This window comes from Lepidochelys olivacea (genome assembly GCF_965140295.1).
Source record: "Lepidochelys olivacea isolate rLepOli2 genome assembly, chromosome: 2".
Classification (NCBI taxonomy): domain Eukaryota; kingdom Metazoa; phylum Chordata; order Testudines; family Cheloniidae; genus Lepidochelys; species Lepidochelys olivacea.
In genome coordinates this window covers 114376774-114665131 of record NC_140412.1, presented here as the reverse complement: position 1 = coordinate 114665131, position 288358 = coordinate 114376774, and the positions used below count along the sequence as shown (strand labels likewise).

The following is a 288358-nucleotide window of genomic DNA, read 5'->3' as shown; positions in this document are numbered from 1 at the left end:
CTGAACTCTTAATTTCTGTCCCCATCCCAGAGCCCCCAGCCACAGCCCTCACCCCCTCGTGCACCCCAACCCCCTGAGCCAGTCCAGTGAAAGTGAGTGAGGGTGGGGACTGTGAGTGACATGAGGGATGAGTGAGCAGGGGCGGGGCCTTGGGGGAGGGGCAGGGCAAGGGTGTTCAGTTTTGTGTGGGTAGAAAGTTGGCAACCCCCAAGTTTCACCTCACTTAAAAACTACTTGCTTACAAAATCAGACATAAAAATACAAAAGTGTCACAGCACACTATTACTGAAATATTGCTTCCTTTATTATTTTTACCATATAATTATGAATCAATTTGAATATAAAATTGTACTTACATTTCAGTGTATAGCATATAGAGCGGTATAAACAAGTCATTGTCTGTATGAAATTTTAGTTCATACTGACTTCGCTAGTGCTCTTCATGTAGCCTATTGTAAAACAAGGGAACTATCTAGCTGAGTTGATGTACCCCCTGCAAGACTTCTGAGTACCCCCAGGGGTACACGTACTTCTGGTTGAGAACCTCTGAGTTAGGGAATTTCCAAGATGATAGCTACATCCCAAAACACAGTTCTGGAAAGTAATTTTTAAGGAGGTATATCCATTATCTCATTAATCCTCCAACCTATTTTTAGCCAAAAGAATTGTATCCTCCTTGGACAGTCCTAAAATGTGTGAGCCAGAGTGGCTCTGGGAGACTTGCATCTCCAGCAGCAGCGCTGTGACAAGGCCTATCTACTGTAGCTGCTGTGGGGATCAGTGTAAAAGAAATATATATTTCTGCCTTAATTGTAGATCAATGGTAGAGTTTTTAATGTTTTGCAAAACACTTTCCCACTCCCCTGTGCTTAGCATCAGCAAAGGGAATATGGTGACCAGACAGCAAGTGTGAAAAATCGGGACGGGGGTGGAGGGGTAATAGGAGCCTATATAAGAAAAAGACCCCAAAATTGGGACTGTACCTATAAAATCAGGACCTCTGGTCACCCTAAAAGGGAAGCTGTTTGTAACTTTCACCGTATATTAAGAATTCAGACTAGATGTGATCTCTGATCTAGCATTGCTTGAAGCTTCTGACATACCCTTTTTGTGGAAGACACAAGCTTGAAGTTGCTGAGGTAGTTGTCAATGGAGATCCTTTAAAAGTGGTGCTGTCTCCCCACTGTCTTTGGATTTTCTGCTTTTATTGGCTTCTCACCTGATTCTGCAATGGCCTTTTCAATGAAGAAAGCATAATGGGTAATATTAAAAATCTGTGAATTTCGTTGTTCCTATAGAGTGAAAGTTTAATGTAGCCAGATTACAAAATAAGAGGATTTTTAAAATTCATGGGCAATCTGATCTTGAGAGAAGAAGGCAAGAAAGTACTCAGGTATGTCTGCACTGCAAAAATAGGTGGGTGTTTTTTGTTTTTGTTTTAACTCAGAGTAGCTAACCCAGGTTAAAATAGCAGTGATGACATAGTAACTGTGCCTTTAAATTCAGATTGGCACCTTGAGTTCAACCCCAGGCTACCCTATAGGCTTTAGCTTGAGCTGCTAACCTGAGTTAAAAGTACAGTTGTCTTCACTGCTTAGCTAACCTGCTTTTAAATAACAGTGAGGACACAACTGTACTTTTAATTCAGGTTAGCCACTCAAATTAAAACCTATAGGGGTAGCCTGGGGTTCTACTCAAGGTGCCAACCTGAGTTAAAGGCAGAGTTATCATGTCATCACAGCTATTTTAACCTCAGTTAGCTTCTCTGAGTTAAAAAGCATACCTTTATGCAATATAGATATACCGTTGGACAAAGAAGGTGGAGGAAGCAAGAATCGGAAAAAATAAAATGAGTGAATTTATTAGCCCAAGACACTTTCCCCTCCCCCAATGTTTATTTATAGTTCCTTAAATACAGCACCAAATTAAATTGTTATAATAAGACTTAACTCTCAGAAATTAAATCAGATGATAAGCAGGCACATATTTCTATTGTCCTGAAATAGGCCCTTATTCAGCCAGTGCACTTAAACACATGCCTAATTTGGGCAAATGCATCATCCCAATGAAATCAGTGTGATTTACAAGCTGAAAGTTATGCATGTCCTTATATATCTTGCTGAACTGGGGCCCTTATCTCTCAGTGTGAGACATCATTTTCTTTCCTCATTTTTTTACAGCAAGAAATGCTTTTCATCTGAAGTATAAGAAAGGCAGTGTGATCCAATAGACAGGGCAATGGACTGGACCTCTGTTTTATTCCCAGCATTCATTCATGGTGAACTTGAGTAGATCACTTAACCCTAAATGTTCAAACCTAGGGGCCTAAAATTAGGCATTTATATTTGAGCACCTAAATAAGGTTATTTTTCAGAAGTGCTGAGTATCTGTGGCTCCCATGGGCTTCTTTTCTGTCACAACTGAAATCAATCTGAGAGTTGTTCAATGGGATTAAAGTGAAAGCTCCTTTTTTGTTTGGTTGGTTTTTACATTTCCTATAAGCAGTCTAATAGAATGTTTTAGGTCACTATCCCCTTGAAAACGGCAACTATGGTCAACTGGCTGCTTTCCAGAAGGGGACCCTATGATGTATATGTAAACTGTGGCATATTTTCTGGTGCAGGATTCCTTCAGTTTTCCCTCTGCTAACCCCAACTTATGGTCTGTTATCCATGGTTTATTGCTGGTACTATGTCTTTTCCCCTGGGCATTGCTGAACTTAAATTCTCTTCTTCATGTACCACTCTGGTGCCCTGCCAACAATTTTTTTTAAAAATGTTATTTCCTGGTTTCAGAAAAGGTTTTGATGAATTCAGCCTGCAGGGTTTGCTGGAGTTCCCGTGACAGCAACCCAGATAGCTATTTCCTGCCACACAGAGTCTATTTAAGCAAACTTGTGCTTAGTTTAGATTTTCCAGGCCAAATTCTTAGCTGATGGAAATTGTCGTAGCTTCATTGACGTTGCTCATGCCATAAACAGATAGTGCCCATCTAGGATGTACTTCTCAGGATGAATACGCAAAATCATTTATCCTGTATTTCAGTCCAGCAACATAAAGGATCCTCACTATTATCTTTACTTTTGTTTTCACCATCTCAGTGCTATTATTTCACAAAATTATCATATGAGTATTTCAGATGACTTTGAGTTTATGTGCACCTGACCCCATTATATTGTATAATTTATAGTTGATATGAAATGACAATTTCTAGCTATTGTCATCAACAGAACTTTATTGTAGATAATTACTCAACTGGAATCATTCTGAATGAATTAATCAGATTGAAAAGCCACTTTAATTTTTGTGGCACTCCAACCCTAAAAAATGTAACCATACACATTTTCTTCAGCAAATTGTAGCTATTCATTTTTTTTTAATTATTAAACTCTTTCAGGTAAATTTGGCCTCCCAGAACTCAAACCTGTAATGCCATACTCAGCTTGTGAGATTTAATTAATTCACAGCACAAAATGGAATTACTATAGGTATATTGCTCATTCGTAGATTTGCTGGGATGGCAGGTTTTCACTAATTTTCAGGGGTACAGGTAGGAGCATATATAGAAATTAGGTGCTTGAGAAACTTGGGAGCTTCCACATTCCGTACTATTATTGGAAAGAAGATTTGCTCTATGCTTCTGGGAAGAATAGAGGATATAGAGTATGTCCCTCACGAGACCTAATGTCATATGAAGGTGTAGTTTTCCTTATTGAGGCAATTGTCAATACTTAAAATCACTGGGTATGTCTACACTTACTGGGGATCAACGCTGCAGTGATCGATCCACCGGGGGTCGATTTTAACAGATCTAGTGAAGACCCACTAAATCAACTGCAGATCACTCTCCCATCGACTCCAATACTCCACCGGAATGAGATGCATAAGGTGAGTCAATGGGAGAGTTTCTCCCATCAACCCAGCACGGTGTAGAGACCACAATAAATCGACCTAAGCTATATCGACTCCAGCTACATTATTCACATAGCGGGAGTTGTGTAATTTAGGTCGACTTAATCCCATTGACTTCCATGGGGCTACTGACAAGTTTAAAATTAAGCAAATGTTTAAATGCTTTGCTGGATCAGGACCCTAGTGCTCAGTGCCCTGCAAATTCAAGCCCTACAGAGAAATCAACTATTACCAACTTCAATGGCTGTTTTTGTTTTATCTTTGTGTACTTTAGTCATTTATCATCCATATACTAACCCATCTCCCCTAAAAGAAATTCTTTGACGTGAAAGCCTAAAAGTATATCTTCCATTCTCTTAAATTACTATATATCATTTATAGTGTGAGATGGAAGCCAGTACCTACCGTATTGGTTTTCCTGTAAGTATCTATCTTTCTGCTGAAATTTTCCAGAAAAAGATAAGCAATATGAAGAAGACAAAGTACCACAATAAACTCTGAAAAAGAGGAAAAAAATAAGCAATACTTCTGAGATACAAATACATTGTTTCACACAGAGATGATATTCATTGGCTACAATAGCTTATGTATTCTTGATCTGATGAGTAGAATAATTACTACCCACACATATTGAAAGAATTTATTTCATGTCCTGCTCAAAAATGAGTTGAAGCAGAAAAGCAATAAAGTATACTAAAGATAGAAATGTAGACAGAAAAGAAAGCAGAAGGAAAAACTATGCTGAGAGACAATGTTGAGGGCAAGCATGCTGTAGGTAAATTAATTCTTTCGTAGGCTATTAATTATAGGTTTATTCACTCTTTGTTAAAGCCTTGTTGTCCTAATACATTTAGACATGGAGAAGTGGCGCAAGAAGTGGTGTCCATGCGGTTTACAAGTGGATGCAGAAAAGCCATTGCATGCAATTCAATTCCTCCTTTTACATGCTGTGGTTTAAAAATCGCTGCCACTCCCGATCTACAATTAAATATTTTAGCGTATCCTCAGTGTTAAAATAATTTATATTATTATGCTTAGACTGGCTTATTTGCATTAATTTTCCTTTAATCCATCTGGAGTTGTTCATTGACAAGTGTTGCAGCATATCATTGTGTAATTGTTGTTTTTGTTTGGCTGTGCTTGCTTCCTGTATATGTGCAATGTCAAAATAAAGGCAGATCTCAAATACTGCAGGCTGTATATATTAAGGGTCTGGCAAACCTGTCCCATGAGGCCACGAGTAGTTCAGTGCAAGATCGAGGCCGCTCTAAGTTGCGACAACTGGGGAACTAGCCCCAGGATGAGGCCAAGATTGAGTGAATTCCTAGCATGAGTTAATGCTCCCACTCCTAGAATTAGCTTACACTGGTTCCCCCCCCTACTATGCCATTGAAACTCCCAGAGCGAGATGAGGAGCTTAGGGTGAAACAGCAATTGGGAACAGCATGGAACCACAGATCCTGCTGGTGTTATACTGTCAGGCAGGTGAAAGGGTAGAACCAGGAGTCAGTGCAGAGACACAGGACATGTACTAATAGATCTGGGCAAGTTCCCTCACCACTGATGAAATCAGTTGAAAAATCCACAAATCCAGACTTGCAGAGCTCCTTTTCCCCTAAGCAGGATCTACCTGGATGGAGGGTGTGATGATCTGTACCTCAGGGGAAAACCCAGCACCTCCATGTTCATCCTTATAATATGATTGTGTTGTATCTAATGCAAAGTTTGTCATGTCCATTGTCTTTGGAAGGCTCGTGATGCCCTGAGCACTGTTATAGTAATGTTATAGGTTGTAATTTCATGTATATAGTTATGAGGCTGAGAATGTGTCCTCATGGCTTAAAACAAGCCCAGGCAAAAACTCTCCAAGAGCAGAGGGGCAGTTCACACCTCATCAGGGCATGTATGTGACAAGCCCAGCCCAGCCTCACAGGAACAAAGGACACTGGCCAGGCAACAACAAAGGATCTGTTGGACTCTTGAGTGAGTCACCCCCCCGCCCTTCCTTTGGTCAGTTTGGGACTGCGATGAGGTAATGCTCACCTGACTCTGAAGGGGCAGGGTCAAAGCCAAGAGGGAAGAAAACATGATAAAAGGGAGAGACGTTTGCCATGCTCTTCCTCTCTCTCCCACCTCCATCTACAAACATCACCACCAAATGACTGAAGCTCTGGTTGAAGGGCAGCCAGCCAGCCTGTGGTGAGAAGTATCTAAGTTTGTAAGGGGATTGAAAGTATTAAGATCCGCTTAGAATGCGTTTTGCTTTTATTTCATGTGACCAAATCCGACTTGTTATGCTTTGACTTATCACTTAAAACATATGTTTCATAATTAATAAATTTGTGTTTGTTCCACCTGAAGCAGTATGTTTGGTTTGAAGCGTGTCAGAGACTTCCCTTGGGATAACAAACCTGGTACATATCAATTTCTTTGTTAAATCGATGAACTCATATAAGCTTGCAGTATCCAGTGGGCATAACTGGACTCTGCAAGATGGAGGTTCCTAGGGTTGTCTGGGACCAGAGGTATTGGCTAGTGTCATTCACTTGCAACTAGCCGGGAGCAGCTTACATGCCAGAGACTGTGCGTGAACAGCCCAGGAGTGGGGACTCTCACAGCAGAGCATGGTAAGGCTGACTCCCAGAGTCAAGGATTGGAGTGACCTAGTAGATCACCAGTCCAGATAACACCAGGGGAATGTCACAGGGTAATTTGGTCCTAAGAATTTGCAGTGTACTATACACTAACTTTTATTCTTGCTATTAGCTACTAGTAATTGCTATCAGACCCTTCAGACTACTGAAAAATTCCATAATACCCCATTAATTTCTTCTAACATGAAGAAAAATTGTTACAGCAGTATCAAGAAAATGAATAGTATTAAGTGTTTTGGGGACAGGAGAGCATATGTGATTGGAAAGATGACATTTTAGTACTCCTATACAAATAGGAATAAAGTGAAGAAAATTTAGAGTTGTAGGGAGTATGATCATTGAAAAACACTTAGAAAATGCACAAGGACTCTAGCTTGAAAAACATGCTTACAAGAGATGGGGCATTTGAGCTACCTACTGAGTTTAATAGTCAATAGACAAACTTGCTATCTGTTAAAGCTTCCCAGAAAAATCTTATGAAGTATTTCCATGTACCTCAGTTACCATTATTTTGGCTTCCCAGAGCCCCTCATTGTGCTTAATTCTCTACTGCCTTGCAGCTTTTGTAACATCTTGCACTCACTTTGTTCAGGTGCAAATAATTACACAAGGATCGGGCGTGGCAGAATTTTATTTTGATGGATTATATTAGTTTATTTTTAAGCTTTTTTAAATTTTTATTGATTTTTACATTTTCACAGTTGCACAAGATGAGGGGCTCAACATCACATGTCAAAATATATGAAGTAAATATCTATATATCAAACTCTAATTAGTTCTCAAGCAGCATTTTTCTTTCTTTGCCTCCCTGTTAATTCTGATTATTATCAGTGGAAATATTGTTCGGTCAGTCTATGTCTGTGTGTCACAGAATGTTGTTCAGCGTCACCAGTGTGGTGCTTTGCTCTATCCAGTGTTGATAACTGTTGGCTGCATGTGTGTGTTCGCTCTGTGTGCTGTCCTGGCTCTGCAGATAGCTGGCACAGCAGACCCCGAGAGAAACCCCAAGGACTACAGACTCCAATAAAGTATGAAGGTACCCTGCCAGTTTATTGCCAAATGAAACAGTCTCTAGCTCCCCAGATCAGATGTCTACAGTTCTGCTAGTACATATGTACTTCCTGACAATGGACCGGCTCAGTTAGTGGCGGGAATTACCACTGCCCCCTAGGCCAGACAAATGCAACCCCTTGGGGTACATTCTTATACACAGGTACAAACAAGTTACACCTCACTCCTGACTTATTGCGGTACAACCCCTCTACATAGTAAGGGGTTGCCTATAGCCCTGTACATGTTGGTTCAATCAAAACAACCCCATCCATCATCTTACCTTTTTGTCCTGTCTTTAGGATGGGTCAGCATGTTCCTTGTTATCTGCGTGGAATGTGCTAGTAGCGGAGTGTTCTGGTACCATCCTGGCACATGTTTATATCTCTAGTGTCCAGTTCCTTGTAGATATGTGTGTTTTGCAACATCAGCCCTCTCCTTGCCAGACTCTGAGCAGGGCCTGCCTCTTGCTCACAGCTTAACTTTATGTTAACAAGGTCTTGACCATTGCTTTAGTTCAGGCCTTAGGCCTCATACTGGGCCTCTGATACAAGGGTTTATGTTTCAGGGCCTCATCTAACAACATATATGGTGAAATTGAAATTTACCAACATTTACTGATTAAAAATCTAATCCTTCAAAGACTACCCATAAATGTTGGGCTCAATTCTCCATTTATTTTGCATTCTGTTGATTTTAAATGGAGCTACTCCTGAGGTGCCTCAGTGTGACATAGGGTTGCCAACTTTGGTTGGATGAATGTCATGTGATGAAATCTCCAGGAAATTTTTAATTAAAGATTAATCTTTAATTCCTGGAGACTCCAGGACAATCCTGGAGGATTGGCAATCTAGTGTGACAGGCGAATCAGGCTTACATACAGCCTGGATCTGTTTCTTCTCTCACTAACACCAATTTTAGAGAAGTGTAATTCCACTGACTCCAGTTAACTAACTCTTGATTTACATTGTTGCAAGTGAGAGGAATCAGACCCAGGATGGCTAAAGTTGCTAATAGATTTTCCTACCCTGTATCTTTGCCAAATATGCATAGACTTTCCACGAAAAGAAAAAATCTGCGTGAGAATTTTCCAGAAGATGTGTTTCTTGGGTAGGATAAAGAAAAGAGTCGAAAATAGAGTGTCTAGTAGGAAGTTAGTCACAGAGATAACTATGGAGCTGCTACAGGACATAGAGAAAGGTTGTTAAAGAGAGAAAGTGGATGAGGTAATATCTTTTAACAGAAAAACTTCCATTTGTGAGAGCGAAACTAGCTTCTGAAGTTGCGTTGCTCAGCTTCATTGCCATACTTGGCCTTGTGGCTCGTCAGTGCCCTGGGGTGGCCACGTACTTTCTCGTTTAAGTTATTTAAACCCCTAACTTGGCACTAAAAAGAGAAGAAACTAATTGGGGGGGAAAAATAGAGTGGCTGTGTTGGAAACTACCCTCTATGGACAGACTGACTTTTTCAAACAGCAGGGTTACTTTCAACATACACTTATTTCCATTGCAAATACTAGATGGGAAGCTGCTTAACAGTCTCTATGTAGGTTTTGCAATAGAAGATAAAAGCTGATGGCCCACAGTTCAGTTGAATGCACCAGCCAGCTCTTTGGAAAATAGGAGGATCAGAGCTAAAATTCTCAAGTATCTTAACAAAAAAAAAAAAAGGGGGAGGGAGAAGGATTGGGGGTGAATTCTGTTCCCACTTACACTGATGCAGTTAGATTTCACCAGCATAACTGAGGGCAGTGTTTGGAACAACTTGGTCCACAATGTAATTAAGTTCAACATCCTTGGAGGCGGCAATTTACCAAATATTAGCCCAGTGATACTACCTTTTACAAAGGAAGATTTGTATTGAAAAATGAGGAACTTAATCAAAATGGTACTGAAGTCTAAAGTAAAGAAAAGAGAAATTCCTTAGACGTGACCTGGATGCTACTCAACGAAACAATGCAGAGCCTCAGAAGTCATGCATACCTCTGAATACAAAAGGAAGCGGGAAGGCAAGAAATAAACTAATATGACTATATGGCAAGGGTCAAGAGGTTATTCTAGCCAAAGAGAGATCCTGCAGAAACTGAAAATCTACTCTAGTAAAGCCTATAAAAAGAAGCATAAACTATACCTGGCAATATGTAATGAGGTTATTAGGAGGGCTGAAATAGAATTTGAAGGGCAAATGAGTAAAGATATTAAAAACACTAACAAGAAATTATTTCAGTATATCAGAAGCAAGAAGCCTGCAAAAGAATTGGTGAGTCTTCTGGTTAAAAAGAGCAGTTAATGAAAATAAGGACTTGACTTGACTCTTGTCTGAGGTGCCAAAAAAGAGGAACAAACTGATGACAAACTAAAAAGCACCAGGTCACCATGCCCAAGAGTTCTGAAGGAACTTAAGAATGAAGTAAGTGGCTGAGCTGCTTGCAAAAATATGGAGTCTTGCATTAAAATACCTGTTATACTAGAGGATAATAAATTCATAGATTCCAAGGCCAGAAGGGACCACTTTGATCATCTAGTCTGACCTGTATAACACAAGCTGTAGGACTTCCCTGAATTAATTCCTGTTTGAATTTGAGCATACCTTTTTAGAACAGCATTTAATCTTGACTTAAAAATTGCCAGTGATGAAGAATCCATCCCAACCCCTGGTAAGTTGTTCCCATGGTTAATTACCTCACTGTTTAAATGTTTGCACCTTATTTCCAGTCTGAATTTGTCTAGCTTCAATTTCTAGGTATTAGATCTTGTTATAAAATGTTGTATCTATATTATAAAAAGGTTGTATAGGTGAGCCAGGGAACTACAGCCCAGGAAGTCTTTCTTGTGTACCTGGTAAATTGGTTGAAATTATAGTTGACATAGAATTATAAAACCTAGAAGATAGTGATATGGTATGGCCTAATTGTCAGGGCTTCTGCAAAGGAAAATCATAACTCACTAATAACTTATAATGCTGTGAATATGTCAATAAAATGGTGGCTAAAGAAGAACCAACTATGTATTTTATTTAGACTTCCAAGAGGCCTTCGGTAAGATCTTCTCACAAGAGGTCAGCCTTCCAAACCTCCTTTCGCCATCCTTCTTGCACCTACCCCTTTCCCAACATAGACTTTTCCAAAACAACTACTATACCAAATATCCACAACTACTACTGCTGGGAACAAGAATTTGGTAAAGGAGTATATGCAGAAGGGCCAAAAGAACACAGAGATGAGGTTGTGATGCATGGTCTGTGGTGGATGGCAGCTATAATAATGGTCAGGTGTGTGCTTGTGAGTGGATAAGAGGGTATGGGCTGTTAGGTGGCTTAAATTTTCATTTCCCTGCTTTTGTAGGTTTATCATCAGCCACGTTACAGTAAGCCTAACTTGTTCAAAATGATGTTTTTGTATATTAATATAAATCACTATGTGCTCACCTAGAACACTGTTTTCAAAAGGATATAGCACAAATAGATGAGAATGCGTGAGAATGATTGGGGGCATAAAAAAGAGAGAGTGAGAGAGTCAAAAGATTGGTTTCAGAGTAGCAGCCGTGTTAGTCTGTATTCGCAAAAAGAAAAGGAGGACTTGTGGCACCTTAGAGACTAACCAATTTATCTGAGCATAAGCTTTCGTGAGCTACAGCTGATGAAGTGAGCTGTAGCTCACGAAAGCTTATGCTGAAATAAATTGGTTAGTCTCTAAGGTTCCACTAGTACTCCTTTTTCTTTTTGTGAATACAGACTAACACAGCTGCTACTCTGAAACCTGTCACTAGGAGTAGGTAATCCTATAACTGCCTACTGCAGAGTTTCCTGCATCTTCCTCTGAAGAATCTGGTTCTGTCTGTGCCAGGATACTGGCCAGGATAGACCACTGGTCTGATGTTCTATGGCAATTTCTATGGAAACTCTTACTCCATTTAAATATTATTTTACACTGCAATACAAGTCTTATGCAGTTTCATTGTGGATCAAAATTGTGCCCTGTACTATTGTTAAATCAGTGGTTCCCAACTTGTACTTTGTACTGGAGTTTTGCCTGAGTTAAGTTTGCAAGATAAGACTGCAAGATACACACAGCTGGTGACAGATATGCGGCTAGTATTCAGAGGCTCCCATTCCTTTGCTGAGCCAGCTAGAATACACTTCTCTCACAAGGTATGAGCTAAAATCTTGATGATGCTCCAGTGTCCCTTTCATTGCTGTATAATCTTGGGAGCAAATTCTGCCTCAGTTCAATGGGTGCAACCCCCATTGATTATGGGGTTGTGCGAACCCCACCTGTGTAACTGAGAGTGGAATTTGGCCTCTGGTTTTACTGGATGGAACAACAGAGTCTACTGATGTTCCCCCAAAATTTTCTTTTTTCCCTCTCAGCCATGTGGTTCAAACTGAAAGTCTGAGTGCTATGCATATTCTTATTTAGACTTCCATCTCAGAGATTCCAGACTCCTTGATCTAGCTTGCTATAACCACTGCTGTACTGAAGACACAAAATAACCAATGAGTGGCATCCAGAAGATTCATGATTTCTTTTTCTGAGGGTTGTCTCAGTGATTCAGAAATACAGAAGTTCTCCTTGAAAAAAGTGAACAGTCATTTATGTGATTAACTAGAGCTGGTTGGTTTAATACTAGAAATTAATAGTTGATAACTATATCACTGACATTTGCCAAATAATATATTCCATGTATAGTACTGAACCAGCTCTAGTGCTTTTCCATATCTTGACTTGCATGGAGGTATTAAAGAAATTGGACGTCAGGGACCACATACTTAGAGCAGACAATGGTATGGATGTGTAGCTACTATATGTTGCAGCTAATCACATCTGCTCACCACCACATAAAAAGTTAAGAAAATCTCTTTTGAATGAGTTCTGTAACCTTGCTTTAGAAGAAATTCTAACATGGTTACATCGTTAATTTTCCCCCCTAGCCATTCGTGCTGAAATATTTTGTACAGATTCATATTGTGTGTTAGAATCTTGGACTAAATATTTTCAATGCTAGAACATTTCTAAGCTAGGCCCAAAGAAAACAATCCAGGGACCTGATCCTGCACTCCTTTCTGAGGTAAATCTATTATTTGACTTTTAAATGGAGTTTCTTCTGAATACAAAGTACAGGACTGGTCCTCATATTTGTTACCAACATCCCCAGGAGTAGTCAAGTGACTCAACCCCCCCTTACTGTAGTGGAAATATATGAGTCAGTATTTTGCAATACTCAACCCTAACACCTGCAAACCAATCTCATTGAAATAATGATGGCCTTTTACAAGAGTGAAAGAATATAAAATATGCAGCCAGATCAAGAGATGTATCTGATTTTTTTTTTTTTTAAACTGAAATGAATGTGCCTTTGCATTTTTTCTCTTGATCGGGGAATGCATCTCTTCATCTTCCTATGGCAAATAATCCATGGAAAATTTGGTCACCCCTGTCAGATTAAACAGTCCACTTATCACATAAATTCTCAGTGAACTCTTGTTTTTTTCCACAAGTTAGAAAACGTTCAGTATTGCATAATAACTATAAGCATGAATATTTGATTACAAAAACTTCCATAATTGTAACAAATCTGATATACTGCTGGAATCCATTAGCTATTCTGTTTACTCCATGAATGTACATTTTAAAATATCTATTGAAAGCTAGTGACCCCAAAGATTTGAAGCTGGGTATTTATTATGGAGCTAGGTTTTGAATATAAATGATGTACTTACCTGGGAGTTTAGTCAACATTACATTCACAATGTGTATTTCTAGATTAAATTAATGTTTATGCAACAGCATCACTCTTGCTGCTTACTCTTATGTGATGAACTGCAGCTACTATTCTGCAAACACTCCACAGTACTGCGTTTGAAAGTTACATGAATATGCCTAGTCTGATACACAAATAAAGTAGATTACATAATTTAAAAAAAAAACCCGTACAATCTGGTAGTAAATACATGTTACTCTAACTCTGCTAAAACTTTCTGGTGTTTTGACTACTTGCAAGAAAATCTGAAATTATCCCTGGATTTGTAAACAGACTGTGTTACACATCACTAACTTTCTTTAATACAGTGAAGATCTGATTTATATGTGCCAAGATTATCCAAATGTATGGATATAATAACTTGTACTGTGCATACTATTGGTTTTTAATCTGAAATTTGGGGGCTCTTTCAGATGTAAATAAATTTGCTGTCTGATTTGGGTGAACCAGTCTAGCACTAATTTGGTAACGATAGCAGAAAAAAGGGCAGATCATCAAAAATGCTCCTCACCAGAGCAAAGAGCTCAGCTCTCCTTTGGACACTTAAATATAGTGACCAGATTTTGAAAAAATAGGTCAGCACCCTATAAGTCCCAGGGAGCGAAGCTGTTGCTGCCGAGCACTTTTGAAAGCCCAGCCACTTAGTTAGGTTCCTAAATGGGAGCTGTTGTATGTTGAGCTCTTTGGAAAATCTGGTCCTAAATGCAAAATACACCAGACCTACTGTGCAGTGAAAAACCAGGGATATGTATGCAGCCCAGCTGAAGATGGAACCTTAACTATTGAATGGATGCCGGCAGTTTCAAAAACACAGAACAGGGTGAGCGCTGATAGAGGTTGCAAAAACTATTTAAAGGGCTACCGCCCTATTTTTATATACTACATTTGCATTTCTGGACTTTTTGTGAGCTAAACAGTGCAGCTTACTTAATTTATGTGGGGGAGGAAGGCTGGGTTTTGTTTTTTAGAGCTTCTCTCTCCCCTTCCCCTCCCCCCCCTGCTTCTTTCCCCCAAGCTTAAAAGAAAATTAAAGAAAAATAAGGGTGCTAGCTGACTTGGAGAGTTTCACCAGAACAGATTATAAAGTTCTTCAGCCAGAGCTTCTGAATATGGTAGATCCAATAAACTCTGCCAACTTTGCCAGAAATGCTTGTGAGCCTCCTGAATCTACACATACTATTATAAATATTTCTATTGAAGTCAGTAGGACTATTTGTGATAGTTACATGTAGTACTGTTTGTGAGATTGAACCCTAAAGCAGATAGAAGAGCAACTGATGATGAAAAGAAACAAACAATTTTATATCTTTTTAATAAGGCCTAGATAATGGGACCAGTGCTGGACCTAATTTGCCATTGCCCTGCACCTTTGACTCCAGTACAAAGTGAGTATAAAAACCTACCATTCTGATATGGTGTTGCAAGGTGCAGGACAATGGTGAATCATGATCCTTCTTGCCAGATTTTCTCTCTCAGAAATACAAGCAGCTCATCATACCTCTTTCTTCCTGGCAGACAAAGTCAGTGAAATCCAGTAATGAATCTGACCGAGCTGATCATTTTAAATCTGCCAGTACAGTATGAAAATGTTCACACCACTAGGGTATAATTTTTTAAAAAAAATATTCAGAAGGTTAAAGTGATACTGTCAGCTGCATTTTTAAAATAATTTTTCTCCCCTTGCCAATGTTTATAATATTCTCCTTCTAGCTTGAAATTATATCATTTCCCAGGTGGTTTGCACTGGCCTTCTCCAATTGGAAAAAATCAGTTCTGCTTTCCTTTTTCCTTAGCATTACAAAAGCCCTTTGGGGCTCCCCTTTAAAGAAATCTGTGCAGTTATTTAACACAATATGCAACCTTATACTGTATAAAAATACTAGGAAATACACACCTGGAAGCTGTTTGAGAAGGAAAAGAGACAAAAACAAAAGCATCATCCAACACTTTTAAATGAAAGATATACTACTTTTTGTAATCCTCTTTAAAGTTTACACACCCAATCATGTTAATAATTTGTTCTTCACGTGTGTCTCAACCACAGCCGAGAGAGAATAGTGCACGGCAGTCAGCCTCCCCGTACTTCTAGTTGTGCAAAGGCTGTGCCCCCACACTGGTTACGCCCAATTATGAGGTGCAGTTTATTCAGCTGCCAGCTGAATATATATGTGGGTAAGGGGGGGGAGTCATGTCCCCAACATCTCAGTGCGCTCTGGGATTGCTGTGTACTCCCAGGAGTATAGGGAAGGAGCAGCACAAGGACTGCAGTTCTGCCTGGCCTTTATGATAGTGCACAGAGGGTGGGGGCACACAAGGAGCTTTCCCCTTTGTACAGGCCAGTCAGAATCTAATAAGGGTCCCAATCTACACAGCAACATGCAACCAGTCATAAAACCCATCCTCCAGACAGAGCACCACACAGACTGAATGATAGGACATGTTTTATGTGTCTTTCGTCTCACTATTGCCAATATGAAACAGCAGTAAAACTCATCCACTGTGACAAGGGCTGAGGAAAACAACACAGGAAGCTTCTATATTAGAAGAAGAAGCGGCTTTATTTGTGCTATGTTGCTCATCATGATAAATGCATCAAACAGGAACTAAGCAATGCCTCTTCACACCCCTGACTCCTTTAGCTGTCCTGGCAGAAGTCTGTAGTGTAGATCTGCCCTGAGCAATTTGAATAAAATTTAGAAGGAGTCCAGAGTGGTGCCCTACACTAAGTAGCAGTTTATTCCAGTCCCTCAATGTTTGTCAGTCAAGGTAAACTTCCTTAGACTCCCCGGTACCAGATTCTGATGTCATTTACACTGGTGTAAATCTGAAGCAACTCCACTGACTTCAATTTTATGCTTGTGCAGCTTTGGGTTCAGTATGTAAGGCAGTGCAAGTTAGACACTCAAGGCTCCATTGCCCTCCCTTAGATCCAGTCTACTGCTATTGAAGAAAGTTGGAGGAGATGTAATTCACCTGGCAAGAAGCCAACAGAAGGTGTAAAAGGATGCGAGTTAAAGTAGCCCAGACACAGAGGCTTCAGTGGAATTTAAGAGATCTGGATTTTATTCCCCTGATTTGCTTTGTGACCATGGGCAAATCACTTCACCGCTTTTCCCCCCGCCCTTCCATGTTTTTTTTCTGTCTTGTCTGTAAGCTTGTCAGGACAGAGAAAGTCTCTCTATGATGTGTGTGTGCATAACAGAGTTCCAGTTGGTTAGGGCCTCTTGACACCGCTACAGTACACGTGGTAATGATGAGGCGAAGACTCCTGGCATACATAACTTCTGCACTTGGCAATTGCCATTAAAGTACAGAGCACATAACGTCTCCAGGATCTTGGTAGCCACATGCACTATTGCATTACCATAGCATTAAGGGACTCCTACTGCAGCACAAGGAGATATGATTTAATCTAGTAAAATTCCTTAGGCTAATTTTACATGATTAAAAGACTGCTGTCTAATTCCAGGCAGTCGTTACCAGGAGAGTTAAGAACATCAGGCATGTTACTGGTCTGTGCTTGAGACAAATTAAGTATAAGGGAAACCAAGAATTCTCCCCAAACCCCACATAAAATATTTGAACCATGTAGGCATACACACTCCTAAAGGCATTGCTGAACTCTGCCTATGAGTAGTAATCTAATGACCTATTTTCCAGGACTGCAGTAGCTATAAACAGCCCCAGATGTGTAAAAAAAGTAACTAAGCTTTTTTTTTTTTTAATGGATTTTGTTTGTTTTTATTCCTATGCTCCCATGCAAGCGAGATAAATAGAGCATGCTTCTTACTCCTGCCTACAAATTTCTCTTCCTTGATCCTTCTAAATCCCCTGTTGGAATGGATTCTGTTCACACTTCCACTGGTATAATTCTGGAGTAACACCATTGACTTCACTGAGGTTACTCCAGAGCTAGACTTGCATAGCTGAGAAAAACTGGCTCTTTATTTGTTCAGGGTCTTGACTTCATATTCTTTCTCCCTTCTTGAATTCCAGCAGGAATTTCCAGTTTGCTGCCTCCTGTTTGCTGTTGCTGTTATAAAAATCTGTCCTGCCCTTTGGTTTGCACTCACTGAAAAATTTGAGCTGCTTTTCCAGTTCCCACGCAGAGCTCCTAAACTAAGCCTGTGAAGCAGCTCATCAACCAACTCTCTGGATAGATCACAGGCTATTGCTTCATGTTCAGCCACCCACCACTCCCCAAAGAAATGTCACCTTGCTGCTTCTCTGGTAAGCTACTATTCTCTTGGAAATTCCCATGCTCTCCCCCATCAGCTAAAGAGGAAAAGAACAAAAGGGTATCTGGTATGAAAGAACAAGTTACATCGAATTAAATTGAGCTCAGTATGTTAATTAATTTTAAATGAGCTCGGTATGTTAATTACTGCTTCTGTCTTTATGGATATTCTTGCCTTTAATCCAAAGGAGTGGTTGAATTCTACAGCTAGGGCTTCTAGTTTTCAACAACGTGCTCCAGACTGTACAATACAAAAATAAAAGGGAGACTCTTTCCTGAAGAGCTTACAGAGCTTACAAAGCATCTGTGAGCTAAATGTGATCAAGTAACTTGCTGGAAGTTAACTATTGCTCCAAAGATTACCTATTTTGAAAACAAATTACATGTGGAAAGATGATAACTGAGATGTAAACATATAGATATTGCCAGACTGTAGCTGGTAAGAGGAAAGCATCTGCATGTAACAAATGCAGGGGTTTAAGAAACATATTTATTGAGGATAAAGGAGAATTAACTGTTCCCACCATCTTTCTTTCTCCCAACACACCCACAGAATCACAAGTGGAAGTTTAGAATGTGGAAGCAAAATAGGTTTTTAAAAGTACAGATTTGAATTACACATGGTCAAATGCACATAGAATTTCTGTTTCTAATAAGGGAAAATAATTCTTGGTTACATTGTACAACATGGATTTTTCCTTTTATCTAATAGCTTCAGTCTTTATCCCAAAAAGTCTGATCGTGATAATATGTATTAGCATGTGCAATTCTAATTAAGTCAATGGGATGATTTACCATAGAAAGAACTATGCCTCAGTAAGTGGTAGGATTTAGGCCCCAGTTCTGCAACATTCTCCATGCAGGTAGACTTCTGTTCCCATGTACAGCCCTACTGACTTCAGTGAGGTCCTGCACAGGTGCTAGGATCTCCCCACATTGAGTAGCTTGCAGGGTTGGGACTTAAGTTTGTTTGCTAGGGAGCATGTAGAGAACTAGGTACTCCTTGTCACAGTTTAGGGCAACTGCACCCATGTTCCCCCCTCTGTGGTCCCTCAAGGGCACCCACTTAAATATTTCTGGCTCCCAGCCATCATCTCTCCTGAGCAGAGACCTATGTCTCACTCCCTTCTGATGGGGGATTTTAAGGCTGCACAGCTCCCTGATTTACACTGTGATATCCCCAGACTGCCTAAACAGACAGGAGTCTGAGCTTTGCTTTCTCTCCAAAGATTATGACCAGTGTATTGCCTGCGGTTACAAGTTACCACACAGTTTCTTCTAAGCAAGCACATTTATTCTTAAGGTAAAAGCATTGCAGAGAAAACATGAAAATAAAGAAGTGCCTCCATGCATGCTAAAAAGCTTAAAAGAGGTCACCCTGCCCCCCAATCCAACCTAGAGCTCTGATAGGTTTCAGTCTTTCAAAGCCCATATCTGGGTTTTCCCCATGGTTACAAGTTCATATACATTTTAGATCGAGAACCAGGACAAAGGCTGGGTAGGTCAGCTGTTTCTTAATACAAAGTGGGCCTTTGAGCTTGGCCTTCCATAACAGGTGATCAGCAGACAACAATAACCCTCTGCTCAGGGCATAGCTTCAAAAGGTTGGGTTTTTGCATAACTGGAGTTGGGGAATTTGCATTAGCCTCTCCCTAGTATTCCCCAAGAAATCCACTTACTGTTTATTGTCCATACTTGTCAGCCATATTTTCAGTATAGTCTTTGAACTCCTAGGCCTCACATCTATCACATCTCCCCCCTACAGATGTTACATACAATCCAGGCCCACAATAATACACGAACATAATACAATAAAGGATATTGTAATCCAAGGATATTACAGGAAATTGCCATATCTGTCACACTCCCATCTTTCCATGTTGGTCATATGTAGCTCTGTACACATTTGGGGGAATATTATATTAATGTATATCTATAAAATGACTGAGGTTAAAGTTATTATAGAGTCTAGAATATTGTGCTTGGCTGGATGACAGACCAGATCAGTTTTAAGGAATCTAGCGCACTGGTGGATCATTTAATTAAAACTACCAGACACGCAGCAGTTTTTGGAAATCTTCATATCCTGTGGATTACCAGCTACAATAAATGGATTCTGACTTAGATTCCTGAGAACTTCTTAGAACAAGAACCATGGCTGCTTTTCTCTTTGGAAAATGCCAAGCATGTTGTGGCTGCTACTGGAAGTAAATAAATTAACAATAATAAATAAGTGAAATGATTGATTTTATAATATCTAGCTATGGCTATCAGAATCCAGACTAGGGAAAAAAAAACATATAGATGTAATTAAGAATAGGATTTGGACTTTTATGAACACTGGAAGAAGACACATAAGTCTCCTCTTCAAAGTCTGTGCTGTTTCTGAAACATGTTGATTGTAGGTATATGGCTACTCATATCTAGATACCTTCCAATAAAATAAAGAGAGAAAAATTAATGAAAAAGCAAAACTATTTAAAATTGCCTAGTGCCTCCAACCTTCAGTACTTTATGGGACATAGTTTAAAATAATAATCTTTTATGACTAAAGTAAATTTGTAATGGCTCGCTTATGACTTACAGCTTTTCTGTTTCAGAAATATTACTCTGTTGCATTTTCATGTACCAGCAGATAGTACTAAAATTGACTTGTTCAGATCAGAGCATCAGATGGATTACCAAACTAACTGAAGAATAGAATTAATAGAACCATTCTTACTGTCAAGTATCTTATCATTCATACACAGTAGATAAGTGTGGCAACTGCTGTAGAAGCTGAAGCCATGTGCATGTGTTTAAAGGAGATAAAGATATGTAATTATTGTAAAAAGCCACTTTATGTAAAATTCCTTCATGTACAATATTCCCTCTGTCCTCAACTTGTACCTCTTTTTCTCCCTTCTAAAATGTGATACTTAAATGTTACTGCTGAAAATATGGTGGTCTAAACAAATCAGTCATCCTGGCCACTAATTTGCTAATTGGCTACTGGCACTTCCTGCAAGGAATATGCAAAGCAATAATATGTTCTGAAACTCAGTGTAAAACCACTTTATCTAAAATGATTTTATTACTATTCTTATTTATTTGTATTACAGTAGCACCGAGGGGCCTCAACTGAGATTGGAGCCTAGGGCCTGTACAAATGGACAGTAAGAGACATTCCTGCCCTGAAGAACTTACAGCATAATTAGATAAGGCAGACAAAGAGGATAGAAGGAGAAAAAGGCACAGACAGGTGAAGTGACTTGCCCTTGATGGTTAATGGCAGAATTTGGAATAGAATCCATGTTTTCTGAGTCCCAATGCAGTGTCTAATCCATGTTGCCTCTCAGATTTCCCTTCCATCTGAAAACATTAATTTTGCAGTTAGTTGTAGTTCTTGGAGTGATAGGTCAGCACAATCTAGCTGAAACAGCCTTTTAGGAGGTTCCCTCTGAAATACATGCAGTCCACAGATAAGCAGAGATATGCGGAGACAGGTAGCTCCATTTCATGGAGAATTTCAGAATTTTGAAATTTGGTTTTGTTCCAATTTGGAACAAACCCAAACATTTAGAAGTACTCTGCAAAAGGGAGAGCCCTGAAGTCCTCAACTCTGGGGCAGTCTGCCTGGCTAACTGGCACAGAGCCATGGACTCTGGAAGCACTGGGGTCCCCAAATCCAGGGTGGTCTGCATGGCTGGCTGCCTTGAAGCCATGGACCTTGGAAGTCCAAGCTATTGACAAGCCACAAGCTGGTGTTCCCAGTCTCCCTATCAACCCACCTGGTGGCTGTGAAGGAGCTGGGAGCCCTCCTCTACAGTAGCTTACCAGGCAAGCTGCAGAGGAGCTTGGGAGCAGGGTCTCTCAGGACTTCTGGGCTCTCAGCTTCCCCACTAGGCGAGCTGCTGAAGACCCAGTACCCTGGAAGCCTGTGAATTTCAGCAGCCCACCAGGTAGGCTGCTGAGAAGCTCAGCAGACAAGGTGGCAGGAAACCAGAAAGGTTGCCACTGGACCAGCATGAAAATTGAACCACCTCTGCAAAATATTTCGATGAATCAATGTTCTGTGATGGAAACATGTTCCATCGCATATACAGCTCTAGAAATAGTTATAGTGTCTGAATTTTAAGCTATAAAACTGTACTTTACCTCTGATTTAATAGAAGAGGATCAAGTACCCCCACCATGGACCTACTAAACCAAAGTGTTTGAATGCTGCAGGGGAGCAGTGTTCCCTCTAATTTTTCCTATCCATGTGGGGAATGAATTTTGTTATGTGCACCGTTATGGAGGTGATGTGTGACACATCACCTTCATATCAGTGCACATAACAAAATTCATGTGGTGGGGGTGGGGCCGAGGGGTTCAGAGTATGGGAGGAGGCTCTGGGCTGGGGCAGAGGGTTGGGGTGCAGGGGTGTGAGGCCTTTGGCTGGGGGTGTGGGATCTGGGGTGGGGTTGTGGATGAAGGGTTCAGGGCTGGGACAGAGGATTGGGGTGCAGGAAGTGAGGGCTCTGGAGTGAGGCCAGGGATGAGAGGTTTGGGGTACAGGAGGGAGCTCAGGGGTTACGGTGGAGAGAAAGGACTCCCCCCAGCTCTCTCTCCCAGCAACAGCACGTGGGCTGGGGGGGAAGGGTGCCTCTCCCCACTGCGGCTGCTCTGGGGTTGGGGCTGCAGGATAGGTGCCCCTCCCCCAGCCCAAGCACGTCCAGGTCGGGGGAGGGCCGCCCCGGCTGTGGCTGGAGCTGGGCCACTCTGGCCTCACCACCCTGCAGGTCTGGGCTCCCCGGTCACAGCTGGGGTCGGGCTGCTCCGGCCGTGCCTGGGGCCATGCTGCTCCACCCCAACCGTGGCTGGGCCTCATCCAGCCGCGCCGCCCCAGCAGGTCTGGGCGACACCGCTGGTTCTGGGCCGCGCTTGGGGACGGGGGAGGGTTGCCCCACGCTCTGGCAGGTTAGGGGCCATGCTAGGTGCGGGCTGGGGGAGGGGCGCCCCTCCCCCGGCCACAGTAGGTCCCCAGGCAGGTTCCTTAACTGCTTGCGCAGCGCTAAATAGGCTGCTGCACGGCCACGCAGCTTGCAGGGAACTTAGAGAAACTCATAATGTTGGCTGCATTCTCACTTGGAAATACATGTAAAGGTTTCAGACCCACAGTTAGGAAGTGTTTACTCTCACAACCAAATTGTGCCATTAAGGGCCCAGTTTTCAGAGGTTCTGAGGATCCACAATTCCAGCTGAAGTCAGCAGGAGCTGTAGGTGCTCAGCATTTCTGTAGATCAGGTCCTTGAAGCACAGGCTTGTGTTGGGGTGATGTGGAGCTGAGCCAGCTCATGAAAGCTCTGAGAAAGAGTGGGCCTCAGGAGGCACAAGTCTCTTCCTCCACTGCCCAGTGTGCAGAAGAGCGTGCAAACTTGTACCAGCTTTTTAGAACAATGCAGCCTTGTCCCCTGTCCACATCCAGCCAGTTCTTTGGGCCAGAGCAAAGGTGGAGGAGCAGAGCTATGACCCACCACCTCCCCGCCCCATTGAGACACTTTGTTTCATTGGGCATGCAGGGAGGAAGCACTGGGGAAAGCGGTACATTTTGAGAGTGGCACTTGGTGGCAGAGGAGGTACTGGATAGGAACTTGGGACATTTTGCAATGATATTTTTTCTTTGGGCTTCCGGGCTGACCACTCCTTCTTGCTTTTGTTGGGAATTTCCTTTAGTGTATCCCTTACTGGTAGGCATTTTGTGCTCTGTGGTGAATTACATTTCAAAAGGAGTCCTAGTTAATCCTTTCCCTCAGTCCTTAATCTCAGACTCTTTTGCAATATTTTTCAGCTTTGGAAGCAATCTTGATTGGAGGAGCCATGCCTCAGTGACTGTCAAGTCTGACCATCTCTCCTCTGAAGCCTAAGAGGAGGAAAGCCCATAGCTGGAAAGGTGAGCCTGGAAGCTGAAAGGAAAAAAACACCAATGTGTAACATAAATTTATCCTTCCTGCACATGTTCATGCTAATCAACCTTGGTGATAGAATGTTCCCAGAAAGGAAACACTAAATGGGCAGCCAAAGTGAATTCACTGGAAAATTAAAGCAAATGTTCAGGGTCATGTATTTGCCCAGCTCTAGTTATGATTGTGATCTCTTTTTGCCCAGTGTGGCCAGAGCCTAGTGAGAGCACTACCCAGGCCCAGCCGTGATAATTGACAAGTGTATGCAAACTCAGCCTATTGTTTCAAATATCACACATGCACTTAATTGCTTGTTTCAAATATGAAATGGATCAAAAATGAACAGACGAGTAAAGTGAAATACTCTGTAGAATTCATATCACTAGTCTGATTCTATAAATACTCTGGGGTACATTCTTCTCTCATTCAATGCTTGGGAGTCCCATTAGTGTTAATGGAAGCTACGTGAATGCACTGAGAGAAGAATATCCCCCTCTGAATTTGAAGAGGAACTTTCATACTGGGTCATACATGGATGAAAAAAAGAATATTTATATCACAAGCAATTTGCTTTGCCAGGGAATGGTTAGGAGGGCAGAGGGAATAACAAGCAGCGTAATGATGGGGTTATTAGCAGTGGGGGCTTAACAAGGGAGTTACCAAGATAGTGGATTTGGAAGAAGTAACGGGGGAAGAGGTATTTAATGGATGGAGGTTGTCACAGTTCATGGCAACTGCATCTGTATTCTCCCTGTGTGGTCCTTTGAGGGCACCTACTCTAGTCCCCCAGCTCCTCAGCCATCACCCTTCTTGGGCAGAGACCTGTGTCTCTCTCCCTCCTGACTGGGTTGCACAGTTCCCTGTCTACACTGTGATATCCCCAGCAAGCCAGGCTGCATCTGCACTTTGCTTCCCCCCCCCCCCCCGACGCTATAAACTGCATAATGACCAACAGTTATAAATAACCACACAGCCCTTCCTAAACAAGCCCATTCATTCTTAAGGTGGAAAGCATTACAGAGAAAATTTATTTAAAACAATAAAAGAACCTACACACATGCTAAAAAAAACCTTACCAGAGGTCACCCCAACTCCTGCCTTGGGCTCTAGAAGGTGTCCGTCCTCCCAATCCTTCCACAAGGATTGGAGCCCTGCTGGGACAGAAGATCCTTTCCATTTGCTGGATCAGAAAGAAGGCCCTGAGCCCATTTAAACTCAGGCTATTTATCCAAAAGCTTTTTCTTTGTCTGTTGGTCTCTGGAAAATCCTATTTGCACTAGTATATGTGAGTCTTTCCGGGAGATGGTACCACTCCGGAAGGGTTACAACCTGGCCGATTTGCCTTAATCACCATCCATTGCTTTTAGTTCCTGGAGGAGCTGTTGTAGCCTTCCCCCATGAAGCAGAATACATAAACCATTCATTTTAAACAATGGACCCCAAAGATACTTAAACTTAATTCAGTAAAAAGAAAAGGAGGACTTGTGGCACATTAGAGACTAACCAATTTATTTGAGCATGAGCTTTCGTGAGCTACAGCTCAAATAAATTGGTTAGTCTCTAAGGTGCCACAAGTCCTCCTTTTCTTTTTGCGAATACAGACTAACACGGCTGTTACTCTGAAACCTGTCTTAATTCAGTAAGTTTCCCCAAGGATATAAAGGAAACTGCCAGATCTGTCACAGAGTCAACTAAATAATAAATGGACAGGGGCTTTGTCCATCAGGAGAATCATTGCAAAACAGATTTTATGTGGAGGGGAAACACATTTTTAAATTTAAAAAACTGGGACATTATCTTTGGCCCAATGGATTTGAGGTAATTGGAAAGTGGCGTATAAGCAAATGACTCTGCACAAGATTTTATGTGAATGATGTTACCAATCTTCTATCAGCTCCTATTAATTCTACATCCAAAGTGTGCTCCCATGAGGACACTAAATAAGCTACTTGTTAAAAGCTGCTGATTTCCAACATATATTCTGTTCTGTTTTCCTGGGCCGATGGATCTGTTCCTGTAGCTCAGCTGTGGGGAGCCAGAGAGGAATGGGGAAAGAGATTTGTCACTAGGAACCTGGGCAGCATTTTCCATCTCAAATTTAAATTCTTTATATGTGTCCTTTGGCTCTTTAGAAGGTTTATTTTGGTGTCTACTAGATTCTGTTATTCATTTGTATACCAAGTTCATTTATGGAGCATTGCAAGTACAACTACTTCTACAGGAAAAGTAGGTCATGAACATTTTTCACAAGGGTAAATTATTAGTTTTCAGAGTAACCTGTGAGTGAAATTTCACAAAGCATTTTCTTGCATATACTAACTTATAAACTTGAGCACTTGCTCCAAGCTGAAGCAATAGTTCAAGCCAATAATTGTTTAAAGTCTAATTAAATTATAAATCCCTTAGGGCAGAAATCCGGTTTTCTTCTATAATGTATAGGACTGAGAATATTGTTGGTGCTTAACAAATACATAATAATATATTATTTATTACAGGTGACACCTAGAGTTAAGGTTGTCTGACATTTTCCATTAGAAGATCCTGTTTTCAGTCACTTATAACTTTGCCAAACTTCAACCATTTAGGATGAGTGTCTGTGCTAGGTGTCTGCCTCAGGCAGTTTTTCTGGTTTTTTGGTGTATTGGGGGGGCGGGGGGGCGGGGGGTTGTTGTTGGGGTTTTTTTGGGGGGGGGCACCATTTCCAAGATCAAGGATAGGGAAAATACATTATTTTGCTCATGTTAAAAAATTCTGGTGACCTTTTCTTTGAAAAGCTCAAGGGTCCCCAGGCTTAGGAGTAAGGAGTGTCCTTTTTGTCAGGGTTATGTCTTTCGCTATCCCCATGAAAATGTGCTCAAATTTGACCAAGTTGCAAGACTCTGAAACACTGCTGTTTGCACATGCTCAGTAGAGACTTCTTTGATTTTAGCAGCTAAAATCCCTGAAGATTCCATTCTCACTGAGCATGCTCAAGCCTCTCACAGTTCCTAGTGCTAATCAGACTCGGCATACACCCATCCCCACAAAGTGACTGATGTGCTTCATCCCCTCACAACTCCTATATGTGACTAGAATACACATGTTCCAGCCTAGGACTACAAGGGTGAAGCTAGTCTTTCCCTGTAATTGCTGCTTCCAGCTGCTCCAGGCTCGGACAGGGCCAGAGACCTGAACTGAGAGCAGGGAACCTTTCTCTCTGGTGCTCTCAATGACTCTCCTTCGCCTGCTCGCACCCAGGCAGCATGGAACACAAAGTCTGATTTGAATGCATCAGATCTGGAACTGGTGGGGAGAGAAGGCTGGACTGGGAGCTGGTGAAGGAAATTGTGGGTGGGACTGGGAGCTTGTTGGAATGTACATTGAGTTTGCTGGGAGGAGGGGAGGAGACTGGGACTAGGAACCAATGTGGGAGGAGTGGCGGTAGTGTAATGAATGAGGAAAGAAAGAGAAAGGGAGGGTCTCAGGGTTAAACTAATTAAATGCTGCCCTGGCAAATTAGTTTTGATTCTTGTCTCTGCCACAGAGCTCCTATGCAATGCTGGGAAAATCACTGAAACCAAACTTTTCATTGGTGGTCACTAATTCTGTGTACCTCATTTTCTGGGTGCCCAATCTGAGACCCTTCGATCTGATTTGCAGAAGTGCTGAGTACTCACAGTTACAATTTAAGTCCATGGGAGCTTTGTTTTGAACATATAAAATGCTATTTTAATGCTAAATACTCTGAAAAATGAGGTCCTAGGTGTCTCAACTTGGGCACCAAAATTAGTGGAAATTTATTACTTTAATCTCTCTGTGCCTCAGTTCCCCATCTGTAAAATGAGGATAATGTCCCCTCATCTCACAGGAGTGTTGTTCAGATAAATTCATTAATATTTTTGATATTATAGTTATGAGTGCCACAGAGAAGCCCTTTAGGAAATTAATATTCCTGTCTTCATACCAGGGTTTGAATAGCATACAGTAAATAAGGCCCAGGACCACACATTGAACAATAAGGAGAAAACAAAATTTTGAATAGCTGCTTATTCAGAGAGAACTATCCATCTTGTGCACTGAATGAGTTAGGAGAGCTTGTGAAAAAAATAGTATCGTGATAATATAATTAAATGACTGGATTTTGACACACAAGGGAGCCAAATTAAGTTACTCAGGCAACTTTAATTCTGGCATTTCCTAACTTTGAGTGCTTGGTTTCACAGCCTTAATAATCTTTTAACATAGGTAGAGGTGGTTTTTTTGTTTGGATTTGGTTTGGTTTTGTATCTTTTCATTATGTTTTCTTTATCGTACTCAGAAACTGCTCAAAGGCAAAAACCCCAATCCATATGAAGGCCAAACTCATGTTGAGTTTATCAAGCAGACCTCAGATTGAATATTTCCTTAGGCATATAAGAGACACTAAGAACCTTCTGGTTTGACAATTTAAATGTTAACAGCTGCTCTGGACTGTTGGCTGAATGACTGTTGGCCGAATGATATTGTGAAAAACTGTCTGTGCTGATCCATGTTTGCTGTCTCAAATTAAGTGGAATGCTCCTTTTAATCAAATCATTGTGTAACATGTTTTAGTTGTGATTAATTCACTGCTGCTTGACTCCTGTTTTACACCAGTGCAACACCATTGATTTCAATGTTTTGTTTTTATTTAACGCCTTATTTATCTCAACGTTAGTGTAAGTAGGAAGACACATACATATATCCATTGTGTATCACTTAGAGTGCATTCTGTGTTGCTTAGTGTCTCTTAAATACATAGGCCCAGATTCTCCGTTGTGCCCTCTATGAACTGAGCAGAAAAAAAGTACTCCCTGATCCTAGGGCCCAGATCTATACTGGCACTCTCCCTGGTGTAATTTAAAGCAGACTCTGGGCTGACTACACCAGCCTGGGACTGTTGGAGCAGAGTTATACTCCTCCCACATCCTCATGACAGGAGATTGCTCATCTGGCCAGTTTTAAACCAGAGCAGCTCAAAGCAGCCAGACCAGGGGTTAGGACCTGAGCCCTGTGGAAACATTAACCAAGTATCCTGCTTGCTAGCTGAAGATTGGAGATTTTTCTTCAAGACTGGATGTTTTTCAAAAAGATCTGCTCTAGGAATTATATTGGGGAAGGTCTATTGCCCGTGTTTTACAGAGGTCAGACTAGATTATCACAGCGGTCCCTTTAAGCCTTGGAATGTATGAATCTATCATTTTGATCAGGCTATAATTAGATTCTTGTGCCTTTGATCATTTCCTGATTCACATGAAGAAAATATAGCAAAAAGATCCAACCACTTGTAAGCAGTATCTAGTGCTCTCAGTGATCTTCCTGCTGGGAAGGAGCATAACATATAAAGTACTCTAATAGGTGCTGTCATAAATATAAAGGGAAGGGTAAACCCCTTTGAAATCCCTCCTGGCCAGGGGAAAGCTCCTCTCACCTGTAAAGGGTTAAGAAGCTAAAGGTAACCTCGCTGGCACCTGACCAAAATGACCAATGAGGAGACAAGATACTTTCAAAAGCTGGGAGGAGGGAGAGAAACAAAGGGTCTGTGTCTGTCTGTAGTCGTCTTGGCCGGGGACAGAACAGGAATGGAGTCTTAGAACTTTTAGTAAGTAATCTAGCTAGGTATGTGTTAGATTATGATTTCTTTAAATGGCTGAGAAAAGAATTGTGCTGAATAGAATAACTATTTCTGTCTGTGTATCTTTTTTGTAACTTAAGGTTTTGCCTAGAGGGGTTCTCTATGTTTTTGAATCTAATTACCCTGTAAGATATCTACCATCCTGATTTTACAGGGGGGATTTCTTTATTTCTATTTACTTCTATTTTTTATTAAAAGTCTTCTTGTAAAACACTGAATGCTTTTTCATTGTTCTCAGATCCAAGGGTTTGGGTTTGTGGTCACCTATGCAAATTGGTGAGGCTTTTTATCCAACATTTCCCAGGAAAGGGGGGGTGCAAGTGTTGGGAGGATTGTTCATTGTTCTTAAGATCCAAGGGTCTGGGTCTGTAGTCACCTAGGCAAATTGGTGAGGCTTTTTACCAAACCTTGTCCAGGAAGTGGGGTGCAAGGTTTTGGGAAGTATTTTGGGGGGAAGGACGCGTCCAAACAGCTCTTCCCCAGTAACCAGTATTAGTTTGGTGGTGGTAGCGGCCAGTCTAAGGATAACGGGGGTAATATTTTGTACCTTGGGGAAGTTTTGACCTAAGCTGGTAAAGATAAGCTTAGGAGGTTTTTCATGCAGGTCCCCACATCTGTACCCTAGAGTTCAGAGTGGGGGAGGAACCTTGACAGGTGCGCTTATCACTACTCGTGCCTACTTGCGGCATAATTATTCCATACTTCAAAATAATTTTTTTTAACAACTCTCCACCTCAACATACAGCTTTCAGACTGTTCAGCAATATCACAGACCTGTGTTAAGATGAATAAAATAAAGGTGCCAGTTTGCAATCTGACTGTACATTTATGAAGATCTACTATTAAAAATGAGAGGAACCAATGTTGGGTTAAAATGTGGATTCTGGATGCAATTTTTGTGTTTTCCAACCATGGAGTTGCTAAACACTGTGTCCCAGGTCCTTGGCTGCAACAAAGTAGTGCACAGAGCAATTCAGGGGTCTAAGGAGGGAGGCAAAAGTGGCTTTAAGACATCTTTATGCTTCGCCAATCCTAGGTGAGCTGTGTACCATGCCAGTGTCCTGACATAAACTGGAGCAGCCTGAAGGCTTGTGCTAGTTGCCTGTGGCCCCAAGGACTGTTCCAATGGTACCAACTGCAAACAGTCCCAATACAGCAAGCAGGTCAGCTACGTATGGTGATGTGCTGACCATTTCCCCGTAGGCCAGTCACAGGGATGGTGAAGGGAATACTACACTAACTCTATGATCTCCAAAAATCTCCTCTACCCTGAGGTAATCCTTCCATGGCCAACTCTTCTGTCTTAAGGGCTGTTCTGCACTGGCCATGCTATTCAACAAGGTTATAGACAGTGGAGAATCTAGCCTGTGGGCCTGATTCTCCACTGCCTTGCACCTTGTATAGCACTTTACAACTGCATAAAGGGAATGTAAAGTGGGTGTAAAATGCTTCTATTTTGATTTGGGAGGCTTTACCACTGTAAAGGGTAGATCATAACAGGGTTCAAAAAAAGAACTAGATAAATTCATGGAGGATAGGTCCATCAATGGCTATTAGCCAGGATGGGCAGGAATGGTGTCCCTAGCCTCTGTTTGCCAGAAGCTGGGAATGAGCGACAGGGGATGAATCACTTGATGATTACCTGTTCTGTTCATTCCCTCTGAGGTACCTGGCACTGGCCTCTTTTGGAAGACAGGATACTGGGCTAGATGGACCTTTGGTCTGACCCAGCACAGCCATTCTTATGTTCTTAACTGTAATTTACACTCACTTTAAGGCACTGTACACTGAAAGAATGATGCAAAGTGCCATTAATGTAAATGAGACTCAGACCCACTTTGTATAGGTTTAAAAGACAACCCAAGGGGCAACACAGCAGAGAATTGGGCCATGTAGAAAGCACTTCAAATTACTTAGGAGAACAACAGAAGCACAGATAAAGAGGACGTGGGTCACATCAAGAGCAACTAATCCTCCTCTTAAAAAAGAAAGTTTGTGGCGGGGGAGGAAATCCATAATTTTTTTAAAAAGAAAATTTTGTTTAAAGGGAAAGTGTTCACATGATAAACTGAGTATTCTAGAGTGAGAGAGAGCTTCCTGTGACAATTCAGCCCTGCTAATCTCTCATGGCATGTCTACACTACAGCAGCGACAGATGCATAATTACGGCCCTGCAGCTGTGCCGCTACAGTGTAGATGCTTCCAACATCAATGGAAGGGGTTTTAGGGTCAATGTAGGTAATCCACCTCTCTGAGAGGCGGTAGCTAGGTTGATGGAAGAATTCTTCAGTCATCCTAGTTGCATCTGCAGCAGGAATTAGGTCACAAACTTGAGCAATGTAACTAAGTCAACCTAAGTTTTAGGCCTCTGTAATGGGGATGAATCTCCGATAATATTAGAGGTTAGCAACATGGCAACCATCTCCTATACACAAGCTGTGCAATTGATTATGTAAGCCCTGACTAAAGTAAACTCTTGAAATCTGTCATTCTGTGAAAAACTTCCAAAGGCTAAAACTGTTGTTTAAACTCCAGTGATGGGGCCGATTTCCAGCTTGGCTGATCTATCTGTTATGTTCTGTCGACCTAAAATTGCCATGATAGTCTCAGTTGGAAAAGGCATTTCTTATTTCCTGCCCTCAACTGATGTGTAGTGTTACTGTGCACTGTTAGGCAGCGGCCATTTCTCACCTCCGAGATGGCTGTATTTCAGTGGGGAGTGCTGTATACAGGGCTAGACTGGGCCTAGCCTTGCATAGTTATTCAAGGGAGGAGGGTACATGGAACTGCCCACAAGCTCATAATTAACCAAGGCACAATTCCATGAGGCACCATAGCACCCTTTTTTGTTTGTGCTAACCACACAACCCTAGTCTATCAAAATTGAGGAAGGTAAAACCCCTCCCCACCAACCAACAAACCTGGCCCAGCTTGAAGAGAAGCATATACTTCATCCTTTCAAAGGGCGGCACAGCTCTGGTATGCAAGCCCCTACAGGAATTCTGGGTGAATCAGCCAGAATTCCTCCAAGAGCTCCTGCTGCAGTATGGTTGTCCAGCCTTCCCCCCTGCAGCGTGACCATGGGTTTAAGAGCTGCAATCTGACCACAGCACTTTGAGATCTTTCTGGTTGCATTGCACTATATAACTGTCAGTCACCATAATTAAATTCAGCACCTGAAAGCTGCTGACTGTGGCTAGAGTTCATCGGGTGTCCAGTGTGTTTGTCTTGGAAGTTTCAAAATCTGAGACTGCCCTGCTACTTTTGGTTGATAGTCTCCTTCTGGCAATGGACATACATCAGATGTCCATGACAACTGTATTTGATCTTTCACTGCCCTTTCAGAGGGATGAGCATGAGGTGCCATTGAATCATCTGTGGGACCTGGAAGGGATGGCTTTACAGTGGCTCCATTCATAGGAGGACCCAGAGGGAGCTGTGTCAGGCCATTGCTCATTCTGCCCCAGGACTCTCATGAGTCACATCCTGTGCAGTTCCATCTCATCACCGTCATCCCTGCTCACTGTGAATATGTAGCTACTCACGGGGATTGTGGGGTATTTTGGCATGCAATATCATTCCTTTTTCACATCGAACCCAGATTTTGCAGTATCCTTGCTATTCTGGTAGTTAAATGAGTTAGGTTCCTTGATGAAAACTAGCTGGCTTAACCTCAGTCTATTTAGTGGAGATGATGTTTGTGGGCAGGGGAATGGATAGGTTTATAAAGAACAAATAATTCTAGCCCAAACTGAATTAAAAAAAAATCTAATTACAAAATCAATGGATGAGGGCAATGAACTATAGGTAATATGAGGACCTTATTAAAGCATTTGATGCAAGGGGAGTATTCACAAATTAAATGTTTCAAAAATTCATTCAGCATGGTTCAGATATGAGTGCTTATGGATTGAAAACCAGTTCTTTGCTCTGCCTGCTGAGATCCACCAAACAGCTGTGGGGAGATGCGCAGCCAGCAGGGGGAGCCAGAGGGCAGGAGGCTTCCTTTTCCCCTCCCTCCTAGTATGCTGCCTCCCCAAAGCCTGCTGCATGACGGGGGGGGGGGGGGGAGCGTGAGAGAGAGAGAACAGTAGCTGTTTGGGAACGGTACTTGGGGTAGGGGGCGGGCGAGGAGAGATGCACAGAATCCCTGGGATCTGGTTGAACGGGGAATGGGGTTGAGTGGGGGCAAGAGGGAAAAATAGGGGGCACACAGAGCCCTGGGGCTGCGGGGAATGGGAGGTAGATAGAGCCCTTGTCATGAGGGAGGGGACAATGTGGGGGAGAAGTCCCTGCAACAGAGGGAAAATGGGAGGGTGGCACACAGGGAGCTTCTGTGTGGGAGGGGTGCTGGGGAAATGGAGGGATGCAAGGACCCTGCGGTCTTAGCTTGCAGAAACAATGCAGTGGGCAAAATTCTTAGTTTATTTCAATTTCTTAAACTCTTAACAATGCTGAAAAGTAATTCTGTATTTCCTGACTTGCGTGATTAAAATCTTATTTAATGTTAAATTAGCTTAATTTTTGCGTGTAACTAACTTTTGAAGAAAATAAAATGAAAAAAGTAGTTTTTCTTTACTGTTGTTGTTTTTAAACATACAAACAAATTTTAACCAAAGAAGGAACTATAGAGTGGCACAATATAACCCCACCTCACTCTCATAAATACTACTAAATGTGATTAAGAGTTGCAGAATCTTTTTGCCTGATTAACCAGTAGTTATCAGTAGTCCTGTTACACTTTATTACAAACTATTTGGTTAATTCTTTTTTGTACATTTCTTTTTCATTTTTGTTTTATTTTTCTCTGTTTATTTGTATTTAACAACTACGGCCACATGCTTGCAAACACTTGACCACATGAGTAGAAAGGTGGCAAGAAAGCTGGCTAGATCGTCAGGCTCAACAGGTAGTGATCAACAGCTCAATGTCTAGTTGGCAGCTGGTATCAAGCTGAGGGCCCCAGGGGTTGGTCCTGGGGCCGGTTTTGTTCAACATCTTCATTAATTATCTGGATGATGGGATGGATTGCAGCCTCAGCAAGTTCGCAAATGACACTAAGCTGGGGGTAGAAATAGATATGCTGGATGGCAGGGATAGGGTCCAGAGTGACCTACACAAATTGGGGGATTGGGCTAAAAGAAATCTGATGAGGGTCAACAAGGACAAGTGCAGAGTCCTGCACTTACGACAGAAGAATCCCATGCACTGCAACAGGCTGAGGACCGACTGGCTAAGCGGCAGTTCTGCAGAAAAGGACCTGGGGATTACAGTGGACAAGAAGCTAGATATGAATCGACAGTGTGCCCTTGTTGCCAAAAAGGCTAATGGCATATTGGGCTGCATTAGTAGGAGCATTGCCAGCAGATCGAGGGAAGTGATTATTCCCCCTCTATTCAGCACTGGTGAGGCCACATCTGGAGTATTGCATCCAGTGTTGGGCCCCTCACTACACAAAGGATGTGGACACACTGGAGAGAGTCAAGCAGAGGGCAATGAAAATGATTAGGGGCTGAGGCACACGACTTAGGAGGAGAGGCTGAGTGAAGTGGACTTATTTAGTCGGCAGAAGAGAAGAGTTGGGGGGGCAGGGGAATTTGATAGCAGCCTTCAATTACCTAAAGAGGGGTTCCAAAGAGGATGGAGCTCGGCTGTTCTCAGTGGTGGCAGATGATAGAACAAGGAGCAATGGTCTCAAGTTGCAGTGGGGGAGGTTTAGGTTGGATATGAGGAAAAACTTTTTCACTAGGAGGGTGGTGAAGCACTGGAATGGGTTACCTAGGGAAGTGGTGGAACCTCCATCCATAGAGGTATTTAAGGCCCGGCCTGACAAAGCCCTGACTGGGATGATTTAGTTGGGGTTGGTCCTGCTTTGAGCAGGGCGTTAGACTAGATAACCTCCTGAGGTCTCTTCCAACCCTAATCTTCTATGATTCTATGAGTAGCTTTACACAAGAAAGTACTTACTGACTTCAGTGGGAATTAAATACGTACTTAAGTTATTTCCTGAATTGGGATGCTTGCTTAAAATAGTGACTATAACTTAAGTCAGAACCAGACTTTGCCAAGGTGTGCTAACCTCTCTGAGGATTCTGTTCTGTTATTTATAGGTTCTTAGACTACCCTCACCAGTGTAATATCTGACGCACTCAATAAGGACTAACATCTCATAGTTAATTCTTTTTCTCCTCAAGTCAGGACTTCATCCCTAGCCATTTTTATCTGGGCATGCCTGGCCTCCACGCCTACCCTCCATTTGGATATCTTCTTGTGTAACATCTACCCTTGCGTTTCTACCTCTGTCATTTTTCTACTCCATTATTTTTAGGAGGTGGCTAGCTGGCCCCCTCATATTCTATAGCCTGGCCAGTCGCTCCTCCCACCTCAAATAAGATCCCAATAGTAATGATATTTCAGCCAGATTGCACATACAGTATTTTGGATCTCTGTTTAGATGGTTGGATTATATGCAATGTGGCCAAGTTAATGTTACTATTACAACCTTGGGTCAGAACCTCTGCTGCTATAAAGTAATGTAGTCCCACAGACTTCAATAGAATTATGCCAGTTTGCACCAGTTGAGGATCTGGCTCTGTAACTTCTGCATTTCCTTACATTGTAATGTTCGCATTTGTAAGCTTAATGTTGCATCAATATTGAATTTTTTTCTATTTTATATGTGAGAGCAGTTATGTCACAGTTATATCCAAGTGTAAAAATATACTGTATCTTTGACATAGAGGAACCTCAGCACTTGCAATAGAAAGGAGGCCTCAACATTTTCTGGCAGGTAACGTGATTTTAGTAAGACTTTTGACACAGTCCCACATGACAGTTGTTCCCTCTGTCCATTGAAGGTAGGACAAGAAGTAATCAGCTGAATCGGAAGCAAGGGAGATTTAAGAAATCAAGAAAAAACTTCTAACGCTAAAAATAGCAAGCAGTGGAGCAGGCTTCCAAGGGAGGTTGTGGGATCCTTATTGTTGGAGATTTTTAAGAATAGGTTACACAAATACCAGTTAGAGATGGTCTAGGTATATTTGGTTCTGCCTCAGCACAGGAGGCTGCATTAAATGACCTCTCGAGGTCCCTTCCAGCTAAACATTTCTATGATTCTGTGCCTCTCAAGGAAGTGAAGCATGTGTTTCAAGCACACACATTTTTCTGTTGTGACAAGTGGTGAGCCATCAATTTAGCAGTTTTAGTGGCATGTCAGTGCCATTTACTGTAATGTTTTGATGTTGCCTTTTAAGTTGTTGTTCTATTTAAACATAATCATATTTCCCTTTTCAGAGAAAAAGTGCCTAGCAATCAAATAGTTTACAGAAAAATAAACACCCTCCTTCTGAATGGAAACACAAGGTAACTGAAACTGAAGAAGCACTACCAGCATGCACTCTGGGTGGCCAGAGAGAAATGGACAGGTAAGGGATGCCAGCACTCACTCTAACTGCTTACCTAGGAATAGCTCAAAGGTCATGGCATGGAGATCCAAAATCCATGATATCCAAATTCAAATCTAGTTCCCCATGTAATTTACTGGATAGAGATGCTAACTTTGGGCCAGGTTCTAGTCTCATTTGCACCAGTGTGGCTTTACTTGCCTTTTACATCGTGTAGGCATTTATTTACACGTGTGTAAGATGCACCCACTCTGATTTGGTAGCATTTTATATCCACTTTGCACATGTGTAAATGACTGAGTAAGGTGCATGGCTGTAGAAAATCAGGTCCATAAATTTTTACTGTGGAGATCTTGCAAAATGGTAGGCATGCCATGACGACAATGCTGAATTGCAAGGTATGCCCTCAAGAGATGCATGTGTGTGATATGCCTTGTCCTTGCATTTGTTTGCTAAGATCTTTTTTGAAAAAACTTAACTCCTCAGCATTGGAGTCTTTGGCATGTTAGTAATTTAGAGTTAACAAAAGGTTTAATTTAATATATTTAAAGGTTTAGCAAAATCATTGGCTGCAGCTGTCAGGGGGATGTGTTAGAACAGTGGTTCTCAACCAGAGATACACGTACCCCTGGGGTTGCACAGAGAGCTTCCAGGGGGTACATCAACTCATCTAGATATTTACCTAGTTTTACAACAGGCTACGTAAAAAGCACTAGTGAAGTCAGTACAAACTGAAATTTCATATAGACAATGACTTGGTTTATATACTATATGCTGAAATGTAAGTACAATATTTATATTGATTTAATAATTATATGGTAAAAATGAGAAAGTAAGCAATTTTCAGTTATAGTGTGCTGTGACACTTTTTGTATTCTTATGTCTGATTTTGTAAGCAAGTAGTTTTTTAAGCAAGATGAAACTTGGGGGTATACAAGTCAAATCAGACTCCTGAAAGGGGTACCGTAGTCTGGAAAGATTGAGAGCCCACTATGAGAAAATAACAGTAGTATAGCAATCAAGCCTTTGGAAGAAGAGGCCCCAAGATAATTTTAAGCGGAAATATGAATTCAAGAGATCATTGCTATCCCCTTTTTCATTTAGTAGGGGACTAACCTGCAGACTAACATCAAAACAATGGCAAATGGTACAAACATGAGAGCTGAACACAACTAAATAGTTTAGTGCTGGCTTTTGACCCACCACAGCAAATACCCTGCATATGGCCTGCCTTTCACTTATGGAGAAAGAGTACAAACCATTTTGTTTTTAATGTTTAATTTTCAAAAGGTAAACTTGTATATTCCCTGTATGTTTGACATTTTGTAAGGTATGTTTATGCAAAACATTCTGTTTTCCAATAATTCTGGCTTAGTATGCCCTGATAATCAAAAGGTTACAAATCTGATAGCAATTTTTGTAACTAAGTTTCCCCTGCGCCCCTCTTGAATGTTTTGTTAAATGTGTACAGGAAAAAAATCCTCTCCTGAAAAAGCAAGTCTTGCCCCCACAACCTTTGAACTTTCAAGCAGATCCTTTGCTCAGTAGGCTATAATGGAATACTAGAAAATATACTTTTAAAATGTCAGACATGTTAGTACAATAGCACTGAACCACAGAAATGCTTCACAAAAAACCACCGAATGCCTTTCAATTAGGAAGGTGTGATAAGGTGGTTATTGAGGAATTTAAACAGAGAGCATGCCATGGAAATAGTATCATATGAGAAGCATCTTGTACGCTCACACGATTCAGTAGGCTTTTAAATGGATGAAATAAAAGAGAAAAGAGGTTTATTAAATACACATGTGAACTACATTATATTTATGCGGATTAGTATGGAATCCGTAGTTAAGAAAGATTTAAGAGTAGATTTAACCAGCAAGCATGAGATGAAGGACAACAGAGTAGAAAATAAGGGCAAGTTTGTGAAAAAGGCTAGTGATGACCTGTCTGTCTTGGTTGAAGTGGTACACATACAAAAAATGGCAAAAGTGCAGAGATGTTGAAGAGATAGTGTCACCACTATAGGGTGAACTGCGCCTTAGACTCCTGTTAGTTCCTCTCAAATGCACCCCTTACATGGTAAGCCTGGCTTCCGGCCCCTCACTCTGGGTGAAACCATGTGGCCCAACCACTCTTGGATTGCCTCTCCGGGCTGCAGCATTCTGGTTCCCAAGGTTTTAACAGCACAGGCCCAACTTGGTTTTGGCACCTATTATAGCCTGGGAACCTGTGACAGGATAAGTTTGCAGTGACAGAAACATCATCATCAAAACAAAGCATGATTTATTCATTCCTCTAAAGTGCAAAGCATATAGAGCAGAAGTTAAAACACAATAAATAAGAGGCCTATATGCATCCGTCTGTCTTACACCTTTGTAAGTTTCTCTCAGCCCAGCTAATACCATCTCTGGCAGGGAGAAACAGACTGCTCCTCCTACTGCAGTTTCTACCTCTCTCCCTTTGTGTGCGTGTTTGCCAGGCTGTCAGCTTTCTACTGACACACATTGGGCAACCTATCTGAGCCCACCCAACCGCTCTCCTTTTTCTAGGATCTTTGAGGTTTTTAGACTCCCTTCAATCCCAGGCTTTAGCTTTGGGGAGAGTAAAGCATTCTAGCCTGGATGGAGTCAGACAGGTAGTTTCTTCCCTATTGATGTGTCTAGCCATCGTTTCTTCAACGAGCCTTATCATTGTTTTGTTTTTTGTGGGTTTCAACCTTACCCACCTCCTTTAATTTAATTCCTGGCAGCCCGCCCAGTTAATATCAAACAAATAACTTGAGAGGCATATGATATTTCTAAAAAAATAACACACATGACTCCCTCGTTCTCCACAGATGGTGAGAGCCAATCCTTGATAAAAAGACAGACCACACTGCATTTTCAATAGAGAGATCAGGCATGGAACTCACTTCTCCTAGCTGAACACAGTCAGTTGGGCAGCCTTCTGGGTAAAAGGTAGCAATGTGAGGCACAATATAAGCAATAAGTAGGCTTTTTAAATTAAGTGTTTTCAGGGCAACATGGACAGTCCTGCGAGACAGGGAAGACAGTCATTGGGCTAAAATAGTCTTGGGTGTTGGTGTTTTAATCATAGATTAATGTTTTAAAATAAACTATGATAGCTGTTGTATATAAATCCTTCCCCAGGTGGATGTCTTTAACAATTTCTTGGGTTGCTCAGGACTGATTCATCTTGTTACCCACATCCCCCGTCTCCAGTGAAAGGAAGATTTCCTTGTGCTAAACTGAGTGTGAGTTCCTTGACACCACCACCCCTTACTTTGCCTTGCAGGTTAACAGTAAGTGCACCCCAAGTCCCCTTGAAGCTTTCCCCTGCAGTGTCCACCCCTTAACCACAGGATATTCAGAGAGATTACCAGGTAAACTGTCCCCGAAGGAACAGTGCACACACCAACTTGTCTGGTTCCACTGAGGATTGGTTCCAGAATAACATCACAGCACTGAGATACATTTGTAGTGAAAACAATCATAAGTTTATTAAAGGCTAAGATTTAAAAGAGAGGGAGTAAGGATAATGATGGAAACAGAAATAGTTATATATAAAACAAGAAGCATAACATGTTTCCTAGAGTCTAAACTTAATTGAAACAGGCTAAAATCCTCTAGTTTCTCACCGAAAGCAACCTCCCAGCATCTCCAACCAAAATGGCTGTTTCATGAATGTAAAAAGTGCTGTCCTTTGTTGCTTCCTCAGTGAAGGATGAAGGAGTGTCTCTTTGCCTTCCTCTTATATTCCCCTAAGCCATCAATTTGTCTCTAGAATCAAGAGGATCCCTGTGGTTCATTCCCTGGTGTACTGGCTCCATGTTAACATCAATATGAGGATATGATGGTGCATGCAAACCAGCTTCCATTATGCTGGCTTACAATGGTTATTTTACATGCAAACCAAGGCAGACCGGTGAAGATGCATCCTTTGGCTGGTCAAAAACTGCTCATCAACGCTGCTTTGATTCAGACTTTAAAACGTTTTCCAACATATACACACAACTCTTTACAAATAATCTGTATGTACATCTTGCAATGATCATGAGGATCAATCTGACATAAGTTTTTAATAAATACCTCACTTGTCCCTCTTGGCTTGAATACTGTGAAAGCAATGGGTTGGGTGTACTGAGTTTGTCAGGCCCGTTAAGAGTCTTTCCTTCACAAGAGTGAACCCTTTGCCAATTGGCTACACTAGAGAGTTTACAGCAGCGCAGCTGCATGACTGTAAGCTCTCCAATATAGCTGCTCTAAGCCAATGGGAGAGAGCTCTCCTTTCGGCTTAACTATTCCAGCCCCTATAAGAGCCAGTAGCTATGTTGGTGGGAAAGGCTGTCCCGCCGACATAGCGCTGTCCACACCAGCGCTTGTCAGTGTAACTTATGTTGCTCAGGGGGGTGATTTATTCACCGCCCTGAGCAGCATAAGTTATGCTGATATGGGCTGTAGTGTAGACATAGCCATAGGGTCACAATGTCACCTGGACTTATTTCCCAAGGTTTTGCATGCTTGTTAGAGGGAGAGTTTTATGGTTGGAGGACAGCAGGGCTGAGTTAAGACCTTAAGGTGGTGAATCCATTTCTGATTATCCCCTCAGGCTGGTAACCAGGAGCGGGAAGAAGGTCATATCAGGAAATCATGCTGGTGGGGATAGTAATTTGTGTGTAATCCTCAATATGTGTTCTCGGTGAGATGGAGCAGAGGCAGGAGAAAAAAGCAGGTGGAAGGGGAGGTGCCAATTTTGAACTGTGCTTCTCAGGAGAAACTGCTTAGCAGGCTTGTCCAGGCTGCTGGGAGTAGGGGAAATAAATAGTGGGCTTGCATACTTTAAGGCGTTTATGCCTTCTTTATGCTTTCAGGATTCTGGGCCCTGCTGGGGATTTGCTTGGTCCTGGGTGTAACTTTGAGGAACCACAAGGGCTGCAGTGAGTTGTTATAGCTTCCAGTGGGCTGTTCTCTCGCAGAAACTGGGAGCATTACAACCCCCTTCATGTTCTGCCTAGCTCCTGTGCCAGGAGCTGCAAGGGGGGATGGCATAGGACTGCTCTGCCAGTGCTATATCACCAGAAAAGCCCTTTTGCACAGCTCTGTTATCTTTTCTTTACACTCCTGAAGCAGCATAAATGGGCTGCAGTGGCAGACTGAATTGGGGCCAGAGTATGAAGTGCTCGGACTCTCTGTGGGGTTGTTGCCAGATGAGTGCTCATAGAATCACAGGGTTAGAAGGGACTATAAAGGTCATCTAGTCTAACCCCATGCCAAGATGCAGGATTTGTTGTGTCTAAACCATCTAAGATTGATGGCTATTCAGCCTCCTTTTGAAAACCTCCAGTGAAGAAGTTTCCACAACCTCCCTAGGCAGTCTATTCCGTTGTCCTACTGTTCCTACATTTAGGAAATTTTTCCTGAGATTTAATCCAAATCTGCTATGCTGTAGCTTGAACCCTTTTGTTGCCCACCAAATCCAGGAAAAGTCTCAGGAGCAAAATCAGGACCTGTAAATGGCCTTCATTGATTTGACAAAGGCCTTTGACTTTTTGCTGCCCTCCAAAATTTATTACAGTCCTAAGGCTTCTTCATGGTCAGATGACTGCCACCATTCTCTGTAATGGCCTGGAGACAGATCCTTTCAACCTCAAAACTGGGGTTAAGCAAGGATGCGTTATTGCCCCAACTCCGTTCTCCATCTATTCAGCAGTCATTTTGGTCCTCATTAAAGACTGCCTCCCCACTGGAGTTGACATTCAATACAAAATGGGTTGGAGGCTTTTTAATGTTCAGCGTCTCCGCTGTTAGGGCTTCAGTATGCTGATGACTGTGCCATCTTCTTGCACACTAAGAACGACCTTCAGTCCACACTGGAGTTTTTTGCACAAGCTTATCAAAGCCTAGGACTCTTATTTAATATTGAGAAGACTAAAGTGCTCCATCAATGTGCTTCAGGCCTTGCACATGACCCACCACAAATCACCGTCGAGGGCCAGACTTTGGAGACAGTTGAGCACTTCTGCTAGCTCAGTAGCCAACTCTCTCAAAATGCAAAAATCGACAGTGAGATCAGCCCAGGATCCAGTGCACATGTGCTTCCTTGGGCAATTACTCTGATGCACTTTCATGGATCATGACCTACAGAAGGACACCAAAATTCAGGTCTACAAGACAATTGTTATTCTTACACTTCTTTATAGCAGTGAGACCTGGGTGACCTATTGATAGTATCTCAAGTCTGGAGAGGTACCTCCAGACTCCAGTGATGTCTCTGGAAGATCCTTCACATCAAGTGGGAAGATTGTGGCACTAACACCAGCATCCTTACTAAAGCCAATGTCACCAGCATTGAAGCAATTGTCCTATGCACCAACTCCTCTGGGCTGGACATGGTGTTCAGATGCCAGACTCTCGCCTCCCAAAACAAGCCCTCTACTCTCAGCTAAGATCCCATGGTGGTCAGAGGAAACGCTACAAAGACACACTGACAGCATATCTCAAGAAAACTGATGTGGACATCACAAGCTGGGAGGAGCAAGCCACCAACTGACCTCAATAGTGCCACATCCTCCATCAGCCTTGCCCTTGAAGCTGAAGAGTGAAAAGGAAGGAAAAAGAAAGAACTTGCTTCCAGCAGGCAGCTGACCCACCAGAAAATGCCTGTACCTAGTGTGGGTACATCTGTGGTTCCAGGATCGGACTCCTGAGTCATCTTGAGACCCATATGTAAACCTTTGGTAGAGATCATCCTAAAATTGAGGGATTGCTGATGAGTTTGAACCCATTGCTGCTTGTCCTGCAGAGAACAACTTTTCTCCATCTTTTTTTATGGAAGCCTTTCAATTATTTGAAGACCGCTATCATATTTCCCCCCCGCCCTTTGATCTCCTCTTTTCCAAATTAAATATACCCAGTTCCTTCAGCCTTTGCTCGTATGGCTGCTTTCCATCCCTTTTGATAATTTCTGTCACTTGCCTCTACATCCTTTCTGTACATTTGGTGACCAAAATTGGACACAGTAATCCAGCAGAGGCCTAACCAGCGCCAAGTAGAGCGGTACTATCATCTCCCATGACTTGAATGCTATGCCTCTGTTAATGCAACCTAAAATTGCATTTGCTTTTTTTGTACAGCTCCGATATCTTTTTGTGCTGCTGCCAAAGCAGTTTTCTCCCATTCTGTATTTATGTATTGTTTTTCCTTCTCTAAGTATAGCACCTTACTTTTGTCTTTGTTGAATTTCATTTTGTTGTCTATAGCCCAGTTCTACAATTTATCAAGATCCCTATGAATTTTAGTTCTATCCTCCAAAGTGTTTGCAGCATTCCCTAGCTCTGTGTCATCTGCAGATTTGATCAGTATGCTCTCTATTTCTACATCCAGATTATTAGTAAAGATGTTAAACAACACAAGACCTAGAACAGATTCCTGTGGAACCCTACTTGAGACCTCCCTCCACTCGGACTTCATTCCATTAATAGTTACTCTTTGTTTGTGGCTGTTTAAGGAATAATGTATGTACTTAATGGTAGTTCTGTTGAGATGGCAATTCTCCAGCTTACTTATCATACTGACCTGTGGGTCTGTGTCAAAAGCCTTGCTGAAGTCAAGGTGTCTTATGTCCACCACATTCCCCCTATCCTCCACATCAGTTACCCTGTCAAAGAAGGAAATCAAGCTGGGTTGGCATGCTTTCTTCTTGGCAAATCCATGCTGGCTGTTAGTAATTCACCCCTTCATCCTCCAGGTATTCGCAAATTGAATGGTTTATTCATTGCTCTAATAGCTTCCCATGTATCAAAATTTCCCACTCCTCCTTTCCCCCCTTTTTAAAAATGGGTTATCCCTTCTCCAGTCTTCTGGGACCTCTCCTGTCATCCTTGAGTTTGTAAATATTATTGCCAGTGGCTTTCATTCGGTTAGGAATGAGAGAATATAGAAGTAGATAGTGGGACTCTTGTAGGGATGGGGCAGAGATACTGAAAACAATACACTCACCGTAATAGTCGTTCAGTACAAAACACGAAGAACAAGTGTACTCATCTTAGATACTCGGATAGTATATGGTGATTAGTGTGGTATCAATGACTTAACAAATCTTCAGTGTTTGAAGGGTTACTTGATTCTCTGGGGTAGTGTCGGTTAATAGTCAGCTACTGATTTAAGGTATAATGACATATCAGTAAATTATATTCTGGTTTATTCCACATCTGCCTAGTGTATGTCTACACTACAGACTTAAATCTACCTATGGTAGGTTAATTTACAGCCAACACAGTAATTACTGCAGTGGCTGATGTCCACACTACCCTTCTTCTATTGGTGTGTGTGTGTGTCCTCACCAGGAGTGCTTCCACTAACTGAAGAGGGGCAGTGTGGGGGGCTGAGAGCCAGAGCTCTCAGCTCCATGCAGCTCCCCACAAGGAGCCCAGCTGTCCCACTGGGCTTCTCACCTCCCTGTTTCCCACTGGGAGCAGGGGGCAGCCACCTGGGCTTCTCACCTCCCTGAACGGGGAGCTAGATAGGGGCAGCTGGCAGGGAGCCGGGGGTTGCCAGGCTCTAGCTGCCCAGCTTTCTTGTCAATTTCACTGGTCCAGCATGAAGCCCTGAAATTGAGAAGTCGTCCAACAGCTGATGTAAGTAGCAGTGTCTGCAGAGACGCTGCCCTGCCCTAACTGCACTGACATAACTCCACCTCCACGAGAGGCATAGCGCTTATGTCGGTGTGGTAGGGCACTTACAGCGGCGGCTAAGGCTGACATAATTAGATCAACGTAAGCTGCCTTATGTCGACCTACCTGTATAGTATAGGCCAGGCCGAAGACCCCATTCCCCCCATAAGACTCTGTTCTATTCAAGGGTTCGGCACTAGTATATCTCCTTGAGTGACTAAAGTCTGTGAGAAATATAAATCTAAGCTTGCCTATTATAATAGGTCATTGTGCAGTGGACAATATAAACAATATCAATATTTGCTGCCCAGAGTAGTTAAATTTGCCACAGTTTCCATAATTAGTAAAAACTGTGGTAAAGTCAAATACCATGGTGTGGTAAATGCTGAATTATTTAAAGCTACTTGCTGTATCCTGGCTTTTCCTACTTCTAAACTTTCTATGTACCTGTATGGTAGACTCAGGAGTAGTACAAAGAGCTCCTGTTGCAGGACTAGGACTTGTAGGTGCTATGGTAGTATAAATAATAACTAGTAATTATATGGAAGCACCTTTATACAATATCATCTGTTGCCAAGTATGGATGCTTTATGCATGCCCTCTAGAGGGAAGATATTGAAATTTTAAAAATTAGTCCCTTTTTGAAAGTACAATAGAGTCAAAAGTAAAATATGCTTTAATAGCCCTTCCTTCCATTCACTCATTTGATGGGTGACTCTCATGTACATGGGATTAATTTTAGATGCAGTTGTGACAGGCTGAGTCACAGAAACCCCCTTGGGACTGCTGCCTGTTGTGCTGGGACTACCTCTGAGCCCGTTTTCCCTGACAGCTTAGGACTTCAGTATCTTGCCTTGTTGAGCCAGACACACTAACCTGCTACAAACACAGGCCCAGGTCCGAACCACGTCCCCCAAAAGCTGCAGGCTTAACTGAAAACAGCTTAAGAAGTGCTTCTGTCTCCAACACCCAGATACCCAGTTCCTAATGGGATCCAAACCCCAAATAAATCCATTTTACTCTATATAAAGCTCATTACAGGGTAAACTCATAAATTGTTTGCCCTTTAGAACACTGATAAAGAGATATGCACAGCTGTTTGCTCCCCCAGGAATTAATTACTTGCTTTGGGTTAATTAATAAGTAAAAAGTGATTTGTATTAAATATAAAAAGTAGGATTTAAGTGGTTCCAAGTAATAACAGACAGAATGAAGTAAGTTACCAAGCAAAATAAAATAAAACATGCAAGTCTAAGCCTAATATAGTAGGAAACTAAATGCAGGTAAATTTCACCCTCAGAGATGTTCCAATAAGCTTCTTTTACAGACTAGACTTCCTCCTAGTCTGGTTCCAGCAATCACTCACACCCCCATAGTTACTGTCCTTTGTTCCAGTTTCTTTCAGGCATCTCTTTGGGGTGGAGAGGTTATCTTTTGAGCCAGCTGAATACCAAATAGAGGGGTTTCCAGGGGTTTTTATAGTCTTTATTTTGTGGGTGGAAACTCCTCTTCTCCTCTGTAAAATCCCCTCCACAAGACGGAGTTTGCAGGCACCTGGGCAAGTCACATGTCTGAATGATTCAGCTTTTTGCAAGCTGACACCATTGTTTACATATTAGTTTGAACGTTCCCAGGAAAGCTTAGATGTGGATTGGCATCTCCCAAGGTCCATTGTTAGCTAAGTACTCCCAATTACTCAAATAGATTCATAGATTCATAGATATTTAGGCCAGAAGGGACCATTATGATCATCTAGTCTGACCTCCTGCACAATGCAGGCCACAGAATTTCACCCACCACTCCTAAAAAAGACCTCACACCTATATCTATGCTATTGAATTCCTCAAATTGTAGTTTGAAGACCTCAAGGAGCAGAGAATCCTCCAGCAAGTGACCCATGCCCCATGCTACAGAGGAAGGCGAAAAACCTCCAGGGCCTTCCAATCTGCCCTGGAGGAAAATTCCTTCCCAACCCCAAATATGGCGATCAGCTAAACCCTGAGCATATGGGCAAGATTCATCAGCCAGATACTACAGAAAATTCTTTCCCGGGTAACTTGGATCTTACCCCATCTAAAAACCCATCACAGGCCATTGGGCCTATTTACCATGAATATTTAATAACCAAAACCATGTTATCCCATCATACCATCTCCTCCATAAACAAATAACTCCTTCCCACTATGTTGACCAAGTCTGCCTTATGTGCTTCCTACAGCAAACACTTTAAATACAAGTATAAAGTTAATGCTCATAACTTCAGATATAAAAATGATACATGCATACAAATAGGATGATATATTCAGTAGATCATAATGTTTGCAAAGGTATGTTATGTGGCATATCTAGCATAAACATATTCCAGTTATGTCATATTTACACTCATAAGCATATTTCTATAAAGCATTATGGGGTGCAACATCACAGCAGGTTTTAAAGTATCTTACTTTTAGTGTGAGAAGGATTTTGCAGCGTGTTTCAATGAGACATTTAAAATCTCACTGATTGATTTATTTTTTTGAAATCTCCCTCACGCACAGGGCATGAAAAGATTACCAGGCACCTGCTACTAATAATACTCCATAGCACTTTTCATCCAGACATCTCTAAGTGCTCTACATAGGTGGATATGCATATTATTTCCATTTTACTGATGGAAAAATCAGGGCAGAAAGAGATGAAATGACTTGCCCAAGGTCACACAGCATATCAATAACAGAACAAGGAATAGAATCTAGATTTCCTGATCCGCCCCCAGGCCTGTGCCCTATCCAGTGAATGATGCTACCTCCTATTATCTAGAGGACTAAATTTAGTAGCCAGAGACAGATGGGAAAGGACCTCACTAGCAAAATCTAGAGGCAAATCCCTGCTAAGGAACTTGCTTCACCCCTTTCTGCTGGAAACGTACGTGGATTCCTGTTGTGGTGCTGCCCCAGGACACTGCTTGAAGGCCCCATTTTTAAATCCGCATCTAATTGTAGGTATCTGATAACTTTTGAGTCTCACCCCAGCATCCAAGTTGCAGAAGGGCTGGTAGGTTGGAAGGTGGGATGTCTGCTACTTTAGTCTTCTCCTGCCTTGTGAATAGTTCTATTGCTTCTGCCGCTACTGATTCAACAAGCAACAATGTGAAAATGGCACTATTCTTGTAATCCTTATGTCTATTCCCTGGGTGTATTCCCAGTTGTCAATTTCATTCTGCTGCTTGGGAAATCTATGAGCAGGGCAGAGACAATAGAGCTGTCTGCAGACTCTGGAATATAGCACTTAATTGGTTCACATCTGAAAAATTATACTTGCACTCTAAGGGTTTGTCAAGGTTCCTTCCCCACTATGAACTCTAGGGTACAGATTTGGGGACCTGCATGAAAGACCCCCTAAGCTTATTCTTACCAGCTTAGGTTAAAAACTTCCCCAAGGTACAAACTTTGCCTTGTCCTTGAACCCTATGCTGCCACCACCAAGCGTGTTAAACAAAGAAGAGGAAAAGAGCCCACTTGGAGATGTCTTTCCCCCAAGCCCTACACCCCCTTTCCTGGGGAAGGCTTGATAAAAATCCTCAACAATTTGTACAGGTGAACACAGACCCAAACCCTTGGATCTTAAGATCCATGAAAAATCAATCCAGTTCTTAAAAGAAGAATTTTAATTAAAGAAAAGGTAAGAGAATCACCTCTGTAAAATCACGATGGTAAATACTTTACAGGGTAATCAGATTCAAAACATAGAGAATCCCTCTAGGCAAAACCTTAAGTTACAAACAGACACAAAAACAGAAATATACATTCCATCCAGCACAGTGTATTCTACCAACTATTAAACAAAAGGAAATCAAACTCATTTCTAGCTCGATTACTTACTAACTTTACAGAAGTTCTGAGTCTGCATTCCTGATCTGTTCCTAGCAAAAGCATCACACAGACAGACAGACAGACAGACCCTTTGTCCCCCGCCCCCCCCAGCTTTGAAAGTATCTTGTCTCCTCATTGGTCATTTTGGTCAGGTGCCAGCAAGGTTATCCTAGCTTCTTAACCCTTTACAGGTGAAAGGGTTCTGCCTCTGGCCAGGAGGGATTTTATAGCACTGTATTCAGAAAGGTGATTACCCTTCCCTTTATATTTATGACAGGATTAGAAACACTTTTTTCATAAAAGCTTAAATTCTTCAGATACTGATGAATTAATGCCTGCTGTCACCAGGAAAGTTTTATATTCACCATGGGGAGCTGGGCTTTTCAAGACCTCCTTTTTCAAACTAATGTAGGTTGACAACACTGCTTCACCTATAGACCCGGGGCTGGTGTACTCTGGGAACTTACATTGGCATAGCTACATCTCTCAGGAGTGTGAAAAATCCATAACCTTGGGAAATGTAGCTATACCAACCTAACTCCCAGTGCAGACAGCGCTAGGTTGACAGAAGAATTCTCTCAGGGAGGTGAATTTTTTACACCCCTGAGAGATGCAGAAGGGGTTTTCCTGTCAGTGCAGGTAGTGTCTGCTGTAGTGGTTTAAGTGTAAGCATACCTCTGGATGATCTTGCAAATATACTATAACTCCAAAACATTCTCATCTTTTCCCCAGTGGTATTGAATTAGTTAAGTAAGTGTGCATTGTACGTCACACATTGCTGTCAGGGATGTGATATTATTTGTATTCAAGTAGCACCCCAGAGTCCTAGAGAGGAAGACTGGCCCAGTGGTTAGGGTGCTAGCCTGAGACTCATGACACCTGGGTTTAACTCCCTGTGTGGTGTTGGACAAGTCACTCTGTATCACTCTGCTTCTGTTCTCCCGTTGTAAAATGAGGATAATAATATTTCCCAGCTTTGCAGGGATGTTGTGAGGATATATACCTTTAAAAAATTGTGAGGTGTTCAGATACTATGGTAATGGCAGCTATTTAAGTACCTGAGAGAGAGAGACCAAGAAACGGACTGGAATCCTGTGTTGATGACACTGTACAAATGTACAACAAAAAGGCAGTTCCTGCCCCAGAGAGTCTAAGTGTAAGACAAGCTAGCTGAGGAAGCACAAGTAAACAATGAGACAATATAAGATAGACTTAATGGGAGGTCAGTTAATTAGGTTTGTTCTGTTAAAAAAAATGTGCTGGATCCAAGTGCAATATAAAGGAGAATCTCGTCTAAAACTCCAGTGGTAATAGAAACTTCAAATATCCGGTTGTTAGGATAATGTATTTTAAATAATAATTAAAAAGCTGTCTGCTTTTTAACAAAAGACAAGGGTTTTTTGTTTGTTTGTTTTTTAACCAGCGATCCACCCCCTTTACTTCCCTGCAACAAGAGGAGGAGGAATCCCTCACCACAAATCTTCCCCATTCAAGATGACACACGCAAAATCTATATAAACAGCTGATGTAGTAAACCAATCAGCGCAGTACGACGAGAACAGCAAAACCCTAGGCAAGGGCCAAAAAAGGGGAGCAGCAGCAGAGAGCATTAGGCGCCTCCTCCTCGTATTTCCTCTCACGCCCACTTCCAGCAGAGGAGGTTTTTTGCGTTCAGCTTTTGTCGCTTTATTTTAAAAGTTAACTGCGAAAGAAAGTGCAAAGACTTTGAGCATTTGGTGAGCTTCTTCTTTTAATCTCGTTGGGGAAAATTGTACGGGGAGGGTTGGATGGCCGGCTGTCCTCAGCAGGGGGAGGTTTTATTGGTATGTTGCAATGGGAAGGAGGAGGGGATTAAGCGTAGCTGCTAGCGAACGGGAAAACCCAGAGAGCAGAGGAAGGAGGACACAGCGTGTGTGACCTGCCAGTGGCAGCAAGGAGGAACCTCCGGGATCTCCGCGTCAGCAGCAGCCCCAGTTATGCGCATACATGGGAGTGTGTGTGTGTTTGTGTGTCTTCTCTGTCTGTGCTGGAGGGATGGGCCGCTGTAGGGGGGAGTGCGACACACACCTGCGTGCCCACTGCAATGCATTGTGACAGCGGCCCCTCATGGTGGGGTGTGAGAATGCAAATAGCTTTGTAATAAGTTTTCTTTAGGTTCTTAATCAAGTCCTGACTTTTTGGTCATGTCTCCTAGGAAAAACAGAATTCTCTTTAATAAGACTTTAACAGCTGCTTGCTGCTGCTGTTTGGGATTAACTGCTTCATGGTTGAAAATGTCTCCAGTAATACCAGTTGACCAAATAAGATGTCATGATACAACTTAACATGGTGCTGCACCATCTGACACGTTCTAACATGTTGTTGCATGGGCTGGCACGGTGCTACATCATCTAACGCTGTCCCGAAAGTCTGACACACTTTTGTGAAGTCTGGCGCAGTGACGCTGTGTTTGGCACAATGCTGCATGGCTCCACTGTCGTGCGGGGCAGCCTGTTTATTATGTTAACACGACTTTATCTGACAGGGCACTGCCAAGCCCAGTGTGGCCCTGGGCACTCTGGCACGATGTCACTTTTGCAGGGTAGGGATGGTGGGGGCAGTGTGGCTGGGCTGGGGGAGAGGGAATCCTTGCTGGCTGGGTGTTTTTTTTTTTTTAAATCTTAGCCTGGGTGCGTGTCTAGTTTCACTTCTGTCCCTTCCCACCAGCCTGCGAGGAAACCCCCTCAGTGACCCCTCCCCCTCCCATGCAGACAGGGAAGAGGGCGGGACCGGGAGACCCGATGACGTCACTGGACCGGGCCGCTTCCTGCAATAGAAAGTGAGAGAAGGTAACCCCCCCCCCCATTCCCTTCCCTCCCCCCCGGACTCGGAGCCGCCGCCGCCGCCGCGCGCCTCCCCTCGCGCTGCCCAGCTGCTGCCCCCAGCCAGCCCCGTGAGTGATCGGCCGGGGAGCCCCCAATGGCTGCGCCGCCAGCGGCCCGCCCGGCCCCGCTGGCCTGAGCTTCCCGCTCCCCAGGGGGACCCGCCTACCCGCTGCCCCCTTCGCACAGCCCGGCCCCAGGGACGCCTCCCCCTGCAGCCCGGCCCGCTGGCCCCTGCCCGGGACATGAGCGGCTCTGCCCAGCCCGCCCCGTGCAGGGAGCATCCCCCGCTGCTGCCTGCGCGCCGGGGCGGGACTAGTGTCAGACAGACATCGCCCAGCGGGGGCTCCCTGCTGGGGCCTGGGTGGGTGGCTGGGTGCGGGCGGCGTCAGCGCTGCTGGGGCGGTGGGTGTTTGGGCGGGCCGGCCGGGGCTGTTTCGGGGCGGCACGGTGGAGGCGGGGGCCGGGGCTGTTTCGGGGGGCCCGGGGCGGCACGGATACTGGAGCGGTGGGTGTTTGGGCGGGGGTCTCGGGGAGGGTGTTGGGGGCTGTGCGGATGCTGGAGCGGTGGGGGCTTGGCGGGGCTGAGGGGGGGTCTGGGGCGGTACAGATGCTGGAGCGGTGGGGGCTGGGGGGGCGGCACAGATGGGCGGGCGGGGGGCGTTTTGCACGGCTGCTCAGGCAGGGGAGGGAGCCAGCCCCGGGTTATGTTTGTCCGAGGTTGTCAAGTGAAGGAGGCTCCCAGGCGCCGTGTTTCCTAGCGGCTGCCTCCGCCGCTGGTGCCCCCTTACACCGGAGCCGCCGCCATCAGCCGCGGCAGCCAGCAGGGCCGGCTCCAGCCGCCCCCCGGAGCAGGCCGGCAGGGGGGGGCACAGTCCGGCGCTGCTGTGAAGCGCCAGAGCGGGTCCCATGCGCCCGGCGCGGCCCGGGGAGCCGCCCCCTCAGCCCGTCCGAGCCCCGTGCGAGCCGCGGCGGCGCCCAGACACGCCACGGTAGGGCGATCGGGGCGGGCGGGAGGCAGGGACCAGCAGGCCCGGCTCCAGCTGCCGTCTTCCCCCACCCCCATCTCCCTGCCGGGGGGCTGCGGTTTGTGCGAAACCCGCCTTTACTCCTCTTCCAGCCGCGTGTGTTTGTTTCCCAGCCGGGCTCTGTGAGTGTGTGTGTGTGTGAGAGAGAGGGAGAGGAGCCCGCAGGCAGGCTTTGCTGGGTTGTAGCAGGGGGTAGGCAGGCATCCCGGTGTTTCCCCCCCTCCCAGGCCTTCCCAGCTATTCCCCACCCCCAAAGCCTCTTCCCCGGGTCGGTCCCGGTTTGCGGTGGCTCTCCCCCTTCCTGGCATGTGGATGGATGTGTGCAGCGCTTTGTTCGGTGCAGCGTTGCAGAGGGGTTTTCCCAGGCTCCTCCCTCTTTATTCATTCATGTTTTTCCCCTTTGCAACTTGTGTTTGCACTTCTCATCATTTCGTGCTTCTCTCGCTCTCTGCATTTTTTAATCTTTATTATTATTATTTATTTAAATCCTTGCCTCTAACGTACTTTGCTGGTGATTATGATATGGCCAAGTTTTTAGGGCAGATAACTGAGGAGGAAAAAGATTTCAGATTTCTTTAGTTTTTAAAAGATTTCTACCTGTACCTTTGCTACTGCCTGATTTTCCCCTCTCTTCTTCCCCCCCCCCCCAGCCAAAAAATCTTATTATTTTATTGCTGGTGGAAAACTAACCTATGGAGTTTTAAATATTATGTAACATGTCACTTGTGTTGCAACTAAACACTAGGAAATGTTCTAAGAAGCCCTGTTCAAATATATGTCAACATTTTGAAACTTACTTGGATGCTTAACTTTAAGCACTTAAGTGGTATACCTTTTCCAAAGGTGCCAGGTGATTACCCATAGCTCTCACTGGAGTTTATTATTATCATCAGGATTCAGAGATGCTCAGCACCTTTTAAAATTTGGCTACTGATGTAGGTGCCTAACTTCAGTCAACAAAGCTTGAACATTTTGATGATAAATGCTAAATTTCATTTATGATGTATTCATAATTATACCAAACATATTTTAAAGGATGACCAACTTAAACATCACACTACTGCATGGGATTTTATTTACATAATAATTTATTATTACAACTAAAAGAAATTTGTGAAAAAAAACCTATTTTCCAGTTTTCATTTGTGTAGTCAGTTCTCTTTTTTGTTTGAGTCTTTCACACAACAACAGATAAGAGAAAAACATTTAAAATTAATAGCAATGTGTCATTGTAAATACAAAACAACCTGTAAGCTTCAGGAGTAGGTGTAGTAACCGAAACATATACACTTTATTATTGACTTAAATTATTTCAGGTTTATGATGTCCTTTTATAAACAAAGAATTGGAAACAAAATACTATATCTTTGTTGCACCTTGAAGATAAGGTGTGTGAGGATGGTCTTTATCTCCCTTTTCCCTGTCAAGCAGTTTCACTTGCTACCTAGTCCAATTAAAGGCTCAATGTCAAGTAATTAAAAAATCCTTACCTGTGTTGTTAGTACTGTAGACTTTACATTTTAAAATTAACTCTATATTTATATGGATTACTTTTTCATTCTGTTTAGCTTGGATAGTGGAAATGTACAGGTCAATTTCAATAAGCAGTTCTCATACATGAGCAGGATCCTGCAGTTTTAGGGTTGTAAACACTGCAGAGAGATTTAAATCCAAGCAAAATACTGTTTAAATAGAAATAAAAAAATCATGAGAACATTTCTGTGTATTAAGCTTTGAGGAACTGGGGGGTTCTAGCTCTTGTGATTAAAATACTTATTTGCGTCCCTTCAAATATATGGAAAACCGAGTTGTGGAATATTAGAAGAGTGTCACTTCACCTTGGTCTATTTCAGATATTGGCCTTACACTTAGACCCTGATGTTGCAGTTTCTTTGGTGTGGGTGGACAGCTACCCCCATCTAGAGCTCTATTGATTGGCTTCAGGGTGGTTCAGGAGTCTATCCGCATGCAAGATTGGGGCCTGATTTTGTTTTCAATGTTATAAAGAAATGTTGCAATGAAATCACCAGCAAAATTTCTCCTGACTTTGTCACAACTGCAGAGTCCTACAGATACCTAGTGTCATGGAGGGGAAGGAGTGGGAAGTATATATGAGAGGATCTCTAGTACAACATATTTCTGTTCACTTCCTTTCATCATGGGTCAAGATCTCAAAGCCTGAGGCTGAGTATTTTTGTGGGGAAAAGTGCATGTTTTTGGAAGTTAGAGAAGAAACTGGTAAATGGTATGAGCAGTGTTTTATTTCTTAGTCTGTCAGTGACATCCTTTGTAACCCTGGAAGTCTGTTTGTGCTAACAATAGCGATAAAAGACAGTTTGAGTTTCTTGGAATGAAAGATGCTATACAGGTACAAAGGATTATTATCTATGCTTTATTAATTTGTGTAGCAGCTTTAGGGTAAAAAGGGTAGAGAAGATATGTTTTCATATTAATATTATATGTCTCTCTTAAAAAAACAAACACCTTTTTTCTCCCTCTCTTTTTAGCACATGGATTAATTGACCCCTTTGGCAGATTTATGGAGCTGCCTTTCCTCTGCTTGCTCTACTTGCTATACTGGGGAGGAGAAAGTGGCCTCTGATTAAAGCAAAATGCCTCGGACAAAACAGATACATCCCAGAAATCTGAGAGGTAAGAAGCTCATACCTAAGAAAGCAAAATCTCCAGGAAACTTGGGAACAATTTAAAATGGAAAATTAAAGGAACACACAACTTGAAAACCAAAGTTTCTGTCTGAAAAATATTTTACACACTAGTGTTAGATGTAATGTCTAAGATTACTGTAATAGAGACAATTTTGAGAGAGGTTGGGGGGCACTTTTTCCATTCTTGTAGTTTGTTTATTTTGTGCATGGACAGCACGTGGCTGTTCTACAGATTGCAGAAGTGCCCAACATAGACTAGGAACTTTGCAAACACAGAGGAAGATGTGGTTTCTTGCTGCAGAGAGTGTACAGTCAAAGGCCATGTCTACACTTACAAGCTTATAGAGGCACAGCTGTACTGATACAGCTGTGCTCGTGTAGCTGTGTTATGCTGACTGACATAATAAAACTAGCGGTGCTAGTTATGTCAGTGGGAGGGTGTCTCCCTCTGATATAGTGCTGTGCATGCTAGCATTATCATCAGAGTTTCTAGTCTTCCTTACAGTTAAGTGAGTCTTTCATTAAAAAGCAAAGAACTCGTAGAAGGAAAATCTTGGTATAGAGTAAGCCCAAATTTTGTAAAATGATTTTTTACAAGCGTTCCTTAGCACGTATCGTTATAGTTAAAATTGCTTAGAGAGGCTATAAACTATATATATACACACACACACACATTTATTATCATCTTAGGTTATAGAAATGAAGGAATTTTAAAAATCAGTTTACTTTTCATTATTTATATTGTTTCCATCTCTCATCTTAAATAATGAAGCAAATTTAGTCAGTTTCACTTCTGTTTGGTCAGTTTCACTTTTCAGGTTTAGTGTTGCTTTATCACTGTTTGCAAGCACTGCAGGAAATCTCTGCTTAAAATAGTTGTTTTCACTGGAATTTTGTAAAGTAGAAATATTTACATATTTTAATTTTAGAGACTGTTTACAGTGTCTCTTTTAATGAATAGAACTTCTAAATGAATCAGACATATGTATGATGTAATAAGTTATAGCAGTTGGTTCAATTAATGATTAGATCTGCCAAAAGAGGAAATGTATGGATTCTAAGATGAAACTCAATGAATATTTTCAATTTCAATAAAAGCATAATTTATTAACAGTATAAGATTAGGAAATCTTTACTGTATTTTAGGGAGGGCATCATGTACTTTGTTTGGTAGGTAGATTGTCGGCATCTTAAAATCACTTGTAGCAATATCATCTTTATCATCTCTCCCCACTCCTAATGAATGGACTTTCCTGACTTCTCCCTTCCCTATTGCAAGTGTTATGTACTCAGCTTCTGAAGTTCAAGCAATCTGAATGCTTTTACTTCCTTCAGAGCTCCTTACAGGAGTCACTATTAAACATCCTGTAACACGATCTGTTTCCAAATGTGCTATGTCTGTTGCACTTACATCCCGGGCCACTCTGGAGAGTGAGCAACCATGACCAAGAATTTAACATTTCTATTGCCTCTTAGAGACTTGAAAATAATCTCCTTTTTGGTTAATACTATACTTTTCATAGCATGGGATAAAGTTTAAAATCGTTGTTTTAATATGTTCTTGTGTTTTAAAAGTTGTTTGATTATTGCATGGTTTGAGAGAATGAAATAGCATCTGTTGATATTAAATCCAGAGATAAGATATCCAGTGAAATATGGCTTTTTCTTCAGGTGAGGTGAATTTCATTTTCTCAGGGTTTTAAGTAAAGACATTTGACTATCACTTGCAGACTAGATGTGTCCCTAAAGCATTCTTTAATTTTATGGGCTTTGAGGTGGTTGGTTTTTTTGTTGCCTTTTCACTGTATTTATATAGTGCTGTACTAATCTGACTTTTACAGAGGGAAGAAAATTTAGCAAGAAGACAGGACGTTGGAAACATTATTTCACAAATAATTATGTGAGAATAAGATCATCTTGTCACTTGCTTTCATGATTATACAATACTGACATAGGGGTTTTTATGTCAAACGGGTAAATGAGCATTAAACTGGAACAGTCTCAGTGGAACACATTGCATGTACCTGCTTTGTATCATTTTGTTTCCCAGCATTAATCTTCTCATTTCTTTATGGCTGTGTTGAATATATCCTAATGTGATGAAAATTTTTTAGTGACATATTGAGTGTTTTGGCCAAAGGTCTCAAAGATATTTTCAAACCTAGGCTCTTGACTGTTTAACTTGAAGGTGTTAACTCCAGCATTGGCGATGATTGACAAAAGTCTGAGACAAGTTGTATGTTCTCAGGTCTCAGAGTAACAGGATAATTATACTACCAAAACTATTCAGTAGTTCCAAACATAAAGTCCAAAGGCATGCCCAGGTTAAAGCAATGACAGATTATGCTACCCATAGGTTAAACTAGAGTAACGTTTCATAAACAGAAGTTCTCTGCACTTTTCTAGTTAGTGCTTTTTTTTTTCAGGCATTTCTGTACTTTTCTAGCCTTATGAGTAATCTGATGGGATATCATGTCTCTAACTAAGAAACATCAGCACGTTTTAAAAAAACAAGAAGAAAACACATTGTTATCTCCAATAGCTAGGCACAAAGACTAAAATCATTAGGTGTTATAGTTCAGTTCCTAAACATCTTGGAGGTTACATTTTCTTACCTATTCCTTCCTTTTCATCTTTTGAATACTATTCATGTCTTATTTAATACAACAGAATTATAAAGGGGAGAATTGACCGGTGAAGGGAGCACTCTATGCAGCTACTCTGTCTATTTTCATGGGACAGGCCAGATTAGCCAGTTGTTCCACAAATATAACTAACATTTCTCACTAATCTATTCCCCGAAGTGTAATTACATTAGAGACTCACTTTTGGCAGGGTTGATTACATTTGGTATTTGTTGTCAAATGGCTGTGCGGATATAGAGCAAAACACTCACTCTCATGCTTTTGCTTTCTTGGATATTTATTGAAGGTCACAGTAGTGAGGTATTTGTAATTAAAGCTGGTTGTTTATTATTTGTATTCTGGTAGTGCCTAAGAGTGCCGTCACTGACTAGGGCCCCATTGCACTAGAAGCTGTATAAACACGGAACAAAAAGATGGTAGCGCACAATTTGGTTCCAAAAATATGGGCCAGCTTCTTTAAAATTATATTTTAAGAGTATGAATTTTAGTTATTGCTTGTATTTTCCCTTTACCATCAAATATTTTCTACTTGAAGCAGATGAGTGTTCTGTCTCTAAAGCTTAACAGCCCTGTTAGGCTTTTAACATTTTGTGTCTGCTAAAGAAATCTGAGCATAATGTCAAACTAAGTTATGTTCTACTGTAATCTAAACAGTGAACAGAAGTTGATTGGAAAGCTGGATATGTTATGGTTCTTCCACTGACTTCAATGGAGTTGAACAAGTGTTCTGTTAAGTAATGAAAGTAGAGGGTTCTTTCAGTATGGTTAAAATTAGAAACTATTTTTCAGTAATGAAAGGTGCCAGTGTAGATTGAAGATTAACAGGTTGATCTTTCTTACCAGTATTTTGGCACACATTTCGATATAGCTTGTAAATCAGCTGCTGTGCCAGGCTTACAAAGCATGACTAAGAGTAGGTTTGAATCAAGTGCCTAACACTTTAAAAAAAATAAAAAAATAAAAATCGGATTCTGTATTTTAGTTTTTCAGCTTAAAAAAACTAAGAATAATGTTGACATGCTTTTTACTTCTGTTACTACTGCACAAATAGTGCTTTGTTTACAGGCATTTCTGAGGTGTCATTACTGTGGTGCTGGTACGTCTCAAAAATTAATGATTTAAGCCTGTACAGTGTACCTGTGAATATCAGAGATAGGGGAACATTAACTTGTCTGTCAAGTCAAAGAAAACTGAGGCACGGAGAGGATAAATGACTTGTCCAAAGTCACATAGCATGTCTATGGCAAAGCCAGAAATAGAACTGTCAATTTCTGGACTTCAGGTTGTGCTTTGCCAGAAGATTTCACATTATTATAGAAGTGCCCATTGAGTTGAGGCTTCTGTATAGCACATACTTTGTTTTGTGTAGTTTTTTTGTACAAATTATTCCAAAAATCTTTACAGAACTAGGGAGGAAAAATGGTCTTGTGGTTAATGGTCTGGCCTGAGACTTAAAAAATCGGTGTTCAGTCTCATGGTCTATCGGAGACCTGGGAAAATTATTTAATCTCTCTAAGTCTTAATTTCTCATCTGTAACGTGACAGTAATGATACTTCATTTTCCCCCACACTTTTGTCTGTCTTGTCTATTTAGATTATACGATACTTGGGGGGGAAAGACTGTCTTGTACTATCTGTAAATACAGCACCTAACGGTGAGGCCAATCTTGAGCGAGTCCTTTAAGTGCTACTTCAACACGAACAATATGTTCTATGTAATTACATACAAAAACACTGTTAGTAGAACGTTACTGTTGTGAAATACTGAAAAGTTAAGAAATGCCAATTAATTCCCCTTGTGCACATGCATTATGATACAGTCTTTAAATATGTGATCACATAATTTTTTCCTCCGTGCACAGGATTGACTGTGCTTATGAAACGAACCAGAGTTGTGTAGTGAAAGAGACTGTGGTCTGTAGGACCCCTGCCTCATTTGTTGCAGAAGCTGGAAGTTGTGTATCATATGATGCAGAGGATTGCAGGAAGAGAGAGGATGCTCTCATGGTAAGGCAGTTGAATGCTGCCCTGGGGAATTGGATTCTATCACTGCTTCTGCCACATAATTTCTATGTGATGCTGGGCAAATCTCTTTAAAACAAACTTTTCACAATAGGCCACTAATTATGTGTTCCTCATTTATTAAAATAACTCAGCTGAGACACATGGGTCAAAGTGCTGAGCTCTCACAATTGCAGCTGTTCAATTAGACCTGTGATTTGAACATGATGTGGTAAAAATGGTCTGAAAAATCAGGTCCTAGATATCTCAAATTGTCAAAAGTGTCGTCTAGTTTTGGGTAGACAGTCTCTTAATCACTGTGCCTCAGTTCCCCATTTATAAAATGGAGATAACAATATCACTTCGCCTCACAGGGCTGTTGTGAGGATAAATTAATTCGTTTGTGAAGCACTCAGCTACTACAGGGAGAGCACTATGGAAAAGTTGATGAGGAAACGAATAATTTTGTGTTCTGTTCAGGATGTACTGTAAACCAGGCCTGGAGCCACATTTTGTATGATAAAGATTAAAAGAAATATTTAATAACTATCCAGTCCGTGAGTATTGTCCATCCTGTGCTCTGAATGAGGCAGGGATTCTGTGGATAAAATAGTATGTGATCATGTATTTAAAGAATGCATGTGCAACCTTAATTCTGACACTTTCTAACTTGTGAGTGCTAGACGATGCAACCTTAGCATTCTTTTAATGTAATTTTTATATAATTTCCTAGGTTTTTGAAAAAGCAAAATTGAACCACATTGACCCTCACATACATAAGTCATTAATAGGGTTGGGACCTCTAGAACTACAGCACAGAAGCTTCTATCACATGAATTAATTGAGTAACTGGTAGCGCTAGTAGGTTGCTATCCTCTGTGTGGACAAGCCACTAGAGGTGGATGAGTCACACTTTTGTCAGTGGACTCTGCAGCTCTTTGTTCTCAGCAGAGGAGTGTTGAAATGTGGGAATCCTAGTTCAATTCCAGGTTCTGGAGAGGAGTGTGCTCTATAATTTGTATTTCCATCCCCCTCACTGGGTTTCTGTCCCTGTTCCTCTTCCTCCATTCCTTCATATACACCCTGGCTTTGGGACCCTCCCACCTTGCAGGGTCCCAGAGCCTGGGCTCTAGCCCGAGCCCTAATGTCTACACTACACTTTTATAGCCCCACAGCCTGAGTTAGTGGACATAGGCTAGCCGCATGTATTTTATTGCATTGTAGATATACCCTGTGTTTGTTAAGCCTTTGAGCCCAAGAAAACTTTGGCTTGCATTTTGTGACAGTTCAGTAAGCTTTTATGTGAAAGTTTAAAGAAAAAAGTCTTTTTGCTGACTGAATAAAGATGCTTTTTTACACTCAGTGCTCAAAATAGCTTCTGTTTTTGCATCTAATCCATATATGAGATAATTGCTTTGGTATTCTGCAGAAAAAGTTATTTTGAAAAGTAGCCACTACTTATGTGTAGCCATCAGGATTTATAATGAACTATCCAGTAGGCTAAAATAGCTGTAGTGCAAATATCTAGTTGGAAACTTATTTAGAATTTTATGAGGGAGTGTGTAGTGAACATCCTTATGAACAGTAGTTAAGATTTTTGGTTTCAGCTCTTTCCTAGTGGATTTTTTCTTTAGAAAAACAAAAACGAATATGTAATTCTGAAAACAGTGACACGTGAAGGTGAGGAAATGTATAGACTCAGTATATGTTCAGGCCACTGTTATTACAGAGGGCTTCTGTCAGGGTTCCTCCCCCACTCTGAACTCTAGGGTACTGAAAAACCTCCTAAGCTTATCTTTACCAGCTTAGGTCAAAACTTCCCCAAGGTACAAAATATTACACCTTGGACTGGCCGCTACCACCACCAAACTAATACTGGTTACTGGGGAAGAGCTGTTTGGACGCGTCCTTCCCCCCAAAATACTTCCCAAAACCTTGCACCCCACTTCCTGGACAAGGTTTGGTAAAAAGCCTCACCAATTTGCCTAGGTGACTACAGACCCAGACCCTTGGATCTTAAGAACAATGAACAATCCTCCCAACACTTGCACCCCCCCTTTCCTGGGAAATGTTGGATAAAAAGCCTCACCAATTTGCATAGGTGACCACAAACCCAAACCCTTGGATCTGAGAACAATGAAAAAGCATTCAGTGTTTTACAAGAAGACTTTTAATAAAAATAGAAGTAAATAGAAATAAAGAAATCCCCCCTGTAAAATCAGGATGGTAGATATCTTACAGGGTAATTAGATTCAAAAACATAGAGAACCCCTCTAGGCAAAACCTTAAGTTACAAAAAAGATACACAGACAGAAGTAGTTATTCTATTCAGCACAATTCTTTTCTCAGCCATTTAAAGAAATCATAATCTAACACATACCTAGCTAGATTACTTACTAAAAGTTCTAAGACTCCATTCCTGGTCTATCCCCGGCCAAGACGACTACAGACAGACACAGACCCTTTGTTTCTCTCCCTCCTCCCAGCTTTTGAAAGTATCTTGTCTCCTCATTGGTCATTTTGGTCAGGTGCCAGCGAGGTTACCTTTAGCTTCTTAACCCTTTACAGGTGAGAGGAGCTTTCCCCTGGCCAGGAGGGATTTCAAAGGGGTTTACCCTTCCCTTTATATTTATGACAGCTTCTGTGGTATTTAAGCCCAGCAGATGTGTTAGGTATGTAGCTGCCTTTTTAAAACAAACTTGTGACTTGTCTACATCTAGCTCAGTCTTTGATAACATTCATTTTTTCTTAATGTGCACCTTGCTGAATGATGAGTACTTTACATGCATCATCTTTTAAAACATAATTTAAATAACACTTATGCTGAGAGCAGAATTGTTGGCTTTTTTCCAATAATGATAGGCAAAATACTGCTTTAGGTAATGGGAAGCAATAACATTTTACATGATGTATTGCCCTACTTAAACAGATGCAGACATGCAAATGCAGTCACCTGTCTGTTAGCGAGCAGTTGGTGGCTGACACCCAGCACACTGCACAGTAGCTGTGGGAAAATGAAAACCACTTTGGTCAAACTGTCATCCCTTTTTGAACGCTTCCCCATAGCCCACTCTTACCCGCACAATTGCATTTATTCAAGAGGCTGTGGAATTGAATCTTTTTTTTTTTTTTTAATCCCAGGTTTATTTTATGGGATAAAATTGAGAGTCCAGAGGAGAGCAACAAAAATGATAAAAAGTTTAGAAAACCTGACCTATGAGGAAATTTTTAAAAAATAAACTGGTCATGTTTAGTCTTCAGAAAAGAAGACTGAGTGGGGACCTGGTACAGTCTTCAAATACATTAAGGGCTGTTGTAAAGAGGACTGTGGTCAGTTGTTCATGTCCATTGAAAGTAGGACAAGAAGTAATGAGCTTAATCTGCAGTAAGGAAGACTTAGCTTAGATACTAGAAAAAACTTTCTAACTAGGGGGAAGGTAAGCTCTGTGGAAGCTTCCAGGGGAGATTGTAGAATCCCCATAACTAGAGATATTTAAGAACAGGTTAGACAAACTTCTGTCAGGGATGGTCTTGGTTTACTTGGTCCTGCGTCAGTGCAAGGGGCTGCATTTGCTGACTTCCTGATATCCCTTCCAGCCCTACATTTCTATGATTACTTCTTCAGTACAGTAATCTTCATTTGAGACTCTCTTGATGTTCAAATAACTCGATTTCCTATTGTGCAAAAATGTTGTATTTGTGCTTCTAAATGTTAAGGGGAATTTCCAGAGTTGTAAATTTTCCAAGAGCTTGTTTTTACTTGACTTACTGATGTAGAAATGGGGGTGAACTAGTTAGCAGGATTTCTGATTCAGTAGTGGCTCTGTGAGGTGGCTTTTTTTTTTTTTAAAATGAAGTCTCTGTACGGTAGTTGTAAATAGTGGAAATCAAGATTTAGTGCACTACAACAGACCTATAAACTACAGTCTAAAGCACTGAAGAAGATAAACAGGGCAGGGTGTAGTATTTTTCTCTCTTTTTCATTCCTTAAGTGCAGTAACATTCAGAGTGTTTACATTTCATAAAATAAATTGGTCAAATGTTTGGAATCTGCTGTGACGCATTTGTGGAGGAAGTGGGGAAACTCTTGTTTTGTAGAATCTGATGCATCTGAAGGAGTCGGTTGTTTTACCCACAAAATCTTATGCACAAATAAATCTGTACATTTGTTAGTCTTTAAGGTGCCACCGGACCCCTTGTTGTTTTTGTGGATACAGACTAACATGGTTACCCCTCCGATTCTTGTTTAGTAGGGCAGGAGACACAGTTTGTCTTATAAGTACATTTAAACATTATTCTTAAAATTTCTTTGAAGTAGTTCAGTGTATAAACTGACTGAGTCAGCACTTCTTGTGCAAGTCGGTAACAGACTAAAAGAAATGTTTTTATAATGATACACAGGGTCATGAAAACTACTTTTTTTAAATGTTAAACTCAAGAGTCCTGTTTACCTGAATATGACCAGCAAAACCAAATCCTTTGGAGTTTGAATTTCTAAGTAATGACTGGATTTGGTGACCCCTGGATTTAACAGGTTACCCTCACTTATTGTTTGTTACCATGAGAAGAGATGAATAGAAGTTTTACAGAAGTGATTTGTAGTTTAAACAGCTGCTGAATTTTAGTTTTTGTTAAATAAAGAGCCCTATATATTTAAAAGAATAGGACCGTATTATACTGTCCTCTCTTACATGGCCCAATGGAGAGATGACGGTCTGAAATTGTATGACAACAGATTTGGAGCAGCAGTGCTGTGGTATGATCTCATGACATCATGTTGCCTAGTTGTTGGTAACTACAACTGTGTGTGAGATGCATTCAGTTACCTATGAAATAGGTGGGTTAGGTCCTGCCAGGGAAGAAGTCATGGAATGTCCAGTCTGAACAGCATGTTCCCTTTGATTATTGGCATAACTTGAAGGTGTGGGAAGTAGCATAATAAATCTCAGCATTAGCTTGTCTTAACCAGTGAGCCTTGTCAACCCAGAGGGGAGGTCTTATGCTTGCCTTGAATTCTAGAGATGCCTTTGACAGGGGCAAAGTAGTGTGCAGAGCAAAGAAATATAAATATATATATATAAAACCAGAAATAGCATGGTACTTACAATGTCACTTTCTATGAATTTTTGGCTTGTATGTCGTTTTTAGGCTATACCCCTACCTATTCAACATCACTGGTGGCCCTGCTGAGTGTAAAGGAGTATATGTCTTAATAGCAAAATGCAGAGTTTAAAACTTTTATCCCTTCTGCAAGATTTTCGACAGAAGGAGAACTTCTGGCCCATGACTATCAAACACAATGATGTTTACACATTATAGTGTTTTTAAAAATCCTGAAGATTTTGTTTTGTTAATATAATGAAAATATTGCATTTTGTGATGTGCCAAAAATGTAATTCCTGAGACATCTTGTTAAGAAGCACAGTTAAATACATGTATTGTAACCAGGGTGGATAAAAGTCAATGATTTTTTTAAAAAGTCAAAAAAATCTGATTTTTTAAATTTAAATTGGATTTTTTTTGATAAAATACTTTTTGAGGGAAAAAACTATCTAAAGATAGTTTTAATTAAGATACATTATAGTTCAAAGATATTTCATCATGGAATAGGGATTATAAATTCTAATTCTATAGTATGAGACAATATATTCATGTGGCGTGGGCCAAGGGACGTACTGGCCACTGCTTCCCACAGCCCCCATTGGCTGGGCACAGCGAACCGAGGCCAGTGGGAGCTGCGATCGGCCAAACCTGCGGACGCGGCTAGCAAACAAGTTAGCTGGGCCCGCCAGGGGTTTTCCCCAAACAAGTGGCGTCCCAAGTTTGGGAAACACTGATGTAATGTTTAAGAAAAGTTTTGTAAATGAGTTCCAATAGTTCATGGATTAGGGACCCAATCTTATGGAGTTCCAGGGCCTTCTGTATAGTCTAGCAGATCCCATCAGAGATGCTTAGTTTTGCAATTTTCAAACTGTGAATTTGTGTCTCCAGAGATAACATGCTTGTTAACAGCAAAAATGTTTTAAATAAATAATATATAGAGGTGAGAAATAACAGACCTCAATCCTATTGTACCTCTGCAAATTTGTGTACATAGTCAGTCCCTTACCTCTCTCTAAAAGTGCGAAGTTTCAAAAAGTTCAATGAATAGAAGATTGTTGGGGAATAGATCTGCACAAGGAGAAAAAGTCTGGAGATAAATGTGAGAAGGGAGGGACAGGCAGTAGAAACAAAAGTGAAACTGTTTGAGCAGCATATTCCAGAAGTCTTGAAGTATTTCTGAGTGTAGCCTTCATGGATTTGAGATCTGCCATGCCATTCTCTCACTAGAAGGGAAAACCTATAATGGCAGCACACCGTAAAAAAGACCCAGTTTGGGTCTCATCTGTCTTTGAGTTGTGACGAATATGTATCAAGGTTGTAAGAACCAAAAAGAATGCACTTTTATGTAGAAATCCATGCTTAAATCTAGTCTTCCCGACTAGTGATTTAAATCGTGATTTAAATCAATTTGATCAAATCCACCCTGATTGGAACAGTACAGTTTTGTTTACTCTGAGAAAATATTCAGCCTCTTCAGTAAAAGACCACAAGAGGTAGAACAAGACCCAGGGATAGTTGATATCTCTAAAATACCTTACCAGAGTGTTTTTATAACTTTCTAATAAGATGTTGTCATTACTATATCATGGGCTGTCTGAGGTTTCCTTAAGTATTACATAGAATCATTACTTAGATGTTGCTTCTGGGAGAAATAATCTCTCTATGAATGGATATCTTTTTTTTTTTTCCCCCTCCCTATGATGCTCTTCTATTACCTAGTTTAACTAGAAATCATCTGAATTGCTTTTTCTTGTTTTTCCTTTCTTTGTAACCAGATATCATCTCTGGTGTAATGCCTTTGCTAATCAAATCTTAAATTGGTTTTAGAAAAGTATGCATATATTGTGCTTTTATTTAATTGTATCTAGTACCTGTCCAGCTACACATTTCAAATGCTATTGTCCATATATTCTTTCTTGCCTCCTTCCTGTAAGAAGATTAAGGTTAAGACATGACCTGAAGCCGTGATGTAACTTGGAGATATATAATAGGCTTTTTTTTTTTACCATTTTCTGAGTGCATCATAGATTTCATTTTCCTCAGACTTCTGAATTAAAATTTATTGCTCATTATGTGGGCACACAGATGTTCAGGTTCCTAAACTGATGTTTCAGATAAGCATCACAGTTGAATTTGAGCATGTTCATTATTAAGGTAACACAAATAATACAGTAACGCCTAAGAGCCCTAATATGATGCTGTCCATATACCATTATGCTAGGTGCTGTACAAACACAGAACAAAAAGAGAATGCCTGCCCACAAGAGATTGTTGTCTAAATGATTACCATTTTAACTGTTAAATCCAGATCTGCTTCCCTATTAAAAGTTGAATATTCTGTCTTTTGAGGGCTTGTAGTTGTTTGTAAGTACCTGAGTGTGCTCAGAAACTCCAAGATACGTTTGTCAACTTGTGCAATTTATTCTTTTTGTGTTGGGTCTGTGATTCTTTCAGTTGGCTAACTGAATTTTTTTCAGTTACACATTAATTAATTAAAGAGTTTCATAGTAATAAGGTGACTTTTCCGTAGCCATATTTGAAGTGTTTGCCGAAGGGTCTTGTATCCTCATAAATATGCACATTAGTACACAAATCGACCTGTGTACTCTGGTCCCAGAACTCCCACTGATGTCAATGGGAGGTTTGCACAGAGATCAAAGCCTTTTATCTAGTTAACTGTACGTGTAATTGTTTTTTCAGTATTCTTTCAGTATTACCGCTTTCTGTATCTGGTTTTGAGGAAAGCATATTCCCATTTAGGACCACTGCTATTTTTGCCTTTTGTTTCTTTTTCTTCCCTATCCTCCTCCTCTCTCTGTTTCTCTTCCCTATATGTCTCTTCCTTTTCCTTTCATTTTTCTGCACGAGCTCCCAGTTCCCTCTCTCCTATAGCCCTCACTCTTGCCCCTTTCCCATTCCGTCTCTTAAAATGCTCAACAATGATATTAGTGTCAACATTAGGCTTCAGAATTGATATTCAGTGGGATTAATATAGTGAGTAAGGTGGGGTTTTTTTTGCAGACTTAGGAAGAGAGCACTGTATCAATTTACAGTCTGTTCACATTTGGAAATTTTCCAATAAGAATGGCCATACTGGGTCAGACTGATGGTCCATCTAGCTCAGTTATCCTGTCTTCCAACAGTGGCCAATGCCAGTCGCGTCAGAAGGAATGAACAGAACAAGCAATCATCAAATGATCCATCCTCTGTCGTCCACTCCCAGCTTCTGGCAAACAGAGGCCACAAGGGGTAGATAACTTTTTTCTTTATGAAAGCTTAGATTGAACAGAATCTACATATATATATGAACACATCAGACTTGCAGGATGAGTGTTTGGCACTGCTGATCCAGTTGGTATTTAATGGAGGGCACTATGGATTTTCCAATTTAACTTGCTATAGTGCATAGAAAACTTAGTAGACTAAATCTCTGTGATGTATCCTCTTTATTTACATATTTTACATTTTTATTAGTTATATTTGTTTACTTTGCCACAGAAAGTAATACTTAACTTTCCCAGTAAATGTGTCTATTAAAAGAATTTTTTCAAAAAAAAGGAATAAGCCATGAATAATAATGCTTACAAAATATTTGGAGATCATAGGACAAATAACCAACCAGTCAATAACCACCACAGTGGCTAATGAATTGTTCAGGAAGTTTGGGGGTGGGGGAGTGAAATTTATAATACACTCAAAGTGGTAACAAGTAATTGATTATTATTTCCTGTCTCTACAAACTTGATGTACTCCGAGGAAGAAGAGTGAATGTATATATGGTAGCATTTAAAATGTCTGCACAGATACACAGAGGAATGTTCTTAATATTTGATTGGAAATGTAGGCTTAAAATGAGTTGAGTGTAGGAATAAAGCATTTTTTTTAAAGTTGTGCAAAAAGAGTGGTACTTTCCCCTTTTATTATAAAATATTTTAAATCTAATAGTTTTCAATTTGTATGTTTTGTGTCTGTGCTTCAATACTGACTAGCTTTTCCTGGCTCATTAGCAATAGCCTCCTATTGGAAGTCCTTTCTGGGACACTTACAGAAGTAGACCTCTTATAGGAGAGCTCGTGTCCATTAGTTTTGGGTGACCTGCATTTCTTAGAGCCTCCATGTTTGCCACATATTTATGAGTTAATGATTATGAATTTTAGGACCTGTTACAGAATGAAACCAGGCATATTCAATATTTGGTATTGTGCCCAGACATTAAAAAGCTTGTAAACTTGTAAAAGTTTTTTTTTTTTTTTTTTTAACCTCCTCCCACCCCCCAATGTGAACAGAGAATTAAACTTTGGGCAGCATGATTGATAATGAGTAATAATTTAGTAACGCTCTTGCCTTCTGCAGCCTTGTAATGTTTTAGTTTACAGATTTTAGTAACTATAAAATGATATTTAAAAATCCCTGGATACAGGGTGGATCCTGATAAGTTAATGTTTTATTGGCAGAATATAAGAAATCAAAAAGGAGATGTAGTGATAAATGTTCTCCAGAGCTGAGTTCTGGTTAACCACTTATATCTGCTGTACTGTTTTAAAAAAAAGGATGGAGGAAAAGGAAAGGGATGAAGAAGAAAAATTGTGCCTCTTTACTACCTGAGCTAAGAGAAGGGTTAAGCTAGATGCAGTCATGTACTTGTATCTGCGTGTTAGTAGGAGTCCTGTTTCTCACAAATGCTGATGTAAATGTCTCTTGAGCCAGTACTAGAACTAATCAGCTTTTTCTCCATTAGGCTTTAAAAACAGTTTTGGCAACAGTAACTAAGACAACATGTTTAAAGGAGAACCTCTATTAAATGGAAAGACGCCTGTAGGCATATTTGACTAGTTACATCTGTATTCTGTCTTTAAATGTTGATGCATTGAATAGCTGCTTATATAACGTTAAAAATACGAGGATGCCACAGAATTTGTTTTAAAGCTGGAGATAAATTTCCTTCAAGTACCAAAGGCAATAAATAGTGGAGGAAAATATATTGGGATTCTTCCTCCAAATCTTAAAAGAGAAAATTGTGCATTGGTATTTTCACTGCCACTTGCAGAGCTTCTGAATCCACTGTGTATGTGAAACTTCTTGAACATCATCTGTTTATGCGGGCTTGGCTACACTTACATTTTATAGTGCTCTAACTTGCTGGCTTAGGGGTGTGAACAATCACCCCCCTGAGTACAGCGAGTCAGAGCTCTTTAAAACTCTAAAAGCTTTAAAGCTTTAAAACAGGCTCCGAGTGCTGGGAGCTGCGCTTGGAGCTAATCTCCTCGTGGAGGTGGATTACCAGGAGCGCTGGGATAGCTCTCTCCCAGCGCTCGCGCACGACCACACTCGTACTTCAAAGCACTGCTGCGGGAACGCTCCTGCAACAGCACTTTGAAGTTTCCAGTGTAGCCATGCCCTGGGGTGGGTCAGTCACAATCTAGTTTAGATTCTGGTAATGTGCTGAATACACCCCAGGCCCTTTGTAGTTTCTTTAAGAGTCACTTCTGATTAGAATCCTCATCTGAAGCTGCCTTTTCCTTGTGCAGTATTCACTTCCACACCTACCAATGGATCTCTCAAATATTAGGGCTACCTTTTTTGATGTCACAGTAATGTGGATTTCTTCCTCACAGTTTTTTCAGATAAACAAAGATTCCATTAACATTAATTGAAAGTCCCAGAATATTTTGATTCACCCATTAGTTTATTTACACTGATCATTTAAGTCTTATGTGACCAAGAAAATAACTACATCCTTTTGGGTTGCAGCTCCTAGAAAAGCTGACGTTCTACAGAAATGTTGGCCTGCCACGTAGGCACATAATAAAAAGTGAAAATCTGACAGCTGTGTGGCTAAGAGTAGTGGAATTGACCCAAGCACATTGAAAATTCATGCAACAGGGACATTGTATCAAAACAAATTCAGGAGTGAGGCACAAGGAGTCCCATTTTCCCCATGCTTGTTTGTTTTTTTTAAATTGTTCTTTAATCTTCATTTCCGTGTTAGGGTATTACTCTTCTGAAGTGAACAAGTTATAGGAGTACGAAACAGTTCCCCAAAAGATTTTTGGGTAAAATGATGAACTTTTGAAGTAACTATTAAAGGGAGAAGGCAGCAGGAAGATGAACAGTTTGAGAAATAGCCATAACACCTCTTCTGTAAGCAACGTTAAATGTGGTACTGCAGAAGGAGAAAAAATGCTCACCTACAATACATTTGAGAGGGAGCCCAAGCATGGAAAAACTAATCTCTTACCTTCACCCAACCCTTCAATTTGCACAACATCTTCATTATCCTTCTTCAGTCTCCCCAAAACAGCTGTTATCCTTCCCTATCCTCCTTGATTCCAGAACCTATTTATTTTTCCAGTATCGTCAAACATATCTCTTTTTGTTGCATTGGGCTTTGAGTGATTCTTCCATTGTAATTTACAGAAGCAAGGTTTTCTGGGTACATTTAATGCTGTTTTGGTGGGTAGGGAGAGGATGGCTTATTTAAAGCACTAGGCCATGAAGGAGTGATGATGGTGACAAACTTTTTCAGTTTAATTCTCCATACTGGAAAAATCCCTTATGAGTGGAAGATGAACACATTGGTCCCTATCCTTAAATGTAAAGTAGATGTTCAAGAACATAGTAATTACTGACCATCAAGTTGATTAGCCTCATGATAATATGGCTGGAAAAATTTTCGAGAAAAGACTTTGGGAGGAGCTGAAGCCTCAACTAATATGAGTTTATGCCAAGAGGGTCAACATGAATGCAGGGTTTGGAGCCTGATTATTTGATGAGGAATATGGGGAGAAATATGAGGAATTGTGCTTAGTGTTTGTGAATTTAAAGAAGGCTTATGACAGAGTTCGTAGAGAATCCTTATGGTGGTGCCTGCAGTTGCACAGTCCGCCGAAGACACGTGTTCAGAGTATCATGGACACTTCTGAGAGTAGCATAACAGTAGTGAAAAGCGACTGTGGCTATAGTGAGTAATTCACTTTGAGGGTAACTGCATCAAGGATCAGCTTGGAGACCATTCGTATTTATGATTGTAATGGACGCCTTGATGCAAGAGATTAGGGGAGAGGCTCCATGGAAACATTCTTTTTGCCAATGGCATCATGTTGTGCCATGGAGATTAATACGAACTGGAAAGGGCCCTAGAACTGTTAATTAGTCTGTGCAATAATTTAAATATCTAAGCCATGATGGGAATGTGGATGCAGATGTTAGGAGCTGCATGAAGAATGCTTTGTGTAGATGGAGAAAGTTGACAGGAATTCTGTGCAATAAGAATGTGCCAAGTAAACTAAAGAATGAAGGGTATAAGATCATGACTAGGCTAGCCATAATGTATGGGTCAGAATGCTGGCCACTGAGGGAGAAAGAAGAACAACTACTTTATGCTTCTGAGATGAGCATGCTAAAGTTGACGCTGGGTAAAATGAGATGTACCTTTTCATTACTTAGTCTAAGCCAGGATGCAGGTAACCCCTATCACAGAAAAGCTGAGGGAGTATCGAGTCAGATGGCTGGGTCATGTGGTGTTGTGAGATATTGGAGGTGTTGGCCAGAGCGTACAAGAGCTAGTAGTGAAGGGACAACTACCACGAGGAAGACCTAGAAAAATATGGTTGGAGATGCTGAAGGAGGACGTGAAGCTTGGAAGACACATAAGACAAGAACACTTGGAGATGAACAGGACAATGCGAAGTCAAAGTCAGCAGAGGATGGATAATAAACTATTTCAAGAGCATTGAGGGTACTACAGGCAAGCATTAGAAAATACGCATAGTCAAGCAATAGAAAAAAGACTTAAAACTCCTGTGCGCTGCTGGGGCAAATCCAAATCAGATTCACAAATAAATTGTCTTGCCCTTCTTCTTTTTTTTCTTCTCTGCACCTTTTGAAACTATCATCAGCAGCTAGTTTGCAAATGCAAGTTTCCCACTTTAATGAGTAATTTCCAAAAATAATTGTTCAAGTCAGCATCTATTTTCAATAACAGTTTAATATTTGACATCTTACAATAGACTGTATAATAGATTTATAGGTTGTCAGAAACTAGGGTTGCCAGTTTGGTTGGACAGATTCCTGGAGGTTTCATCACATGACATAACCTTTAGTTAAAGATTAATAAGGCTAAGATTTAGGCACGACTGTTTTTTAGTAAAAGTCATGGACAGGTCTCAGGCAATAAACAAAAATTCACGTCCCATGACCTGTCTATGACTTTTACTATAAACACCCCTGAGTCAATCTTAGCTGCCCCAGCCCTGCTGGGATGGGGTGGGGATGACCCTTCCCCTTCCCCCCTGGGGGGGCGCCGCTGCTCTAGTGGGGTGGGGAGGGGCATGGCTGGCCCTGGGACTGCCTGAGCGGCTGGCTGAGGGGTGGCTCCAGCAGTGGCTGGCATGGCTGGCCCCGGGACTTCCACGACCTCTGTGACAAACTCGCAGCCTTAAAGATTAATCTTTAATTCCTGGAGACTCCAGGACAATCCTGAAGGGCTAGCAATCCTGTCAGAAATAGAAATCTCTTTATTCTAAGTATGTGTTATGTAGAGTAACAGCTAGTATAAAATGAGTGAAAAATGATTTGGCTTTAAATAGCATCCTGTAACATAATTGCTGTTATAGTTTCTGAAGAGAAGAAAGAAATGTGCCTTTTTTGGACTCCACCAAAAAAGTTTAGGATTTTTCCAGGAGATCTTTTTACTTAATCAGTGTTGGCAATACATTGTTTTTGCTTGTTTTGCACCCTTATAAAATATGCTATATAATATGTATGTTCTACAACATAATGTGTACATACGCACTCACTGGAATTTACGTAAGAGTAGCCATACTGGGTCAGACCAATGGTCCATCTTCTTGTCTTCTGACAGCGGCGAGTGCCAGATGCTTCAGATAAAAAGGAGAAACAAAATAGTTTCCTTACAGGTGTCTTTAGAATCATTAGTAAAATATGCCTTTTACACATGGACTTATGCACCACAAACTTCCTGTGTGCCCTTGAGCTGGTAATTTAGGCTTGGACTTTTAAAGGTATTGAGGCACTCAGCATTGCAATGCCTAACTGATTTAAGAGTCTAAATCATTTTCAGTGCCTCAGTACCTTTAAAAACCTTATCCCTAGTCTCCCTCTGCCCATTACCTCGTCTGTAGAGAGACGATAATAACATTACCCCATCTCATAAGGATGTTGTGAGGAGAAATGCATTAAAGGATGTGTGACAGTCAGATACTATAGCCTTGAAGGCCATATAAGTACTATAGATAGAATGATACTGTTTAAACCATTATTTCTCCGGAGACAAAGAGAGGGGTGCAATCTTAAGGTAAGGCTAGGAGAGTTAATTATGCATGTTGTTTGCCTCTGTTTTCTTCAATAGAGATAGAAAACAGCTGGCTGGCATGAATGGCTCTCCAATGCTGATACAATGATCAAACCTAGCAGTTCAGTAGTGTATGACAAAGAACCCCTTCCCTTCCAAAAAAAGCCCCCCAAAATGGGCCTGAACAATGGCCATGCTGAAGAATTGAATTTTTCTGTGTATGTGGATTGGATTTATGTTAAGGATTTATATAAAAGATTTGTATTAAATAGTTAGAAAATGTAAAAGAAGTAAATAGTAATGTCAATTCTTATGATTGGGGTAGGAGCAAGGCAGTACATCTGAGGTGCAGTGTATGATAGATTTAGTATACATTAATGTAAAGATGACTATTAATTTAAGTGTTAGTTTGTAATTTAAAATTTCCCTGTGAGGTATGTCTTTCTGTTTATGCAAATACCTAGCTCTGACTGATATAAGTGCTAGGTCATACACGTGGAAAGGAAGAGATGAGTAAACATGCTGGTTTGGTCAAATGTTGTGTTTTTCTTTGCTCTTGCTCGCTCGCTCTCTCTCTTTTTTTTTTTTTTTTAATTATTATCCCCTTTCAATTTACATAACATCCATGGAAATAATTGTGCATGCATTTTCTTAAGGCTAACATAAACATCTCCCTTCCTTTTTAACAAAAAATTCAAGCTGCGGAATATGTTGGCTACATGAAAACCCCTGTGAAATGAAAGTTATTTAGGTTGCAAAGTCAAACACTTGAAAGTTAGGAAATTCCAGATTTATGATTACCCATGCAAATTCTGTTCTGCTTCCATGTACATCTGTCTTGTGCTCTAAATGAGGCAAATGTTCTATGGAAAAAATTAGTATTGATCATGTAATTTAAAGACTGGATTATAATGAATACATACAAGAGGCGGAATTAAGGTTATATGGGCCAACTGTACATTTGACATTAACTTTAGAGTGCTTGACTTTGCAACCTAAATTATTGTTTGTTTTATATAGCTTTTTAATGTAATTTCATATGCTTTTTTAATATGAAAAAGATTTTAAAAAATTCACTATGTATAACTATTACAAGTTCCTTCTCAATCATATATCATCAGAAGGGTTTGAACCCCGAGCCTACAGTACTGAAGCACAAGTACTGTGATTTGACCTAGAGGATTTGCTACCTCCTCTGTCATTAAGAAAAGCATGTTATCCCAGCGGGGAAGATGGGTTTCTGTATCCGGGGGAGTGGTTGTGGGGAATTTGGCTTTGTTCTCTTCCCACACCAAGAGTTTGAGGAGCTTCTGCTCCATGTAGTGTCCCTGGAATGAGGGCACTACTCTGGAGTCATAGATAGAGTTGGAGGGGAAGGCTGGCCTAGCTTCCCACCCACTCCTGCTACTGTTCTGGCAGCTCCCATGCATTCCTAGTGCAGTGGTGCTGGTGCTACTTTGGTTGTGAGGTCAGTGTGACCCAATAGAATGTTCATGTTCAGTTATTGTTGGGCATGCTGCCAGTGGTGGTTTTTTTTTTTGAAGAACCCATGTGAGAGAATGGAAATAGCAGTTTTTAACCATTTATAACTCTGCCAGCCTGAATAGAATTTCATGGGACAAGCTTAAGAAACCTCTCCAGGTCGCTACTCAGTCTTAAAGTACATGATTTCTCTAATGCTACCATTGTTTGCAGCAAGTCCTTGGAAGTCAACATGGACAAAATAATGGCAGAATTAGAGCTTCTCATAAAATCATTGAAAAGTCTTTTATAATGGAAAGTGTTAAGCAACCTAAATACAGCGGTAGCTGTTAACTCCCTCTATTATGCCGCATGTCTGAAACAAATGTACTGTGGACATATATCAGCTTAGATGGAAATTAACTATTGTCTGTAGGTAATATCTGAAATGGAAAAACATGTCAAAGGAAAACATATCTATGACCAGTGCAAAAAAATTCTTAACCTATTTGTACTTTAAATTGCAGATATAATACTTCTATTTAAATTTTAAAAAGTGTGATCTGTATGTTGTAACACTCTCTTGACGTTTCTCACTTGCAGATAATTTACACATTGTTTATGCAATGTAAACATTTGTATTAGTTTGTGAAGATTGTTAAACTAACTGGTTCAGGTAAAATGACTCGAGTTTTTAAAATGATATGCTGATTTAATATTTATTGCATCAGTTGTAAATTTAAAATGAATTTTACAATGTTTCCCTTATCATGTTCAGTGATATTATTTAAAGGGTTGTTGTAATGAACAAAGTGATTGTTAGTATAACCAGTTATTTTTTTTTGGATAATGTCAAAAATAAAAATGAAACTGAGATTGAGTAGGAAAATATTCATAAAATGGTTGTTAAACTAGTGTTGAAGATAGAAGGTGGAGTGATTTGGTTGTTTGTTTTGATAAGACTTTAACTTATCTTTCATTTTATGGCAGAGATAATGCCCTTATCTGTTTTCATCTAATACTGATGAATACGTACAATTTATGAATGTAGTGGGGAAGAAGATATAAAATATAGCAATGTGAAAATATGCCTATTGAAAACATGGGTCCATAGTGTGTGTCTGTTTCTCTTCTCCATTATTTCTTGTTTTCTGTGAAGAACCGTTTTCCTTACTCACGAAGAATTGGATTTTTGAAAATGCCTTGGGAGTACAAGTCCTATTGATTGTCATTTGCACTTGTGCTCCAAAGATGCTTAGGCACTTCTGTAATTCCTACCCTGTAAATGAACCAGACTTAATGCTCTTTATCTCAACATTCATGTTTTGTTTTTGTTTGCTTTTTGTTTTTTAAAATGATGCGTGGTTTTTTTCAAACTATCAAAAATCCTCCGTGGTGAATTCCAAATGTGGGAGCCATGGGTTTAAAGCCTCAGATGTTTTTCATTCCCAGAAACAGTCCTCGTATACTCAGTGGTGGATTATGCAGCTATAATGAAGGGAGACCTTCTGTTGATGGTTACCAGAGTGAACCTGTACTAACTGAGCCAATTGTCTGACTTGTTATAGTTGTTTGTCTTTGGTCACATACCATCTCTGTTCATCTGGGTAGGCTACGGTGGTTTTAAAAAAAAAATCCAAATAACTGTGGAATATTCAGGAATCCTGCAAAGCCAATAAGGGAGGCAACCTCAGTGGGGCATAAGTTTCCTCCATGTACCAAATGCATTGTTTTAATTGGGGCCCCTAAAATCTTGCGCAGCAGGCAAATGGACATGTTTATGCTTGGAAGCAGAAATAATGGGATTTCTTCAAGTGACTATGTGGTGTAAGAGGCACTTTTCCTGTGAATTATTTCTGACTTGAACTAGAACAATAATTTAAATAATGACTTTTCTCAAAGTTTTTGGGGTCATGAGAAACAAAAAATCTTTTTAAAACATAGTCAGTAAAAGAAGGGGTCTAATTTAAAAGGAAAAAGGGCCAAGACTGATCATTCTAAAGATTATTCTGGGGGAGGATGAGGGAAGCTGAAATGTTTTAAGGCTTTTTCTTAAAGTGGGGAAAGAAAGGACAAAATAAAAATGGATTGCCGGGGGTGGGTTGGGGCGGGGCGGGGGAGTGGAAGGAGAACAGGTTTAACACAGCAGAAATATTGCTGCCTTAAAATTATAGTTACAATAGTGGAAACTCAAAGTGAGTTGGATGAGAGTCCAGATATTCATCAGTACACACCTCCAATAATAGAATTTGTATGTAGCCATGGCCAATACCAGTAAATTCTGAGAATCAGTATTGCTGAGAGAAAGACAGTCTACCACTTCATAGAACACGTCTACGCTGCAATTAAAAAACCCGTGGCTGGTCCACACCAGCTGACTTGGTCTTGAGCTAAGGGGCTTTTTAATTGGGGTGTAGATGTCCTGTAGGGCTGGAGCTCAGGCTCTAGGACCCTGTGCAATGGGAAGGTCCCACAGCTCGGACCTTAGCCTGAGCCAGAATGTCTACACTGCAGTTAAATAGCCCCTTAGCCTGTGCCCTGCGAGCCTGAGTCATCTGACACGGGCGTCTAATTGCTTGTTAGGATTGGTCATGGAGCAAATCATGGTATTCTTCCTGTCACTCACTGGCTGAACGAGTCCCATGTGATCAAGCAGGCCTGCTCAGCTCGGCTGGAATTGTTTTCACCTGGTCTCTCAGAGAGAAGGTCTGCATTTCAGTTAAATTGTCCTCCCTTACTGGGACGTATGGGAAGGGAAAAGTTTTTTCTTAGATCCTGTATCTGCCTGATTCTGGCAAGCATTGGCCTACTATATTTGTCATCTGCCGTAATTACTTTGAGAGCTGTTGTTTCTATATTTTATTTCTCCTGATGTCCGTATATCCCAGTTTTACAATGGGATTTTTGTTTCACTGAGTTCCCTTATGCTATCAGCCTGAGGACTCTGATTCACTATTCCTAGATATAGGTCTACATTCGTTAATTTCCATAATTAGGGGAAAGTTTCTGAACCTTTGCAGACTCCTTATTTAATAGTCTGCCTGAAATACCTACTTCCCATTTTTACAAGGGGTAACATGTTTTACCATTGATCTTGATCACACTAGGGAATTCTTGCAAAAAATTCCCACTGGGGCTACTATGGGGCCAGTTCTACTGGTGGTAGCAAAAGTGTGAGCCCTTCTGTAGATAGGGATATAGCAGCTTTTTTCCAGCCTTTTTATTACCATGTCAATTAAACCTACTGCTGCTTAATTAACCTGGTGGGAAAAATGGTGGAAGCTTCTGGAGCCTTGTCTGTACTAACACTCCCACCAGTGCAACTGCAACAGTAATAACGCCCGTGGGAATTGTTTGCCAAAATTCCCTAGGGTAGAACATAGCCGTTGCTAGCCGAATCTTCTCTTGTTGCATCAGAACTAAGCCTACTGTGTGTTGTTCCTCGATGGAGGCCTGTACTTCTAGGCTAGTAATAGCCTCTGGAATACCCACAGTTCTTTGAAAACTGCTTTACTATTTGATGTTAGCCTTCTCTCCTGGCATATTATGTTGGCGTCAGCATCAGTCATTCACCATATCATGAAATGGTTATTGCCAGTAGCAGTACCAGCTCCAGCCATAGATGAAAAAGAAGATACATCAAGTGGCCATAGCTGGATGGAGAGGGTCGGGATTGTGTAGCTTGTTTAGAAATGGTCACTTTACAGCTAGACATTTCCACCTGAAAACTTCTGAGAGCTGCTTCCCTGAAATTTACTTTTTATTTGTCAGATTTGACCAGGATGAAGCATTGATTAGGGAGAAATGTATAACTATCAGAGACTGTGGAGAAGGCTTAGCACCGGTATAGCAGCGGCTTCCAGTTCTGGAGAGAATTCTTTGCCAAATTTTTGAAATCACTAGGAAGCCAAAATTGTGGCTATGAGACTATGTAATGGGAAGGAGAAGAGCAAGAACAGCAGGTTTATATGCACACTGGTAAAAAGGGGAACAAAATGTTTTGGATCCAGGTGCAGGAGACAAACTCTTTGCTCTATGGTAGCTGTGAATGAGGATCCCCCACTTTAACATCCTGTTTCCCATTAATTACAGCATAACATGAAGTACTCTGTTCTGTATTCAGTGCTGGACTGAGGGCAGAAGCCTGGTCTACACTAGATCGGTCAACCCAGCTACATCACTCAGGGGTGGGAGAATTTGCATCCCTCAGAGATGTAGTTAAACTGACCTAAGTTCTGTTGCCCTGAGGGGATGGATTTACTACAGCGATGGAAAACCCCTTCCATTGCAGTAGCAAGTGTCTACAATACAGTTGGGTAGCTGCAGTGCTGCTCCTATACCACTGTAGCATTTGTTGGGTGGGCATACCCAGAGAGGTCAAAAGGAGTGGTAAGGAAAATGGTAGTGATTATGCTTATCTTGTGCTGTTCCCATCATCCAAGGAGAGGGAGACTGAGTACAGCCATATCCCCATTCAGCATCAGTAACACCAACTATGAGTGGTACAACTGGCAGAATTTTTTAAAAACAAATCTCCTTGTCATTGGGGCAGAGTGGTTTTAGTTTTGTAGATGGTGCCGTGTCACACCTGCAGTTTGTTGCAGGATCCAGGACATTGGGCAGCATGAGGTTGGGGATAGGTATCCATTCGTTATACGAGCTATAGCAGAGAGCTACCTCATCCAAGTCAACTGTTGGAACAAGTACTCAGTTGCTCAGAAGTAGGCAGAATTGAAGCAGCATGACCTATCCCTGCATTATGTGGGAAGGAGTGGCAGCGTTTATGAATGTACAAAGAAGTAAATGTTTCTTGTGCAAACGCACAATTTTACCTCTTACAGAGTTACATCTTCTGATTCACACGTCAACTGGTCTGATAATGTTTTCGAAATGCTGCATGAACTGGAAATATTTGCAGAACTCATAAAGAGTACCTCTTGTGTTGTCAGTACTGTGGGAACTGCAAAACAAACCAGTTTTGTCACCAAGTTTGCAAATGAATCACTGGCATTATACCTTGAGAACTTGGATGTCTTGTATTTACTTTGTATACATGCAGTTTCCCTCTTGCTGTTAGTATTCTGTGCTGTGGATATGGAATATTTATTTTTTTATTTATTTATTTATTTATTAAGCAGAATACTTATGATTAATATGGAAAGTTACGCCAGGAGGAAAACACAATGGAACAGTTGATAAACCAGTCAGTATTCTGAGAGGACTTCTGTTCATGGTACTGAGAACATTTCAGAGCTGTGAGAAGTTGTGAATGTTGATTGGAGACGAACTAATGATTTATAAAAATCAGGACTCTCCTCAGTCATAATATATGCGATTCCTGAATTTATTTGTTTGGAGATGCACAGTAGAAAACAATATGAGATAAGTTAAATAATTGTATTTACAAAAGTAGTTTTTATGAGTGTTTATGGGTGGGAAGTGCAGTCCATAAAGCTCAGTGACTTTTTTTTAATGTTTTTGTGTAGTTTGCTTCAATGAGGGCATCTTGGATTTTATAGCATTTTTTTAAAATTGAATCATTTATAGTAACATATGTTTCATTCAGTTATGTATAATTACTACTTTTCAAGTTTATTTGTTCAAAAGAGTACGTAAGTATTTGTCTAAACTTGGAAATTTAGTTTGGATTAAAGTAGAGTCCAAATTAAAAGTGCAGTAGCTATTCCTGAATAATTCCATGTGTCGCTACACTTACTCCAGAATAAGAATGTCCATACATGGAGTTATTCAGGAATAGCTGTTGAATAACTCCATGTGTAGACAAGCCTTGCATATCCATCTAATTTTTCTTCTTAAAGAACTTAAGAACGTCCATACTGGATCGGCCCGAAGGTCCATCTAGCTCAGTATCCTATCTTCCGACAACGGCCAATGCCAGGTGCTCCAGAGGGAATGAACAGGTAATCATCAAGTGATCCATTCCCTGTCGCCCAAACCAAGCTTCTGGCAAACAGAGACTAGGTACACCCCCCTGCTTGTTCTCGCTAATAGCCATTGATGGATCTATCCTCCATGAACTTATCTAATTCTTTTTTGAACCCTGTTATAGTCTTGACCTTCACAACATCCTCTGACAAAGAATTCCACATGTTGACTATGCGTTGTGTGAAAAAATACTTCCTTTTGTTTGTTTTAAACCTGCTGCCTATTAAATACATTTGGTGACGCCTAGCTCTTGTGTTAAGAGAAGAAGTAAATAACACTTCCTTATTTACTTTCTCCACCGCAGTCATGATTTTATAGACCTCTATCATATTACTCCCCTTAGTCATCTCTTTCCCAAGCTGAAAAGTCAGTCTTATTAATCTCTCTTCATATGACAGGTGTTTCATACCCTAGTCATTTTTGTTGCCCTTTTCTGAACCTTTTCCCGTTCCAATATATCTTTTTTGAGCTGGGGCCACCACATCTGCACATAGTATTCAAGATGTGGGTGTACCATGGATTTATATAAAGGCAATAAGTTATTTTCTGTCTTCTTCTCTGTCCCTTTCTTAATGATTGCCAACATTCTGTTTTCTTTTTTTGACTGCCGCTTCACACTGAGTGGATGTTTTGGAGTCATTGTGGACGGCTGCTACTCTGAAAGCTCTCTCAAGAGCTCTTTCTTGAGTGGTAACAACTAATTTAGACCCATCATTTTTTATGTGTACTTGGGATTATGTTTTCCAATGTGCATTACTTTGCATTTATCATAATTTGAATTTCATCTTCAAAGCCACACTTAAGACTGAATGCTTTTACCCTTTTTGTTGTTAGAAGTACATAAGATTACTGTAAGATCAAGCGGGTAAAGAAAAAACAAATTGTGTACTTTGTATGTAGTCGCTTCTGGGTAGTTGGTTGACTTGTTCAGAGTGGTTCTGTCACAGAGCATTAGGGGAAGGATTTTTTTAAAGAGGAAATGTGATAGTAAAACCACTGACACTGGCAAGAGAGTTAAGAGTAAGGGTCTTACCAAATTAAAGGGCAAAAATCTTCATTAAAGCAAATTTAAATTTCCTGATGATAGCTGGTGCCTTTCCAAAACATCGAGATCAGCAAAACTCAAACTTCAGGAAACCAGGAAATACAGAGTTGAGGTACATGCACACACAACCTTAACTCTGTCCCTCTGGAGCTTGCAGAAGCCACTGCAAACTATCTGAGTTCACTGCAGTCTTCTGTTGTGAGTTGTAGCTGTTTTTTGAATGGCTTGAGTTATGACAAGGCCAGGTTGGTAGATGCGTGTTTGTGAGATGAGGAGCATCACAGAGCTGTAATGATGAGATGAGGAGATCAGGGTTTGTGTGTACCCCACGTGTGTAAGGAAAGGAAAGGAGAACATGACTACCTTCAGGAGCTAGTCTGCATCATTTTATTTCAAAATGTTACAGGTTGTCTCAATAGCAAGACACTGGGGGGTGTTTCTTGCCATGGATATTGTCAGTAGTGAGTGCGGAGGTGAGAACGGTCTGTGAGTTTCACGATGGATAAGAGACCACATAGGTTTAGGTCGGGGCAGGCAAACTTTTTGGCCTGAGGAGGCCGCATCGGGTTTCCAAAATTGTATGGAGGGCTGGTTAGGGGAGGCTGTGCCTCCCCGAACAGTCAGACATGGCTCGGCCCCCCACCCCCCAGGACTTCTGCCCCATCCACCCAACCCCTTGCTCCTTGTCCCCTGACCGGCCCCCCCCTTCCTGACTGCCCCCTGGGACCTCTGCCCCCATTCAACCCCCCTGTTCCCTGCCCTCTGACCACCCCAACCCCTATCCGCAGCCCCTGGAGCCACGCCGCCCGCCTGCCACACCACTGTGCACCAGAGAGCACCAGGTCAGGCATCATGCAGATGCGCTGGCGGCAGGAGCTCGTAGCCCCGCCGCCCAGCGCATTGCACCAGCAGCGCAGTGATCTGAGGCTGCAGGGCAGGGGGAACAGCCGGGGAAGGACTGGGGGTGAGGCTCCTGGGCCAGAAGCTCAGCGGCTGGGCAGGAGGGTCCCGTGGGCCCGTCACCAGGAAGCCTCATCTGTGGTGTTAAAGCTTTTTGCCATTTAATCTCCTAGGGTGTTTTTGTTTATACATTAAAAAAAACAAAAAAACAAAAACAACCTTGTTGGCAGGAGTTAGGAGTCGTCATAGTAGTTATAGGTCAAATAGACTATCCATCCTGGCCCTACACCCTTCTGCTTCTTGTTGCTCAGTACCATCAACCAGCCTTTCCCTTCCAGTCTGGCCACCCTCTCAGCCAGCCCCCACCATGCTGTTTTATCCACACACACACAGGCAGGGGAGGCTTGTCCCTGGTGTATGTACGTGGCAGTGTACCCAGGTTTCTGACAGACTTAGCCTTGGAATCTGGCTTTCCCCTTATGGATAGGAGAGCATCAAAAAGCTCTTTTAAGAGTCATCTCCGTTTTCTGAAAAGGAACTGGATTCTGTGTGCTTCTTGGCCTTACTGGATTTCCGCTCAGATCACTCACTCCCCACTGTCCCCCTATTCCTTTGGTAGATGGCGCACCCAGCCCTGCATATCCATCTGCAGCATAGGAGGCTATGAGAGGTGTGAAATGGCCCATTCATCTCAATGAGGTGCTCTTAGCTGAAAGAGGATACCCAGGGGAGATTAATACAGCCTGAAAGAATAGCTGTGAGATGAGAGAACTGCTCTGTTCATGTCACTGGGTGTTCCCAGGCCCCCTCCCCACTACTAGAGAGTGTTAAGCATGCCCATTCTCGGCTCCTCACAACAGTGTTTTTGCTTCATACTTTGAGCATGCCTGTTCTTAGCCTGAGGACCCCTCTGGATGGAGCGCTTACTCAGATAGTGGCCTACATTGGGGTGGCTAGGGTGATGGGCTCAGAGCCCCTTAGAGGTATAAGGCACCTAAGAGCTTCAGCTCACATGGGTGTGGGGCTCAGACACCCCCACTATGGCAAGCCTCTCCCAGAACCTGGCTTACATAGTGGGGAGTGAAGGAGGGATTGACCCTCTCCACCCAGAGGGCAGGGACCCCTATATTCCAGCTCACACTGGTGGGGTACGCAGGGACACACACACACACACACTATGGTGCTGACAGGCACCCCAATTCTTTTCCAGTCCCTACCACTCACCCCCATGTCCCCTTCCCACCAGTGTCTTTTCCCCCTAAGCTGAGTCCCCCAGCCCCTCTCACCGCCTCTGCCACCCATCCACATTTATCTCCCTCACCTGATGCATTCTCACCCCTATTCCCTCAACTCCTCCACCTGCTAAAATGCCCCTTCCTGCCAGCAAGCATTCACATGTCTGATTTTTGTTTTGTTACGTTAGTGGGATTACTTTCCCTCAAAACCAACAGAGAGATTTTAGCGACGTGCCGTCCAACCTTTTCCAGATTTTCAGCCCACGGTGGGACTCAAAACTCTCACTGGCTGGATGGGCTAGGTTCAAAGGACTACTGTTTAGCCTATTGAGCTGGCCAACTGATCTAAAACTTTATAGATTAAAAATGCTGTTAACTCTCTGTCTCCATGCTCAGTGTAAGTCATTAGGTGTGTGAGCCTTAGGGCCCCTAAGTGCAGAAGCAACTCTTTTTTTTCTTTTTTTCTTTTTTTTCTTTTTCAAACTATATTTTAATTTGATATCCTCCAAAGGTCTGGTGCAGAGGCGATGCTTGGGGGGAGGAAGGGCGGTACTCAAGGTCATGTGCCCCCTAGATTTCTGCCAGGGTTTGTTGGCCCTGCTCGGTCACATTGTGCTGCCGGGGCCCTGCTTGGCAGCTAGGAGGGAGGAGCAACAGCTGGAAGCTGCAGGGAGGAGCTGCTGCTTTCCAAGAGGGGAGACTGAGAGTAAAGGGCGGGCCCTGCCTGGAAAGGACGTGGCTCATGCTGTTCCGGGGCTGGCCAAACCTTTACACCTGCAGCACTGTAAGTGTAGACAAGCCCTGTGTCAACTTTATGGCTATGTCTATACTGTGGACCTTACAGTGGCATAGACAAAGCCTAAGAAAAGCTATGTTTTTCAGCAAAAAGAAAAGGAGTACTTGTGGCACCTTAGAGACTCACCAATTTATTTGCGCATAAGCTTTTGTGAGCTACAGCTCAGATGAAGTGAGCTATAGCTCACGAAAGCTTATGCTCAAATAAATTGGTTAGTCTCTGAGGTGCCACAAGTACTCCTTTTCTTTTTGCGAATACAGACTAACACGGCTGTTACTCTGAAACCTATGTTTTTCAGGAGCTGTATCTCAGGAACCCGTTGTTCAAGCTGGATCACTGACTATATCTTGCACCCCCATGATGAGACATACCAAGTTTCAAGGCAATCCAATTAACCATATGGATTTTAAAGCACTTAGAATAGTCAAGGTTTAAACTGAAAGCTTGTCTGAAGCTTAACTTTAGCAGAGCTGCTGCTCTGCTGTACTACTACTTGTCTTTTAATTTACTTGATTTCATGTTGAATGTGTCCCTTTAAAATTTTGTCTTAGTTTGCAGAAGTTGAGATAAATGTGATTTTTTTTTTTTTGGTGTGTGTGTGCTTTTATTAATCCTCTGGATTACATGGAGGTAGCATAGTTTTAGCACCTTCAGGCTGTTTTCAGGGTTTTTTTTTTCGTTTTTTTGTAATGTTGCTTTACACTCTGTTTGTTTTTAGAAAGAGCAGAGGAAATAGTTTTTCTGTAGACGCATGCTGTGCTTTTCAGCATAGTGAGTTCTTTGAAACATAGGGCCCAATGTTGCAAGTATTCTGCATGCAGAAGCCCTACTGACTTCAAAGAGAGTTCAGTGCTTGGAGTGCTTCCAGGTTTCAGGTCTTTAGAGGTGTATCTAGGGGCGGCTCTACCAATTTTGCCGCCCCAAGCAGTTGCCACCAAATTGCCGCCGCTGCACACGGAAGAGCGGCGGAGCTGCTGCCGAATTGCCACCGTGGGACACGGACTTCCGCCCCATTCTGAATGCCGACCAAGCACCTGCTTGGAAAGCTGGTGCCTGGAGCTGGCCCTGAAGGTATGGACTTTGCCACAGAACCTACCCTTTCTCCCAAAATTGTGTTCCCAAATCTAAGCTTTCATTACAAATTGCTTCTTTATCATCCTGAAGGACACATTTAGAAGGTTAACAGCGTGTAATCTTAATGTAGTGTTGTCTGTCTGAGGCCTTGTCTACACTGCCACTTTACAGCTGCTGCCACTTTCTTGCTCGGGGTGTGAAGTCAATGAGAATCTTTCCGCTGACCTCCATGAACTTTGGATCAAGCCTAAGTGTGAAGAAAAGAAGTGATACGTGTCCTTCCCTGTGCCAGTAGCTTTAGTAGTCTCCTACATGCTCAAAACCCAAACCGCTTTTCCAGGAGCAAAATTATTCAACTATCTCCCATGCTGCTGCCTAAACTCCAGAGTTTGGGAGCTATGGGGAAGGGGCAGAGGATTAATATATGTATACACTTTAAGGCCAGAAAGCCCTGTTAGAAATTCTAGTCTGACCTCAAAGGAGCCTCAGATTTGGGGTGTTGGGAGAGTGACATTGGATGAAGAGCCCTCATGGGAGACTGGGACTGGCTGAGTAATGAGATTGGCAACCGGTGGGGGTTGGGGGGGAGGAAGACACATCTGACAAGGAACCAGGGTATGTGGGTGTGGGGCGGGGGGAGGGGCAGGGAGAACTGGGACTTTTTGGACAAAGAAACCGAGACAAAGCCACGCAAGGAGCCCATGGAGGAGACTGGGAATGGGAGTCAGTGAGACAGGGAATGTGGGGGGTGGGGTGAGAGAGACATTGGATGAGGAATCAGGAAGGGGTAGCTGAGATGGAATGAGCAAGGCAACTGGGGATAAGGAGCTGAGGTAGGGGCAGGGAACTTGGAATGTCTGGACAAGGAGACTGGGGATAAGGAGCAGAAGGTCTGGGGGAGGGGACTGGGAGCAGGGATGGGAGAAGTCTGGGAGTGGAAAAGTAGTGGGGCAGAGGGGATCAAGCCGGGGTGGAGGAAGCAGAAAGTCTATGCTTACTAAAAGCATGCTTCCCTCAGAGCCTGGAATGGAATCCATGGTTTCAGAGTCTTACCATTCACCTGTTGTAAGTAAATGTCTGTGAAACCCAATGACAAACTATCTCATTTCACACTAGTTCTGGTCTGTATATAGAATTTGTTAGTCTCTAAGGTGCCACAAGTACTCCTTTTCTTTTAGCCTACTACTACTATCAATTACTCTGTTAGTTCAAGTGGCAGAGGTCTGAGCAGTGGACTAAAGGTAGCAATTCTGCTGATGGCCCATGTGGATGTCGCTATGATCCCATGTGATGGAGTTTGTTTTATTTCGGTTTCAGGGGTTCCTGTGGAAAAAGTAGCAGTGAGCATGTAATTAAAACTATAGCATGGTGCATGTACACAGTGGGGTTGAATTAGGGTTCTAGAGGCAAACTTAAATCTGGCATTTCCTAACTTTTGAGTGCTTCACTTAGTAATCTTAATAATGTTCTTTTAACTTAATTTTGTGTGGGTGTCACTGTAGATTTATTTATTTAGTATGTCTTTTCAGTAGTTTGCCCTGTACGGCTAGTTGCTTAGAACTATACTAAGGAAATTTTGCATGCACGATTCTTCTATCTTCCAAACTAAAAATATTGCCTTTCAAAAGGTGTGAAGACAACACCAATAAGCAACTCAGCAAGCTTGAATTTTCTTTCGGTAGAGGAGGTTCATTATTAGCATGGTAGATTTGTAGTTTATAACTTGGCATATGTGAATCTGAAACAAAGATAGCTATCTAATTTTGTATGTGACCTGTATCACCATAATGTCTAAGTATCTACCAGCACTGCTGGATACCAGTTTTTCCTCTAGTTTGTTGAGACCATAATTTTAGCTTTATACTCACTTTCTGTCCCCAGCTCAATTTTGCTTTTGCACTTTTCTAAAGAGGTGAAATTATCATTGTCAGCTTTAAAGTTTTTGATGTATCAAAAGTTCAATAAAAGATAGTGTTTTGGAATCACATGAAAAGTAGTGAGCGGAGCATATTTTGCAAGCATCCATTTTGCATACAGAAATTAAATGTGTAGGGAGAGCCGCACACTTGCATATGTTGTTTGCATTTTTGGAGGGTTTTTTTTTTTTTTTTTTTAAGTTTTTAGCTATATATAACTGAAGATGGACACGGTCACCAACAAAAAGCAATAGTGCACACAAACTGCTTGATAATTCCAAACTGTTTTTCTGCTCCTTTCATGTCTGCAAACTGCTAAATGCTATCCTTCCTGGTAGCTAAGCAGCATTCTCTGGCGTGATTTTTAACTTCCTCTTATGCCTGTGTTACAGACTAAACAGATGCTTTTTTCTAGCTGAATATAGTGGTTAACAAGCTATAGATTACAACTCACAAAATGCCTAAAGTAGAACATTTATTGTATAAAAAAATATGGGAGCCACTGAACAAGGAGATGTGGGGAGTGTGTGTGTGTGTGTGTATGTGTGTGTACAGATTCATCCAGATATGAGAAGAGCTGGGGAAAGTTCAAGGGCCCAGTATGTTTTCCTTCTGATTTTTTTTTGAACCACACCCTTTATTTCTTTATTGATTTTCATTACTAGTGTTGTGGGTCAAAGGCCATCTCTTTTATGTGTTTGTGTACTGTGTAGCATAACGGTGTCCTGTTATACAACTAGAGCCACTGGGCACTTCCATTACACAAGTAATTAATGATAATTAATTCTCCCCCCCCCCTCGCCCCTTCCATGCTCAGAAGGTAAAGTTAGGTGATTGTCTCTTCCTAGAATGGCATTGTTGCTATTCAGAAGGAATAGTGGTTCCGTTGTACATAGTAGATGACAAGTTACCATATAGCATGGTATGGTTCCTATAATAAGAGACTGAGGGTAGAGCTCTCCAGTCTATTACTTTGCTCTGCAGGAGGAGCGCAAAGTAGCTTTAAAGTAGCTGGTGAATTCCCCACTCTGCAAGGAAACTCTGCTGCAGTACAGCTGGAGAAAACCCCTCCTACACCAGCGGCTGCCTCTCCCTCCCACGAGAAGGGGAAGGAAGCAGATGTAGTGGGGAAGGATGGGCAGGTGAGGTGGTGTGGTGAAACAGAGAAGAGTTAGGCCCAGTCTTCTACTGACATTAGGCTCCTCCCCCTTGCAGCCCTACATGCACCAAGTTTGGGTAGCTCTGACTCAGGGAACCACAAGTGACAGCTTGGACCTTGAGCGGATCACTGTGGACTACGTGGCTCTGGGAAGAAGGATAAAGGAGTTTGAGGCGCAAGTGGTATTTTCGTCCATCCTCCCCGTAGAAGGAAAAGGCCTGGGTAGAGACATGGGATGGTGTTCCAAGAAGGAGGAGTGCTAGGCAGAGACGGGCTCCACCTAACGAAGAGAGGGAAGAGCATCTTTTCGCAAGCAGGCTGGCTAACCTAGTGAGGAGGGCTTTAAACTAGGTTCACCAGGGGAAGGAGACCAAAGCCCTGAGGTAAGTGGGGATGTGGGATACTGGGAGGAAGCACGAGCAGGAGAATGCGAAAGGGGAGGGCTCCTGCCTCACACTAAGAAAGCAGGACAAACAGCAAGTTATCTCAAGTGACTATACACAAATGCAAGAAGCCTGGGAAACAAGCAGGGAGAACTGGAAGTCCTGGCACAGTCAAGGAATTATGATGGGATTGGAATAACAGAGACTTGGTGGGATAACTCACATGACTGGAGTACTGTCATGGATGGATATAAACTGTTCAGGAAGGACAGGCAGGGCAGGAAAGGTGGGGGAGTTGCATTGTATGTAAGAGAGCAGTATGACTACTCAGAGCTCCGGTATGAAACTGCAGAAAAACCTGCGTGTCTCTGGATTAAGTTTAGAAGCGTGAGCAACAAGGGTGATGTCGTGGTGGGAGTCTGCAATAGACCACCGGATCAGGGGGATGAGGTGGACGAGGCTTTCTTCCGGCAACTAACAGACGTTACTAGATCACAGGCCCTGGTTCTCATGGGAGACTTCAATCACCCTGATATCTGCTGGGAGAGCAATACAGCGGTGCACAGACAATCCAGGAAGTTTTTGGAAAGTGTAGGGGACAATTTCCTGATGCAAGTGCTGGAAGAACCAACTAGGGGCAGAGCTCTTCTTGACCTGCTGCTCACAAACCGGGAAGAATTAGTAGGGGAAGCTAAAGTGGATGGGAACCTGGGAGGCAGTGACCATGAGATGGTCGAGTTCAGGATCCTGACTCAGGGAAGAAAGGAGAGCAGCAGAATACGGACCCTGGACTTCAGAAAAGCAGACGTTGACTCCCTCAGGGAACTGATGGGAAGGATCCCCTGGGAGAATAACATGAGGGGGAAAGAAGTCCAGGAGAGCTGGCTGTATTTTAAAGAATCCTTATTGAGGTTACAGGGACAAACCATCCCGATGTGTAGAAAGAATAGTAAATATGGCAGGCGACCAGCTTGGCTTAACAGTGAAATCCTTGCTGATCTTAAACACAAAAAAGAAGCTTACAAGAAGTGGAAGACTGGACAAATGACCAGGGAAGAGTATAAAAATATTGCTTGGGCATGCAGGAGTGAAATCAGGAAGGCCAAATCACACCTGGAGTTGCAGCTAGCAAGAGATGTTAAGAGTAACAAGAAGGGTTTCTTCAGGTATGTTAGCAACAAGAAGAAAGTCAAGGAAAGTGTGGGCCCCTTACTGAATGAGGGAGGCAACCTAGTGACAGAGGATGTGGAAAAAGCTAATGTACTCAATGCTTTTTTTGCCTCTGTCTTCACGAAAAAGGTCAGCTCCCAGACTGCTGCACTGGGCAGCACAGCATGGGGAGGAGGAGACCAGCCCTCTGTGGAGAAAGAAGTGGTTCGGGACTATTTAGAAAAGCTGGATGAGCGCAAGTCCATGGGGCCGGATGCGTTGCATTAGAGAGTGCTAACGGAGTTGGTGGATGTGATTGCAGAGCCATTGGCCATTATCTTTGAAAACTCATGGTGATCGGGGGAGGTTCCGGAAGACTGGAAAAAAGCTAATGTAGTGCCCATCTTTAAAAAAGGAAAGGAGGAGGATCCTGGGAACTACAGGGCAGTCAGTCTCACCTCAGTCCCTGGAAAAATCATGGAGCAGGTCCTCAAGGAATCAATTCTGAAGCACTTAGAGGAGAGGAAAGTGATCAGGAACAGTCAGCATGGATTCACCAAGGGCAAGTCATGCCTGACTAATCTAATTGCCTTCTATGACGAGATAACTGGCTCTGTAGATGAGGGAAAAGCAGTGGACATGTTATTCCTTGACTTTAGCAAAGCTTTTGACACTGTCTCCCACAGTATTCTTGCCAGTAAGTTAAAGAAGTATGGGCTGGATGAATGGACGATAAAGTGGATAGAAAGCTGGCTAGATTGTTGGGCTCAACGGGTAGTGATCAATGGCTCCATGTCTAGTTGGCAGCCGGTATCAAGTGGAGTGCCCCAGGGGTTGTTCCTGGGGCTGGTTTTGTTCTATAACTTCATCAATGATCTGGAGGATGGTGTGGATTACACCCTCGGCAAGTTTGCAGATGACACTAAACTGGGAGGAGAGGTAGATAGGTTGGAGGGTAGGGATAGGATACAGAGGGACCTAGACAAATTAGAGGATTGGGCCAAAAGAAATCTGACGAGTTCAACAAGGAGAAGTGCAGAGTCCTGCACTTAGGACGGAAGAGTCCCATGCACTGCCACAGACTAGGGACCGAATGGCTAGGCAGCAGTTTTGCAGAAAGGGACCTAGGGGTTACAGTGAACGAGCAGCTGGATATGGGTCAACAGTGTGCCCTTGTTGCCAAGAAGGCCAATGGCATTTTGGGATGTATAAGTAGGGGCATTGCCAGCAGATTGAGGGACGTGATCATTCCCCTCTATTCGACATTGGTGAGGCATCATCTGGAGTGCTGTGTCCAGTTTTGGGCCCCACAGCACAAGAAGGATGTGGAAAAATTGGAAAATGTCCAGCGGAGGGCAACAAAAATGATTAGGGGACTGGAACACATGACTCATGAGGCAAGGCTGAGGGAACTGGAATTGTTTAGTCTGCGGAAGAGAAGAATGAGGGGGGATTTGATAGCTGCTTTCAACTACCTGAAAGGGGGTTCCAAAGAGGATGGATCTAGACTGTTCTCAGTGGTAGCAGATGACAGAACGAGGCCTAATGGTCTCAAGTTGCAGTGGGGAAGGTTTACGTTAGATATTAGGAAAAACTTTTTCACTAGGAAGATGGTGAAACACTGGAATGCGTCACCTGGGGACTCTTCTTCCTTCGAAGTTCTTAAGGTCAGGCTTGCCAAAGCCCTGGCTGGGATGATTTAGTTGGGAATTGGTCCTGCTTTGAGCAGGGGATTGGACTAGATGACCTCCTGAGGTCCCTTCCAACCCTGATAATCTATGATTCTGTGACATAGTGGAGAATCAGGGCCTTAATTTCGGAATACCAGTTTTGCCAATAACAAATGTTCAAAGATCTTGACTCGGTGCCCCCCCCCCAAAAGGCTTGAAATCAAAAGATTCTTCTTTGAGTAGTATCCTTATGGGTGCGCTCCACTGTAGGTGTGCTTGTGTCCCTGCGCTTCTTATCGGAGCACTTCAGTAGCAGTGTCCATTAGGCCTGCACACCCACTGTCTCTCCTCATGCCTCGCTACAAGCCTAGCCAACGTGCGCGAACTAGCCCCCCTCAGTTCCTTCTCAACTGCCCCTGGCTAGAGACAGAACTATTAGCAATCTGTTTCCAACCATTCCCTTCTTTTGCATTTCTATAGTTAGTTAGTCTTCCTGGTCTTAGTTGTTGTTTCTTCTTCTTCTTTTACTTTGTTCCGGAACAAAAAAGCAAACAAACAAGACTTTTATTCCCCCCACCCTCCTTTTCGTCAGGGACCCTTCCCTCAACAGGTATGCCTGGTTCACTGGGCATCAAGAAGTCCCTCTCCTGCAAAGAGGCCATCCCTGTAGCAGACAAACTCTCCCAGTGCATATCCTGCTTCAGGGAAGGCCACATTCCATAGAAGTGTGGTCTCTGCCAGCAGCTCAGATCCAGGTCTCGCAAGGATAGGGAGTTGAGACAGAAGATCATCTTCATGGGTCAAAAGGCCCTCCAACTCTCCCTGGACCTGCACTGAGAGTTACCTGGCAGACGTGAGTCTTTCCTACAACCCTCAAAATACTGCAGACCCTTCTTGCAAGTCATCAAAAAAGAGAGGGAAATCCCCAGAGTGAGCCCTGTGTCAGCTGTAAACTATTTCTGGCATGCTTGGTATCATCGGCATTGAGACAATCCTTGCCTGGTACCCATGGCTCATGAAGATCTGGAGTAGCAGGTGCTGTTGATGCACCTAAGGACCCAATGGGCACAGGCACTGAGTCCATGGCACTGAAGGACAAAGACAGGAGCCAGCACTCCACTAAGAAGATGCTGCTGAAATGTGCCATACCATCGTGGCACCATCATCAATGCCCCATCCAGCACCAGAGTGGTCGGTGTGGGCAAGATCTCTAACCCGCTCGGTATCAGCACTGGCACCGAGTCGGTCCGTACTGCTGGAATTCCGGCACTCGAGAGACCTCCACATATTCGACGTATTGGAGTCTCCTCTTCTCGGTACCAGGACCTCGGCTGGGAGTTTTCTCCGCTGCCCTGCCATGCACACCCGCTCTCTAATGCGGTCTCGAACGGCAAACCAGAGGAGGCAGTGTCTCATTACTTCTGTCATGCTTTCTATAGTGCCCACTACCAAGAGGGCCCCTCAGGATATCCTCAGATGGCCCACCACCACCACCACCTTGGTATGGCCAACCATGGGCACCACCACCCCAGTGGCCATACTGGGATCCTTGGGCTGCATATTGCCCCCATGCCTCTCGGGCTTTTGGCCTCACCCTTGACCATGGCATTCAGAGCCTTGGAACCGCCAGAAGAGATCGTAGAGGCGCAGGAGGGAAGCATTGAGGAAGAAGCGACTTTGAGGACCATATGTTCCATGAGGCTAGTCTCTTCCTCTGTCGCCTTCTTCAAGAATTTCCCTATCTCAGAAATCGGTAGAGCGGCGACATGGGCGTTCGTCCACACCTTCACAGAACATCATTCGATCACTGGGGACTCCGCCTCTGATCCCATGTATGGCTCCCTCACAATAGTGTCATCTGTTATTGACCCAACTCCGAAGCCCCAGACCTCTGGTAGGGGTACTACTAGGGAGTCACCTACAGTGGATCACCCAAAGGGATGTTACTGAAAGAAGTAGTTACTCACCTTGTGCAGTAATGATGGTTCTTCAAGATGGGTGACCCAAGGGTGCTCCACTGTAGTTGTGCTTGTGTCCCTGTGCTGCTGATTGGAGAACTTCAGTAGCCGTGTCCATAAGGCACTGTCTCACCTCATGCCCTGCCAGCGCATGCAGGGTAACCCCCCTCCTCCCCCCTCAGTTCTTTCTCTACCGCAGAGTCATAGACAAGAAGTCCAAAGTAGAGGGCGGAAGGGTGGGTTGTGGAGCACCCATGGGGGGGAGAGGGGGCAGAGAGGTACATCTCGAAGAACCATCATGACTGCACAAGGTGAATAACTTTTTTTTTTTTTTTTTTTAAATAATGAATTTGGAGTTAGTTATTTGCCTTCTGGTTTTTGAGCCTTTAGGGTTCGCTTACTTTGCATTTTTAAAGATTTCTCTGCAAATGTGAGGGCTAGAAACTCAAAAAAACCCCCACCAAAAAACAAACAAACAAAAAAACTCCCTAAAGATGAGATTTTCATTCAGCCTCTTGGTTCTAGCATCTGGGGCTTTAAGAAAAACTCCAAACATTGTGAGACTTGTGATGAAATCATGAGAGTTGGTAACAGTCTTCAACCTAAGTAGCTACGCTCTCATTTTAGTAGGAAAGAACTCATCTTCAAAAACATGTACAGCAGTTATTGGCCAAGGTTTTTAAAAACAGGAGCCCAAAGTGAAGTTTCTAAATTAATATTTAGGCACCTAAATAAATGGCCTGATATTAAAAAGTCCTAAGCACCACTAAGGTCAGTGGGAATTGTTGGGTTCTCAGAATTTCCCCAGATCCAAACTTTAGGTTCTACTTTTGAAAATGTGGGCCATTAGCTTTTTGCAAGTTAATGAACCCTGTACTTAGACAATGTAAGTGAGGTGGTTGTTCTGTGGCACAGGCTGCCACAGTCTGATGAAGCAACTACTGTCAAGCAGCTATCCTTGTGTCAAAATTTAGGTTAAGATTTCATACTGTGCACATTATGTAATATCCTTTTTGTGTGCACATGCATATAATTGTTTTTTTTCCTCTAAATATAGTTGTTAGTTACTGCTCTGGGAGATTTCTGAGAGTGCGTGGTTTTCTGATAAATAGTTTTTGTACAAACCAGGAGGAACTGGCCTCTCCTTTCAAAATGAGTTTAGATGTAGTGCTTAGGTACTTTCCAAATGAGTAAAGCATGACATCTTATGTGGTGAGCCAGTGCAAATCCTGTACCCTGTCAAGTGTGTCTGTTATACAAACAAGGGCTGTAAAATATAAGATTTGGGGTATTTTGAAAAATGAGGATTACTGTAACCGTATATAAATAATGGTATGACCACAGATCAAAGGTTCATTTATTTTTCCTCCTGCTCAGGATTATATGTTTGCAAAGACCAATGTTGTTACAGTGATATGGGCTGACTGAAACAGCGAAAGGATGTAAATTCAGTTAAGGCATACCTAGGCCCTGTCTATGCTACAAAAAAATTGTCATATGCAGTTTTGAAGATCAGTTTCAAAAACCATTGCAGGTAACATAACTACGCAGGTGGATATGGATAGGGCATGACCTTTTGAAAACACACTCAGGATCTGCAAATTTTTGTATTATAGTCAGAGCCTTAGGCAATAATAAGTAAGGCTATGATTTGGTCACAGCAGTCATGGACTCTGTGACTTTACTGGACTGCTGTGACTTGTTGCGCTGCGGGTGATGGAGCTGTGGCTGTGCCCCCCCACCATGGTGAGGGGCTCAGCCTGTCAGTTCTTCCCTCTCCCCCATGAGACTCCATTCCTCTCCCCTACTTAGCCCTGCCCTGGTTAATTTTAGTAAAGTCACAGATAGGTCATGGGCAATAAACAAAAATTCACACTCTGTGACTTTTACTAAAGATAACCGTGACAAAATCTTAGCATTAATAATTAATAGACCAATAATATGGTTACAGTGGTGTTCTGTTATGACTACATTCTGTTCCAAAAGAGCCTTAACTCTGAAGATGCTTGCATTTTCTAGACTGCTTATAAAAGCTGTGTATGTACTATGTATGTACCCAAGGTGTGTGTGTATACTGTGGATGAGATCTTTGCCCTCACTCCAGCCACTTTATGCTGGAGAACCCAGTTTTCTCCTCCCCTGCTAAAAGCATCTGAGACTTCCTCTCCCCGGTGTAGGGAAAGGACTGCTCTCGCTTTTCACTGGTTGGTGAAATGAGGGTTTGCCACACAGGGAAATCTGAAGTAGGATTAGCAAAATGAGCTGATGACTGTCTGAGGACTCCCAGCTGTCCTGCATGAAGGAGCATGGGTCACCTCAGTGCTAGTTTCTATTGCCCATTTCTCTGCTCCCCCAAGCACCTTCATACTTCTATCTTCCTTCCAGACCCTCATGCTTGGAACACAATCCTGATTTAGACGATGAAGCCATTACTCTGTCCTCCTTTGCATCTTTGTGCCAGACCCACTTTATTCATAATACCTTTGGGAAAGTGCCAACTGATAATGGCAAGATGGATTGGCCAGTGAGGACTTCTAATAGCGAAATAATTTATTGGACCCTGGTGGACGCATGTTCCTATTCCTGTTTCCATTGCCCTTCCTTCTGTGTACTACTTCAGTGTTACAATCACTTGTTGCATCTTGTCTTTATTAGATTGTGGGATCTCCAGGGGACTGTTTCTTAGTCTGTGTTCACTCGGGCTTTGATCCTGATTGGGACTTCTAGGTGTTACCATAATATAGGTAATTAACAGCAATAAAAGATCTGATCCCCCTCTGAGGGAAAGTGTGATTAAAAAAGCCTCTTCTTCCCCATCCTCAGCTTCTTTTCCCCATTAGGAGCAGTAGGAAAGAAGAGATGGCAATTTTTGCTTTCGCTTTCCTCTCCCCTACAGGATCCACACTGCCAGCTCTCCGTTCCTTCCATGGATATTGGGAGAAGAAAGGGAGTCTGCCCTGCCAGCAAAATCTCCTTTTTAATGGAGTTAAAAAGAGAAGTTTAGCCCCATCTGTGGAGGAAGAAAATAGCTCCGTTAGGTTCCTTTCCTCTCTGGCATTCAACTTAAAAGCCCAATTCTAACTCTGAAGCCCCTGCTGACTGACAGTGTCACAGCAGGTGTTACCATTTATGTGTATTATGGTAGCACTTAGAGATCAATTGAGAACAAGGTCTCATTGTTCTAGGCACTGTACAAACGAACAAAACAATGTCTGTCTCAAAGAGCTTACAATCCAAATAAACAAGACAGACTAAGGGGAAAGTGATGCAACATACATGCAGAGTAAAGATGCTCAGCGAACATCATGTGTAAGGATACAGTTTTGTCACGGAGGTCACGACTCTAACAGACCTCCATGACTTCCGACTCGAACTAGGGCAGTCCGCCCCCCACAGCAGTGGGGCTGGGGCTTCTGTGATTTATTGTTCATTGCCCATGTCCTGCCTGTGAATTTTAATAAAAATTTCGGTGTCAAAGTCTTAGTCATGTGTCATACATTGGTGAATCCATAGGAAAGTCCAAACTAAACAGGACACAGATGTACCAAATTTCTTCCCCCTGCTATGGGCAGACTCCTCCTCCCATCACCTTCCTGTTGATTCTTGTCTTACTCACATGCCTGAGCCCCCAAACTTCTTACCAAATCAAGCAACTTAGTCTGCCCTAACAGGTAGCCAGGTGACAACAATCAGCTATATGTTGCACTAACTCTGCCTTAGGCTCACGGCTCATGGCCAGATTGTAGCTGGTCCCAACTCCAGGGTCGCAAGGAGTAGGCGTGCTTAACGGATCTCTGTCCCTTACATCTCTAAACAGTGTGGCTGGGGAACATAAGCCCTACTCCTTTCTAGTGCCCCATTGGACTAGCTGCTAGAAAGCATAGGTGCCGACACTGTGGGTGTTAAAAAAATTAGTGGGTGCTTAGCACCCATTGGCACCCAGCTCCCCACCTTCCTCCGAATGCTTCCTGCATGCCACAGTCAGCTGTTCCATGGAGTGCAGGAGGTGCTGGGTGGGAGGGGAGGAGTGGGGATAGGGCATGCTCGGGGGAGGGGGTGGAACTGGGCGGGAAGAGGTGGAGTGCGGGTGGACCGGGGTGGGAATATGTGGGGTGGGGGCAGGGCATGGGGCGAGGGGGGTTGAGCAACCCCAGGGCTCAGAGGAAGCCTGTGCTTGAAAGGGTTTGGAAGAACAGGGTAACATCACATCATGGGAGACTGGAAAGGATGGCTCACGGAATATGGAAATTGGAGTGGCGTAAGAATGGGGAGATTGAGATGGAGGAATGGATGAAGAAAATTCATCATAGAGAGACTAAGAAACAAGGAAAATATTGCATTGAATTGAAAGAGCAGAAAACTTGAGGAAATTGGCAAATTAAAAAAAAAAAGTGTTTATGAAATCTGATGCCAGGACTTCAGCGAAACATACGTTGGTGTTTGATTTAGATGTTGGGGACATGACCTGGCTGTGGATATAAGATGGGTACAGAAAAACCAACATTCTTGCACATAAAGGGGGAGATAACTTGCTGGTTTATGTGGTTTTTTGGGGGGTTTTTTTACATGATCAATGCTGACATTTGGCACGTTCGCATATGTTTTAATGTTTGTGTCTGGGAAAAACACATTGTCAAGTTACTTTTAAATTCAAATTTTTGTGTGTGAATAAAATTTCTTTTGAAATGTCTTAATCTTCTAAACCGCAGGAAATCTCATTATTTAAAAAAATGTCTAGAGAAAAAGGTGACTAGATCCCCATTTTTATTTGTTTTTCCATCCAGTCTCTGTCTTGATCAAGTCTAAGTGATGATGCTTATAAGCTCCATAAACTGCACACTCTTGCTTACTTTTGTTTGAATGGCCATCGGCCTGCTTGGAGCCATAACCTTCTTTCAGATAAATTACATGTTATGTCTCCATTATCCACTTTGTGCTCTGTCCCATCAGCATATGAGGCCAAGATCTGTAATGATGGCCAATATTGGTGAACTTCTCTTCCTGTTTTGGTGTACTTAAGCCACTCCCTAAGGAAACCCATATTGTTCCCTGGAGAATGTGCAATCACTTGTACTAACATTTAGTCTTTCTACACTATGCTTCACCAAAGTTCTTTGAGTATGGAGACTGAATACTAAAGAACTCTTATGACATTTATGCTATTTAAAACTTGCCACACACGCACAGTAAATGTTTCCTTTAAAAGGGATGGAGAGGGGGCGGAAATCCCTACTCATTTAAAATAACTTATTTTCCAGATTGGACAAGAAAAAAAAAAAAACTGTTGGTCCTCACTGCTGGCTAAATGCCTGTAAAATTTCACCACTATAATTTTTTCCAGTAATTCCAAAGACTATTTGTTCAGCTGGTTTTATTCACAGTAACATTTATTAGGGCTCTTTTATAAAGCTAGGTGGCTAAAATATATGTTTTATAATGCTGGGGTGATGTTCAAACAACTTTTCTCATTCATGATGTGACTCTTTTTTTTGGGTGGGGGAATAAATTGTACTGTGGGTGAACATACCCTGGAGGTATATTATTAGCAACTTCGTACTGTTGAGTCTCAGTGCAGATTGCTGGAAAATGGATAGAAACAGAGTAATTAGAGAATGCAGCAGGAATTCACCTTCTATTATTTCAGACAGGTTATGGACATTGAGCCCTTTCTAACAGGCCTGATGCTGTTTATGAATGTTTTGTGCTATTTTCAGAGATACACAGAGCTATTCGTGTTAGAGATGACAAGAGGAAAGACTCCCTTTGGTTGGTCCCCTGCCAGAGTTGACAAGCTATTGTGCGAAAAGGTGTAGGTGACAACTTGCTTACTCCTCAGTTTACTGCTGCCATGGAGATGGGCAAAGTATATTTCCTGTAAGCCAGAGCATTAATCAAATACCTAGTTTATTAGTTTGCAGAGTTTGAATCAGCTTCTAGGTGATAGGCCAAAGACTATGGAGAAACAGATCAGACTCTTTGGGCTATTTTTCTCCTTTGGTGTTCTACTCTGAAAATCCTTGTCTCAAACTCAAAATAGAAATGTTTTTAAATTAACATTTTTTCCACTTACGTCATTTAGGATTTTTTTTTTTGTTAATTTTTCTAGAAATAGAGACAATTGCATTGACAGCATGGTTCCCAGCTCTTATGTGCTAGGAGGTGCTTATCATAAACACATGTACTGTTCTGAGCATCTGGGCAGATATTATCCTTCCCTGTGAAGGAAGGAGCAGTGTTAGAGTTTACTAGATGCTTTGTCTCCAAAGAGCTGCACAATGTTGAATGCATTATTTGCTGTTAATGTATTGTTTGAGTGTTAAAGTTAATAATGGCATTGTTTTCAGAAGTGCTGAGTACCTACAGTTTCTGTGTTTTATTTATTTCCGTTTAAATAATTTTAAAAAAATGCCTGTACAATAGTCTAGGTGCCCTAACACAAAATTAATACTACCTCAAAACCACAGCATTAAAATAATCATTCAAGAAGGAACTCTGCTAGTCTGCCACTTACAATAAAAGCACCTTTCCACCCTTTTGTCATCCTGGGAATCATATCCTCAGCCTTCTCCAAAAACCCTTTTGAACAGATTTTTTAAAATGTTTTTTTACACAGTAAGCCTGTTTGTAGGATCAGACTTTTAAAAGATGCTATTCTTTTTATACTGTTATGACTATTTTATATGTATTGTGTTAAAAACCAGGGGGGAAAATTGACTTTACTTGTTTATCAGATTGTACAGCTAACCTGAATTTGTCAGTATTACTTACATTATAAGGGAGCAACATTTTGATGCATTTTGGTTGAGTATCAGAAGGGTCTTTGTCCCTGGTTACTTAATTGTTCAAGTCAATAGTAAATTCTCAAGGCATAAATATTGGAGTTTGTTCTCCTGTACAGCAAAGTGAGGATCATTTGTACAGAAATGGATAAGTATGAAATTGTTTTTTCCATGTATATTTTAAGTTAAAACATTGACATAACTGTCAAGCTAATGCATCCATTACACTAATGTGACTTAATATCATTTTGTAAGGCATTTCTGTGACATGAGCATTTCTAAGACTTTTTATTGCATTTACCAAAACCAGTTTTTTTCATGAAGTAACCGTAAGTTGCATACCAAACACTTTCTTTCTTTGTCTTGTAGAACCTCTGCAGAATATATTGTAGGGTGGCCTAGACAGAGACAGGGTATCCACCTCAAGGATATCCTTGTTGAGTCATACAACTGATCATTCTTACCTTAATGTGTATAACATTTGAAGTATGTCATAGGGCAGTCCCACTTGGAGTGCCCACTTGCAGCAGGCCACAGCAGGACAACTGTGCCGCCTAATTTCCCCTCTCAGGTAACTCAATAACTCCATGCAAGGCTTATCTTCTAGTCCATCAACATGGTTTGTTACGAAAACATAGTTCAAAACAGTCCATAATAAAGGCCTCACAGATGTAGTCTGTTTCTCACCCTAGTGTAAGCAGTCATCAGTACTCAAGTTATCTCATCTCTTGATGCCCCATGTGTCACAAATTGTCACCGTAAACCATGCCTAGACTCTCTCAGTGCTCTCATGTGCTTATACCAGGACAGCCATCCCAGCCCTTCCAACTGGAGTGCAACCCCAGTCTTCCCAGCAGGAACCCCTAAAGCCTCTCGGCTGCGAAGCATCCTGCCAGGAGAGTATCCTTCACTCCCCCAGCCCTCTTAAGGATTCCTCTGGGTCTGGCTCTCTCACCCTGGAGATGTCAGCAGGTAAGACCCTCTGCTGCTCCCGTCTTCAGGCTTTTGGCTCTTGGATGTGGTTCTCTTGCTTAGAACCAGCAGGCAGCTCCCACTGCTGCTCCTCTTGCCCTCACTCTTCTCCATCCCTCTGGCCTTGGTTCTCTGGCTTGGGGACACCAACTAGCATTTCCCTCTTGTTGATCTTTTGCCCTCAGACTTCTCCCAAGAACCATTTTCTGCTTTCTTCTGGGACTCCTCCAATCCCCCTGGTCTCTGGCACCTCTCACCTGCCCTTCCTGATTGAACCAGTCTTCTCTGATTCACTGGGCCCTTGATAGCCACCTGTCTGCTGCCCTGCATTTTAATTGGCCAAACGGGAACACCTGTCCAGGCACCGGTGAGCTGGACCTACTTTGTTTACCATGGCCAGCCGCTGTGTGACAATGCGCTTTAAATGCTCTTTGGAATTTGATACTTTTTAGAAAATGTGAGATTTTTAACCTAAACTTGGCATTTTGTAAAACTGCTAATTTTTCTCTAAGATGCGTAATAGGTTTGAGGAAGAGATTACATTTTTTCCCAAGACAGAGCTAGCAGATGGTGATAAGCAAGCAGACGAGGTTCTGAAATAGTCACCACCTGGGAATTTTAGTCATCTTCATTCTGGAAGTTACAAGCCAGTGTAAGCCTCCTTCCTCTTAAAGATGTTCTACTTTTACTGATATTTTGCTTCAGTGGGTTGACTGCATCTCAAAAAAGAAAATAGTGTTTGCTGTTCCTGTTGCTATCTTCTCTATCTCTGCAACAGATGTTGAAAGCATGTTTCTTCTTCATTAGGTCTTTTAATAAAGCTATCTTGAATTTACATATGGTTTAAATTTGCTGGGGCACTCTGTTTAAATATAGGTTTCAGAGAAGCAGCCGTGTTAGTCTGTATTTGCAAAAAGAAAGGGAGTACTTGTTGCATCCGATGAAGTGAGCTGTAGCTCACGAAAGCTTATGCTCAAATAAATTGGTTAGTCTCTAAGGTGCCACAAGTCCTCCTGTTCTGTTTAAATATGATTCAAACATAGCTTTTGTTAAATCTGGTTACAGCATAGTTTAAAGGGACAAAACCATGTTAGGACTTTTTTTTTTTTTTCTCAACCATGTATTAAAAACAGTTGCAAAACTACTTCAATCCATCCACAATAGCTCTTTAAACTGTGTTAGAATCTGGTTTAGTGTGAACTCTATTTTAAACACAGGTATTTAAGCATAAATACTTAGAGGACCTTGATATAGTGCCTTTCATCTTAAGTATCTTAAATTGTATTTCATCTCCTCTGTTCCCCTCCCACAGTTGAACTGCATTTACCTCTGCGGTGGAGTAAGGCAGCTGGTAACTACCCAGAGCTACACTGTACAACAGCTTAGAGCAGAAAATGAAGTAAATCCTATCCAAATGAAGCTGCAAGAGGAGTTTGGAATTTAGCCAAGAAGCTGGAGTCAGCTGTCTTTGACATAGCTGGCCCTGAGTAGATCCTAGATGGGGTGGCTGGCGTGGTCCTGAAAAAAGGCATTATTGCTTCTGAAATCTCAGAGGATGTTCGGGGATAAACATCTTGTCTTCCCAAGAGAGTTCTGATATGTGGCTCTACTCCATTATTCCTACGGCTGTTTATGTATTGAAGGCCAATGGGAGCATTAGCGAGACTATTCAGGCTGAAGCATGATCAGCAGGTGGATGACAAGTATGTCTTGTTTTCTTCAGCTCTAAATGGCATGGTGTGTTAGCTTTCCTGGGATCTTGATGATCCTCTGAAAGTTTTATAGCTGATTCAGAACACAGCTACCTACCTGGAACACCAGTTCTCCGGAAACTTCATAGGCTTCCTGTCTGCTTACAAATGCAATTCAAAGTGTTGACTTTGTCCTGTGAAAACCTTTGGGTCCCGGTTGTCTGAGGGAGTCCTGGTCTTACTGTGTACCACCTCAGTAGTTGAGATTAAGAGAGGTGTTGAGTTAAATTGAATGATAAATACAAAACACATGAGGGCTAGAAGAAGCAGATAAAACATATCAACAAATGGGCAAGGGTGCTGATTTATTTGTATTTAGCCCTTCCTCATCCTTGTTGAAAAAAAACCTTTGCCTGTTCATTTGTTGTAACTTCGGAAATCCACACTTTGAGTGAAGAATAATAGCATCCTGTATCCCCTCTATATCCCCTAATGCCAGCCTCCTTCATGTTCTCCCCTCTCCTTTCTGCCCATTGTCTGGGCTTAGTGATGATGAACACAGTCCATTGCGAGGAAAAAAGTTCTGCTGACATCACCTCACATCTTGCCACAGAGTTCTCTGCTGGGGTGGTGTTAGCAGAGCACCCCAGAATACTGAGTCTTGAAGTTAATGTCCAGTAGAGATGAATGGGACATTTCATTCACCCCCTTCCCCCGCCCACCTTACACCCTGCCTTTAGAGCTGTTGTTTCTGGCTGTGTGCAGACTCAGGCAGACACCTCTCAATTGAAAGAAACTTATTTTTATTTTACATAAAAACTGAGGCGCTGATATCTCATGATTTGGGGCGGTCTGGAGCTGTTTCTTTCTGGTTCTCGGTGCAAGGATGATGCAGAGGGGCTGACGTGTCTGATCTGCCCCCTACTCTGCTTTATTGCTCCTGCTATTAGCTAGGGGCTTATTAGAATTCATCCCTGCAAGGAGGAAGTTCCTGGAGTACCTTCTCCCTGTGGTGGGTGGTGAAGGTACCTGCGACTGTTCCCTGGTTGTGGTTCCCCTAACTCTTTCCATGGAAAGAGGTCAGTTCCCCACCTCTTGGATTTTCTTTCCCATTTGGGGAACCAAACGTGCAAAGTCAGAGCTCTTATGACCAGTGCAACCGTTGTGTCCCTTGGGGCTGGTAGTCTGTCTCCACTTCCTCCCTCAGGAATCTTTCTGAGGGTAAGATCACTGAGCAACCACATTGTCCAGCACCAAAGCACCCTAAAGAAGTAACCGAGAGGCCACTATTTCCTGGAGGTTCCATTGTCCATTTAGAAGAGGATGTCTCTGAATCAGGGCAGAAGGAGGAGGAATAGATCACTAGATGACTTCTTGGTCAATTCTTTGTTTCTTCCTCTTTATAATTTCCATGAGATGATGATGCATTAAGTTCAGGTCTTGGTTGTGTGAGTTGCAGCAGGCCAGGAAAAGGCATCCAAACTCTTTGACATCTCGGGGGCAAAACATAAGAGTGTGTGTTTGTCTATTAATGAAAGGTTGACCAAGAAGAGCTTGGAGCACAACCAGGTTTTAGTGTCATCTTCTACCAGGATACTTAACTGTGTCAAGTCCTGCAGTAGGAGACTTGCTTTCCCCCCCATGCCTCCTATTCCAGGAACTTTGGTCTTAGCTGCCTCAGAACAACATAATAAAAGGAACAGAAAAATTAAATAAAAGCATCCCACTTCTAAAGCATCCATTGTAGTGTTCAACCAAAACTCTGATTGGCATACAAAAAAAGAGTTAATCTTGACAAAGGTGGTTTTCCTCGCTCTTTTTATTTGTAGGAAGAGAGAAGAAACATCTTAACATACTTTAACAGATTGCTGATTGGGAATAATATCCCTACATGATATCAAGGGAAAGGATATTTGGAACAGCCAAAATTGTGGGTGGCTTCTCTGTTTAAAAAAGCCTCTTTCTGAGGGTGGAAGATCCTTCTAATTTTAAGAACACAAACCACTGTGAGCTCCAAGGAACACCCATCCACTGTGGAAGAGAAACTGAAATACCAGACTGGTTATTTATATTGTGCCCATAATCATAATGTCATGGTGCTGAACTTTAAGGCCTAAATGCTACTGATCCGTAGTGGTCTTTAAAGTTCATAGCTTGTTATATCAGTGCTTGGTGTCATCTTTACCTATGTGTCAGAAAGTGGATGTGTGGTTGCTTTGTGTGTTTAGTTTTTGTTTTTGGGTAGTTGTCATTTATGCTATAAAGGGAGTCCTGTGACATTAGAGGTAATGGTGATCTTACTTCATCTGGCAAACACCTACAATCCATGTTAGCCGAAATATATTCATAGACTAGAATATTGTAGAGCTTTATGTCAAAAAGGAACTAGTGGATGTACCATATGACCTGCTATATGTAACCCTGTCTTGGCTCATGAACAAGATGTTGGGGGGAATTCCAGACATTTCTAGAGTGTTAGAGCTCTCCTATTTTCATGTGCTAACTTTTTTTCCCCGCATAAAAGAGGCTCTTTCATGGGGACACATTGCAGTCTATAGTCTGTTGGCCTAAAAATATAAAGGAAAATAAATGTTTTTTTTTAAGGAAAAAGCTTGTAAGTCTAAAATGACACTTCATTTTCTATAGTCTGTTTGGGTTCTGGTAGTTTAATTTGAAATAAGAATTATGTGATATGAAATAAAATAAAATGATATATTGTTTTGTTGCTTCATAGCACATATGGAAAAATCAGGCCAGTATATCTGTGCTATAAGGCTCTGATAAAGAAGAGCATACCTATTTAGAGCAGCACTTAGTACATATTTACATCCTTCAAGGGAATTTAAGAATAAGATTAAACTTAAGCACATGTTTAAGTGCTGCCCTGAATAGGGATGGATTTAAGCACATACTTCAGTACTTTCCTGAATGGGGGCTTAAGAAGTTTGACTGCTATTTATATATGTTTAATAGTCCTTTGTGATAACTTCTTATAAGTCTTTTTGTCTTGTTTTGTTGAAAGGTACCAGGTTTAAAGATTTTTTTTTTCCTACATATTTTTAGCTTGCTTTCTATGGACTTGATGCTGCAATCCAATCAGCACAGGCTGACCTTCAGTGGTTGTCCATATGGGCTCTGGGGTCCACCTTCTTGGGTCACATTTCAGTGCCAATGTCCATATCTTGTTTTCATCTTTAATATTTGCCTTTTGAGGGTCTAATTTATCATTTTATTAGGTTCAGAAAGTTAAAGTCAATTCAGATGCAGCAATGACTTACTGGGAAAAAAATGTAAATATCCTGGTAAATTGCTTTGGTATTAAAAACAAAGTTTTTCCACAGTTTAGATTATACATTTGTGGGTTAAATTTTAACATTCAGAAGGTGATTGGTGGCAGTATCCTAAAGTAATCAGTATCCACAATCCTAAAGTAGACATTGTAAAATTCTTTTGTCTACAAGAATATCTCTGTGCAAGGATAAAGAATATTCTGCTGAAGTACTTGTTACATGAAAATATAGGGGGGAAATCTGTCGTTGAAAACATTGGTGTATTATCCGTATGTACTTGGGTTGCAGCTCTATTTTCCAAGTCTGCTTTAAGCTGTTTCTCATCCAGCAAAAGGTGACTTGAGATATTTGAATTGTAAGGGAAAAGAAATATAGACTACTATTTCTTTAAGGCAGAAACTAAATGGGGAGGGGAGAGAGTGATGTTTTGTCTGCTGACATTTGTGGCCTTTTGGCCGTGTTTCATACTCTTTTTTTGCTTGCGTAAGAGGTAGACTGTCTTTACTGTAGCTACTGTTGCCATGGAGAGATAGCGGGGGAGGATTCCTAGGATCCCATAGCCTGTGAGAGATTGTTTTAGAATTGCACTCTGAATGTAATGTGATGTGGCAGGGTAATTCAGGTGTGCTGTGGCACAGATAAAGGGGGATGACCTGTCATCTGTCTGGTAATGTGACTATTAAAATACTTCTTATAGGCATAATATTAAAATAAAAATAAAGTGGTGCTTGTGAATTAGCTTTGAGAGTAAAGAGGATTATGTTTATTTGCATGTTGGCTGTGTTTTTAAGATGTGACAGCACCTTCTACAAGGTTGGTTTACACTATTTGGCAGGCTTTAATGAAAAGGGGATTTACACATATTTATACATGGTGATAACATCTGCTAAGGGTCTGGCTGTCATGTAGCAGAATTGTATTTGTTTTAACTTTAATCTGCAGATTTGATTGTTAATTTCCTTTATTTTCTTATTTAATCATACAGCAAAAGCTGTGTTATGGTGCTGACAAATATATATCCTAAAAATGTTATGCTGTTGGATAACATGTAACCGGCAATAAATTTGTAACTGACTGATGTTAGCAAACATTAGCTCAGTGCTACAGGCAAATTATCTAGCAGTCTAGGCGAAAAAACAAGTCATTGATGGATATTTTAACGTGAGTGGAAGGAATGACGGGAGGCAGGTATATATGTCTACTTAGGTAAGTTTTCTTTTAGTTATTTTTAATAATTGATGTTTTACCCCAATACTCACTGGGCATCAGAGTGAGAGAGACTGTTATTAATCTGGTCTTTTAAAGCTTTTGAGTATTTGTATTTCCCTGCTTTTAATTCCTAGAAACAGGTGATCATTTATTGATTACTGTCATTGTAGTCTCTTCCTTTGCTGCTGCCAGGAAAAATCATCACTGTGGGCAGAAACTTCATAGATAATGGGACTTGATTTTAACTTTGAAAAAGGTGATTTACTGTCTAGAAGTAGGTGGGAGAAATACTTCATTCTGAAAATATTTTCTTTGGGAATATACTTCAAAGAGAAAGAGAGGGCCCTAACCAGGTTACTAATATTTTGCAACTTATTTTTCTGGTAATATGATGTTCAGAGAAAAATCTAAGTAAATGTAACATACTTAAGTTGTTTTTGCAAAAGCTAGGTGAGAAATGGGTTAGAATGTAAGGGAGTATATTACTGGGAAATGAGCTTGCATTACACCCACAGAGCATTTACTGTACATTAGTTATAACCCTGTTGTTTTTGTTGTCTGAAGTTAATTGAGTAATTTCTTCCATGACAGAAACTGCAGGCTAAGCATATTTAGTTTGAGAGGCAGTCTCTTGAATCTAGGCAGCTTTTTCTCTTATAATAGCGAACTCTTATGAGTCACATTTTATACACCATGGGTATGAATTCTTGAAATATACCAGTGGGGGTTAATTCACTGTTATATAAACAGCCAATAACAGCATTTCATTATATTAGAATTGCTCTAAAATTGTTATTAGTTGCCAGGCTGTTGCTTGCAAAAAAAAAAAAAAAATTGTGGTACACACGAATAAAGGAATTCTGCCTTTGTAAAACTTGTAGAGTGAAGAAGAGAAAAGTAGACTAATGGAATGTCAAAATATATAAATGTCTTTTGTATAAATAGGGAAAGCCTGACTTTTTAAAAGTGACATGGGTTTTAACATTCTGTTTGAAGGTCAAGGTAAAATCTTTATTTCCAAGTTCCATTGAGACAACCTACCACAGCATTTTTTGTGCAAGCTGGATATTTATTATATGAAAACATCTGAAAAAGCATTTTTTGCTTTAATTATTATTTTCTCGTTTCTGCTTTTTGTGTGTGTCTATTTTCTAAAGATGTTAGAGGCTAGAGTATGCTGCATTTGAAAAATGGTGTAAAATAGCTTCACCAAAATATAAGTAAATGAGCAGCACAGTGGAACGTCAGATTTATTGCAGTAGTGTTATGCAATAGTTTATCTGGGGAGTGCGGTAAAGAGATGAGAAACCGTTTTTTGATAATGATTGAATGCCATGGTACAGTAATGGAGTTAATTTATAGACAACTATAATAGTAACTGAAAGTACGCTGAATTTTAATGGTTCTGTTTTAAAAGCTTGCTAGAGCGTCTGATTAGATTAGATAGGCTGTCGGAATGTTTGTTTGGTATGCCAGGCATGCGGGTTTTTAAAGATTATTTCTGAACTAGCATTTTCTTCGTATGATTTTATCTTATGTGAAGATAAGAGACCATGTTTATTGAAGGAATTTAATACCATTTAGACATTATGATGTTGCTTGCTCATGTTTCTTCTTGGTTGAATACAGATTAATTTACTGCTTGTGGTGCAGTGCCATACAAAACACCATAATGCTTTTTATTATTTTTTGTACGTGGGTTTTCCTATGTCTATGTGCGCGTGTGTGATTTTTTTGGTGAAAATAGGCAACTGCCTTTTAGTAGGTGGGAATATTTTACATGTTGATACTTTTTATATTCGTCTTGTTGACTGTGTTTTTAAGAGGCAGTGTTATTCAGCAACCGTAACATTTGTTTATTTAAAGACGTATCCATGCATACCAATAACCCCATTTTTTTTTAGTTGAAAGCCTTCTTTTTGTTAAATGTTTCAGCCTGAGACTTGATAAGTTAATGGCAGTTACCTTGGCGAAGTATAAAACAAATGAAGATGGATGATCCTTGACTTCAAAGTTATTTTTGGCTGGACTGGGCATATGCAGCTGAAAGTGGAGAATTAATTGCTGTTCTTTTGGCAGCAAGCATTGACTGTGTAGGATTTCAGTAAATACTTCCTCTGTAAAGGAAGTGACACATGACCCATCTTCTGATTTGATTCTGAAGTCTTTAGCTCATTGGATTTGCATGTTTCTGATCAATATAATGTGATGTGATTATGCAGCTGGTCAGATGAAGGAAATTAGGAGACTAAGGGACTTAGCCAGTTAGGTTTGCCAGTGGAGTAAGGCGGGAAGGTGGGGTTGTTTTTTGTTTTTGTTTTCCCCCTTGACTTGCAGATATAAAGAAGAACCTCGCAAGGGGCAGGGGCGGCAGGTTTGTATAATTTTTGGTGGTGCCCAGAACGGGTCCGGGTCCAAGTCCTGCCCTCTTCCCCCCCACCTGCCTTGTAAACTGATATATATATATTTTAAATAGTGTAAAAATGGACTGGAAACAGTAAGCGTTTAACAGTTTTCCTATACTGCACAATGTGGGGTTATGTGGGGGATGAGGGCTCTGGCTGTGGATGCGGGCTCTGGGGTGCGGCGAGGCAGGGATGAGGAGTTTGGGGTTCAGGCAGGCTGCCCCGGGGCTGGGGCCAGAGAGGAGGATTCCACAGTCCCCCCCCCAAGCCCTCTTTCTTTCCCTCCTTTCCCCACCGGGCAGCACACTCACCCGGCACCATCACTGCACGTGCTCCTCTGGGCTGGGCCCCTCTCAGGTCCAGGAAGCCCCCTCGCCTCCCCTGTGGTGAGTGGGTGCCATCACATGTGGCCTCCTCCCTTGCTGCAGCCTGCTGCCCCTCACTGTAGCCTCACGGGGGATGGGGCTGCCCTTTGCCCAGCATGGGGCAGGAGTGGTGGCTGCGGGGGGGAGGGGGAGATCACATGGTCGAATGCTAACCCAAGCCCCAGCAGCTGCTCAGGTGAGGTCCAGACTCCGTCTCCCAGAAGCCCCCTCGGCATCACCTCCAGGTGGGTGCCAGTGGAGGGGTGGGCTGCCGATCATGTATGCACTTCCTTCCTCTGCAGGTGCAGCAGCCGCCTCAGTCTGCCACCAGTGCTGATCTCGTGTTGTAGGCAGCAGTGGCCGCCAGCGGCCGTGAGGGAGCGCAGTGTGGAGTGGCAGGGCAGCTGCCTGCTTGAAGCAGGGATGCTCGGGCCTGGCGGTGGCTGGGGCACGCTCTGGGGGAGGCACGTGGGGGTGGCAGGCAGGGCTGGGAGAGAGACCTGGCTCCAAAAATTTGGTGGAGCCGGGCCCTTGGGCTCTTAATATTCCTGGAGCCCGGGCACCAGGGGGCATATAACTCGCCGCTCCTGGCAACAGGAAGAAAACGGCATGTCACCAACAGCACTGCTAGTTCTTCCACTGCCTACACATATGGAGGTGCTGGCCAGACAGGTATCCTGGCTCTGGAGACTTCTACTCAGATCCTGGTCTTGACTTGCTGGGGATGTGGCCTGCAGGTGCTTGCCAAAGAAAGCCAGGCAAGCAGAGCCACCCAGTGTGAGAGGAGTCTTGGTGAAGTCCCTCAAGAAGTAGGTGAAGGAGAGTGGCTTATCTGCATAGCATTCAGTAGCATGAGGACTTCATCAATAGGATGCACATAGACAGCTAGGATGGAGGATGCCAGCTGACTAGAAAATACTAACGCAGCACCAGGGGAGGAAGGAAAACCAGCTGTTCTACGGTGAGGAGACAGGCTGCTTGCCACCTCCTTTGATAGGGCACCATGTTTCATCCTCCACCCAGGATCCCCATCCATTACAGCCAAGAACTTATATGCTGTACAGCCTCCACGGCTGAGAGGCTCCCAGCCACCACCCCCACGAGGAGGAGACATAGCATAGTGGCGGTCGGGGACTTCCTTCTGAGTGGGATGGAGGCATGCATCTGCTGACCTGACCTAGTGTCCCAGGAGGTGTGCTGCCTGACTGGAGCCCACACCAAAGATATCACAGGTTTCCGAGGCTCATCCATCCGTCTGACCACTACCCATGCACATGGGTTCTAAGATATTGCCAGGTATGGCCCTGAGCAGAGCAGCAGTGATTACAGGACCTTGGCAGCGAGAGTGAGGGAGTTGGGGGCACGGGTTATATCCTCGTCCATCCTGCCCTTTGAGGGTAAAGGGCCAGGCAGGCGCTCACACATCCTGCAGATGAATGCTTGGCTACACAGATGGTGTTGACGGAAAGGCTTGGTTTCGGCTTCATTGACATGGGTTGCTGTTCTAGAAACGAGGACTGCTGGGAAGAGATGAGGTCTACCTGACCCAGAAGCGGAAAAGCATCTTTGTGCACTGACTCGCCAGCCTTGTGAGGAAGGCTTTAAACTAGGTTCAAAGGGGGCAGGTGACAAAAGCCCACAGGTAAACATAAACAACGATGACCTTAGCAGGGGGTTAGATGATGGGGAGGAAATGGAAAATTACAATAGAGTCATAGGATCAACAAGAGGGAAAATAGTGGAGGAATCTCTTCCACATCTTAGATGTCTATACATAACTGCAAGGAGTGTGGCAAATAAACAGGAAGAATTAGAAGTATTATTATATAAGCTAAATTATGGCTTAATTGGCATCTCTGTATAAATCTCATGACTGGAATATTGGTATGGAGGACAGGCAAGGGGGGAAAAGGGAGGATGTGTTGCATTATACATCAAGAATATATACACGTGTTCTGAGGCCTAGAATGAGGTGAGAGGCATACCAGAGACTTTCAACTGGGTAGAGATAAAAGAGGAGAAAAATAGAGGTGATGTCATCGTAAGGGTCTACTATAGATCAGGCTGAGGATGTGTATAAGGAATTTCTAGAACAAGTAACAGAGGTATCCAAAACACAAGATCTTGTAGTAATGGGAGCTTTTAACTATCCAGACATGTGTTGGAAAAGTAATATACTAAAAAACAGTATCCAACAATTTCTTGGAATGTATTGGGAACAACACATTTCAGAAAGTGGAGGAAGGTCTATGTGACTGGGGACTCCTTACTGAGAAGAATAAACAGGCCTATAACCAGAGCTGATCCAGAGAACAGAAGGGTGTGCTGTCTACCGGGTGCTAAGATACGGGATGTGGACCTGAGGTTGAAGAGGATCCTAAAGGGAACAGGAAAGAATCCACTGATCGTCCTTCATGTGGGAACAAATTATACCGATAGATTCTCGCTGGAACGTATGAAGGGAGACTGTGCCAGACTGGGGAAGACTCTTAAGGAAATGGAGGCTCAGGTGCTCTTCAGTGGGATTCTGCCTCTTCCTAGAGAAGAGTAACAAAGGTGTGACAAGATTATGATGCTCAATAGATGGCTCAGGCAGTGGTGCTATAAGGAGGGCTTTGGGATGTATGGCCACTGGGAGGCATTCATGGACAGAGGACTTGTCTTGGGATGGACTCCATCTGAGTAGGGAGGGAAATAGACTTCTAGGATGGAGGCTTGCACAACTGATTAAGAGAGCTTTAAACTAGGAATTTGGGGGAGATGGTTGGGAGATGTCCAGGTAATCTCCACGCCAGATTTTAACATTGAGAGGGAAGAAAATGAAGTAAGAAAGGATACAGCTGTGGGTAGGAGAATGGACATGAGGAGGAAGGGCAGTGTGGATACCAGTCTAATAGGTGATACTGGCGGTAGAATGTCTGTGCCTAATCGGGTGAAGAAGTGAGTGAGGCCAAACAGCAAAAAGTAAGATGTTTATACACTAATGCGAGGAGCCTAGGTAACAAAATGGAGGAACTAGAGCTACTGGTGCAAGAAGTGAAACCAGATATTATAGGGATAACAGAAACATGGTGGAATAGTAGTCACGACTGGAGTACAGGTATTGAAGGGTATGTGCTGTTTAGGAAAGACAGAAATAAAGGTAAAGGTGGTGGAGTAGGATTGTATATCGATGATGAGGTAGACTGTAAAGAAATAAGCGATGCAATGGATAAGACAGTCAGTCTGTCTGGGCAAAAATCACATTGGGGAGGAAAGCTACTAGAGCCTCCCCTGTGATAGTGCTTGGGGTGTGCTATAGGCCACTGGAATCCGATTTGGATATGGGTAGAGACCTCTTTAATATTTTTAATGAAGTAAATACTAATGGGAACTGCGTGATCATGGGAGACTTTAGCTTCCCAGATATAGACAGGAGGACAAGTGCTAGTAATAATAATAGGGCTCAGATTTTCTGAGATGTGAGAGCTGATGGGTTCCTTCATCAAATAGTTGCTGAACCAACAAGAGGGGATGCCATTTTAGATTTGGTTTTTGTGATTAAGATTAAATTACTATGAGGTGAGTGCATAATTGATTGAAAGACCATACTGAAAAAGTACTTATCAATGGCTCGATGTCAAACAGGGAGGATATGTTAGGTAGGGTTCTGCAGGGGTCAGGTCTGGGTCTGGTATAATTCAATATTTTCATTGATGACTTGGATAGTGGAGTGGAGAGTATACTTATGAAATTTGCAGATAGCACCAATCTGGAAGGGGTTGCAAGCACTGTGGAGGAAAGGATTAGAATTAAAAACTACCTTGATAAATTGGAGAATTGGTCTGAAATCAACCAGATGGAATTCAGTAAAGACAGTTGCAAAGGAACTGTGCTTAGGAAGAAGAAAATCAAATGCACAACTACAAAATGGGGAATAACTGCTAGAAGGTAGAGGGGTCTGGAGGGTATAGTGGCTCACAAATGAGCCAACCATGTGATACAGTTGAGAAAAAGGCTGATATAATTCTGGGGGTATTAAGAGGAATGACATATGTAAGACATGGGAGGAAATTGTTCTGTTTCACTCAGCACTGATGAGGCTTCAGCTGAAATATTGTGTCCAGTTCTGGGCCCCACACTTCAAGAAAGATATGGACAAACTGGAGAAAGTCTAGAGGAGAGCAACAACAATATAAGGATTAGAAAACTTGACCTATGAGGAAAGGTTTTTAAAAAAACAAAAACAAAACTGGGCATGTTTAGTCTCTTTTTTTTTCTTTTTTTTTAAGCCTGAGGTTAGACCTGATGTCAAGGTTCCTCCCCCACTCTGAACTCTAGGGTACAGATGTGGGGACCTGCATGAAAAACCTCCTAAGCTTATATTTACAAGCTTAGGTCAAAACTTCCCCAAGGTACAAAATATTCCACCCGTTGTCCTTGGATTGGCCGCTACCACCACCAAACTAATACTGGTTACTGGGGAAGAGCTGTTTGGATGCGTCGTTCCCCCCAAAATACTTCCCAAAACCTTGCACCCCACTTCCTGGACAAGGTTTGGTAAAAAGCCTCACCAATTTGCCTAGGTGACTACAGACCCAGAGCCTTGGATCTTAAGAACAATGAACAATCCTCCCAACACTTGCACCCCCCCTTTCCTGGGAAATGTTGGATAAAAAGCCTCACCAATTTGCAGAGGTGACCACAGACCCAAACCCTTGGATCTGAGAACAATGAAAAAGCATTCAGTTTCTTACAAGAAGACTTTTTTAATAAAAATAGAAGTAAATAGAAATAAAGAAATCCCCCCTGTAAAATCAGGATGGTAGATATCTTACAGGGTAATTAGATTCAAAAACATAGAGAACCCCTCTAGGCAAAACCTTAAGTTACAAAAAAGATACACAGACAGAAATAGTTATTCTATTCAGCACAATTCTTTTCTCAGCCATTTAAAGAAATCATAATCTAACACATACCTAGCTAGATTACTTACTAGAAGTTCTAAGACTCCATTCCTTGTCTATCCCCAGCAGAAACCAGCATATAGACAGACAGACCCTTTGTTTCTCTCCCTCCTCCCAGCTTTTGAAAGTATCTTGTCTCCTCCTTGGTCATTTTGGTCAGGTGCCAGCGAGGTTACCTTTAGCTTCTTAACCCTTTACAGGTGAGAGGAGCTTTCCCCTGGCCAGGAGGGATTTCAAAGGGGTTTACCCTTCCCTTTATATTTATGACACCTGATAAGTCATCAAATATATTACGGGTTGTTATAAGGAGGATCATGATAAATTGTTTTCCATGTCTGCTGAAGGTGAAACAAGAAGTAATCAGCTTCATCTGCAGCATGGAAGATGGGGGTAAAAGTTTCTAACTCAAGGCATGTTTCAGAGTAGCAGCCGTGTTAGTCTGTATTCGCAAAATGCTCAAATAAATTGGTTAGTCTCTAAGGTGCCACAAGTACTCCTTTTCTTTTAACACAAGGCATAGTTAGCACTGGAATAGGCTTCCAAGAGAGGTTGTGGAATCTCCAACATTGTTACAGGTTTGCCAAACCCCTGTCAGGGATAGTCTAGGTATACTTGGTCCTGCCTTAGCACATGGGGCTGGACTAGATGACTTCTTGAAGTCCCTTCCAGCCCTACATTTCTGTGTTTCTTTGTAGATGTGTTTTTTGAGATGTTTATATTTCTTTACATATAAACAGTATTTACTTATTTCTGTATCATGTTGGCATGTGTACTGAACACTTGTCATCATGAGAAGTGAATTAAATGTTTGTGAAACAGTTTAAAAATAGGAGACCTTTGCAACTGTCAATGTAATTATACCAGAATAAATGACAGCCTTAATCAAATGGGGATTGTTGGCTCCTTTGTACTTTGCATACTGTGATTTGAATATAAATCCCAATACTGCTCGAAGGCATTGGAGAAGCTGCATGACAGAACTTGGCATGACTAAACCTAGTATTCTTCTTTAGAACAATGGAAGAAATATCTGTGTTGGTTCATCCATTCCTAGCTTGTCTCCTAAGTAGTTGCTGAGGAGGATTATGAAAGGACAGCGACAATTTGTTTAGGAGGAAATTTTCCAAAGGCACAAAGGGCATTAGGTGCCTAATTATGCTGTTGAAAATCTCTCCCTTAATATAATATCATAATAGCATATATTCATATAGCAAGTTTGATCCAGAATGATCCGAAAGCTTTTTTATACTTTGTAAAATTTGCTTTAATTCCTACTTATGGAGAGCTTATAATGTCTGAGCAACAGGGGGAAGGAAGCTTGTGGCTGTTTGTGGGGTAGTCTGCTCTTCTAATGGACTGTTCTACTCGCCAAGAAAAAAATTGCAATAGCCAGGTGGGGGGTCATGCCAAATTAGGGAGGGTCTCCCAAATCAGACACTGTGGAGTGTTTCAGATCTAGAATGAGCGGATTGCGACACACTATCATGTAATAGAAAAATACAATAAATGCTAAATAATAATAATAATTTCTTTTAAAAAAAAACTTATCCCAGCATACTGTTCTGATCTTTTACAGTCTAAGGCAGTGGTGGGCAACTTGCGGCCCATCAGGGTAATCTGATTGTGGGCCGCAAGACATTTTCCTGACATTGACCATCTGCAGGCACGGCACGGTCCTCCTGCAGCTCCCAGTTCCTGCGATTTGCCGTTCCTGGCCAATGGGAGCTGTGGGAAGAGGTTGTCCACCACTGTTCTAAGGTCTTTGGGACAGGGACCACATCATCTTGTATGTCTGTATGGTTCCTAAAACAGTGAGGCTTAATCTTGATTGTACCTTCTGGGTGGTGGTGTAAAATAAACATTAAACAATAATAAATGTCCTCACATAGGGTATGCACAAGAACTTTGTATCAGATAATAAGCTTTCTTATCACAGAACCCTTTTTTAAAAGAAGGCTTTGGTAGAAAATTTACCCAGAATTAATGGGTGGGATTTTAAAAAGAATTTAGCATCGGCTTAATTCAGTGCCCATTGTAGTTAATGGGAGTTTTACCATTGGTTTCTTTGGGAGCAGAATTAGACAAAAGTTGAGTGCTCTTGAAAATTCTGGTCTATATTTTTAAGATATTTAATTTTGAAATAACATTCTACACAATTAGAAGAGGACTAATTTCCAAGTAGCATGATATAAATTGTGCTTACTAGAATAGTTTGTACATTCTTTCTAAAGAAAACAAAGATATATTCTGAGGTCAAGGTTTTCAATGCAGACCTCTGTGATTTTAGGTAACTCAACTTTAAAAGGCCCCAATTTTCATAAGATTCTGCGCAACCAGTCACTGAAAACCAGGCCCCTTTAATGTGTCTGAAGTTGGGCACCTCAAATCAGTAGTCAGCTTTGAAATTCTTGGGCTACATATGTACTTTAACATCTAAGAAATTTCTCTATGGGCTGGTTTACACTGAAAACTTACATCAGTATAGCTACATGTCTCAGGGGTGGGATTAACCACAGTGAGGGAGAACTATTGTAGCGAGTGTCTACACTGAAACACTACAGTGGCGCAGCTGCAGCTGTGCCGATTAGAGTTTAAGGTGCAGACATAGCCTCAGTGAGGAGCTAGTACGCCATAAGGGCTGCGTGATAGTAGCACATGATCAGATAGCAGAAATGTGAACAGCCTTCAACTTTGTGTGCACTGTAAAAATATTAAGAGTAATTAAGGAGTGAATTCAAAAGTTTCTTCCCTGTAGGCTGATGGCAGTAAATTGCTGATATGTGTGGATTTATATGGCTCCATCAGTATACCAAGTGAGCTCCTCAGAAACATTAATGACTTTATCCTTACAACAGCCCTGTGAGGTATGGAAATATTATCTCTGTTTTACAGTTTGGGAGCTCAGGCACAGAGAGATTGCCACTTGCCTTTGGTCACACTGGGAATCTGTGGCAGACATACGAACTAAAGTCTGATATCTTTGAGATCCAGTCTAGTGCCTGAGTCCTTCCCTCTTTCCCCCCCCTCCCCCCCCATGTGTGTGTTACTCCTTCCATTTCTTTCTTTGGACTGCTTAGTCAAGAGCAGTTATTTCCTCCCTCACCCTGCTCTCTGTGTGTAGAGAGCTTTGTGCTGCTGGTGTGCATCCTGCCACCTGCTTATATTGCTATACGGATGACTACTTCCCACTGCAGTCCATTCCTGCTTTTCTCTGCACTGTAGGATCCCAGAAGAAATCTGAAGTAACACCTTTGGGTGAAATTTGGCAGGTCTACAGAATCACTTGCCATTGGGGAGTAGAAGTAGCAACAAGAGTTTCCATAGATAGGTGGGCGTTGTAGTGCTGGAAGAGTTTATGGAATGCCAGGAGGTTTTGTCATGGCTCTATTAAGTCCACCGGCACGTTGCTATTGACTTCAGTGAGGTCAGGTTTTCAACTAGGGCACGCGTGGCTTTTCTGGGTTAACAGTTTCTGCTTTCCCCTGGTCATTATAATTCCCTATGTTCTGGAGATTTTTAAGTTCCCAGAGCATGGACTTTTCATCAGCTATCCTCTCCTTATAGTGATTTTATGCTGGAGTGGAGTGCTTGCAGTATGGGGCCAAAAAAGGCATTTCAGTTTGATCAAACTTTTTCCAGTCAATAGAAGGTAGTATGAAAGCGATTGTTTTTTCCTGAAAAATAGAAAACATACATATGCATATTGGATATGTAATTATATATAAATATGCATAGAATGAGTGTGTGTGTCTGTGTATATATGGCAGAGAGAGAGGGTGAATATTGTGGAAGCACCATTTGCAGATCTACACTTAAATTTGGGTTGAACTTTACATTTTAGTCATCTTCTTTGTTGTGTGAAAGATAAAACTTAGCCTTCCCAAAATTGTAAGACTTCGCGGACTAATTTTTCTGAAACCTTACAAGTAAATCTATGAATGTTTCAGTTGAGATTAATTTAAAAATGGGTCTTGTAAAAATTTAGCACTAGATGCCAAACATTTGTGTGTGTGCATGCCTTATTATCTTAGTAACAAGATAACATTGTCTTTAAGCTTCCCTTATTGCTAACTCATTGAAATGTCCTGCATGGGCTACATTTGAAGAACTTTTGTTTTTGTACTGTTTTGTGGGGTTTTTTGGCCATTTTTCTTCATAATAGAATGTTTCTTTTTCAGCAGTGCTGGCTAATTAGTTTTCAAAGAATTCTAAAAAGTATCACTGTCTTTCAAATTGCTGCCATTTCCCATTATTCACAGAGAAACTGAAGCCACAGGCTGTCCTTTGCAATAATGGTCTCTGCCTCTTTTCACCTGCTCCTCAGAGTGTTCCTCTCTCTGGAGCTTGCAGAAAGTGGTTTACCTGTCCCACAAAGGTTTTGACAAGTCAGATTTGTTTCCTTCAAGACAAAAAACAAAACAACAAGTTGAAATCAGAATTTTTAACTGACCATCCAAAACAAAAATTGGTTTGAGTTGGTCAAAATGTTTTGTTTAGGGAATTTTTGAAACATTTCATTTCAATTTCAACCTTTTTTAAAAAAGGTAACTTTTATTAGTATACAAAATAACTAAAATTTCAAAAAGAAAAGTAATTTCAAATAAAAAAATGAAGCTTCTTGTTTAGAAAATGTCATAACTGGACAGTTCAACATTTTTTGAACCTTTTTTTCAAAAATTCTGAACTGGGAGATTAATCAGAACCAATCCTTTCCTCTGAACAGTGTCAGTTTGGAGGAATCAACATTTTTCAAGAAAAAATGTTTATTCAGAAAATTCCCAACTAGCTGAACGCTCCTCCTCCTCACTGTGCAGGAGGCTACTCTCTTGCCTGAGTGCAGCTTGGCTTCAGTCTCAGATGGTATGAACATCTCCAGGTATAGAAATCTGGGATCACTGTGACATACCAGGGTACAATCCAGACCAGTGAGGGGCTGTGTCACCCCTGCCCTGCAACCTTAGGTGCCTTACAATGCCTTACTGGTAATAGCTTCCAGCTGGACCACCCCCAAACAGCCTTCCAGCATGCAGTTCACACCGTGAGTGTCCGTGTGTAACTGCAGCCTGCCAGCCACACTTGGGTTACATGCTAGCTCTTGCCAGTCTGTATAATACTGCAAGGTGATCCCAATGCATTACCAGTCCTGGACTGTCCCTGGAAGTGTATGTCTTGTATTGCCCAGCCTTCTCCTGGACAGTCCAAATATATTAAGTTCCTTATTCCTTTAAAGAAATAATATACATCCGTTTATCACCTTAAATGGAGTTACGCAGACACTTTAAGTTAAACGCACTGGATTAGATAAAACAATGAAACATTTATTAGCTAACTACAAAGATATTTTAAGTGAGTACAAGCAATGAGGCATAAAGGTCAGAATTCAAAGCAAAGTTTCTCACCACATGCTTCCAACAGCATTACTGAACAAACTTGCTGGTCAGGACTCCTCCCCCAGAGTCCAACAGCTGTTGTCTTTTTCTTCTCAGGTGGAGAGAATGAGATGGGCAGAGAGAAAGAGGAGTGCATTGGGATGTTTGCCCCTCCTTTTTATAGTTTCAGCCCCTCTTTGAAAAGCATTTCCGGGTGAGAACCAAGATACAGGGGGCTGGTGGACGAAGGAGACATCATGCTGTTTCTTTGCTAAGTTGCAGATCTTTATACCTGCCCTCCTTTCTTGCCAAAGAATGGCCACTTGATAAGTGATAGCTTTTTTGACAACTCGCTGGGGGCATCAGCTTGCCCTTTGTCTTTGAGAAACTGGTTTAGCCACTCCCTAGACTTATCTTGGAAACACACTTCAGTCATGATTTCAGCTTATGTTCATAACTTTACAAACATGTTGCTACATGCATTTTAGCATGATATTACTGATTAGCAAATTGATTTTTCAAATGATATCTCACAAGATAGGTCATGTACAAAGATTATTATAGTAGTGTGTAGGATGTGAATACAAGGGCACATTCCATCACAATCAAAAACACTAATATGCCTTAATCATACAATTATTTCATGGTGTCACTATAGAGCTGAGTTAAGGTTGTTGAGGTACTTCAACTGTGTATTTGCATACCTTGCTATGTTGAATTTATTTTAAATTTAACCTTACCTGAATTTCCTGGGTGCGTTTACTCTCAACCCTAACTCTATTTTATCCTAGTTTTTGTCTGTGAATTTTAAAGTGCACTACATCTTGTTACATCACATCCAATTTGTATCACCAAGGATTAACAGTATATTATTAACTGACAGAGAATGTGAAGATTCCTATCAGTCTTTACAGAATATTCCCAATATGCATTCAACAGTGAGATTTACTGTAGCTCTGTCTCTTTTCTGCTACATGAATTTATTAGAATCCTTGAGTTCAAGGTCAGAAGGGACCCCCAGATCATTTAGAATCATAGAATCATAGAATATCAGGGTTGGAAGGGACCCCAGAAGGTCATCTAGTCCAACCCCCTGCTCAAAGCAGGACCAATTCCCAGTTAAATCATCCCAGCCAGGGCTTTGTCAAGCCTGACCTTAAAAACCTCTAAGGAAGGAGATTCTACCACCTCCCTAGGTAACGCATTCCAGTGTTTCACCACCCTCTTAGTGAAAAAGTTTTTCCTAATATCCAATCTAAACCTCCCCCACTGCAACTTGAGACCATTACTTCTCGTTCTGTCATCTGCTACCATTGAGAACAGTCTAGAGCCATCCTCTTTGGAACCCCCTTTCAGGTAGTTGAAAGCAGCTATCAAATCCCCCCTCATTCTTCTCTTCTGCAGGCTAAACAATCCCAGCTCCCTCAGCCTCTCCTCATAACTCATGTGTTCTAGTCCCCTAATCATTTTTGTTGCCCTTCGCTGGACTCTCTCCAATTTATCCACATCCTTCTTGAAGTGTGGGGCCCAAAACTGGACACAGTACTCCAGATGAGGCCTCACCAATGTCGAATAGAGGGGGACGATCACGTCCCTCGATCTGCTCGCTATGCCCCTACTTATACATCCCAAAATGCCATTGGCCTTCTTGGCAACAAGGGCACACTGCTGACTCATATCCAGCTTCTCGTCCACTGTCACCCCTAGGTCCTTTTCTGCAGAACTGCTGCCTAGCCATTCGGTCCCTAGTCTGTAGCTGTGCATTGGGTTCTTCCGTCCTAAGTGCAGGACCCTGCACTTATCCTTATTGAACCTCATCAGATTCCTTTTGGCCCAATCTTCCAATTGGTCTAGGTCCTTCTGTAGCCTATCCCTCCCCTCCAGCGTATCTACTACTCCTCCCAGTTTAGTATCATCCGCAAATTTGCTGAGAGTGCAATCCACACCATCCTCCAGATCATTTATGAAGATATTGAATAAAACCGGCCCCAGGACCGACCCTTGGGGCACTCCACTTGATACCGGCTGCCAACTAGACATGGAGCCATTGATCACTACCCGTTGAGCCCGACAATTTAGCCAGCTTTCTACCCACCTTATAGTGCATTCATCCAGCCCATACTTCCTTAACTTGCTGACAAGAATACTATGGGAGACCGTGTCAAAAGCTTTGCTAAAGTCAAGAAACAATACATCCACTGCTTTCCCTTCATCCACAGAACCAGTAATCTCATCATAAAAGGCGATTAGATTAGTCAGGCATGACCTTCCCTTGGTGAATCCATGCTGGCTGTTCCTGATCACTTTCCTCTCATGCAAGTGCTTCAGGATTGATTCTTTGAGGACCTGCTCCATGATTTTTCCAGGGACTGAGGTGAGGCTGACTGGCCTGTAGTTCCCAGGATCCTCCTTCTTCCCTTTTTTAAAGATTGGCACTACATTAGCCTTTTTCCAGTCATCCGGGACTTCCCCGGTTCGCCATGAGTTTTCAAAGATAATGGCCAGTGGCTCTGCAATCACAGCCGCCAATTCCTTCAGCACTCTCGGATGCAACTCGTCCGGCCCCATGGACTTGTGCACGTCCAGCTTTTCTAAATAGTCCCTAACCGCCTCTATCTCCACAGAGGGCTGGCCATCTCTTCCGCATTTTGTGATGCCCAGCGCAGCAGTCTGGGAGCTGACCTTGTTAGTGAAAACAGAGGCAAAAAAAGCATTGAGTACATTAGCTTTTTCCACATCCTCTGTCACTAGGTTGCCTCCCTCATTCAGTAAGGGGCCCACACATTCCTTGGCTTTCTTCTTGTTGCCAACATACCTGAAGAAACCCTTCTTGTTACTCTTGACATCTCTGGCTAGCTGCAGCTCCAGGTGCGATTTGGCCCTCCTGATAACATTCCTACATGCCCGAGCAATATTTTTATACTCTTCCCTGGTCATATGTCCAACCTTCCACTTCTTGTAAGCTTCTTTTTTATGTTTAAGATCCGCTAGGATTTCACCATTAAGCCAAGCTGGTCGCCTGCCATATTTACTATTCTTTCGACTCATCGGGATGGTTTGTCCCTGTAACCTCAACAGGGATTCCTTGAAATACAGCCAGCTCTCCTGGACTCCTTTCCCCTTCAAGTTAGTCCCCCAGGGGATCCTGGCCATCCATTCCCTGAGGGAGTCGAAGTCTGCTTTCCTGAAGTCCAGGGTCCGTATCCTGCTGCTTACCTTTGTTCCCTGCGTCAGGATCCTGAACTCAACCAACTCATGGTCACTGCCTCCCAGATACCCATCCACTTTTGCTTCCCCCACTAATTCTACCCGGTTTGTGAGCAGCAGGTCAAGAAAAGCACCCCCCCTAGTTGGCTCCTCTAGCACTTGCGCCAGGAAATTGTCCCCTACGCTTTCCAAAAACTTCCTGGATTGCCTATGCACCGCTGTATTGCTCTCCCAGCAGATATCAGGAAAATTAAAGTCACCCATGAGAATCAGGGCATGCGATCTAGTAGCTTCCGTGAGCTGCCGGAAGAAAGCCTCATCCACCTCATCCCCCTGGTCCGGTGGTCTATAGCAGACTCCCACCACTACATCACTCTTGTTGCACACACTTCTAAACTTAATCCAGAGACACTCAGGTTTTTCTGCAGTTTCGTACCGGAGCTCTGAGCAGTCATACTGCTCCCTTACATACAGTGCTACTCCCCCACCTTTTCTGCCCTGCCTGTCCTTCCTGAACAGTTTATAACCATCCATGACAGTACTCCAGTCATATGAGTTATCCCACCAAGTCTCTGTTATTCCGATCACGTCATAGTTCCTTGACATCACCAGGACCTCCAGTTCTCCCTGCTTGTTTCCAAGGCTTTGTGCATTTGTATATAAGCACTTGAGATAACCTGTTGATCGCCCCTCATTGCCAGTATGAGGCAGGAGCCCTCCCCTCACAGACATTCCTGCCTGTGCTTCCTCCCGGTATCCCGCTTTCCCACTTACCTCAGGGTTTGGTCTCCTTCCCCCGGTGAACCTAGTTTAAAGCCCTCCTCACTAGGTTAGCCAGCCTGCTGGCAAAGATGCTCTTCCCTCTCTTCGTAAGATGGAGCCCGTCTCTGCCCAGCACTCCTCCTTCATGGAACACCATCCCATGGTCAAAGAAACCAAAGCCTTCTCTCCGACACCACCTGCGTAGCCATTCGTTAACTTCCACAATTCGACGCTCCCTACCTAGGCCTTTTCCTTCCACGGGGAGGATGGACGAGAACACCACTTGCGCCTCCAACTCCTTTATTCTTCTTCCTAGAGCCACATAGTCCGCAGTGATCCGCTCAAGGTCATTCTTGGCAGTATCATTGGTGCCCACGTGGAGAAGCAGGAAGGGGTAGCGATACGAGGGCTTGATGAGTCTCGGCAGTCTCTCCGTCACATCACGAATCTTAGCCCCTGGCAAGCAGCAGACTTCTCGGTTTTCCCGGTCAGGGCGGCAGATAGATGACTCAGTCCCCCGGAGGAGAGAGTCCCCGACCACCACCACCCGCCTTCTCCTCTTCGGGGTGGTGGTCGTGGAACCCCCAACCTCAGGACAGCGCATCTCATGCCTTCCAACCAGCGGAGTCTCCTTCTGCTTTCTCGCCCCAGACATATCATCTGGTCCACTCTCCGCAACGATACCTGTGGAGAGAACATGAAAGCGGTTAGTTACCTGTGTCTGTGTTACTGGAACCCGGACATTCCGCTTACCTCTTCTGGAGGTCACATGTTGCCAAGCTTCTTCACTGGCCTCTTGGCTCCTCTGTGCAACCTGCTCTATATCTGTAGAGCTTTGTGCCCCTAGAAGCCTATCCTGAGTTTCGTCCAGGAAATCCTCAGTTGCCCGTATGCAACGCAGGGTTGTTATCTGTTGCTCCAGACCTTCAATCTTCTCTTCCAATATGGAGACCAGCTTGCACTTTGTACAGACAAAGTCGCTTCTGTCCTGTGGAAGAAAGACAAACATGGCACATCCAGTGCAGGTCACAACAGCTGAACCCCCCCCTTCCATATCACCTTCCTACTACGAGCTTCCTCAGAGCAGTTTGCAAGACGTAAGCCTCACTGGCCTCACTCCAGGCGAACTCCCAGGCAAACTCCTGCTGTTCCCCGCTGCTCAGCTGGTTCTCCGCCGCTCAGCTGGTTCGCGAAGCTCTGGCTATTTTTAAACAGCCAGGCTTCCCTGTCGCAAACAAACAGACACCCTACTGCCCGCCCCCTGCAGGCTAGCAGCCAATCAGACACTCACTCAGGCTCTCACACTGCCCCCCCAGCAAACACACGCTCGGATACTTCCTCAGCAAGCAAACAAACACAGACTCGGATACTTACCAGTCCCAGGCAAACTCCTGCTGTGTGCTCCTCTGCTGTCCCCGCCGCTCAGCTGGTTCGCGAAGCTCTGGCTATTTTTAAACAGCCAGGCTTCCCTGGCTTAATTTAATCTGACCTCCTGTATATCAGAGCCACCAACCAGCACACTACACCCAACAACCAAGCTTTACTCTGGTATCACCAATGATTTTGCAAGATCCTCTTTTAAATTGTATTTTTAAAATAAATAAAACACTGACATATTATTAAAACAAAATCCTGTAAATGTTGTGTTGTACCCAAGACTTGACTTGATGAAACAAAAAAGAAATCTGCAAAGCAAGCCCAAATGTTATTTATAATATACTGTGTCAGTCAATTGTTTGATATGGCAACATTACTTCTGATACTCTGCTTACAGCAGCATTTTGACAGTTACTTGGTATACTATTATTTATTCTCTCTTCCACTTATCTTGTTCATGTTCACAAGTTGCTTAACAGAGGCTTAGAATGTTTTTTTAAATATATTTTTGGTTACACAGATTGAACAAGAGAAATGTAATGGAAATTGGACTTGCAAAGCATGACAACTCCAATTTTGTTCCAATTTACATTAAAATTCATTTTTATTTTCCCTTATGCGGGTTAGTATTATTTTTTCTCTTAAGTAGTAACAAAGAAAGTTGACTCAAGTCAACATCTGTTGTTAAGTTGAGACTTTCATTGCCTCTTCTATGTTACATAGATTTGAAAGAGCTGATGTCATGTTGTGCATCCGATGCGCAAACCATATATTGGAATGTGGGTGCCTATTTCCATACTGTGATGAGTACGTCCACAGACCCATAATTGATAAAATGTTACACTCGGTCCCAGGTATGGAGGTAGTTTGAAGTGCTTTCCTCAACTATCTGTGGTATATTCTATTTTTTGAAAACTCTGTTTTAACTAGGATTTTCCCTTTTTAAAATAAATAATCTTGGAGTTTGGGTGTGGGAGGGAGTGAGGAGCACAGGCTCTGGGAGGGAGCTTGAGTGCAGGCTCTGGGCTGGGGCAGTGCATTGGGGAGTGGGAGGGGATGAGGGGGGCGGCTCTTACCTTGAGTGACTCCCGAAAGCAACTGGCGTGGCTCCTAGGCAGGGGGAGGGGCAGGGGGTCTCCATGCACTGCCCCTGCCTGCAGACACCATCCCCACAGCTCCCATTGGCTGCAGTTCCCAGCCAATGGGAGCTGCAGAGTCGGCATTTGGGCTGGGGGCAGCGCGCGGAGGCCACCTTTTCCCCTCCCCCGGGCCGCATGGGTGTGCTGGCCGCTTTGGGGAGCGGTGCAGGGGAAGGGTCCCTGCTCTTTCCCCTCCCTTCCAGCTTCCCCAGCATGAAGAAGGTGCTGGGAGCGAGGGACGGAGAGGGGAGGAGTTGATCAATGGGGCTCGCGAACCCCCTGGAGTACCTTTGGGGACCCCGAGGGGTCTACAGACCCTAGTTTGAGAAACGCTGTGCTACACAGTTGTTCCATGTGTGCTCACTGCACTGTGATTTTGAAAATGAGGTTCAGTGTACCATACTGCTTCAATGACTGCTGCTTTTACACCTCTACACTTTTCCTCCCTTTTCTTCAGACTGCATTTTGAGAGTAGCTACCAAAGTGACAGCCAGTACTTTAATGTCTAGCTCTATCCAGCTTTGAATTGGAGCTTCCCTAGCCTCTTTTCTTTCCTCCAGCAAAGCAGCCATTTGGAAAGTATGGGAAATAAAGAACAGGGACTATCCTGGCCAGCTTACCCCTCTCTCTCCTTCAGCAACATGGGAAAGAAACCCTGAACTCCAAGGCTATTAAAGGAGAAAGAGGTTTCACACGGTAAAAATTAAGGAGTTCCAATGCGCAGGATTGGCTAGGACAGAGCCTCTCTCTCCTTTTGAATATGAGGGAGTACAAAAAATATAATATGACACCTCTTAGGTGTGGTGTCATTATCTTACTAGCATTCTTTTGAGGATGCAGTGAATTTTCTGTACTGTCTCCTCCTGATATTGCTGAACTCAACAGCATTCCTGAAGTGGCAAGCTGTGACTAGGAGAAATTTCTCCATTTTTGTAACTTTACTGACTAATACAGAGTACCCAGATGCCCAAGATAACCAGGGCCACTCACAGATTTCAAGGCCAGGAGGGGGGTGGCAGAAGCCTCTCTTGCAGGAAGGCTTTTGCTGGAAAGGAGGAAGAATGCTTTCAGTCTGGTATAGTGGAAACCCTGGAATCCCATTAAAAATGTAAGTTGGCTTCGTGGCCAGTGAATTTCCCTTTCTCTATATATACATGGGGAAGATTGTTCACTTGCAGGTCTATAGGCTGACTTAAGGGTGACCTTGGCCTTCATGAGAACCTCCTCCGTTTCCACCCTTGCCTCCAAAGAGAATCTCTCCATCCTATGGCAGGTCCTCAAGCTTCTGATGAAAAATGCAGCTATATATGCTAGCAAGCTTCAGTGCCGGAGACAACTGCCCTTGCTGCCATATCACTGATTAAAGATGACAGCACCTCTGAGACATGGTTGAGTCTACTCTCTCACAAGTCAGCTTCTTGGACTGTTTATATCTCCATTTGGAAAGAGAGAGAGAGTCAGTGAAGAAAAGAGCCTTTTGCTACAGCTCAAAATGGTATTTGGCCATGAAGAACAGATACGAATGTTATGATAAAGTCTGCATCAAAGGGTAATCCAGCATACTAAATCACAGTCTTTGAATTTTAGATCAGAGATTAAACTGAACTCTGTATTTAGAGCACCAGGGTGATATGTTCACCATGGTAGTGCTACTAAGTAAATGGAATGCTGTATTTTATACTAGTTAGTTTTTTTCAAGGTGTGTGGATTCATTCCTAGACATAGGGCATGATGCAAAGCCCATTTGAAAACACTGGGAATCTCTCTCTACTTACTTCAGTGGGCTTTGGATATAGATAGATCACGAGTTACTGTATATGCATCCGTGGAGGTCACAAGTATATGGGATTACCATAGACATATCTATGTCTGATAGAGCTGTGCCAAAGACTGTGCTCCATTCTAAGTGAGCCTTTTTCAGTGTATATTTGAGTATCCAAAAGCACTGGGGAGTCCAAAAGGAGCTAGAGACTTCAGACTGATGTTACAATCAGCAGGTCCGGTAGCTACATAGGCAGATTATTATTGTTTGTATTACAGTAACATCTAGAAGCCACTAACCAAGGATGACAGCCCTCTTATGATAGGTACCGCATATAACAAAAAGATGGTCCTTGACCCAACAAGATTACAAGTTAAGAATGCCAATAGAACTTCCAGTCCATCAGATGCCATTAACAGATTCTCACTTAGTGACTTGCACTAGAGGAAAGTTCACAGGAACTGTCTAAGCTCACAAGGGTCTGGGAGTTGCAACCAAAATGCACTACTAGCATTTACTACTACTTCTTTCATGTGGCTGGTGTAGAGCAGCAACTACAATTTCACCTGAAGTTGATCGGTGCCAAATGGCTACATCAGGAATAGCAGAATTTATTGTAGTAATGCCTCCTTCATATTTATAAATTGGGCAGTAGGTAGTGATATGTTCGATGGGAACTACACTTGCACACCGGGGAGTCCTTGATTTTCCATTTGTGCATTAGATATCTGCATCTACCATGGTTGGTTCAAATTCGGTTAAGAGTTGACCAAGATGACTGTGGAAGGTCAAACCCAGGAACCTTCTGCGTGGAATCCACCACAAGGTGCTTATTTTTTAAGTCTTGTTTAGCCCCATCTGCTTTCCAAGCCTCCTTCTGATCGTAGCTTGGTTGTATGAGGCTAAACTAATGTTCCCAGAAAGGCTTGCAGGACTTTAAGACGTTGCAGGAGGACATTGTCAAAGTCTTGGTGAATAGGAAAACATCTGTTTTCCTGGATTCACTGAGCTTTGTGGACTGTTGCAGCAGTTCGGTGTATCAGCAGGGGAGCGATTCTTAGAACAGGTGGCCAGGGTGTTGGAGATGACTTAAGAGTTCCTGTAATGCATTGCACCACTGTATTCAGCTGGGTATCCACAAGTCGCATGCAGCTGCATCTGCTCCATACCTGTGTGGAAGATGGCACGGGGCCCACTCTGTTAAGTGAGAGTTCATGACTAATGCCATCAACTCGGTGACCAAACATTGCTCAGCAATCTCCCGATCATCAGAGCAGCAACTCAACAAATCCTAGCACTTATTGAAAATGGAGGAGGAATACTGACTAGGAAGTTGCAAGACAGTGAAACTTGTTCAGTAATAAACTAATTTATACCATTTACTGCACCCCAACCCCTTAGGGGCCCCAGCCTGGTGAAAGTGAGTGAGGGTGGAGGCGAGCATGTGATGGGGGGGGGGTGGAGTGAGCGGGGGCATGGCCTTGGAGCAGGGGTTGGGGCAGTGGTGTGGCCTAGGGGAAGGGGGTGGGCCAAGGGCTGAGCGGCGGGGCTTGGAGGTCCCCAAAAATTTTTAAGTCAAAATGGGGGTTGTTGGGTTGCTAAAGTTTGAGAACCGCTGGTGTAATACTTAGACATTGGAAATGATGGTCATGTTTAACTTGTGCCTTCTCTGTATATATCCATAGGGCATTTAAAAATCGGTATTCTCATAAATGCAAATGTCTATTGACTCCATTTCGTACAGTGTCCTTGGTTATGAAATTTACAGAAAAGATGTAGACTAAGTCAGTTGTAACATTTTCAAATGTATGTTATGGTACAGTGCACACAACTAACAAATAGATGTCACTGTTTGCTTATACTATAGTTGTATATGTGAAGAATACCAATCACTTTTAGCTTTAATATAAATAAAGGAAACTTCAGTGAAATTTTATTTTAAGCATCACACCCAGTATAATTATATTTAAAAGTAAAATTTAATATTTTTCAGTATATCAAATTTGGAAGGTTTTGCAGAACAACAAAGAAGGTTAACACATTGCTTAATTTAGCAAAATGGCCTCCCAGAGAAAAATACTCAGCTTGTCAAAAACAAATGAATACATTGAGTTATGATTCCATTGTTTTGCTGAATTTCATATCTGCAGTTTTAGTTTTACATATTGTTTATCTCAAATGTTGTGCTTCTCTCTCTGACCAACGGATAGGGTGACCAGGTATCCGGTTTTTGACTGGAACATCCGGTCAAAAAGGGATCCTGGCAGCTATGGTGCTGACCGGACTGTTGAGTGTCTGGTTGGCGATGCTGCGCAGCAGGGCTGGCAGGCTCCCTGCTAGGCTCTGCGCAGCTCATGGGAAGCAGCTGGCATGTCCCTTCTCCGGCCCTTACGCATAGGGGCAGCCGGGGGCTCCTCACGCTGTCCCCAACCCAAGCACCTCCCCCACCGTGGTTCCTGGCCAATGGGAGCTGAGGGGGTGGTGCTTGCAGATGAGGCAGCGTGCAGAGCCTCCTGGCCGCACCTCCACATAGGAGCCAGAAGGGGACATGCCGTTGCTTCCGGGAGCTGCTTGAGGTAAGTGCTGCCTGGAGCCTGTACCCCAACCCCGATCCTCCTCCTGCCCTTCGAACCCCTCTGTTGCAGCCTGGAGCACCCTCCTACACCCCAAACCCCTCATCCCTGGCCCCACCCCAGAACGTACACCCCCAACCAGAGCCCTCATCCCCTCTTGCATCCCAACCCACTGCCTCATCCTGGAGCTCCCCCCTGCACTCTAAACTCCTAATTTCCGGCCACAGCCGGAGCCCTCACCCCCTCGTGCATGCCAGCCCCCTGAGCCTGTCCGGTGAAAATAGCGAGTGAGTGAGGGTGGTGAGAGTGAGCTGGGCAGGGGGGTGGAGTGAGTGGGGATGGTGCCTCAGAGAAAGGGTAGGGCCTGGGCAGAGTCTCAGGAGGGGCGGGATAGGGGACAGGGCAAGGGTGTTTGGTTTTGTGTGAGAAGAAAGTTGGCAACCCTACCAACGGAAGTTAGTAAGATATTACCTCACCCACTTTGTGTCTCTAACAATAGGAATTAATTTTACATATTTTTATATAACTGGTTTGAAAACATATATAATTAAAGGAAAACTATATTTAAAAAGTAAGCCAAAAATACATCCAGTATACTGACATGTACAGCAAAATCTTCCTCTAAATGACACATATATTAAATTTTAAATTTTAATGTGGTTTTAAGGTCAAAACAATCTTTTGATTAGTACCAATTTGAGAAGTCTTAAAATCCCAGTTAATTATATTTTTTTCTCATTTAAAACAATAGTAATAGAAACTAAGTATGTATTTAATTATAAGTAATAAAAATGCAAAACTTGTTCCCAAATCACTACAGTTAAAAACCTACAAGTGGATTGTAAAAGGTAATAAACTGCACTTGGGTTTAGCCTTACGCAGTAAGCATCATGAACTGCTGTAGTCTTATTATAGTGAGTGAGAGAGACACAACCCCCCCCCCCATATATATATAGAGTGATATGGAGCTAAGTAATGTTTTAGTGCCGGGTCAGAGTAAGACAAAACAGTAAAATCAAGAGCCTTTGGAGTTAAGTCACAGCGTTCTTGTTATAGTACTCTTTTGCCTAGGCATTTTAGTATATTGCTTTTTTATTTAATTTTAAAGATTGCTTGATGGTTAACCAGCCATCCCTGGATTTTGTTTATGTGCTCATGTCCTGTGAGCGGGCCATGTATTGAAATAGGAGACTTGTGCTCCCCTAAGCACTCCTTTTTTTTCTATATTTCAGTGATCTGCTACTCAGAACCAAGGAAACAATGGGTACAGTGCAAGGGATGGCACAGCATTAAGTGGCTGTTATCACATGAACAAGTGTAACCCAAAATAAATATTGTAAATCCCCTTTAGGTCTACCAGTCTGGACAGCAGTCCTTTCATTGTTTGCACTCATTAAGATATATTTTGGGTGGAACATAATAGCGGTCCATGTTTTACATATAACAAAACCCAGACAAATAGGCTAGCAGTTTTGAAATCTGTTTTTTTAAATGAAAACCTGGTTCACCATTGGTAGGATAAGTGCCCTCAATAACATAAATGGGAAACAAAGTAAGAAAGCTATAGGGTAGAATTTCTGAGTGAAGTATAAGCTAAACATTTTGGTATAACAAAAGGGAGCCCTTCCCCCATATAGTTTAATACTCTTGTATTTGGAAACATACTTCAAAAATGAATCCTTTGATTTGACAATACAATAGGTGGCTTCTACATTGCTTTTGATGATACAGAAAACATTTTTTTAATGTTGAATAAGTTTTTGGTTTGGTTTGGTTTTTTTAATGAAGCACTACTAGGCAGTTGGGTTATTGTAGTATCTTGTGGTCCCAATCTTGCCCCCAAACTAGACATAATTAAACAATTTCACTTGATATCTGTGGTGGCAATATTGTGAATTACTGCAGGGTCTGTGAAGAAAAAACATATAGTGAAAGTACAATTTCTGTACCTTCTCATAACCTTTTTGGTTATGCTTTCTCACAAAAGGGTTAAAGTGGTTCCTGAATCTGTGGTACAGGTGCACTGTAGTACTATGTATGTAATCTTTTTTCATGTGTGTCACAAGTTGATATCTAGATTGTTTAGCCATCTAACTGCTGCATCATCAAGGTAGCGAGGGGTTGCAGTCTTCTGACTGTGCACTTCTAGTTGTTTGATAGTCTGCAGTGCTGCTGCATAGTCATGCCATGAAAACTGGGCCAAGCATATCTGCATTGTGGCTGCCATTCTTGCTATTCCCAGCAGGAGCCTGTTAAGTCTGGTCCAGGATATGCGTTCCAGATTGCAAAAGGTGATGTGAGTTAGGGATTCTGAAATTCATCTGCATACCTGTCTCTCTGTCCCAGAGTTTCTGCCACTCTGTGAGGACATAGCTGTTGGCCCTGATGTTCTGTTGTTCATCCAAGGTTGGCACTAAGCCATTAGCACTGGACATGAATGTTTGTTACAAAAGGTTGTTTAGAATTCAGTCATGGCAAGTCAGCAGGAACTGCAAATGTAGGTGTTTTCTTCTGGAGGTGGGCAGATCTTATAGGAAGTGTGTATTGCTTATTTGCCCCCATTGGAACCATTGTTAGCCTTGCATGCAGCAGGCTGTTTTCATCTGTCATAGCCCTCTTGCAGTTTTAAGGGAAACAGCATCTCATCGAAGTTCTGCAGAAGATGAGTCAACACATATACATTTTACGTTAATGTGTGGCTAAGACAACCACTAATGGCATGGGTGGCTGTATTCAGTTCCAGATCGAGACACCTATGCCAACTTCTGTCCCAAACTGCTCCACAATATTCCATTGGAGCAAACACCAGTACTAGGATTGAGGTTTGTAAAACACTTGCCTGAGCTCCCCAGGATGTCCTGGCTAGCTTCTGGATCAAGGAAATGTGGGAGGTGATCTTTTTCTTCACTTATTCTAGATAGGACCAATATGTTAGAGTGCAGTCGAGTTTCACTCCTAAGTAAGTGTCAGCTGGCTGGAAAGGGAGTGAAATCCTTAACACGGCCTGTATGGGTTGGATGTCTGGGCAGTTCTTCAGATAGAAGGTTGTGGCCACCGTTTTAGACTCACATAATATAAGTCTCTGCTGACGAAGGCAAATGGCCAGAGCATTCATGTTCTGGATGAGCGGCTCTTCAGTATTGTGTATTTGTTTACCACATCAGCAAGTTATATGTTATCTACATATATGTACTTATTAGCCTTAGTTGTTGTTAGGTCATAAATGCATATGTCTAAAAGGAGAAGAGGTGGAACAGATCCTTGCATTATGGAGATGCCTAAGTTGGCTGACTGTCTCCAGTTTTCAAAAAGAGGCTTTGATTTGTTATCGTTTACCTAATGAACCGCACCAAGAAATAATCTGCAACAACTTGCTGGTCAACAGTATCATATGGATGTGACAGATCAACCAGAACGGCGCCAACTTTCTTGCCCTTCTCGAAGGCATCTTCGATGTCTTGTGTTAGGCAAATGACTTGATCTTGGTTATGCAGTCCTTGTCTGAAGCTAGACTGAATGAAGGGCAGTTGTGATTCAATAGTCTTATTGATATGCCTCAGAGTCAGTCTCTCCATAGCTTGTATGTGACACAAAAGAGATAGGTGGTTCCATAGCTCTTAAGATTTTCCAGTGGTTTTCCTGGTTTCAGAATGTCTACGAACTTTGCCCTGCACCAGATTTATGGGATGCAATTATCCTGGAGACACTGGTTGAGGAACCAAAGCAGCCAGCTTTTGGTCCTAGGTGAAGTAGAAACTCCATATTTATATAATCTTCACAGCTGAAAGACCTACCCAAGTTCTGTATGTGACCATTAGCCACTAGCTGGGTGTGATGATGATTGTGGTGACCTGGAAGCTCTCTTTTTGCTGAGGCTGGAATCTCCAGGAAGTCTTTTGATGATCTGCTACGTTTTTTGGCTAGAACGAGTAAAGTCTGTCTTTGTGACTTTCTCTCTCCATCAATCATGCCTGGTTTGTGCGAGTAATGGATTGAGTTCCTTGCTCTTAGTAACAGCAGATTTTAATTCCTGGTAGAGATTAATTGCCTCTGGCCACATAGGAACAGTGATAGCTTCTAGGGCAGAGGTCCCATAGTTTTTTTGTTTTGTTTTTGTTTGTTTGTTTTTTCTGCGCCCCTTTGAGAGATTTGAATCTCATGTGCACCCCCCTCTTTCTAAGAGACAATATGTCCATGGATGTGAGGGGTCCAGGACCCCATCCTGGCCAGGATGTCCTAGTGCCTTGCCTAGGACATTCTTCAGGTGGGTGGCCCAATCAGAATGCAGTCTGGCTGCACCCCCCCTTCTCATGCCCTGGGCCCTGGTGCGATCCCTGGCATGCACGCACAAGAGCCTGTGCAGGTAGGGAGGAACTAGCTCTCAAGGGAGAGCATGCCTCAAAGAGGCCAGTAAGCTGGAAAGCCCTCCTCCACACATACACTTCCTACGTAGGGAGAGGCTGTGTCCCTCACTCCTCGTCTCTCTTTTCTTCTTGTTCTTCTGGCTTCACAGCAGGAGCTGAAGCTGGAGACTCAACTAGTGAGAGGAATTCTTATTTTATCAACAATATTTTGAAGAAACAAGAAAAAATTCTTAACCAGTCAGGTCTTTGCACTCCCCTTTGCCCCCGATAACCTCTTAGGTTCCCCTTGCCCCACAGCTTGAAAACCAGTGCTCTAGGGATCAGGTTTTTAAGCAGCTGCTTGAACTAATTTGCAGAAGTTTGGTAGGAGTTGTTTAATATTGCCTGGACATGTGAAGTTCAGGGCCAGTTCACTGACTGACATCTCTAGTTCTGCTTGAAAGACCTCCCACTGAGCTTTCCGATAATTCCACTGGGCCTTCTGTAAGCTGTTTTGTTGTTGATATCCACAGGCCCGTGGTGATCAAAGAGAGCCCATGCTGAGACTTTGGGAAAGCTTCAAGCATCTTCCACTTTTGACCACTGGAACCAGTTGCCTGGAAGATGAAAAGACAATGTTGGATGAAGAGCCTGTTACCCATCTGCTACTGTGAAAGCTTGGCATTTGCTTTGGATCATAGAAGAGTTGTAGGTCAGCGGCTGAAGTCCGCTCCGTTAATCATTCTCTGTCTGCGCTGTTTTCAGGATATCACAGATGGACATTGTGGGAATTGATGTCACCACAGTAGATGGAAAATCCTAGAAGGGTGGGCAGAGCTGGGTTTGGCCAGTTAACTGATGAAGGGTTGTAGACATTAATCAGCATAGGTTTGTTTACCTTTTTTGCCTTCCATTCTATGAAGTCATTTGGACCACATGTTTAGAACTCTGCAGGAGATGCAAACCACTGTATGGAAGGGACTCCTGTTCGGGAGCGTGCAAGCCGCTTACGAACACTAGCACGACCAGCGAAAGCTGCTGGTGAGTCTAGTGCTGGCCCCAGTGGGCAGGGCTGGGGGTGGTACAGCCACACCGGAGGAGCTGCCTGGGCTGGGCGCTGGCTCCTGCGAGCGGTGGCCTGACATACTGCTGCTTTCGCTGCTGCGATTCCTGGTAGAGCCCTGCAGCTTCATAGATATCCACTTTATATCCATGGATATCCGCATCTGCGAATATAAAGTTGTATCCGCAGAGGGCTCTACAGATGTTGACATGGTGACAGCCCTTCTCTAAGATGGCATTCCAAACTGCTTGTGATGGTGATGACCCATGACGGTATAGCCTGCAACTGGAAGCTGCACATCTCCTGAAGCAAGATAATGTGTGTTTCAGTGTTTGTAACTAAGTGGAGAAAGAGAGCTCTTTTCACTGTCGATATTTCCTTGGTATTAAAATGCAACATCTTGAGGAACAGTCCCAGGTCTAGGGTTTCTGGTGCTGGCCCTAAAAGGGGCCCCATTAGAGGACAGCTCTTTCAGTCAGATTGCATTTAAAACATGAGCCTGTTCCACGTTTTTCTTTTCTTTTCTTTTTTTTTTTTGTCTGCTTTCATTTTGGTTGATGCTACTCATGGAGGGGATGCCATGAGATGGTAATAGACATTTGTCCACTGTGCATCTAATGATACCTCATATAAAGCAAAACCAAGGATGTCAGCTTCTGAAGCAACCAAAATTATTTTAAACTTTGCTTTTCTTTTCTTTAAAACAAAAATCTAGTGGTCCATCTAATGTGAAATCCTTTTTCCAACTTTAGCTAGTACCAAATGATTCAGAGGGATGCTGTAAGACATCCATAATGGACAATTATGTAATAACAGCCTATAGGCCAGAATATTTCTTCTTAACCCCAGGCATTCAGTAGTCTCTCCCCTGAACATTTTTAATCTAGCTAGGGTAACTATATATGCCGAGTTCCTTTTTGTACCCTGCTAAGTTCTCAGTCTCAATAATGTCAGGTGGTAGTGAATTCCACAAGCTGATTGACTATGTATTGTAAAAAAGGATTTATCTTTATTCCATTCTAAAGAAAACTGATAACTCAGTGTAAAAGCTAGGTCTAACAATTATATATTTTTAAAACAAGTTGGAAGAGAATTAAGATATACTTTTAAAATAAATGAAGCTTGAAAGATGCTCAACTACTAAGATGAACTTCATGATATTAAACATTTCGAGATCATATTTATTGGTCTTCAAATTTGTCTTTTTTTCCCCCAATGGTTTGTCTTTGCTCTTATAATATAAGAGAGGGTAAACAGGAGTGCTCCTGTTGACTGTCTATATGTCTCTTATTATTTTGTATACCTATATTATATCAACTCTTTTACATCTCTGTAAATTAAGATTAGAGAAATGTTTAGTCTCCCCACGTATTGAAGCCTTTCCGTACTTTTGACAATTTTTATTGCCCTTCTTTGGACCTTGTGTACTTTTGCTATATCTTGTTTGCTGTATCCTACACTGATCGTAGTACTAATGGCACTATAATATTTGTCATAGTATTGTCTGTCTTTTTCTTAATACTGCCTGACATCTTGTTTACATTTTTGACTGCTGTTGTGCATTAATAGTTCTTGACTGTGAGCTGTCTGCAGTGACATCTAGGTCTGTTCCTGAGTGGTTACAGTTAATCTACAATCCATCAACGTGTTTGAGTAGTTCAAATAAGCATTGTGATTTGCTTTCTGTTTAACTCTGTCTCAGTTTCATAATATTTTGATAAAGACTGCTCCCTTAGCAGATCAGGCAGTAACTTAACTATCGGAGAAGAAGCATTTTTCATGCAAACAATTTAGATACATAATGTACTAGGAAGATTGCATTACTCTGTCCTGCACACATGGAAAATAAGTGATTGTTAAAACTTCCTATAACATTAGGTTTTTTATACAGGTTTCAGAGTAGCAGCCGTGTTAGTCTGTATCTGCAAAAAGAAAAGGAGGACTTGTGGCACCTTAGAGACTAACAAATTTATTTGAGCATGAGCTTTCCTGAGCTACAGCTGAATGCATCCGATGAAGTGAGCTGTAGCTCATGAAAGCTTATGCTCAAATAAATTTGTTTGTCTCTAAGGTGCCACAAGTATTCGTTTTCTATACAGTATTCTATAAATATTGAATAAACTCAAGTACTTATAGTCCTGACCTGTACAGAGCTGACTCCTAGTGGTAACTCAGGGTGGTGTCTTTGTCTTTTTTTCCCTTTTTTGTCCAGGTTTGTTTTTGACAACTGTCACCAAGTCTGTCTTTGTGCTTATGCTAAATTTTGTATGGAACAATAGTAATTTCTGAATCCTTTGCTTACCATAACATATAAAGCAATTAAATTACAACTATCAAGCCTTTTAAAATGACCTACTAAAAGTGGGAGATTTCAATTTTTAATCACTGAAGTTTATGTAGTTTGTTGTTAGTAGAGCCAAATTAGGCTATCATTACTCATGCTGAGTAATATGTAACTCTGGGTTTAATGGGATTACTCATGGAGTATTAATTATGAATAAATATGGCAGTTACTCTTCAGAAGTTATTAAAATGGATATTTTAATTGACCTAGAAAAAGTGATCACTAAACAGAATAAAATAAATGGGAAATCTAATATTTAAACAGGGACACAAACCACACATTTGATATTATGTCTCTTTGAACAGACACTAAATCTATTAATGAGTGAAATACAGTAACTCCTCGCTTATTGTAGTTATGTTCCTGAAAAATGCAACTTTAAGTGAAACGATGTTAAGCAAATCCAATTTCCCCTTAAGAATTAATGTAAGGGGGGGGGGGGGTTAGGTTCCAGGGAGATTTTTTGAACCAGACAAAAGACTATATTATATATTTATATGTATACACAGTATGAGTTTTAACCAAACAACTTAATACTGTAACACAACAATGATGATTGTGAAGCTTGGTTGAGGTGATGGAGTCAGAGGGTGGAAGAGTATGGGATATTTCCCAGGGAATGCCTTATTGCTAAATGATGAACTAGCACTTGGCTGAGCCCTCAAGGGTTGACACATACTCATCTTCCATACTAATTTTGTTAATGTAGCCTCACACTCTACAAGGCAGCACAAATGGAGGGAGGGGAGACAGCATGGCAGACAGAGACACACCCTGTGTGTGTGTGTGTGAGAGAGAGAGAGATGCACACTGCCCCTTTAAGTACACTGACCCTTTTAGATCAGGAAGTTGAGACAGCAGCTGCTGCTTACAAGCTCCCTCCGTCTTGAGCCCTGTCGTCCACCTCCCTGCTCTATGGAGATAGGGTAAGCGGGTGGCAGGAGCAGGGGGGAGGGGGACACCCTGATATTAGCCCCCCGTACAGCAGGCAGGAGGCTCCCGGGAGCGGCTCCAAGGCAGAGGGCAGGAGCAGCACATGTCAGTGGGGGAAGGGACAACTGAAGTGCCAGCAATTGATAGCCTGCTGGGCAGCTGCCACAGGGAACTTAGGGGAGCAGGGAGCTGCCGGTCCACCCTGGTTCCAAGCCCCCACCAGCTAGTTCCAGCGGGCTGCTCTTTCTGCAAGCAGTGGACAAAGCAGGCGGCTGCCGAACAATGTTATAAGGGAGCATTGTGCAACTTTAAACAAGCATGTTCCTTAATTGTTCAGTAACATAACAACAAAACAATGTTAACCGGGACGACTTTAAGTGAGGACTTACTGTAATCTTAACAGTTGGACATAGGTGTCTTTGATTAATTGATGAAGCTAAATGCCAAATACTTCTGACCACCCAAGAAATGTGATAATCCTTTAAAACCATAATGTTGTATTTGAAATTTGGTTTGCCATTATGAAATACAATTACAGAAAAAGGAAAAATAGACAAAAAGATTGTCAGCAATTTGAACCCCCGGCTTGTTTACCAGGGCACTTGTATTTCTTGACATGGGTATATTGATGGCTACAACCATCGATAAAGTTTTGTCTAACATTCTAAAGCCACTTTATTTACATCTGGAAATACACAGGAAATTTGCATTTAGTATTTTCTTACTTCCTATGATTTTCTGAACGGTAATATTCTCAAACTATAACTGATCTGTTTGTATGTGTTTGTTTTTTTTTTTGTTTTTTTTTTTTAAAGTGAAGGTGAATTTCAGCCCATCACTGGTTGTTATATAGCGTGGTTCTACTCTGGGAACACCTGTTTTCATGACTTTCTCTACTCTTTCTCTAGTTCTGTGACACTTTTTTCGTTGCTTTTGCTCCTCTTTCCATATTTCAACACTGAGGAGAAAGTCCCTGTTTCTATCTGAGGAGCACGCAGAAAACAAATTCAAGATGGAAGCTTCTTACCCATCTGACCAGTCTAGGTCCCACCCCCTCCAAAGGCACAAATTGAGTTTTCTGAGAGAGTACTTTTTGAGTTGTAGGACACAAGATATAAGAGAGAGCAGGTACCTCCCTCCCCCACTACAATACACAGCCTAGCAGAAGCAGCATCTACAGGGATGATCAAAGCAGTTCCCCCTCTGTAGAGATTTTGTGCTCAGTTTTTCTTTTTTGTTTTGAAGAAGTTAGGATGAATCAGAGTTGTCCTTGGATCTCCGAGCTCTCAACTAGATACAGAAGAATCAGGATGAAAACTATTTTCCACGCTAGTGAGTGTCCAACCAAAGGTTTGGGCGAAAGTCAATGGACCTCCATGAAGCATACCTACATATTCCAAGTGCATGCAAATGTCCTGGAAGTTACTTTGACTGATATACATTTTATATTATATTAAAGAAGAAAAAACCATGGGAGTTCCACAAGGAAGTGACTGTTTTTCATTACCTATGATTCATCTAATGAGTTCAGTTAAGGGCACCCTAAAAGTAAGAGCAAAGTGTCCAAACAGAGAAAAGCTGCTGCACGCTCTCTTCCCATTGTAATGAATCACCATAGAGCTGGACCAGCCAGCAAATCACAATAAAATGATACCTTGCTCTTACTCACGGGATGAGAATATATTTTGTAAAGAAAATGGACCACTGGCTGATATCAATGGGCAATCTCTTCCAAGACTGGATGAGACACCTGCTATGTGACTTACCTTCATTCCATTGTTGGCTAAGGTGATACAGAAAACCAAGAGGGTCTCAGGCAAGAGTCATGCTGATAGGGCTTCCTGTTTAAGGATGGATCCGATTTTTTTGAGATCTCTTGCCTCACCATGTGTGAACTCCTTTGTATTCCACTTGAAAAAGATCTTTTAACCTTTTGCCCAGTGACACATGGATCTTGAAAAGCCTGAGTCTGTTAAGGTGGCTGCTGAACAAAACCAAATGAAGAAAAGCCTGTTAGGTCAGTGCTGTCATTAAGACCCTTTGAACTCTCAGAAATTACCTTTCTTCCAATCAGCCAACAATGTTGTGAATAAATTTGGGAAATGGTGCACAAAAAGATAGATCAAGCCTTGAAGATCAGAAGTTATATACTTCCTAATCCTCTAGGTCATCTTCCTGGAAGCTGTCACAACAACTTCTGTTTTCATACAATAACATATTTTTTAGGATATTCAAAATTTCATACCCAAGAGAATATTCATTTCAGTAGGTCCCAAAACATAGTTATGCTGCCTTTCTGCCCAAATCCCAAGACAAACTGGCACATGTTCAGTGTAAGAACGCTCAAGATTTACCTCAGCAAAACTGAGCAATGTAGAAAAAATCCACGGCTTTGCTTGTTCACTGGCCTGTGAAGTGCAGGGTCCAAAAGGATAGTCTGTGAATGCAGCTGCTATTGTAGCAGGGAGGTGTGCAACGTGAAAGACTTGTTCTGTCTGAAAGAACTTGAGATTTGTCCTCATGGTTGGCATGAAAAGCTAATAGGAGGGGACCTGGTCTGCTATTTGCCCCCTCCCCCCCCCCTTTTTTTTTTGTTAACAAATGCTATAAGACCAACCATCAGGTGTTTTCAGATGCACATGTTGGCAGAAGAGTCTTCATTTAGTTGGTATCTATCTAAAAAATATTCTATGTAATTTGTATATGTATCTCCTATCTTCCTTCCCTTCATTGCTCTTCACTTCTGGTTATTTACAAAAGCAGAGGATCAGCAGACCTGACCACTGAAAGGAAAATGTTGCTCTAGTCACATTTATCTTCTCCTCTTCTGTCACGGTTCCTCCCCCACTCTGAACTCTAGGGTACTGATGTGGGGACCTGCATGAAAACCTCTTAAGCTTACTTTTACCAGCTTAGGTTAAAACTTCCCCAAGGTACAAATTAATTTTACCCCTTGCCCTTGAAATTTCCACTGCCACCACCAAACTTTAACTGGGTTTACTGGGAAACGTAGTTTGGACACATCTTTCCCCCCAAAATCCTCCCCACCCTTGCACCCCACTTCCTGGGAAAGGTTTGGTAAAAATCCTCACCAATTGGCATAGGTGACCACAGACCCAAACCCTTGGATTTTAGAACAATGAAAAAACATTCAGTTTTCTTACAAGAAGACTTTTAATAGAAGTAAAGTCTGTAAAATCAGGATGGTAGATACCTTACAGGGTAATTAGATTCAAAACATAGAGAATCCCTCTAGGCAAAACCTTAAGTTACAAAAAAGACATACAGACAGGAATAGTCATTCTATTCAGCACAGTTCTTTTCTCAGCCATTTAAAGAAATCATAATCTAACACATACCTAGCTAGATTACTTACTAAAAATTCTAAGACTCCATTCCTGTTCTGTCCCCGGCAAAAGCAGCATACAGACAGACACAGACCCTTTGTTTCTCTCCCTCCTCCCAGCTTTTGAAAGTATCTTGTCTCCTCCTTGGTCATTTTGGTCAGGTGCCAGCGAGGTTACCTTTAGCTTCTTAACCCTTTACAGGTGAGAGGATTTTTCCTCTGGCCAGGAGGGATTTTAAAGGGGTTTACCCTTCCCTTTTATATTTATGACATTCTTCCAAAACAATTTTTGGGATGGGGATATGTAGTAATATTGCTGGGTATTTGCCTAAGAAACACAGATGCAGTGACACAATTTTTATTCAGTTTCCATGGGTTATAGCTCAGTTACATATGAGGCTTAGTTGAGATATTCTTGAAGTTTACTAATGCTGTCATAAGCTTCTGGAGGGAAGTAAGTGGATCGGTCATCTACTGGCTAGGTTCACTCCAATGCAAAGCTTTAGCTGCCTCAGTCAAGGAGACTCAACCCACAGGAAGATGGTTGGCAGATGTGCCCCTTCTGATAGAAGAGAAATTGACTAATAAGAGGTTGTTTATTGTTTTTCCCCTCTTCCGTTGTTTGTATTTTTGTAATCAACCATACAATTTCAGGTCCCATTTTTAACCTGGAAACTTTAAGCAAAACTATATATGTGAATAGACCCATTCTTTTATGATGAAGAGAAAATGCTTGTGTTGGTGGTCAGGAAAACCAAACTTATCATCCAAGCTAGTAAGCAGTAAGGTACAGTATGTTAAGAAAGAGAGACAATTTTAAATCTAAATATTTGTAGAGGTTCTAAGGGAATGTTTATTAAAACATGAAGCTTAGTAGTACCCTAGTAAAAACCAAAAAAGCATATTTTAAAATGATAGCCCCAGGACACTACACCATCTCTGTGTTTCCAGTTGTTTTAGTATAGTAGCTTATTATGATTTCCTCTCCCACTCACCATATTTTCTAGAAGTCTCTGTTCCAAAAATTAAGTATCTTACTGCAAATGAGTTTAATAAGTTGGATGCAAGTCTTTCTACTGTTCTGACCAAGAGTTGATTTGTGTAAATCTCTTTAAAGGACAGAAACCCTTTTGAAGACTTGGGCGTCCCTTGACACGCTCTTCGGCACATAACTGTTCAAGTGAGCTCCCTCCAGAGTTAATTGTTCATTTCCAAATGCAGTGTGGAATAGGGCGCTTGTTTTTGTGGCAACTTACTGTGGCTTTCTCCCATGCAGTCCTCACCAACCCCTCATCTTCAATCGGACTGAATGAAATTGAGCATGAATTTAAAAATAAAGGAAAAATAGGGTTTTGATGTGCAGGTTGCATAGCACCAGTATTTTATAGGTGTGTAAGATGATAGTTAATTCTCCTCCTAACTTGTAAGTTAATAAAGTAACTTTGTAATTAATGTTTTTCAGAAAGGAGGTGTTTTTTTTTTTAAGAAACAAAACGATACATGGTTCTCCCAAGAGATGTTTTACAAGGTTATATATAACGTGAAGTTAAAATTGGTAAAAAGTATGTGCATATATCTTTTCATGTGTCATGAAGCCATGTTTGATTAGATTAGGAGTCTACTAAATATTTGTTAGATTGTTTTCAAATAATCATTTCATATTTGCTTTTTGACTTAGGTCCAGATTCTTAAATGTATATAGGCATTGCAACATTTAACTGACTTAGGAGCCTCAGGGTATGTCTACAGTTAAAAAGCTATAGCTGGCCTGTGTCAGCTGACTCGGGCTCTCTAGACTCAGGCTAAAAGGCTGTTTAATTGCAGAGTACACCATGGTTCAACAGCTCCTTAGCCCAATACCTGTGAGCCAGAGTCAGCTGACACAGGCGAGCTGTGGGTTTTTAATTGCAGTGTTGACATATCCTAAGTCTCCTTTTCAAAAGTGAAATAGGCATGTGAGAGCCTAAATCTCACTGTAAATTAATGGGATTGAGTCTCCTGAGCCAGTTAGGTGTAGCAAAGCTGATCACAGCAATGCCCAAATATATTTTAAATCTGGGTCTTTGTCAATAAAATACATTTAGTCTCATATAAAGACTAGTTTTACGTGAGAAACACAAAAGTTACCATTTATAGACATTTCAGTTTTTCTCTTCTACCTTTCCAGAGTTTGTTTTACAAACTCGTGTTGTATTGCAGCTTACAGGTAATGGAAAAAGATTGCCAACAAAGGATCTAAGCTTTACCCCTTTTTATTGCTCTTCGTTACAAACCTCATAGTCTGAAGAGTATTCTGGATCTGCCCTTCCTGTGCACTTACAGCTGATTAAAATCCAGAATGTAGCAACAATTTTGCTGAAAATAATAATTAAGAAGTTGTCTGACTTGGAAATCAGGCTTTGTTCAAAATCTGTTCAGAGTGCATTGTAAATTTTCCTTCCTTTATTCCTTTATCTGTCTTCTCCATGAACTCCTGCTCCACATGCAGACCTGTCATTGCAACATGTATGTTTTGTTGACCGTGATTAAAAACATTACATACTGTGTGCTTTCCCTTATTCCCTGTTACCAAACTTCAAGGCTATACTATTTTTAATGGTCAAAGAGTTGAATTCTTTATCTCCTAGGCCTATAAGAATATGGAGTTGAAAATGTGTCGGTATTAGACATTATTTATCTACTTAGCTTGGAGGGTAACCAGTTACTCTCAGGGATTTTCTTTAGCATACTTTCTAAAATATGTATTAAACTTTTTTTTCTGTTTTGTGTAGCTGCTTTAAAATTACCTGTTTCGATCACAGCAAATTCATCAGTTTTCCGATCAGTAATGACTTTATTAAAGAGCACAAAGTTTATACCCTACAAAAACGAGGAGTCCAGTGGCACCTTAAAGACTAACCGATTTATTAACCCACGAAAGCTTATGCCCAAATAAATCGGTTAGTCTTTAAGGTGACACTGGACTCCTCATTGTTTTTGTGGATACAGACTAACATGGCTACTCCTCTGATACTTTATACCCTACAATTAATAGTTGGTCATTTGTGCTGCTTGTTTTATGCGTTTAGTCAATTTATGAATTGTACTTATTTTAATATATGTGATTGGTATTATCCACATTTAGTTACAAAGATTAAAATTTACTAGTATTTACTACATCTTAGGTCTGTTGTACAGGTGAATAGGGAGAGTGAAAGTGGAACCTGTGAATTTATTCATTATTATAAGTAGAGAAGTCACATACAGCAATTACTTATTAGCCAGGAATCTTTATCAAAACGTTACAAAGATCCAATTCATGAACAATTACACCATTGTGATTTCCCCCTGGGTGTGCACTATACCCTCTTTGGATGTGTGAGTTGACTCCATGCCGTTCACCCGAGCCTCTAACATGCAAGCCACTCCCAGACATACACCGGAGTGCTATGCCCAGCCATTCTTGAATTACACATAGGGCAACACATATCACTGGTCCCAGCGTTGCACCCCAGAAACGTACCCGTCTGGCACTGTTCAGTTACTTACTGAACGGTACAACCTCATAAGGTCCATCAATTGCAAAGAACTTGATTATGCATCACCGTTTGTTAACCTGAGTAGATTCCCCAAACACTTCAGCCAAAAATACGCTGGTTTAGATTAAACATAAAACAGATTTTAAGTGAATAAGTGGTACTGGCATAGAAGATCAGAATTAGCTACAAAAGAAAACAAAATATAAAATTGCAAGCTAATTCCTAAACTTTACCATGCTAATAATTCTAAAAGCAAAAGAATTTCTTTCATGCAGCACTTCAGCAGCAGTTCTTGCTAACTAGAATGCGTTCTAGTCAGGACCCAGCCCTTCCCATAGCCTCAAAGGAGTTTCTTTGTCTTCCTGATCTTTTTTCTTGCGTAAAGATGGGGGAGGAGAGGCAGGTGAAGTGATGATGTCATTGTCCTCTATTTATACTCTTCTTGCTTTCAGGCATAACTCTCCACCCACGTGGGGTGCCGTGAAGTATGTAGTGTGTCTCAGGTGAATTGTAAAACTGCTTGCTCACGCCTTTTTGTCTGTCTGAGGCTTGAGCCCTCTCTGGGGATGACATGCACGTCTTTTGTTTATAGGCCCTTCATTTTTTCTGAGAGATTAGTCTGTGGGCATCTCCCAGACTTACAACATGTTTCAGTAACAAGACATATAGCAAAATGTCATCACTTGCTATACATTGATGCACACATTTAAACAGGACAATGAGTTTCAGCCAATAATGATGTTTCAAATGATATCTCACAAGGCGTACTTTGTACAAAATATCATAACGATATACAAGTGGTGAATATGGGAGTACAGGGCAGTGTTCCCGCTGATTTTTTACATCCATGTGCGGAATGAATTTTGTTATGTGCACCAATATGGAGGTGATGTGTGACATATCACCTTCATATTGGTGCACATACACAACATTTATGTGGGAGGTGGGTGTGCTGAGGGATTCGCAGTGTGGGAGGGGGCTCAGGGCTGGGGCAGAGGGCTGGGGTGCTGGGGGGGGATGCGAGCTCTGTCTGGAGGTGCAGGCTCTGGGGTGGGGCTGGGGATGAGGGATTTGGGGTTCAGGAGGGGGCTCAGAGCTGGGGCAGAGGATTGGGTGCAGGGGGTGAGAGCTCTGGCTAAGGGTGAAGGCTCTGGGGTGGGGCCAGGAATGAGAGGATTGGTGTGCAGAAGGGGGCCAGAGATGAGGGGTGTGGGGTACAGACTGCCCCAGGGTTGTGGTGCGGAGAGAGGACCCCCTACAGCCCTCTCTCGCTGCAGCAGCTCGGGGCCGGGGGAGAGGCACCTCCCACTGGCCGTGGCAAGTCTGGGGCAGGTCTGTGCTGGGGCCGCCGTTGAGGGGCGCTCCCTGACGTGGAGGTCCGCGCTGTGGGAGAGGCATCTCTCCCCGCTGCAACCCTGAGCCCCTCTATGGGGCTTAATAGGCAGCTGTGCAGCCGTACAGCTTAGAGGGAATTTAGGTACAGGGTGTTATTTTGAGGTACAGTGTGTCACAACCATCACAGAGGATTTCACATTTGTAAATTGTCTTTTCTGCTGTTTCCATAGCGCCTACTGTAATGTTTGGCACAATACCAATAGTGAAATATGAATTATGTTGTGACACCCTACTCATTACCAAGGTATTAATGGGTCCTGTTTTTTCTAATCTTTTTTTTAAAAAATCAAAGTATAAAGCAAATACATAGACAAATTGTGATGCAGAATAAAAGTACGATTGACCATAAAATATCTCTAATGGGATAGGTCAAAAACTGTTTCTAAGGTTGAAAGTCCTTTAGGGGGGAGAGAGAGGTGTCTTCCTGTAGGTTTATCTCCAAATATTCCAGATTTGGGGTTCATTTATTATAAAACACTTAAGTTCTGGTTGACACGGTACACAGTTTATTCCATTAGTAGTGTATCTTACAGGGTTCATGCAGGATGGCCTAACCCATGCAAACGAAGAGAGTGCAGTTATATTCTCAAACCTGTCTGGTATATATGGGAACAATTTCAGGGAGAAAATAGTAATGTGAGAAATACTACTCATTGGCTTAAAATTAAGAATGTGCTTAAATGTTTGCAGGATCAGGGCATGAAAGTAATATATTTTTCACAGTTGATGTATGACTGCCTGGCCTCCTTTAATATGAAACTTTAAATCCTCTTTGTCAGAGGAAATCAGTATTTGTTTGAGACATGGTCCTGCTAGGTGCCAAGTATCCTGCAAGTTCAGCTTTCAATACCTACCTGAATCGGTGTTAACAGGTTAGTAGCTACTAGAGTTCAGTTTCTGGCATTTCTTTTAAAAAGATAAAATGACTTTATAGTTCTTTGCTCCTTGAAAGACTGCTGATGTGCTTTGAATATAGGAGTGAATTTTCTTAATACAATTTTATTTCTCTTTATCTTTGAGCGAGCAGCAGTACAGGACTTCTCCCTTATGCCTCTAATCTCATCTAAGCATGTATGCCAAAATGTTTCCCTTCCATTCCCAAGGCAGTAATTTGGGAAGCATCTGGCTAAGTCAGATGATTTAGGGTAATCAACGCACAACTTTCCTGCTGATTTCCATTTTCCCTGATTAATTCTCCTCCTCCCCCTATGAGCAGCATTTTCCATTTGGAGCTGGAATGCCACTGAAGCTATGTTGCCAAAGAATATTTGAGAATATTTAAGTCTGTACCATTGCACTTTCCATCCTCGGTAAACATCTGACAGAATTTCCTTATTAAGAGCTCCATATTGCCTAGAGATTGCCTGGGTTGCTACACGTCTCACACAGTATTCTTTTACTCAGCATTTAAGTTTTATCTTAAAAATTGACATCTGAAATCTAATTTCAGGTTTAATAGGCTCAGATCTGTCAAGTTTTATTCACTGTGACCCTGATCCTGTGAGCTGCTGAGCACTGTCTGAGATGGTGGTGATCACTACACACAGCTCCTTTGACTTGAACTGAACAGGCTGAGGGCACTCAACAGGTTGCAGGAAACTTTTACACCAAATTTCTGGTAGTTTTTAAAACTTAAAAAAAAAATTAAAATAAGTTGTAAAATCAACTTTGAGCCTAATTTGCCAGTTTTAGTTTAAACAAAACTCATTTGTTGCAGCTATAGGAATAGAGCAAAAAGTAGGTGTGGCTATTGGATAAATCTAGTTAGAAAGGCTAATCCCACATCTGGAATTTTAACAAAGCAGTAATGTATCCTTGTGGTTTTATTTCATTTTGTGCTCAGATAGTTTCCTAAATCTTTTTCTACTGGCCAACTCATATCACTTTCACCATTCACAAAAATGTGCACATTTTGTATTGAATACAATGCCGAATTTATTGACCATGGGAACAACTGAGAAATCTCCATGTTCATTTTTTATTCAGCTAGCCCTGGGTCTTAATAGGGTGGTGGTGGTTAGTTTTTCAAAGGCTTTTCAATTTTATCAATTCCACCTTTCTTGTAATTTACCTTTGTCACAAATGATATTTACATTTCATGGAATATGAAATGAATATGAGACAAAATAAAGAATTAATATGAAAAGATCAACTTGGAAAGGCAAAATTTTAATTAAATTAGGGCTGTCTATTAATTGCACTTAACTCATGCGATTAACTCAAAAAATTAATCGCGATTAAAAAAAGTAATTACAATTAATCACAGTTATAATTGCACTGTTAAATAATAGAATACCAATTGAAATTTATTAAATGTTTTGGATGTTTGTCTACATTTTCATACGTATTATATTCTGTGTAGTAACTGAAATCAAAGTGTATATTATTTTTGCTTACAAATATTTGCACTGTAAAAATGATAAAAAAGATAGTATTTTTCAGTTCACCTCATACAAGTACTGTAGTGCAGTCTCTTTATCGTGAAAGTGCAGCTTACAAATGTAGATTTTTTTTATTTGTTACATGACTGCACTCAAAAACAAAACAATGTAAAACTTCAGAGCCTACAAGTCTACTCAGTCCTACTTCTTGTTCAGCCAATCGCTAAGACAAATAAGTTTGTATACATTTAAGGGAGATAATGCTGCCCACTTCTTATTTACAGTGTCACCTGAAAGTGAGAAAAGGCATTTACATGGCACTTTTGTAGCCGGCATTGCAAATTACTTACATGCCAGATATGCTAAACATACGAATGCCCCTTCATGCTTCAACCACCATTCCAGAGGACATGCTTCCATGCTGATGACGCTCATTCAAAAAATAAGCGTTAATTCAATTTCTGACTGAACTTCTTTGGGGCAGAATTGTATGTCCCCTCCTCTGTTTTACCCACATTTTGCCATATATTTCGTGTTATAACAGTCTCGGATGATGACCCAGTACATTGCTCATTTTAAGAACACTTTCACTGCAGATTTGACAAAAGGCAAAGAAGGTATCAATGTGAGATTTCTAAAGATAGCTATGGCACTCGACCCAAGGTTTAAGAATCTGAAGTGCCTTCCAAAATCTGAGAGGGACGAGGTCTGGAGCTTTCTTTCAGAAGTCTTAAAAGAGCAACACTCCGATGCGGAAATTACAGAACCAGAACCACCAAAAAAGAAAATCAGCCTTCTGATGGTGGCATCTGACTCAGATAATGAAAATGAACATGCATGGGTCCACACTGCTTTGGATCGTTATCGAGCAGAACCCCCGTCATCAGCATGGACCCATGTCCCCTGGCATGGTGGTTGAAACATGAAAGGACATGTGAATCTTTAGCACATCTGGCACCTAAATATCTTGTGACAACGGTGCCAAGAGAATGCCTTTTCTCGCTTTCAGGTGACATTGTAAACAAGAAGCGGGCAGCATTATCTCCTGCAAATATAAACAAATTGGTTTGTCTGAGCAATTGGCTGAACAAGAAGTAGGACTCAGTGGACTTGCAGGCTCTAAAATTTTACATTGTTTTATTTTTGAATGCAGGGGGGTTTTTGTACATAATTTGACATTTGTAAGTTCAACTCTCATGATAAAGAGATTGCACTACGTACTTGTATGAGGTGAATTGAAAAATACTATTTCTTTTGTTTCTTACCATGCAAATACTTGTAATCAAAAATAAATATAAAGTGAGCACTGTACACTTTGTATTCTGTGTTGTAAATAAATTCAGTATATTTGAAAATGTAGAAAACATCCAAAATATTTAAATAGAATACCATTTATTGAAATATGTGTTATAGTTTAACAATGCAATTAATTGTGCAGTTAATTTTTTTAATCGCTTGACAGCCCTATTAATTATACAAAATAGCGCTGTTTTCCAGTATGAACTGTATCTCCATTAATGGGCTTTGCTGGCAAAACCTTTTCAGTGTAGGCTATCCCTCAGTGTCTCTCCTGCAGGGTCTCCCCCTCAGCAGTTGCTGATCACTCACATGTCCCCATCCTCCCGAGGCAGGTTTTTTTTTTTTTTTTTTTTTTTAACAGTTTAGTGTCCTTTGATCTTAGGCCCCAGCCTTGGAAAAATATAAACTTGTTAACCTATGTAGAGGCAGGCAGATAGGTGCATCCCAATCAAGAAGCCAACTGTTCTCTTAATGACCCTTGAAATATGTCCTCCCCCCATATTTTATCTTTAGTAATTGATTAGTTTCCTTCTTGTTCTTTCTAAAAGCCCCTTTTAAAATCAAATCCATGTAGTTAGAATAATATTAATCAAGTAAACTGAGGTACATATCATAAAAAAGAAAAATACTGATACCTCCACAACTTGCCTGCAGTATATCCCCTGCATAGACCAGTGCTAATGATACCTTGTCATTCCATGAATTGGCTAAGAAATCGACATCCTTTGCTTACTTCAACCATTCCCTGTCAGAATCTGGAATGGATACTTGTGTTTTTTCTCTGATTTCTTCAAATTTAACTTGAAAAACTTGCCCGTTATGGTTGCGTTTATTTTTTGTTTACCTTTTTCATACTGTTTCTATATTGTTCCTTTTTAAAAAATCCTATATTGAGTTATAGAGAGAGAGAGAGAGCATATAAAGCACAAATTAAATGTTGAATAGTGACTCCACCAGCAACTTACATAATTAAGAACATGTTAGCTATAATGATCATTCATTTCTATGTATATAGGTAACATTTGGCTTTCTGTGTAGAATATCAGCATAGCTGTGTAGTAATTATCTTAGTATTTTGTTGATTAGAAACTCTGCAAGTGCAGACACTATCGCTGTCTTTATTTGTAGTTGGTTATATAATTGAAATAGCTATAAATAAAAAATAGTCTTGTCACAGGTAATATCTGAGGTAAACAAAGTAATGCCTTGCTTTGTGGAGCTACTGGGATAGTTATTATCCTTCAGTGTAATGAAAACTAAAGATATTACATAATATACTTACTCATACAATGTAAAAAGATGCCTTCATCAGATGATTCAGCTGGTGATCATTCACCTTCTTTACTTCTGAGTGGTTTGCTTGATAATTACTGTGGGTTTTGGCTGTCCCCACAGATTAGAAGATACTTAATTCTCTGGGTTGGTTTGTTTGTTTGTTTTTCTAACCTAGGGATGCAAGTAGTCATCACCCAAGGATCTATCTATCTTTGTCAGCCTATTTTTGAGCAAGTTTAATAATCAATTCAAATAGTATCAATATAAGGTAACATTGTGGAGGTGATTACATTCATAGTGTGGAGGATTGACTTTGACCTGATTTTTCAAACACATATATAATTTATGTATAAGTCCCATTGAGCTATGTGTAGTTCAAAAGCTTGTCTCATTCACCAACACAAGTTGGGTCCAATAAAAGCACGTCCCTCACCTTGTGTCTTATGCTTAAAGTAACACACAGACGATCGTAAGATTGGAGCCTTTGTGTATTACGTTTAATATATACACAGTTATGGCACTGAATTTTTCACTAATGTGGTATGTATGTTCACTGCTTATGTACATTTAGTCTGAAAATTATAAAGCATGTTGTTTAACATAACCCTCTTTTTTAAAAAAAATTCAAAGCACTTCTTAGAATAAAAATGAATGAGAAGGTTATTTTATTTTCTACCTTTTGTGTTTTGTGTTGAATCTTTTTTAAAAATTATTATTTTAATTTTTAAATGACAAATAATAATTTAGGACATTGATATTGTTCAAAGTCAACAGTAAGAAAAAGGTTTATGAAAATTTCCCTGAAACAAAACTTTTTTGTCTGATAAGTCACTGATCAAATAGATAATGGCTGGTAGAATACTTTACACCTAAAGAAATAACTTAAACTCAAAAAATTAATACTTAAACATTTATAATAGGTAGTTCCAGCAATTAAACCTTCTCTGAATCTGCCTTCCACTTTTTAGGATCAAAACATATTGTCTCATTTGTAAGAACTTTTTTTTTCATTCCCTGTTGCTGCGTGAAAGATCCACATGGTGAGAGACAACTAACTGTACAGGGGAAACGGTGAAATTGACAATATACAAAAGTGATGTCCCATTCACAAACTGGAAAAATAGGGGCAATTTTTGTCCCATGTAGTCTTTTAATTACAATAATCATGGATGTTACTTGTAGCACTATTAGGTAAAGCACTTTCAGACAGAAGTTTGACTTTAAATTATTTAATACATGTTCTTATACTGTGCTCATCAATATAGTACGAGCACCTTTCAGTCATGCATTAAACTAACATCTGGCATGCATTAATTGTGATTTTATCTTCTCCCCAGGGGGAGAAGTATATGCTGTGAAGTGTCTTGTTTTGATAGGGCTTTGTTTGTTTGGGGGGTCTGTGTTATGGATCATATATTTTTCTTTTAATATGCATGTTGCTATGTTAGAGAAGACAAGGTTGAAGAAGTGTGTCTTGCACTTGGATGTGCTGAGGTTTGTGATGGAGCAAGTTCATGTAAGAACGAAAGATGTTTGATAACATCATTTTTGTGACTTTTTATTGCTAATTGTCTATTTCACAGGGTTGGATTCTGTGGCAGGAAGGTAGTGGTGGGAGGTTTGGACCAACAAAACAATCTTCAGTACAAGGGATTTATAGCTCTGCCAGGTGCTACACCTACTCGCTCATAGCTTAACTTGCTCCTTTACACGCCTCACCACGTCCAAGTGCAAGACACACTTCTTCAACCTTGCCTTCTCTAACATAGCAACATGCATATTATAAAAAATAACCCCCTCAAATCCCCTCCCCCAAAACAAACACACAATCCTATCAAAACAAGACACTTCACTTCTCCCCCTGGGGAGAGGATAAGAGTACAATTAACATATGCCAGATATTAGTTTAATAGATAATTGGAAGGTGCTTGTGCTATGTTGATGAGCATGGTATAAGAACATATACAGAATAGAATATAAGTGACTTCCAAGGAAAATACCGTATATATCTGAAGATGGCAGTTCTCTCTGTGATACGGTGTAAAGTTTTAGCTGTAGCTTGTGCTGCTCAAGAAAGAATCCGACATGGAACTATCCTTCTGATACTAGTCAAATAAAGATGGCTTTATTAGAAATCAGGTTATTTTTAGTAACCTAAATCTGAGATGTAAAATGGTATTTATTGCCTAGGTAGTGATGATTAATGAAAATGCTGCGTAATGAATACAACTGAAAGTTTCAGTTAACTCACCTGAATCTCTTTGCTGTACTAATGTGTGATTGACTTGATACTTCCAGTTGTAACATCTGGGTATATCTCACAGGTGCTCAAACACTACGTGATGAGGGAATATAAAAGCCTTGGTTGATGGGCAGATGGATGTTATCTTACAAAATTTAGGAGAGAATTCTGAGTATCAAGTAATCCATACTGTATGTAATCATTTTCTAAACTGTGTTTTACAAATGACAGCTGTGGAATTGAATAAAAATGCAGCAGAAATAGTAGTTCACTAGTGAAACACATTTTAAGAGGGTACTGTATCCAGTTCCCTAAAGCGAGAAGAAAATCAGATGTATTTGTTAGCAGGATTATTCTGGTCAAAGCAGTGATCGTGAAATGGTTTTTTGTTTTGTTTTTTGTTTACTAGGGTCAAGATAAGTAGGTCTAGAAGGAGCTAAATGTTTTCTCCTGGCAATGATATAAGAGCTGATGCTGCTATTGCCTGCACAGATTTAAATATAGTTTTTGTACCTTGATATTGGTGGTGTACTTTTACTACAATGTGATTAAAATAAGGAGAGGTACCAGTGAAGAGTAAAAATCTATAAGAGGCCAGTCCTGGGGTGTGTCTTCTCAAGGGGGACCAGTACCCAAGCAGTCACCTAAATCTGTGGGTGAGAGGGAAAAACAGCAGAGTTACCAGGACAAAGCCATTCCTTGGAAGTAGTAGAGAATTCCCTTGCTGGTGCCAGAACTGCATGGCAGCTTAGAGACTTAGGTGGAGTCTCCCTGCCCCCAATACCTTTAGAACACTTGTGTGCCAGTGGTGTTATCAGACTGCATTGGACTATTTGATTCTGGGTGTTCTTTTCTGTCTGCCCTTTTTTTTCTCCAGCTTACTCCTGCCTCTCTCCATTATTGCAAGCTGCAGGTCTTTTACTGCAGTATAGACTTACCCTCTGTTTTTTAATGTGGCTTGGCTAAATATAAATGTATATATCTAGGAACAAAGAATGTAGGCCGTCCTTAGAGGACGGAAGGCACTATCCTGGGAAGCTGAGATTCTGAAAAAGATTTAGGGGTAAGTTTGGATAATCAGCTGAACATGATCTCCCATTGTGACACTGTGGTCAAAAGGAGTAATGCAATCCTTGGATACCAAAACAAGGAAATCTCAAGTAGCAGTAAAGAGGTTATTTTACCTCTGTGTTTGACGCTGGTGGGACCGCTGCTGGAATACTGTGTACAGTTCTGGTGTCCACAATTCAAGAAGAATACTGATAAACCAGAGAGAGTTCAGAGAAGAGCGGTGAGAATGATTAAACGATTAGAAAACATGCCTCATAGCAATAGATTCAAGGAGCTCAATCTATTTAGCATAACAGAAAGAAGGTTAAGGTGTGACTTCATCACAGTTTATAAGTATCTAAATGGGGAACAAATATTTGATGATGAGCTATTCAGTCTAGTAGAGAAAGGTATAAGATGATGCAATGGCTGGAAGTTGAAAGTAGAAAAATTCAGACAAATTAAGGTGTACATTAAGAGTAATTAACCATTGGAACAACTTACTAAGTTCATGGTGGGTATAAATCAAGATTGGATGCTTTTTCTAGAAGATCTGCACTAGGAATTACTTTGGGAAAGTTCTGTGGACTGTTTCTTACAGCAGGTCAGACTAGAATCTATGAAAATGACATTAATAATTTAATGTTATTTAGTAAGTTATTTTTAGTACACCTGATGCTTTTCTAAAGAAAAATAGGGAAGAAGTATTTATAACTTTTGTGCAGAGCTTGGAAAATATATTATGTAATCTAATTTCGGAAACCTTCACAGTAAACCAATTATTCCTGTAATTGAAAAAGCAGAATATATTATTTTATCAGACAGATCCTGAGGCCATGTCTACAGATGGAAAATGTGTTAGCTAGCACATTTTAACTAATTTGATGCTAAATACAACTTAGTTTCTGGTGTTGACAGAAGCAGTACGTTACCTAGTAGTGGTTAGTGGTAGGAATCCCGCTTCGGGTAAAATCATATGTAACATCATGTTTCATTAAAATGTGTTAACTAATACATTTTTAAACACAATGCAGTTTCGCAGTGCAGACAAGAACTAATGGTTGTAAATGTGTAAAAGATACAGTGTGGTGTACAGTTTTGTCGTTAAGGGGGCGTAATTTCTCTCACACTTATCTGTCAGATCTGTTTTAGAATGAGTGCCAGGATTACAGCCGCTGCCGCAACACAGCTACAATGATGTAACTCTGCTGCTGTCGTACCATAGAGTAGACTCTTTTGACATTGATGGAAGAGGACTTTCCATCAGTGTAGGTAATCTGCTCCTCTGAGAAGCAATAGCTAGCTTGACAGAAGAATCCTTCAGTTGACCTACCTGCGTCTACCCTGGGGTTAGGTTGACCTAAGCATGGTGCTCAGGGCATGGAATTTTTTACAGCCCTGTGCGATGTAGCTAGGCTGACATACGTTTTAGGTGTAGACTAGGCCTTAGAGTGTAAAATCCTTGAGGTAGGGTACATATCTTGTTCAATTTTATAAAGAGCTATGAACATTTTGAAGTGTTCTGTACATGATTAGTAAAGGTATCTGTCTGATAAGGATTGCTGCAAACATGTAATAATGAAATTTTTAGTAAATTAGACCCATGCTAATCCATACACCTCAGGTACAAACAAATTTGGAAGCGTCTCATTCTCACTTCTCAGCAAAGATTTAGAAAGAGTGCTGTAGTAAAGTCTTATGAAGTATGAAAATTAAATCTTAAAAATAATTAAAATTGTAATTATGATTTAAAAATTAAACCGCACTTGTCAAATATGTGATGGAAGTAAATTTACTGATGCACTATTCTTGCTTGTTTGGCCACTCCGTTCACAATTTCAGAATCAGAGGGGTAGCCGTGTTAGTCTGTATCCACAAAAACAAGGAGTCCGGTGGCACCTTAAAGACTAACAGATTTATTTGGGCATAAGCTTTCATGGAGGTTCACTTCTGAAGTGGTTTTTTACCCACAAAAGCCAGTGCCCAGATAAATCTGTTAGTTTTTAAGGTGCCACTGGACTCCTCGTCGTATTTCAGAATGGCTCTGTTATTAGTACAATATTGAAGTTTTTCTAAGTTCAGAATGCTTGAAACTCATCTGTATTGATGCATATATTACAAAGAAATACTTGTATTCAATAAATTACTATAACTATTGCATAGCATGACTTGCAGGAAGTGAAAGAAATTTCGTAGCTGCATACAAAATGTATAGTTGCCTAGTTATTATTTCCATTATCAGCTTCTCATTACTTAGCATAACAGACTGTGCTAGAAGTGGTTAGAAATTTCTGTGGGCATTTGTTATAGTTTATTTGAAAAAAGGAAAACAGAATGCACTTGAGCTGAAAGTACTTTCTTAATAATCCTCCTGAAGGTCTAAGTAGAAGGCTTCCATAATATTTACATAATTGATTTTATTCTATATACTGTTATTAGACAGAAAATATCATATTGCCTCTGTGTAAATCCATGGTACGTCCACATCTTGAATCCTGAGTGCAGATGTGGTCACCCCATCTCAAAAAAGATATATTGGAATTGGAAAAAAGTTCAGAAAAGGGCAACAAAAATGATTAGCGGTATGGAACGGCTTCCGTATGAAACACTGGAATGCGTTACCTAGGGAGGTGATGGAATCTCCTTCCTTAGAAGTTTTTAAGGTCAGGCTTGACAAAGCCCTGGCTGGGATGATTTAGTTGGGGATTGGCCCTGCTTTGAGCAGGGGCTTGGACTAGATGACATCCTGAGGTCCCTTCCAACCCCGATATTCTATGATTCTATGATTATTAATCTAAATGTATGAATTTACTGTAACTAAGTGTAATATACTGAAGTTGTAAATTGTTTGAGATAAAATTGTAGCTCTTAGTATATTCAAAAATACATTTAGATGGCAAACCTGCTAAATTATCTGAAGAAAGGCAAACATTATGTCTTATGTGTATATGTCAAAATGTTTGGGAAAATGAGGTGGATATCCCACTTACAGTTTTGGTTTGCTAAATAGCATCTTAGGAATCTTAAAGATTATCTGGTTCACAAATACCAGTCAGGGCTGGAAGAATGTAGACAATGTTCATTCCCAGATTACCTGTGAATCCCAGTGATGTAATATACTTTAAAAGGTGTAGTATAGATGTTAATAAAATATCTTAGTGCTTCAACTGTTAAGTACATAAGAGCATAAGAGTGGCCATGCTGGGTCAGACCGCACGTCCATCTAGCCCAGTATCCTGTCTTCTGACAGTGGCCAGTACCAAGGGGCCCCAGAGGGAATGAACAGAACAGGTAATTATCAAGCAATCCATTCCCTGTTGCCTATTCCTCGCTTCTGGCAAACAGAGGCTAGGGACACCATCCCTGCCCATCCTGGCTAATAACCATTGATGGACCTATCCTCCATGAACTTATCTAGTTCTTTTTTGAACCCTGTTAATCTTGGCCTTCACAACATCCTCTGGCAAGGAGTTCCACAAGTTAACTATGCGTTGTGTGAAAAAATACTTCCTTTTGTTTGTTTTAAACATGCTGCCTATTAATTTCATTTGGTGATGCCTAGTTCTTGTGTTATGAGGAATAAATAACACTTCCTTATTTACTTTCTCCACACAAGTCATGATTTTATAGACCTCTATCATATCCCCACTTAGTCGTTGTCTTTTCCAAGCTAAAAAGTCCCAGTCTTATTAATCTTTCCGCATAAAGAAGCCGTTCCATACCCCTAATCATTTTTGTTGCCCTTTTCTGAACTTCTTTCCAATTCCAATATATCTTTTTTGAGATGGGGTGACCACATTTGCACTCAGGATTCAAGATGTGGACATACCATGGATTTACACAGAAGCAATATGATATTTTCTGTCTTATTATCTATCCCTGTCTTAATGATTCCCAACATTCTGTTTGCTTTTTTGACTGCCACTGCACATTAAGTGGACTTTTTCAGAGAACTATCCACAATGATTCCAATGACTCCAACTATCCACAATGACTTTCTTGAGTAGTAACAGCTAATTTAGACCCCATCATTTCATACGTATTGTTGGGATTATGTTTTCCAATGGGCATCCCTTTGCATTTATCAACATTGAATTTCCTTTCCCATTTTGTTGCCCAGTCACCCAGTTTTGAGAGATCCTTTTGTAGCTCTTCACAATCTGCCTGGGACTTAACTATCTTGAGTAGTTTTTAAGTAATTAAAGAAGACCAGTAAAATAAGATTGTCAGAGGGGTTGTATTTCTCTCTCCCATGAAAGCAGTCATGAAAGGGGTGTATAAAACTGCACATTTGATGCTTCATATTTTATATTTTTTTAGTAATTGTCTTTGACAGGCCTTTTCCCAGGGGATTTTTTTTTTAAAAAAAAAGAGTACATTTCAGTTATGTCCAGCTCTGAGAAGATACAAGTGTATAAAGTCTGCATTGTATAAAGTCAGTCAGCATGACTAGATATGTGAACAACTCCTTAATGCTGCCTCTTGCAATGGATTCATCATTGGGGGTCTGATGGTGCAAGCTGCAGACAAACCTTAACTCTCATTTGAAGGAGACACTCAGCACCTCACAGGATCAGGCCCGCTATACAAATTACTACATGTTGGTTTGGTTTTGAGACCATCTTTTATCTGTAATGTACTTAATTTTTGCATATCTACAAGCGTCTAATATGTACGATATATGCTTCCAAATTGCTGTTTTCTGGTTTGCTAATGTTAATGGTAAGCAACTAATCACAACTAAATAACAAATTTTAAATAAGACTTTCTGCTGCAGGCTGTAGGTCACATCCTGCTCCCACTGAAGTCAATGACAAAAACCCATTGACCTAAGGAGGAGTTCACCCACAGGACTACAGTTGTAGACTTTTTTGGCTGTTTAATTACATATAAATTCGGGGGGGGTCAGTCCTTTAAATATGCACGAGCTGTCCCATTGCATTGTCTGGGACTGTTTACAGGAGTGATGTTATCACAAGTGTAAATGTTTGAAAGATTGGGCCTCTGTGCGCGTAGTGAATATAAATCCTCACTCTTGTTAATTTTGAGACTTAAAAGTACAAGATAGAATAACTCGGACAGCACTTACTCTCCAAACCCATAAAAGAGTATTTATAGTTCTCTTCCTTGAATTTTTTTCAGATTTTTTTTTTTAAATATTGAAAAATAACTGCAGGCTGTTACGTCAGTTATTTACAAATAGTGCCAATGAGCCAAACCCTAACAAGTCTTTATGGTGTGTTATTGTTTTGTCTCTCAGATATTAGGAAAGACCGTAAGAAGGCAGAGTCTATCATGGGAAAAGTTCACTAGGGGATATATTATGGTGGACCCTTACATAGCCTCACACTGGGTAGTGGGAGGAGGTAAGGCCAGCCAGCTCCTGTTCTCCTGAGAGTACACTAGCTACCACCAAGATGCTCCCCACCAGGAACAGCTTACCTGAAAGAGCGTGGAGAGTATGCAGAGCTAAGGTTTCATTCCTCCAGTGTGCAAATTAGGAGATCTAAGTATACTACACCCTTTAAATGCACTTCACCAGTACAGCCAGAGAGCTTCAGAGATTCCCCTGCAGCAGTGCAGTTCTGCATTACCACCAACTCTGGGCTGTCCAATGGGACTTGGGCTCCTAAATCACTTAGGTGCTTTTGAAAAATTTGCTTTGTATCTAAATGCTATAACCTGAACTCAGGTCTTGGTAGGAAAGTAAAACCTGAACTGGTTCATATCTTCAGTCACTTTGTTTTTAAAAGTGTTTGCATAGGAATGTCAAAGTTTACCCGTGTGTATGTGTGTGCTGTTTCATATTTGGGGATATTAAATTTAAAAAACAAACTCACTCCCTAAGATGTTATATGCATCTTTAAGATTGACTTAGAATGCATGGAAAAGATACTACATCCCAGATGTAGAAAAACTGAGATTAACTTCCACAGTAGTATGTCTTATTTAAGATGAGACTGAGGTATAGTTATACCGAGAGCTGAAGTCTTTGAACTTGATTGGGTTCATGCGATCTTCCTTGGGAAGAGATCTGTGTGCAGATTCCCTGCTTCCTTGTGGAGTACAGGCTCAGCTACTTCTACAGCAGCATTCCCCACCACTACCTCTTTTCCCACAGAGCACGTGGAGGACTGTTTGGAGGACCATAGGTCTGTACGTGGGGAAGCTGGGCAGGGGAATTTGTGTCTTCCTCCACCTGCACATCCACCAGAGTTCAGTACAAAAAGAAATACATCTCAAGGTTGTATTCATTTCCCACTACTCCCCATCCCTGCTTGTGCGCACACATGGTGAGGTGTCATGGTACAGATGCCCACTGCAGAAGCCTTGCCACTGTGGCTCCATTGGATCCCTTGGTAGGGGTGGATTGCTGGGAGCACAGGTTCTCTGCACAGATGGACCTCTTGCTGGTCCGTGGGTTATGTAGGACAGTTCCATAGTTGGATAAACCATACACACTTGATGGAACAATTTCCATCCCTTTGCCTTGTCCTTGGGCTTTACCATGGGGAAGCGCAGTTGGGCCTTTTGATTCTACCCACATCAGTATTTATGGAAAAACAAATACTGTTTGTGATTTATATTACCATAATTCTTAATGCTGTAATAACATTGTAACGTTTTAACAGCACTTGATGTTTTCTAAGATGAGTTAAAAAATGTATATGTCAGTAATTCACATTAATACCTATTTTATGTAGTCCATTGGGCTACATGAGTTACTGCAGATAATGTGAACATGTTGTGATTTACTTATCAACTGCATATTCCATAACAATGCTTTTATTCCTTTACTACTTATTTTATGTATGCTAATCTGTCAGTAGCAATTTAGTAAATGTAGGTGCTAATACAACACAGTAAGATTTTACTTGCCAGTATTACTGTCATGTATTGTATGACTTACACAACATATTTATTTACATGTAAATCATATATTGCCCATAAATGTAAATGAGATTATCCAACAAAGTAGTTAACATATTAACACAAGCAGATATTTTCAAGAAATGACTTTTTTACAACTTTATTTTATATTTTAATATGATGTATTTTTTTCTTAAACAGACAAAATTGAAGAAGCACAAAAAGAACTTAATGAGACAGAAGACCAGCAGAAAGGTAAGAAAGCAAAAACAATGTATGGCAAAACTGATCAAAGCCTTTTGTAGTCTGTGGGAAGTCTCCCTTTGATTTTGCTGGGCTTAGGGATAAGCCAATAGAATGCATGACTGTAGAGCAAATGCTGTGCTAACAAACACAGTCTTGCTAACAAACACTTGCTTAAATTTAACCACTTGAGTCGTCCCACTGACTTTGGCTGCTGAGGTGAATAAAGTTAGGTCTGTACTGACATTTCAGCTCATACTAGAGGTTAATTGATTATTAATAACTATCTTCTGTCTTTGATGATCAACCTGTGATTGGGTTATATGGATTATGAGAGGACACTTATCAGTTATTTTAACATACAGATGACTTCTGACAGATGAAATCTGTGTAGCAGAGATGCGTGGTGACTAGTGGTAGTGGTCATATAAGGTTGGCTGACAGCAGTAGCGTAGGAGATTGGTGCTTTGTGGCAAATGTTAAAGTCATTCTTTTCCTCCTTGATAGTATGTTTGAAGTGTTATCTGACATGTTGCAGATGGTGGACAGTTTGGTGAATCTTTGATGTTGCCTGGAACAGAGTTGCTTATTTTTTTTATAAGAGTTTCATAATTTTTTACAGATCATAGTTTCAGACTTTACTGATAGCCCATCCTCAAAACAGAGATTACATTTGCCGACATCATAGAGGTGGTGTTGTATCCTAACTAAGTTTGCAAAGTACAGGGTCAATCAGTGGAAGAAATAAAAACTTTTAGTATGAAGAGAAGCAACCAAAGGGTCCTTTTAGGAAAAGTTGGATGCAAGCTTTTGTTGTTCTGCATCGTCAGGGCATTGACGTTTCACCTAATATTTGTAAAGGGTGAATAAAACAAAAATAAATGATTAAATGATAAAATCATCAGGCTTAAAGCTGCTGTGCTATATTTGAGTTTCCTTTGCAAATTTAGAGACTCTTCCATTTCCTCAAATCAGACTCGATACTAAACTTTAACCACTTCTGGCACATTCTTATTTAGTAGATCCTAGATCCCTGTGTATCTTCAGATCAGATTATAACTGCTTATTTAAGTGATAAAACCAGATATTTTTTTTTTTATTGTCAATCTTGCAGTCTAAAACCAGTATAGCTCTGGGAGAGTAGGCTAGGCATAATCAACCAAAATGTTAACTATGTTCAGGACCATGCATGCAGCTGGCATAGTTGAAATTATGCGCCTGGTTACATCTGTGCAGCCCCATTGAAGGCAATAGGGTTGCCAAGGTATAACAGAGAGTACAATTTGAAGATGATGTGGTTACAGAGGTTCAAGTGATGACAACATTTGGCCTTCAAAATCTACTATTGGTAATGACTTGACTTTCAGCTCTTAGGCCAAGTTTATGAGACTGGCAGTTACAGAATTTAATATGGAAATAATTGAGACAATAAGTGGAGTACCATCTGTTACCATTTTTAATGAAGTCTCTTTACAGAGTAGAAATGCACTTTTTCTCTTAGAAAAATTATTTATTTTATGTTTTGTTTGTATGTTGTACTTGGTGAACCAGTTGCTAGTATGAACTAGATTCTGATGGATATCATTTGAAGAAGCAATCAAATTCTTAAGGATATTGAAAGACTGAAAAGAATATTTGTATAAAATTGAAAAAGTAATTTAAAATACGGACACTTTAATATAATGTTGATGAAACAAAGTAAAATATACACAAATTCACCTAAAGTATATGTGTTTCTTTCCTTCTTTCAGTTCTTTTGTATCTAAATTACCAAATGGTCTTTTCAGTTTAGAGATTCTTTAGATAAGTGTCTTTCCTATTTAAAATAAATAGGGTAATAAATTCCACAAACTTACAAGCCAACTACTGTTTGGTAATATTGTAATTTACATACCCTGCTTGGAGAGGAAAATGTTTTCATGAGGTTATTGGACATACTGTTTTTTCAGCTGGCGGTAATTGGCCAGTGATCAGATTTATAAATGGTGTGTGTGTGTGTGTGTGTGTGTGTGTAAAAAGCCACAAAACGAGTTTGTGCTAAATACACCTTTTTTCACTCAGTAAAGTAGTGAAAATAAGAAGAAAATTGTAATAGATCTTTCTTTATCAAAAACAGGGAGGAAAAATAAAGAAGCAGAATAGCAATATTTATAGACATACTTCTCTACCTATGGACCCTTACATGTTCACAGCATGTCCCCACTCTTCCTATCATCTCTCATTACCTATAGAAAGGTCAGCCCCTGTCTCTGGTTGACCCATAATACCAGCCCCTATTGCCATCTTGTTAAATTTCAAACAAGAACATTTATGTTTCCTCCTATGTGGCCTTCCCCACTTGGAGGAGCTACCCATAACATCGGCAAAACTAACTCATTATCTTCCTTCAAATCACTTCTTAAAACCTTTCTTTGCCATGAGCTGTACGACAACGGTTAGGCTGCTGTTGTGCCGAGTCCACTGCCTGTCAAGCTGACCAATATTATCTCATTGTTTCCTTGTACTCTGCCATGGGTCTGTCTGTATCCACCTGTTACATCTTGTGCTACACTTAGATTGTAAGCTCTTGGGATCAGAGACCATATTTCTGTTCTGTTTGTACAGTGCTTAGTACAATGGGGTCCTAGTACATGACCGAGGCTCCTAGATATTAAGATAATAATTTTAATAATATTTAGAATAAAGCTACAACTGGAAAATCAAGACTTTTTAATTTACAAATATCTTGGACCTGATTACGTTTCATATACATGAGAGAAGAAACAGTTTGACCATTCTTAATTCAAATGAAAAAAAATATTAATTTATGCAATACATTGAACTCCAGTGTAACTTAGGAAAGGAAGGTTGCTGTCATAACTGAAGCACCGGACTTTGTCAGGTTCTGATAATATAGGTTCATCACAGTCATACTGTGTGTCCTGGGACAAGTCACTACTTCTCCATCTCCATCTGTAAAATGGAAATAATAGTAATAATATCTGCCTCATAGGATACTGTGAGCCTTAATTCGTTAATGTTTGGTAATGTAAGTGTTTTCAAATCCTTAGATTAAAAGAGCTAAAGTAGTAGTACAAAGTGTTGTTGCTAATCACTAGCAAGAAAGCACATAGTGAATACAGATACTGTCAGCATATCCAGACACCATTCCACCCTTACATACTAAGCTAACTCTACAGTGAGTGAATTTTGAACATTGAAAAGTAGACCCTGAAAAGTCAGTGCCTAAAATTCTTAGTATTCCGTTCTTCTTTCCCTTTCCTTGTGTTCATTAAGGTATGAATTGGCTCCAGCAGCAAAATTGTGAATTAAGGTGCATTAGAAAGGTCTGCTTTAGGAATATTTGCATAGAGTGTTCAGTCAGGTCTAACATAAGTTGTCGTGAACTCAAGTAGTTCATGTACAACATACTATAGAGTCTGCCTCATTCTGGCAAAGTACCATGTAAAATGCGTGTAGTTTGATTTTGCTTTCCCAAAATAAAACATTTTAAAAAGGAAAAGAAATCCTACCATAATGGGGAAGGAGGGAGAAGAACTGATCATATTTCAGTAACCAGTAATGTGTTCAGTAAGGGCTTTAATTTGTGATGTCCTGCAATCCTCAATCTTGTCACCTCTCTTGTTCAATTCATGTATAAAGTCACTGCGTGAAATCATGGAAAGATGCTCAGAGTGCCATTAATAGCAATATCTCCTCATCACTCATAAACTGTGCTATATGCCCACTATCCCAATGCCTGAGAAAAACAGGGACCTAGGATGACAGAGGGATGGCTCAAGATAAAATCTGGAAAGATGGAAGTGATGGTGATAGGCAAATGAAAGCATTTTGATGATCTACCATGATATGACCTCACCCTCCACAGAAGCTGTTTACCCTGAGGTTTTAGTACAGTCTCTTTGGACTCCTCACTACTTTTGGATACTCAGTAGTAGTAGCCAAAAGTGCCTTCTTTTTATCTTATACTTGCTGGAGACTATGCCCTTGCCTCTGGAAGAGGACCTACTCACTGTGATCCATGCTTTCATTACATTCATTTTGTATTTGTAGGTTAGCTTCACAACCATAAAGAATAGAAGCTTACTTATTTTAAATGAAAGCTTAAATTCTTCAAAAATTGAAGGTTTAATTCCCATCCCACATTCACCATGCAAAGCTCTCATTTGGCAGTGGGGGATTTTTTAAAGCCCGGAGTTAACCTATTTATTCTGTTTGCTTGCAACAGAGTTGCCTAGCTTTGAATTTCTAAATGCCTTTAAAGTGCAAACTAATAATCATTTGTGTAATTCTGTTGCATGTTTTCGTTGACTGGTTACATAAAGTCTTTGGTCCTGTACATAATTAAAACATATATAAGTGGATATTAAGTGATTCTGGGTACATTAGACTACAAGATTTTAAATCTATATGGGATATTTTTCTAAGATATAAAATATAGCACAAATAGGAGTTATGGGCTTGACACAGGAATTATCATGTTATGTAGGCTGTCAGACTAGATGATCATAACAGTCTCTTCTGGCATTATAATCTATGAATAGGTCTATCTTTACAGCAGCAGGTAGAGTACAGACACTGTATGCCCACCTAGCATGGGATAAATAGCAGCGTAGACAGTGCAGCAATGATTAGGGAATCAGAACCCTAGGGTATATACCCCATCAGACTCTGTGCATGCCCAAGCCACGCCTCCAATGTCTACAGTGCTGCTTTTAGCAGTGTGGTGTCCCACTGCTTGAACCTTTGCGCACTGCCTCTTCCCTGCCCAGCTGCGCACCATAGTGAGTGTGGACACCGCCTGCCTTTCACTGTGGCGTATAGCTGCACGTACCCTACATGTGGCCACAAGTGTAGACAAGGCCTATGGTTCTGAGTAACTCAAAATGGAGTGAGCAGACGTGTTAGACATCTGTTTGCTGCTGCTGAGAATAACTGTGACTTACTGGGGGGTAGATGGGGTCTTTTCATTTTTAAAGCTCTTTATAAACTTATTCATGCTCCCATTGAAATAAAGTAAAAAACTCCCATTGACTTCAGTGGGAGTAGGATTAGGCCTTACTCCTCACTCCCTGACTCCTCTGTTGGGTAGCTAAGTAAGTCTCAATATTCTCATTTTACGGATGGGAGGTGGTCAATTTCCCTAGGACAGAGTGGGAAGAGGTATTAGAGCTCGGTGTAACCAGGTATACAAACCCCACGCCAGGCAAGAATGGGTTAAATAGCATCTTTGGGTTCAAGAAGCCCCCTCCCCCCACCCTACGGTACCTGTGAGGCATGCCGCTGTGCCAAAAGGTGACCCTGCTGGAGGGCCAAGACACAAGACAACAGGGGACAAGAAGTGGACCTGGTCAGCAGGACTACAGGGGAAAAAAATATGCAACTTTGCTCCTAGCCACAACACGGTGTACCAGCTGGTGAATTTGTTTGCCATACTGGGCTTGAAACTCAGCCGTTCCTGGCTCCCAAGTCTGCTTGGACTGCAAGGCCATGTCTGTACCTGCTGTTTCTATTTTGGAGGGAAAGCTATTTTTGTTTTATTTATTTAGTAAATATATTGTGTAAACAAATTAATTGCTGGTGCTAGACGAAACAAGTTCTGGTATTGTTTTGACAGTTAGGGAGATAAACAGATTTACAATTTTAAAATTAAAATGTCATCCTCTGAAAGTGTTATGAGAACTTTATCATATTAATGTGATGTTAGAGTAATAGTATTTTGACTTTTTGACGAGTACAGCAAAGTTTTTGAATAACAGTTCGACAAAGAAAGATTCCAGGATGCATCTATTACATTTTTTTCAAAGGTTAGCATGCCCCAGATTACAGATTAGCATGCCCCAGATGTCCTGAATCAGACCCCACATTAAAAAAAAAAATCTTTCTGATAGTAAACAAGAAACATCCTCCAAAACTAAGGCTATGCTGCAGTTTTAAACCTGCAGCTGGGTGTTGTGCCCCACCAACACCACACTGAGGATATTTGGTTTGTTTTGATTGCAGATATGCTTGTGTACTTTGTGCTGTGTTCCTGTTTACAGTCCTTGTTTACAGTCAATGTTTCCAGTCCTTGTGAGCTGGTAAGGTAATGAAATTGAGAAGAATCCAGAGAGAACAGACTGCATGAGAGGCACTCATGTATCTGAGATCAGAACAAACTCATTCCTTTTAGATGGGTATATATCTAAGCAGGTGGGTTGCCTGTTGCATCACACTCGAACTGGTGTAAGCAAGCGCTTTCATTGCAGAATTTTGGACTCTGGGTTCCTGTTGGTTTCCTCAGTCTTGTGTGGACTCAGACATGATTACCAAGTCTTTCTAGAGGTTTCCCTAGATCAGGTTTTTGCTCATTTAGTTAGTCCTCCACCAAAGGATAAAGGGGTGTTTTAAAATGGTTGATACAACAGAGTACTCAGATGAAAATATAAGTAATTCTCCTTTTGTGGAAAGATATTGTGACCTGACCTGGCTGAAGATTTGTTATGAGAAACTTCTAAAAAGTTGTGCGTATGAAGTAGTATTAATAATCTGCAGCTAGTGAAGAGCCACTTCCAGCAAACCAAAGATCTCGGGACTGGGAACTTTGCAGTAATGCATAAAAGGGACATTCCCTCGTGGATATCATCCTTCCCACCTTTTAACCTTCCATATTTAACTTCCTTGCTGGTTAAGGCATCACTGGCTGCTAGAGCAGTGGCTCTCAAACTTTTTACTGGTGACCCCTTTCACATAGCAAGCCTCTGAGTGCGACCCCCACCCCTTATAAATTAAAAGCACTTTTAATATATTTAACACCATTATAAATGCTGGAGGCAAAGCGGGGTTTGGAGTGGAGGCTGACAGCTCGCGACCCCCCACGTGAGAACCCCTGTGGTAGAGTGTAGTTGAATTAACCTCTTCTGCTTCTGTTAAGACCAAAAAGGAAGAGTTAGCGTTTAAACTTCTAAAGTTCCATCTTTTAGGGCTAAAATTGTTCCCACCATCTTCCGTCTAATGTATCTTTAAACATTATTGCCATTAAATGAGTGCTCATGTTTCCCTAATTGCCTCAGGCAATGTGGATTTAATTGAGCCCATCTTTTCAAATGGAAATATGTATTAAAGAACTGAAGAGAAGGGAACAGGGACTATTTGTTCAGAAACTTGTTCTGGCTCAACATCATTATGTATAGAGGAAGCTTAGGTAGAGTGACCAGATGTCCTGATATTCAGGGCTTTTTCTTATGTAGGTTTTCTATTTTTCCCGTCCATACTCATGGTTGGGGAATTGTCTGTAGGCAGGATTTCATTAAATCAGGTAATGGTTTGTTAACGACCCTTACATTGGCCACTCTTTCTCCTTTTCTTACAAAAAAGCTTTTGAAATCTAGTGACCCATGCAATGAGATGTTATTCCTGCATGCAATACTAAGTAGGCACATTTAGCATAAAATGCCTCATTTCATGATTTCAATTCCAAATTTGGCACACTGGAGAGGAAAGAAAAAAAAACAGTCTGTAGGAAGAATCTTTCATTGGACTAAAGATTTTGGTGTCAAGATGTTGTTTTGGAGGTTATTTTGATATTTTGGCTAAACATATGTACTGAATTGGGATATACTATAGCATGCCTGTTTAACAGTGGAGGTTAGAATTGCTCCATTGAGGCTTTGGCATTACATAAAGTGGTCACATGTTTATTGATCTTTGGTCCTTAAACTTGATGGATTTTTTGCTTGCATTACAGTCGCACAGGCACAGTCAACTCATGGAAGTGTTGAATTTTGGGGCAGCGAATTTGGTAAGCTCAAGCCTCCTTTCAACATCCCAGTCCTGATCTGCCTCAGACTGTGGGCGGCAGAAATTCTGAACTCCCACCCAGCCTCCCAGGCTATTCCCCAGGTTGTTTCCTCTTTAGGTAGGAGGTAGGGGATTTTTTGGGGTGGGGGTGCGGGAGTTGTGTGTGTTTTGTTTCCTCTCTTCATGGTGGTATATACGAATGTATAAGTAATCGGATAGAACAGAGAGGAAGAATGTGTTCCTCTCCTAGCAAAGCAGCACCAACTGGTCATGTTGGGTTTCTGTTTTCTGTGTCAAGTTTCCAAAGCATCACCTGTGGTGGTCTCTGAGTAGTAAAATCACTCTCTGCAACTGTAAAATCACTCTGCTTCAGCAACTGAACAGCTGGTTTCTGTGGATTTGGGGTATTTGTACCAAGGAAGAGGAAATGCTGCTGCAAAGTTCTGGGGTGTGAGCCTTCCTGGCTCTGCCATTTCTGTCTCAATCTCTCCTTGTTAAGCAAGGCATTCTTCTGTGGCTGGAGCTCTGCCGGACATGACTTCCTTCAGCCAAACCTAGAAGCTAACTGTCGTAAATAGAAGTCTTTTGTTACAAGGATGACCTTTCTTGGGCCTACTAATTAAATTATGTCCCCACTCCCACCCTGAACTTCTTCTGATAATTTTTCTAGGTGGTATGAGTCATGACATTAACAGACTTAACTTCAGGACAGCATCATCTTCTCATCTATATCCAGTCATTTAAGGCAGTGGCTCTCAACCTCTCCAGACTACTGTACCCCTTTCAGGGGTTTGATTTGTCTTGCGTACGCCCAAATTTCATCTGACTTTAAAATTACTTGCTTACAAAATCAGACATAATAATACAAAAGGGTCACAGCACACTTGCGGAAAAATTGCTGACTTTCTAATTTTTACCATATAATTATAAAATAAATCAGTTGGAATATAAATATTGTACTTACATTTCAGCATGTAGTATATAGAGCAGTATAAACAAGTCATTGTCATTTTAGTTTGTACTGACTTTGCTAGTTCTTTTTATGTAGTCTGTTGTAAAACTAGGCAGTTATCTAGATGAGTTGATAATAGAGGGAGGGATAGCTCAGTGGTTTGAGCATTGGCCTGCTAAACCCAGGGTTGTGAGTTCAATCCTTGAGGGGGCCATTTAGGGATCTGGGGCAAAAGTTGGGGATTGGTACTTCTTTGAGCAGGGGGTTGGACTAGATGATCTCCTGATGTCCCTTCCAACCCTGATATTCTATGATACCCCCTGGAAGTCCTCTGCATACCCTCAAGTATATGCGTACCCCTGGTTGAGAACCACTGATTTAAGGCAAAATTCACTTTGTCTTAACCGACTTCTATTTCTGGGAAGAAATAGTATCACAGAGGAACTTTCTCATGAGTCCAGGCATTATGTCTTTGGGATCTTCCCTGCCTTATGCTGTGATATTACTGGATTGCTAAGGCTGATCCTATCTCCCCTTGCTGATGAAATATCTCAAATTCATATAAACTGTGAGGAGGAGAAGCCAAGTGGAACACCTTCCTCTTTGCCTGCACATTCTAAAGCTGTCAGACATCTCACTCTCCCTGCTTGTTCATCCAAGTTGTACACATTGTTGATTCCTAGATGAAACATTTTAACTTCCAGTTGTCTTGATTGAGCACTTTTTCTGGTCTAGCTTTGTTATTTCCAATAAATTACTTTTTCCTTCTGGCTTCAGTGTATGTTTAAGTGCTACAGCTATTGTGACTGGGCAGTGACAAGGAGGTTTCAGATCATCTATATTGCTGTCCCTTAAATTATTTTCTCTCTTGTGCCGGCTAAAATGTGAGGTAAAATCGTTCAAGTCATCAGTAAAAGATAAGAAATAACTATTCTTCCTTCCCCTTGCTCCCATTTTTCTTTTAATTATTAGAATTAAGTTCTTTAAAATGCTCGCTCGTCCTCTCTCTCTCTCTAAAAAATACAGGATCAAACAATGTTTGAGTCTTCTTAACTACTGGTTATTAAGGTGAAAATATATCAGTCTAACAAACCACAAGCATGGACATTTCTTGATTAAATGTAAAAACCTTACTCGTTCAGAAAATACGCTTTGCAAAAGACTGGACTTAGCTGTAAGGAGTTAAGATTATGATACTAGCAACATCACACTGCCTCTAAGATATCCTGTAGAACAGAGAGAAAATTGTCAGTATCACTTTGGACCACTGTTTATTTTTGTTTCTGTGTTGTCATGGCTAAGATGCAGTGGGCAGAGTGCATGCAATTGTAATTTGATTGGTGGTGGGAGTTGGGAAAAAGAACAAGGAATAAGAGGCAGCTGTGAAAATGAAGGAAAAGGGAGAATTCACAGGCAATGTCTTCCTCTGTGTAGCCACTTTCATGGTTAAGTGAGGATCTCGTGGGCATATATTGTGGTCAAGATTTTTGAACAAGATGGAGACCTCTGTTTGGATACTGCAGGTACCCCAAAACATTTTAAACTATTTAGAAGTTCTTCAACTCTATATGTATTGTCCTGGTATATTGGGATTTCCAACTTGGCAGCAGTAACTTTAAAATATAGAATGGCTGTAGTTTATTTCTAGACACCCTATATATAGATTCATAGAGTTTAAGGCCAGAAAGGACTATTAGATCATCTAGTCTGACCTCCTTTCATTGGCCATTAAATCTCACTCTGTTAACGAGTTGATCTTCTTAGTACAGTTTGCATTAGTATGTTTTACATACAGTAACTTCACAGCCGTACTTGATTCTTGTAAATCTGATCTTGTAAATACTTTAAATTGTGCGTAACTTTAGATAAATGAGTAGTCCCATTGAAGTCAATGGAACTACTCACACAAGTGAAGTTATGCACATGCCTAAATATTTTGAGGTTCAAAGACTAAAGGCTTGTACAACTTGTATGTGTGGACTGCTTTAACTGAACTATCACAGTTCTAGCAGTACAATACACACACCAACCATGAATGCACCTATACCTTATGGAGTTGCTTATGCCTGTACAACTTATTCCCATAACGGAAAAGGAATAAGCTCTTCCAGCATGGTACCTTCGTACCCACACTAAAAGTGGTACCTGCATAACTATTTTGATTTTAAAAAGAAATTCACACCCCTAACCAATAGTAATACTGGTACAAAAACTATGTAGAAGAAGCAAGCCTTAGAGAGCTGATCCAATGGTCACTGAGGTAAATAGAAAAATTCATAGGTTTTAGTGGGTTTCTAGTCAGTGTATTGGATCCTTTGAATGTTGAAATAACATTTTGTTTTATTGACTTATTTCCAATTGTGATTTATGTAAAAGCAGATTACGTGGCTTTTAAGGTTTCATTCACCTCATGAAGAAAAAATAATCTTAAAACTCCTGTTCAAAAAAGCAATTAAGCACATGCTTGGCTTTTTAAGCCCATTGGCCAAGATTTTCAAAAGCGACAACTGATTTTGGGTGCCTCCAGTTTTGAGTACCCAACTTAAAATGTCTAAAGGGGCCTGATTTTCAGAAAGTGCTGAGCACCCTCCCTCTGAAAAAAGTCAGGCCCTTTAAAGTATTTCAAGTTTGGCACCCAAAACCATTAGTTGCATTTTAAAATTTTGTCTGTTGACTTTAAGGGGACAGTACTGCGGTTCTCTTTTCAGTCAGCAGGCCTAGTGGTCACGGCTTGCTGCTCCAGTCCTTTTTTATTCAATGTGTCCGGAACCTTCTGAACGGGGTTCAGCTGGATCAGCCTACTTGTCAATAACCCCCTAGTCCTGCCCATCCCAGGGCTAGCTATAGGGGAATTTGGGGTGTGTACAGGGACATGGGTCCACCAGGTGCCTGCCCAGGGTCCTTGAAAGTGTGAGAGCATGGGATGGCCTACATTTGGCCCAACGCCTGCTCACCTTCCTCTGGGCCACTTCCTATCACACCAAATGGCTCAGTTTACGGCATGGCTGCTGTTCACTTGTAGTCCTTAGCTTCAAACCCCGGAGTCTCAGGACTAATGTAGGTGACCCTCTGATGCCCATCCACGCAGTTCTCACTGCCTCTTGGGCAATGTCTAAAGGGACAGGAGATAGACTCACAGCTGGACCGCTGTGGAAAGGGCTTGTTCTCCTACTGTAGTAGAGCAGTGCCCCTCTAGGAAATTGCTTCTCTCCTCCCTCCTGCCTGGGCTACTGGAGCTCTCTTTCTACTGCTCCTTTCCCCAGAAACATGCTCTGCAGTGCTTGAGAGGCAGAGCTTTCCTGGCCCAGTATTGCTCCAGACTTTCCCCTGTATCAATTTTAGTGTACAGGAACTACTTGTCCTTAAAATTAAGCATGTGCTTAAGTGTTTTGTTTAATTGGGGACTAAATTTGGGTAGAATATGATCTTGGCCTCATTAATTATTTTCATGTGTATGTATGTATGTATTGACACTTAAATTTTTTTTTCAACTTTGAAGGCAAAAAATATTTTAAAAACTTCTGTCATTATTTGAATGTCCAGTCTGCTGTATGAGGTTTAAAAAAGTTGGTCAGTTACAGAAACAAAAGGTTTTAGCAGTCTGCTGTTAATTTAAATGAAGATCCTTTGGCTTTCACCATTTAGACTTACTTTCTGTATCTAGCACTCAAGTTTTCTGTTGTTTATTCATGAAAACACACTCACAGGGATGATTCGTAACTGTTTTGCAATAGGCTCAGAGATCATTGCTGTAATTGAATAGACATCACATATAGGAATGTAGAAATATTTTAAATATTTTAAAATACCAAGTCCCGAGGGTTTCTAATTTTAGTTTGCAGAAGACCCTTAGCAATGGTCTGCCTCTCTTTTGACAGGCTTGCACATCTTTAACTGCATTCTTTTTCAGAAAATATGCATTTTAATAGTAAATGTTGACCCTAGTATATGGATTTATAATGTGTTTTAAAATACTTCTAAAGAATAAACTAAAAATACTAGAAACTGAATAATGTACTATCTGTTCAACTGTAAGCCAGAAAACTATGAATCCAAAAGGTAACTTTCACAGAGTAGTATTGGAACGGAAGTAGATACCTTACTTCTGCTCTCTGTTGCTCTTTCTTTTTTATTCAAGCCCACAGCTTTTTTTTGAGAGAGAGAGAGAGAAAGTGGATGTTTAATAACATGTGGGTTTGAGCAGACTTTCAGACAGGCAGCTCTAAGAATTACTGCCACAGAGCCATGGAGCACAAGCCAGTGTCAGGTTCCTGGGTGAATAAAAAGGAAGAAAAATTCAAGTAATTTATATTTTTCCTTTATTTGTCATGTTTATTGTATTACTGGGTTGTTGTTTGTATTCTACTGCTCTTCTTCATGTGCATGGAGCAAAGAGTAACTGACAAATTGCAGGTCTCTGAAGTGATGTGTAGAAATCTTGGCAGAGTCTCTTGCTCACACTTGAATGCAGAATGAAGCAGAGTAACCATAGGTGCTGGAACTATTTTTGTAGAGGGGGTGCTGAAAGCTTTTACCATATATTTGGTTGTTGTTACTACTTCAAGCCAGGGGATGTTGCCGCACCCCCAGCATCCCTAGTTCCAGCATCTCTGAGAGTAACCAGGGAGCAGGGAAGAAGAAAGGGGAAGTGAAAAGAAAGCAAAGCAAACCAAAAAACAAGGAAAAATGATAGTGGGAAAACATTAGAGATAAGCTGGTATGGGGTCTGATGGGAAAGAATGGAAGTACAAGTCAAAGAGAGCCAGTACAGGGCCCTGGGACTGCTTTCTGTATGCCCACCATCTAGATACATGTGGGTGACGGCTTGGGTGACCAGATGTCCCAGTTTTATAGGGACAGTTCTGATTTTTGGGTCATTTTCTTATATAGGCGCCTATTATCCCCCACCCCCGTCCCGATTTTTCACACTTGTTGTCTGGTCACCCTAGCAACGGCTGCCGTACTGCAAGATAGACTGAGAAAAAATGTTTTAAGAAATTTTATTCGAATTTGACCAAGAAGCATTTGACCGGCCAACGGAAGTATTAGCATTCACAGAAGCACAGTGATTTGGAAGGATGAGGCTTTTGTAATTTGATGAGGGAGTTTATCAGTCTGTGATTGATTGCTTCTGTCTTGCCCAAATGTAATTACTATTTAAAAGCAAATCAATCTCAAACATTGCATTACTTTGATAAAGATTTTTGTAAATTAACACAGTTGTATAATGAAGTTGTGACAGATATGACTATTTCATGCAATATCCATAAAAACCTTAATACAATAAGATGTGTATTATTGTGGGCCAGGATTATTTGTAACCTTTCTAGAGGGAAGGTGTAATGTCAGGCCTCGGAGTTCAAAGGGCTATATTGAAAATGTGCTGGACAAAAGTGGGCTTTTGGTTCAATAAGTGTGACTATCTCGGGGGAGGTTAATGTAAATTCCCCACCTCCATCTATGCAAAAACCCAGCCTTTTGAAATTAAGCCCTGGATGTGGTTCATTGTCTGTTCATGGAGATCAAAGTCCTGAGCTGAACTGCTCAGCCTGAGTTTTGGTTCTGAATTAAAAATGGGGAAAATCCAGTTGCGGGGTTTGAAAGACTACCCACATATCAGAGCCTGAGGATGGAGTTGGGGACGTCTTCTGATACATGTTTGTGCATGTGTGCAGATTGTTGTATTTTTTTAATACAATTTTTCTGTAATACTTTTATTACCTTTAGAATAAATGTGCTCAGAAAGTTTTGTGGGGGAATTTGTAACTGCTGGCAATTACACTGTTCATGGTCTTTGGAAAGAAAGCAAAGCACAGACCCTGGCCTGTTTAGGTAGTCTGACTTGTTGTGGATATCACAGTTTAGTCAGGGAACTGTACAGCCTGGAAAAACCCTGGTTAGGAAGGAGTGAGGCACAGGTGTCTGCCCAGAGATGTCGAGGAGCTGGAAACCAGTAAGTGGGTTACCTCAAGGGGCCTCCGGCAGAATACATGTGTGGATACCCTAAAACTGTGAGAGAAATATCCTCAAGAACATTTACCCAAAAAGGTAGAAAAAAGTAAAAATATAGGTGAAGATTGGCTGTAAGGGAGCAGTTCCTTTTAAAAATAAAAATACTGTAGCTTGTGCAATTAGCAAGCATAAGATGAATATTTTTCACTTTTCTATAGTGCCTATTTTCAGAGAATCTCAAAACTTTCTGAAAACAATTGAAGTTCAGAATACCATTGTTAAGTGCTTTATTTACAATATTTTATAGATAAGTAAACTGAGGTACATTTTAACACCTTCCCTGGTCAGGATCACAGAGGGAGTCAGTGACAGAGCCAAGAATAAAAACAAGCAGCATGACTCATAATTCCTGCTGATTCAAAGTTCTTTCAGTATGAAAATCCCACTTTCAGTGATTGCTGAAGAATGAAACAAATTATAAACCATTTCTACAAGTTGTTTGCCTTTTGTGAGAGCATTTCTACACAGTCTTCATTCCTCCCCCCCCCCAAAATATACAGTCACCATATATTAGTATGTCTTTACAAAATATGGCACTAGATAACCCTCCAAAACTCTTGAGATTATTTTCACAGTGAATTTGAGATTCCTAATTACTGAATTGATAGAAGCTAGGCACAGGTCAGATGTTGAAGCATTTGTACTTGTCTTAAAAGACCCTGTCCACTCTAACTTTTAACCAAGTTTGTTAGTAGTTTACTAACGTGGTTGGGTCTAAATATGATGTGTGTCCTCACACAACATGTTTCAAACCAGAGTAATTTAACACCATTTCTCCCCACCAGTGGCACATGGTTGCCTTCCTGATTTAATTCACGGTTTGTAGCAGTTTGGACAGGACATTTTACCCTTGTGCTACAACATGTTCGGCCGCTGGGGCATTCCTCTTCATGCTGCTTATTTCCACTCTGGGCTTGCCTACACGTGAAATGCTGCAGCTGTGCTACTATAATGCTTCAAGTGTACACAATACCTGCGTCAATGGATTCTCATATAGGCATCGGTAATCCATCTCCCCAAAGAAGCTGTATCTAGGTCAACAGAAGAATTCTTCTGTCAGCCTAGCACTGTCTACACCTGAGGTTAATTTGTCTTAATTACATAACTCAGGGAAGTAGATTTTTCACACCCTTGAGCAACAAAGCTAGGCCAGCCTAATGTTTTAGTTCAGACCAGGTCTATGTTCTTGTTCCATGGGCACGCTATCCGTTCTGCTACAGGTGAGCTGCCTAGATTTTCTCGTACAAATGCAGGCAGTACAGTAGGTGTGGAGGTATGGTTCTGATAGCAGAAAAGCTGCAATATGTGTATAAGTGGAGCTGTGTTCCTTGCACCCTGTTAACATGACCCAGCCTCTTTAGGTTACAAAATCACAGCTAAAATTTTAGTGCAGGCAGGGCCTTTTTTTTTTTTTTGTAATTACCTTAATATTTTCTCTGACTCATGTCAACTGTTTTTGTTTGTTTGACCCTGGCTTAAAAAAACTGGCAATAAATGCTGCATCTTTAAAAAAAAAAAAAAAAAAAAAAAAAAAAAGGCCATCATTAGTAATATTGATGGCAATTTATCGATGTAAGACTCAGTTAATTGCAATATTATTGAAACAATAAAACATCCTAATGAAGGCAGTTATATTTTGGATGTCACTTAGTTGTTTGTGATAAAGCATTAAATACACGGTTTATCCAAACATATGTATTACCGTGGGTTCCTATCTGAGTCCGTGTCTTGTGCACAAGAACAGCAGGAGCTCCTGTGGTTCTAGAGTTCAGAGGCACTAGGTTCTAGTGACGTCCCCCAGAGGCAGTGGATCCCTTACAAGAGTGTGGAACTTGATCTATCCATTGCCTACTCATTGTGGTTAAATTTCCTCTAGCAAATGGGAGAGAATAACCTTTTCTGCCGAATCCATGTTTTTGTTTCTATAGAAAAATGTATTTAACCCTGAAGGTTGAAAGAAAATCTTCTAAATGTGAACTGGCTGTAAACTAAAGCATTCTGTGCAGACATCAAGCCTGAAACAAGCCTGTGAACTGCCTAATACCCACATTCTGGCCCCACCACACAGTCCAAAAAGCCAGGCTATGTGCTGGGACATTTCTCTGAGATGAAGTGAGAGGGACTCTATTTCCTCGCCTTCTCTCCCAGCTGCTCTGGTCTGCTGTTATAGCTTCAGACTGAAGCTGCCTCTGCATCACTTATATCCCTGATACATGGAGCACAGGATGATTAGTGGATCTACACTGAATCTGCCAATCCCACCACTAATTCCCAACTGCACTGTGGCACATCACAGTCCCCTCCAGAGCTGCTGGTCTCCTTGTCATATAGGAAGCATATATGACGTGTGCTTTCCACCTTCTGCAGAATAGAAGCAGACTGATGCCTCTCAAGAGCCACTCTCAATGTACAGAGGAGGAGGCAGAATTCATCCATACTAGAAGTATGACTGCCACCATTCATCGCAATGGGATGTTAATTGTAAAAATTCTTCGCCTGTCTGTATATTCTGGAATAAGAGTACTTTGTTGGTGCTTAGCTAAAGAAAAAATATGGAGTGGACACTTAGTTCAGAAAAGTGTCCATACGTGTAGTTACTCAAGAATAGCTGTTCCTGAATAACTCCGTGTTTTTACAAGCCCATAGTACTACCCCTCAAACTACCATTCATTGGAATCTTTTGAGGGGCATCTGCCTCCCACTCTTCCCGTACCTTTCCTTCACTTTGAGCATCAGCAGTCCATTCAGAAATCTTCTGGCTAGTGACCTACTGGTTTATTTGTAAAGGTTTGCAAGGGTGAGAGAGCACCCATATACAATTATTAGCTTCCACTGTGATAACCATCAACAATGCTACTTGAGGTGGTGGTGTTGATTTTCTGGATACTTGTGCATTAGGAATAGAGAAATATTTAGTAGATTAGAATAGGATACAGAGATGAGGTAAACGAAGGTACATAACAGCAAGTTTCATATACACGTGTGTGTAGAGTAAATATTACTATTTTATTTTTATTTTATATGTGCTATGTTACGCTGTGCTTTGATGCATGCTCTGTACAGAATAATATATGCCTATGCTACAAAATTATACTTTTGCTTGATATTATAAATCATTTGCTATTCAGGAAAGCCCTGAAACTCCCAGTGTATGCCTATTTAAATAGAGCAACAAGTGTAGTTAAATATGGAAATAATTCAAATTTTGTTAGTTTTGTTTCATGAATACACAAATGGAAAATTTTAAACTTGACTGATTTCATTCATCTGTGGTAGTAGCTCATCTGAAAAGATATCGATAAATCCAGTCACAAAAATAACCATGAAGGAAGGTGTCTTCATTCCTCGCTGTTGCCAAATGTAGAGGCGGGGGGGACAGTCCTGACAGAAAAACAAATTTGTTGCTCAGTGCTTCATTTGTTCCACTATAATGATTTGTATTTTTAAACCAGCACAAAACGAAGGCTTAATTTTACCATGACTGGAAAGGAGTTGCTATAAATCCAAAAATATTATTTAAATAGCTCAGTTTCTTTATATTTTCTTTGCAGAATTTCATATACACCAGCATAGTGACTTTTGTAATATTTTACAGCATCAACAAGCAAGAATAGTTTTCAGGGAAAAAAACATCTCTCTCAATCTAATCTAATCAGAGAGTCTAGATATGGAAAATACCTATCCAGTCACCAGTCCATTTCCCTGGTAGTACAGGATTTACTGTAACTGACTAGTCTTATTTTCATGGTCTTAAACTGAAAGAGATGAAATCAGTAAATAGTATAAACAAGTGAATTACATTCTGGCAGTTTTAATATTCTAAAGTATCCTTTATAACATAAGGTAGGCTAAAAAATAATTGTTACCTGATGAAGCCTCTGTAATTCGAAAACTAAAAATTTAGAGCCTGCAGACACGCACAAGTCTCTGTACTTGTTTGCATAGAAAACCAATATAATAAAGTAAGTTTGAATAATGAAGTTTGTAGCTTAAGCCATTATTTTTAGGTTTAACTGGCCAAAAAAAATTTAAAGTGTTTCAAAAAATTAATATCTATGGTCCACCCCTCCAACCCAATCAGTTTGTCACAGTTTCAGGGCCACTGTACGGTATTTCCTCTCTGTGGTCCACCAAAGGCATCCAATTTAGGCTTCCCACTCCTACCAGTCACCTCTCTTGCGGAGACCCACATCTCATTCCCTACTGACTGGGGATTTTAAGGCTGAACAACTCCCTGCCTTACTTACTTACTTAGTGATATCCCCAGCAGCCAGACTACCTAAAAAGACCAGTGTCTAGGCTTTTTTTCCTCTCCAAGGGCTATACCCAGTGTATTGCCCACAGTTATAAGTTATCACACAGCTCCTTCTAAGCAAGCACATTTATTCTTTAGGTAAAAGCATTGCAGAGAAAACATATAACAATAAAAGTTGCTACACGCATGCTAAAAATCTTACCAGAGGTCACCTACATTCCCTGTAAGCTGCATGGCCACGCGGCAGGCTCTCAAGGGCTGCACAGGCAGGTGGAGAAAGGCACCCCCCCAGGCCTGCCAGAACTGCTGGGGAGAGGAGCCCCTCACTTGGCCTGACCCAGCCCAGCCCCACCAGAGTGGCCGGGGACAGGCGCCTCTCGCCCGGCCCCGAGTTGCTGCAGTGAGAGAGGGCTGGGGGGAGTCCTCTCTCCCCACCGCAGCCCCGGGGCAGCCTGCACCCAAAACCCCTCATCCCCAGCCCCACCCCAGAGCCCGCACCGCAACCCTCTGTCCCAGCCCTCAGCCCCCTCCCACACTCCAAACCCCTCAGCCACAGCCCCACCCCAAAGCCTCCAGCCCTGAGCCCCCTCCCGCACTCCGAACCCCTCGGCCCCACCCCCCACCACATGAATTTTGTTATGTGTACCAATATGAGGGTGATGTGTCACCCATCACCTCCATATTGGTGTACATAACAAAATTCTTTCCGCACATGGATGTAAAATATTAGAGCGAACACTGGAGGTCACCCCCAATACCAACATAGGGCTCTGGTAGGTTAAACCCACAACTGGATTTTCCCTCATGGTTACAAGTTATAGATTCATAGATACTAAGGTCAGAAGGGACCATTATGATCATCTAGTCCGACCTCCTGCATAACGCAGGCCACAGAATCTCACCCACCCACTCCTGCGAAAAACCTCTCACCTATGTCTGAGCTACTATGTCTGAGCTACTGAAGTCCTCAAATCATGGTTTAAAGTTCACAGTTGTCTTCACTCCAGAACCAGAACAAAGGCTGGGCAGATCAGTTGCTTCTTTATATAGCTCGGGCCTTTTACCTTGGCCTTCTGTAACAAGTAATCAACAGGGTATAACCATCTACTCAGGGTATAGCTTTAAAAGGCTGGGTTTTTGCATAACCAGAGTTGTGGACTTTACATTTGCCTCTCCCTAAAAATTCCCCCCAAAATCAACTGAACACTTGTCTCCAAAGTCCACGCTTTTCTGGCACATTTTCAGTATAGTCTTTAGAACTCCTAGTTCTTACATCTGTCACATTTTCCCTTATAGAGATTACATACAATCCTGGCCCACAATAAGACATAAACTTAATACAGTAGTACAGGATATTTCAGGAAATTGCCCTATCTGTCATAGTGTTTTCGCCATCTTGTCATATGGATGTACTCTGTGTGGCCCACATCACATACATTTAATTTATCTTTACAACACCCCAATGAAGCAGGAAAATATTAGGAAAATATCTGTTTTACAGACTGGGAACTGAGGCACAGATAGATTAGTGTGAAATCCGCACCCCATTTAACTCAACAAAAATTTTGCCATTGACTTAAATGGGGACAGAATTTCTTCTGAAGGGTATGTCTGCTCTGCATCTGGGAGCAAGCCTCTAAGCCCAGGTCCACAGACTTGTGCTAGCAGGACTTGCTCTAGCATGCTAAAAATAGCTCTGTAGAGCCCCCTCTTGCAGGCTCCAGCCTGAGCCACAACATCGATGTGGCTATTTAGCATGCTAGCGCAAGCCCTGTTATCACAAGTTTGTGGACCTGGGCTGGGAGGCTCAGTTCCTGATGAACGTTGAGTGACTTGCTCAAGGTCACATAGGAAGTCTAGCAGAACTGGAAACTGAACCTAGATTTTCTGAGTCCCAGTCCCAGTGCCTTAACCACACAATCATATTTTCTCAATGAGCAAAGTTGGGTGACATGGTGGTAAAAACAGCATTACCCAGTTAACATCTGTACTATTATTGTTGCTCATGCTAACAGAGCTAATTGATCGTAATGCAGCAGTGAGATGTTACTCAAAAGAAGCTTAGCAGTAGTAGCTGAGAGAGAGGTCTTGCAGCTAAGAAGATAAAATGTTAACAGTGGGAAACATGGGGCTGGTCTTAGGTGTGTTAGCAACACAAGTCACAGAATCAAAATTCAGCTCTTGCTTCCCAGGACAACAGGCGCAGGTTTCAGCATGTTCAGTCCATAGAAATGAGGAACACTCTGGAGGAACTGTCTCCACCCCTTCTCTGCTAGATAGTTTAATGCTCATGATAAGACAAGTGTTGTATGGGACTATCAAAGAGACTTGTTAATTCTGAATAATTTGTAGTGGAATGAAAACTATTTCCATTTTCATTTTAGAACATGTTGAAATGTTTTACTAGATTTGTTAAAATTGTAAGATGTCATTACATTGTTATGATGATATAATTTATTTGTATTGTAATAATAATTCATACAGTGATTATGTGAATTTACCATTTCTTTTTCTGTTTTGTTTTAACATATCTCAGAGGCTGGTATTAGAGGAACTTCAGATACAGTTAAAGGCGTGAAACGGAAAAAGATTGTAACTGAAAACCATCTGAAAAAGATACCAAAATCGCCTTTGAGAAACCCCCCTCAGGCCAAACATAAACAAAATGTAGAAGAATCTTCATCATCTAAAATTCTTCCTGATGCTTCGGAACACTTACAGGCAAAAAATCAGTTACCTGTACAAAATGGAAAACAATGTGTGAAACAAAATGGGGAAACACATAGTAACAAGGTAACTGATGAAACAGTCACATCTGAGACATCGATGCAGACAAATCTTTCATTGTTACGTAAGTCCTTGGATTTGAATAAATGGACAGCAGAAGACTGTGATACAAGCCAATTAAACTTGCCAGAGAAGAAGCCTCTCTCTAATTCCTTGTCAAGTAAATCAAAGACTGACAATAATGAATGTATTACTTTTGTTGATTGTAGTACTTCATCCTCAGGTACAAGTACTGCATTTGATGTCTTATTAAAAGCTATGGAGCCTGAACTGAACATCTTAGCACAAGAGTGTCCTCCTTGTGGGATGCAAATAGAAAAAGTGAGACCAAATAAAACTACAAGCGCCTCTTCAAGTCTCACATCCAATACAATGAGTGTCCAAAATCATTTTTCTTTGTCACAGCAAGAGTTTGTAGCTGGATCGCACTACTACCCTTCACATAATGCGCATGCAGTAACATCAGGGAAGAGTGAACAAGCACAGACCCAGTCAATTTCTCATTCACAAGAACAATTTATTGCTAAAACTGGACAGCAAAATCAACAGATTGTTGTGTGTCCAGGTTTCACTAGATCACTGGTACGTCAGCAGGGTCAAGAAAACCCCAAACTCCAACAGATATACAGTATAGCAGTAACCTCTTCTGTAGTACACCCCCCCTCTTCTACTGTTACTCAGGTTTTTCCTCAAAACCAGCTAGTAGCTAGTTCATCTTCATCTTTGTCAATTAATCCATCTCATTCAACACACTTACCTGTAGCTCCCCTGTATAATTCAGCCCAAATAGCATCAGTTGTCAACCATGGCGTAGAACAAATATGTAATCTTCTGAAAGACCAGAAGCCTAAAAAACTAGGAAAATATGTTTGCGAGTATTGTAATAGGGCTTGTGCCAAGCCTAGTGTTCTCCAAAAGCATATCAGATCCCATACAGGAGAGCGGCCGTATCCTTGTGTGACATGTGGATTTTCATTTAAAACCAAAAGTAATCTATACAAGCACAAAAAATCTCATGCACATGCAATCAAACTTGGACTTGTCCTACAACCGGACTCTGGTGGTTTATTCCTATCCCATGAATCAGATAAAGCACTTAGTATTCATTCAGATGTGGAAGAAAGTTGTGAAAGTGAAGATGAAGGCACTGCTGATGAAAGACAAGATGATCAAGGATCCTTAGAACTGGACCCTGCACAAATAATGAAAATCATTTCAAATTCTGAAACGTTGCGGAAAGGTAGCCCCATTCCACTAAGCAATCCAAACTATATAATAGGTGACTCTTCATTGCATGACACAGAACCACAAGTTAGGGCAGCTTTACCTAAAGTAGTAGTTCATCCTGTGAATGTTTCTCCTTTAAGGGCCGATAGTCCAGAAGTAACAGACTCCACGCCTGAGCTTGCTGCAGCACAGAGACAAGGAGATTTTAAAGTTACAAATATAAAATCAAATGTAACACACATGGTCTCTTTCAAGGAAACCGATGGTAAGCACCACCAGAAAATAGAAATGGGTTCATTAGAAGAACAGCTTGGGTCTGCTGTAGGAACAGTGCATGCACAGTTACAAAGACAACAGGCAACTGATTGTTCACAGGAACAAGGAAAATGTCTTTTGAGCCCTAGGAGTTTAGGTAGCACTGATTCTGGTTATTTTTCACGTTCTGAGAGTGCAGATCAAACAATGAGTTCACCAACTCCTTTTGTCAGGGGATTGCCTATCTCTGAAAAAGACCCAAATAAAAATCTGCCCTCTGTGCCACGAATAAGTGCCACAGTGGCATCTGTTGTACAAACAGTTTGTGCTGAAAAACATTTACTTCTCTCTGGTCAAATGCGACCACCAATGGCAACAAAAACACTTGAGGAACGCATCTCAAAGTTAATATCGGATAACGAAGCTGTAGTGGATGACAAACAGTTGGATAGTGTGAAACCAAGAAGAACATCTCTTTCAAGAAGAGGCAGTATAGACTCACCAAAATCATACATATTTAAAGACTCCTTCCAGTTTGATTTAAAACCGATGGGAAGAAGAACTAGTTCAAGCTCTGACATACCAAAGTCTCCTTTCACACCAACTGAGAAATCAAAGCAAGTTTTTCTTCTGTCTGTACCATCCCTTGACTGTTTACCTATAACCAGAAGTAATTCTATGCCTACTACCAGCTATTCAGCTGTACCTGCAAATTTAATACCACCTCCTCATCCAATTAGAGGAAGTCAATCGTTTGATGATAAAATTGGCTCTTCATATGATGATGTCTTTGTATCAGGACCTGTCACTCCACTGCACCAAGGGGGGCATACTCGCACTCTTGTTAGACAGACAGCAATAGAAGACTCCTCAACTAATGAAAGCCACTCTCTCGGCCCAGCACGATCTGTAGAAGAGAGTTATCATGGATGCAATTTGTCTAGTGAACTCTCATTACCAAGGAGCAAGTCACTTGCACAAGTATCAAATTTGGAAAAAGTAAAGAAGTCACATCCAGGGCGAGGGACAATGTTTGAGTGTGAAACTTGTAGAAACAGATATAGAAAACTGGAGAATTTTGAAAACCACAAAAAGTTTTATTGTTCAGAGTTGCATGGACCAAAAACCAAGGCAGCTATCCGAGAGCCTGAACATAAGATCGTCCCCAGCACTACACAACCTCAAATTCTGCACTATAGAGTTGCCAGTTCAACTGGTGTCTGGGAGCAGACACCGCAGATACGAAAAAGAAGGAAAATGAAAAGTGTTGGCGATGACGACGAGCCACAGCAAAATGATACTGGGATACCATCAAAGAGTACAGAGGGTCAAAGTAAGCCAGGAGACTTTCCCAGTATATCTAAACCTAATGCAACAATAGTAGGTTCACAACAGCATGGTAGCATTCTGCTTCAAAGGTCTCAAGTTCAGCTTGTGGCTCGAGGCACAGAACAAACCACTGAGCCAAAGATCTCTCCACTTATGAAAAAGCAGACAAGTTCAGTTGCACAAGAAAAGGTAGAGTTGAAAAGACAAGGAACTGGCATTTCAGTAATACAGCACACTAATTCATTGAGCAGACCCAGTTCATTTGAGAAATCAGAATCTTTTGAAAGAGTTTCACCAGTTTCTTTTCAAGAGGTTAATAAGGCTGAGAAGCACCATTCTTTGAACACAGTTGTAATTCAAGAGGAAAGGCATTCTCATCTGAATACTTCTCAGCATCATCAGTCAGTGTCAGCAGAAGCACCCAGAGTAGAACTTCAGGAAAGTCAAATAGTCTCTAATGAAAGAAATGCAGTAATGCATCCATTGAAACTAGTTCGCCAACATAACATCCAGGTTCCTGAAATACTGGTCACGGAAGAACCAGACAGGGACCAGGAAAACCAATTCAGTGATCAGGAAAAAACAGAGAAGTTTAACTGGCCTCAGCGTAGTGAAACTCTGTCAAAATTGCCAACAGAAAAACTGCCACCGAAGAAGAAAAGGATCCGGTTGGCTGAAATTGAGCATTCTTCAGCTGAATCAAGCTTTGACTCCACACTTTCTAGAAGTTTAAGTCAGGAGAGTAGTTTATCTCATGCCTCTAGTTTCTCAGCTTCATTTGATAAAGAAGACATTTCTAAAACTGAGAATGCTTCCAAAATAGATCTTAATAAAGCATCAGAATTCCTTACGATTCCAGCTGGCTCAAATACACTTGGTGTGCCTGGTCCTCCTTGCAGGGAAATGAGACGTGCTGCATCAGAACAAATTAACTGCACACAACCATCCATGGAGGTTGTAGATTACAGAAGTAAATCTTTTGATTGTGGAAATATGTCTTCATCAAAACCTACGCCACTTGTAGAGATATCCTCTCCAAAGTTGTCTTCTGGCTGTGGAGTTACTGGACATGTGCCTCTGTTAGAAAGGAGGAGGGGGCCACTTGTAAGACAAATATCTTTAAATATTGCTCCAGAAAACCATCTGCCTCAAGTTAAATCTTCATCTTCATTTCAAATAGCTCATGCAACGGACATGTCTACAGTACCATTTCACAGGCTGAAGACCTCTAGTAGAACTTCAGTGGAGTTTCCTTCAAGTTCTCAGCACTCACAGCCTTACTCTAAGCCATTACATGAGTCTCAATCAATAACGCAGAACTGTAACCCTCTTAGCCTCCCTTCTGTTCAGCAGCCTTTAGGTCCTGTTTTGCATAATCAGGGACAGCAGCCCTTAACACAGCATTCACAGACTTCTCTTAAAGTACTGGCCCCAGGAGAACAAGCAGACACAAACACCTTTTCTTGTCAGTCTGTTGAAAAGGAGTATTACTTTGCTCCCAAGTATCAGCTTCAAGTTAAAGCTTTGCATGTAAGTACGTCGTATTCTTCTAAACCAATAACAACTGCTTTCCCAATCCACACTCTTCCAAGTCAAATTAGTGTGGATCAGAGTGGGACTTCATTATCTGTACCTACTAAATTAGCTGACAGTATGTCTAATCTGTATTCAATGCCTCCCCAAAAACATATGATACCTGAAAACTCCAGTGGTAAAATATATCAAATCCCACCTTTTGTGGTGCCTGTTCGTGTTCATAGTAACGTTCCATCTTATGGATTTGCTACTGTTACACCTCTTCCCCAAATTTTAGTGACGCAGGATCAGGTAAATCAGTCTGTCTGTAAAACAAATGTTGTGACAGTGCCAATTCTTGAAGGGAAAACTCCGCTGCCAAAAGTACACAGAGATCATCAGAGGGTTTTGCCAAATCCACAGTCAGCATCTATATTTGATCATTCATTTTCTGAGACTGGAAGCAGAAATTCACCTTTGTCAAGTTCCTTGAATATTATTCAGAAATTGCCAGTTAGTGGACTCTTCCCCCAACAAGAAGCTACAGCATCAAGTAAACGCATGCTTTCACCAGCCAATAGTTTAGATATTGCCATGGAAAAACACCAAAAGCGTGTTAAAGATGAAAGTGGAGCAGCTTGCACAACAGATGCTAGATCAATGTATCCATTGAACATTCGAGCCAATGACCCTAATAGGCAAAAGAAACCAGTATTGGTGCGACAGATTTGCACCACAGAGCCTCTTGAAGGTCTCTTATTAGAGCCCGAAGTTATTCCACAATATGAAAAAAGCAGCAAAGATAGCCATTCACCAGATGTGCTGTTGGCTGACCAACATTCATCTGAAAGTGTTAAAACTGGAGTTTCTGAAACCATAAAGGAGTCACCAGAATTTGAAAATCTTACATCTTCTGCACCTCCAAGTTTTGAAGTTAAAAAGCCATCTGAACCTTCTGCAGTGAATAATCAGACTTCTCTTCTGAAGGCTTTAAGTAACAGTCAAGAAAGGTGGTCCCCACGGATTAATAATGAGGACACAAATTTTAATACCCAAGGCCAAGCAAACTCGGGAACTACTCTGTCTGTGGCAAATGCAGGGGATACACAACGGTTGTCATTTCCAAGCCTAAAGACCTCAACAAATTTTACATGGTGTTATCTGTTAAAAAGAAAGCCATTACATCTGCTACAAAATGACCAAAAAACTTCAGCATATTCTACTTGGACTATTAGTCTCAACAATCCCAATCCACTTGGTTTGTCAACAAAGGTTGCTCTTTCCCTCCTAAATTCAAAACAAAAAGCTGAAAAACCACTATACACTCAAGCAATAACAACTCATGCCAGATCCGACGTATTGGTTTACTCAAGCAAGTGGAGGAACAGCTTAACCAAGGTACTTAAAGTACGTTTTATGTATTTTAATTTTAAGGATCAAATTTGTGTATAGAGTACTTGCTTTAAAAAAGCATACTGCATTTACATTTTTCATAATGTATTGTGCCTTGATTTTTTTCTACCTTTAATTATATGCATAATGTGCTTATGTGTTACAGTTGTGCTGGGATGCACTACTATAAAGATATTATGTTTTTCAATTAAGAAACTTGTTCTTAGGGGTTTGTCGCTTTTCATAAAAAAAATCCTTCATGGATTAAAATTGGACAGGTCTTTGGACAGAAATCCATTTGGCTAGTTTTAAATTGCGACAAGAGTGTACCAAAAATAGCTTCCATTTATATAGTTTAACACTGTCTATTTAAAAGCAGTTTTGTTTGTAAATGAAGATTTTGCAGGTATTTGACCCTATAAAGTGAGTATTTTTGTCTGATGTAAAATAACAGCTCAATCTGAGAGCACTATCCATGGGTGTTCTACAAACACATTTGATATCATTGCTAGTTGAAACAAGGTGAGTGGGAGGCCAATGTTCCCTCTAATTTTTTATATCCATGTGCGGAATGAATTTATTATATGCATCAATATGGACGTGATGTGCGGCGGGGGTGGGGCCAAGGGGTTTGGAGCGGGAGAGGGGGCTCAGGGCTGGGGCAGAGGGTTCGTGTGTGGGGGAGGGCTCCGGGGTGGGGCCAGAGATGAGGAGTTTGGGGTGCAGGCTGCCCTGGGGCTGGGGCCAGAGGACTCCCCCCAGCCCTTGCCCCACCGGCAGCAGCAGCGAGCTCCGGGGCTGGAGGAAAGGCCCACGGCAGCCCTGCAAGCCCCAACTTGCTCCCCTCCCCAGTCCCCACCCACCTCCTACCTTTCTCCTCTCCAGGCCCCTGTGGTGCATGGCCCTTTATAGCCTACTGCGCAGCCGCACAGCTTAGAGGGAACTTAGTTGGGAGGGAGGGAGAGAGCATGTAGTATTCCCACCCCCAATCCCCCAGTTTGATAGTTTGGATGAAATAATTGCCAAGATAATGTCATTTAAAATGTGGTTACTGCTTTCTTAAGAATTTTCACTACCTGTTCCATATTATTGATCGATATTGTTCCAAAGAACCCATTAAATCTATGGAGGTAAGAACATGTTCAAAATAATATAGGTAATCCACATACATATGAATAACACCATTGACATGGAATCAGCGGTAAAAGAGCATCAGACTCCTTTAGTGGCTCATATGTTCTCAACAGAAAGCCCTATGCTATTCAGCGCATTTGACAGCCTCCAACTGAAGAGAGGCCTCTGACTGGAATAATAGATTAAGATTGAAAAGTCCAAATTGTTGAAGACTCTTGCACAATACCTACCTGAACAATACCTACTTATAGATAATGTTACAGCATTTCATTTGCGTGAGCACCGCAATAAGGTAAAAATGTTGAAGTCTGAGAATGATATATGACTATACAATATGGTGTCTTCAGCTAAAAAGTGTTGAATCCTTGCTTTGAAATATATGCATTTTGAATGCTGCCAGGTATTATGGGCCGTTACAGGATTTCTGTTTCAATCCAAAGTATACAGTACAAATTACTTAATTGGACTTCAATACACTTTTCAAATGATTGTCTTGTATGTGCTTGAATAGCTAGGCAAAATTCAGTGAGTTAGAGGCAGTATAACTGGCTACAATATAGATGTTTATAAAATATCGCTGCAGTGCATAGTGATATCTCATATCACATATTTTATATCTATAAAGTCTATTCTCAAATCCATTTGCGTGTCCTGAAAAATTTTTTTTTCCATGAGTGTTTCACTGCAGTTGGTGCTTCCCATACATGATCAGAATCTTTATCAGAGTATAATATGCTGTGCACATTTTGGGTGAATTTGAGTAACTTTTACTTCTGCACTAAAACGTTAACGGAAACTAGACAACTGGAAATGCATGATGGTCACCACATGCAATCCATTAATTACCCTGTTTTTGTTGTTAAAAACCCACACAACACACACAAGACTATGCAAGTTGGTTCGTATATTGGGCCCCTCCTATGCACTCCCTCTTGCCCAGGGGTGGCTCTGCAATGCCCTGCTAACAATTTCTCACTCAAAGGGCTTCTTAAACAAATGGCACCGGGGCTTTTCTTGTCCATTCACCACATTTTCTCGAGGGTCCAGGTTTATTCACATGCATAAAGTTTCCAAAATCAAGCTGAAAGTCCCAAAACACAGTCCATCAGGTTTACCCTCTTGTCGGGTTACGCCCAAGCTTTTCCTGCCCCTCATCCCAGGTCTGTCTTCTGGAGCTTGCTCACTCCCAGAAGTCTCCAGTTCACTCCCAGGGCTTCCTGCCTGGGGCTTTTCCTCCTTTGGCAGGCCATTCCCAGCCCTACTTCACTGGAGCCTCAAGTTTCTGGCTCTGGCTACTAGACCCCGTGGTATCAGGGTTTTTTCCCATAGAAACCTTTCTCACTTCCTGCAGTTTCCTAGGCTTCCCCCTTCACTAAAGCCACTTGCTGCCCTTTACAGGGAATTACCTGATCCAAGCCAGGTGTGCCTCTTTAGTAATAAGGGTTGACTAGCCCTAGGTCTTCCAGCCCTTAAGAGGCAAGCCACCCTGTTACAGTACTGTTCTAGAAGGCCTGTAACCAAATGCACATCTTGGCTGGCATAGTCTATCTTGTCCTTGACCAGTCAGGTAAGCCTCCAGAATGTCAGTGCCAAGGACACCAGCATTAGAAGCAGCAATGTAATTGCCTGCCTGCCTCAGAGAGATACAAGGACAGCGAGCTATTGATAAATGTTCATTATCAGAGTATAAAATTACTTTTTTTCAAACTAAACTAAAACAAATTAAAATTTATTTTTTCATTGTGTGGGGGGTAACAGTCACCCTTTTGTCTGACAAAAGGATTTCAGTTGGTTTTTGCTTTAAGAATATTTCCACTCCCTTCTTCCACCCCCCTGCTTCAAAAAGTTAACAGGTGTGATCATTAAAAATTAACTACTCTCTAAGCTGCAAGGTGATAACATTTTTAATGCCTTGGTGTACTATAAAGATGTGGAAGAAAGGAGACTTTTTTTGCAATGGCTATGTATTTCAGTGTTTTTAAAACTAACGAACAGAGCTGTATGCTAATTTGCACTGAATTTGATGTTCTTTAGTAACTGATGCACCTTTTTTCCGAATAGATTAAGAAGACTCTGTACCCTAAGAATGTTTCCCTATTGATGCTACACCAATAAGATATTATAAATTGGCAGCAAGGGTCCGTGTTTATCTAGTCTGCCTGAATTTGTTGTCCCAGACACTGAAAGGTTAATTACTAAGAAAATGTAGAAATGTGCACATTGAGCTGTATCATCATCTGATAAAGAAAACTGTGCACTGTACAGTACAGTTTGAGATTCCTCTTTATATTTTCCTAACCATTTTGCCTGATGCCAGTTCTGTGCAGGTTTTTTTTCTTTTTTGGGTACAGCTGTAAGGCTTCAACATTAGCCCCAGAGATCAGTTTGTCTAGAATCATGCAAAGAATGTCTAGAACATACAAAATTATTATTTGGGGGCTTAAAAATGATTATTTTGGGTTAGTCTTCAGTGTACTGGCAGCACAACATTCTTTGTGCTGCGGCTGTGTAAGGATTTGAATCTGGGTCAACAGGACCTGCATCTGCTGTGGAGGAAACACACCACCATCTGAGGGAAAGAAGTGTTGCTGTTCAGTGGCAAAGACTATAGTTGAGCAGCTCCAAAGGGATCTGTCAAGTACTTCTGTGCTGAAGAGAAGGTTAAGATGCAAAATATTCATCTTAACTGTGAGAGATAATAATTCATTATCTCTCACAGTTAATTCATCTTAGGAAAAAAAAAACTTCAGAATTGCAAAAGGAGCTGTAAGGATATTCTATTAAACCCCTATAGGCAGGAAAGTATTAGGGTGAAATCCTGGCCCTGGAAGTTTTACCATTAATTTCACTGGGGTGAAGACTTAACCCTTTGTGTTAACAAAAAATGTGCATTTCAATACTGCTGTTTCTGTATCCATATTGCCACTGAATTGTATTATGTATTGCAAATGTTTCAGAGTAGCAGCCGTGTTAGTCTGTATCCGCAAAAAGAAAAGGAGTACTTGTGGCGCCTTAGAGACTAACTAATTAATTAGCGCATAAGCTTTCGTGAGCTACAGCTCACTTCATCAGATGCATACAGTGGAAAATATAGTGGGGAGATTTTATATACACAGAGAACATGAAACAATGGGTATTACCATACACACTGTAACGAGAGTGATCAGGAAAGGTGAGTTATTACTAGCAGGAGAGTGGGTCAGTGTTTCTCTTTTTCTTGTTTGTACTCATCTATTTCAAGATGTCACCTTCATATAGTAGATGAGATGTATTTAAATGTTACTAAAATAAAACAAAAAAAAATTAAGGGATACTGTCAGGACAGGTAGGATTAAATTGGCCTTTTTTCCAGTTATGTGCATTTAGCCATTTTCTTTGGGAAAGCCAAGTTTTGCATGGGCTTTTCACAATACTTTAGTTTTTGGATTTTTTAAAAGAACAGTTTAACAGTTCTGAGCAGCCTCTGCAAAAAGGTACCCATGTGCATGATGATGAAGAAAAGAAAATTCTGTCGGAAAATAATTTCAGTTTAGAGTATAAATACTGAGTAACAAGATTCTGAAAAATATTTTGACAAGTGTCCTTTTAAACAGAGGCTGCTGTCATATGTGGCCATTACTTACATTTACACTTATTCTGCTGCCAAAGAAGCAAAGTTGCTAATTTTTCTTCAAGTTTATATGCTGATTTTTTTAAAAAGTATATTATTATGGTGAAGCTGGAGAGAAATTCATCTCCATTTCTCCAGCTTCTGACTGTCATCAAATTGAGTGACTAGCACTTGTACTTAAGAGTTATAAAAGAAGAAAGTGCTGAAAGAAATCATCACGTGAAGATTAATGTATACCTCAGATTGTGCGAAGGTTAGGATGAAAAATAGAAATTAAGGATAGAAAAGACCTAATGTGTCTAGCATATACCTTACTAATGCAGGATTTTTTCCTATAGTATATTCTCAGCTGTTTCCTCCAGTCCAGTTCAGGTTTAACTGACTCAAGCAGTAGGGTTTGAACTGTTTTTCTGGATGCTCAGAATGCTATTACGATATTATCACCTTTCCGAGCTAATCCCGATCCTTAAAAAGGTATTTCTATTGACATTAGATGTCAAAAGAAGAATGAAGATATGCTGAAGTAAATGCAGGCAGTAAGGAATCCAGGGCCCTTTTTTTTTCTTTACCATTAACTGGACCAGAGGAAATAGTGTGGGCATGGACCATTGATTAAAGTACACCCCAAAGATGTGTGTAATAGATGAGGGGCTATTGCTCCTAAAATAAATAAATACAGTATGTTCAAATAAATTAAAGGCCCAGTGAGCTAATGCAGCCTCTTGGACAGGAGAGGTAGCTACTTGGTCCAAACTCCATTTTCTTCCCTAGACATTACAAGCTCAATCACCTGATATTATTTGTGGTGTCTCAGTAGCTCCCTTAAGACTAGATATTACCTAATTTTGTGTACTATTCTTTTAAAATTTGATTCCCTCTCTGAGGTGATTCTTGGTACAGTTCACTGTGAGGATTTTTTGCCATCAGTAGGCTGAAGAATGGAAAATACCTACTAATCAGATCATTTCCTTTCTTGGATTATGTTTGACAACAATCCAACTCACCATTGGAAAGAAGTTAAATCGGAGCAGTCTTATATTAAACTAGCAAACGATCTCGAAATATTAAAAAACATTTTCCCTAAATGGCTCTGTGCCAACGGGGAAAAATGATTGAGTATTATAGAATGAAAGTTATAGCTCTTGAAGACTTTGGTTCTGGGTGTAGTTTTCCATGAGACAGTTGTACGTGCCAGCAGTAGCTGTTAAATCCTGGTCTCTGTGCTGCATTAATCACTGTCACTCCAGTTTTATACCACTAACTGAAGTTGGTGGATTTAGTGTGGCAGAAAACTGGAATAATGCAGAGGTGAATCAGGCCCTTTGCCTCCAGTCATAAGAACAGGGGAAAAGCCACTGAGAGGGTTGTCAGGCATTAGTAATTGAAGAAAGGAAACTTTCACTGTCCAGTATAATTTTTCTTATCAGTTGACCACAAGCTGGGGTCCTTTCGGTTAGGAGTGGGGCACATTAATGGATTGTATTGCCTGTCCCTGCACTGTACCTCTCAAACAGATAAAGAGAGGACCTGAGTCTTCATGAGGGTCAATTTGGTACTTTTCACAAACACGATTTACAAAAAATAAATAAAAATGCAGATTTTCCAGATTACTCAGTGATTCCTGCAATGCTCTCTGACAGAAATTCAAATAATATTTCTATTCGTGCATTTCTGTAATAGCAGAAGTTTTGCTACAGCTCACTGGGGTTACCTTGTATGTTATGAACACTAAAACCAGTGCTAAATTAGCATAAACCAGTTCATTAAAATATGTGACTGTGGGAAGTGGGATGGTAGTTTTGAACACATGGATTTGAATATCCTGTCTCATTGCCATTATGTATAGGTCATATATTTATAAAAGTTAGATTCACCTTGGTGCAGATGGCCCAAGAGCTTGTAAGCTACATAGACCAATTACCTCTGGATTCTCTTCCCCTTTTCCTTTTTATACCATTACAAATTAATTGTGCAAAAAAAAAAGTTAATTCATTAAGATTGAAAGATCAAGCACTTAAAGTCAGCAAATTCCAAGTGCTGGGAATGATCACACACTGCTGGCCACATTGCACATAAATTGCATTTTCTATTCCCCTTTCCCTTGTTAAACATAAATGTTAGTCTATTACTTTTTATAGTGTAAGCTATAATGTATGCCATGAAATATACAGGAAGTTCAGTATGGTTGAGTGAAGTTTGCACAGCCACTTGAACTTCTGGTATCTCCTGTCCAGAGTGTTAGATACCTTTATCCTTCATGTTGTATTAACAATATTTTTGCACGAGGGTGAAATTTATGTTCCATTGTATAAAGCCAAAATTATCAGGCTTGATGTGGAAGAAGTATTTAGAGTCTGGAGAAACGAAAGACCAGTACCAGTCAGGGCACAGAGATGTATCAACTTTACATGCTGGATTAGCAGCTGCAGCATCCTGCACTTGTGCAGACTGTTAGGGTCATTGGATATGTCAAATTATGAATATACTAGTTTCTCCTTTGACCCATCCCCAATGCTGCAGTTCTCTGCACCATACTTCTACATAAGCAAAAGCATGGCTCAAGTAGCACAGAGGAACTTGTACAATCCCTTCATACCAGGATGACTGTCACCCTTTAAGAAATGTAGTTTACAGTGTTTTAATACGCAATCAATGTAAATAAATCGCTGAGGTATTGCCTTTCCTGTGAATCCTAAAACCTCCAGCATTCACTTTTATATCCAGTAAAAAGCATTTAAAATAATGAGTCTAATATTTTTCTCCTACCATTTTATTGGCTTATTAGTATTAGAAAATGTGCTAGTTATGCCAGCTATGTGGGTAGAACAATTTATAAATATGGCTGTAATAACTGTCAGCTAATTAGATCATTGCCTCATTTTATAAATACCCTAGACTTGGAAGGATTAGATTTCAATTGGTAAATGTTGTAGAATTCAGCCTTCACAGAAAAAATGATAGAAAATAGTCTCCTTTAATAATCAAGGGAAAACTAAAAAATTATTTTGCTTTGTTAGATGACTGGTACACTCTCTTAATTTTCTCTGGCAATAAGAAACAAATATGGAATACTGTTATCAAGGGGTTTTGGAATCTCTGCTTTGAAAGTTACTAAATTGTGAATGGACCACTCTTACAGTGAAAATCTGAACATAAGAATGGCTATACTGTGTCAGACCAAAAGTCCATCCAGCCCAGTATCCTGTCTACCAACAGTGGCCAATGCCAGGTGCCCCAGAGGGAGTGAACTTAAAAGGTAATGACCTAGTGATCTCTCTCCTGCCATCCATCTCCACCCTCTGACAAACAGAGGCTAGGGACACCATTCCTTACCCGGCCTGGCTAATAACCATGGATGGACTTAACCTCCATGAATTTATCCAGTTCTCTTTTAAACCCTGTTATAGTCCTAGCCTTCATAACCTCCTCAGGCAAGGAGTTCCACAGGTTGACTGTGCGCTGAGTGAAGAAGAACTTCCTTTTATTTGTTTTAAACCTGCTACCCATTAATTTCATTTGGTGGCCCCTAGTTTTTATATTATGGGAACAAGTAAATAACTTTTCCTTATTCACTTTCTCCACACCACCCACGACTTTATATACCTCTATCATATCCCCCCTTAGTCTCCTCTTTTCCAAGCTGAAAAGTCCTAACCTCTTTAATCGTTCCTCATATGGGACCCGTTCCAAACCCCTAATCATTTTAGTTGCCCTTTTCTGAACCTTTTCTCATGCCAGTATATCTTTTTTGAGATGAGGGGACCACATCTGTATGCAGTATTCAAGATGTGGGCGTACCATGGATTTATATAAGGGCAATGAGATATTCTCCATCTTATTCTGTATCCCTTTTTTCATGATTCCTAATATCCCGTTTGCTTTTTTGACTGCTGCCGCACACTGCGTGGATGTCTTCAGAGAACTATGCACAATGACTCCAAGATCTTTCTCCTGATTAGTTGTAGCTAAATTAGCCCTCATCATATTGTATGTATAGTTGGGGTTATTTTTTCCAATGTGCATTACTTTACATTTATCCACATTAAATTTCATTTGCCATTTTGTTGCCCAATCACTTAGTTTTTTCAGATCTTTTTGAAGTTGTTCTTCACAGTCTGCTTTGGTCTTAACTATCTTGAGCAGTTTAGTATCATCTGCAAACTTTGCCTCCTCACTGTTTACCCCTTTCTCCAGATCATTTATGAATAAGTTGAATAGGATTGGTCCTAGGACTGACCCTTGGGGAACACCACTAGTTACCCCTCTCCATTCTGAAAATTTACCATTTATTCCTACCCTTTGTTCCCTGTCTTTTAACCAGTTCTCAGTCCATGAAAGGATCTTCCCTCTTATCCCATGACAACTTAATTTACATAAGAGCCTTTGGTGAGGGTCCTTGTCAAAGGCTTTCTGGAAATCTAAGTATACTATGTCCACTGGATTCCCCCTTGTCCACATGTTTGTTGACCCCCTCAAAGAACTCTAATAGATTAGTAAGACATGATCTCACCTTACAGAAACCATGTTGACTTCTGCGCAACAATTTATGTTCTTCTACTTGTCTGACAGTTTTATTCTTTACTATTGTTTCAACTAATTTGCCCGGTACTGACGTTAGACTTACCAGTCCGTAATTGCCAGGATCACCTCTAGAGCCCTTCTTAAATATTGGCGTTACATTAGCTATCTTCCAGTCACTAGATATAGAAGCTGATTTAAAGGACAGGTTACAAACCATAGTTAATAGTTCCACAATTTCACATTTGAGTTCTTTCAGAACTCTTGGGTGAATGCCATCTGGTTCCGGTGACTTGTTACTGTTAAGTTTCTCAATTAATTCCAAAACCTCCTCTAGTGATACTTAGTGAAACATATGTTTAAATTAATATAACCTATAAGTATCTCTCCCCTCTTCATCTCTGTTGCCAGTTGTCAGCCGCCGTTCGAGGCAGTGAGATACTAGTGGTTCATGTGCCCCGGTAGAATCTGAGCATTGCAGCTACAAGACACAAATTTTTGAGGGAGACATGTCCCCAGCAGTCCCTTGTGACTGCTCTAATGAGCAAGTGATTGGAATGTATGGTGCTCATGAAATGTAGTCCTGATACAATACTAGCAGTTCCAGAGGAGAAAGTGGAAATAACTGGTTTGTATGGCTAAAAGTTCTCACTTCTAGTCAAACTATGGAGGACAGCAGCATCCTGGTGCAGCTGAGGAACATCACCTAAGAGAGTCCTGAGGTTGCAGCTAGCATGACCGCCACTGACTTCATGGCTTCTGCCACAGACTTAACCTCCATGAATTTATCCAGTTCTCTTTTAAACCCTTTAAAAGGGGCCAAGAGACATGGAGAGGCATAGGAGGGCTTCTTCAGATTTCAGGGGACTAAGTAGGTTTGTGGCCCAAACTTCATGCTTGTTCCATAACCCCACCTAAGCCGAGCCCTTGACACAGAATGAGGAGGTCACTTTGAATGCAATCTCACAGCATTCCCATTTGCCATGAGAGAGTAATTTCCATAAGGGTCAATGGGTCCATAAACTCTCAAGGTGTAATAGGAAAAAGTAGGAAATAAGATCTGCAATCTGTGTTACAGGTATGGCTTCTAAAGCAATTTGTACATATAATTGGTTTTTTACTTTGTTTACTTTTAATTTACTGACTTGAATAACATAATGAAGGGTGCTAACAGCAACTGTATTCAGAAATTTATAAATTTCCTATTTTCTTTCAGCGGGCATTAAATAAAAAAAAAATGACTCCAAGTGAATTCAGCAATAAAGAAAACTCTGAAACGAGCACAGAGCACGATAAAGAAAATTCCTTTACCAAAACCGAACCAAGAAGAGTTAAAATATTTGATGGAGGGCAAGTATATATGTTTTTAACCAAAAACTGTTGGGGATAATTATTTCTTGGTTCTGGGCTTTGTTTGATAGTATGATGTTGTTTCCTCTTTCAATTTATTTCAATTAACAGTTCCTAAACTGTGGCATGTAGACCAGTGATGGTCTGTGGAATGTTTCCTGGTTTTCCCTAGAGAAACAGCAAATCATATGTTCCATGGTGGTGCACAGATAAAAGGAGAAAGATTAAATGAAGAAACAGTAAAGAGTGGGATTAATTTTTTCCAAAGAACACGACACTCATCACATTAAAAATGTCTGATGTTATAGCTAGAGGCATAGGTATTTTTCTAATGTTACCAGTCCATGTAAGTGATTTCTGTTGCTGCCACAATTATGTTCTGTGATTGTGGATGGGAGGGGAGCTGGTCTAAGTGATCAGGCCTGGGCAGGATGGTGGTCCTCAATACAATCTCTGTTTACATGCATTCTATGCTGTGAAAAAGTTGGAGAGCTCTAGCTTCCAAAGCATTCTGAAAATTTTACTGAAAATAATAAGTACTGTAACATTTTGCATCAGATATCAAATGGCTCATCAAAATAAGTCACTTGCATGTGGCACCCTCCATGTAACATATTTCAACAGTTCTTTGTAATAGTAAAGTAACACTGACATTTTTAAAGGTTTTGGGGGGGAACAAAGAGAAGAGAGACGACATGACATTGGTGATGATGAGATCCCAGGGCCATTCATTTCTAGGCTGATGAATCCAATCCAGGGCAATGGTGAGCATAAGTTTATTACCATCTGCCCAGGCAAAGTGATATTGCTTTTCTCTGCCCATTTCCTAATGGGTAGGATCCACTTCACAAAAAATCATCACCTCAAGTGGTATCCTGGATGATGTTCTCAGCAGAGAAGCCAAGTAATGAATGGCAGTAGACTCTGAAGTACACTTTCATCCAGAGGGGGCCCCACTAGGTTAAGAGTGAAGTACATTGGTAGGGATGTGTGAGGAATTTTTCACTGTCATAACCCAGACTATTCCTGTTACATAGACATCAGTCTCCAACATGTTCTTCTTTTAGCACCTTCCTCCTCCCCTCAAAAATTGACAGTTTTTAGAAGTGTGTGTATGTGTTAAACAGATTTAAGATTAAGTTTGGAATCTAGATGTTTGTTGTATGGGGGGAAGCCCATTCTTAGACATTAGGATTCCACCTAGTAAAATAACTGAAGACTAAAATGCCATGAGTTGATCAGAGACAGGCTTTGATTTGGACATCATTCATTCACATATTACATTATTTCTGGAATTCCGTTCATTCTACTGCAATTCTAATTTTCTGACTTTAGCTGACATAGGACTTTAGCTAGAAAATAACCCACTTCATAACAAACCTCCTCACTGTTACCATATTGTTGTTAGGTACAAATCAAATGAAGAATACGTGTATATTCGGGGAAGAGGAAGGGGAAAGTATATCTGTGAAGAATGTGGTATACGTTGTAAGAAACCAAGTATGTTGAAGAAGCATATTCGTACGCATACAGATGTCCGTCCTTACCACTGCAACTACTGCAACTTCTCCTTCAAAACTAAAGGTAGAGGCACTTGTCACAGCTAGTTATTTTTTCCTTTTCCTTTTTCTTTTCTTTTCTATTTACTTGAAACTGCCTTTAGATTTCTTTAAAAAAAAAAACAGCAAGACTGAATATAGAGTATGGAGGTAATAAAATGAATTGAACAAGTGGTGTTACAGTAACAACTATAAAATGTTGTGGTGGTCTTCAAGCAGTGTCCCTAAGCGTGCTCCATTTGTGCCTTTGATTTGGAGATTTATTGTGTAGATCCTTGTCAGGCCACACATGAGTCATACACATCCTCATGCTCCTTATCGAGGGCATGTAAGGCCATGCAGACTAACCACCAGACTAACAGACTTGGTCTGAGATGGAGTGCTAGTGTACCCACTTGTCTTCAGTCTCATTTTCTTTCTTTACCTTTCCTTAAATTTAACCTTTTCAATAGTTCATTTTGTAGAGAGGTTTGTTCTATAATCACCCCCTTCCCCCCATTTCTTTTTTCTTTTGAGATCCCCATCATCCCAGGGTATACCAGAGTCTCTGGGTTTTAAACAATGCCACAGTTGCTGGGAAGCTATTCTGATCAGTGATAGGCATTCCTGGCATATCTGTTGCTTGGAGAAACACATACACTTTTGAGGGATATCGTCTGCTCAGCTTTTGAAAGCAGAGCTAGGAAGAATCTGGAGACAAAGCTTAAATTCTTAACGATGGAGTGTTCTCTCCATCTGGCCTTGGATCCAGGTAAGAAGACCCCCATCTCCATCCCCACACAGCAGTCTCTGAATGAGCATAGTGTCCCGTCAATATCTACATACTTGTCCAGGTCTACTTGGGAAGGATCATCAGAGAACTCAGGAAAGACTCCCTGGGGGGAGGGATAGCTCAGTGGTTTGAGCATTGGCCTGCTAAACCCAGGGTTGTGAGTTCAATCCTTGAGGGGGCCATTTGGGATCTGGGGCAAAAATTGGGGATTGGTCCTGCTTTGAGCAGGGGGTTGGACTAGATGACCTCCTGAGGTCCCTTCCAACCCTGATATTCTGATTCTATGACTCCTAGAAAGAGGGCCAGTTCTTTGCTTTGAGAAAACCATCTCCTCAAAGTAAGATAACACTGAAGATCTCACATCCCAATATGGGTACTGCTGAGTCTCCATGTTCCATCAGTACCAGCCCTGTGCCTGGAGCTCCAAGCTCCTCTAAGACTAAAGGCACCAAACATGCCTCGGTACCAGGATCCTTCTCCATACCACAGCAGCAGGACACTGTAGTGAAGGAGTTTAAGCACTCTACTCCTAAAAGGACAACACCTACAATATACTCAGTACTCTCCATTCCTAGGCCAGGAAGATGATGTGCCAGGGAAGAGGCATACTACTTACACTGTTTCGGTTCCTCCCAAGCCATCTTCTTCATTACTGTCTACTTCCATCAGATGAGATTTACCAGAGCCGTCTATGCTGTTGGTTGACTCTGAAACTTGCCCCGTGCCAACCCACTCTGTACCACAGGAATTCAAAAACTCCAGTTATTTATTCGTTTCAGATGAGCTGAAGTCTCACCAATAATGGTTACCAAATGTCTGTTGGTAGCAAGAGTGACATGGTGACTGAGACTGGACCTTTCCCCAGTACCGTTCAGTCCTCCAGCACCTTCTAAAAGTGGCAGAGTACTTCCTTTAGATGAGGAGTTCTTTTCTGACTCCTAATCTCAGTGCAGGATTCCCCTACTCACCAAAGGAACTTCCCTCCTGTTATTTTTGGGGAGAGAAGGGAGTTACACCCAGGACAAATCCGTGCCCCACACTGACTCAAGCACCATCCCATTTCCTATGGACTCACCTCAGTGGCTAACCTGGGATCCTTGGCCTAAATATCAACAGCAATTCTCATGCGTCCCTAGTCTTTCTCTTGGAGACCATAGAAGGAGACTTTCTCCTACTTCATCTCTTTCTCCTCCTTTACCTCACATGCAGGAATCCTTTGAAGAGCAGGAGGCCAGAACAGATAAGGATGCTACTTTGCAAATTAATATCTCCTCCTCCTCTCCAGATGAGATGATTATGCTGCCTCCACCTTTGGCTGATGATTTCAAACAGTTCCAGGACTTAATGAAATGTACTGCACAATCTTTACAGATCCCCTTAGAGGAGGTCAGAGTCACAGCATAAGCTCCTGGATATTCTCCAGTGGACACCCTCTGCTCGAGTAGCCTTGCCAATTAATAAGCCCTGCTGAATCCTACCAAGACCATTTGAAAGACTCTAGTAACAATACCACCACCATGTAAGCATGCCGATTTAAAAAAAAAAAAAAAGTCCAGACAAGGACTCTGAATTTTTATTTTCCAATCTTGCACCTAACTCTCTGGTTGTGGAAGCAGTGAATGAATGCAAGATTCCCAAACAACTTGCTGAAGGCACAAACATTCAGGATGGTGACTCTTGCAGCTATAACTTCATCATTGGAACTGGGGGATTGATTTTCAGCCTTTGACCTTCAGGATGCATATGTTCATGTCACGATTTATCCAGCTCACAAGAGATTCCTTCAGTTTCTGATCAGTTGAGATCACTTCCAGTATCAGGTGCTTCCTTTCAGCCTGTCTTCTGCCCCAAGGTTATTCTTGAAAGTATTGGCAGTGGTCATTGCTTATCTTCATCTGGGGATAATTGTTTTTCTGTGCCTTGACAACTGGCTATTCAAGGGCCAGTCTTACAAGATTCTCTCCACCATAAAGACAGCAATGTCTCTGGTTCCACGGACTAGGTATTCATCTCAGCATCAGTAAATCTAAGACCTGTGCAAAGGATAGAATTCATAAGGGCATCCTTAGATGCACTATGAGCAAGAGCTTACCTGCCCATGGACAGTGTCATGTCCTTAACAAACCTCATCTCAAAAATTCAAATCAGTCCACAAACATCAACAAGAAATCACCTTCAACTACTCAGGCACGTGGCAGCTTGTACTTTTGTGACACAACACACTAGGTTATGCTTTTGATGTTTCTAGGGCTGGCTCAGGATGGTTTATGTCCCCGAACAAATGCAGCCTGCAGAAACTGGTGTCAGTCCCTCATCGAGTACAAGTACTCAATTGGTGGAAAGACCCAGACAATGTTTGTGTAGGTGTTCCATGCATCCAGCTCTCCCCAGCCATCACCATAATGAAGGCTGCAACTCTGGTGGGTTGGGGAGCACACTTAGGGATCCACACCATTCAGGGCAAATGAAGCATAGTTGCACAAGAAGCATAGTTGCACATCAACATCCTGGAGCCGAGGACAGTCAGAAATGCCTGTATCTACTTCCTGCCATTAAATCAGGAGCAGTTTCATAAAAATCATGATGGACAACGTAGTCTGCATGTTCTATATCAACTGGTGTGATGGACGGTGGGGTAGGCATGAGATCCCCTTTGTGTGAAACAGTGAGGCTATGGAACCACTGTATAACCAACCACATCCTAATTTTGGCAGCCTACCTCTCGGGTACAAAACACTGAGGCTGATAACTTCAGCAGGCACTTCTCAAGCAATTACAAATGAGAGATGGAGTCCTGGATTCTCAGTCACATTTTCCTGACTTGAGGAGTTGCACTTCCCCTCACACACTGGGGGAAGTGCTTTCCTCATTAGTAGATGAGGGGCCTTCTGTATGCATTTCCTCCAGTGCCCCTGATATTGAACATGATCAAGCAAGACAAAGCCAAGATCATATTAATAGTTCCAGTGTGGCCCAGATAGGCCTGGTACGCTTGCTGTTTGCCCAGTGATGAGTCTTCCATCCATCCTGGGACCCAGTGATGTGGGGGAAGCCCGGAACCCAGGCTCCAGCTCAAGCCTAAATGTCTACATCGCAATTTTACAAGTCTACTCCAGAGCCTGAGTCAAATGAAATGGGCCAGCTATGAGTATTTAATTGCAGTGTAGACGTACTCAAAGACTCATTACATCACATACCAAATTTTCTATATTAGGTGTGATCTGAATTTCATATCTATCAAGATATCTATCTTTTAGTTTTCTTCATGAATCCACATCGCACCAGGATGGATGTTGCCTTCTATACCCTAGACATCAGGAGAACACTGGCCTCTTATTTGGACCAAACCAGATCATTTGGAAAATCTCCAAGACTAGCAATTGCTGAATGTCCAAAGGATCCACAATCTCCAACCAGTGACTCTCCAGATGGATTTCTGGATGTATTATTCCTTGTTATGAATCTGCCAATTTACAAGTGTCTTCTAGGGTATTGACCATTCCATGAGGCCTTTCTCTACCTCTGTGACATTACTCAAAAACATTCCCCTTGTCCAGATCTTCAGAGCTGCAGCTTGGTCTGCAATACATATGTTTTCCAAGCACTACGTGTTGGTTCATTCTTCTAGATGAGACGCTGCCTTGGGAAATGTGGCCTTGTCTTTAGTATTGGACTCAATTCCAAAGCTGCTTCATGTTGAGGATACTGCTTGAAAGCCACCTGAAAAGGGGCACCCAAAGGGAGACTACTCCAAGGGAAAAAGAGACCTTCCTCTCCTTGTGCAGTAACTGGAGTTCTTTGAGATGTGTGTCCTCGCGAGTGCTCTGCCACGTGTCCTCTTTCCCCTGTTCCAGTGTTTCTTGTGTGGGGCTTTGTGGCGGAGAACGAACTGAGGGCAGTTTGCCAGCGCAGCCCCGTAGGCCCTTGGCGTGCAGCAAGGGCAGGTACTACCACCAAAAGTTTCCGACTGACGGCGCGCACAAGCGCCTCTGAAGTGCAGCACCCGCAGGGGGAGACGCGTCCTGAAGAACTCCAGTGACTGCACAAGGTGGGTAAGCGGATGATAAATCGTTACCTACTCACCTTGCGCTTAGTTCTCAGGATTCGCAGTGCTGCGAAGAACTCTTAATGGTCTGAGCGTGTAGTTCTGCACTGCTCTTAAAATATAAAAGTTAGAATTCTGACATGGTAGGTAACAGTTATGTTTCTAATTTAACTTAGTTTCCTTCTCTGAGTGGCCTCTGCACGCTGCTAAGAGTGGGAATGTGCAGAGGTTCTTTCAAAGAACTCTAGTAACAGGTGAGTAGCCTTCATTTTCAGATTTGCTTGCTCTAGGTTCGTATATATTGTACATGTGATTAGATTGGCAAAGGATTAAAGTAATTACCAATCCTAATAGTTCTCACCGAGTGATTCTTCAAGAATATGGATTTTCTATTTTACTTGTTTTGACACCAGCTCTGGGCTCTCAACACTCTGTGTCACATCCACTGACCTTCTAGCCAAGATGAAATTGCGTGGGTAGTATCTGAGCCTCCCTCAGGAGCGGCCAGAGAAATTGATAGGGAGGGACTCCTATTCCTCACCATTCTCTCCACCTACGATCTGGGAGTTCTGAATTGCAGAGGCACCATATATGGGTTTCTGAGTCTAGAGCAGGAGACTAAGCTAGCTTTAATTTGACCTTTTAAATGATCAGTCCTTTTCTAACACAATTATTTTCTTAACTATAGAATTCTGTCTCATGTTGCTGAACTGTTTTCTTCTTAATTGAATGAGTAACAGAGTGACAAACACTGTACTAATGACATGCTTATTATAGTGTTTTTAAATTATATTTAAAAAAAATTAAATCTGATCTTTGCTTAAAACTTTCATGCAACTATATCACTATGATCTCAGAGAAACTCTTGTGTTAAGTAGGGTCAGGCCTAGTCAGCACTGGAGTGGAAAACTTCCTACATTATCTTGTTTTGTTTTGAAAGTGATGCACGTAATTCAGCACGTGTGTCGGAACTTAGTACTCCATCACAGTGTAGGGAGTACACATGTTTGTGGTGCAGTCTTTTCGATGAAATGTCAAATGGAGGCTTTTATCACTTCTGATCATGAAAGGTCCAATGGGAGTTTTTGCAAGAGTGGGTGTGCTGGCCATATTCCAAACTCCTAATTAAATTCCGCCTACTTCAATTCCCCTGTCACTTTAGTTAGATACAATATTTTTATTCACTTCCTGTCCTGATTTTCATCAGCAGGGTCTATGCCTGCACCCCAAATACCCTCATGCCCCAATGCAATAGTATATAGGAAGGGGTGGACCTGCCGCAACTCCATTTCCTTCTCAGTTGCCTGCAGCTTGACATGATGCATTGCAATGTCCATTTTCTAGCCATGCTGCTTTGTATACTTCTCGCTTATTTTTTTCCTTATTTTTCTAGTGGTACTTTTTGTTTTATTATTTTTCCATTATTTAGCACAGTTGGAGTGGGGGTTCCCCTCATCCTCTCTTTTTGCCTGATATGGTCCTTTATCGCTTTTCTTGGTCCTCACTATATGATCTTGAGTATGGGTTATGCCCAACAGGCCAGGCTTCAAACCCTGCCAGACCTGCCATCGGTTTTTCCCCACAGTGACGAACATTCAGGCTGCCTTTGGGAGTCTCACATCCCCTCCAAATTAGAGAGACAAGGTGAGTGAGGCAATATCTTTTATTGGACCAGGTGTCGGTGAGAGAGACAACAGAAGACAGACGAGTCAAAGATATTATCTCACCCACCTTGTCTCTCTAATATTCTGGGACTGACACAGCTGTGACAACACTGAATATCTTCTCCAAATGTAAGCTCTGGTCAGGATTTAAGAGCAGATCTAAGAAGTTGAGAGAAGACAGGCTAAAACTCCTGCTAATTGAGTGCTCACTGTGACTCATGGGTCCATGTCACCCCAATGTTCCCGGGACCTGTCTGACTGCTTCTGCTCTAGTGGTAAGCAAAGACCCAGGGGGCTCTGCAGCAGACCTTCAAAGAAGAAAAGACTCCATTCTCTTAAACAGGATAAGAAATGGGGAAAGTCTCCCTTGGGTCTGGGTCTCAGGAGACTTTGCATCCTTCTACGGATTCCTCTGAGACTCTCATCCCCTCCAGTACCAATTCTGCAACAGTGGCAAAGAAGCCACTTACCTAGAAGCCTCCTTAAGTGGCATCAATGTTTGGACTGGACTCAGTGCCTTCAAAACAGGGATTGCAGAGTCTAGACAAAATCCTCATCACACACTTATCATTCTTTGGTACCATCTCCACCTGCCATACTGACTCCTGAGGATCCCCATCTAGAGTCCCCAATACCATCCAGATTCCTGTTAGACAAGGACTTCTGTTCCCTGGAAGAGCCTGAATTGCCACTGTTGAGACACTCTCCACCGTATCAACTCATTTTTCTGAACCTGTTTACTCTCCATCTATGCCTTCTTCGATGGTGTCTCATCCTCTGGTACCAACAAGGTCCCCATGGACACACTTTGAGGGTACTGAGAAAGATTTCCAGTTGGTACCAACACAACTTTCCCTGGTGCCACCTCATCAGCCAACCCACCTATCAAACCTCTTTACCAATAAAGGTGCATATACCATGCTAGAGTCTGGTATCAACTCGACCTCCAGTGCTGGCATCATCCACTCCCCCAGTGGATATGGGGAATGACACCTCATCTGACTCTGAAGTGTCTATACAAGGGTCCTCTGCCTTCCTGCCACCTTCTCTTAAGGTTCAACCTGAGGAGGAAACTCTTAGTGGGAAACACACCCATGGACCCTGGCAAGGACTACCGTGGGGCCCTTCCTTTTTTACTTTGTCCCAGTTCAGTGAGCCGTCTGGAACCCCTGAGACCCATATGGTGACCATTTCTACCAGGTCTCCTCTTGTAAGAGGGCATGTCAGGAGCAACAAACAGTGTTATTGAGCCTTGCTCTTACAATACTTCTCACTGAGGAGGAAGAAACACCTTCCCACAAGTGCTCCTCCTCATCAGATGAGGCTGTCATGTCTCCTCCACTATTTTACTGTGATAATATCAAGGCCTTTCAAGACCTGGTGAAACATATAGTGGACAGTTTACAGACTCACTGGAGGAGATACAGGAACCCCAACGTTCCATCAGATATCTTTCTTCCATCTCCCCAGGCCAAGATTGCCTTGCCCATCAATGATGTTTCATTAGCCCAAGTAATGCAAGGTGTGGCAAGCTCCATCTACTATTCCAGCTCCTGCAAATGGGCTGACAAGCAATATCATATTTCACCCAGAGGGTCAGTGTTTTTTTTTTACCTCCTACTTTACAACCAACTCTCTGGTTGTTGAGACCGCAAACAAGAGGAACAGATAACATCAGTTCCATTCAAAACCATCAGACAAAGAGCCGAAGCGACTGGATCTTCTGGGTCACAAGATACTCATTTGCTTCTTTGCAATTCAGAATAGCCAATTACCAAGCCCTATTACCAAGCCCTGATGGCGAAGTATGACTTCAAAAACTATTCTTTTTCTCAGGCTTTATTAAACACTTGCCTCAGGATCAGAGAGGACAATTTCAGGCCCTCATTACAGAAGGCCAGACAATTGCTAAGGCACCTCTACAGGCTGCGCTCAAGGCCACTGACACAGCTGCACTTTCCATGGCTACAGCAGTAGTCATGCACCAAGCTTCTTGGCAGCTGTCTTCCAGCCTCCTCTGGAAGGTAAAAAATACTGTTGAGGGCCTTCCTTTTGAGGGACGCAAGTTGGTTAGTGACACCACAGTCTGGTCTCTTCGCAGGTTGCAGACTGCTCAGTGATCTCGACTAGTCCACTACTAGCCCCTGAGACCAGCTGAATCCCCCCACCCCAGGAAGAAGCCCAGGTTCCCTAAGAAAGGGCCCTCCTCTTCAGTGAACTCCCAACCAGTGATGTCCTCAAAATACCAGTTTTGACCTATTGGTCAAGGGCCACGAACTACCATCTACTCTGGATCCTACACTGCACCTCCCCCTCTCCCACCCTTATGGGAATCATCTGTCCCATTTTCTACCTTTGTGGGAGTGCATCACGTCAGACAGATGGATCCTGGAGTTGATTTTCACAGGCCATTCCATCAAGTTCAGCTCCTTACCACCCCCTCACCCTTCTTCCCTATCCCTCTTCAGGGCCATTCTCACAAGAATATTTTGAGACAGAAGGTATAATCTCTCCTAACACTGGGATCGATTGAACTTATTCTACTGGATTTCCTCTAAAAAGGTTTAAATCTTGGTATTGCTTGGTCCTGAAGAGACTTGAAGGACAGAGATCGAGTCTGGACCTCAGGATTTTCAACACTTTCATCTGTGATCAGCATTTCAGAATGATAACCCAAGGAGCAATAATTCCCTCTCTGGATCCGGGAGATTGGTTAATTTCCCTTGACCTTCAGAATGCTTATTTCTATCTCACCTTTCTGCCAGCCCAAGGTCTTTACCACAGTCTTATTGGTTGCCACAGTCCATCTTGCTAGATGGAAATAATCATCTTCCCCTACCTGGACAATTGGCTCCTGAAAGGTTGCTCATTTCTAGAGGCTCAGGCAGTAACTGGCAAAGCTCTAGCTCTTCACAACTCACTAGTCGTCTGTCTCAATCTGAAAAAAATCTACCCTTATACCCAGATAACACAGACTTCATCAGGGCCACTGTGGACTTCTCCAGTGCCAATGAGTATTTGCCCAAGGACAGATTTACCTTGAAGTTCAAAGACACAGTAAATCACAGCATGGACTTGCTTACAACTTCTGGGCCGTATGGAAGCCTGTACATTTGTGGCACCCTTAGCAACAGTACACTCTTGGTGTCTTCAGGCCTGGCTGAGAACCATCTATATCCCCAACAAGCACAGTCTATTGGAACAGGTATCACTTCCTTGGAGAGTACTAAACACTCTAAGTTGGTGGAAAGATCCACAAAAAGAGTGTGTGGGAGTTCTGTTCCTGCAGCCTCCTCCTATAAGGACCATCATTCCAGGCATCTCGGTGATAAGCTGGGACGCACGCTCCCAGAACTTCATAGCGCAAGGAAGATGGACTCCTTGGGAGGCCATACTCCATATCAACATATTAGAGTTCAGAGTGGTTCATTACCCTTGCAAGCACTTCCTACCCAGCAACAGGCGCCACCCAATCAGGATCATGCTGGACGACAGAATAGCAATATATTATATCAGTCGTCAAGGAAGAGCAAGATCCCAGTCCTTATGCACCAAATCCATAAAACTTTGGAACTCTAGTGCAATATTACACCGTGGGCAAATCTCAGCAGTTTATCTTTCGGGACTACAGATCTCATTGGCAGATTCCCTCTGCAGACACAGACCACAATGGGAGCTGAATGACAAGGTATTCCCAGAGATATTTTACCTGGGGCCAGCTACTGACACATCCCTTCAAAACTCCATCCAGTGTGAAGTGCAGACAATTCTGCTATAGGGGATGGGACCTCCACAACTTGACAAGAAATACCTTAGACATTCCTTGGCCTCATGTATTGCTTTATGCTTATCCTCCAATTCTCTTACTGCTTAAGGTTCTTAGAAATTGAAAAAAGAAAAATTAGTAGCCATCCTCTTAGTACTATCTTATCCAAGAGAGGTGTGGTTCCCAGAGCTGACTCGCCTGTTTCTGTGATTGTCTCTCCTTATTCCCCTGACAGTGAACCTCCTCACCCAAGAGTTGGGATTGATCACTCATCTGAATCTTTCAGCTCTTCACCTGAAGCCTGGCTACTAGATGGTTCTCTGGTATAGGACAAGACTGCTCCCCAGAGGTACAAACTGTACTGCTTCATAGCAGAAAACCTCCAACAAGGAAAATGTACCTGCAGAAGTGAAAATGCTTCCAGTCTGGGTGCGGGCAGAGATATACAGCTTCTTTTGAGTATTGTCTGTCACACATTCTCAATTACCTGTTCAATTAAAAACCTCATATTTATCATTGAGCTCCGGCAAAGTTCACCTAGCTACTGTTGTAGCTTTTCACCTCTCAGTCAAAGGGTTTTCAGTTTTTACTCACCCAACCACAATGAGGTTTATCAAAGGCCTCTTCAACCTCTTCCCTCCTGTCAAGGAACCAACTCCACCAAGGGACCTCAACTTACTCCTTATTGCATGGAGGAAACCTCAATTTAAACCTATGGCGAACTGTTCCCTCCTTCATCTGTCCCTTTAAGATCTCATTTCTCATAGCCATCCACTCAGCCAGGAGGGTAATGAAGCTTGGAGTCTTGATCACTGACCTACGGTATATAGTGTTCTATCACAACACGATGACTCTACATCCGTACCCTCGCTTCCTTCCCAAGGTTTCCCATCAACCAGGAGATCCACCTCCTTGTGTTTTATAGTAAGACTCAGACTTAGAGAGAAGACTCAAGCTTTCCCACACTGGATGCAAGGAGAACTCTTGACTTGTACCTAGACAGAGGTAGACCCTTTAGGGCTTCACCCAGGCTTTTCATCTCAATTGCAGAATGCATGAAAGGACAAGCAGTGTCCACCCAAAGACTATCCAAATGGGTTGAAGGATGCATTTTACCCTGTTAGTAAGCCTCGGGGGTTCTCCTTCCTCCAAGACTTGAGCTCATTCCACCAGTGTTCAATCTACCTCAGTAGCTCTGCTGAAAAACATACCTTTTAGATATCTGCAGGACAGCAACCTGATCTTCGGTACAAATGTTTTCCCAGCATTACGCTCTTGTGACTGCACCCAGAGCTGATGCAGATTTTGGCAAGGCTGTTATATGAAAGTGCATCAAAGTTCATAAAATATCACAAAAATAAATGTTGATGGGAAAAGGTATAAAATGGAGACCGAAAGACTTAGTCTAACCAAAAAGACCTATTGACGTAACCATGGACTAGGACTATGTTAAGCTCATGCCTGGTAAACAAGAGAAGTGTGGGACTGGAAATTAGGTCTAATTGGTGGACAACATAATGAGGGGACGAGCTATTCCACCCATCACTCACTTTTGGAGCTCTTCAGAGAAAAGACTTTGGGGGTGAAAATTGAGTCTGACAATTGCTGACTGAAAAAAAGGGGAAGAAGTGAGCTTCACCATCATGGTTTCCACCCTCACCGTCTCCTGGGACCCAGGATCCACTGTGACACTGTTGGGCCTTCGTCAGCCTAATCCTAAGAGATGTCCTGACAAAGCGAGACCAGAGAGAAGGACCCAGATAACATAGCCAGGGGAGGTGGCAAAATCCCAACCGGTGGGGTGTGAGAATTTGTCAAACCCTTCACCCTCTTTCTCCTCTCTCCCTCCCCCTGCCGTATTTCCTTCCCTATCTTATTTCTTCTCTTTCCTGTCTCTCTCCTTTTGCTTTCTGTCCAGTGAGAGTCTGGCTTAGCCAGCCAAGACTGCATATTTTGCAACACTGCTGTAAGTTTGTGGCCCGAAAGGCAACTAAAAGCAATGCCCTAAACAGCACAACTCTGTTACAAGAGGTCAGCCAGATCTCAAAGTGGCTGAAAAGACCACGTGTTTCTCCAGCAAGGAGATTTCAGGTGAGAATCAACACCACAGATAGAAGCAGCATTTTTCTGTCGTTGCTGTTCTTTTCTTTCCCCATTTGTGTGCATGTGTCATTTTGCCTTCTAGGAAACTGTTTCGAACATCAACAACAGCTCCAGCCGATCTCTACTAACTTTTTCTCTTTTCCTTAATACTTCACATTTCAAGTGCTTTAATTGTTTTTCCTCCATTTCTGTAACTTTAATAAAAAATTAAAAACACCTTTTATGGCATGTTTGCCGTGTGACAAATTCAGTGAGTCTTGAATCTGAATTTGTCACATGGCACCAAGCAGGGTAAGTTATCTGTATACCAAACCCCCAATTTGGTTTAAAACTGTTTAATGGTGGACAGTGACAGGGTCATGTTAACTCCTTAACTCTTTTGAGTTATTTATTTCATCAAAATTAATATAACAGGCACTTCCACTGTGGTGGTGGCAAGTCCCTACCTCATTCTTGTAAGAAACACTTTAGCCATCTAAGCAAGTGACTCCAGGAGAGGGGTTCTTGGTTGTGATAGGCAAGCAGAGATAGGTGTCTCCCTGAGAGGAGTGCGGCTTAGGACACACCCCTCTCCTCTGCATTTTCGATTGGCTAGCTTAGGCGGTTCTCCATCTCACATGCTGTTTTTTTGTGGATCTCATTCTTAGATGCCTATCTGTCCCCATTCATTGTATAGTGAGCCTAGGCACCTAACTCAGGCTTTTTGATTGTAGTGTTTGTTCCGGTGATTTTTCTAGGTCCCTACAAGTTAAGTGTTGTGACACTTGGTTCAGGGTGTTAGATGTTTGATAACTGTGGACAGCTTATCCGGGTGTGGGGAAGAGTGAGCTGGTTATATATCATACACAAAATCAAAGTACACCTGTAACTGTATTTGTCTCAGTGTAGATCCATGTGCAGAATGTGACATGGATACAGAGATATGTATATTTAAAGAGTAAATCTTGGGTACATAGATATGTATATTTAAAGAGCAATTCATTTTTGTTTTTCTCTTAAGGAAACTTGACAAAACATATGAAGTCCAAGGCACACAGCAAGAAATGTATGGATTTAGGAGTTTCAGTAGGCTTAATAGATGACCAGGATGGAGAAGAATATGGTACGGATTTTAAATCTTCATTTTTTTACTCCACGTTTGTACTGATTTATTTTTCTGTCATCTCACGTATCTATCCTTTCTCACCCAAAGCCTTTGACTTCTGTTAGAAGGAAATGCCAGTGTGATAGACACCTTAGAAATATGACAGAGAGAGTAAAAGATACTAGAAAGACACATAAGCCAGAAAAAAAAAAAGATGGCATTTGCTAAAAGTCCATTGCTGGGAAATGTTCAAAAAAATGCTACGCAGTTTAATATCACCAATTTTACAAAACCTCAAAATATCTCAGAAACATAAATTTTCCTGCAGAACATGCAGTTCCATATCACAAAATTTCACATTTTTCACTGAAAATAATTTTGCTTGAAAACATCAAATTTTAATATAAGTCTCACAAAAATTGGACCAAATGTCAAATCTTCACTAAAATGCTCAAATTATGAACATATTGCTGTAAATATTTTGTGCAGCTCATCCCAGAAAGCAAAAAAGCAGTCATTGTGCTGCATGCAGAAGAAGACTGTGCTCTTGTAGCAGTGATTGAGTGTATATCACTAGGTGGGGTGATATGCAGTTAACAATTCTGCCGCTTTTCCACCTTCACCCTTTTTACTTTGTCATTAATAACATGAACATCAGTAAAAGGCATTTATAACAATTGATAAAATTTGAACCAAATCCTGTATTCCTAAAACACTCTCAAAGCTGCCGATGGAAGAGGGTAGGAGGTTGAAGCTGTTCCAGAAATGCAGAATTAGGGACATTGCAGATTTTGATTAATTGAATAAGATGGATCACTAGCAGTGGGCAACTCTGAGAGGTAAGACAGGACATTATTATAGGACTTAGTTTTGGCTCTAGAAATTCATCAGTGTAGTGATGGAATTCATCCGCCCACCCACCTGTACTGCAGTAGGATCAGACATAATTTTTACTTTGGAATATTTTTCTTCTTTACATTGAATAGTTTATTAGATTGTGGAAGAGGCTTTACAGAGAAAAGTAGTGAAGAGTTTATTGAAAGAAGAAGAAAGGGTAATAGATTAATGCACTTGCTCCCACTTGACAACTAATAGCAGACTAAGTGAATCAGTCTGAATTTAATTCTTAATAATGTTGAGAATGTGACTCAATGTTCTTCAGTTGGTATGACTCAGTAATGTTCTAAGTACAAAGGAAGCGGCATTTGCCCTTTCTGAGCACAAATTGATTTATTCCTTCTGAAGACCAGAAAAAAACAAAGGTAATCTTTCTTATTTGACAACAAAATTCATGAATTAGTCCTCTTTTTTTGATGTACAAAACAAGTACCACAGAAAATATGCAGCCATTACATAGTCACATTTATTTCTCACTTAGGAACAATTTTATTTCAAATGTTCAGTTTCCACACACAATAAAAAAAAAAAATGCTGAACTGTTGTTTTTTTTAAATACCATTCTGCAGGTATCATAATCTTATTTGACCTTTTGTAGTATAGGTGATCAGGGATGTTCTATTCACTAGAGTGAAAAAACGTAAGTGATTGATAGGTTTATGTTTGCATTGTTAAAGATGTCCCTTTATAGTAGGAGAGTTATGGTTTTGGATTTAAAATCCTCATTAGTACTCTGGACAATAGTTATTTTTAAATTATTATTTTAATTATAACTGTTAGACTACATAGTAGTTCACTAGCATATATTAGGGCACAACATTTTTGCAAGAAAATTACTAAAATGCTATAGCTAAATTTAGTGGGATTTTTAAAAAAAAAAAAAAAAGAAAATTGAAATTCATTGAGATTTAGACATTAATTCCATTAGGCTCTTCTGAAAATCCTAGCCTGATCTGAAGTGTCCACTTGCCAGAAACTGCTAAAATCATTAATAGGTGCCCAAATACCAAGAGAAAACAAAGCACGTAGATAGTGCATAATTCTCTTCAGGGAAGAAAATTTGATACCCAGTCTTTAACGAGACATAGCAAGGATCTGTCGTCGTGTTTCAGGTACATCTGTGTCCCAGACGTAAATTGACCTGAACGTTTTTCAGTAATCTCTGTAAAAGTTCTAATGTATATCAAAATTTAACCTAGTAGTAGTATGTACTATATATTGTAGAATGATGTATATTTTGCTCTGTTCTACAGAGAAATCAATGCAAGTTTTGGGGAACACTTAAAATGTTTCTCCTTAAAGAAACTGACTCCATGTATCTTTAGTTTTGGAGTTGTGTGCCAGTACATGCAAATGTAACCCACACACCTTCTGGGTGTAGTGTTCTGTCCCAGCTAGTGGCACTGACAGCACTTAGCAAGAGAGAAAATGAGTCTGTTCTACAGCCGTAGCTAACAGGCAGTTGGCTTTTAGCACGTGCGGTAGAGGCTCATGCACGAAGCTCCAGAGGTCCCAAGCTCAGTCCCCCCTGCCGACGACTGGGATCTGTCAGCGTTATACAAGCATAGGACCTTCTAAAAGCAGTGCTCTAGACAAGGTTGTGAATTTTGGGTATGCACTGTAAGGTGTTAAGATTGCATCAGCAAAGAAATGCATGTTGACTGTATGTATGCCAAGTTTTTTCTCTGCTTACAGTTTGTACATTTAAGTGCTGCTATTTCACATAGGTTTTTTTAAACCCTTTATTAGTTTTATGTTTTTACAGTTGTGTAAAGTTTTATTTCTCATCAATATTCTCTAGTCTTTGTTTGCCCAAACAAAAGAGAGAGAATTATTTTGATGTATGTAACCACGGCACCTGAATTCATGAAGGATGTACAGGAAGTCTCCCCTTGGGGCATGCAAAAGTTGTAAATGGTTGCTGTGCACCTCTCACCCCCTTTTGTTTCTTTTCCAAAGGCCACTTTCTTCAGCCTTTATTGTGCTCTTGTTGTTCCAGAGCAAAAACAGAAGCAAAACTACATATGAAACAAACATTTTTAAATTAATATGAGAATCTCCAGTAGAGGTGGGAAATTGGGAAATGTACTTGACATTTACCTTTGTTTACTAAAGGTAACATTTTAAAAAGTGCCTGAGTCACTTAGGAGCCTATGTCCTGTTGAAAATCCGTTTGCTCTGTTTTATTAAAGGTCTGTGGTGTTCTGTGGAAGAAATTACACATGTTCTTTAGAAGAACCACATTATTAAGCTTCATCTCCATTACAAATTAAGAGTCTTTAACCTCTGAGTTAACACGGTTCATTTACAGTAACTTACCGTGTAAAGTAAATGGAACTTGGACTCCAAAGTCACGTAGGCACTTTTGAAAATGTTACCCTAAATAATTTAGTATCATGTGCTTGATAAGGTAGAATTTACTAACTGTACCATTTTTAAATTGGGGGGAAAAAAGATTATTACCTCACCTTGCATGTACATTTACATGTGTATCATGCTGCAGCACTATTTAAAATTAATTATTTTTAATAGCACTTAATGCTTATGCTGCACAGTAAGATCTGATACTACAATACATCTAAACTGTGGCATTGTGTAAATCATTGTGTAAATCATCTGATTTCACCTAATAACATCAGTATTATTTGATCCTTTCACCTTCCACCACCTTGATTTTCAGTGGTGAATGTTTTATTTGTGTGAAATATGCTTTTTTTTTTTTTTTTACTGTAATAAATGACAGCTTTTGCATGCTTTTATTTTTTATTCAAAGAGCTGACTGATTGTTAGAAGTGGCACGTTTATATCATAGGAACCAATGGTCCAGCTGACCCAATATTCTTCCTCAGGCAGCAGCCAATACCAGCTGTTTTTTAGAGGAAGGTGCAAGAAATCCAGGAAGGGACAATTGGGAAATGACTTGGTCATAGCGGAAATTTCATCTTTCCCTTAAGGCAGTTAATTGTTCGCTTCTGTCCTGAAGCAGCAGGGTGTCTATAGGTCTTATGTTATAATTTGTTATCCTAGCATATGTAATAATGCATATTCTTACTGGCCATACACATGTCTAGACTTCTGTTGATACCTACTTAACTAAGCTGTTGTCTCCAGTAAAACTCAGTAGGTTTTTCTTCGGGTTAATCAGCTGAAATTAGTGTTTGGCATTTAAAGAAACTACTAGCTTTTTGTTTGAGTCTGACCGTTAAAATTTACCACTACTTATGTTATCCTACTAATACCAGTACTGATACCACTATGAGTAGCCAATATCAGAAAGAGGTTGACTCTCACCTGGAAGTACTACACAGTTTAATATCAGCGTATAGAAAAAGGGAATGGAAAGCTGTTGTAGATATTTCCCTATTGTGTGCATGTACTTAATGCTATCCATTTTTCAAACAACTTGAGACATTGCAGTCATTACACTTAAGAATTTACAGGACTACGGTGTTCTTTAAAAGAGAGCGAGAGTGAGATTCCCCCTTGCTGGGTAAGAATCTGTGGGATCAGAGCTTTTAACAGTGTTCTTTTGTTTGGATTTGTCATCATTTGGGTATTAGTAAATACTTTTTGGTTTCACCTTTTGTGTTCCAAACCATCCCCACATCCTTTTACCTTTCATCTTCTGATCCATGGAATGTTCTTGTCCCCAAGGGTTACAATGTAAGGAATGTTAATATCTGAATTCAGCTGTCAGCAGAAGTGAACCATTTTGTGTGACAAAATCCAACTGGGGATATCCTTTTTGACCATGTTTGTTTTTACTTTGCAGTCTTTTTAATAAAATGAATTTGTATCTCTTCTGAATTGTAAACGTTCTAGGCCTGATCCTGCCAAGTGCATATGAGTGAGGTTGCTTGCCTAAATAAAACTACTCACAAGTGTAAGAGTTTGCAGACTTAAGTAAATCGCCAGTTACGTTATAGAGGTTATTAACAATAAACTCCAGTGATGAGAAGAATTTGTGAGCAGTCTCTATGCAGAAAGTTTTCATCCTAAAAATATTTCTTGCTTTCCACACTGTAATTTAGATATTTTTATATGTAATATACACTGAATTGTAGTTTTCAAACAAAATTACATGAGCCTTTCTAAAGATCAGATTTTTCCAAGTTAATTAGCAGTGTGTCATTTATCACAGTAGTTCATAAACTGATTTTCAAGGCTCTGGATTAGTTCAATGCTGTTTCATTCTGCGTTCTTAGCATAGAAAAGGTTAAAATAAATGAAAACCTCAGTAAAAATCTACTTCTGATAATCTGGAAGAATCTAAAATTGACCTTTTTTTTCTTTTCCAAGGAAGATTTTTTTTAAAAATAATTAACATGATTATTTGCTCAGCTTAAATGTATGTAATATGCATTCTAACTCTACATCCTCTGACCTGGGAGTAGAATGTTTGTGGCTACTGGTAATTCATAATACGAGATATACACAAGGCAGGATTATGTGTGAATAACACTTCTTGTTTAAAGAAAAGAATGTGAGAAGCCATAAGCTCTTTTCTTTTTTTACATAGTTTCAGGTTCAAACATTTACAGCTGCTTATCTGAGGATCTTAAGGTTCTTCCAGCAGATGTCACTATGAGTCTGTTAGACAGTAATGAGCAGAGACTAATAGCTGAAGCAGTATTTACACTTAATCTGTGTGAGTTTACTTTAAAAAATAGTAATCCATCAAATTTAGAAAGAGGTGCTAATTTTGTTTCATAATTTTCTTGGTAACATTTACCTATAAGTCTGTGAAAGCTCTCTGCCAAGTAGTTTTAAATTGTCTCACTGGGGAATTGGAGATGTCCAATGCAAGACTGCAATACTCTTCTAATAATAACTAATAATAATCCTATGCTACTTCAAGTATGTACCTGCAGTACTATTAGAAAAACAGGTCGGATGGTGATGGTTTACAAAGGAGGCGCTGCTGTATATTATTGATAATACAGTGTAATATTTGAAAATATTTCCACCTTCGTTGCCATAGTATACTATATCTTTCTTAAACTTGGATAAAGACTATAACTTGATAATATGGAATAAATGCCTTAATTAGTTGTTAAGTTAAATGTTCCCATTTTCTGGACAAAATAAACTGCATTTATTGGAAATAGACTCAAGGCTGCAGGTAGCAGTGTTTATCAGCCCAGGATATTATTCAGTTAGTAAGAAGTACCTTCGGTCTCTCATAAGCAGAGCTGTTAGGGACACTTGTAGTTAAGATTGCCTAACATTTTCCATTATAATTCCCTGCTTTCAGTAGCTTATAAACTTTGCCAAACGTAGCCATGTAGGCTGAAATTTTCCATGCTTGCCCTCTGCCTCAAGCTGAACAATTTTGGAAAGTTGCAGTAAAAGCAGTTCCGCCCTTTTAAAAAACAAGGTTAAGGAAAAATCTTAGTTATGCGAATGTTAAATGTATTTTTTCCCCAACTGTTTCTTTGAAGAGTTCTTGTGCCTCCCTGCTTTGTAGCAGGAGCTTGGAATTTGGCAGGGGAATAGTCCTTGGGTCTTCTCCTTTTCCCATGAAAATTTACCCAGATATGGTCAAGTTATAAGCCCCTGAACTTTGCCATTTGAATTCAGTGGGAAGTTACTTACATGACTAAGTGGCTGTAGGATCAGGCCTTGAAAAGTCAAAAAATTCACCACGCTTATTTCTGACCATATCAGAATCAATATTGAAAAATTATAAACTTAGACTATGAAAACATTTGCTATGAGGCCGCGTGTAAATATTATTACTAAAATGAACAGCGGATTCAAGCAGGAAAATATTTTAAAATAAAGGGCTTACAAAAGTGTGTAAAGAAATGCTTAGTATTATCTACCTCAGTCCTATAGTTTGTAGCATCCTCATCTGGTAAGAGCAGGGCTGGAGTTAGTCAGCCCTAGGCTCTCTCAGTAATGGACATATTAAGATGCTAATAATTCCAACTAATGCTGCTGTGTGGAGGAACTTTAATCCTTTTCTTTCCCTCTTGGAGGTAAAATGCCATTATAGCAACTAACTAATCAACACCATTGTAAAAAATACTGATCTGAGTGGCAGGCCAAGGACATAAGGACAAAATTAATCAAGAGGGTTTACCCATGAATAAGTAGGATTAAAAACTCAGTTTTACTAGCTGAAGTGCTAGCAAATCTATAGTGAAAAGTTATGTCAGTGTTTCTATTAAATCGCTGTTTGCAGTTAACTTCCTGAAATTTTCATTTTTCTGGCTGGAAGGTTCAGGTCTCATTTGTGGCCTAAGGAGAACATTCTTTGGAAAAGTTTGAAGAAAAAATGGTGGTTCAGCCACTTTTTGAGGGAGAACAAAACACCCTCATTCCCCTTCTCCAAATGTGTTTGCCATTGATAAAATATTCTTGAGGTTGATTTTTTTTTAAACAGTTTTTGTGCTCAAATGGTGGGATTAGAACTTTGACTGGGAAATAACCTTTATAGAACAGAAGAGCTGTAAAAAATTAGACTGAAAACAAGTTTTGTATTTGCAAAGTTATAAGTGCTTGAAAATCCTAGAATAAGCATTTGCAGAAGTTGGGATACTAGATTTTAGGCACATTCACCAACGTTCTAAGCAAAGGAAACAAATCTGGGGAGGCTAACTCAGGTGCTCAGTGAACATACAGTATATGTCTGCTGAGGTACACACTGAAAAGAGCAGGGCTCCTTTGCCAGACTGAAGAATGTCTGAAGAATATTTACTTCAGTGGGTTTTGGGTCAGGCACCATATCAATAAAGAGCATCTGTTTTATTAATTGTGGACATTGAGCAGGATAGAGCCTTTTTCTTCTTTAAAATACATAAGATCTTCAATTGCATAAAACAAAAACAAAAAAAAACCTCTTAAAGACCATTAGATTTGCACAGTTAAGTCAGGAAATGCAATTAAGTTTGTGCTTTCTTAAGATCCCTTGCCTCATTCAGTACCTGTCTCCCACACATAAATGATGCATGGACTCATCCATACACAGTTGTACTATGTAGTGGAATGTTACCCAGGCATATCTAAGATGTTAGAGGAATGTATCCTTTTTTTCTTTGAGAGAGGATTAAATCACATAATTAGACAGGGTCAAACTGCATACATGTAAGAGGACAGAGTTAAGAAGGGTGCAGGAAACCTTAATTTTCACTTATCCTGAGTGCTTTACACAAACATCCTTCAAGTTCTCCAAGTAGATTTTCTTTTTTCCCCTTTCTTTCTTTTTGCTGTAGTAGACACTATTTTCACCAAGCTGGATTCTTGTATTGGTTATTTTGTGACCAAGACGAAATGTGCCAAAACTTTTAAAACAAATATTTAAACACAATCATTATAACAATGCTGCTAATGTTAACATGTCCTATATTGCTTTACAAACTTACACTGATATCCACAGCAAAATGCACACAGCTCTTGTGATGTATCAACTATGTAATAACAATATCATACAGAACTTAGGTCAGCAAGCAAATAATACATTTTTCCGACTAAATTTTTACAGGGAACTTAGGCAGGCAGAAAGCAATTACCAAGGTTGGAACTGGACCAAGGCATCTTGGTTAACAAGCCTCAGCTTGCAAAAAAAGGTGCCATAGGCTCTTTCAGTTACAGTAAGTGGTCACAGCCTCTGTTTGACAACTCTTCCAAAGACTGCACCTTATTATTAAAAACCTGTAACCTTCATGGTTCCTCCCCTCCCCTCCACGTAAGAAGGAAGCAGAAACCGTAGAGTTGAACATTATCACAAGTAACATCTCTAATATTAGATAATACTCTAAGCATTCATGAATTACAAAAGCTCAGGGACCTATCAGTGCAGTGATCACGCACACATGGATATAAAGCATAGTGTTCCTTTTTGCATTGCCAAAAGAACTTGAGTGATTTTTTTTTCATCTAATGTTTTGAAAGCAGTGTGGGAGTAATGGAACTACACTCATCCCTGTCAGGTTGCTTATAATGCAAGCTTCTGGCTCTAGGTCTACACTTTTAAGCAGAAGCTGGCAAACTCAAATGATGGAGGGAAGTAGAAAAACAGTGGGCGGGGGGAATGATAGCCCCATATTAAGCCCTGCATTTAAGGAATCAGTGTCCCCTACATGCTTTCCACTTTTTGATGATGGAAGATTGAGGCATATGCATAAGTTTACAAAATATTGGCATAGGTCCTATATTAAGAGTATTTCCCTGTGAGATCCATACTGTTTTTAAATGTGTGTTTAGAGAAGGTAATTTCTCACAATGAAGTAGGGAATTTTGGCCTAGTTACTTGGGGTCTCTTTTAGTCCTTATATAAAAATGTATTCTGTGCACATCAGTGTAGTCACCTCAAAGTGATGATACAAAGCTTCTGCAATATATAATGCAGCTGACAAAAATGTACTTAAAGTACAAAATATATATGTTAAATATCAAAATATATCCTTAAAGCTAAGTTGTAAGATGATCTAAAAAAATCTGTCTCTTAAAATATGTGCTTAATGCATCAAATAACCAAGCTTACCTGTGTGCTGGATACCGCTCAGCTAAATCTTACTCCTTTATCTTTATTGTGGGCCTGGACCTAAAAAAACCCAAACCAGATGAATGCTAATCTAATAATGCAGGTGTTCTCCATTTGGGAAACCCTGCCAATGTTTTGAATACCCCTCTTTGCTTTGTTACTTGTGCCATTGAACACGCTTTGTTTTAAAATATTCTTTTTATTGGAGATTTAATTATAGGAACAAAAGAAATGAGACTTAAACACTAGCACACAGCAGGCATACTAATGTAGAGAAAAGTAAAGAGTTAGTCGGAATCCAGATGTTTAAATAATGCTTAGGAGCTCAGTCAATCAAAATGCAAAGATGCTAGCATTGACTACAGTGAAAGCACTCAGTTATGTAAATCCCTGAATACTGATTGGCTGAAAATCTGAATGACAATGATTGATGTTACTATTCAATAACAACCGTGAAGTGTGTCAACCCCTGTGCAATGTTCAGATCACAACTATCAGTAACTACTCACAACACACTGTTTTGCATGACAGCTATGGTTATTTCTCACTGGCTACACAACACAGATCCCGCACACTTAATCTCTGCAGAATGTACGTCATATGTGCACAGAAACTCTGGCAACCTAAGCTTTTCACCTCTTCCCACTACCATTTTATGCCACCTGCCACTGTTCACGACCACTCACCATGCTCCTCCTTTTGCTAGTATTTGTTCCTATGGAAAAACTAAACCATTGTGACTCCACAAGAGGGAGTAATTCATAGAATCATAGAAATGGAGAGATGGAAGGGACCTCGAGAGATCATCAAGTTTAGCTCCCTGTGATCCACAGAGTTTATACTCATTCTCTCTGTTCCATTGTCCAAGTTATTAATGAAAATACTGAATAATATGAGACCCAGGACTGACCCTTCCTACAGGACCCCACTAGATATGTCTTCTCCGTGTGACAACAAACTGTTGATAACTACTTTTTGAGTACTGTCTTTCAACCAGGTGTGCACCCACTTCATAGTAATTTAATCTAGACCATATTGCCCTAGTTTGCATATGAGAATGTCATGTGGGACTGTGTCAAATCCTTACTAAAAATAAAGATACATCACATCTAGTGTTTTTCCTCCAATCCACTAGGCCAGTAACCCTGTCAAAGAAGGAAATTACAAGCTGGTTGCTTAATAGTTTGTCCCAGTATCTTTCCATGTATCAAAGTTAGGCTGACTGATCTGTAATTCCCAGGGTCGTCCTTGTTCCCTTTTTTAAAGATAGGTACTATGTTCGCCCTTCTCCAGTCCTCTGGGTTCTCAAAGATAATCGCTAATGGTTCTAAGATTGCTTCAACTAGTTCCTTAAGTACTCTAGGATGAAATTCATCAGGCCCTACTGACTTGAATACATCAAACTTATCTCTTTAACCTATTTTTTTTCACTATTTGCTTGCATTCCTCCCTCTTCCCCCCCCCCATTAATAATAATTGTGTTGAGCACCTGGTCACCACTGTCTACTGCCCGAGGTGGCCAACAAACAGTCTCCTTTCTCCTCTGGTGCTGCTGTAGTCATCCTTAGTTGGCTAGCATCCTCTGTCCCAGATGTTTCCACATATGTCCTGTCAATGAAGCCCTTGTGCTCCTGGTTGCTACGCAAACAAGCCACCTCCTTTTGCAGCTCTTATCTGCTTCCTGAGGGACTCCACTTGCAGATGCCTCTCACAAAGGTGGTTCCATCTGCCTGGTATTCATCTGTGTAGATGCGCAGTCTGCATTCCCAGCAAGTCCAGACCAGACCAGAGTGGAAACCTGCAGAAATTGCTTTCTTAGGTGCATGATATTGTTTAAAGATTCCCCTCCTCCCTGAAACACATGAGGGTGGATAGGTAACAGCATCCTAATCCATCCCTTCCCTAGCATAATCCATCTTTTAAAATTACTCAGAATGGTGAAAAACACACTTTTCAAAGAGAGATTGAAGTGTTCTCCAACTGGTTTTTGAATGTTATAATTCTTGACATCTGATTTGTGTCCATTTATTCTTTTACGTAGAGACTGTCCAGTTTGGCCAATGTCTCTCTCTGGTCACTCGATTACAGACCTAAAAGTAGCAATTCTTCAACAAAACAACTTCAAAAACAGACTCCAACGAGAGACTGCTGAATTGGAATTAATTTGCAAACGGGACACCATTAATTTAGGCTTGAATAAAGACTGGGAGCGGATGTGTCATTACACAAAGTAAAACTATTTCCCCATGTTTATTTCCCACCCCCCCTACTGTTTTTCACACGTTCTTGTCAACTGCTGGAAATGGCCCACCTTGATTATCACTACAAAAGGTTTTTTTCTCTCCTGCTGGTAATAGCTCACCTTACCTGATCACTCTTGTCACAGTGTGTATGGTAACACTCATTGTTTCATGTTCTCTGTGTATATAAAATTTCCCCACTGTATTTTCCACTGCGTGCATCCAATGAAGTGAGCTGCAGCTCAAGAAATCTTATGCTCAAATAAATTTGTTAGTCTCCAAGGTGCCATAAGTCCTCCTTTTCTTTTTGCAGATACAGACTAACACGGCTGCTACTCTGAACCTGTTATTAGATTATATTTCTGTTAACAGTTGCTATGAGCACAGAAAGAAAATATATAGTATCCCTTCTTGGTTAATGCACAGATTACTATCTAGGATGCAAGGTCTGAATCATTACGCAAAGAATTATTTAAAGACTCAGAGCTCTTCCATATCCTAATCCTACTACTAATTTAAAAGCATAAAGGCTTGAAATGTTGCAAGGTAGTTCTAATGATACAATTTTTTTAACCTAAAGCTCAGTGCGTATGTTTTTCTGTGTGATGCATGTTTTGATTGTGGTTTCACAGCTGAATAGAGTAATGGTAGTAGGTCTTAATTCTTATTAAGATCTGATTTTTTTTCGTAAGTCATTCATCTTGACAGTAAGTTGTCTGTGTAAATTCCCGTAAACAGAGGCTCTTTTTGAAATTTTAACACTAAAACCAGACATCCTTGAATATTAGGGTTTTTTTCTGAGCCAAATGCTGTTTTGTGCTGATATTTTCTTTGGAGAGCTCGGCAGACTGACATTTAATCCAATATAAAATAAAATATTAGTGCATCCAAGCAGTTCATCTTTTGTCAAATATGATCCAGCCAGTTTGGCTTGGAATCGGATACAACAGATGGGGTTTCTCTTTGCTGAAGAAAATTCTTCTCTCTTCCCAAGGTGTGGTACAAAAAAAGAAAAGAAAGAAAGAATATCTGTAGTTTAGCTTACCAACTAAAACTGATCAAGAGTTTGATTTCTGAATGATGGTCAAAGACAGTAGTGTCAGTTCAGCTTTTAGACTTAAAGTCAATGGGACTTCTCATGTGAATAGAGTTACCCGCCTGCTTAAGTGTTTGCAGAATCAGGGCTGTTTTGTGCACTAGTTGTCAGTTAACTCCTAGTACATTTGGTTGATATAAGTGAAGAATTCTGGTAAAATCTAATTTTAGTCTCTTCTGCCTCTTAACTCGACACATTTCTGACTAGCACTTTCCATTCTTTTTGTTTGTCTCTTTAAAAAGATTGTGTAGTAGTGATTCATACTAAATGCAAGGATGTCCACCTATGAGTCAGTAACAAACTTGGGAATATCCCACTGGTAAGCTTGGCAAACAAATCTGTCATCACTGGAAACTTAATGAACCAGGAAACCAATTCCCTCTACCCCCTGCAAAATAACTATTTATTAAAAGAAACACTTTATATAGAGAAGATTTAAGGGGGAAAATCACAGTCTGAAAGGCATGAGAACAATGCATAAGTAAAAGATACAGGATTGGCATAAGTGTGCCTAATGATACACTTTGGAAAATGGAAGCTTAGAGCCCTTGGTTGTTTGTGACTTAGTAGTGGAAAGTAGCTGATGCACTTGTGTTGTACTTTGAGTGTTGGGTGATAGACATTTGTGATTCTGTTTTGTATCAGCATTACAATTCAGATGATGTCAAGTTCTCTAGTCCTATTCCCCCATAGCTGATAACTCTGTTAGAAAAACTTTGCTAGGCCTTCAGTGGAATAACTATTTTTCTAATTTTTGTATTGGGTCTATTTTACAGGTGAGAAGCAAAGGTTTGGCTGTGATAGATCAGGATTTGATGTGGAGGATTCTGATGGCCCGGAGGATGATGATAATGACAATGAAGATGATGATGAAGACAGCCAAGCTGAATCAGTCTTATCTACAACCCCCTCAGTTACCGCCAGCCCTCAGCATCATCCATCTAGAAACATCCTACAGGAGACCACAAGTGCTGATGAAGACATCAGAATTACAGACTGCTTTGCTGGGGTCCACACAGACTCTATGGATGGTCTACCTAAAGCACTACTTACAAAGATGACTGTACTCAGTACAGTACAATCAGACTGCAGGAATTCCAGGTCACCAATAGCAATCACACATCAAGAAGCAAAAGAAGAGAAAATACAAGACAAGGAAACAAGTATAGAACCTACCATCTCCCCTGGCCCTTCTCCTAGATCTCCATGTCATCAGATGTCTGTAGATTATCCAGATACAGCAGAAGCTTTGGGAAGTTCTGCAACACCAACGACTGTTGTTTCAAAGGTTAGAGTATTCAATTTAGGGGGAGAAGGGAGACTTGTATTTTAAATCCTTCTCAAGAGCTGTGATTGGGAGCCAACCCTATTATCTATCCTTATTTTGGTGATTTTTCTAAAAGCCATCTAGTTTCCTTCCTTATATTCTTCATACAATTGTTGCAGACTGATACAGATTTAAAAAAAAAAAAAAAAGAATTCCAAGTTTAGGAGCATAGTAATAATATAGAAACACGGTTTTTACCTCCCCCCCCAAATAAAAAAAGTGTGTAGATTAGATTGTATCTCCAGGACTAAAAGGATTAGTTATAACATGGTTCTTTAGATTTTTGCAAAAGTTTTGAATTAATTGGCTGTACTGTTCAGACTAACTAGTGGTATATACCAAATAGACTTAGTGCTAGAATAGAATGGTATGTTCCGGGATCCAAAAAACCTGCACAGTAGTTGCCCTTGTTCAATACCAAGGGCTGGGAAGAGTACAGAATTACTAATCTCAAGCTATAAAAAAATTAAGACTTGTATTCAAAGTTTCCAGCCCAGTGCACCTTCACCTAGGCAAAAGGATTAGTTGTTGGGAACAGGACAGCATCAACAGGAGGCGGTTCCATTGTGTCTGTCTGGAGCTTCACCTGCATATGGCATACTGAGCAAGATGCTCGGGTGATGCATGCGCCATGCTGATGGAATCTTGAGGGATATGTTCCTTGGGGAATTCTGCACCAAAAACTAAAAGTTCTGTGCACAATTTTAAAATTCTGCATATTTTGTCAAAAGAACACAATGTAATCACACAAGTTTCAATTATTTTGGTAATTTATTTCAAAATACCTGTCAGCAAGTATGTCTGTAACAATACAGGAAAAAAAAGATTCAGGAAATGTTTTTTTGACAAATAGATTCCTTACTTGGCATGCTAATACCAAACTTTGAGTAATAATTCATTTAAACTATAAAACAAAAATTTATTTCCTGCACCCCCTCAGAACCAGGACAAAGGCTTGGAGAAGTGAGGGTAATGGAGGAGCTGAGGGAGAGGGAAGTAATTGCTGGGAAGGAGCCTGGGAGTGAATCTGGAGGGTTGTTGGGTGTGGGTGGGTGAAGTATGGAACGAGTTTTGTTTTGGTTTTTTTGGGGGTAGAGGGGTAAGGGAGGTGAGATTGTTTAGGGAGTTGGGAAGCTTCCCCAATGCAGACCTTGGCTGATCCCTAGCCTCTCCCATTCATTCAGACACCTCTGCCCCATCCTAATGTGTCACTGCATCACCACTCCCCCATATCCTCATGTGTCCCTGCACCTCTCTTCAGCCACCCCTCTTCCATTCCCCCCATGGGTCTCTGCACCTGAACTCCCATTCAGCCCCTGGTTCAATGCTGTCACACCATAGCCTCCTGTGCCCTGCCCCACTCTGTCCCTCCCACTAGCCCTTCTGAACCCCAGTCTGTGACCCCCACCACAGCAGCCCTGTGTGCTCTTTCCTGTCTGTCCCCCCCCATATCCCATGACTCCTCACCTGGCCCTGCAGGCAAGGCTCTTTAAAGAACACAGCCACTGCTGCCTTCATCTCCGAAGCTGGCTTTTCCAGCCCTGAGCTGGCTGCCCTCTCTTCTGACACAACTGCAGCCCCTGGTGGGAGAAAGGTGTAATTGCAGTGCCTCTCTGTCAATCTGTTTTCGGGGGAGGAGGGGAATCTGCAGGGGATATGAATTCTGCGCGTGCAGAGTAGGAGTAGGGATTGAACCAACCAGCCTCTAGCAAACTGAGGAAAACACAGATGGGAAATGGCAATTTTCAGCATCTTATAACTCAGCCAAATGGTGACGGCATAAGGCACCTGCCTCCTCAGTCTCTGCAGTAACCTGACGTATGAGGTAGGGTCACGGGGGATAGTAAGCCCTAGTAGTAGCATTGCAGTTGCCCCTAGAAGCCCCAGTTGCAATGGGAGCCCCATTGTGGTAGGCACTGTACAAACACACAGGCCGAGAGTATCCCTATATCAAACTGTTTACAGTCTAAATAGACAAGACAGACAAGGAGTGTGAGAAGAGACAGGCACACACAGGCAAAGTTAGTTGTCCACGACCACGCAGCAGGTCAATGGCAGAACTGCGAACAGACCCCAGGTCTCCCAAGTCCCAGTTCAGTGCCTTCTCCATTTAACCATGTCAGTTTATGGTAACAATACTTTATCATGCATCTCTTTTCATTCTAATCTTCCAGATTAAAATCCTGTATTAACAAATGCATTTAGCATGAGCCTTTCAGTGCAGAGATTGTAATGCTGCTGATGTGTGGCTAAATAAATACCCCCGAGGAGAGGAGGACGCTTCTAGATCTGGATGTCCAGTTACAATATACCACAGTAGTTAATCCCCAGTCGAGAGCTGAGTTTCACAATGAATTTACTATAAGGGAAATGCCAAAATGCTTGTTAAGTATTAACACTAGAGAGAAAGCAGATGTACTAGACTTAGGAAAGTTTTATTAAAGGGTGAGGAGGCGGAGACATAATCAATAATTGTTCAAGTCATGAGCTGCATTGTGAACTGATTTGCTGCAACTTCCTAAAGGGAAAGTAGGCTGTAATTCAAACTACCTCCTTGAGGGTATTTTGATTTAATTGAGCTGCATTGGCACTCTTAATATTGAAATGTTTTTGCTGCTCTTTCGTAGAGCACAGCGCCTGTGCGGCTTCCCTCACCACCCGTGGACCAAAGCACGCAGACAACAATGGTGGTTCCTTCAGCAGCTTCGCCCTATCCTGACATCCAAGAAGAGAAGCTGCATGCCACGGAACTGACAGCTCCTCTGACTCATTTATTTAGCCACCTTCCGTTGCACTCACAGCAGCAAGCCAAGACACCTTATGGTATGGTCCCAGTAGGGGGAATTCATGTGGTCCCTGCTGGCCTAGCCACATACTCCACATTTGTACCAATTCAAGCTGGGCCAGTGCAACTCACCATTCCTGCTGTTAGCGTGATTCACAGAACTACAAGTGCGCTTGGTGACACGGCACGTGCAGTCTCTGCCACTGCAAATCCACTCGGAGTTGCTGAAGTGAACAGTGTTGTGCCATGTATTCCAATAGGTCAGATTAACGGGCCAGGCGTCCAGAGTCTGACTGCCCCAAGCCTACAACCTCTTCCACCGTTGGGCATGGAGACAGTGAACATATTAGGCCTGACAAATACAAATATAGCCCCTCAAATACATCCTTCAGGACTCACGCTAAATGCTGTGGGACTACAAGTTTTGACTGCAAACACTTCTCCTCAGAGCAACCCCAGCCCACATACACACATTCCAGGCCTGCAAATACTGAATATAGCACTGCCTACGTTGATCCCTTCAGTCAGCCCCGTAACTACAGATGGGCAAGGAGTTCCAGAAACACCAGCTTCCAGTAACAAAGCCTGTGAAATTCACCAAGAGCGGACTCCTGTGAGTTTTCCTGCAGCTGACAGCAATCCGATCACTAGTGCTTTATCTCCTCAAGCGGCACCGACGGTCCAGTGGTACAACATAAAAAAAGTTGCAGAGCCTTTTCCTTCGAAGGAGTATGAAAGACTCGATGGTCCTGGAAAAACAGATACTGAAAAGGCTGACCCAGTAAATCATGTCAAACCAAAGTGTGATGTCATTTCCATTCAGGTCAAAAGGGCTTCCACCTCAGAACCCATCTTGAAGGTGAATTCTGAAGTTTTAACCAAGTCCCCAGTCCATCAAACTCTCTCTCCAAAGAGACAGGTACATAGGCCAGCAGGATTGTCACGAAGGCAGAATACTGTACAGTTTAGTGATGGCAGCAGTGATGATGAGGACAGACTTGTAATAGCAACCTAGATTTTTTTATTATTATTATTATAACACTTACAGGTTTCTTTGCAAACCTTCCTTTCCTTAAAGCACATTTTTCTGACACAAACTCATTACTAATCTTTGTGCAATCATGAACTCTTGACCAATAATTGTTGTTTCTCGTCAGCTCCAGCCATTCTTGTACATGTTGTATAGACAATTGTGCCTTTTTGGAGTTTTATGTTTAGAAACCTGTACAGATTGTTGAAAATATATATAAATATATATATATATATACATAAAATATGTATATTAAAACCAGGTAGTTGCTTGTGTTTAGTAAGTAAAAACATCTTATGTCAGAAAAACTAAAATGATTAAATTATATGTTGCACTGTTAAATGTAAATTTTTATGGCTGTGGGGCAAAGTTTCTGTGTACAGATCTAGTATGTAAAACTCCATATTTATTGTATCCATATTAGTCTTGGAACAAGGGTCTGTCCATCTTTCTTGTGTAAGACAGTAGCTTTACACTTAAAACAGAATACAGTATCTGTGTTATGAAATATTACAGTAAAATTTTGTTTACTGACTTTACCATTGCTTATGTTGTGCCTTCTTGATACTAATTAGTGATTGGTGAGCTGCCTAGATCATTTATTTTAATACAGCCCCCATAATTTGCTTTCTATTTTGAAACTGCTGATCAACTGCCTGCAACCATGGTTTCACCCATAAAGAGTGAATTAGCAGGTGTTTCATGCTCTCAGGAAGCAAAGGCTTCCTTTTTAAAATTCCTGTAGGGAGCGTATTTGCTTCTAAATTTTTCATATTTATTATCAAAGCCTGAATGTCAAAATAAGCCTTTTTTACTGACCAAAAATGACAAGGTTTGAGGATAATCTTGTCTTTTGTAACTGTGAACGATAAAGCCACATTTTAATGAAACTAAAAGATAGCTGAGCAACAAAGGAGTAGTTTGTGTCTTCTTGCTTGTAGTATCACTAGTGCAAGTGGCAAAAGAATGATGCTGCAGCAGTGAGGGTTTTGCAGTACTAGTTGTCAGGATACTTCCTTAGCTTCTCATAAGTATTTCATTTCAGGACATTGTTACTTCTAGCAGTAAGTGGCTAATTTTGCCTTAAATACAGTTTCATCTTATTCATTCAGGAAAAAGAAAATAGTTTGATGCATACCATTAACTTGCCCCAATTCCAACAATCTCATTGTAAGCATACAAGATATGGAACAATTCCAAAATATTGGAAGTGAATGAGATTCTGTGCATGTACAGTGCAAGCAATTTAAAATTACCAAGAGGCCTTGAAGTGTTCAAGAGACAATATACAAGTCTAAGCTGTCCTAAATTTGGAATTATCCTGAAATTGATGAGATTAAAAAAAAAAAAAACTTTCTCAACCACAAAGTGCTTCATTTTTTCCTTTTAATAAGTGTATGGAAGTGGGTTAAAAAGAGCATTTTAGAAAACAGCAGATTTATAAAGCCATTTTAAAAATTGTATTCAAAATTCAGTAGAACAAAGTAATAAAACTGATAAGCAACCTTTCTGATGATGTGTGATGATGATGTGTGCATAGGTAATGATGATTGAAAAACTTGAAAATCACAGTTGAAACTGAATGTTAGCTGAGTGTTGCATTGCTCACAGATTTATTCCTGTAAATTACAACTACTCTTATCTCGCATTGCTCTAGTTCAAGTGCAATATTATATCCCTTAGCTGTTTATCTGTTTTTGTACTTTACTCACGTTGTCTACAGTATTACAGCACACAGTAATGAAATAATCCAATGAATACAATGTTGACCTTTGACTTTAAGAAATAACATTTACAGTATAACAACATATCAATGGGATTGTCAACTAATTGCAATAATGCACAGCAGTTAGAACCAAATGTACTGGCAGAGAAAAATCACACTCAGTTCGAAATGAATTGTCATGTTATCCTTTCATAGAGTTTTGTTAGGGGTCTGATCACCTGAAACCATGAGCATCCTCAACTCCCCCCAAAGTTACTGGGAGTTAAGAGTGGTCAACACTTCTCGAAATTGGGCCTCAAATGCGTGCCTTGCATTTAGCTGCTGTGTATTGGTATGTTCATTTTATAACTGTTCTAATGTAAAGGTGGACATCTTTTACTACGTTTTCATTATATTGGACATGTCTGGATTTATATGAAGTCATCTTTACTACTAAAGGGGTGTAAGCATTGCTTCATTATATGTTCTTTAATGGACTGATCCTGCTCCAATGGGAGTTCTTGATTTTAATAAGTACAAAATCAGGCCCTAAGTATGCCTCTGATATTTTAAATGTTTTATCTAGCTATAGTTATTGAAAGAGTTCTTGCTTAGAGCTTTTTGAAAAGTGCAAATAATTTTCATATGACTTTTCTAAGAAGCTTTGTATTAATTTTAGCTCTCTTCCATAAAGTGCACACATGTGGATATAAACAAATGTGAGTTACACTACTGATTAATTTGAGGATCATTTGCACGTATCAGGTTGGAAAAGAGATTAAATGGATGAGACAATGTTAAGCAAAAGAAAAACAGTCTCTAAAAAGTGTTCGAAGGATATAATTTGAGTGGAATAACATCACTGTGCACATATGATTTTTACATAAGGAGATAGCAATTTTTTGCTTATTTCATCACACTTACACCATAATCGTGTGGGAGTTGGCAGAGATTTATTTTGCTGTATATAGTTCCATCTAAGTATTCCCTTGGCTGGCACTGCATGTGCCAGCATTCTTAGGGTTAACTCTCTCTGAGAAGCATTATACTAGCAAAGTGGAAGAGAAGTGATTGATTCACTATAAATGAAACCCAGTGACTCAGACCATCTATATGCAGCTCTGTTCTATTCTAGGTTTCATAACAACACCAAGAAGCGTGATGCAAGAGAAGAAGAGTGCAGTGACAAGACAAGTGTCTCACTTGGTAAGTCAATGGCAGCAATAAGGAGCAGGGGAAGGACCCATAGGCTGTCAGGTGGAGCGTTAGTGACACCAGTACTACTGCTAGGAACTGCTGGCATCACTTACCCCACACAAACAGCTGAGCTGATGTTTGAAGTAGGATTTCCACTAATGACCAGGCTAAGGGGTAATTGCAGATAAGCCATATAGATAGTATTTTTAGAAGGGGAAGTGGAAGGAAATAGATGTGGATAATTGTCACCCTTTTGCCTTCCTGTGTATTACATGGTAAGGTCCAGGCCTTATTGTGTGTTTGTACAGCACCTGACTCTTTGTGGCTAGTATCAGAAATGTGGCCACAGTTTACAGATGCATGGGATTCTTGCCTACTCCTCTTCCGTGTCTGTCAACTTGGCTTTAATTAACACACCTTGCCAACAGAAGCTTTTAGTTATTTAGGAGAACGTTTTTTATTTCAGTTTTATGCACTGAAAATTGGTTGTCAAGAACATAAAAGGCATATAACATTCACATAGTGCACTTTTTTTTCAAGTTACAGAACTTCTCTGTCACACATGGTTATTTTACCATTGATATAAGCATGTGACTACATGCAGAGCAATCCTGGCTTTCCTTTTTTAAAAAAAAAAAGTTGTCTATACTTGTGCCCTCCCATATTTGCTTTGGCACCGTTCGTGATGAGGTGATTCATCCTTTCCTTGCCTCTAAGGGCCTACTCCTGCTCTCACTGAAATCAGTAGCAAAACTTTCATTGACACTGACCATGCAGGATTAGAAAGGAAGGGGCCGTTCCTCAGCTATCACAGTTCCATTGAATTCCATGCACCTATGACAGTTTATACCAGCTGAGGATCCATGCCTAAAACCCTGATTAAGGACAGCATATACACGCATGCTTAATTTTAAGTATGCACTTAAGTCCCATTAACTTCAGTAGGACTTAAGCACATACTAACATCTGTCAAAGAGATCTTGAAAACCCTAATTACAGGAAGAATAGGTAAGTAGCATGTGACCTCCCTATTTTCACTGGTGTCTTGCGTAATGGTGGTGATGCACAGTGTTTATCAATAATGCGTGGCTCTAGCTTACCACTTTGGTAATCACCTTGAAGATCTGGAATGTAGATAATATTTTCACCATGGATTTCCAGTAGTCCGTCCTGTATAACTGCTTTTTTGGTAGCAATATTGTTTTTGGAATGTAGGTTCTCACTGTGTAATCTATGAAGCGATTTCTGTCCTAATCCCTCTTAGAGCTTTAAAAGGATTTACTCTTTGGGCAAGATCCCAGAGTGTCGTGCAGCCATTTTTGTCATAACCAGCCCCAGATTCTCCCATTTTGTAAAGTGAGCACAGTAGCTCATCTGTCCCTACCTTCACTGCCAGATCAGGTCCATGACCGAAGTAAAGGCGTTGTGTCCACGGCTTCCCTCTCCTCTGCTGACCCTTGTTGTCATTTGTGCTATTGGGTCTGCTGGCAGAACAGCTGGTTGAAAAGTTTTCATTCGAATGACTTTCTGATGAAAACCGTCCTTTTTGCAATACCAATTTTCCACGAGAAGATTTCAGTTTCACCAAAAACTTGATTTTCTGTTGGGGAAAAATCAAAAGGCTGGTTACTGGGCTGCATGCCTGGAAAGCTGCTCAATTTCACTTTTGGCGGGTGCACTGCATCCTCCCACCCCACCTCCAGGGATGGAGAGGCAAAGACCCCAGGAGCTGTCTCTATCCCCCAGAGCTCAGATAGGCAGAGTGGCCTGGCTCTTTGCCTCTGGAAGCTGGAAAAATCAGTTTCCGTTGTCCCCAAGCTGAGGTTTTCTTTAAACCCTTTTCCAAGGGAAAATGTCATGTTTTTGATATTTTGCCCTGCTTTAAGGATGCTTTAACTTATTCTGCAAGACTGGCCAAACACACAGCTGGCCCATGTCAACTAACTAGCTGTCTAACTCCAAGATGTTAGGTTGTATAACAAAACCATAGGAACACTAGAATTCTGTGTTCCAGTGAAATCAAAGTCCTGCCATGGACTTATTTTTTATTGATATCATTCTAGTTAGGTCGAATAGGGGGTGTTACCCCCAAAGAGCAAACGTGTACCATGGCATCCTGGAATAGATTTTGGATAAACAGTTTAATCTCTCTTGAGTTTATTCACAGGTGGTGTCCAAAAAGAAAAAAGGAATCTGTCACCATATTGCTTATCCCAGAAGTCTGAATTTTCACAAGGTGATGCCAAGTAAATGTTCATAAACACACCTGAGTGTGTCTGCAGAGTTCCTTTTCACAGTCTGATAGTACTTAAATCAGCATGGTACACTATGGATAGATTTCAAAGTAGCAGCCATGTTAGTCTCTAAGGTGCAACAAGTAATCCTTTTCTTTTTGCGGATACAGACTAACAAATTTATTTGAGCATAAGCTTTCGTGAGCTACAGCATCTGATGAAGTGAGCTGTAGCTCACGAAAGCTTATGCTCAAATAATTTTAGTCTCTAAGGTGCCACAAGTCCTCCTTTTCTTTTTACTATGGATAGAGTTTCCTAAAATTGGATAAAACATGGAGACACTATAACTGATTCACAAGTGAACAAAACCCAGAGACTCCAACTATTTACATGAGACTTGCTGTTCCAGGTGTTGTAAAAACATCCCAGTTTGAGAGTTTCCATAGACCATCGCCTACAAGCTCCTACCTGCTGCTTGCCATGTGAAAGGAAGGTCTTTAAGCCTGTTGCCTTTGACAAGCTCCTCTGGGGCCAGTGAGATGGCAGAATGAAGAAGGAAATCTCACCCCCTGCTTTAGGATTATTGTGGTTTATAGTATTGGTGAAGGACTGTCATCAGTCTTAAATGGAAGTTTGTGAGCAGTCTATTCATGTGCACTTTAAATTATGGATGATTTGAAGCATATTTTCGAGGATCGTCTTAAAACACTGGAACGATATTTCTCCCTTATTGACAAAAATGGGGATGGGTATCTACAGAAGCCTATTTTACATGACAATATGATGTAATCTATAGGAGACTGAAGACAGGGGACGACTTTAAAAACATATAAAAATCATTGATGGATTATATCCCTAAGGATGACACTATTGTATAAAGGCATTGACATTTATATGTATAATTGTCACATGCGTAGGTTGTGGATTATTGGTTGATTTAGGATAGAAGCAAACTAAGTCTTTTCTCTCGCTGCCCCCCCCCACCCCCATTAAAATACATTCCATTACCAGATTATCCAGTAACCTGGGAGGGCATAAGGAGAAGTAAGAAGCATATAATTGTGTGTTCCAAAAAATAATGATCCTAAAGCGTTTAATAAACACACTTCCCATATTTAAAAGAAAAAATATTGGACACTGCCTTTCCCCCCCTAGAATCACAACAATATTTTGACTAAGATATAATAAGATACTAAGATATAAATAAGATACTAAGATATAAATGTTGCCTATGAAGTCTAAGAAAACCCTGCTAATTGAAAGATGATAAGGCATTGCATTCCTAAAGTTCAGCCATGGAAAAAAAAGCCTGTCTTGAGATCAGTCAATGAGCTAGGCATGCTTAGTTGTCTTTGGTAATAACAGGTTTGTTTTGCCCCGTGAGGTCAAATGTTAAGGCCTGTTTGATTCTGTGGTTAGTATATTTGAAATCCCTTACATTGCAATGTCTGTGACCCGTGAGACATTTCGTAATGCTGGAAACAGGATTGAAGATGGCTTGTAAACACAGGTAATCCACTGGTTTCACTTTTCATGAAGTTACCTGGTTAAAATGTCCTCATTTCAAATTAGACATCACTCATTTCATATTCACATATATCTTTAGACATGGAGTTAAATCCTGTAACTGGTTTAGCCTTTCAAGATGCTAAAAATCTAAAGTGTAGATCAGCTTAATTACACATCAATACATTCTGAGTACAGCCGTCATCTCTTAAATTCATAGGGCTCAGTCATGGCTTTCCTCTAAGCAAGCCTGGGAAATGGATTTGGAGTCTCCCTCCCAGGGAACCCACACCCTACCTCCAGAGGAAATACCATGCACCAGGATTCTGCACTGGTGTAGCTATGCTGACACATTGTAGAGGAAAGAAGGACCGAGTCAAAGCCTCATTCATTTGCATAGATGCAACAGCATTCAAAGCTGCTCAACTCCCTGTTATCGGAGTAGCTAGCGCAAGGAAATACTCCCTTGTACAATTTTGTAAACCAGGCCACAATCTCGCCCTTCGTTTTGGGCCAAAATTTTCAAAAACGGGTACTAAATCTGTAGAGTAACAGCCGTGTTAGTCTATATTCGCAAAAAGAAAAGGAGTACTTGTGGCACCTTGAAGTGAGCTGTAGCTCACGAAAGCTTATGCTCAGATAAATTGGTTAGTTTCTAAGGTGCCACAAGTACTCCTTTTCTTTTTGTAAATCTGTAGAGTGAGCACAGTAGCTCATCTACCCCTACCTTCACTGCCAGCTTTGGGTGCATGACCAAAGTAAAGGCGTTGTGTCCACTGCTTCCCTCTCCTCTGCTGACCCTTGTTGTCATTTGTGCTATTGGGTCTGCTGGCAGAACAGCTGGTTGAAAAGTTTTCATTCGAATGACTTTCTGATGAAAACTGTCCTTTTTGCAAAACCAATTTTCCACGAGAAGATTTCAGTTTCACCAAAAACTTGATTTTCCATTGGGGAAAAATCAAAAGGCTGCATGCCTGGAAAGCTGCTCAATTTCACTTTTGGCGGGTGCACTGCATCCCCCCCACCCCACCTCCAGGGATGGAGAGGCAAAGACCCCAGGAGCTGTCTCTATCCCCCAGAGCTCAGGTAGGCAGAGTGGCCTGGCTCTTTGCCTCTGGAAGCTGGAAAAATCAGATTCCGTTGTCCCCAAGCTGAGGTTTTCTTTAAACCCTTTTCCAAGGGAAAATGTCATGTCATGTTTTTGATATTTTGCCCTGCTTTACGGATGCGTTAATTTATTCTGCAAGACTAGCCAAACTCACAGCTGGCCCATGTCAACTAACTAGCTGTCTAACTCCAAGACGTTAGGTTGTATAACAAAACCATAGGAACACTAGAATTCTGTGTTCCAGTGAAGTCAAAATCCTGCCACAGACTTACTTTTTATTGATATCAATAAAAAAGTATAAATGGGTACAGAAGGCTCCTAAATCTATATGATGGATTGGAGGCACCAATGAAAACTCATCCCAGTCACTCATTAGTCAACACAAACTTGTAGTCTATGATGCCCTATTTCCTTGTGTACTTAACTTGATCAAGCCTTTCTTAAGATAAAAGTTTTCTGTTGTAGTTTGTGTAGAAATGTATCCCCTTTGTCAGGTATCTGAAATTTGAAAATATATTTTGGTTTATGCACAATATCTTATCAATTAATGCTGTTTTGTTTCACACACTGGGTACTGAATTCTGTGCACTTCGGTTTAGTAAGACTTTTTATCCTAGAATTCACACTGTACTGGGTCCTAGAGTCACAAAGAAAGGGGATTCGCATAGTGTGGCACACCTGAAAAATAAGAAGACATATTTAAAACGCTGACTTGGTTTGCACCTTATTTTGTGTCACCTTTAATTATTGAAATGTGTTTTGGGAGCTTTGCCTTTTTGCCTCATGTATCTATTTCCTGTCTCTTGCAGAGAAGTCTTAACCTTTGTGTTGTGTAAGTGCCAGGCAAATCATAGAAATTAGAGAGGAATATATATCCCCTGCCAATCTGCATTGATTGCTACCAAATATTCAACAGGTTAGGTGGTTCAGATAAACTTTTTGTGATGCTTATCAGGCCTTTCTATGGTCTCTCTCCCACATCTTTTATTCTCCTTACCTATAATAACCCATAGGGCTGTCTGCTTGATCATCATCCATCTTTAGAAGTCTCAGTACACCCGTCTAGTACTTGTGGCCTTACTGATTGGTTTCTCTTTAGAAATCATGGTTTCCCTGTACCAGCAGTGCCTCATAGTATATTCCTTAACCTAGAGCAAAGCTCTAGCATACTTCAGCTATGAAGACATCAACTGTCTCAGCAGATTAGAGAGGGCAAAAAATGTTGCAGGCCAGTTTCTCTCCCTCTGGTTGTGCTGAAGATTTATTTCCATAATAATGCCACAGACCAAAAACAACCACATAGGAAAAAATTATTTTACCTGGAATCTTTTACAAATTAACTTTTCTGGAGTAATTCCAGTTTTACACATTAGAATAAGTTAATGTTTGGGGTAAACTGTGGGTCAGATCTTCAGCTGGTAGAAACTGAGCAAAATAATTTATGCTATTTGCGGATCTGACCCTATGGTTTTAAGTGTTAGTCCTGCATACTTCTCTAAATTTCCATATTTTGTTCAAATATGAAAATAGGGAAATAAGAGTATCAGACATGACTTCTTGTTAATCTATTACAGAAGGTTATGTACATTCTATTTTTTAGATTTTTGTGGATCTTCCATTTCATTGTTCTAGATTTTTGTGGATCTTCCATTTCATTGTTCTAGATTATAGTTTTCTTTTTCAATTTCTGACACTGAAATGCTGAAACTTCAGGCCATGAGACCAGCAGTTCGCAAACTTTAGCAACTCAAGGACCCCCATTTTGATTTAAAAATTTTCAGGGACCCCGCAGTCCCCAACCCCGCTTAGCACCTGCCCTGCCTACTTCCCAAAGGCCATGCTCCTGCCCCTTCTCTTCTTTGAGGCCTCACCCCGCCCCCACTCACTCCATCCCTCCTCCCTATGTCGCTCGCTCCCCCCACCCTCACTCACTTTCACCAGGCTGGGACAGGGAGTTTGGGTGCGGGAGGGGGTGCAGGCTATTGGAGGGAGTTTGGGTGCAGGAGTGGGTGAGAGCTCTGGGCTGGGACAGGGGATTGGGGTGTAGGAGGGGGTGATTCGTGCAGGCTCTGGGAGGGAGTTTGGGTGCAGACTCTGGGCTTGGGCAGGGGTGTAAAAGGGGGCTTGGGCTCTGGGATGGAGGGATTTTGGTGCACATCCTTCTGGCAGCGGCTCCTAGGCAGGGGGCCTGGGGTCTCCATGCACTTGCACTACCCCTGCCTGCAAGTGCTGCCCCTCGCAGTTCCTGCCAATGGGAGCTGCGGAGTCTGTGCTCAGTGCAGGGGGGCAGTGTGCGGAGACCTCCTGCCTCCCCCCCAGGGCCACAGGGATGTGCCACTGCTTCTGGGAATGGCACGGAGCCAGGGCAGGTAGGAAGCCTGCCTTAGCCCCACTGTGCCGCCGCACTTTTAGCGTGCAGGAGGTGCTCGGAGGGATGCGAGAGGAGTTGATCAGAGGGACCTGTGGACCCCCAGGGATACCTTTGGGGATCCCCAGCTGTCCACAGACCCCAGTTTGAGAAACACTAGACTAGACTATTATTGTTCCTTCTCCCCTTCAAATTTATGAAATAGATGAATTTAGGTCTTATCAGATAATTGAAGGAATAACTGGTTGAACAATTTTCTTCAAGGAAAGTTTGATCTTGAAAATTGCACGTGGGATTAGTGCTTTGGGATTTTAAACTATTTTTTCTTCTAAAAATAGCATTTACGTTCATTCAGGTACTAGCTTTTGTGGATTTCTTGTAATTCTTATATACTAAAAATAAGAGCCACATGGGCTGTAGTACATTAGACAGTATGTTTAGATTGCTCCCTCTAACTATTGATAAAGTATTTGAGCAACACATTGATTTTCCCAACATCAAGATGATTTTCCTCCAGTAATTGCAAATAATTGAGTGAGGGCTCAGAGAACTGAACTTTTTCTATCATTAAGCTCATACAGTAGGAAGATAGATGTCCTGATCTCTGAGCTTGTAGGTGCCTGTCACAGGCTGTCATTTACTCATCATTACTAGCCTACCACCATAAGAGTTTAATATATAACAAGCAACCACATTTTTACAAATTTAGGCTCCAGAGCTTAAGTCGTTCCCTTGAAATCAGTGGAGAAAACTCAATATGACACAAATATTTTCAGTAAAATCAATGGGCACAAAGTTAAATATATGCAGAAGTCTTTGCAAGATTGCGACTATGTTCTAGAGAAGCATTAGTTTCATTTCTATCAAGATTATAGTTTAAGTGTTTTAGAGAAATTTCACTCCTTATGCAAGTGATTTAAATGAATGTCAAAAGAGTGGGGCTCAAAGTTTAGCTTCTGCAAAAATATTAAAATTGAAATAAAAACGTTAGAAGCACTTTTGATGTAAAACTTTCCTGCAGTGTTACACTCCTAAAGCTTTTGGCTGTCATATAGAAGCCAGAAAGATAATCCTACCAGTCTCTCTTTGTTGTTCAGTGCTGAGGGAAACAAAAATGGAAACATTTTTTTATTTTTAATAATCCAAGGTACTGCTGCCATTTTTTGAAAAAACACATTAATTACAGAAAGACAAGTGAGATTAGCAATGCATTACCAATAAAAAATCCCCAGTGTTGGAATATTTAAGAAAAACCTTTTCAGAAGAGGGAAAAATTATGAAATTTATCCCATCCTATGATTGTGTGATTTTCCGCTAAACCTATGAGTATATGCACGTGTAGGAAGACTCTCTCTGTCCCTAAAATTGCCTGTCATTGCTACAACAGGTGGGAGCACTAGTGTGGGCAACAGATTGACAGCCACTGGTATTTTAAGCATTTTGTCATCTGACCCTGAAGAGAAGCAGAAATAGCAGCAGCTCCCCGGTTCCTTATCTCCCCAAGGGGCCTGATTCACCAGTCGATTACAGGAGTTTTATGCCAAGGTGACAAGTTTTCACCAGCATGAAATTGGAATATTGGAGTGGTGAATCAGAACCTAGAGCAGCAGAACCAAAGGTGTGAAATATCAGGGGGGAAAGTCTAGCATACACAGGGCTACATTATTCTATAATTTCTTGCAGAAATGATCTAGTAAGTTTCCAGTATGGTCTGATACACTGAAAGAAGGGATTTCAAACTTTTTAGGCTACATACGCTTTTCCAAATAATGTAGTACGGGTGTGCCTGTATTGAGAGAGGCAGAGACAATACGGGGGGGAGGGAGGCGGCATGTAGTGTTGCATCTCCCGTCCCCCACGCAATTTCTGTCTTCCCTTTAGTAACAGTTTCCAGACGTAAGCGGGGGAATGGTCCTGCTATTGTGGGGAACTTTCCTGGTTCATACACTACCCTGGTGAAATGGGCTAGTGAAAGGATCTGAGTCCTCGCTCCCACTTCCTTTACTCTGAGCCCTGCCTGACCTTGAAAGCTCCCCTTCCACTCTCCTGTCTGGCAGAGTCCTCGTAACCCCAACAAGGCTGGGCCCAGGATTCCTGGGGGGCTCAACCCTCAACCTTATCGCGGTCACTTAGGACAGGGGTAGGGTGTCCCCACTCCGGGGTACTCTCTGTGCACTGAACACTTCCCTACCCCACTGATCATAACATACAGTTCAAAGCAAATACAATTTATTAAACAGCAATCAATTAAAAAAATAAGGAAAAAATGGGAAAGGTTAAAGGAAAACACGTCACCCTGCTCTGTGGCATGGGGACATCACAACCAGCGTCTCTGGAATGTCAGGGACATTTCGTCTGTTCCTCACAAGTCCCAGGCCGCCTCAGGCTGTGGCTGTGCTGCAGGGAGGCTGCAGGTCGGACACTTGCTCTGGCAGGGGCCACACGCCCTCAGGCTCTTGCTGGAAGGACCCTTCTTCCCAACGTCGCCCCATCCCCCTCCAAGTCTGGCCTGCAAGGCATCTTGGCTGGGAGCGTCTCCCTGCGCTGGGCCCATGGCCCAGGGTCCCCCCTCACTCTCCCCAGCTGCTCACCGCACCTGGCTCCGGACTGCTCCAGCTCCGGCTCCACTCTGCCTCCAGCACCCTGGGCTGCTTCTCTGGTTGCTGCAGGTCTGCTCTCTGGGCTGCTTCTGTGACTCTGCTCCCTGCAGCGACCGGCTTCCTGGGCTGCTTCTCTGGCCCCTCGGGCTGGCACGGCTCTGCTCTCTCCTTAGCTTGGCCCTACTTTGTCTGACCCAGGTAATTCCAGCTCACACAGAGGATGGGACCTCCTGACTCCCTCATTAGCCTGCCCCCCCGTCAATCAGGCTGACTTGGAGCATTGGCCTCTCCCCATTGCTCCTGGGGACTGTCAGTCTCAGGGTCCTGAGTTCCCATTGACCCTTCCCCTTTCTTTGGTACTGGGAGCTAGGCAACCAAAACACCCCCACTGAGTTTTAGTAAGGGGACAACAGTCCCCTTACACGGGGGTGAACAGTGATGACAGGTGGCTTGGGCCAGCCCAACGTGGGGCTCAGGGAGGGCACACCATCTCCACCCAGACTCATCTCAGCAGGCCACCCAGCCTGTCTGGCGAGAAGGCAACCAAAAAATGTTAACTCCAAGGCAAGGGCTCAGGGAGGCTGGGTAGCTTGCTGGGGTGACGCTCTCTCCTCAACCCTGCCACACAGGGCTGGCCTGAGCCGCCTGGCATGGCCACTTGCCCTCCCAAACGCTCCTCCGTGCTTCGCTGGGGTTGGCGCCCCACAGGTTGAAAACGTCTGTACTAAATAAAGCACTCTGTTCGCTATTACAGGATTTTTCTCACATACCCCCCTGACTCCATTCCCCAGTTTGAAAACCACTGCCCTATGGGAAGAGGGATTGGGGGCGGGGGGTTTGCTTTTAACTAAATGATTACATCAGAAATGAGGTGAAATCTTGGCCCTACTGAAATCAGTGGCACAACTCCCATTGCATTCAATGGGGCCAGCATTTCACCCATGGATGTTTAAGGACATCCTAAACCAGGGAGGAAATCTAGAAAAGCTGTGTGAGTGTTTCACGATTATTAATGACAGAGGGAAGTGCTTTTTTTTTTTTTTTTAACCTGAGGTTGCTCCTTCGTGCAGCTCAATGGTTGATACATTTGCAGTTGTGCATCATTAACCCAGATGTCTGCAGGGGATGTAAGGCTTGTGTCAGCTGGCCAGACTTAATCCTACTAATGTGCTTTTCCTAACACATGGAGGGAATCTGTAATCTTTCTGTTTGAAGCTGACTTGCTATTTTGACTAATTGCTCATAGCAACAGTTAATAGCATTTTGAAAAGCAGCTTCATCAGCTGACTGCAGATTGATGGAAGGAAGGGGCACAGTTCACACTTTCAAAAGGAACATCAAGAAACACATTACCAACCTCCTTGTTCTGTCCATAAATAAAATTAAAGGACAAATAAAATGTGGCAAATTGGGGTCTGCTGGAAAAGTCACTTTAACAGGCTCAGAATAAGGTCAAAACAGACACCATTTTCTGCTGCATTTTAACAGCAGAATAAGAGGAGGGCTTTATTAAAAGCTCTGTAATTAATCTGAGAGTACTGTAATTTTACCCAAATGATATAAGAGGAGTTTGACAAGGGATTTTTTTTCCTTGGGAGATTTAAAGAAATTAGAACATAAAGCTTTGTCACACAATCTAACTTTATGTGCTAATCCAATTTCACATGAAGCCTTATATATCGCCACTAGAGTAGGTACTGTCCAGCTACCCTCACAGTCATTGTTCTTGTGACCCCTCAGCACATTCACCCAGCAAAGTAGTAGTGGAGACCATGCGGCAAAGCAGCCAGCCAGGTTCCATTGCACGAGGGAATGTAGCAGCGAGCTGCGGAGCTAGAAACAAGCCTGATAGAGCAGGGAAGCCCTCGTGTCAAAGGCCCCTTTTCCTAGTAGGTAGCACTAGCCCAGCGGGAGTCCGTGTGAAGTTGAGGAATTTACATAAATACTGATTCGCAGGATCATTACAGAGCCATCCTCTCTCCCCCACCCCAAGGCTGTCCTCCCAGGTGCTACATATCTCTCTTGACATATCTATCTACATCATGAGGGGAAATCTCTTAACATAGATATTACAGATAAAAATAAACCTCTCAGTTGGACTTCAAGATAGCACTGCTGAGCCAAAAGCTATGGATTCTGTTCTATCAGTATCCCATAGACACTATGGTAATGAGTTCTATAGAACAACCTCAGAGTTATCTAAGCTATACCTGTACAATAATTACCTTGAAAGCAATTGGTTGTAGGAGAAAATTTGAAGACAGAATTGCACACAACTCTGGGCTAATTTGGCCTGCAGAATTTGTTAGTAGGAACACCTGAAATAATGGCACGATTATTAAAAAGTATAACCAGACAATTATATGTATACACACACTCATGTAAGGTATTAGGAGAAAGTGGCCCATAAAATTGGTCAACGTTAATAAAGAGTGAGACACCATATGAAGAATAATGCTGTAGTTTTCATTCCCACTGCTATGTCTTGATGATACTAATTTACCTAATAACAGCTATCTAGAGGGCCACACCCCAAACACAGAGAAAGGTGATGAATAGACACAGAGAAATGAAATGGTTGACTGGAAAGCAGGCATAACTGAAAAGATGAATTGGATGAAAGAAAGTAATGAGGAAGATAAGAAGATTGGGCTGAGTGGGACTGTGGCAATTAGTGCTTGTGTCATACAGGTGGTGCTGTTTTTTAATTTAAAAAAATCGGTATCTGTCTATACAGTTGCCCCATCACACGGTATCCAGCAGCTGGTTTTCTGAAGCTCTGGGAGGGTACATGGACATCTTTTCAGTCATGCCTGCTTTCCTGTCGACCATTTCATTTCTCTGTGTCTATTCCTCACCTTTCTCTGTGCTTGGGGTGTGGCCCTTTAGATAGCTGTTATTAGGTAAATTAGTATCACCAGGATATAGCTGTGGGATGAAAACTATAGCATTACTGTTGTCCATATGGTGTCTTCCTGACCAATCCTTCCTCTTAGGGAGGAGTTAGCAGTCAAACCAAATGGGAGGTGGGAGCAGTGTGGAAAGAAAGTATTTCTGCAATCTCAGTGGGCCAGAGGGAACAGGAATTAATGCCTAACAAATGCTGATTGGCCGGAGAACAGATAAATGCTGGGTTTACAGAACAGGAAGGGAGTGGGGTTTGTGTAATGGGGTATTGTGGGTAGAACAAGGAAATGGAGTGGGAAAGAGCCAGTATCTCATTAGCTGCAGCATTAATTTAGAGGAAAAAGCAACACTAGAAGGGGGTGAGGCAGGCACACAGATTGCATACAACAACACACAATATAGGGTTTTTACTGATAGAGCAGCTATCGCACTGTTTGCACTATCAGCCTGAGCTCAGCTACTTGTATTGCTGGCTGCTGCTGGGATTAATATTGGCATGTCAGGTTTACAGGTGTTATTATTCATGCTTTTTAGTTTGGGTTCAGAGACAACCAAGTCTTTCATTCTTCATATACACAATCTTAAACACAACAGTGGGTGATGGATAGACCTTAGTGTCACTGGTGCAGGTGTTGACTGTTGCCTAGATTTGAATTTAATTATCTGAGGTCCCATATTGCCTATTTTCTACATGTTTCTGCTTGTGCTGAATTCTTACTGATTACCTGCTACTAGAGTACTATTGACCATGTCTAGCCAGCACATTTTGTTACTGCTGGCTGCATCTCATTACTGCAATCAGTTGCTCACATAGGGTACAGATATGCATAGTACTAACAAAAGAGGAAGCAAAATCTGTTTGCCTGTGCCTTCTTTCTTGATGTGGCTATTATCTCTATAGAAACTTCCCCAAATACAGTCTGGCTGTGTTGTGTCCATCTATTCCTAATAGGCAACTCCCAAAGCAAATATGTTTCCCACAATGCTGGCTACAAAGGGAAATTGACTACCAGTTAGTTTTACTCTGAAGCAAGGAGGAAGTACAAGCCTTTGCATATGAAGCAGCTACAGAAGGACATCCCAGCATATCCCTTTGCAGCTTTCCCAGGTGTAGAGTACAAAGAGCAAACAAACAAAAATCACTGAAAGAAGACACAAATCTGGAAACATAAATAAGCCCCAGAATCGGTGGTTGTAGAAGCTTCTCTGATGTATTGCTGCATGCAGGCCCTATGAAGAAAAGGAAATAGAAAATATCCTATGTGAGCTAAATTGGTTGTAAACAGTGGGTTAGATTCTGTCCTGTCTTCTGTTCACCCCCAATTCCAGCTGTATATATTCACTGCTGCTATGGAATAGAGTGGGAAATATATACACAGTATATCTGATGGGAAAGCTTGGCTTTTCAAGAGTCATTGATCAAATTCCAATCTTGTAATTGGTCTTTAAATGTTAGTACATATAAAGCTTAAAAGCTGTGTGCCCTGCAAAGGTACTGAAATTTCACTCTAAAAATGTGCCACATTTTGGTTCTGAAAATTAGCCTTTTCCCATGTGAGATGTTAAAGAGAAACCATTCGGAGCTCTCAGTATTTTGCTTTTGGTCGGGTTAAAGGACCAAGCCATTGTCTTTGGTATGTTATAAAATCCTTGGAAAATAAAGCTATTTAGTGGGAGTACTGACAGTCCTTGAAAACGCTGCATTGCTAATTTGGTTCATTTCTAGCCTCTTAGACACTCTCTCTGTGAGACAGCAGTTGTACTCAGTTCTCGTAGAACATGGGGCTCAGAGTGAAGAAACTAGGATTCTACTCCTGGTTCTGCTACTACTGGCTCTCTGGTGTGACATTGGTTAAGCTACTTAAGCACTCTGTGCCTCAGTTTGGCCATCTGTAAAATGGGAATAATGATACTTACCCACATTTGTAAAAGTGTTTTGATACCGATGAATGGAAAATTATAAATTATTTTATTTTAGAGCAACACACATTCAACCTATGATTTTACCAGTGGCTGTCACAAGTTAGAGCCAACATATCTGGTGAGGTTTGGAAGTAACAAAGCCAGGGAAACGTTGGGGTTGTAGGGATTTGAAATTGAAAAACAATAAGTGATGGAGGTTGAAAGAATAATTTATGGTATAAACTAGCAAAGCAGCTGAAAGAGCAACAGGAATCCTACTCGCTACCTTACCCAGTGGTGCCCCCATAAGGAACTCTGCTAGAGGTATCCTCTGATCCTTCCAAGGAGGGGTTGTTCCCCCATCAACAAAAGAAAACAGGGCTCTGTCCCACAGATCCGATGGACCTCACAGATGTGCACTGGCTCTGCAGTCTCTTACAGCTCTAGCTTGGCTCCTTGCCACACGCTCCCCTGCTGGGTTCACAGCTTGGAAAATATATTGGCTAGATTAAGTGCAAATAATTAGCTTTGGTGCATCAGCATAGAGAGGTGTGATCTAAAGCCACAGTTTAAATGTTCTGGAGTAGAGAGACTCATGAAAGCCTAGATCATGCCCTGCGATCCACACATAGAGAGGGCTAGTCAGGCGTAGATTTCCTCCCTACCTTATGAAAGGTAGGTACAGCTGCATCCACAACATTTTACCCCTGCTCAACCCCAACCACACATAGGCTTCTCAGTGGGAAGGAAGGATGGAAACTGCGCTGGGGGGAGGAGTGGGTGTAGCAGGAGCTGGGCACATCTCCCTTCGCCTCCAGCACAGTGGAGCATATTGCCCTATCCTTCCCGTGCTGAGGAGTCATGCAGTGTAATAAACCCCCTCCACCTATACTGCCTTTTGCAGACACCTTCTGCTGGTCCCTGGAGGCATCTGCAGCCAGAGAAAAGAAAGTTCTAAAGCACTGCACTGTCACAGACCTGGGTGGACTTTACTATGGACCAGAGCTAGGACTGGATGAAATTGTTCTAAATTTAAAACGTGAACATTTCTTATTGAAATTTTGACCCCCAAAAGAATCACAATGAGGGGAATTAGCCATTGTAACAACCTAGCTGGAGATGTGGTGGCTTCTTCCTCACTTGAAGTCTGGGTATCTTTCCAAAAAATAACCGAAAGCTCAAACAGAAATTATGGGCTTGATGGAGAAATTATTGGGCGAGGTTCTATGGCCTGTGTTATGCAGGAGGTCAGACTATACGGTTATAACAGTCCCTTCTGGCTTTAAAATCTATGAATTTACAGGGCCCCAAGCAAGGTAGTTACCAAAAGGACAAGGCCTCATCCTCCTGTCATATGGCTGGAGGGAATGGAGTGGACTTAGGCTGTGGACTGAGGACGACGGTGCCAGGCACCAAGCAATTGCTGGTCTTGAGTAATTATATTACTTACGCTCTTTCTACAATAGCACCTCTCTACTCAGCTGAGATTGGAGCCCGATTGTGCTGAGTGTTTTAGGTACACACAGTAAAACACAGTCCCTGCCCAAAGAGTCCAAGCTTCCAAACCTGCCATGACTTATGCGCATACTTAACTTTACCTACTACAAGTAGTCCCATTGGAGGAATCTCTGTGAGAACCACGGGGGGACAACAGCCAGTACATTCCAAATGATAATCACAGCTTTACTTGAAGCTCAGAGGACTACTCACAGTGCCAAAAGTTAAGCACATGCATGAGTCTTTGCAGAGTCAGGGCCTAATGAGACAAGTCACGAGACAGAGACCAAGGGAGCAACATGCCTCACTTTTAATACTGTATTTTAATTAGCTGTGCATGATGACAGATATGACCTGTTGTGCTGCAAGATGCTAATGACTACCAGCAGGGGTGATCTTGGATCTAAAGCCAATCCCAGACCTCTTTAACGCCAATGAGTGTGCCAAGCACTCTTTCAGGATCAACAGAAGGAATCAACAAGCCCCTTTGTGTAGTAAAAAGAGTTGCAAACAGTGGGGCCCACCACCTGAGGAATGAGGCTGCATGCTATGGCAGAGCCAAGCCCTGTGGACTGAGGGATTTCCCTGATTGCAGACACAGGGACTGGGATATTGATTGCTACCTGTGTGGGTTGGAACCAGAAAGGCAGGTAAAGGTGCTGTGACTGTGACCCTGAGAGAAAGCAAAGGGCAGGGCTTCTTGGGCACAGAGGTCGCTGGAGTGGCAGGCTAGGGGATTTCTTAGCAAAGAACCTGCCTGCTGTTACATGTCTCTACAGTGTTCAGGGAAATGGGATGTTGTGTACATAATTTGTAAATTAACAAGTTTAAACTTTCACTTTCACTTTCTCATCCTAATGGAAACAAACCTGCAAGTCCCTGACTATTGGCTAACTGCTCAGACTAAAGGGGCAACAGAACCTTAGAAGGAAAAAATATCCTGGAATCCAAATGCTAACTCTCTAAAAGGAGACCACCCACAATGGCCTTCCCATTCTCCTCCTCCTCTTCCCTCTAATGCTCATTTGTTTCTTATGTTCAACAAGCTTAGCAAAATTCTTCTTGCTAAAAGATTCTATTTTCAACTGCTATTTCCTTCTCTTCCCTAAGTCATCCTGTGTTTATTTTGTTAACTGCACTAGCTGTATATCAGCATGAAGAGATGCTTTTAAAAAGTATTCTTCCTTGCTTTGATTATTGCCCTCCTTTTCTGCATTTTATTTGGGGGGGGGTGAGTTATTTGAGGGAATATTACTATTTGTGCTTGAAGTTCCTGGGAGGAATCTCATCAACATAAGCAAGATTTTTACTAAGCTTTTCTACAGACATTTAAAAAAATAAACCCACCCTGAACTCAAAGAATTCTGTGCATGCTCTGGGGAAAAATAATAGCATCATATATGCTATTTGGAGAACTCTTATTATAGCTCAGCTATTCAGATCGTATTTTTGTCTGAATAGCTATTTAGCTGTATCTCTCCCTGGCTCAATCACAGGTGAGCATTAACGGTATGTGTGGGGTGAATCTGTTTTCCAGCTCCCACTCTCCTATCTACTTTATTAAGTGCCAAATGCTATTTGGAGAATTCTCCCAAGTTAGGAATTAGACCGTGTTTCACACTCTCTGTCTTTTACGTACTATGTGATCACAGGAAGCATGATTAATAATCGCTTGGCTTCATTTTATATTCAATGCAAAACTCTGCTTCAATGGAAGGTTATGGTTACGCAGTTAAAAGCAAATTCAGGACATGGAAGCTTTGAACTTCCCACAACAATGTTCTATTTTTTTTTTTATTTTCTCAGCATGTGTGAGGGCCCCTTGAATTGGACCTCTCCCCTCCCATTGGTCCAAATAGCCCAAAATGTGTCTATGTTTCAGGCACGTTTGTTTCCTGAACCTCTTGGAGAGCAGGGAGAATTACGAGCTCAGTACTGCAAGATGCTAAGCACTCTGACTCTAACTCAGAAAAGCACTTGAGTATAGGTTTAATTTGATTTATGCACATGAGTACTCCCAATGAAGTCTCATTGACATCACTGAAGTCAATTAAGATTCATAGATATTAAGTCCAGAGAGGACCATTATCATCATCTAGTCTGACCTCCTGCCTAACATGTTACACAGTGATTGCTGGGTCATAACTTGTGGTTGAGCTAAAGCATATTCTTTTAGCAGGGCACCCTGTCTTTTTGGTTATGCATATACTTAAGTGCTTTGGCAGATCAGCTTCAGACTGATCAGTAGCCTGCAAGATCGAGCCCCATCAGAGTGGTTAGTAGCAGAAAGAAGTGGGAATTGGCTCAATCGTTATTATGCGTACCTATGTCTCATTTGGGGTCAGGAGGGATGCAGTCGGGGGAATTGTTGGCACTGTAGGAATGGTGAAAGTCATTACATTCTATCCTGAATCATGTCAAAGGTGCTTGGAGTAAAGAATAGGTGCCCTTGTATGTTCCTCGCTCTTTATCAACATAACAAAACAAAACAAAACAAAACTTTAGGCATTGTCACTCCCCGGGCTTGTAAACCTTTTAAGAAAATCAAAATTTTGACCAGCATTTTTTCAGAAGAGAAAAAAGCTGCAATGGTCCCAATTACCCTATTCACCAGAAATACAAAGCTAAATATTTCTCACAAGCTCAGTAGAAAGTGGGAGCTTCCTTTTGTGCACTAAATTCAAATCTCTAGGAGAACATCAGGGCCTATAATTTACAATTTTCAGTTGCCAGCTATTTAAGCCTCATTGAAGGAGCTCATAATTACCGAGCTCCGTGCTTACAAACAGATTCATATTTATATGAAAGATGAAAACAGCCAGCAACACGTTAACAAATTCAACTGAGGCATAATTTTGGTGATGCAAATTAATTTGACAGCAGTGTGAATTCAGGAGTGTGTGCCCAGGGGAAAAAAATGAGGAGGTGTCTGAAACATTTGTTTTATATTTAGATGAAGGGGGGGGGGAACTCCTTAGCCCTCTGATTGTTAAAGAGATACATGAACAATTTACAAAGAGCGAGGGTCCGAGATGGACTCTCTACGTTTGCTTTAGTAAAATCCCACGTACAATGGGGAATGTTTGAATTAGTACTAGTAATGTTTGAGGAACTGTGTGAGCATTAATTCCCCTCTCAGTGGGTGCTCTAGCTTTGCCTTGAGCTGAGCATCCCCTGTTTGTTTCCAAATACCCAGGTCTTTCAAGTATCCAAATGTGTTGCTATCATCCAACCAGCCACTGAAAACCAAACTAACAGCTGCTCTAAGGCCAGTCGTTACCACTAAATCCATTGAGTTGCTGGAGGAGTGTGAACATTTGGGATATACATTTAAACATTTCCAGAACTCAAGCCCGGAAGCATCCAAGCCAGAAGCAAGCTTTTGCTCAAGTTGAAAAGTGAGTTTAGAATTCAGGTCCCAGATTTTCCCTCTAAAGAGAACTCCTTGTCCTCTGTGTCTCCTCTCTGTTACTAATGGCATAATGCTAGAAAACTTTATGCACTAGGTCTAGGGCAAAATGGCACAAGTAAGCCATAGCCTGCAGTAAGAAAGGGTGTGGAACTGTACTGCTTTAGCAAGAATGGCTGAAGAGCTGGGTTTTGGGGTTTTTTTTTACCCACAAAAGCTTATGCCCAAATAAATCTGTTCATCTTTAAGGTGCCACCAGACTCCTCATTGTTTTTGTGCATATAGACTAACACGGCTACCCCCTGATACTTGAAGAATTACTGGAAGCTTTGGGTCCGATTCACCTCTCACTTATATCAGTTTATGGTGTGGCTCCATAGATTTCAGTGGAGCTATTCCTGACTTGCACCAGTGTAAATGAGAGGTGCCTAAGGCCACCAGAAATGCCAAGAGAACATGACAATGTGCCACCCTTTCCCCGGCGTAGGGCCATGGGAGGTGAGGGCTGGAAGTTTCATTGGCTTGAAGTAGACCCTATGCTCCAAGGAGCATAAAGGCTGCCACTGCGTCAGGCTTCTGGGAGAGTATGCAAAGTGCGATGGCTCCTTGTTACCCCCTCTTTCTCTGTTGTACCTCCTGTGCACGCTGCGCACAATAAAGTTCTTAGAGTTTGGAGTCCAGGTCTCTTTTGGGGCTGAAGTGTCAAGTTTCCTGTACGCTGTCTGGATTCCTCTCTTGTCCCTTCTGATTCATTCCATTCACTAATTCCTTTTTGCATTTGCTAAGCAAGCTTTAAAGATCTGATTCAGTTTAATTTGGTTAGTGTGTGTATTGCTCAGGAAATGAGTGTGAGTTTGCTATTGCCTTCCTAAATTAGCCTGATTCTGCGTGGGTAGACTGCAGAGGGTTTGCCATAACAGATCACACTTACACACACACACGGGTTGCCAATTTTGGCTGGACATATTCCTGAGGGTTTCATCACATGACATAATCTTTAACTGAAGATTAATATCTTTCATTCCTGAAGACTCCAGGGCAATCCTGGAGGGTTGGCAACCATAACACACACACTCCTCCTCTCTCACACACACGCAAGCAAACAGAAATGTATTAATTAAGCTATTTCTCCTACAGGCTGGGAAGGAAGATTGTTCTTTTGTTTGGGGGGGGGTTGTTGTGGGAGACTGGGGGTTTCCAAATGAGAGAAATCACTTCTGGACAACACAGTAGATGAGGAGTGGTCATAACTTTTCTTTGACTATTCATACAGCAATTTTAATTATAAATATATATAATATATCACACTTGATATGCTTCATTAAAACAAAGCCTTGAGAGAATTTTTACAAGCCCTACAGAGTAATTGCTATAGATCTGAGGAATCTTTCTTCATAGATTTGTATAGGAGTGTGAGAACTGTACCAGGTAATATTGTCTTCACTCTCTTAGACAGCACAGAGCTACTGTGTGGGATAGTGGTCAGCTCAGAATTTGTGATCCTGACAAGGTTTGACTTATAAAGCTAAACTGGACCAACCTTTTGTGCTGTGCTAAGAAATCTGTAGGCCCTGGAGGAGAGGAAATTGGCAGTGATCTATTTGTAAAGGAGTTGGGGGAGGGGAGGAACCAAGATAATTCCACTCCTCCCTATACTCTCTGTTCCCTGGTGCTGAATGTTAAATAACTTTACAATGGGCAATGGATTTTCCCCTTCTTCTCTATCTATCTGTTGGTGGGTCACATGATCATATGCTAAATATCATACAATGCATTCTTCATCTCAATCCACAGCTTCCAGATTTTTGTGTGCCTTCCGACTAGATCAAACTTAGCCCCCACATCCCTCCAAAAATGAGGGTGAGCTACAGCACCCAAAGAGAGGTGGGCATGTCACCCCTTTCTTGTTGAAGCTAAGAAAATGTTCAGATTCCTTCCCCTCCTAGAAACAGCCAGATTGAAGGTTCATAGAACCGTAGGGTTAGAAGGGATCCCAAGGGTCGTCTAATCTAACCCGATGCCAAAATGCAGGTTTTGTCATGTCTAAACTGTCCATGATGTTGTATAAAGCAAGCATTCTATTCAATAAACAAAGGCTTCAGTTCAAGAAAGCATTCAAGCCCATGTTTGTCATCCCTACTCAAAAAAGGATTTAAGCACATGCGTAACGTATCATATGTTTAAGCTGCATTAACTTTTGTGTGCTTGTGTTTCTGTGCTTTTCTAAATGGAGGCCAAAGCCTCTACCTTTCCCCTGCAGACAAGCTCAGTGATGATCTGGGAAGGGCCAGCAAGTGCATCTGCAGTATGGAGAAGCCAGGTCCAGGGACAATAAGCCAAAACTAAATATTTATCCTCAGCGTAGGTGTGCAGATGTTTAAAGGGTCTCCTGCAGTTGTCCTGTTCCAGCAAATGGTAATGGAGGAGACAAAGGGGAAGCCAAGGCCAAGAAAAAGAGAGAATAGCAGAAATCATTGTTTGGGGGAGAACCTGCTGTGGGCTCATCTTGTACTGGCTGAGGCATCGGTAATGCTCCCTCCCACTGAAAAGATTATAATGAGTGTGTGGATTTAGGTGGATATATGTCAGATATATGCACCCTGGCCGCCACTTCAAGGCTGGCAAAAATGTCCCTTGTGTTATACTCCTCCTGATCCACAACAGGGTGCTTAGTTTTTATTCAGACTTGATGTGTGGCTGGACAGGTAGCCCTCAGAGTAAACCTGTAACTGCTGGGATTTCTTCCCATCTTCAAGATAAGGCCTCCTATGGCAGCAGCTTCCTTGATTCTCCCAGGAAGCATATGAGTGAGTGCTGTTAACAGCGAATGGTTGCAAGCTCTGATAGCAGCGTGTCGTTTTTATTCTGGGTGAATTTTAGAACCATCTGATCAATCGGAGCTTCACTCTGATGGATCAAATGTTAAATTAAGGTACAGGAAGGGAAATGGTTACCCAAAGGCTTATTTTTAAAGGACTAAGTTGTGTATACATCCCTTTAAAACATCCAGGGCCTCAGTCTGCCCACCCTTACCCACAAGTTACAGTGCCTTACTCTGTGACTACTCCCACTGGCTTCAGTGGGAGTACATGTGTAGTAAGGTACCAACCAATATGAGTAAGGATGTCAGGATCAGGCACCTAACTACTAAAACTATTGGAAAGGCTGCAGCAGACTCTCTAAAAATGTTGTGGGAGAAGAACTAAAAAAAAACCCAAAAAACTGGAGGGATGGGGGCGGGGAAGAGGAAACAGGTCATTTCTGAAGTATTACTAGGTCAAAGGACTTGGTGCAGGAAAGCCAGCCCAAATTCACATAAAGATCTTAGCACCGGATCAGCTGGAGAGCACATCTGAGAGCTAATCCTTTAGACTATTCAAGACAATGGTGCAAGTCGCGGAAGATATTCACCAGTACAGGACACATCCTGCCTTGTGAATGAATTTTTGAGGTGGTTCTCCTCACATATGCTTCCGTTTGGGACACAATCACCCTTTTTCTCCTGGCTTTCCTCTCCCTCCTTGATGTTTCTGTTGCAGAGCTGTTCAGAGCTGCTCCCAAAACAAATGACCCAATGAACGCACCAAGAGGTAAGGGAGAATCCCAAGTGCAAATACGTCTGTGTCTGACCAAACAGAGGACACTACAGCCAGCATAATTTGTCTTGGGGTGCTGCAGTGTTTACAGATAGCTCTGCCTAGTTGGCAGGCAGAGCGCTGTGTTCTTTTCAACCCAGAGAGAACATATTCAAAGAGCTGTGTGGGGTTTCAGCCCTGTGATTGATTGTCAAGGACTTTGATGGCAGTGACATGTCCGGGGGCCCATGAAATGCTTTGCAAATGTTGGGGTAAGAGTGTAACAAATGGCTTGTTTCAAAGCAGGGGCCTATGCTGTCTCTCCTGTGTGCATGTACGTACACATAGGCATGAGTAATTGGGGGTGTCAAGGTTCGTTCCCCACTCTGAACTCTAGGGTACAGATGTGGGGACCTGCATGAAAGCCTCCTAAGCTTACTTTTACCAGCTTAGGTTAAAACTTCCCCAAGGTACAAACTATTTTACCCTTTGCCCATGGACTTTCACTGCCACCACCAAACGTTTAACCGGGTTACTGGGAAAGAGTTGTTTGGAAACCTCTTTCCCCCCAAAATCCTCCCAACCCTTGCACCCCACTTCCTGGGGAAGGTTTGGTAAAAATCCTCACCCATTTGCATAGGTGACCACAGACCCAAACCCTTGGATCTTAAGAACAATGAAAAAGCATTCAGTTTCTGAAAAGAAGAATTTTAATAGAAGTAAAAAGAATCACCTCTGTAAAATCAGGATGGTAAATACCTGACAGGGTAATTAGATTCAAATCATAGAGAATCCCTCTAGGCAAAACCTTAAGTTACAAAAAGACACAAAGACAGGAATATCCATTCCTTTCAGCACAGCTTATTTCCTCAGCCATTTAAAGAAATCATAATCTAACACATATCTAGCTAGATTACTTACTAAATTCTAAGATTCCATTCCTGTTCTGTCCCCGGCAAAAGCATCACACAGACAGATCCTTTGTTTCTCCCCCCCCCTCCCCCGACTTTGAAAGTATCTTGTCTCCTCATTGGTCATTTTGGTCAGGTGCCAGCGAGGTTATCCTCGCTTCTTAACTCTTTACAGGGTTTTTCCTCTGGCCAGGAGGGATTTTAAAGGTGTTTACCCTTCCCTTTATATTTATGACAGGGGGAAAGGGTTGGCAAGTGACTATCCAAAGGCTATGAACCCACCTATCCCACTCTCCTTCCTCAACGGTGTAAAGCACGTCACTTTTACAGTGTAATACCCAGACCCTGAGTCTGCATTCCTGTACTTAGGGCTGCCTTAGCTAATGCTCTGGCTGCAGTGGCCACAGTACCATGTTCCAGCCAGGCCTTCTCTCTTCCCCTACACTGGGGACTAAGATGGGGAGGGTGCAAAGCAGTTTCAGCAGCTTTACACTATCTGGGGATACCATTTGCACCATGGGTATTTCCTGGGGCAGTTTCTGCCCAGTTCTTAACCCCTTCATGCCTCCCCAATGGCAAAAACAGGCTCTAGGCAAGAGAAAAGGGGGTGCCCAGCCTCTACAGCTGTCTCTGACCCTCTGTCTGTCGCTGTGGAGAGAAGGATCCATGTTAGGTTTTGTTACTGATACCAGTTCTCTAGCTGACATGGTTTTTTTCCCCACCATTAACTTGAAAACAGTGGGCTGGGTGTTTGCCTTCATCTTTGCTTGTTTTCAGGAGTAAGGCCTGATCCAAAGCCCCTGAAAGCCAACGGGAGGGAGCCTTCCATCTGACCTGAGCGGGCTTTGGGTCAGGCCCTAAATCGATACAGTAGATCTCTGGCCATGTGCAGGAGCTCTCTAGTTGCAGAGGTTTCCTTTGGCTAAAGAAGGGGATGGGTGGGGGGGGGGGGGTTCCTAGCACAACCTTGGTGAAAAAGGCTAGGAAGGCACAGCTGCTTCAAGTTCTCACCTATCATGAGAGGGCATGTTTGGTGGTTGTAATGACAGAAAAAAAAACAGGAGTCCTTGTGGCACCCCATTTATTTGGGCATAAGCTTTTGAAATGTATTCGTCTCTAAGGTGCCACAAGGACTCCCGGTTGTTTTTGCTGATACAGACTAACATGACTGCCTCTCTGAAACCTGAAATGACAGAGTTGTTCTAAACTAATCCCACGGGTAACTTGTTGATGCAAATGCAGCAGCCTACATTTGCTATATTGCCAGTCTCCTGATAGCAAACTTTAGAGCAAAGCACCACCTAGTGGCAAGATCTGTTTGTTAAAGCAGTAACGCTTAAAATACGTGCTCCCTTTCTTCTCTGTAAAATGAATATTAATAATATGGGGCCTATTTCCAGCTGAAGATATCAGTGCTGTGGTTGAATGACTTTTTCTGTTTCTTCTTCTTATAAACAAACAGGTGCTCAACAGGGACAATGAATGCAGATCCATCAAAACTATGAGAGAAATTACCAGAATGGGTTTTGGATAAATATACTGGAGATGGGAAATACCATACATTAAAGCGGGCTTTCAATTTGCAAAGTGGCAGTAAAAATGGCACTGAAGTTCTGTATTTGGTGCATCTGAAGGACTCCGGATCAAATGTGTTCAGTTGACAAGTAATTCCTTTCAGGCTGTCTTGAAAAGCCCAGCTTCAAAGTTCATGCACTGAGCAAAGGCTGCTATTCCATTTGTTCATTATCATCACGTGTGGTATCTTTTATGGAGCAATATCAATGTCCTTTTTAATCTCATTAGGGAGGGAAAAATAGTTGACCAGATCCTTCAGTGTAGTGTGATATAAGAGTCTGATTTCTTTTTTTGTCTCTAGTTATTTCCTCTTGGATGTTCGCTCTGAATCTTCATACCCATTCCATGTTTTGACAATCCCGAAATTTTGATTCCTATCCTGGTGATCCACTGTCTAGTAACTGATGGACAAACTCCTTTTGAAAATCAACCATATTCCTGGTATTCCTGTCTCCTCCTCTTGACTTTCCCCTTCTTCTTTTCTTCTTCCTTGGTTAGTCTCTTCCTTTCTGTCCCTCCCTCTGTTTCCTTCCCCACAAATCTGTTATTTGCCTCTCTCAAACAGTAAAATAAAAGAATAAAACCTCCATTGTATTGTTTTCTGCCATGGAAGAGACACCAAGAGGCTTATTCTGCACTCCATGTGTGTGAGTAACTCTCACTGAAGGTGACTGCCTCTCAAGAGGAGAATAAGTCCTTTTTTTTTCTATTTGTGCTTATGGAAGAGAGCTCCGACAGTGGGTATTGTGGTTTTCCTAGGCATGGATTGTATATCCCTTCACCAACATTGGGAGGTGTTGCAGTTGCCATTGCTGAGAATGGGTTGTGACCTAAGTAATATTTGATGCAAACCTACCCAGAGGACCTCATCGCTGATGTAGCTAAGCTGAAGGACAATACCTATCCCAGTACCTTTCCTAGGAGCAATGCACTTGACTTAGAGACTAAAACCAAGGACTCCCCCCTCTCTCCCTCCCCCTCCACCCCAAAAAAGGAGAAGTGCCAGAGACTCCATGAAGTCCACTAAGGACTTCACTATTGCAACTGTTTTACATAGAAGGTGCTCAGCCACTGCTATGACAGGCAGCAATATAAAATGCTGAGGTAAGATAATGTTAATAAATTTCACTTAAAGCCTCTGGTCTGAGCTTCATCTTTGCTCCCGTTTAATACTCAGTGCCCTGTATTTACCCAGGGTTGATCGTAGGTGCCTGCAAACCATGTGATGTTCCCACCTCCAGGTTCCCTGGTACCTCTCAGTAGGAAGCAAGACTTGCATCTTTGTTTATTATTTGTATTGTGCTAGGCCCTGTCCACGCACATAGGAAGCCATGGTTCCTACCTGAATCAAAGGAAATTTCAAATTTCAAGCCCCAATCCTACGAACACTTAAGTACCTGCGTAAAGCTATGCTTGAAGTCAATAGAACAACTCACATAAAGTTAAGCACATGCATAACTTTGCAGGATCAGGGCCTAAATGGCTATTAGTTTTACAACCTTGGGGTGGCTGCAGGGGCCCCATATGACCTTGGGCAAGCTCAGTAGATAGTATCTTTTTTTTCAAATTGGGATTCCAGTCCTTAAATGGTAAAAGAGCTGATATTTCTTCATCCTCTCCATATTAGGCTTAATCCCTGAGCTCCTTGAGTTTCACCCACATTGTTAGATGAGGGAAATATGCTGGTATGTGGCTAAATTACACTTTAGTGCTATTTTCTGTATATTGCCTAGAGGTTGCTTTGCATCCCAGTTCCCTCATAGTTTGATCATATTTCTCAGACCTTGGAGCACTCTTATACTTTGGGCTGTGAAATATCCTTTGAGAAAATAATCCTACTTGTCGATAAGGCAAAAAGAAGTTCTTTCATTCTTATAAAAATGTAGTTTATATTGTATGTGATTAATCAACACCTTACTTTACTCCAAGGCAGTGTGCTGTAAGTGCCCAACAGGAGTTAGTTGTGAATATTCCCTACAACCCAGTAATAAACAGTAGATGTATGTAATTCATAGTGATGAACTGACTAGTGTGTTTGTGTACCACTGTCTTCTATTGGTTAGAATCAGAACCATAGGCCGTAAACTGCTGAGAGCCGATGGAGATTCTTCTTTAACTGAACTGGGTCTGTGTTTTTGGAGATGAAGGATTTGGGTTTTATTCATTAAGTTGCTGTGAAATTCCAGTTTACTGTGGGGTGCAGCAAAGTGAGAAACGTGAATTTCTAATGGCAACGGATTTGTAATAGCTGGTTTGTTTTTATATACTTGGTTTCCACTGTTTTTTACACACACACACACACGTTGTATGTACTGATAGCTGATCATTGTGTCCTGCAGAAACTACGCATTGTTTCCAGCCTTGGAAATGCCACCTACTCATCATAATGAAACCCTGTCGATCCTGAATGTTTTGTAGATAAATAGGATTGACTTGAAATGAAAGAAATCAAGGAAGAAAGAGTAATTTGGGGAAAGCTGTGTGAATAGTAAATATGTCAAAAGATAACTGGGTGGGCTGCCCACTCTCTTCCCCACATATGAGTGGTGTTAAGATAGTAGCATCTTGGTGATGAATGTGTAATCAGTCACTTCTCTGGAAAGAGGAAATGGGCATTTCTGTGTTGCCTAGTATACATCTACAGAATGCTTCCTTTGTAATTAAAAACTTCTTGTTTCTTTTTTCCCCTTGGAAACGAGCTAGAAATAAATATGAATGTCTGAAGGCAAAGATGTCATTCACAGGGCTACAGAAATGAAAGGTAAAGTCCTAATTAGTTACATTTCTTTATTTATAACATAACATACCATATTTGTACTAGCAAACTTAGTGCCAACTCTTCTGAGAATAGATACAGTTCTGGAAAGGAATGCAAAAGGGCAATGCCAGGTCCTCTCTGATCCAAACCCCATCAACATTAAAAGAAAATCTATCAGTTTTTAGATCTGCCCCTTACTGTTCTCTGTGTTAAGTTTGGGTTTTGTCTATAATCAAAGTTGTGCTGGTTTAACTAACGGTGCAATTTTAAAACTGATTTAGTTAAACTGGTGCAAAACCTTAAGTTGACATTCTTAATCCAGTTTAAACCAGTCTTTTCTCAATTTAACTTAATTCATTAAGGAACTGACTGATGATAAAATGAGATAAATCTCTTTGGGGGGAGGGATAGCTCAGTGGTTTGAGCATTGGCCAGCTAAACCCAGGGTTGTGACTTCAATGCTTGAGGGGGCCATTTAGGGATCTGGGGCAAAAAGTGGGGATTGGTCCTGCTTTGAACAGGGGGTTGGATTAGATGACCTCATGAGGTCCCTTCCAACCCTGATATTCTATGATTCTTAAATCTAAGAGAATCCACACTGTGGGTTTTTTTTTTTAAATAAATCCAGTTTTTAAACTGAGTTAAAGATAGACTGGTGCAACTTTGAATGTGGACAAGGCCTTAGTTAAATTTTGAGGAAGGAGTGTCCTCTCTGGAAATATGAATTCGCAGGATCAAATATTTCTGGCACCAGGATTTCCACTTTTGTTATAATTTTAAATGAAAATGCTTATTTTATAAATGGAGGGCTGAAATTTTGTCTTGTGTTGCATACAGTGCTTTCTCTTTACAAGCTCTTTATATACCTTGTATAAGACCTACTGATTCCTGGTTAGCTCCACTAAAATCCACTACGAGCACCCTGCACCCCACTTTTATAACCTGATACCGGCAAGAGAAACACAGAGTGCTCATCTCCACAGAATGAGCTGGAGGGTGATGGGGGAGATGTCATTAAGAACTATGAAGGGGCATTAGATACTGTGAAAACTTAAGTTTTCTGGAAATGTGTGACTGGCCAGTTAGAAGGTGGTGGATGCTATAGCTCTCAGTCTCTCTTCATTTCAAGCTCTATGTGTAACTCCCATTGATGGTAGTGGGATTTCTGTGGCAAGAATTGGTCTTAAAATTGAGATTGATCGCAGAAAATCTAACCAAGACTGGTCAGATGTTGAGTGTTTCCCTGCATATGTCAATATGCAGATAAATATACAGAGGAGTGCAAGCAGGGTTGGTACCCACCAGTACCGGTGAGAGATTTTAAGCACGTATGGGGTACCGGAAAGACTTGGGGCTGCACTCTGCTCCCCAAGGACGTTCATTCTTTAAATGTCTTTAACAGCACAATACATATGCTAACAAACAAAGGCTTTGTTTAAGTTTGTTATCCTATGTTTTGTGCTGTTACATTGGTCAGGAGTCCTCAAGAAGGGAAGGGTATGGGGGACAGAAGGTGTTTAAACTGTATTTTTGTTTCTGTTTCTCCCCATTGGTCTGAATTATCCATGACATCACATCAAATCCAAATCATTAGAGGAATGCCTCTGTTTGCACTGTCCAGAAGATGTTTGATGTCAGCCCAGTTCTGCAGCCTGACGGGAATCAGGTGGTGTCACCAGTGTACCTAGATTTCTTCTTTGAAGCCAAACATGCATTTTGTTAACTGGAACTGGAGCAGAAAAACAAAGAAAACAAATGCTTCATTTTCCAGCTTTGTGGGTAAGAGAACTATAAGTGAAAACTATAATGCTGGACACTGATGGCCTTAAACCAGCAGCCTCAGGAATCTGCCAAGAACTTTGCTGAAAATATGTTCCTCATCTTAGCAACAGAGCTAAGACTTATCACATCTCTGCCCACCTTTATTTCGAATGAAGCTCCTTCTGATCTGAGAACTCAGACATTGTCAGTTTCATCCAGAACAATTTACAAACTTGGAATCAAATCCTGCAAACCCTTAATCATTTGATCAGTGCTGTTGAAGACAATGGGACTATTTGCATGACTATGGACAACTTTTGTGGACCGGTAAGAGTTTCAGGAGTCTGTTCTGTTCCTATAAAGGAAGTTGAATCCCCCATTGAAATTCAATGTTTGGGTACAATACCATAAAACAGTTTAGGATACAGTCCTACTTAAAATTTGTCTTTTAATAAATCATACAGATGCTGAAATGGCTCCTCACCCAACTCCCATATTCCATATAAACAGACTGAATACTACATATGTGGGGGGAAAGTGAGTAGTTAAGCATGTTGAAGTTTGTATATACAAAGGATGGTGTCGGAGGGGACTGGGAGAGGGAGGGGATCTGGGCTGGGGGTGGGGAAGAGTGACATGGAGGGTCATGTGGGGAGGTCACATGTACCCCTTGTGTCCCTCCTGTGAGTGCAAGACCAGCAAGAAATGAGTTCTACTTGCACCACTGAGTATATAGAAGTCCATCTCTTCCATGGATTATTTAATCTTTGAAGATACCATTCCAGGTTCATTCTATATTGCATCATATTGTTTCATACCCATTAAAGCCTTTTAAAGTGTGAGCTCTTGAGGACAGGCACTCTGTTATTTGTTTGCCCCATCTCATGTCCTACAGTGTACACCTACACTGCTATATTCAACTGAAGATGCATTTTCCGTACGGTCTCAGCTCCAGGTTTAGAACTACTGGTCCTCAAACCAGGCCAAACTGTAGTTCCCAATAGGAAAATTTGCATTTACAAGATGCCTCTTGTATTTTGCTGTTCCGTCTGGGTCTAAATGGGGCAATCTTTACAAAATAAAATCCCCATTGTTGCTACCACCAGTTCAGCTGAGCTAATGTTAGCACAGGTGGGAGGCCTAATGTAGACAAGGCTCCTTCCATTGTGTTTTACTGTGATATTAGATAAGCCTATTGAAAAGCAGGTTTAACTGACCCAATAGAAAAAAATGGATCCAGCTGCCAGTCATGTCTGCACTAGAGTTCCCACCAGCATCAACACCAGTTCTGCTGAACCTGGTGGTCACCCACATGGAAATATTTGGGTAAAATTTCCTAGTACAGCCAGAGCTCCAAACTGCTTATTCAGAGAGAGCCCTTAAAGATGGCCTCATTCCTTAAATTCCAAATTCCAGATGCTTAGATGGTCAATGGATAATTCTGCTATGCTGAGAAGATTGGTTCGTTTGAGCTCATTTCCATGAGACAATGTTAGGAAACCCTTGTGGCAATGAATTTGGAGGTGGAGCAGAAGTTTCCACTGCTTTGGAGACAGATAGAGGCAGCCAACTAGGCTGCATCTCCTCTTCACAGCGGTGGCCGTTCAATAAAGGGTAAGCAGGGCCATATTCAGTGTAGCATTTCCCCAAACCTCTTTTAAACACCAACTCCTATAACTGTAAACATATTTCATGTTGCATAATGTGCATTGGTAGCTCTAACAAAACAAAACAAACCCAAAAACCAAAACCCACAAACACCACTGGAACTAGCAAACACGCATCAAAGCCCAGCTAATCCTAGAATCAGTGCAAACTGTCTCACAATCACAAAAGGTGCTAACTGCTCCAGGGAAAGGGCTATTGATGTAAAATAATTATCTCCTGCACCACTCTCTGAACAATGCCTTTGCTAATTAAATTAATCTCCATGAATCCCTTATACAAGGAGAAAGGGGGAGAGCAGGTTGGATTAAAAATTATGTATTGTTTTGGGTCTTTTGAGACACAATCACACAAAAGATGGGAGGTCTGTATAACCTGAAGAGAACCTGGGAATTTTAAGGAAACATTAAAAGTCTAAAAATGAGTTCTAAGAAAATTCTGCCCCCAGTGAATTGTACAAAATGAAAGGCCTAGCCTTTTTTAACAAAGCAACAGAAAATCCTAGGAATGGGCAAACCTGTCAGAAGGTAAGTTCTAAAAAGCAAAAGTTGAGATGCTTCTTTAAAAGGTACATTTAGAGTATACAGTCCTCTTAGGTCTGTAAAATTTTTCTGGGCAATCCTAAAAAAACCACTGTCCCACTTTGGGTGGAATATGAGTCAATACACCCAGAATCCAGACAGAAAGATGCTCTATCAATTCCTTTTCATACAAGAAAGTTAGGTACCGTAGTTGGAAAGAGAAATCAAAGCTGGCCTTCTAGCACAATGTTACGGTCAATTGTTTATAAAGCCAACAGTTAGGGGATTGAGACTTTTTGGTACAGCATCTAGTGCAATAGGATTGTGGATTTCCTTGGGCTACTACAATACAACTAATAAATAAAAATAGCTAGAATGATAAACATGATTAGGCACTCAGATTCCATGGTTATGGGTGCAATATATTAGGCCACTCCTCAGGAGTTGCGGGGGAGGGAGAGAGTGACCCACTGTCATCTACATGATGACTGCAGTAGAGGAAGAGTGCTAGGAGCCTTGGTCCCCGGCCCAGCATTGTCTAAGTCCACAGGGATGAAGCAGAGGAGGGCTCTGCTTATTCCATTCCTCTGTTCCAGGTACTCTACTTCTCTTTAGCAATTGTGGGGCTGGTGAAAGAAGCTTCTAGAGCTTGTTGGGATGGAGGAGGATGAAGTACATTCAATATCCCCAGTCTCCTGCATTTATGGGACCTCAGCACAACTTCCCCTTCAGCCAAGATATTAGGGGTGAGACAACTGTATCACCCAGGGGAATGGAGAAATGGTGTTACTGGCAAACTCCCTTCCACCTAAAGCTCCATGGATTCTTCATCTGTTTCCAGACTATTTAAATCTTCTCCTCTTCCCACATAATGTTTCCCTTTCCTAATCCTTGATTTGGCTCCTAGCTAATTGTTTCCCTGACATTCCTAGCTCTTTGCTGTGCAAAACAGAAGAAAACAGAAGAAAAGGGGGAGGGTGGCACACAAAGCTATCTCTCCGAAACCTGAATCTTTGTATTTGTGTTTCAGGTGACATCATCCTTCACCCTCCAAGAGGCAGAAAACGGCATTCAGTAAGGCCAACATTCTCCGACATTTGAACGGACGGTGATTGGATTTCAGCTGCTGCACCCAAGTGTTCACTTCTTCTCTTTTTAGCAAGCTTGAAAATAATTATTAGTATTATTTTTATCACCATGGCTGCCCATTGCTGTTAAGATCTCCAAACCATTATGGCCCAAAGCATAACGGCCACATTCCACTCATTTAAAAGAAAGAAAAAAAAAAAAAGATAAGCCCAAACACCAGCACCACCACCCTAGTCTTTAGCCTTTGGATCCCTACCTATTCCCCGGCCAACCTTACTAACCACGGATCCCTAAGCCAGTCTCACCATGGTATGACAACAATATGCAACCAAGATGAGCACTAAATGCTGGCTCATAGTGAACTAAACAGAAAATAAATCCTTATTGATATTATGATACAGTGGGGCCCTCTAGAACTTGGTAGTTCCACCATGCTGCACACAACAGCCACTTGGAACTTTCCAGTGACAATAGGGATAAACCATATTTCTCCTCCTCATTTAGAGTATGACACAAACCATTAGTTAGACAGTTCTGATTCCATCCAGTAGAGGGCAGTGATACACATCTACACTAGCCAATATGTTAAAATACAGTCCCAGCACCTGATTTCTTAATGGTACAGGCAGCCTTTGTGTACTTTCCCATTAGGTTCTTCATGGCATCACATTAGTCCAGTGTTTCCTGGCTGACCATGTTGATTGTCAAGACTCTTTGACAATGCCTGTGCCAAATGACTCCTGATAATGTGTAAGTGTCTCTTCTCTTCTCAGTATTAACAATGAAGTTCACCCCTATGCACCTCTTAAACACTCAAACTAGGGCTGAGATCATAGACCATGGGCCTTTGTGCTGGCCCCCTAACAGGTTGAATCATACCCTTTATGCCTGCCTTTTAGTGGCATTTTACATGGGAAGTGCTGTTTACAGGATAATCATTCCATGTCTATATTCTGCTGCTAAAGGTCTATGTCAGGAATGCTTACCCCATGTCCAGGTGGAGGAAAAATGTAGCACATGGGTTCCTCCCAAGGAGTATATGGAATGGGAAAGTGGTGGTGGGGAGGGAGGATTGTTTTTTCTTTGTTTGTTGTTCTGGGGTGTGTGAGAATTATTGGTTGGACACTTTGGAGGAACCACATAATTATTAGTGATGTGTTGAATTGGGAATATCTGCTAATCATTATGGCTAGACACCCGAACACCTTACGGGCTCCAAAACTATAGGGAGAGAGCAGTTTCTTTGTCCTTCTGGGAAGCTCATTAATTGGAGGTAAGGAGGAAGGTTGGTTGACAATGGACTCACCTTTCAGTCAGCCAATGAGCAAGCAGAACAGGCCAGTGGCAGCGGTGTTAGTAGACAGAGTGAATGGGGGTAAATAGAAAGCAAGCTATGTGGCATCAGATGAGATGACTCACGAGGGCCCTAAATTTAGGCCTTGAATGTGGTGTTTGAGTAAGACTGGGGCTAAGTGAAAGAATGACTGGAAAGTCCGGGAGATAAGACGGGCAACCCTGACGAGGGAGGGAAGGATTGTGTAACTTTCATTTTGCTTAATATTATGGTTCAAATCCATAGAAAACAACAAGTTGCTCCCCTTGCTCTCGAGACACAAAGGACCAGTTTTGCAATCTCCGCTTATTGTTCCTGTGATAAGCCAGCATTTTCCATTTCTGACACTGGACAAAATGTCCTGCAGAAAATTCAGTCATTGCCATGACAATTCCCAGCTGGAACTCTAGAGCCAGAACCTGTCTGTCTAGTTGATTTTGCTTCCCACACTATATTGCCAAAGCTGCCGTCAGTGGAGGTGCTGAAGCTGGCATTCCCTCAGTATAAAGGAAAAAAATCTGCTGGAAGGTTATTCTCCATGAGAGACTCTCAGCTCTCTAATTGTTCCAAAATATCCCTAATGTGTTAACAAGGCCCATCTATTCACCAAAGATTTGGGGGAGATGGGCTTCCTATGCAGTGGAGTGATTTATTGAATAAGTAAGAAGCCATAACGTGACCTTGGATTTCCAGGTTGCAAAAAATGACTCTCGGCCAAATTCTAGCCCCAGCTCTGGCTGGTTTGTGCCACTCCAGTGGTGCAAAGCAGCTGAATATTCAGTGGATCTAATCCTTTGTGGAATTTCATTTCCAAGCAGTCTCTGAATGGCATAGAAGTGCCATACACCTCCCAGCCTACGGGGCATGGCCTGGGAGAAAGAGTGTGCAGTCTTTCTTTGCCCTGGTAATCCCTGGCTGCTGAAATTTTCCTTTGGATCTATGCATAGTTGGACCTAAATCCGAGTCTGCTCTGATGCCAGGACCAGCTTATTCCCAGCTAGTTCCAGAATCAGAAGGAAATATAGTTGTCACGATTTGCTGAACCAGAATAGATAAATCTCTGTCAATGCTAATACTTAAAACCCTCCCATAAATCACCGATGTTTTTGTTTTTGAAAAATTGAATGGCACTTTAATAAACCCCCACCACGTGATGTTTTTGCTTTGCTACTCCAGGGAAAAAATGCTTCCGAGTCTACATGCCATTTCCACCAGCTAACCCAATACATTCTAGCAAGGCATTTTGACAGAGAAGAAGCAAATATCTTGCACTGATAGATGCACTTCTTGGAAATGGCAATTTTGGAAAAATCTCTTCTTAAAAAATGCTGACATGCAATGCCATCCTTAAGTGACAGACCTGGCAAAGTTGTACATTCTTTGGTGTTATACAAAAAAACTGATTGAAGTAGAGAGACATCTTCCACCCCACAGGGTCGTTCTGTCAGCATTTTCCATTTTCTGAACGCAGTTCCCTCCTTTCCCAATATTTGGATAGCAATGAAAATAAAGCATATTGTTTTAATGTGCTACTAATACTTCTTATACAACCCGCAGTTTATTAGGCAAACAACCCAGAGTTACTTGGGAAACTGCATCTTGGGGCTCTGTGCTGGAGTGAAAGCATCCAATATTTAAAACGTATGACTGCTGGTGGATTATCATTCAGTAGCAGTAGTAGTGTGTGTGTGTGTATAGATAGAACCCTATTATTATTCCAGTAGTCTCATCCTCAAATATAACATGATAGTTCCTGTACAGAAAAAATGATGAATGTATTATGATGGCACTTAAAAACTTGTCATTCTCCTGAGATAATTTAAACAAGATTTTCATTTAGCAACTTCAATATTTGCCATAACTGAGGAAATGTCTGTAAGCATAGGAAAGTAGAAGAAAATATAACAGATAATGAGGTAACTATCTATCTGGGGTAAAATTGGCACATTTTTTCAATATTATCACTGCACATTTGATCAGAGGCATATTTTGTTCATGTGAGCTCCATTCAGATGAAGGCCATCTCAGTTAGTTTATCTGGTTTCATGGATTTTTATAAAGAGGGCTGGTGTACAGCAATAATCACTAAAAATGTATTGAATTGTCAAATAAACAGCATGAGTATAAATAAGAGACCACAATATAAATAGGACATCAGAAACCAGCACCTGGGGCCTACTCCTGCTCCTATGAAGTCAATAGCTGGGGGTTCAATGATTTCAAAGGGACAGGATCAGGCCCCTGGTGTGCATACCATACCATGTCATTGCTATAATCCTTGTTATGCCCAGGGACAGAAATACTGACAAACAAACCGGACAGGCATGTTCTAAAAGAACCAAAACCAAATCACAAAAAATAGGTATGAGTGTCAGCAATGCTATTGTATTCATTCTTCTTACAATTACTACTTCCTGTTTTATACCTGTGCTAGGTATTTCATGAAGGACACCGTTCTTGCCCTGAAGACCTTGCAATCTCTATTAATTATTATTATTATTATTAAAATGTATATGGTGTTAAATATGCATATCTCTTTGCAGTGGATTGGATGTAGCAAAATGACCTACAGTTAATGCTATTCAATACACCTATGGTTTAATGGATAAAAGAGAAAAACAAAAGGAGACTAGTTCTTTTCTTTCTTTCTTTCAACTCATCAGGTTCCTTGGAGCCCTTTCACCACTAGGGAAACTCTAGTCCACCCTGACTCCTCAGTGAGATAGGCAGCTTCTTGCACTTCCCGATGCCCCCTCAAAAAGACTATGAGTGTGATCTATAGCAAAGGTTCCCAAACATTTCTTATTGCGGACCCCCTTCCAGATCAACCAATTGCCCGCGTACCCCTACCCTTCTCATTGCTGACACTTTGTGTGTTCTTCTTAACACTACCTGTCTTTAGCCTTGTGTCCATACTTCACTGTTACATACAGATATAGTTACAGTGGAAGGTATACAACTGAAAAAAAAAAAACAAAAAAAAAACCACCACTCAGTTAGACTGAGTAATTGCTGGGCCACTGAATCTGCTCTGTAGGGTGACTGGAGGTGAGGGCTCTGTACCTCAGGGTCTCTGTGTTCTCACTGATAACATCTTGAAGTCAATTAACCACCTTATTTTATATAACAAATTCCAGGGAGTTTTATAGCTTCTTTGAGTAGCCAAAATGAAAATGCAATAAATAAAATAACTAATAAATAAAATCCACCATTGCACAATTTCTCCTGCGTCCCCGGAGAGTTGCCTGGTGTACCCCCAGTGGTACCAACACCACAGTTTGGGAACCCCTGCTCTATAGCATTCAGGGAGCTAGGGTGTTGGAGAGGGGATATCAGCCTTTCCCCATCCAAAACTAGACTCTTTTTCACCCTCTTCCCTAGAAACAGCCAAACCCTCACCATTAAATGACTGAAAACAGGCAGTACTGTGCCTTCTTCACCCAGACCAGTAAAGGATGATGGTGTTGAACCACGTGGGCTTCAACGTACTGAGGTTTAGGATGTTTTTAATCTAGCCAGATGCTTGACAGAACCCCTTCCTCCGCACCCGTGTTTTCTTTTCAAACAACCCACTTCTGATTTCTACATGGTTGGCCACCTTGGAAGGGAGAGGGGAGGGGACGGTGGCGGCAGCCGAAGCAGCCGCATCTGGCCAGGTGTCAGGTGCTCAGCGCTGGGGCTCCCCCTGCTGGCTCTATGCCGTCGGCGCTCTTTGCCCTCAGGTTTCTTGCTTGTGGGTCTGCCCGGGCTATTTATTTTCCTTCTCTCGCTCTCTCTCCACTCCCCACCGCCCACCCTGCCAGTGTGTAGCCCGGCCCCTGGATTGCCAGACGGCGTCTGCCTCTCTGAAGTTTGCAGTGGTTTCCTTTCCAGCCTGGCCTTATCTCGGTCTGCACGTTGCCTCTCGGTGACTAATAACACAATAACATTGTCTCCGGATAAAGCGAAGTAGGAGCTGTTGACCCGCTCTATGGGGGTTCGGTATAAAAGGGAGCTGGCGAGAGGTGTCCAAGCCAGAAGCGCTCAGGCAGTCGCGCTGGAGAAGGAGCCTCCAGGTTTCCCAGTGCTGCTTGGGGGACGGTGACTGGGTTTGCAGCTCGCCCTGTCCCAAGGGAGCAGCTTTCCTTTCCAAGGGCGCCTCTGGTGAAAAGCGCTCTGCAGTTGAGAACTAACCGCAGCAGGGAGCGGGGCTTGTGGCTTGCGCTTTTGGGCTGCAAAAGAGCGACCGGCGGGCGTTGGCGGGATGGACTGTACACAGATGATTCTCTCCCTGCTGTTCGTGCTCTGCCCAGGAGCCCAGGAAACAGGTAGGTGTGATCTGGGGGGCAAGCACGGCGTGCAGGGAGCTAACCACAGGCGCGGCGGCTCCGCTGACCTCCAGGGGGGACCGGAGGTGCTACAACTAGGGGTGCTGGGGGCTGCTGCACCCCCAGGCATGGAGCGACTTTCATCATGGACAGGGTTTGCAGTAGAGTTCACTGGCTCTCAGCACCCCCGCTGTGCAAATTGTTCCCTTGGGTGGGATTTCAGGAGAATGGTCCAGAGCTGCCTAGTCCTTTATACAGACAGCGCGCGCTGTTCAAAGGTCCGTAGGACTAAATCAGGAGCGTGGTCATGTCCAGCAATGGGCTTTCCCTGGGCTTTTTTTTCTCTCTTTCTTGTTTTCAGCAAACCTCTGAAAAGGGTTTGCTTCCCCCGCCCCCATAACTTGCCCGGAGATGATTTAACTAGCCCGGGCAGAGCAGCAGTCCCGTCACACGCTGCTGATAATAAACAGCAGGCTGTTAAATGGATGTGAATCAGTCACCTCTCCCTACTGAATGGAACTCAAGGGAAGGCTTAAAAATCACCCCCCGCCCCAAATCCTTTATGTCCCGCACACTGCTGCAGGTTTGGGGGCGCTGAAGTCTTGCTTGGTCTATATTCACTACACCCAGGCGAGGAAAAGCAGATCTTATGGGCGTGCTGATTTCTTTCCATCATCTCTCCTCCCCAAACAACGTGCCTTCCCCGGAGCTGGGTGACCCCAACCAGAGGGAGGCGGGAAGGCTTCAAAATCTGGTAGTTCTGATGCAGAATTACAAGCGCAGCCACCCCCTTGGTGGGGAGAGATGCTACAGGGAGTCGTCACAGCCCCTGAGCATGGGGAAGATGGGGAGGGTTAATGGAAGGGACACCAGGGACAGGTAGAAGAGCCGAGGTCCCAACAGCAGGAGCGACCGGATCAATTTCCACGGCCCTGACTCCCTCGCCCGCAATCCCAGCTCCTCCCCAAGAGAGCATTGAAAGGGAGGGGAATCGGAAAACTACAGTCTGACGGCGGGAGAATCCTTAAACAACTGCTGGGGGTGTGTCTCCTTACAACAAAGCAGGGAAATGCACCAGCCCTTGAACGCCTCCAGCAAACCGCTGAGTTAAATGTCCCCAGAAGAACTGGGCAGAGTCCTGCAGGGAGAGAGCATGAGAACTGTAATCCAGCGCCCTGGTACAGCTGCTGAGTGTGACTGTGTTTCACACATTAATTTAATCTCAGCCATGCAAATGAGCTATTCCGTTTTGCAAGACCCTGGAGCCAAAGATCAGGACAAGGGCGGGGGGTGACTAGATAGATGGCAATGGGACCCATCAATCTCCCTTCCTACCACCGCTTTCCTGTCGGCGCGCGTGCCTGGGTCCGAGCAGCCTGGGTCCAATTGTTACATGCAGCAGCTCCCGGGGTCACTCGCCTGCTAACCCCTTTGCTCTCCCTTTCTCCCCTGCCGCGCTAGGTGCTGAGCTGAGCGCTCCTGCGACCGCTTCTGTCGCCGAGGTTCGTCCTTCTAGCGCCACCTGGCCGCTGCGCAGGGCCAAGCGCTGCTCCTGCTCCACCTTGATGGATAAGGAGTGTGTCTACTTCTGCCACCTCGACATCATCTGGGTCAACACCCCGGAGTAAGTGGCGGGCCCTTGGAACGCTCTAACCTCCCGTTCACCCGGGCATTAGGGGCGATCCTTGTAAACCGGTTGCTATGGTTCCCTTTCATTAGGGCCCCAGTGTGCTTGGAAGGGGCACCACTGACAATGGCTCCCTGGGACACCAGCAAATATAACCTCCTCTGTGCAGCTAATGCACCGGCAGGATCAGTGAGAGCGCCTGGGCTCATAGACTGCATCTGAAGAGTTCATGCCATTAGACTGCTCTTCAGTACCCAGCCCAAGTGAAACCCTGCAATGAATCCTGTGCATTTTTAGCAGGCATTTTACTTTGGTTGAAAAATAGGTTTAAAAAGGCCATGCACTGCTCTAGAGGAATATTTTTAAGATGGCTAGAGAGGAAGGAGTGGTTGAGGATGGGAACAGTATTTATTAGCACAGATTTCTCTCTACTAATATAGAGCCACATCTCCTGCTTGTTGTACTCACACCCATTGACTTTAATGGAGAGACCACTCACATGAGGAAAGCAAGTAGCATTTGGCCTTATAGATGAAGCAAATAACTTTTAACACTAGGCACAGCAATTCTAACCTTTCCAGAATTCTTAAAGTGTTAAGATACAACCAAGACTAGTTCATAGTTAGGACTGTATGGGTGGTGCTATAAAATACTTTTCACTGAGAAACACAGAAGGGTGAAATGCTGGTGTCTTGTTTCTGCCAGCCTTATTCCCCCAGAGTGGTAATTTTCTTTGGGAGTCTCTTCAGAGCAAAATCCAGCCCTAAATAACTGTAAATATATTCGGTGAAACCGCACTAGTTCTTAAGAATGGCTGGGAGACCCCATTGTGAGTTACTACGTTTTATAGACTAGTGGGCTTATGTATAATGCAGAATACATTACAGTTTTACACTTTCCTCATCAAGGGTGAAGCAGATCCTCAGTTAGTGTAGTGAATATTGACTTCAATGGAGCTATGCCAATTTACACCAGCTGAGGATCTCTCTCATTTTTTAAAATTGATTCTTTCTGTGCTTGCAATTTACCAAAGTTCAGACAGGTCAGGTTCTGTTGCATTCTATTGCATATTGATTCATATTTCTTAACTCATGGTTAAAAATGCCTTAGTCATGGAAGCAGGCACCGTAATCACAGTGCTGCAGTGCAAATTTTTCTGATAATCCCAAAGTTATGACCAAAAGAGCCTTCCCAGTCCCACAACCTTTACTCACAAAAACAGTCCCATTGATAAGATGACACCGAACACACACCGCAGTTCTAAGGCAATGAATTCAATTAATATCTTTCATGTTGATTTTCTGATCATAGGCGGACTGTGCCATATGGGCTTGGTGGCCCTTCTCGATCGAGGCGGTCTCTGGAAGATAGAGCCCCTTGGAAGCAACCAGAATCTAGCAAGAGATGCCGATGTGCCCACCAAAAAGACAAGAGGTGTCTGAACTTCTGCCAGACAGGAAAAGAACTCTGGTGGGTTACTATTATTATTGTTGTAATCAGTTTTGAACTGCACTCATTGTAAAGGGCCAGGTTGTGGTACATCTGCTCATGTTGGTATTTACTCAGGTGAATAGTCCCAGGGAAGTCAGGGGCACTACTTGCCTGACAACTCACCAGCATCTGGCCCAGAAGCCTCTGTTACATTTCTTAGCTTAAGTAGAAGTGGAACCAGGTAGATTGAAGCCTTGTTTTTTAATAGCAATATTGTTTTCTTTTATTTAAACAGGGCTCAGTCCACAATGGAGAAGGGCTGGGATCATCTTAACAAAGGTGAAGATTGCAAGGGACTCGGACTGAAGTGTGTGCACAGGCAACTACTTAACAGCAGGAAAATGAGAAGGTGAGCTACCGTACCCGCTCCTGAACAGGCTGATGATATGAAGTTTCAATAAAGTATCCACAAAGCAACTGATCCTATTCCCAGTTGAATCAGTGTGAGTTTAGCCTCTGACTTCAACAGGGAGCAGAATGGAGCCCTAAAACATTGACGCTTTTATTGTTGCTCATCCTATAAATCAGGGGTGGCCAAACTTACTGACCCTCCAAGCCAATAAGACAGTCTTCGGAAGTTCAAGAGCAGGGACGCACCTACCCGGGCTTCTGCCCCATGGGAGGCACTTGCTGGGGCTTGGAGCATTAGCCCCACTCCTGTTGAACCCCCGACCCCAGTAAATGCACCCTGCAGGGCTGAAGCTCTGAGACCTCCCTCCCCACTGGGCATAAGCCCCTCCACCACCACTCTGCTAAAAGGTAGAGGGCTTCCCCACAAAAAATCTGGTAGGTGGAGAAGGGAGGTGGGGGTGAGTGCAAAATGCTGCCGGTGTAAACTACCGCACAAAGGGGTAAGGCTGGGAAGAGACAGGACCTCGGAATTAGGACTTCTGGGTTCTATTCTCCACTTTGACACTTACTTCCATGGGACTCAAGAGAAGAAATATAAGTGTGTAAAGGTTGCACTATCAGACCTTTGGACCCTATGTGCCTACAGGAAATTCACTTAGCTTCTCTGTTTCTCACTTTACTCATCTGTAAAAAAGGGGATAATACTGACCTATCTCCTCGGAGTGTTGTGAGACTAAATTAAATTAATGTTGAGAGGGCACTTGGAGATCCTCATGTAATAGGTTGAGTGTCATTAGCTGGCAATATTGCAATGCAGTGTAATTCCAGTTGAATGACATAAGTGTTGCAATGTGATGAAGCCCTATAGGAGTGAACCCACTTTTTCAAAGAACAACTTTGCAGTAGTACCTTCTGTGAGGCAATTTGCACCTTGCCATTTTTGAAGCAATTTATGACTTATTCCATTTCTCTCTAAATAGAATTTGACTATGGGTAAAATTTTCAAAAGCGCCAAAGTCCCATTTTCAAAAGTGGCATAGGCATACAGGAACAGGAGTTCTATTGGCTTTAACTGAGTTTTAAGCTCCTAAGGGACTAAGTTATTTTTGAAAATGAGATTTAGGTTTCTAAGGCCCAGATCATCAAAGGTATTTAGGCTCCTAACTTCCATTTAAATCAATGGAAGTTAGGAAGTTGTGGATCTGGGCCCAAGTCATCTAGCTGCTTTTGAAAATTTTACCCTTTAGCTGAGTTCACTAAAACTGGGTTCCACTTAATCTAAAAAAACCCAATAATAGTAAAAAGTAGCCAACAACTACAGAATATCATTTAATTTGAATACACACAATTTCTGGGGATTGGGGTTTTCAGACTTGCCACAATATCTAATTGGCTGGATCTTCAGTTGGTTTAAATCAGTACAGCTCCAATGGATCTACGGTAATTTACTCCACAGGAGGATCTGACCCCATAAGTCTAGATTTAGATTTATTTAATCAAAGTGCTGATTATATATACACACACACACACTATATATTCACACAAGATTGATCTCAATTTTTATAATAGTATTTGGTGTTTTTCTTGTTTTTACAGACTAGAAGCCATTGGTAACAGTATCAAAGCTTCCTTCAGTATCGCAAAGTTAAAGGCTGCACTCCATGAAGTGAAGAGGCTGAAGCATAACAGAACACATAAAAGGCAAAGCACCTGGGAAAGTCTGAAAACAACTTCTTAGTGGGGAGATCACCAACCCTAACCCTCCTCCATCAACAGGAACGGATAGAGCATTGCCGGAGCTGTTTTGATTTTCACATTCCACGTGGCAAAGGCATGTTATCCTAAATATTAAGCCACGCACCCACAAAAAAAGATAGGTAGAAGAGAGCCTAAGGAAATCTTGTATTTGGACAAGGTAAAAGCAGTAAAGACCTAGCAGGTGATCCTTCTGGAATCCAATTGGATGTGTTACATTAACAAACATTGATTGACAGCCGTCTGTCAGGAGGAGAAAGTGAACATTGGAATGTTGCTTCTGAAAAGAAGGTGTAAAATGGAGTGGTGTTGATCAGTTTGGCAGATTTCAGGGAGAAAAATAAAAGACTAATGCCAAAAGATGTTGCAAGGAATACCTGATACAGAAACTCCTAAAAAGAAGAGAAATCAAGATTTGAAAGGAGAGACTATTTTTTTTTTACTTATTAATTAAAACAGAAAGTGAATGACACTGTGCTACTTTAATCAGCACTCATTGCATAGATACAAGTCTACCTCACATACTGTATGTTGCACTCCTGCCAAAGTATTTTTACAAAGTATTGCCTTTACTTATCAGCCACAACCCTTTGCCTTTTTCAGCAGTCTAGTTTACTAGTACAATCACAGTTATCTGAACGGTGGGGCAGACGTGTTTGTTTGGCTAACCAAGGTTTTGGATAATGAAAGGAATTTTCAACATAAATAATAGACAACAGGGGACATGATCTTGTTTAACATAATAGGGAGATTTGGACAACTGAAGGCCTAATAATAGGGGTTGTACTGTATTGCAGGTTGCCAATAATCCATTGACCCTGATGTGTAACAGAAAGTGTTGCTAGATCAAGGATTTCTTCAGCGTCTGTCTGATGTAAATGTGTGGAGACAGAGGGTTGTTTAAAATGAAACCAAAAGGCTAATATTGGGTGACTGTTTATAGCAGTGAATTTACTCACATTATTGAATTTGCTGACTGAGATCTGATGGAATTTTATGATGTGCTTATTTTTTTAACAAATATTTATGTCTCTACAAATTATTCATTTATATTTACCATGTTGAATATACATTGGAATGGGCCATATTGGTCTATGCATGTTTTATGTATTTCTGTGTGAAATCGGGAAATGCTTTGTGCCTGTCAAGGTAAATATCTTTAAAAATAAATATTTTTAACTACTGTATTGGTCTGATGGTTAATATTCCCAGATGTCAAAAAGATGGCTGGAGTAAGGCCGGGCCTTCCCTGGGACTGCCCTTGGACGCAGTGGGAAGGCTTATGTGTTCCAATGGTCCTGAGAGTTATGCCAATGGAAGTTTTAACTCCTGGTGGGTGCACCCAAGCCAGACGGGTGAAAAAGGACCAGATGAAAAGCAGCCCACTGGTCCTCCAGGTGGGGCAGGAGGCTGAGTGAGAGGCCAGCAATCTATCCTCCTGAAAAAGTTAACTCATAAAGTAGCCATTCTGGCAAACGGTATGATACCTGGGGCAGTGGAGCCTTGCTTGTGCCCTAAGAGATGTCTAACAGGGTATACAAGGATTCACATTCAAAAATTCAGTAACCTTGCTGGGGTTGGATACATGTGAAGAAATATTATATCCAGAGGAACCGAGCCTCCTCCCAGCAAAGTTAATGACAAAACTCCCTTTAACTTCAATAGGACCTAGACCAGACCCTGAGGTATTCATAGGAAAGATGGATCCATAGTTAACATTTGCATTGCTCCAAGTCCTTTGGCTTAAGGCAGCTGCACCTGGATGGATGCTGCTTGAAGGGACTATATGCCAGGTAAATCAAATGAGAACAGGAGGCTCAAAAAGTAACTGACCATGCGATGAAATTTGTTATCAAATCCCACAGCCAAAGGAAATAGACCTGGTAAAAACTTGTCAAACAGAACATTCTTTGTTTTGCTTGAAAAACCAGGCTTTTTAAAATAAATCATTACATTCGGCCAACATTTTGAAAATTTGTTTTATTAAGAACACAAATGGAATGAAAATGCATTTGAAATGTTGAAACATCCTGCAACCCTTCCATATATTGGTGACCGGTTTGTTTGCTGGCATCCAAAGAACACTTATGTACTAGGTGCTGTAGACTTCACTTAGACTTTAAGGGCAGAAGGGACCGTCGTGATCATTCTAGTCTGACCTCCTGCAGGCCACAGAACCTCACCCACCCACTCCTATAATAGACCCATACATTTTTTGTGATATTTCAGTTAGACACAGGGCCAATTTCTCCTCTTAGGTGCTCTGGAATTAGACACAAGGCCAATTTCTCCTCTTAGGGAAATTCCATTGAGACCAAGATGGGCTGCCCTTGTGTGAAAGGGGAAGTGTAAACTAATTACAAACCAGACTTTTCAGCGAGAACAAGACTCCAGTGGGGGTCGCACCCTTGATCTCTTGTGTTTTAAAGGGAATAGGCCCTTTGACTGCTTTAGCAGATAGGATTTGGTGACCCTTGTCAGGTGTGAAAAGACCTCATTAAAGTTCATTTCTTTTCTACTGATTGACCTCCGTTGTTAAATAAATAAATAAATACTCCAGGCTATGCTTCTTCCCCTGCTTTCTGGCTTAAGTGAAATACAAACATACAGCATGTTCAACATGGTCTTCCACAAGACTAGCATCATGCTGGGTGACACCGCAGGAATCAGCAAGGCAAAGGTGTGAACTGGGGCATGTAAGCAGACTAGGATCAGAGAAAAGCAGCCCCCTCACTCCAGCCTGCAGCCATGGTCACTGTCAGGGAAGGAAGGAAAAATACAGTTTGAGAGTCAGATGGCCTGGGCTGTGGTTTAGTTTGGTTTGTTTTTTTGACATTTTTCTTATATCACCACCTATTTTGGTGGATAGCAGAATGGTGGTTCCACCTTAGCTATGGTTCAGAGTGGCTAATTATTTAAAACACAACTGTTTCTAATGCTCTTAAATCCACTTGTTGACTCAGATTGTCTCAACATTTGCTGTGCCTCATGAAGGTGTAGTGTAGGGTTAGTGGTCCAAATATGGGGTTATTTGAGCAAGGAGATCCTGAGATATCGCACCTTCTCCCTAAAAATCCTGGTTACAAAATCACTTGGTTCTTCTAATAGTTTTTGTACCTGTCCAGAGCTCAAACGGCTCTAATCCTTCCCAAACTGATCTCAGCCCCCTCAGGATTTAATTCGGCTAATGCATAGCACCCATTGCCCCTGTGGGGAAGAAATATCTCCAAAGCTATTTAGGCTTAAGTTTAGAATTCCACATTGGGTCAAAGCTTAATTGACATGCACTAGAGAGTAAAATACATATATGCAGAAAGATTCTCTTTCCAAGTTTTCAGAAGGGCAGGAGGCATGACTAAGCAACCTTAATTGTGCATTAACAAAGTTTTTGGGCAGTTACTAATGGCTCTGGACATGACTCTGTTTTAACTGGCACCTGAAAAGATGTGCTGAAAATGGATTTAAAATCAAATAAAGCAGAAAAAGTCCTGTTAGGGCTTTTTGTGACTATGCCCACCTTGGTGCTATAAACTGCACTCATGTGCTGGTAGGGTGCTACCACGCTGTATATGGCAGAGAGTATCTCTTTGAATTGTCCAAACAAGGCCCCCATACAACAACCCGTGAGACTATCTTCATTATCTTAAAGGCCTACGAAGGGCAAAACACACTCGAAAACCGTGAGAAACAGAAAGAGTCACTTTTCTGGTGATGAGCATACATCAGTGGCTAGAATAGATAGGTGACAGAAGACCGAAACACAGGCATAGGTGGAATTTAAAAGTCAGTTTATTGATGTGGTCATGAAAAAGGGAACACAAGCTATTTTTAAGTCCAGGTTCCCTCAAATACAAATGTATTGAGGTGTCCCCAAGTTCTTTTCTTTCGCAAATTAAATAGCCAACATATGTCAATATCGCTTCTGCGCAAAAGAAGCCCTTAGTATGTTGAGATATTCTTTGCTGGGATTGCTGGAATAGGGCCCAGCCCTTTATGAAATATATGTTACTTGCCATAAACCCACTCAGGCAAAATTCCTATTGAAACCAATGGACATTTGCCCAGATTCCAGGCACTATTTTAATCAAACTAAACGTACAGCAATTATTTAATTAAATATAATTTGCAATCCGTTCTTGATCAGCCAATTTTGTTTCTTTTTTCTGGGCAAAGATTGATTTGATTGAAATGGCAAAATGAGGCATATAAAAGAAACAAGGATTTAAAACATGACTCAAACTGTATTTATTTCAGGAAAATAATATGATGATACTGGAATTCTTTGTACCTTATCTACACGATTCTGACCTAATTTTTCCACTAATGGCTACTCTAATCTGTGCCACGTTATCACAAGCTGTCCCACATTAAAACATCCATAATGTCCTAATGTTACATATGTTTAGCGTTTACTCAGCCAGACATCAGCCTCTTTGTTCATGTTTCCTTGTGCTAGGATAAATATAGTCTTCGCAATACATTGCTGTATTTACAAACACAGTGAGCTGGATAACCAGGGTTTGAAAGATAGCTGGCTATTTTCTTTCTCGATGGCAGATTATTTTCCATTGTGTATATAAACCCATATCAATTCCCAGTCTGACTTCATCAGCATCATGGCACTATTAATAGGTTTCTCCTGGTATCAAATCCAGTTTCCTGTCTCAGCTGATGTCT

The 288358-nt window shown here is 41.5% G+C and overlaps 2 protein-coding genes across 6 annotated transcripts; both read left to right on the top strand.

Moving 5' to 3' along the window:
• Positions 1–51979: 51979 nt before the first annotated feature.
• HIVEP1 (HIVEP zinc finger 1) lies at positions 51980–236746 on the top strand. Of its 5 annotated transcripts, none has more exons than XM_084620936.1 (9): positions 51980–52033; positions 55498–55642; positions 165517–165570; positions 187093–193076; positions 203540–203673; positions 205082–205257; positions 218583–218684; positions 232164–232675; positions 235342–236746. In XM_084620936.1, exons 2-9 carry the CDS (start codon positions 55603–55605, stop codon positions 236512–236514), a joined length of 8175 nt encoding a protein of 2724 aa, XP_084477062.1. In that variant the 5' UTR covers positions 51980–52033; positions 55498–55602; the 3' UTR covers positions 236515–236746. The 5 variants fall into 5 exon arrangements, with proteins under 5 accessions (XP_084477062.1, XP_084477063.1, XP_084477061.1 ...); XM_084620937.1 differs by lacking the exon at positions 51980–52033 and adding an exon at positions 52061–52326 and having other exon boundaries at positions 187093–193067; XM_084620935.1 differs by lacking the exon at positions 51980–52033 and adding an exon at positions 52061–52326.
• Positions 236747–278051: 41305 nt separating this feature from the next.
• Positions 278052–284759, top strand: EDN1 (endothelin 1). Its single transcript, XM_084620344.1, has 5 exons — positions 278052–278457; positions 279919–280081; positions 281396–281554; positions 281811–281924; positions 283523–284759. The coding sequence occupies exons 1-5, from the start codon at positions 278394–278396 to the stop codon at positions 283662–283664; spliced, it is 642 nt and encodes a 213-aa protein (XP_084476470.1). The 5' UTR covers positions 278052–278393; the 3' UTR covers positions 283665–284759.
• The last annotated feature ends 3599 nt before the right edge of the window (positions 284760–288358 follow it).

Coding starts and splice junctions, on each gene's coding strand:
- HIVEP1 (XM_084620934.1), top strand. CDS start 87,121: ATGCCGACCAAGCACCTGCTTGGAAAGCTGGTGCCTGGAGCTGGCCCT. Junction 193,068..203,539: donor GGAGGAACAGCTTAACCAAG/GTACTTAAAGTA, acceptor ATTTTCTTTCAG/CGGGCATTAAATAAAAAAAA. Junction 203,674..205,081: donor GTTAAAATATTTGATGGAGG/GCAAGTATATAT, acceptor TATTGTTGTTAG/GTACAAATCAAATGAAGAAT.
- EDN1 (XM_084620344.1), top strand. CDS start 278,394: ATGGACTGTACACAGATGATTCTCTCCCTGCTGTTCGTGCTCTGCCCA. Junction 278,458..279,918: donor CCCAGGAGCCCAGGAAACAG/GTAGGTGTGATC, acceptor CTGCCGCGCTAG/GTGCTGAGCTGAGCGCTCCT. Junction 281,555..281,810: donor CAGACAGGAAAAGAACTCTG/GTGGGTTACTAT, acceptor TTATTTAAACAG/GGCTCAGTCCACAATGGAGA.